Source organism: Gopherus flavomarginatus, chromosome 3 (assembly GCF_025201925.1).
Source record: "Gopherus flavomarginatus isolate rGopFla2 chromosome 3, rGopFla2.mat.asm, whole genome shotgun sequence".
NCBI lineage: Eukaryota > Metazoa > Chordata > Testudines > Testudinidae > Gopherus > Gopherus flavomarginatus.
This window is the reverse complement of record NC_066619.1, coordinates 43,057,021-43,345,378: the sequence shown is the minus strand read 5'-3', so window position 1 is coordinate 43,345,378 and position 288,358 is coordinate 43,057,021. Positions and strand designations below refer to the sequence as shown.

At 42.7% G+C, this 288,358-nt stretch overlaps 3 protein-coding genes and 1 long non-coding RNA gene across 9 annotated transcripts; 2 read left to right on the top strand and 2 right to left on the bottom strand.

The window, feature by feature from the left end:
• Positions 1-18,083: 18,083 nt before the first annotated feature.
• On the bottom strand, positions 18,084-20,369 carry LOC127048008 (uncharacterized). Its single transcript, XM_050947084.1, has 2 exons — positions 19,724-20,369; positions 18,084-18,998 (listed from the first exon to the last, which is right to left on the bottom strand). The coding sequence occupies exons 1-2, from the start codon at positions 20,277-20,279 to the stop codon at positions 18,526-18,528; spliced, it is 1,029 nt and encodes a 342-aa protein (XP_050803041.1). The 5' UTR covers positions 20,280-20,369; the 3' UTR covers positions 18,084-18,525.
• A 123,820-nt stretch (positions 20,370-144,189) lies between these two features.
• Positions 144,190-200,788, top strand: LOC127048055 (interleukin-6 receptor subunit beta-like). The gene is made up of 16 exons (XM_050947194.1): positions 144,190-144,251; positions 150,975-151,026; positions 151,247-151,297; positions 161,092-161,203; positions 168,760-168,926; positions 171,042-171,178; positions 173,729-173,870; positions 174,006-174,088; positions 179,036-179,246; positions 184,992-185,150; positions 186,201-186,323; positions 186,955-187,107; positions 189,725-189,868; positions 193,952-194,048; positions 198,884-198,965; positions 200,178-200,788. Exons 2-16 carry the CDS (start codon positions 150,981-150,983, stop codon positions 200,667-200,669), a joined length of 2,199 nt encoding a protein of 732 aa, XP_050803151.1. The 5' UTR covers positions 144,190-144,251; positions 150,975-150,980; the 3' UTR covers positions 200,670-200,788.
• A 19,847-nt stretch (positions 200,789-220,635) lies between these two features.
• On the bottom strand, positions 220,636-274,620 carry SREK1 (splicing regulatory glutamic acid and lysine rich protein 1). Of its 4 annotated transcripts, XM_050946950.1 has the most exons (13): positions 263,951-263,979; positions 258,119-260,474; positions 255,665-255,788; positions 255,258-255,373; positions 249,765-249,929; positions 248,263-248,441; positions 247,495-247,625; positions 246,269-246,383; positions 241,519-241,638; positions 233,149-233,709; positions 229,794-229,889; positions 227,752-227,893; positions 220,636-226,642 (listed from the first exon to the last, which is right to left on the bottom strand). In XM_050946950.1, the coding sequence occupies exons 4-13, from the start codon at positions 255,318-255,320 to the stop codon at positions 226,490-226,492; spliced, it is 1,725 nt and encodes a 574-aa protein (XP_050802907.1). In that variant the 5' UTR covers positions 255,321-255,373; positions 255,665-255,788; positions 258,119-260,474; positions 263,951-263,979; the 3' UTR covers positions 220,636-226,489. The 4 variants fall into 4 exon arrangements, with proteins under 4 accessions (XP_050802907.1, XP_050802905.1, XP_050802906.1 ...); XM_050946948.1 differs by lacking the exons at positions 255,665-255,788; positions 258,119-260,474 and adding an exon at positions 274,374-274,620 and having other exon boundaries at positions 263,951-264,084; XM_050946949.1 differs by having other exon boundaries at positions 255,665-260,474; positions 263,951-264,047.
• On the top strand, positions 272,903-287,447 carry LOC127048059 (uncharacterized). 3 transcript variants are annotated; one of them, XR_007773533.1, is made up of 4 exons: positions 272,903-274,481; positions 282,602-282,770; positions 283,240-285,362; positions 286,815-287,447. It is a non-coding gene; the product is annotated as an uncharacterized LOC127048059 (long non-coding RNA). The 3 variants fall into 3 exon arrangements; XR_007773534.1 differs by having other exon boundaries at positions 272,911-274,481; positions 283,240-283,419; XR_007773532.1 differs by having other exon boundaries at positions 272,911-274,481; positions 283,240-287,447.
• Positions 287,448-288,358: the final 911 nt, after the last annotated feature.

The window sequence follows — 288,358 nt, the reverse complement described above, 5'->3', positions numbered from 1 at the left end:
GTGCAATGCTCCACTTTTACATTGTTTGGCTGCCTGCTTTTTCCACAGCTGGCAGCCTCCCTACGCCCCCGCCTTCCCACAGCACCTCCTGCCCGCCGGCAGATCCCGCGGATCAGCACCTTCCCCCTCCTCCTGCCCCTGGCAATCAGCTGGCTTGCAGTGTTTTGGAGGCAGGAGGGAGAGGGAGGAGCGAGGACTCAGGCCGCAGGCTCCCCCTCCCTCCCCTGCCTCCCGAATGCTGCAAACCAGCTGATTTCCTGGGCAGAGGGCGAGGGGGGAGGGCGGGGGAGCCTGCGCCAAGTCCTCGCTCCTCTCCCCTCCCTCCTAAACACTGCAAGCCAGCTGATTGCCCCGGGCAGGAGGGAGGAGCGAGGACTTGGCACACCTCCCCCCTTTCTCCCGAATGCGGTAATCAGCCGGCTTGTGGCATTTAGAAGGGAGGGGAGGGGAGGGATGGGGGAGGAGCCAGGATGCAGTGTGCAAAGTAAAGGGGGAGGAGTTGGGGGGGGAGAAGAGGTAGGAGCTTGGGGGAAGGGCTGGAGTTGGCGGCCTGAGGGTTGAGCCCCCCGCCTCTGATGCTTGCAGAGTAGGGGAAGCTACCCTGGAACCTAATCCCCCTCCCCATTTACATTAATTCTTATGGGGAAATTGGATTCGCTTAACATCGTTTCACTTAAAGTCGCATTTTTCAGGAACATAACTACAACATTAAGTGAGGAGTTACTGTATATCCTTTGGAATGAATGCAATGGCCAAAACAATAGCAATCATGAAGAAAGGGTTAGAATTTAGCTTCTGGTTTGACCCTCCCATATAATGGCAAAGCGTCTTAGAGTAATGTATTTTACAGCATTGCTCACACTATTCTCAGCAGAAAGACATAGGTGATTATTATATTATTAGCACTGATTTATATTACTGTAGTGCGAAGTGTTCTTAATGAGGATCAGAGCCCCACTAGGCTAGACACTGCTCAGAGATGAAGTAAAAGATGATTCTTGCCACAAAGAGCTTACCATTTATGTAAGATAAGATTCAAGAAGTGGGTGCAATGAACCATCAGGAGAACAAAGAAAACATTAATAAGAACATGTGCATAGTTAGGTGGTTTCACACCTGCTACATTTAAAAAATATATAATGATACAAATAAACAAACAAATAAGGTAAATGCCAGAAGTTTCTATTGACCATCAACCTAGCTGTTATTGGTTGGCAAATGCTCACAATAGAAGTAGGGATTTGAAGAAAGACAGGGTAGTGAATTTAGACAAGTTTAGTGTGTGTGTGCCAGACATGAGGGACACTACTGAAGCATGGCTGCTTTTGGGAGAAGTAGAAAAGTGGCCAAAGGAGGCTGGCATCATAGGTGGAGTAGAAGGGATGGAAGGAACAAAATAAGAAGATACACAAGCAGATAAGCAGAGAGGGTATAAGTTGTGATAGGACTTAACAATAAGGATCAGGTTTTATTCATTGTGTTGAAGAGAGTGGAGGCTCAGTGACGAGACTCAAAGAAGGAGGTGACATGGTAAAAATGACAGGCAAAGAAAATGTATTTAGCAGCAATGTTTTGAATGGACCAGAGCAGAACTAGGTGTCAAAAAGCTCAGAAAGGAAAAGGTTACAAAAGTCAGGAAGGCAAATGACAGGGGTGTATCTGAGAGTTTTACTGGTGTGGCAGGCTGCTGACCTAAGATCTTATGGGCCAAACTCCAAAGGTCTGTTTTCTATAACACTTATTGCAGCAGATTTATAGCACTGTATATTTTCAAAGTGCTGCCCTTTTATAGTTAGGTGATGTTTTGTCTAATGTTTCTTCTGTAGCTTAGAATTGGTTTCTTACACTTTAACAGAGCACATGTATGCAAAGGTCCACCTCTGCAAAAAACAACTTTTAAAATTTGTTTTTAAAGTGGTTTTGGCACCTAAGAAAGGTGCTGGTCTGACAGCTCTGGCAAATGAAACCCTCTGTGCATAAAACAATTACAGTCTCTTGCTGTATTGTCAACTTGCAACAGTCCTGATCTGGAAGAATCGTTTTTTATGGATGAATGAGTCTCTGTGCCTTTTCAGTCCTTCCCTCCCTTTTGAAACTGCCAGCAATATTGCCAATTAATGCCAATCCTGAAACCAAATTGAAATCTGAATAGACCCTTCAATTTTTTATTCTGTAACTGTTGCACTGGAGGTGTATACATGTTTCATTACTGAGCTTCTTCTGTAAGAGAGGATTCATGCAAGCCACTTCAATTTCTGCTTTACTTCTGGAAGAAATCTGCCTACTTGAAGATAAATGAGAAGTGCTAGCAATAAGTAGGGCAATGGAAATGTGCAAATTCTGTATAACTTTCACAGATATTACTGTATGCTTTACAATCTAACTTTCATTTAAAAATTATAGTTTCTAGCCCTTCTGGTTTCAAATATTGCTTTCACTTGTAAATCTTTCACTGGTGCCTTTTGTTAGATGTGTTTCCAACAGAAATTAAGCAATGGTTGATATTCAGTTCCCTCTAGCCTTCTCTGAACCACGATTGAAGCGAGTTTGGTCAGTGGTATGGACAGAAAAGCTAAATTCAACACCCAATGCAGAAGAATTGGACAACTGCTTTCCTTGTCTAGCAATAACTAATTTGTGTTTGTGAAATCTGGATTCATTAAGAAACAAACAAATAAGAATAAGGTAATAAAGACTAGCTCAAATCTTCTCCCCACAATTAGCTGCCCCTAAATTTCCTCCATCTGGATTATTCAGACCACATCCTAGATTTTCTCCCTCAAAAATCCTCTTCTTTTTTATAACCAGATGGGGCAATGAGTTTCCTGCCTCAGTGAGTCAGCATAACCAATTAAACCCTTTCCCAAGAGATTTAACACTCCTGAAAGAGTGTGTTTTCAGCAAATATTGCCAGCCTTTTTACGGGGGCAAGAAAGGAAGCTGTTTTTGATTGGATGTGAGGCACATATAAACTGAAATGTGGGCATTCTAATATGTTAATTCATGTCAGTCATCTCAATGAAGAACATAAGAATGGCCATACTGGGTCAGACCAAAGGTCCCTCTGGCCCAGTATCCAGTCTTCCAACAGTGGCCAATGCCAGGTGCCTCAGAGTTATAACTATGCTAGCATTTAAATGTCATATGTGGAGACTGTTATACAAATGGCCTAAACATAAACACTCTGCATTCTGGAAACTATTGTAATAAAAATTGTAAAGATATAAATGATAATAAATGGATTGACATATGTTGTTGCATTTAAGAAGCCCACACCTCTATAAAGGAAAAATTAAAAAGCCAATGCAGGCCTCTTACTGCAAACTTTCTTACCAAGTCCAGATATTTTACCACATTGACATCTAGACATGCTCTGACCAGGCCTAAATGAAACAGTGATTAAAAATGCTGGCAGCTGGTATACCCTAGCATCCCATGGAAGAGCTACACCAGAGAGCAAGAGCATATGGGAGAGAATTTCAGAAAATCTTAATATAGGCAGCCTGGGCTCTCCAAGGAAACCCCTGAGAAAACATGAGATTTATAATACTTTTAAGGCAAAAACTAAGATTACAGTACACTCCTTTCTTTGTTGTTGAGGCTGCAGACCCTTTTGGGCCCTTGTACATCATAAAACAGGGAAAGGACATAGCCCATTTCCTCCTCTTCCAGTCATCTTCAAGACAGGCTAATGGAGTGCTCAGGCAGGTGAACCACACTGACTCAGAGTCAGAAACTCTTACTCCCTTTTTTCCTCAAGTCAGGCAATCAGATACTCAGAGTGACACTCTGGCACGTTAACCTTTAGAAGGATTTTAGTTTGAATGGGGAGGACTTAGGACACAGATGCAAACCACTGTTGCCAACATGGGCCCTGTTCATTTTTGCTCTGTGTCCCCTTTCACCAGCTATGATGATACAAAGGGGCTGCAGGGCAGATATAAGGCCTCTTTGGGGAATAACTCTGGTGCAGGGGAACCTTTCACCAGCTCTCTCTAATCTCCAAAACTTCTGGTGCTGGGCATTTTCTGAGGTGCCCCCAGGGAGGGTCAGGAGGGCCTGTGTTTGGTGTGAGTTTGGGGGAAAGTAGTATTTTTCTGTGAGAGTTCAGCTGCTTTGCTGGAGCTGGGAAAATGGTGCTACAGTACATCTAAGTAAGCCTTGCTTTTACTTTTGTTAGTAGGGATGGCCCTAGACCAAATGGTGCCCAAGGTGAGGAGCGTCTTCAGTGCCCCTCATCCCCATTTGTTAAATTTCAAATACCTTATTTTTTATTGCATTTGTAGCCCATTTCATGACTTTCATGCATGATTTTCATGCATGATTTATTCCTGGCATATAAGATGATAAATATCGCAGCTGGGCTCTTGCTTCACTTAAATTCATTCTTATATCTCACTGACTGGCGATGCCCTGCCCCTTATATACACACAAGGGCATGGCTGACAACATTCTAGGAGGTTTGAGGGAAAATGTAGTTATCAAAAAATCTGGATGGTTCACAAGATTCTATAAAGCTCCAGGACATTCTAGGAGGTTAGTAAAATATGAATCCACATACGGAACATCTGAAACATGTTACTTCAAACATTCTATTTTCCCTTTTGTAACTAACAACAAAAATAGCGCCCAGAGCTCTGCATTCCCACTCCCCAAGCCCGGCACCCCAGGCAATTGCCTGGGTAGCCTGCCCCTAAATCTGGCCCTCCTTCTTAGCCATCCTTATTCACAGCCATAATAGAAACTAGGCATATATTTTATATAAAAACAGACTGAGGAGGAATTTCCTGAGTTTGTGTCCATTCAGCTCTCTCCCAACAAGAAATAAGCTACCACAAGAGTCAATACTCTTCTTGACTGTATGGAAGCCAGAACAGCATTACAGCAGGAGAACAGGAGGTTGGTGGTCAGTAGGTGAATCCCATATGAAGAAAAATCCTTAAAATATCTAAATTCAAAACTCTGCCTGCTCAGCTGGCTAAAGTAAAAATAAATCAAACTACTGCTTCCCATTTTGTATCTGGATGTAAACGATTTATTATGATCTTAGAGTTTTATACCATCACCCATCATTGTAGTGTCTGAGCACCTTCCATGTAAAATCAATAGAAATGGTCCTAGCGGACTTCATGGAGTAAGTCTCTGGCATCCTCCCATTTGGAGGCAAAAAAATTATTTTGGGGGGGGGAGTGTGTGGGGTTAGTATGTTTGTTCCAGTTTTTTAAAAATTGAATTCTATTTGGGGACAGTCTCTACGTAGATAACGTGTCAGTGTTGGGAGTATTATTCTTAATATAGTGGAAAGAGCAGGTTTTGCACCTTCCCTGAAGATGGTCATATTCTGGATTCTCTAATCCTCTGTGAAAGTTTGTTCCAGAGCCAGATCCCCTTAACCAGGAATGCATTGTCTCCATTTTCATGCACTTTGATCTGGGCTTTATGATCTGCATTGCATCAGATGAGTGCAACTGTCTCAGTGGTTCATAGATCAAAATTTGGTGGCTAAGTCTTGACCCATTAATTGCTCTACTAGAGCTTTCCATTTGTATGTGTTTGCTGAAAAAAAACTGAGGTTTTTGTTTATTTATTTGTTTGTTTTGCCAAGAATATTTCATGAGGAAGTCCAAACATGCAGGCTTTTTCAACTTCTGCTTCCTACTGTGCTCTCCTGATTGTCAGCAGCAGACTAGAATAGTTAAACTTAAACAGAAATACTGTGAAGTGGAATGAGGCTGATTACTGTGAGCTAAAATTGACAATTTCTATATTTCTAGACACAAACACACGTTTACCAGTAAGTCCGTGGCATTGTTTCAATACTATTTTTACCAGTAAATGCCAGTTTAAACTGAAAGGCCTTATTCGTAGGGATGTAGAGAATCTCAAACTCATCCAAACACTGCACACATGAAGTTTAAGGGCAGAATTGGGCCTCATTTTGAGGTTCAACATTAGAAATGCTGGCCAAACTTTACAAACCTAGGCGCATAAAGGAAGACTGCTAAATACATATTAAGGCTTCTAAATGACCACTTGCAGGTCCTGGGAAAATCAGGTCTCTTTCATTTAGGAAACTAACTTTAGGCAACCAGGTCTGAAAACTTTGGCCATTGCTCATCAAGGCTGTCCATAGAAAAGATGAAGTATAATTGACAGCCTCACTGTCAGACAGACAGTTTGACATAGTGGGGACAAGGCCAAAATGCTATACATAGAAAAGGAAGCATAACTCTCTATTCTCCAGCAGAACAATGGATAAGACTCAAAATATGGTTGATAAAAAAATCAAGAGGGAATATGAAATGATGTGAGATTAATTTTTATGGGCTTGCAATTTTCTATCATTAGTTGAATAAGTCAGCATTCTGATGTCAATGACACAGCAGACTTGGGCCTATGCATAAATGTGCTGTTCTCTCTTTCTTCACTTCCAAACTAATCTTTCTCTCTGTGTTCAAGTCCCCTCTCTTTATTTAATATCTCATGCCTTGGCTCACTTTTCTGCTAGTCTGTTCTCTCTAACCGTGTGTGCACCAGACAAAAAGGCACTGCAACAATCAGCTGGAACATCTTGTCCTTTAAATGCTTGTACAATGCTTTATACTTACCCACACAGAAGCATAATACATTATGTGAGAGATAGTCTGGTGTAATGGGTAGGGTGCTGCACTGGAATCAAGAGACCTGGGCTACCCCTGCCACTGACTAGCTGTTTTATCTTGGGCACAGGCCCGCCAACAACAATTCCGGGCCCCAGAGCAGAACAGTCAATAGGGTCCCACATATGTACAAGCTGCACCTGTGCAGATGCAGTCCACCTGACATTTGACCCATGCTGTGCCTGTGCAGGCCGGTGCCCAGCGAGCTGCTGCCTGCGCTGCTGGTGGTCTCTTCTGGCACAGCCAGAGCTTCCACATGCCTGCCCAGGAGGGTTGCCAACTGTCTAATTGCGCAAACCCAAAGACCCTTGCCCCGCCCTCTGCCCCGAGGGTTGATGCAGGGGGGGTAGGGTGCAGGATCTGGGAGGGACTTTGGGTGCAGGAGAAAGTGAGGATCAGACTCTGGGAGAGAGTTTGCGTGCGGGAGGAAGTGAGGGGTGCAAGCTCTGGGAGGGAGTTTGGGTGCGGGTTGTGAGCTCTCGGCTGGGGTAGGGGATTGGGGTGCAGGGGGGAGTCAAGTGGTTGGCACTTACCTTGGGCGGCTCCCCTAAGCAACTGGCACACCCCTCTGGCAGTGGCTCCTAGGCAGGGGGCCCAAGGGGTCTCCATGCACCACTGCCCGCAGACACCACCTCCACAGCTCCCTGCCAATGGGAGCTGCGGAGTCTGCACTTGGGGTGGGGGTAGCATGTGGAGACCCCATCCCCAGGGGTCACAGGGATGTGCCAGCCACTTCCTGGAGCATTGCAGAGCAAGGGCGGGCAGGAAGCCTGCCTTAGCCCCATTGTGCTGCTGGCAACGGATGTGGGCCCCCAGGCCCTTTTAAATTGCCCAGTTCCCTGTGCAATTGCCCCCTCTGCTCCCCTCTGTCAACGGGTCTGTTTGGGCAAGTCACTTCACTTCTTGTACCCCTGTTTTCCTTTGTCTGAGTCACTTGTTTAGTGTAAGCTCTTCAGTGAAGGAGTACCAGATGCATTTGGACAATGCCTAGCACTGTGGGGCCCTGATATTGGTTGGGATCTCTAGGCACTATTGTCATGCAAATAATTAATTGCATTAAAAAAAAACTGTTAGAAGAACATAAGAATGACCATGCTGGGTCAGGCCAATGGTCCATCTAGCCCAGTATCCTATCTTCTGACAGTGGCCAATGCCAAGTGTTTCAGAGGGAATGAACAGAATGGGGCAACTATCAAGTGATCCCCATTGTCATCCACTCCTATCTTCTGGCAGTCAGAGATTAGGGACACCCAGAGCATGGGGTTGCATCCCTGACCATCTTGGCTAATAGCCATTGATGGACCTATTCTCCATGAACCCAGTTGTACTTTTGGCCTTCACAACATTCCCTGGCGATGAGTTCCATGGGTTGACTGTGCATTGTCTGAAAAAGTACTTCCTTTTGTTTGTTTTAAACCTTCTGCCTATTAATTTCGTTGAGTGACTCCAGATTCTTGTATTATGTGAAGGGGTAAATAACACTTCCTTATTCACTTTCTCCACACCATTCATGATTTTATATGTCTATCACAGGGGTCAGCAACCTTTCAGAAGCAGTGTGCCAAGTCTTCATTTATTCACTCTAATTTAAGGTTTCGCGTGCTGGTAATACATTTTAATGTTTTTTAGAAGGTCTCTCTCTCTAAGTCTATATATTATATAACTAAACTAGTGTTGTATTGCAAAATAAACAAAATTTTCAAAATGTTTTAAGCAGCTTAATTGAAAATAAAATTAAAATGTTGATCTTACGCCACCGGCCCACTCAGCCCGCTGCTGCTCTGGGGTTCTGTCACCTAGGCAGGCAGTCGGCTGAGCGAGGCCTGCAACCGGGACCCCGGCTGGCAAGGGTCCATCAGCCAGAACCCCAGACCAGCAGCGGACTGTGCAGGGCCAGCAGCCAGGACCCAGAGGGCGGGCAGGAGTCAGGGCTGGGGACTGGAGATGTCAGGGCAGGGGGGGGGCTAGGTATGGGTGGGGGTGCCAGAGTCAGGGCTAGGGTTGGGAAGGGGATGAAGGAGTCAATCGGAGGGCCGGGTGTGTATGAGGGAGGTACAGGGCTCAGGGCAGGGGCCTGGGGGCTGTGCGGGGCTCAGGGCAGAGGGCGTGGGGTGTGTGTGTGGGGGGGAGGGTCGGGGGTCAGGGCTCAGGGGAGAGGGCAGGGTGGCTGCCCCCCTAAGAACTCCCTACCCCGCTGCTCCTTGTCCCCTGACTACCCCCTCCTGGGACCCCTGCTCCCAACTGCCCCCCAGGACCCCACCCCCATCTAAGCCTCCCTGTTCCTTGTCCCCAGAGTGGACCCTACCCCCTACCTGTCCCCTGACTGCCCTGACCCTTATCCACACTTCCATCCCCAAACAGATCCCCAGGACTCCCATGCTCCATCCAACCGCTCCCCACCCCCTGACAGGACCCCCAGAACTCCTGACCCATCCAACCCCCCCCATGTCTGTCCCAACCTCTCTCCCCACCCCTGCCTCCTGACAGGACCCCCAGAACTCCCAACTCATCCAACGCCCCCAGCTCCTTGTCCCCTGACCACCCCCTCCAGAGACCCCGCACCCTAACTGCCCCCCCAGGACCCTCCTTGCTCCCGGTCCCCTGACTGCCCTGACCCATATCCACCCACTGCCCCCTCACAAACTCCGGGACTCCCATGCCCCATCCAACCCCCTCAGCCCTGGGCCCTTTACCTTGAGGCTCCACACAGAGCCAGACACGCTGCCCCGCTGGAGAGCACACAGCCCCGGCCCTCACAGCGCTGCACGCGGCGGCAGCATGGCTCCAGTTGAGCAGGGAGCGTGTCTGCCTCCCTGCGGAAGCGCACAGCCCCAACCCCCAGAGCGCTGCGCGCAGCAGCAGGGCTCCAGGGGAGGGGAGAAGGCAGGGGACTGGCCGGCAACTTGCGACGCTGGGCCCGGGAGCGCGGAGCCCGCGGCTTGCCGTTCTGGGAGAGTGGGGCCATTTGCCCACCCCGTGCGCATGGCTGTGCTTCTGCTCCTTGCCCCTGCGGGGGAGTAGAGGGCAGAGGAGAGCTGGCCGGGCTGGGCAGGATTTTTAATGGCACGCTGGAGTCCTGGGCAGGCTCCAGCATGTCATTAAAAATTGGCTCCTGTGCCATAGGTTGCCGACCTCTGGTCTATCATATTCCCCCTTTAGTTGTCCCTTTTCTAAGATAAAAAATCCCAGTCTTTAGAATCTCTCCTCATATGAAAGTTGTTTCATACCCTTATCATTTGTTGCCTTTCTCTGTACCTTTTCCAATTCTAATCTATCCTTTTTAAGATGGGGCAACCAAAACTACATGCAGTATTCAATATGTGGGTGTACCATGGATTTATAAAGAGGCAGTATGATATTTTCTATCTTATTATCTCTCTCTCTTTCTCAATGAACCCCAACATTTTGTTCACTTTTTTGACTGCTGCTGCACATTAAGTGGATGTTTTCATAGAACTATCCACAGTGACTCCAAGATCTTTTTCTTACGTGGTCAAAGCTAATTTAGACCCCATCATTTTATATCTATAGTTGGGATTATGTTTTCAAATGTGCATTACTTTACATTTATCAACATTGAATTTCATCCACCATTTTGTTGCCCAATCACCTAGTTTTGTAAGATCCCTTTATAACTACAAAGCAGACTGTGAGAAGTTAACTATCTTGAGTAATTTTGTACCATGTGCAAATTTTGCCACTTTACTGTTTACCCCTGCTTCCAGATCATTTATGAATATGTTGAATAGCATTGGTTCCAGGACAGATATTTGAGGGACACTTTCATTTACTTCGCTCCATTCTGAAACCTGACCATTTATTCCTACCCTTTGTTTCCTGTCTTTTAACCAGTTACTGATCCATGAGAGGACCTTCCCTCTTAAGCAAAATGAGCAGTCATGGGGTAAGAGCCTTTGGTGAGGGACTTTGTCAAAGGCTTTCTGAAACTGCAAGTACACTATATCTACTGAATCCCCCTTGTCCACATGATTGCTGACCCCTTCAAAGAATTCTAATATATTGGTAAGGCATGATTTCCCTTTACAAAAGCTGCATTGAATCTTCCAACAAATGAGGTTCATTTATGTGTTTGGTAATTTTGTTCTTTACTATAGGTTTCAGGCAATTTGGTACTGATGCTAGGATCACCTCTGGAGCCTTTTTTAAAAATTGATATCACATTAGCTATCCTCTAGTCATCTAGTACAGAAGGTGATTTAAATAATAGGGTACATACTACAGTTAGTAGTTCTATAATTTCATTTTATTGGAAAGTGATGAACTGTTTGTGCTGAAACTTTCCAAAACAATTCAGTCTGAGGTAAGCATGGAAGATTTCAGACTCAACAGAAAATATTTGGCAAAGTTATAAGCAGTTTAAAATAGGGTCTTACAATGGAAAGTGTCAGGGAACCTTATTTATTATAGGCATGGGTGCCAGCTCTGCCTATAATAATAAATAACAGGGGTGTTTTTACAATATAGGTTGCTATGTTTGGGGCATTGTATGCAGTTTAGTCACAGCTCAACCAGAGCAAACTACAGCTGTTTCTTCCCAGACCTAACAGAAAACTCCAAGCTGAGCAGATAACACACAATAACAGTTACAGACAGAGACAACAATCATTAATAACTCTGCTTTATTACAGCCTATTTTCTTCTAAGAGAGCCTATGCATGAATTTCTAAGGAGATTTAACTATGGAAAAAAATTGAATGGCTGATTAGCCATATTTGAGCCAGACGGACAAAACAATTAAACACCAATCAACATTTCAAATCAGAGTAAATTATTGAGTCATCTGTAACTGACAAAGCCTTTGACCTTTTTCTTCATACTTTACATTTCTTATTCTTCAGAGGAAGCATAGCAATTTCCAGACCAAAGCTATTCTGTTATCTAAAATTATGAGGGAGGAGGAAAAGCTAACAATAGCGTTTATAATGCAATCTGGTCACAATCTTAACTGTGCAGAAACTGTCATCATTCTATAATACACATGCATGTGACTTTGCAGTTTTCACACTCTCTTGGGAAAGCATCTACTGTTGGTTTAGAGAGAGGACGAGAGATAATTTAAGAGCTAGACTTTCAAAAGAATCAGGTCCAGATCCTTAAAAGTATTTAAGCATCTAAATCTGTTAATTTCAATAGGAATTAGGCACCTAAAGACCTTTGAGGATCCTAAATAAAGGAGGGGACAGAGTTTTGAAAAGAGCTCAGCTTCCAGTAGCTCCAGCTGAGGACAGTCTTTCTCAGTGCAGAGAGAACAGTAACCAGGAAGAGTGCTGGCAGACACACACAGAGAAAAACAAGCTCGGAAAAACACCAGTCTGTGAGGCATGGCACAACATTCCATCCATAGCTGATCTCCTTCCAAAAAACTGTGAACAACAGGAGTTGAGCCCTATAGCAAATGTCGCACTAAATAGCAGCTAGCTCATTTTCCCCATTCCCTGCATATAAAGGAATGGTGTGGGTCTTCTTAGCATATGTGCAATGTGCCTCAGGTGGCACATGACCAGGATTCACCAACTAATTTGGTGCACTGGTTGAATCATTAGCTTGCCCAGACCAGCTACTGACAGGGAGTGCGACATGAATGCTGATCCATGCCTGCCACTGTGAGGGAAAGCACCAATGGGGGTGGAGCAGCATCCAAAAGTGGAGGAGGAAGTGCTTGTCCTATAAAATGCATACAGAAGGAAACCGACTCCGAAACCTGACAGGAAGATCGTTAAGAAATCATTATCATCATCCATATCTATGTGCCGGGGCTTTCAATAGTGCTCATCATTTCAGTGTTCAAGTATTTAGCACTTGTATGGTGCTTTCAATTTCAAAGTGCTTTATTTAAAAAAATCATCTAATAAATCCTGTGTGAAGTAGGTAATGTGCCACTAGTATAGCCAGTTAGTCTGTAGAGAACCTGTCTCAGATGTTGATATATTCTGAGAACAGATCTGGTAGAAGAACTTAAATAAGATGACTTGAATGTCCAATTCAAATCTTGTGACAGTTTCCCTGTTTCTTATTCATGGCAACAAGTGTAATAAACGTAAAGTGCTTAAATGAGGTTCTCTCCATTTATTAATTAAGTGTATAATTTTATTGCCACTCAGACTAAAAGTAGAGAAAGATATTCTCTTTCTCTGACGGTGCAGATAGAAAAGCAATAATTTATGTAGTGAGCATTTGGGCCTCAAGGAAAAAAAGTAGCAAAATATTTAGATGTGAAAACAAAATTGTCATGTTCATATAGGGTGACCAGATGTCCCGATTTTATAGGGACAGTCCTGATTTTTTGGGTCTTTTTCTTATATAGGCTCCTATTACCCCCATCTCCATCCTGATTTTTCATACTTGCTGTCTGGTCACCCTATGTTCATACTACTGTACAAAATACTAGTGTGAATAACTATGACCCAGTACACACCCTCCCTGACAAACCCAGAGATCTGAAACAATTCTAGGCATATATTCTCAAAATTATGAGAATTTTTGACTTTTTTTCCAATTTCGAATACTCTCAGAGATAACATTCATTATAAATGGAGCTGATAGAGATGCCAATAATTAAGGTTACCTACCACTTTCCGTTATTATAAGAACCTGTTTTTAGTTGCTTATAACTTTGCCAGACTAACCATTCAAACTGAAATTTTCCATGGTGAGTATCTGCCTCTAGTTGAGGTTGTTGGTGGTGGTGGGATGGGAGCTGAGGGTATTTGCTCGTTTGGCTATGGGGAGTGTTTTGTGAAAGTTTCAGTCAAAACAGTTCAGCCACCTCCAAGAATGTAGCTACAGAAAAATACATAGCTAAAAAATTCTTACAGCTGTTTCAGTGAGAAGCCACAGCACCTCCATGCTCTGGAGTCAGGGCCTGAAATTTGGAAGGGAGGTGGCCTTGGCATGAGGGATGTATCTTTTGCCATGTATGTTAAATTCTTTTAACATCGTTTTGTGTGTGTGAACTAATATATATTATGGTAAATTTATATGAATGAGCTACAAAGGTGACTAAAGCTGTCTTAGGCAATCTTCTGAAATGAAGATAATAATTTTTAATAAAGCAATCAAACATTTGTATGAGGTTTAATAATAACTTGGTTAACTATTAATTTGCAGTTTAAAAGAGTCTTACCACAGTTGCATGCTTTCTTCCTTTTATAAATGATATGTTCAAAGGCATCCATAGTCATATTGATAAGTCATATCTTGCTGTTATTCTGGAACATTGAATGTGATAATTAGAATTGATAGCAAATATAAAGAAAGTTTTTAGGGCTGTTAAGTCATTCTAACATGGCTCTGGGTCCTGATGAATTTAATAATGACATCTACAATGAGATCCTAGACAAATTCAGCAATTAAATGTTTGAGCCAGTAGAAAAAGACTGATGTTTTCAGTGACATGAAACACTGGGGAAGTCATGGAAGGGCTGTGTGTATCTATAGCTATATATAAACACTGTCTTGTTAAGCTGTTCAGTGGCAAGCTTAGCCAACCCACATAAGACTTTTTTTTTTAGTACAACTGGTCTCGGCAATGTAGAGTTCCAGGTATATTGAGTTCACAGAAATGGGCTCTCTTAGGCTATGTCTATTCTGCACACACAGCAGTGAAAAGCAAGCTGCATCCACGCTGTGGTGTGAAGCTACATGTGTCAGAGAAAGATAGGGAGGTCACTCACCTCTGTTTGCATGGTTTGTCCCCCATCTGGTACAGAAACAAAACATGGTTTTGTCCAGTATTGGATGGGGGGGATGCCATTCTGAGGAGCACACCACTCCACCAGCATGACCTCGCACACATTGTGAGTATGAGATCATGCCAGTAGGGAAAGGGAGACACACACCTCAAAATGGCATCCCCCACACAGCATGACCTCACATGCACAATCACACCAGCAGGGGTGGACCCACGCTGTTCCCAGAAGTACCAGAATGTCTGGTATTCTGGGAGTATGTGAGTGGCCATCTTAGACAAGGAGGAGGCATTCAGGATTATACTCAACATTCTTCATAGCTGCAGAGAAAACTGGAGAATAGTGCAATGATCTATCTACAGAAGTTGAATACGCTAAGTGTCACTGGTAAGTCATGGAAACTTTGGGCCAAATTCAGAAGTGATGCATAAGGTAATGTAATTTGGACTCCTTGCACCTAGACTTCCCCCCTCAGACCTGCTTTACTCACATATAAGGGAACGTATGTTAGTATGCATTATATGTTGAGAAGCCAGAAGGTGTAAGTTAAAGTAGGGTGTATACTACATAAATGTGGGGTATACACACAAGCATAAAAAAAGCTTTTATTGCATCCAAATGGTATGCTTCAGAAATCCGTATTTAGTCATTTTTACTTGGGGACAAGTACACACAGACCATAACACAGGAGATGAAGTGAGGGGAAGAGACAGCTGTTGGAAAAGGAAGGAAGAGACAAAACAAAGGGAAGAATAATTTTCTACCTGGACCAAGATTCCCATAAGTAGAATCCTTTTCCTTGTGTGTTCTCTACCATTAACCCTCTAACTAGAAATTGTTAGTCTATTTTCTTCACACCATCCTGAACTCCATTGACTGCATGACTTATTTGCGTACATGATGGTTATAAATCCAGTTGTTTCTAGTGGATTGGGTGGTCAAGGTAGCAGCTTTTCCTCCCCCACCAATTTTTCTGCCGTTTTTCAATTTTTCGCATACTTTATTTCCAGGCAACAGCTTTGTTTTATATCAAAGGCTGAACAAACTCACAACATCCAAACTCACAAAGCTACCTTTTTGTATTTTCATAAAACAGTCCAGAATACATATATAAAGCCTGGTATTGTTCAGCCTTGGCTTGGAAGGGCATAGAACCAAAACCAAGGAATATGGCCAAACAAGTTGTAATTAGGCTTAAACAGGCATCCAGGCACTAATTTCAGTAGCACAGTTTACAAGAACACAGGCAGATCCTGTGTTCAAAAATTTCAAAAATCTCAGGGCACCCTAGAGGGAGAACACTGCCAGCTAGAGGTAAACTGATTCATTTGATAAAATAACAGTAAAATAACAGCTTAAACTCCAAAGGAACCCTCAGCTAAAAACCAGGATGTTACTACAATATACTTATGTTTAAAAAAATAGTAAAAATTACTTTCATCTTTAGTAGCAGTCTACCTTTAACAGAAAATAGTTAAAGCTCACAGTTGTCATCTTACGTCATTCCTAAAATTGCATAGCAACGTCTCAATTTTAAACTGTGAATTTATCTTAGCATAAAAATCTCACCACCTAATATTGATTCCAGGCTCCTCCTCAGAGTGAGAAACAATTGCACAAACAACAGTGCTGAAATGTGAGAAAGAAGCCTAGTTAAGAAAGTTCCTGTGTTGTATTCCACAGAGTCAAGAGGCAACTGCACCAAAGCATCATGGTCATTTAGTGATCATGGAATTTTTCCTGATACATTAACTTTTCATCAACTTTCAGTTCTGTTAACAAGTAGAGTTTCCCTGTGGTAGGAAGCCCAACAACTGTGCCTCTAAGCCCACGTCCAGACTACAGCCTAAAATCGATGTGCTTAAAATCGATTTTATAAAGCAGGTTTTATAAAATCGATTTTGTGCATCCACACTAGAGGTACTTACATCGATGTTGAGCGTCCATTTTCCCTGGCGTCCATCTTTTGCTTGAGCGTTGCACTCTGGGTACCTATCCCACAGTTCCTGCACGGGTCCCTGCCCTTTGGAATTATGGGTTACTAGCCCAGTGCATGATGGGATCAAAGTCCCCGTCCTGGGTGGTTCTGGGTACAGCTTCACCCCCCCCCCTTCCTGTAAACGGCACACAGTCAGTTCGCGCTGTTTTTACTGGCTGCAGTGAGGGAAACGCCATTTTGCAGCAAGCATGGATCCAGGTCTGCTCTTGTCCTTGATCACGAATACTGTAAATACTTCACGCATTCTCGTTCTATCACTGCTGACCCATGATGCAGAAATGCAAGAGAGAATGCTTGAATGCGGGGACGACAGCGATGACGAACTGGAGAACGAGTTTTCTGACACCCCGGGCCCCTGCACGTTGGAGCTCCTGACGGTTATGGGTGAGGTTCTACCCGTTCCGCGCCGCTTTTGGGCACAGGAAACAAGCACTGACTGGTGGGACCGCATAGTCCTGCAGGTGTGGGACGATTCGCAGTGGCTGCGGAACTTTCGCATGCGTAAGAGCACTTTCTTTGAACTTTGTGACTCGCTTTCTCCTGTCCTGAAGCGGCATAATACCAGGATGAGACCAGCCCTCACAGTGGAAAAGCGAGTGGCAATAGCCATATGGAAGCTTGCAACGCCAGACAGCTACCGGTCAGTCGGTAATCAATTTGGAGTGGGCAAATCTACTATGGGGGCTGCTGTGCTGGAAGTATCCAAAGCAATCATTAAGCTGCTGCTTCGAAAGGTTGTGACTCTGGGAAACGTGCAGGCCATTGTGGATGGCTTTGCTGCAATGGGATTCCCTAACTGTGGGGGGGCCATAGATGGAACCCATATCCCTATTTTGGCATCGGAACACCAGGGTGCCCAGTACATAAACCGCAAGGGGTACTTTTCGATGGTTCTGCAAGCCCTGGTGGATCACAAGGGACGTTTCACCAACGTCCACGTGGGATGGCCAGGAAGGGTTCACGACGCACGTGTCTTCAGGAGCACTACACTGTTTAAACGGCTGCAGCAAGGGACCTACTTCCCTGACCAGAGAATAACAGTTGGAGATGTCCAAATGCCTATAGTTATCCTTGGGGACCCAGCCTACCCCTTGATGCCCTGGCTAATGAAGCCATACACAGGCAGCCTTGACAGTGCTCAGGAGTTGTTTAATTACAGGCTGAGCAAGTGCAGAATGGTGGTAGAATGTGCATTTGGCAGGCTTAAGGTGAGATGGCGAACGCTTCTCACTCGCTTAGATCTTAGCCAAACCAATATCCCCTTTGTCATTGCTGCTTGCTGTGTGCTCCACAATCTCTGTGAGAGCAAGGGGGAGGCCTTTATAGCGGGGTGGGAGACTGAGGTAAACCACCTGGCCGCTGATTATGCGCAGCCAGACACCAGGGCAATTAGAAGATCACACCAGGATGCTGTGCACATCAGAGAAGCACTGAAAAGTAGCTTCCTCATGGGCCAGGGTACAGTTTGAATGCTGATTTTCCTTTCAATTGATTGCTGCCCTCCCCGTCTATGCGGTGTTGCTGCTGCAAGATACTTTCCCTGCAGCATTCCTCAATTGCTTGCTTAGGTTACTTGCGAGAGCTGTCCATTGGAAAACATATAATTCTGTATTTCCCAATTATTACCTACCTCCACCATTAGCTGCTTCCGTCTGCTGCTAGGCACTGTACCTGCAACCTTCCTTAACTGCTTTTTTATTGAAAATAAAGTTACTATTATTTGTTAAAAGAATTGTGTTCTTTATTTAAAATCAGACCCTTTCATCAATCAAGCATCATGCTTGTTGTTACAATACTGTGCATGAAATTTCATAACTCAGCGTTCTATGGGGGACGGAGCGAGGGAGGTTTGGAGGAAGGGGGAGGGAGGTTGGAAAGAAGAAAGTGCATCAGAGAAGACAGAACAAGAATTCTCATGGACCAGGGTACGGTATGGCTGCTTTCTTTGTTTTCCCTTTATTACCCATATCCCCAATTGTCAAATCCTGATGCTGATAACTAGCTTCCGTGCAGCTTTCCAAAGCTGCTTGCTTTACTTCATTACCAAACTACAGTCACACTGCCTTAATAGCATGACCTGAGAGTAAAAATAGGCAAAGATGCCATGGGAGAAGTTTGGATCATTAGAGGAGGGAAAAAACAGGACACAAAGGGCTTTTCAATTTAATGAAAGCCTTCTGGTTGGAGTGTCCGCAGCGGTGGAGGGGGCTGGTGCAGAGAGCCTTCCCCCACGCATTCTTACACGCCTGGTTCTGGAAGGTGTGGGACAGGGTGAGTACTGAGGGAGGTTATACACGGGCTGTAGGGGCATTCTGAAACCACGGAGCTCTTGCAGCATATCGCGGAGGATGTCAGTCTGATCACGAAGAAGATCCACAGTTGCTGCTCGCCAGTGCTGATCTTCCTGCCACCTGACATCATTTTTGGCGTCCCTCCTGTCTTCGCGTTGACTGGCAGCCTCCCTGTACTTTGCGACCAATTGTTTCCAGTCCCCCTGCTGAGCTCTCTTTGTACGGGTTACTGCCATAATTTCGGTGAACATGTCCTCACGCGTCCTCCTTTTCCTCAGTCTTCTTATGATACCCCCCCCACGTAGAGGAGAAGCGAGAGGGAGGCTGGAGAAATGTGCAGCTGTGTGTGGGGGGGTGGGGATTGGAAAGAGTGATAAAAGAATCATAAGAGACACATTTCACACAACAATGCATACAGTCTTTCTCCTCACTGACCTGTGCCTGTTACCGAACCTTGAACATGTTACTTTACCACAAGGTCGCCTTAGGATTCCTTTAATACTTATTGCTTGTGGCGGAGGACAGAGATTTCTGCTCAGACGCAGGTCAGGGGAGCACACAGACCGTGTCCGGAGAAAATGGTAAGTTAATAATGGCTAGTAATCCCTGTACTAGATTGTAGTGGTAATCAAGCTGGTCTCCTTCCCCGGTTTGCTCTCGCGTTCCCCGAACAAGCAGGTCTCCTTCCCTGCGGTTTGCTGGGTGGTTCGGGGAACGCGAGAGCAAACCGCGGCGAAGCTGGTCTCCTTCCCCGGTTTGCTCTCGCGTTCCCCGAACAAGCAGGTCTCCTTCCCTGCGGTTTGCTGGGTGGTTCGGGGAACGCGAGAGCAAACCACGGCGAAGCTGGTCTCCTTCCCCGGTTTGCTCTCGCGTTCCCCGAACAAGCAGGATGAATCCGCCCTGTTACAATGGAGACTTTTCTAAAAACCACCTCATGGGTCACTGTTTTAGGAAAGGTTTTTAATCTACTTGGTCAGTGACTCTAAGTACAGGTAGTGATTTGAAGCACCCAGTAAAAAAGGCTTACATTAAACCGAAGCTTTTATTAAAAGAAATTACACTCACCAGAGGACGGTCCCTCAGCTTCATTTTCTGGAGTACTGCCTTGAGATGGCTGGCAGGGAACCTCAGTAAGGGTGAGGAAAAGATCCTGGCTGTTTGGGGGGATAAAATGCTCTGTGCTCTCTGCTGGAGCCTCCTCCTCTTGGTCCTCATCATACTGATCATCGCCATCAAATAAATCTTCCGTAGTGGCAGGAATCACGACGCCCACCTCTGAATCCACAGACAAGGGGGGGTTCGTCGTTGCGCTGTTCCCCAATATTGCGTTAAGCTCGTCGTAGAACCGGCATGTTTTGGGGGCAGAGCCTGACCTGCCCTTTGCTGCTTTGGTCTTCTGATATGCCTGTCTGAGCTCTTTCACTTTCACTCGGCACTGTAACGAGTCCCTGGTATGTCCCCTCTCCCGCATGGCATTAGAAATTTTTTCAAAGGTTTTCTCATTTCGTCTGCTCGAGCGCAGTTCTGAAAGCACTGACTCTTCTCCCCATACAGCTATCAGATCGAGTAACTCCTGTGTGCTCCATGCTGGAGCTCTTTTCCTATTTTCAGGAGACTGCATTCTTCTCTCTGCTGCTGAGAGCTCCACACTGTGCAAGCAGGAAATGGAATTTCAAAGTTCCCGGGGCTTTTCCTGTTTACCTGGCCAGCAGTAGAGTACCTTTACGTGTGTAGAGCGGCCAATAGAGCACTGTGGGATACGTCCCGGAGGCCATTAACTTCGATGTCCGTCCACACTATCATAAAATCGATTTTAAGAAATCGATTTTGGGGTTACTCCTCTCGTTTAGATGGAGTTCCAAAGTCGATTTTAGGGACCCTTAAATCGATTTTATGCACTCTGTAGTGTGGACGGTTACAGCTTTAAATCGATTTAGAGCTCTTAAAATCGATTTAAAGCTCTAGTCTGGACCTGCCCTAATAGCAGTCTAACTAGTGCCAGTACTCTCCCTCTGGTCTGTATACAACAACCATGATGTTGGAAGAAAATAAAATCTTCACATGTTGACATGCATGTTCCCAAAAACAGATGGAAGTCACTCTTTGTCTAATTCAACAGAGGCACCATAATGATCTCCAAGTCTCCTTGTACAGAAATCCATCAATCATCAGTGAAAGAATATGCCAATTTCTTTCTTCCTCCTTTCAGTAATAATATATTTTAATTCCTAGGCTTCTGAAAAAAGTTGATTTAAATCTACACCCCTGTTTGATTTTCCAGCTTACACTAAGAACTGGCTCTGCTCTCATTTAAGTCAATGGGAGTTTGCAGAATTAGAGCAGAATGAGACCACTAAATTGCATTGACTTGCAAGCTACATGGCTAAACTCTGTTCAAAACTGAAATCAAACCAGATGGCACTGAATTGCACCCTGATACAATTCAGACAGTTATGTTCATGACATGCAAACAGATGTTAGATAAAAACAAAAATCCTCTTGCTGGAAGGTTGCAAAGTAACACTGGTATTTCTCAGAATTCAAAACAATAACACACAAGCACCCAAAACAGAGACACAAAGCAGTTTGCGCCCTAAAACAGAGAGGCGCAACTCACCCCACCTTACTCTAGACTGGCTCTTTGCAGAACTGATTCAGATGGCATGCTTCCCTACAGAGCCCCCTATCCTGAAAGTAGGACCCACCCCACACACAAACACCCAAAGTGATAGCTTGCAATTCTAACATAGTCCTCAATCCACCACATAAAAATTTAACTATATATTGTAGGATGATTGTTAGTCCCATCTGCAGGGGTTGAGGGCAGGGTCCACAGTCACAGGATGGGAATAAAAATCAGCCACTCAGGATTCTGGGAGATCAGAAGCAGGAGACAAACTTGAGAGCAGATCCACAAGTCAGATGCTGAAAATCAAGCAAGAGCAGAGTGGATCCCAGCTGCATATGCCACTTTTTGTCCTGTGCTGGGTTTATATAGAAGACATGGACCAATCAGGACCCCCAGCATTCTGTCAATCAGGTTCCAGGACTGGAGTCCTCTGTTGGGGTTCAGCTTCTGCCCTAGCAACTGTGAGCAGGTCACTAGGTGTGGACCAGAGTTCATGACCTGCATTTCCTGACTTCCACAAAGGCTCCTTGTCAAAAGGTCCTCTGTTCTTTGCAAACAATTCTTGTCTCAGAATTGACAAATTCACTACATCAAATACATTGCTTTCAGGGTATTTGTGCATAAAGGGTAACATGTAAGGTCTCTAGTGGAAGGTTGCAACCTATCAGTGTTCATAATTATGGCGTGACGTGCATATGGGTGATATTTAAAGAATAATGAAGTTTATGCCCTTATGGTTTTAAGGTTAAAAGGAGTCACCAGGGAGTAATATCACTTGATGATGGCCTGTTCATGCAGAAGGGGGTTGCCACCCCTCCCTGGTTAGCTGGTGATGTAATGCAAGGCTCAATTGTCTCTCATTGCCCCATCACAGAACAGTCAATGGAAAATAATCAAAAACAACTGCAAACAATTGAAACCACTTGGAGATTTATAAAATGGCCATTATAATAGACAGAGAATAAAGATAAGAGGCTGTTTCAGTGTAACATGGAGTGGGGAGAGTCCCTCTGAATCCATTCACTGTGGGGGCATCTTGCTGCATAGGGATGTTTTTTCATGAAAGATTGGACCCTGCTTTCTGTGAAGGCAGCCATCTTGGCAATAGGCTGAACTCTGGGGAGGAAATCAACTTTATTAGATAGGAAAGGTAACTATTAATAAGTGTAGGCCTTTGTTAATATTTTATTATTTTGTTTTGTATTGTACCATTTGTTTCCATCCCTTGCTCTTGTTTCTAGCGGAATCTTGATTCTTTCCTAAATAAGCCTTGTTTTATTTCATTAGGAGTCCTGTATGTTATGCAGGAGCAGTTGTTTAAGGTAAACTTGGATATACTGCTCCTTTCGGGGGCAGAGGAGCTAGGATTTCTGTGAATAGCCATGCTCCAGGGCTGGATATTACAAAGAAACACTTCTAGGGGACTCGTGGTCAGGATGCACCTCCTGTTAACCTGCAAGGCAAAGATAGGGCTGGCATAGCCCAGAGGAGAATGCTTGTGTTATAAACAGATAGCTAAGGGTTAATGTCTTTTTCACCGGAAGCACCTGACCAGAGGACCAATCAGGAAACCGGATTTTTTCAACTTTGGGTGGAGGGAATTGAGTGGGTGAGCATTACCTGTATCAATGGAGTGGTATGCCCGTTCAGTCCGTCCTGGGGTGGCTGAGAACAATGGGGCGAAGCTAGTGCACAGCTCCTTGATTTGTCGCCGCTGCAGACGTTCCAGGGTGGTTGAGAGGTTCACCTCTTCCACGCCACCGTCTTTTTTCCCGTCGTAGTAGACACCGTCAGGCCACTCAGCATCATCTCCCTGGACTGTAAACTGACAAACCTGTAAGTCTCTGGAAGAGAAAGGCTTGAGAGAATTAACATGGTACACTTTAGGCTTTAGTGAGGAATTGGGAAATGCTATGAGGTAGTTTACAGCTCCCAGGCGCTCTTGGACCGTGAATGGCCCTTCCCATGATGCTTCCATCTTATGGGCCTGTTGCGCCTTCAAGACCATAACCTGGTCTCCTACCTTGAAGGAACGTCCTCTGGCATGTCTGTCATACCAGGCCTTTTGCTCTTCTTGAGCATCCTTTAGGTTCTCTCTAGCAAGGGCTAAAGAGTGTCGGAGGGTGCTTTGTAGGTTGCTTACAAAGTCCAGAATGTTAGTTCCTGGAGAAGGCGTAAACCCCTCCCATTGCTGCTTCACCAACTGTAATGGCCCCTTAACCTCGTGACCATACACAAGTTCAAATGGTGAAAACCCTAAACTGGGATGTGGTACAGCCCTGTAGGCAAACAGCAACTGCTGCAACACTAGGTCCCAATTATTGGAGAATTCGTTGATGAATTTTCGTATCATGGCCCCCAAAGTTCCATTGAACCTTTCCACCAGGCCATTGGTTTGATGGTGGTACGGGGTGGCAACCAAGTGATTCACCCCATGAGTTTCCCACAGTTTTTCCATGGTCCCTGCCAGGAAATTAGACCCTGAATCTGTAAGGATGTCGGAGGGCCAACCTACCCTGGCAAAGATGTCTGTTAGGGCCAGGCACACAGTGTTAGCCCTGGTGTTGCCTAGAGCTACTGCTTCCGGCCATCGGGTAGCAAAGTCCACTAAAGTCAGTACGTACTGCTTTCCTCTGGGCGTCTTTTTTGGGAAAGGGCCCAGAATATCCACAGCTACTCGCTGAAATGGGACCTCAATTATGGGGAGTGGCTGGAGAGGGGCCTTGACCTGGTCTTGAGGCTTTCCCACTCTTTGGCATACCTCACAAGACCGGACATACTTGGCAACGTCCTTGCCCATCCCCTCCCAGTGGAAGGACTTCCCCAACCGGTCCTTGGTTCTGTTCACCCCAGCATGGCCACTGAGATGATCATGGGCTAAGCTTAAGAGCTTCCCCCGGTACTTAGTTGGAACCACCAACTGTTTTTGCGGCTGCCATTCTTCCCGGTGTCCACCAGAAAGAATTTCCTTGTATAAAAGTCCTTGGTCTATAACAAACCGGGATCGATTAGAAGAGCTGAGAGGCGGTGGGGTGCTCCGTGCCGCCGCCCAAGCTTTCTGAAGGCTGTCATCCGCTTCCTGCTCAGCCTGGAACTGTTCCCTTGAGGCTGGGGTCACCAGTTCTTCCTCAGACTGTGGACTTGGGCTTGGTCCCTCTGGAAGCGATGTAGGTGATGGGGTTGTTTCTGTTGCTGGTGAACCGCTCTCCGCTGGTGCACCTGAGGGTATTTCAGGCTCTGGCTGAGCCTTTTGGGTATGGCTGTCTTTGGCTTCTGCCAGTTCTGGCTCGCTGGCGCCCTCTGGCGTTGAGTTTGAAAATGTGGTTGCACTTGCTGGTGCTGGTTGCTGTTCCAGTTCCGGGCCTGGGACTGGAGATGCTGTGGCTGCTTCAGTGGTAGGCATGGAATCCGGGTCCACTACCTCTGTCTGGGTCTCTGGTAACACAGACGGGGCGTCTGTGGATGGCTCAGGAACAGGAATGGGTCTGGAAGCTTGCCTGGTTTGACTACGTGTAACCATTCCCACTCTCTTGGCCTGCTTCACCTGGTTGGCCAAGTCTTCCCCCAGTAGCATGGGGATAGGATAATTGTCATAGACTGCAAAAGTCCACATTCCTGACCAGCCTTTGTACTGGACAGGCAGTTGAGCTGTAGGCAAGTCTACAGCTTGTGACATGAAGGGGTAAATTGTAACTTTGGCCTTTGGGTTGATGAATTTGGGGTCAACGAAGGATTGGTGGATAGCTGACACTTGTGCCCCCGTGTCTCTCCACGCAGTAACCTTCTTTCCGCCCACTCTCAAATTTTCCCTTCGCTCCAAGGGTATTTGAGAGGCATCCGGGCCTGGGGATCTTTGGTGTGATGGTGGTGTAATGAATTGCACTCGCATGGTGTTCTTGGGACAGTTGGCCTTGATATGTCCCAGTTCATTACACTTAAAGCATCTTCCATCTGATGGGTCACTGGGCCGAGGTGAGTTACTGGAGACTGGTGAGGTTGAAGGGTAGGGTATCTGTGGCTTTACTTGGGGGGTATGTGGGGTCTTTGGCTGTCCTCGGTTGTAGGGTTTATGGTCTGTGTGCCCCCTGGGGTAATCGTTCCCCTTGACAGTAGCTTTCTTGCTTTCTGCCAGTTCCATCCATTTGGCTCCAATCTCCCCCGCCTCAGCGATATCTTTGGGATTTGCATCTTGTATGTACCGTGTGCTGCACTAAAGTGGCTTCATACTGCTAAGGGGAACAACAAGAAACTTCTTCGTTGCAGTTTAGCTCTCCAAAATTTTGATTTTCAAATTCAACACATCACAGGAGCTTCTAACAAAGTTGCTGATGCACTCTCCCGTGAGAGTTTCCCACAATTCAGTAGTTAAAAAGTGTTCTTAAAATGTACAAGTCTGTTAGTTATATACTTAGGAGTATATGTAAAGGTGTATGTGTTCTATTAATCTGTTTATTTTCAAGTTCTAGAAGGAAATCGCTGCCAGTGAGCTTCCCCACTGTCTGCAATTTGGGGGGCGTGTCATAAACAGATAGCTAAGGGTTAATGTCTCTTTCACCGGAAGCACCTGACCAGAGGACCAATCAGGAAACCGGATTTTTTCAACTTTGGGTGGAGGGAATTGAGTGTCTGAGTCTTTGTTTTCTGCCTGCCTGCTTTCTCTGAGCTTTGAAGAAGTAGTTCTACTTTCTAATCTTCTGTTTCTAAGTGTAAGGACAAAAAGATCAGATAGTAAGTTATATGGTTTCTTTTCTTTGGTATTTGCATAAATATAAGTGCTGGAGTGCTTGAATTTGTATTCTTTTTAAATAAGGCTGTTTATTCAATATTTCTTTTAAGCAATTAACCCTGTATTGTATCATCTTAATACAGAGAGACCATTTGTATGTATTTTTCTTTCTTTTTATATAAAGCTTTCTTTTAAGACCTGTTGAAGTTTTTCTTTACTTCAGGGAAATTAAGTCTGTACTCACCAGGGAATTGGTGGAAGGAAGAAATCAGCGGGGGAGATCTGTGTGTGTTGGATTTGCTAGCCTGATTTTGCATTCCCTCTGGGGGAATAGGAAAGTACTTTTTGTTTCCAGGATTGGGAACAGAGAGGGGGAGTCCCTCTGTTTGGATTCACAGAGCTTGTGTCTGTGTATCTCTCCAGGAGCACCTGGAGGGGGGAAGGGAAAAAGGATTATTTCCCTCTGTTTTGAGACTCAAGGGATTTGGGTCTTGGGGTCCCCAGGGAAGGTTTTTCAGGGGGTCCAGAGTGCCCCAAAACACTCTAAATTTTTGGGTGGTGGCAGCAGGTACCAGGTCCAAGCTGGTAACTAAGCTTGGAGGTTTTCATGCTAACCCCCATATTTTGGACGCTAAGGTCCAAATCTGGGACTAAGGCTATGACAGCTTGAATGGCTGAGAAGCTGGTGGTGTTAGGGAGCTAACACTGAGTTACCATAAGAAAAACTCCCTCATTCTGGAGGGAAATGGTGACAAGGAGACTTACATTCCTGGGTACCCCTAGATCTGTCATAGGGAACAGCCACCAAACACTTCCTTATTCCTCAACAGTCTAAGCTTTTGGAGAAGGGGTTACATAGTGGTCCCCATCCACAGAACCTATAAAACCTCAGGGTAACAAAATACATTTTCCATCTGAGGGAGTTGAAGATACTATTTTAGGCAAAAAATCTGCTCTGGAAAGTGAGTCAGGCCCTGATCCTGCCACTGGATCTCCACAGGCAAGACCTGTTTGCCCACATGGAGCTCTATCAATTTTGGTGGAGCTCTGCACAGGCTCATGAGTCTGCCTGCATGGATCCCCAGGCACAAACAGGTCCTTGCTACAAATGATTTTTCATTATCTCTGGAAAGAACTGACTGACTGTGGAGGCAGCATAATCCAGTGGCTAGTTCACCAGACTGGGAATGAACAGACATGCTTTCTGTTTCCAACTCGACACCTGACTTGTAGCATGGTCTGGAGCAAATCACATCTCTAAGCCTCCATGTGCCCCATCTGTACCCTGGAGGTAATGTTGATGACATACATTTGTAAAGCGTTCTGAGATCTGTAATGTAAAGCACTACATAGCTACTACTTATCATGATTTTTAAAGAAAAAGAGAGCTTTAACATCCCACTAAAATGAAGAGACCCAACTTCTAAGTACTGATATAGAGTAAAAGCAGCTCAGATTTTAAAAATTGGTTGCCTTAGACTTGGAGAGAGAGGTTTTGTTTTTTAAAAGCTGACACTGCCTTTATATAACATCTGCATTTATGTTTGCACAGTCCCAGTGGCAGAAAGTTTAATTCCATGTCAGAGCTCCTAAGGCAGCAGAAGCAAGTAAATGGATCAGCTGAGTGATAAGGATCCTTCCAAATTTAATATAACTAACTTTTTAAAATAGGGAATAAGCACTGTATCTGGACAGGACTATGTAAAGAGAAAGATGGATGTGCCCAACTACTCAAGGGGATGTATTGTGCAGCCAAAATACTTTTCTTTAATTTACATTTAAAGAGTGTGCTGAGTGTGTGTGTGTGGGAACAGGGGGAGGTGGCAGCCTTTTCCTGGTGTGGGGGCTGAGGTGGGCTAGACAGAAAATTGGGGGGACCTTGTCCCCCTTGCCAACATGCCCTGCCTCTTTCTGTGGCCCCACCCTCTGGGCGGTGCTGTGGCTGCTCCTTAGCTCCCCACTGCCCTTTGACTGCTCACAGCCAGTAACAGGCACCAGGGTGCGCAGACCTGGCTCTGGGGCCAGCAGAGCCTGCAGCAGGCAGTGACCATGGGTAGGGAGGTCCCAGGATCATGGGCAGGAGTGGGTCACTCCAAGCAGCTGTGGGGAGCCCTGGACTGCAGCCAGTTACTTTATCATTCATTTATTGTGTGATGTTATGATATTCATTCCTTATGACTACTGCTCAATCTTATGTTTCTGTAATCCTGCAATTTAAATCTATTCAGCATACAATGATCAGTTGTCAGAAGCGATAAATATGCCTTAGGTATCTAAGTAAATAGGACTGGAATGCAAGGCCTACAGGCTAAGGCCTGTAAGATTTTAGCTTAGCCATACTAAGCCTAAGGCTTAAGAAATGCTTGACATAAATAAGTGACCAGAGAATAACCTGCCACAAAATTATTGGAGAAGATGTACCAATGAGTGGTATTGCAGAAAATTAATCACAAGAGTAATTTTTGATTACATGATACCCAGTAGTCGCATTTCTCTAACATGTGCCCTAACCGCAGGGTGCACTATGTGCACAAATGCTAATGAGACTAAAAGGGAACTATAAACAACCTATGAAAAACAGGGTACCCCAATATTGTTGCAGAACACAATATAGATAAGGAAAAAGAGTAGGGTATAAGATATAGTCAGAATCACATTATAAAAGAGGGTGTCTGGATTGGGATTTACCTTTGGGAAAACTCCAGCAGGAACCATCTCTCTGTTGCTAATCAATCTGTGAGGGATCCATCAGACCTTAAGATTATCTAGGAGAATGTGAGAATGACTATAGCTATAACTTGTGCATGGATATTTTTAGGATTTACATATGCTTGGATAGTCTTAACATTGTTGGTAACTTTAATAAAATTGATAAAGCAGACTAGATGTTGTGAATGTCTGTTTTATTTTCCTGGGTCTTCATACATTCCTAGAAACTTTAGATCTGAGACAAATGACAGAGGTAACTTTCATTCCGAGCTTGCAACTGTAGCCACCAAAGCTGGACCCATGCTGGTATAATACAAAATTATTTAAAATAGTAAATTAACTAAATTCACTTTAAATAAAATAAAAGGCTACAGGTCCCTGCACCTGCCCTGGGTGATGCACCTGGCAGGCAGGGACAGAGGCTGTGGGTTGCTTTCAGGCATGCAAACCCCCTGCTCAGGCTTAATTCTATGCTGCTGCTGGCAGCAGTGCTGCTGCCGCCTTCAGACCAGGGTAGCCAGACAGCAGTTGCTGCTATAGAGTGGCTATGGGGTGAGAGGAGCTAAAGCAAATTTTGGGGCACTACAGTCCACCCCCACTCCCCTCCCAGTGCCACCCCCGGTCCTGAGACGTTCCTTTTCTTTAAACCACAGGAGTATGACTTCCAGTTTTAACTTTTTGCTACAGCTATTATTATTCATTTCTACAATGTCATAGTGGAGAAGCACACAAATAGTGTGTTTATAGTCCTGTAATATGGGCTTTTATGTTCTACCTTGGTGGGTCCTGCACTTATTGGCAGATTTGCTCACCTCAGTGATCTTCCCCACAGTTTGGGTCAACTCCTTCTGTGTCTGATCAGAAGTTGGGAGGTTTGGGGGGAACCCAGGTTCCAGCTCAGGGCCCTGTGAATTGCAGCCTCTTGTAACAGCTGCATGACAGCTACACCTCCCTGGGCTATTTCCCCATGGCCTCCTCCAAACACCTTCTTTATCCTCACCGCAGGACCTTCCTCCTGGTGTCTGATAACACTTGTACTCCATAGTCCTCCAGCAGCATACCCTCTCACTCTCAGCTCCTTACACCTCTTGCTCCCAGCTCCTCACCCACACTTCCTCTCCTCTGACTCCCCCTCACCTGACTGGAGTGAGCTCCTTTTTAAACCCAGGTGCCCTGATTAGAACACCTGCAGCCAATCAAGGAAGGCTAATCAGCCTGTCTGCCTTAATTAGTTCTAGCAGGTTCCTGATTACTCTAGTGCAGCCCCTGCTCTGGTCACTCAGGGAACCAGTATATTTGCCCTCTACCAGACTCCTGTACCCCACTGGTTTGGGTCTGTCACAATGTAACGTGAGGTGCTTATAATCAAAATTAGTGTAACACAACAGCAAACTTACAAGAGGAGGCATCATAAATTGGAGTGAGGGTAACAGTAAAAGATCAAGACTTATGCTTTATAGGCTTGATCCATAGCTCACTGAAGTACATCAAAAAACTCCTATTGCCTTCAATGGACTTCGGATCAGGCTTTTGCTGCATAAGTCTTGTTAATTCTCTTTTTATTTGTGCATATGGTATTTTAGATCAAGTAATATTTTTATTTTCCACACTGGTAGTTTAAGGGAATACAGGCAATGAAAGGGAAAGATTGGAGATCTTTAGTGTGACCAGATGTCTGGATTTTATAGGGACAGTGCTGATTTTTGGGTCTTTTTCTTACATAGGCTCCTATTATCCCCCACCCCCTGTCCCAATTTTTCACATTTGCTGTCTGGTCACCCTAATCTTCCACAACTTCTTTCAGTATTTGCTATGATAACATACATATTTAGCTCTCGTCAAGGTATGTATTCTTCCATGTATTACCACAGAATCTGTTGTGGTTAACAGATCATCATGCAGCAGGTAAAAACACTCACAGCTCAGTGCATTCAGAACCTTAAGTCCAAAAAAACTGGAGGACCACTGGAAGAATGAGAAGTGAAGATTTTTAGTTCAGAATATACAGCATGCAGTTTAATTTGATTCACAGTAGGCTCAGTAGAAACACAGTATTCGGTGTACCTACTGCGAGGGGAGTGAATTCTTCAATAAGTAGCACTCAAGCTGTCAAAACTAGAAGCAAATATCAAGTTTTTACCATTGCACAATCCCTCCAACAGAGGGATGTAAAGGCTGAATTTGCAGTGATCAGAATTCTTGATAACTTTTTTGACATACATAGCTAGTGGTTCATATTTAATTCAAAGGTGCCATGAATATTGTGGCACTTTTGGCCTCCCATATAGTTTGTCACTTGGACTTGGATTGAATTTATACAATATACTGAATTCTACTCTGCACAATGGCATTGTAAAACTACAGAAGTGGGCAAACATGCTCCTGGAGTTAACTGCCAGATATTAGAGACGTTCATATCCTGATCTCTTACAGTTTCATCTTTCAGCGCAATGCTTCATTTGTTCTAAAGGCAAATCCCAGCTAGGTAAAATAACTCTTTTCTTATGGAGAGTGAAATACTGGCACCAAGGCTGCATATCTATAATAGATGCATATATCAGTAATCAGAAAATACAACAGAAGCATTGTGATGCAGTTTATCATGAAATGTGCATTTTTGTTTACCTAGTGATTCATGCAACACAGATAGCACTGGCACAATACATGGTTTTTTAGCAGAAATGAGACAATCCGCATAGAAAGTAAAATCCTGACAAATACTTCATACACTGTCTATTTGAATTCTTAAGTAAAGTGTGATATGTATCAATGATTATTCATCTTCCCTACTTTATTCTTGGCAGGCTAATGTGGATATGCAGCGGGTAACAGCTATGCTTCAGGCTGATGAATCACCTATGTTACAAAACATATCAGTACTAACTCTGGGTTTTGTTGGGCAGAGTAGCATTCAGCAAAAATCTGTTTTGTAGACTGGAACACAATGAATGGAGGCTCTGTGAGGCTGCCATCTGATTAAGTGGCAAATTTTTATATAGCAAGTTTGACTGAATGATGTATTCCTGAATATGTTTTGTTTTTGCTGTTTTAGACAAGGTAAATGATGTGATTAGGGCTGTCAAACGATTAAAAAAAATAATCATGATTAATCACCCAATTACAAAAATTAATGATTAATTGCACTGTTAAAGAATAATAGAATTTATTTAAATATTTTTGGATGTCTTCTACATTTTCAAATATATTGATTTCAGTTTCAGCACAGTGTACAGAGCTCACTTTATATTTATTTTTTATTACAAATATTTGTGCTGTAAAAAACAAATATTTTTCAGTTCACCTCACACAAGTACTGTAATGCAATCTCTATATCATGAAAGCTGAATGTACAAATGTAGAATTATGTACAAAAAAACTGCATTCAAAAATAAAATGTAAAATTGTAGAGCCTACAAGTCCACTCAGTCCTACTTCTTGATCAGCCAGTCACTCAGACAAACAAGTTTGTTTACATTTGCAGGAGATAATGCTGCCCGCTTCTTGTTTATAATGTCACCTGAAAGTGAGTACAGATGTTCTCGAGGCACTTTTTTAGCCGGCATTGCAAGGTATTTACGGGCGAGATATGCTAAACATTCGTAAGCATCTTCATGCTTCGGCCACCGTTTCAGAGGACATACTTCCATGCTGATGATGGGTTCCGCTCCATAAAAATCCAAAGCAGTGCAGACCAATGTACGTTGACTTTCATCATCTGAGTCAGATGCCACCAGCAGAAAGTTGATTTTCTTTTTTGGGTGGTTCAAGTTCTGTAGTTTTTGCATCTGAGTGTTGCTCTGAATAGCTGAGGGTGAGGGCAAAGAGTACTGGGGCCATGAGGAAAGGGACCAGAGAAATATAGCAGTATTGAGAGAAGTTAAAGAGGTACAGCAGGAGGCTGCCATTTACAAGGTCCCTGGGCTGGGACATGGGCTAGTGGGTAGGCCCCAATTCCCCTTCACTCGCCACTGGCTAAGTGGCTGGACTGTTGGACAGAGATATGCAACCCCGGAAGGGGGAAAACATAGATGGTGACCTAACTGGAAGGCTAAGGCGGGAAGAGGATGTTACGGTTCCGGAAGCTGAGAGAGCGGTCAGACTGAAGCAGAGGCAGAATGACAGTGTGGAGACTACGGATGAGGGTGTTGGCCTCGACCTAATCCCCAGAGTGGCCAGGAGGAGGTGCCAGTCCAGTAAAAGGTGCATCCCACGACACACTGCAAGGAGGTAAAGGTTTGAGGCCTCATACCTGATGGGTGACCTCAGGAAGATCAGAGAAGGGTCCAGAATTACAATTAGCCCTATAACAGTGACAAAGACAACCCCACTTCAGCTCACATTCATAAAGTTCTCTTTTCAACCATGGGGATTGCTACTCTGCAGCTGGGAGTGAACCTCCCAGCCTGGATCGACAAACTCGTGCTAGCTAAAAATAGCTGTATAGACATTGTAGCTTGGGCTAAAGCTTGGATTCTCCAGGCTGGAGGGCTGGGCTGGGCTTGAAAGCCTAAGATGCAATGCCAACAAAGCTATTTTTTGTGCTCTACTGCAGGTCCCACTAGCATGAGCCTGTTGAACCAGACCAGTAGACCTAGCCCTAAGGCTAGAAATTTTCTTCATGAAAGCTTAAATTCTATAGAAAATGATGGCTTAGGGAACCCCACTCAACCCTAAATCACTAGGGAAAGTTTCCTACTCACCGTTAGCCAATTCATTTTCTTAAACCCTGCCTTTTGAACATCACAGTACGTCATCTAGTGAATACATTGACCACATAAGACTTTTTAAAAGCAGCTCTACAGCTACACTAAAACATTTCACACTCTCACTTGCAGTTTAACAGAACTCTTCTTTTATTCTTCCCTGGTGCTGCATGAACACATTTTTTGCCTCAATAGAGTTATCTAAGAAACATGCCTGTATTAATAGCTATCATTGCAACAGATGTCTCATGGAAAACAATCTATGTAGAATGGCATAATTTAAATAGCAGGCACTTTTCTGTATTTCTCTTCATTTGATTTGTGTTATTTAGGGATCCTGTATTTGCATGAACTCTGCTCCTCTCATTTATTCCTCACTTGAAATCATAAACTGACACCACAGTTAATTGCTGTGGACATGTTTGATGTCACAAACAGAATATTTCGTGACTTCAAGTTAGTGATAAGTAGTGGGACTGAGCAAAATCTTAATCAGCTCTCCTGTTTTCATGCAAATATTTCTAATAAAAAATGTAGGGAGAGAAATACAGGAAATATGTTCTAGAGTATGAAAGTGGACGTGCCAAAATACCATGGGAAAGGCCACTCCTGTGAAATAGGCAGCCTAGATTTGCATACATAATAGATAATATGCAATTTTCAATAATATATTCAATTTCTTGAATCCACAAGGCCTAACAAGTATCAGAGGGGTAGCCGTGTTAGTCTGGATCTGTAAAAGCAGCAAAGAATCCTGTGGCACCTTATAGACTAACAGACGTTTTGGAGCATGAGCTTTCGTGGGTGAATACCCACTTCCTCAGATGCATGTAGTGGAAATTTCCAGGGGCAGGTATATATATGCTAGCAAGCAAGCTAGAGATAACAAGGTCAGTTCAATCAGAGAGGATGAGGCCCTGTTCTAGTAGTTGAGGTGTGAAAACCAAGAGAGGAGAAACTGGTTCTGTAGTTGGCAAGCCATTCACAGTCTTTGTTCAATCCTGAGCTGATGGTGTCAAATTTGCAGATGAACTGAAGCTCAGCCGTTTCTCTTTGAAGTCTGGTCCTGAAGTTTTTTTGCTGCAGGATGGCCACCTTAAGGTCTGCTATAGTGTGGCCAGGGAGGTTGAAGTGCTCTCCTACAGGTTTTTGTATATTGCCATTCCTAATATCTGATTTGTGTCCATTTATCCTTTTCTTTAGAGACTGTCCAGTTTGGCCGATGTACATAGCAGAGGGGCATTGCTGGCATATGATGGCGTATATTACATTGGTGGATGTGCAGGTGAATGAACCGGTGATGGTGTGGCTGATCTGGTTAGGTCCTGTGAAGGTGCCGCTGGTGTAGATATGTGGGCAGAGTTGGCATCGAGGTTTGTTGCATGGATTGGTTCCTGAGCTAGAGTTATTAAGGTGCGGTGTGCAGTTACTGGTGAGAATATATTTCAGGTTGGCAGGTTGTCTGTGAGCAAGGACTGGCCTGCCAACCAAGGCCTGTGAAAGTGTGGGATCATTGTCCAGGATGGGTTGTAGATCCTTGATGATGCGTTGGAGGGGTTTTAGCTGGGGGCTGTATGTGATGGCCAGTGGAGTCCTGTTGGTTTCTTTCTTAGGTTTGTCTTGTAGTAGGAGGCTTCTGGGTACACGTCTGGCTCTGTTGATCTGTTTCCTTATTTCCTCGTGCGGGTATTGTAGTTTTGAGAATGCTTGGTGGAGATTTTGTAGGTGTTGGTCTCTGTCTGAGGAGTTGGAGCAGATGCGGTTGTACCTCAGTGCTTGGCTGTAGACAATGGATCGTGTGATGTGTCCGGGATGGAAGCTGGAGGCATGAAGGTAGGCATAGCGATCGGTAGGTTTTCGGTATAGGGTGGTGGTAATGTGACCATCACTTATTTGCACCGTGGTGTCAAGAAAGTGGATCTCCCGTGTAGATTGGTCCAGGCTGAGGTTGATGGTGGAGTGGAAGCTGTTGAAATCGTGGTGGAATTTTTCCAGAGTCTCCTTCCCATGGGTCCAGATGATGAAGATGTCATCAATGTAGCGTAGATAGAGAAGGGGCATGAGTGGACGAGAGCTGAGGAAGCGTTGTTCCAGGTCGACCATAAAGATATTGGCATATTGTGGGGCCATGTGGGTGCCCATAGCAGTGCCACTGATCTGGAGATATATATTGTCATCAAATTTGAAATAGTTGTGTGTAAGTATAAAGGCACAGAGCTCAGCAGCCAGTTGTGCTGTGGCATCATCAGGGATAGTGTTCCTGACAGCTTGTATTCCATCTGTGTGTGGGATGTTTGTGTAGAGAGCCTCTACATCCATGGTGGCTAGGATGGTGTTTTCTGGAAGATCACCAATGCATTGTAGTTTCCTCAGGAAGTCAGTGGTGTCATGGAGATAGCTGGGAGTGCTGGTGGCATAGGGTCTGAGTAGAGAGTCCATATATCCAGACAGTCCTTCAGTGAGAGTGCCAATGCCCGAGATGATGGGGCATCCAGGATTTCCGGGTTTGTGGATCTTGGGTAGTAGATAGAATAACCCTGGTCGGGGCTCTAGGGATATGTTGATTTCTTCTGGTGTTAGTGTAGGGAGTGTCCTGAGTAGATGCTGTAGTTTCTTAGTGTATTCCTCAGTGGGATCTGAGGGAAGTGGCCTGTAGAATTTGGTATTGGAGAGTTGTCTGGCAGCCTCCTTTTGGTAGTCAGACCTGTTCATGATGACAACGGCGCCTCCTTTATCAGCCTCTTTGATGATATTGTCAGGGTGGTTTCTGAGGCTGTGGATGGCATTGCGTTCTGCACGACTTAGGTTGTGAGGCAAGCGATGTTGTTGTTCCACGATTTCTGCCTGTGCACGCCGGCGGAAGCATTCAATGTGTAGGTCCAGACTGTCATTTCGACCCTCAGGAGGAGTCCATGTGGAGTTCTTCTTCTTGTGCTGTTGGTGGGAGGGCACCTGTGTATCAGTGCCCTGTTCAGTGTTGTCCTGGAAGTATTCTTTGAGTCGGAGACGGCGAAAGTAGGCTTCCGGATCGCCACAGAACTGTATCATGTTGGTTGGGGTGGCAGGGCCGAAAGAGAGTCCCCGAGATAGGACAGACTTTTCTTCTGGGCTGAGTGTGTAGTTGGATAGATTGACGATATTGCTGGGTGGGTTAGGGGTACCACGATTGTGGCCCCATGTGGCAGGTAGGAGTTTAGACAGCTTACAGTCCTACAGCTTACAGACAGCAATACAGACAGATATCATCTTCATTTCCAAATGCAAACGGATGGACATCATACCAAATGGACTAAAGGTAAAAAATCCACTGCTATCTACATACTACACAGACCACAGTGAGAGATTATACCATACTCTATCAAAAAAACTGAGGAACCACCTGATCAGCATCTTATACAGCAAATAGGAAAACATCAAAAAAGAGCTCTCCAACCTGGAGACTCTCATTAATAACCAAACTTCTATACAAACGGACTTCACTAGAATAAGACAGGAGATCTACATTACTCACTTCACCTCTCTACAAAGGAAAAAGGACTCCACCCTATATCGAAAACCTACCGACCGCTATGCCTACCTTCATGCCTCCAGCTTCCATCCCGGACACATCACACGATCCATTGTCTACAGCCAAGTACTGAGGTACAACCGCATCTGCTCCAACCCCTCAGACAGAGACCGACACCTACAAAATCTCCACCAAGCATTCTCAAAACTACAATACCCGCATGAGGAAATAAGGAAACAGATCAACAGAGCCAGACGTGTACCCAGAAGCCTCCTACTACAAGACAAACCCAAGAAAGAAACCAACAGGACTCCACTGGCCATCACATACAGCCCCCAGCTAAAACCCCTCCAATGCATCATCAAGGATCTACAACCCATCCTGGACAATGATCCCACACTTTCACAGGCCTTGGGTGGCAGGCCAGTCCTTGCCCACAGACAACCTGAAATATATTCTCACCAGTAACTGCACACCGCACCATAATAACTCTAGCTCAGGAACCAATCCATGCAACAAACCTCGATGCCAACTCTGCCCACATATCTACACCAGCAACACCATCACAGGACCTAACCAGATCAGCCACACCATCACCGGTTCATTCACCTGCACATCCACCAATGTAATATACGCCATCATATGCCAGCAATGCCCCTCTGCTATGTACATCGGCCAAACTGGACAGTCTCTAAAGAAAAGGATAAATGGACACAAATCAGACATTAGGAATGGCAATATACAAAAACCTGTAGGAGAGCACTTCAACCTCCCTGGCCACACTATAGCAGATCTTAAGGTGGCCATCCTGCAGCAAAAAAACTTCAGGACCAGACTTCAAAGAGAAACTGCTGAGCTTCAGTTCATCTGCAAATTTGACACCATCAGCTCAGGATTGAACAAAGACTGTGAATGGCTTGCCAACTACAGAACCAGTTTCTCCTCTCTTGGTTTTCACACCTCAACTGCTAGAACAGGGCCTCATCCTCCCTGATTGAACAGACCTCGTTATCTCTAGCTTGCTTGCTAGCATATATATACCTGCTCCTGGAAATTTCCATTACATGCATCTGAGGAAGTGGGTATTCACCCACGAAAGCTCATGCTCCAAAATGTCTGTTAGTCTATAAGGTGCCACAGGATTCTTTGCTGCTTTTACAAGGCTTAACAACTTGCCTGTTATCAGAATGACATCCAAGGAGAAAGAGTCCTTTCATGAGCTGGCCATACTGACCTTTTCTCCTCAAATTTGATTTTGTACCATTCTGTGACCTTGCTACGACAATAATCACGCACACAGTAGCAACTGGAGTTGGTGGATACTGACCTGTCATGTGACAGGAATATTAGCCTTTTGTAACCCTGTCCCGTCTCATATAACTATGTACAGGAAATAAAGTTTAGTCGCAGTTCAGGGTTATGCTGAGTAATAGACTTTTCTCGGTTGAACTTGCTTAGTGTTTTCAGACTAAACATTTTATGGGCCAAATTCTGCACATATGCAACCCTCACTTTCATGGGTATAACTGAAGGGAGAAAAGTTATCTTCTGTTGTTTTTTCTGTCAGGGGGACCTAGGATCTGATAACCAGAAGCTTGGTCAATTATCATTTCATTTCCTTGGTCAATCTGTTCCTTCTAATAACTCTGTTTGGCTTGATGACATCTGTTCTTTTGAGGCTGGATCTTATTTTGCTGTTGGCCAATGTAATTAACCTTCTGGTTTTCTTCATTATCTCTAATATTGTGCTTTAGTCTCTTGCTAACTGTGGCAATTTTTAGGCTTGTTGCATACAAGGACTCTGTAGAGTGTAGATTTGTTCCTGTGCTTCTGAAGAGGCTGCTAGTCACCACATTGTACAGGCCATTACCCTCTGACCCACTGAGGATTACCAAAAGAAACTACACCATCTGCTCGAGAAACTCCCTAAAGAAGCACAGGAACAAATCTACACTGACACACCCTCAGATCCCCGACCAGGAGTATTCTACCTACTACCCAAAATCAATAAACCTGGGAATCCTGGACGCCCTATCATCTCAGACATTGGCACCCTGACAGCAGAATTATCTGGCTATACAGACTCTCTCCTCAGACCCTATGCTACCAACACTCCCAGATATCTTCAAGACACCACTGACTTCCTGAGGAAACTACAATCCTTTGATGATCTTCCAGAAAACACCATCCTAGCCACTATGGATATGGAAGCCCTCTACACCAACATTCAACATAAAGATGGACTACAAGCCATCAGGAATACATCCCTCATACCATCATGGCAAACCTGGTAGCTGAACTTTGTGACTTTGTCCTCACACACAACTATTTCAGTTTTGGGAACAATTTACACCTTCAAGTCAGCAGGACTGCTATGGGTACCCTGGAACCAAACCCTGCTACAAACCCCGGTGCCAACTCTGTCCACATATCTATTCAAGGGACACCATCATAGGACCTAACCACATCAGCCACACCATCCAGGGCTGGTTCACCTGCACATTTACCAATGTGATATATGCCATCATGTGCCAACAATGCCCCTCTGCCATGTACATTGGCCAAACCAGGCAATCTCTACACAAAAGACTAAATGGACACAAATCTGACACCAGGAATCATAACATTCAAAAACCAGTAGGAGAACACTTCAGTCTCTCTGATCACTCAATAACAGACCTCAAATTGGCAATTCTTCAACAAAAAAACTTCAAAAACAGACTCCAACATGAAGTTGCAGAACTGGAATTAATTTGCAAACTAGATACCATCAGATTAGGCCTGAATAAAGACTGGGAGTGGTTGAGTCATTACAAAACCTAAACTTAATTTCCCCAATACTAATTTCTTCCTACTGTTACTCACACCTTCTTGTCAACTGTCTGTAATGGAACACTCTCTTAACACTTCAGAAGTTATTTCTCCTCCCTTGGTATCCTGCTGTTAATTGATTTATCTCATTAGACTGACTTAACACTTGGTAAAGCAACCCCCATCCTTTCGTGTATTTATACCTGCTCCTGTATCTTTTACTTCATACATCTGATGAAGTGGGTTATAGCCCACAAAAGCTTATGCCCAAATAAATTTGTTAGTCTCTGAGGTACCACAAGGACTCCTTGTTTTTTTGTTAGAAGTAGTTTTCTGAACATTGACTGTAGCTGGGGTGCAATCCTGTGTTCCCCGTGGAAACCTTCCAGTTGCCACTGCCTGTGCAACAGTATAGTTCCTGTACTATTTTTAAAGACTCAGAAATAGCGAGACTTATCCTTAAGGCCAGAAAGGCTACTGCCCTGGAACCTGAGCATTTTAAAGAATAGACTTCCTCTCCTTCAGACGTTGCTAGGTAATGATAAGCCATCTGTTCTATCCAGGAGAAGTTGATTTTTACCCAGAAGATTTTTGATCATCCTAGTGGAGCAAAGTGTCTCATTTTTCTCTGACATATATTACAGTTCACCCTGTAATAGATAATATTCTAGCATATTTCCTCCTAGAGTTCTTTCTCACTGTATTGCAGCTTTTCTTTGATGTGCAGGCACAATTGATCTTGAGTTTCTAGTGGCTCAGCTACATCTTGCTTTAAGATTCTTCTCACATGGCTCAGTTTAATTATTTACTGGTCTTGACATTTTGTCTTTGAACCAGCTTATCTAAAATTTTTCTTAGCTCACCTTAAGCTGCTTTATCTGATCTTCAGGTAGATTTTCAAGAGTACATATACAAAGTTTGCGATCAAAAATAGTAAGTAGTGGCTCTTTGTTCGTATTCTATTTAGTTTTGAACATTTATCATTTGGTATTTCGTGTCTGCTTGGATTCTTTGCAGCCTCCATGCTGCATGTGGTCATTTTTACTCACTAAATTCTGTGTGTTCCTATGTAGCTTTCCTTTCACCTGTTTTCTTGAATCTCCTTGGATTTTACTATCCCTGCTCTTTCTGGCAGTGCATCAACAGGCAGTTTAATAAAACAAAGCACAATTTTAAGAGATAGTAAGGTCCTGTAGACAGGCTACTTCACTATTGTATGCAGTGTTGTTGTAGTGATGTTGGTCCCAGGATAATAGACAAATTGGAAGAGATAATGTCTTTTGTTGGAGCAACTTCTGTTGGTTAGAGAGAGAAGTTTTTGAGCTACACAAAGCTCTTCAAGAAGACAGAAGTTGGTCCAATAAAAGATCACCTCATCCACCTAGTCTCTCTAGGATACTTCACTGCAGTCAAGTTCTAGTCCAGGTTCTACCACTGATCTGCTGTATGACATTGGGTAAGCCATGTCACTGCTCTGTGCCTTTGTTTCCCCTCTTGCCCTTTGTCTTTTCTGTTTGACAGACCTGAACCACTAGCAAGACAAGCAACTAATTGGAATGCCTCAGTTTCAGAAACAAGTAGTCTGATTTTTTTTCCTGCCTTCATCCTTAAAACCAACGATGCAGGATTTAGGAGAAATTTTGCGAGCATGGTGCATGGAGATTTAGCCATATACCTCCCATTAATATTAGGGGACATTATGCAGCTAAATGTTTACCTGCCATGATGAAAATTGTATCCCTTCAAAGAAGAGTTACAGAGTTCCTTTGTCCACACTATACAAGTAAGAGCAGCTCAAAGCAGCCCTTTGCCACTTTCTTTTCTTTTCTTTTTTTTTTAAGCAGAACACAGTAAGACTTGATAAAAACTGAGGTGGAGTTAGACCCTGAGAGCCGTATATCACAATCAAATGCTAGAGAAAGTCCACCAACAAGAAAAACAAATAGATATGCTAGAAGTGGCACCTCACACAGGTCCACCAAAAAGGCCATAACTTCTGAAAGCAGCAGGTAGGAAAATAGAACCAGCTCTCTGGGGGGAAAAAACCCTATAGAGGTGCCACGAAAAATCACCTGTCTACTAAAATTACAGCAAAACAGCATGCTGCTGAATTTAAGGAAGATTTTTATGCAGATGGTGATTTACTACTGCTGCACCTGCTGTCAGTAAGCATTAGACTATAAACATAAGCAAACATTAATTAAGCATATTGCCTGAGTGAAACATCAGGTAAAGAAAGGAAGGAGCTCAGCAACTCCAGAGCACCAGACACAAATTACACCTCGTGCAGCAATTAAAGGCCGGGGGGAATCACAGCTTCTTGTGAAAAAAGCAGCACAATTGTAGAGCACAATTTTGCGGAAAGCTTTTGCAAAAGCTGCTATTTCTTTAGGAAAAAGTATCAGTTCTTTTATTTAAAAAACCCTCAAAGTACAACAACCTCTGACCTCAGCAGAGCCACTAAGATCAAATTATTGGTTGGTTGCACAGCACTGAGTTCCACATTGTGGCTTTAATAAGCACAGCTGCCTGGGGTGGGGGTAGCGGGGAGAAGGGAATGTGTAAAGGTGCACCACAACAGTGACTGGAGGCATTCCAGCTGTGCAAGAGAGGCACACACAGGGCTCAGCTGACAGTGGATTGAGCATGCTGGGCAGCAGGTCCTCCACCTCCTTTCAAGAGGTGCAGTATGCATACCTCTCCCCTTTGGGGTGTTTAGTGGAATCTAATTATCCCTTGCGCAGGTAAAGGAAAGTGCTTCTCCCTCCCTTCCCAATGCACAGTTGTCCATGAGCAGCCAGAATCTGTTCTTAAATGTTTAAAGCAGCTTGGTAGAAGGAAAACTAAGTAATCCAAGAAAAGTCTGATGGGGTCTGCATTATCTTGCTTTGCTTTCTGGTGGAATATCTGTACCAGGAATTAGACCTGTTGTATGTAGTGTCGATTTTCTCCAAGTCAATACCATGAATATTTCACAAGCCACTGTAAAATGCATTCATCATTCTGGGAATAATTTCATCCATTTCTTGCTGTTTTGATATTGTGAGGTGCTATATGGAAAGGTTACCAACAACATGACAAAGGGCTGGCTTCTGAATACCATGGCTTACTGGAGACTTCTGGTGTGTAATACTGCTCAGACATGCTCACTTGTATCTACACTTGTATAAAGACTATAAAGTCTAACATTATATAGCTGCTAAATAAAACACATAAGTAGGTGGGGCCAAATTCATCTCTCGCTTCCTGTACACTGGTGTGACTCTGGAGGAATTTAAAATCAATGGAGTTTCTACAGTTTTACTGAGACCAGAATCTGGCCTACCTGTCTGTTGAAGATGAATACTGGTATGGGTGTGAAGAAGTCTTTATGACAAGATGCTCCTATCAAGATGCCTGCATAAACACTGTATTAGGGTGACAGTTTCATTACATATAGACCTTCTTTGCAACCCAGGACATGCTCATTGGCTATTATGGCTACAGTTCGCTCCCACCAAGATGAAAAGCTATGCAACCTTAACATATGAGCTATCGTTAACTTCTCCATCTTTAGGCTAACTCTGTTAAAGATCTTTGTAAGTAATTGCAAAGTTGTCTTCTCACTCCTGAATGTATCACTAATGATGTAGTAACACTGGAAGTATAGAAATGCTTTAGCTTATTATTACAATAGATCAGAGGTTCTCAAACTTGGGGTGTGGAACGTGTTCTGGAGTGGAAGACGTTAGAAGCTTGGGGTGGGGGGGAACATAGTGCACATATTTTACCCACAGCAATGAATAACTAGCAAAACTGATTCCTACAGACATATCAGTCCTCAGATGGCACTGCACATTTGACTCTAGACGGCACTGTGCATTTTGACAGATTTCTGTTTAAGCTTGCATAACATTATACAAAGTCATTGCCATCTGTTAAGGTTCCTTCCCTACTCTGAACTTTAGGGCACAGATGTGGGGACCTGCATGAACACCTCTAAGCTTAACTACCAGCTTAGATCTGGTTTGCTGCCACCACTCCCAAATACTAACTCCCTTCCCTGGATAGTCTTGAGAGACTTCTTCACCAAGTTCCTGGTGAACACCGATCCAACCCCTTGGATCTTAACTCAAGGAGAATTTAACCATTCCCCCCCAAGTCCTGGTGAGTCCAGATCCAATCCCCTTGGATCTTAAAACAAGGAAAAACCAATCAGGTTCTTAAGGCTTTTAATTAAAGAAAGAAAGGTAAAAAATCATCTCTGTAAAATCAGGATGGAAAAATAACTTTACAGGGTAATCAGAATCATAGATCCCAGAGGAACCCCCTCTAGCCCTAGGTTCAAAGTTACCGCAAACAGAGGTAAATCCCCTTAGCAAAAAGGAACATTTACAAGTTGAGAAAACAAAGGTAAACCTAACACGCCTTGCCTGGCTGTTACTTACAAGGTGTCAGCCAGGTTATCTGAGCTTCTTAACCCTTTACAGGTAAAAGGATTTTAGTGTCTCTGGCCAGGAGGGATTTTATAGTATTGTACACAGGAGGGCTGTTCTCTTCCCTTTATAGTTATGACACCATCTATACAGTAATCTGTTTGCTACGATATGGTGTGCACATTTAATTGTAAGTGTCTCAGTTTTGCTTTTATAACAATGGATTGTTGGCTCGGTTTGAATCCGTCCCTTACTGTTTTTAAATATTTAGTAAGAGTTGCATGTTGATTTTTTTTTTATCATTGGTATATGTACCTTTGTGGCGGAGGAGGCACAAACTGTTACAGACACAAAGAAGGAAGGCATGATTAAATAAGTTTGAGAATCACTGCAATAGATTAATTGTGGCTTGGGTGAGGTTTGAAGGCTGTTGAAACTTCAATAGGGAAACCCTGGAAAGGAACTCTGGCACTGCAGTGGAATCAAAATAAGGAATAAAGAAGAAGAAATCCCAGAAGAAGGTAAATTTTGCTGGAGGTTCTCAAATGGGGGGCGGGTAGGTAGGTGTATTCTGTGGGGGCATGAGAAGCATTACAGAAGAAAAGAAGTACTGCACACATTCAGAACTGGGCTGCTGGAGAGCAGCAGCTGCTGGCTGAAGACAACGCTGCTGCCAGCAACAGCACAGAAGTAAGGGTAGCATAGTATGGTATTGCCACCTCTCTCCTTTGCTGCCGGCAGCAGCTCTGCCTTCAAAGCTGGGCACCAAGCCAGCAGCCACTGCTCCTCATTCTGCCTTCAGACACAAAGACGGGGGAAACGATCAAATAAGTTGGAGAGCCACTGCTTGATATGATGTAAGGTTTAAAATCAAAGGATTCTCCGTACATTGGAGAACTTAGTTCTGTACCATCCATGACTAACATAGCACAGATTTTTGTGGAAATGTAGATAGCATTTTAGATAAATATTTCAATTTTCAAAGCATCTTTAATGTTCTTTCAAATCTAGTGTGGAGTGAATGGTTCAAGCTGAAATCTCAGAGCCAAATAGCCCTGAGCTTTGGAAAGGTTTGGATCCAGATCTGGTAAAAAAAAAATCCTGCTTTGCAGCTTGGGTCCATCTATAGTGTGGGAAGATAGATATATATATTCAGTGAGCTTATGAACCAACATCCTTCCATAATCAAAGCTTGGAAACAGCTGCTTTAAAAAGTTAACAGGATCTTTGATCCAAGTCTCTCCATTTCGGACGTGACAAAGGAACACATTAAAGGTCTTCCTCACTTTAAAAGCTGCCATTCTGCTGCAGTGACAAAAATATGCCATGTTGTTGTTGTATACAAAATGCTTTTTTTTAGTGATGCATGCAGAAGAAATTACATCTGTTATACTCACCCAGGTCTCAATTTTAAAGGCTGAAGTAAGACAACTTTGCACTGCATTTTCTCCAAGTATTTGGCTTATTACTGCAAAACAGGTTTCACTGTTGTAGAGTTAATTAGGACATGTGGGTTCTCAATTAGGTTCCTACCCCTCAGGTAGAGCGGTATGTAAACAACCTATTCCAGAAGGATGAGATGCTCCTCCCCACAGGAAATGAGAAACCACAATGCTAGCAGCAAGGGGAATAAAGTGAGGCAAAAGCCCCCTTTTGTTCTATATGAATGTTCAAATGGAAATGCACGTGTCATTGGGAAGAAGAAAGGTCTGCCTCTAAAAAGACTTGCAACCCAGTTCTTAGGATCATACCCTTACTGTTTCCATGAGACTCATCCATGCAAGCACCTGAGCATCCAAGGAATTGTACTCTTGAAGCCTAGACACCACCACGCTACAGAAGGAGTGGTTTAAGCCAACCTACATAATTTTTTTTTCCTTGCTTGTTTTATTTGTTTATGGTCTGAGGCAAGACACTGAAAAATCCAAACTTGTGAAATAAATGAGTTAGAACCCAATGTTGTAATGCCAATGCTTATTACTGACACATAAGCTGCTTCTTATGTGTGAATTTCAGTTCTCCCTATTTACTAATGACTATTTGCCTGCTTAGAAGCAATTTAACATTTTTAAATTAGCTTCTTTTTTAAGTGGTGCACATGCGCTTCCAAAAGCACTGTGTGGTGATGGATATAGAGCTTGAATCAAACTGCTGGGATAGAATGATTCAGATTGCCATCCTCGTGTCATATGGGGGACGTACATCACCATATTGCCCAGTTTTCAATCGGAGGAGGCAGCTTTAGTTTGCAGCTTGTTTCCATTGGTGCTCCTTTGGAGAAGGCTGTCTGCAGAGATGCATTGATTCAATGCAGTCCTTGGGCAGTTTGGCTATGTCCAGGCTCTGCTAGCTGGTTATGGAGCCCCAGACCAAGTGAGGGCTCTTGAAGTTTTGCACTTCTCTAGCCTTGTCCCACCTTTCAGGCAGAATGCCTTTGGGGGGACCCTCTACTAGAGTCTGCAGTGGATTAATCAAGTCCATAGTTACCAATGAAGGACAAGGAAATTTAACTCCTTTTCAGAAAACCCAGTAAATCATTTCTGCCAACAAGATTAAATTTACTTTTTGGAACATTTTGGTATTAGCAGCTCAATGCACTGTAAAATATTTTCTTACACAGTAGTAGCTTTTTTTTTATTATTATTATTATTATTATTATTACAGGAAATCCACTGTGCAGTTCAATAATATATTACACAAAAAAGGAATTGGGTGGATCGGTTAGGGTTCCTTCCTTTATGTGAGGGGTGCCAATGACTGGTCACAGATGACTACTTCTTCAGGCCACTATGCGTACAAGGGGAAAAAGTGACAAGATTGTATTAGATAACAGGTTGTACGTTCCCATATGTTTTAGTCCTTTTTTCCCCATAATTAAACACGTTTTACAACTCAACTGAATTGCTAGGTCAGTTATGCTTTTGGAAGGTAAGAAGAGGAGTTGTTTTCAATATAGTGATTATCCCTTTACTTGAAAATAGGATCTCAAAGATTTCCTGTAATTCAGCGACTAGAGGATTAGCACCTGATCTTACAGGCCTTATTCAGGCAAAAGTCACATGTAGGTGATGATTATGTTTTAACAGATTATAGAGTGATGCAATCAAATGGATTTTAATTCACATAAATTATAGTTGATAAGCTTTTCTTTAAATGATGGAAGCCTAGGTAGGCAATATTTTGAGGTTCCCTTTGACTTGATAATATTCATGAAAATGAATTGCTTCTCTGACCACACAGGCCCATTCATTTACTGTGTGTACCAGTAATGGGGTGCCTGGAATTTAAGATCTTGAATATCAGATTCATTTACTACAAAATGAATTGTATGGTATGTGGCAATATTTACAGTGCATCGTGCCTTTAATTCCAAAGCAGGGATAAAAGGAAAGTTCAAGTGCCTATTCAGGAATTTAATTCAGGAACAACCAGGTATTTTCTGGCCAACAATGACTGTTACAATATGTATTTTTAAGAAAATGGCTAAGGCATTTTTGAGGAGTATATTGATCTCCTTAAGAGCCAGAAGGAAGTTTTGATGTATATGAAATGGCAAGTAATCCAAAATAAATCACGGCAGTACTTGAAGAGCACTACAAAGCCTCTAGTGAGTGCAGGGGTAAGACAGGCTTTGGCACTAGTCAGAGCTTCATCAGGACTCATCACTATTTGAGCTACTAGATCAATTTTTGTAGCAGGAGAATGTCTTCATACTGGAGAATATGAAGGCTGATTAGCACAGTGTGATCAGCATAGGTTATAAACATCTTGGGCCAGGGACTGTATCTTCTGTGTTCTGCAAAGTGCTGAATACACCGTCAGTGCTCACCAGATGAAGAAGAATAGAGTGTCCTCAGCTCCAGCTGCACTGCTAGCAGGTGCTTTTAACAGGCATAATTCTTGCATTTTGTAGTTAATACATATAAGACTACTGTAGCTCTCTCTTCATGAGAGGGATCTAGTCTTCATACTTATGTGTAAAGCCCATAATATCCCATTGCTGCTATATAAACGACGAGAGTGGATGGTGAAGTTGGTTTCCATGGTGTGGAGGATGGGAGAAAAGGCAGAAAAAGGGTTGGAGCAATGTTAGTAAATGCAATTTTCTTTAATTAACCAATCTGGGTCTTGGAGACCCTATCACTGTACACAGAATAATCTATTCATGGTCTTAGTTTCTTCTTCATCATATCTCTGTATCATACCTCCATTGCAGCAGGTGTTTGAATGTGGCTTAGTCAGAAATGTAAAAGCCCAGATCCAAAGACCATTGAAGTCAAGAGAAGACTTACTTTGACAACAGTGGGCTTTGGCACAGGCCGTAAATGCAAGTGTTCCTAATATGGGACCCCCAAGAGAAATTGTACCCAATATATATGAATACATCTTGCATAACCAAAAGAGTTAAAGCAAAGAAAACTGAAGATACTCCTGAGATTAGACTTGATTTTTTTTAAATATAGTTTCCATATCAAGGGCTTGTTCAATTGCATTTAGATGTCAGTGGAAAGGCTCCTATTGACTTCAGTGGAAGTCGGATTGATCCACAAACCCTCTAGCTAATGGGCAGATGCTTCCCTCCTTAGACATTATTTTATCCCATAAGGATTTTAAAAAAAAATCTGTGTGCCTGTTCCTCTAATGGGCAAGACTCAGTCATACAAATCTCACTGTTTTTTGCTAAAATTTTAGTCAAGTTTTTCAACCTGTGTCCGAGTCTAAACAGAGCTTAGAGACCATATTTATTCCCTAGAAAATTAACAATATCTATCAAGTTTGGAGTGGAACTCAGAAGTTCTGCTGCCTTTGGTCCCCCAGCTGTGTGGTGCAGCGGGAAGCATATCCACAGACAACGCTGTAGTTGGGCTATGCAGTGGGGGAAAGTGTCTTGGAAGGATACCTCTCTTCTCCGTGCCCTTTTCCACAGCATAGACAATTGTCCTCCTGCTGCAGAAAAATGGCTGTAGCCTGGTGTTACACCAAACTCTCTCCAATCCTGCTTCTCTCACCCCCCAAAGTGGAGTGTGGGGAAGGGAAAAATACTGTGACCAGTCGGCAAGAAACATCTGAGGAAAGTTAGTGTCCGTGGCACTGAATCCTGAAATTCACCCGTGCAGGAATGAGTCCAGGGGACATAAGGAAATTCCTTACTGGGGTCTACTGCCAGACGCAGGGGTGGCGAGGGAGCAGCAGCCACTGCCCTGCTGCTAGTCCTTCTCCAGTCCACATGAGCACACGGTCAAACATTTAATACAATTCAGTCAAGAAAAACTAAAGAGGACATTTAATATCGTCTCTTGCATTCCCTACCATTACTGCTGGGGGAGGGGATGCTGCTGTGACTGTCCTTTGTAAGGAGTCACTGAATGATTAACTGAATACCAAGAAACTTAAAGATCTTAATAAGATGGTCAGTGTCTTAACACAATAGCTAATGAACATTCACATTAAACTGATTTACTCCTTTATGTCAGTAGCCTCAGGCTTGTGCACATTTTCTGCACTGCTGTCCTGGAGCTGCTTTCAGCATTATGCCAAAACACGAGCATTTAATACTTAGCTACGCTCCTGCTGACTCTCACCCATGGACTCCCTTTTTCCTTTGGGGGCATTCTAACCAATATGGGACTTATGTTCCTGAAAGGAGATGATAACATTCTGGTTTAGCAGACTAAACCTTTACATGATGTGGACAAAGATCTCTGCCTGCTGCAAGGGCAGTGCCCATTTTGTGTTCAGTTCAAATACAATAAGTTAAAGGTGAGGAAGGATGGTCCATTAGTTAAGGTGCTAGCTGGGGACTGAGGAGAGCCAGCTCTGATTCTCTTCTCCATCACAGATTTCTCATGTAACCTTAGGCATGTCACATGAGATGATCTAGGGTAGTGTTTCTCAACCTTTTTGATACCAGGGACTAGCTTGCTGCCTTCCTAAAGTGTGTCAGGGAGAGCTCAGGAACAGGCGCTGGTCCATGGACTGATTGTTGAGAAACACTGATCTAGTACTCCCTTCTGCATAGTTTAATTTGTGTTGGGGCTTGCTGGAGTTCAGCACTAGCCCCTCTTTTCATGCTGGTGTGCAGCCCTGGCACCTCTTCTGTTATGAAAGTTAAAAATCTCATACTATTTTTTTTCCTGAATGCTGTCTAAGAATTTAGCATTTTCAGTCATGCATGTGTATAATAAGCCAACATTTGCTTAAAATTCTCAACACTGTTTATCCATTCTGCAAATTCTCATGTATGCTGAAGATAGAGACGGTTTGCTGCCAGGTATGTTTATTTTTGTTACGAGGCAGCTGACATGGAAGCATCTACTCGTGCGTGCATCAGTGTTTCTACCCAGCAGCCATCAGTTTTCTATTGTTTTGCTGAAGCAATATGTATGGTCAACTGTCCTGACATCCCAACGTCAGAAGAAAATATGGTTTTACTATTCTAAACCAGGTAGTAATGCAAATGAGCCAGTTAGTAAGCAGAAGAAGGAAGTTACAAAGACTGATGAAAAGAAACAGAAGATTCACCATGTATGTCTGTTGCATGTGTCGGCATCAGCCCTACACAAGAAAAGCAAGCTCACAAGACTGAAAGTGGTGTGGAAAGCACTTCTGTTGATAGTGATTCTGAAACGCAGAGCACTGATAGCAAAGAGGGTGAATTAGCTCAACATTTCGCAGCTTGCAACAGATTGGCTTCCTGCAGGATGGACCCTGAACAAAAACAAAATTAATATTTCCCAAACAAGAAACTGTGGTTCGTTATCAACAGATCAAATCTCTGTTGCGGGTTATATCAGCAGGTCAGTAACTTGGGTCCTGAAAAATCTGCACGAATGAAGTTGTCTAAAGAATGGATAGAAGCAAGTGGCAGCCCCTCTGCTGCCAATTTAACAAAAAGCACTCTGAAAAAAGATAGAACATGAGCAAACTAAGTCACAGGTAGCAGCTTCTCATAGTTTGGAGCAGGAAAAAAAAATAAAACCCACACATCGCTGCAAATAGCTTCAAATGCCCAGTCTGCTCAAATTCCTACAACAGCCAGAAGAATCTTCAGTACTGCCTATGAAGAAGTGACACGCAGCCCTTCATGTGGGTTTAAAGAAAAAAAATCAACTGCCAGCAGTTGAATGGACTGGACCTAGTGTGGATTTTGCATTCAAATGTGGCATGCTCTAACTTACAACATCACATCACATCTCCATGTCAGAGGAAGTTTTCCCAAATCATAGTGCTTATTCCTGAAGTGAGTCTTTTACCTGATGAAACTACTGTGGTAAACAGGAGTAGTGGTTTAGTTGTGTACATGTGGAGGCAGTCTCCTGCTAATGTATTTGTAGACCTTGTTGAGCTAAATGATCCGACCCATCATTTACAGTATGCAGTCAAGGATGTAATGAAAGAAGTTGGAATTACAAATCACATAAAAGCTTCCTAGAAAAGTTAGATTTGTTTTATAATACATCCGGAAAAAATCAGTTATAGCTAAAAGCGTGAGCTGAAGCTCCTGACATTCAACTTTGCAAAACAGGTTGAGTGTTAGGTTAGATAGTCAATGGGTTGTATCAAGCTTTAGAACAGAGGGGACTACTTGGAATGCATATTCAACTCCATATAAACACTTTAATTTTGGCAGCTGATGACATTTCTTGGGACAGCGCAACACTTACTCAGGTCTAAGAAAGTGGTTAACAGGAGTTCACTTCATCAATAGTCTTGGCATTAGGTATGATGCGCTGCAGGAGTTGTCTGAGTTCTCTCTCTAATAGCAACAACACAATTGTAAAATCATTGAGGCACACAGCTATCTGCTGCTATATATCTGTGTTCAAAGCAATGAGAGAAAAGCAAGGGAAATATTTTGCACTGTGTGAGAAAGTCATAGAGAAAAATAATGTTTTGGGTGTGATCTCACATGGAAAAAAAGAAAAAAAAAACAAAACTTGTGACAAGATGATCCAGGACAGGTTTTTCACAGCTTAGCAGGCAATTTGCAAAATTGTATGCTGTCTACAGGAGGCAGCATGAGAAACTAATTACCAAAATTGGAAGTATTATATAAGCACTACTGGCCTGATGAGCTACCTACACTGTATAGAGAAAGAGAGATTGAGTCTCTTTGTGAAAGATTTGACATTGGTTATGCCCATGAAATCATTTATGTGTACAGGATGTTTAAGAAGTTGAGTGGGAAGGAAAATTAGAAGCTGTTTAAAGACCTGTTGATAGCCATGAGCACTACTGCAATCTCTAACACTGAGTGTGAGCAATGCTTTTCACAAATCAATCTCACATGCACATCAACATGAGCATCCAGCTTATTGAAACCATTTCCTTGCTGTTATCCCTGAATCTAGTTGGCTCATCATTAAAGAAATTCAGTGTTCATTCTTGGCTTGCCAAAAGGCATAGAACAGCAGATGACAAGTAAGGAGAGAAAAATATGAGGATAACCATGCAAATATGGAGATTTTGTGGGCTTTTCTGGAGAAATATGGTAGATCACACCCCTATTAACAATGGTAAATACTCTTTCAAATATACTTACAATTTTGAATGTCAGTTCTTAGGAACAGTATTATCAGTATTGCTTGAGCCCCAGCACCTCTTTCCTTACAAATTAAGCACTGCCCTTCTGGCCTTAAACTCTTTGACTCAGTGTCTCTGTTCCTAGGGTCCCCATCTGTTAATTGTATTCACCCTCGCACCATTCATTCAAGATGTACCTTTCTCAGACAAGCGAAAGAGCTCTGGGTGGCTCAAAAGCTTGTCTCTCACACCAACAGAAGATGGTCCAATAAAAAAGATATTACCTGACCCACTTTGTCTCTCTAATATCTTAGGACCAACACGGCTACAACTACACTGCATACGTTCAAGAGTGTGAGGCACCCAGCTACTACAGTAACAGGAACCTTTACACGTTCATTAGATGGATGGGAGACATACACTGTGCTGTCTCACTAAGACTTGACTTTTGTTCTTTCCTTTAACCTTCAGTAAAAGTCATTCATGCTGAAGTGTGGGAATGGAAAAAAAAACATAATATTCATCATTTTGTGGTGGATGGAGATAAATTATGGCTCCACATCTGCTAGTCTTCAAAAAAAAAAATTACTAATATGAGTCTGCTGAATATTTTCCTATACCAAAGGAACCACAGACTCCCAAGACCCTTTCTTCCCTCCTCACCCCCCATATTTTTGTACTGGTAATAGAACTTCCAACTGCTGGCCTGATAGACACTCCAGGCCTCATTCAGCATTGTCCTGCACCTTGTATAGGTGCAAAGTAGGCACAAAATAATACCAGCTCAGAATGAGAGCATTTTATATTCACTTTGCATTGGATTAATCTGGCCCTCAGTAATTCTAAAAGGGTGAAATTACACAGGCATGAATACGAATCAGCACCATATGCTGACAAGTTGTTATTTGTTCAGAGCCAGCCGCTTCTATCCTCTGCATTATATCATTTTAGTATTTTTTCTGGATGCAAAATCAGCTACAACAAATGAAAAACTGGTTTGGGTGTGTGTGTGTTGTTTTGGTTTTTTTATGGCTATGGGAGAGCTCTGCCAACCAACTTACTTCATTCTTTCCTTTTAGAGACACTCCCAAAGGTGTTCATTATCCTGAAACCACTAAAACTTGGTCAGGTGCTCAGAGTGAAAAAATGGAATGCAATTTGTAAAGCTGCCTTCTCTTTTTCACTGAGATGTCCATCCTCCATTTGATGGGAAGGAGGTAACTTGAGTAAACAGACTTTTTAGGGCAGGCAACCTGAATGCACAGAGACAGTTTTTAGTTTCATTTAAAAGAAAATTGATGTGATGGTAGAAAACTTTCCAGCCTGCAACCAAGCCACGCTGGTGTAAGTCACTTCTTACTCTGGTGGGTGTGTCTACACTAGGGGGTTGGACATTGGTGTAGCTATACTGGTGCCAAGAACCTCATTGTAGACCAGGACTGAGCAGAATTTGGTCCTGCAGGAGCAGAAGGAATGTACGTGTACCAGGAAAAGAAATTAATGTGATGTAAGATAAGGTAGGCCCTCCCTCTAATGTTATACTGTTGCATCACCCCTGAGATGTCAGGTATCAAATTCTGTCCCTGGCATAAACAGTGCAAGTTTTGCCTGCATATGCCAGGAGGCAAACTTGGTCCCCATAAAATGCTAAACAAATATAAATTACACTCTATTTGCACATTTGCAGAATACCAAATTGGTTCAAGCGCATCTTGCACCAGTTTTTTGACCACCTTACAGACTTGTAGATTACAGCAAAGACACTTTAGGCCAAATTTGTCAATGTGGTATGCCAAACACCCTGCAATACATTAGTGAAACAGCCTGGATTCAAACTCAGGAATTCCTGTATGCCATTCTGGTCTTCATGCAGTTCTGCCCCACGATATTAGGCTACGTCTACACTACAGGATAAATTCGAATTAGCTTAAACCGATTTTATAAAACAGATATTACAAAGTCGATTGTGCGCGTCCACACTAGGCACATTAATTCGGTGGTGTGCGTCCATGGTCCGAGGCTAGCATCGATTTCTGGAGCGGTGCACTGTGGGTAGCTACTGTAAAATAATGAGGCCAATAACGTCGATTTGCATCCACACTAACCCTAATCCGATATAGTAATATCAATTTTAGCATTACTCCTCTCGTTTTGTAGGAGTACAGAAATCGATTTAAAGAGCCCTTTAAATCGATATAAAGAGCAGTGTAGTGTGGACGAGTGCAGCGTTAAATCGATTTAATGCTGTTAAAATCGGTTTAACAGCGTAGCGTAGACCAGGCCTTAGAGAGACAAGGTGGGTGAGGTAATATATCTTAGTGGACCAACTTCTGTTGGTGAGAGAGACAAGCTTTTGAGCCACACAGTGCCTGTGTAATTTGAAAGCATGTCTCTCTCGCCAAACAAAATTTAGTCCAATAAAAGATATTACCTCACCCACCTTGGCTCATTAAATTCCTGTGTTCAGTCATCTACATCATGCTGCCTCTCTCACGTATACATTGTTAGGTAATATTCTAAGGAAGCTAGATGGTACTTGAGATACATATTTCTTTTAATAGTCCAAGAATAGACCCTACAAAATGTAATTTCACAAGTATACAAAATCTAATCATAACCAAAGAAGTTAGCCCAAAAGTAACTTGGTAGTGGGGGTTGCATACTTTCCTACATACCCTACACACTTTCCCAGCCTCAGTTTATTAAGCATTAGTAACTGTATATCCCTTCATCAGAGCTGGTTTGCTTTGTCTCAGGAATTCATTCAGAAGCGCTGTGTCATTAACACTTCTGCTGTGTTTAAAACAAATTCTTACTCTGCATTTCTAATAATAATTTCACAAAGTAAATTTATGTTTTAATGTTAGTGATCCTAAGCTTTGCCGGATACAATACAGCTGGGACCACATTCTCTTTCAGAAAAGGACTCAATTAACAGCATTGGTGCTTTCCTTTTGTTCCAAATAGGGCTAAAGAATGGGAAGAAAATAATTATTACATCTGTATGACTTGTTTTTACCTTGCTGCCCTGAGGACTGTGTCTCTACTAATTACATTTGCTATAACTAAATTCCTGGGATCCAGGTTCTGAACTCAAGCCTGTTTCTTAAGCAAATCTTGGGCCATAATAGTAAGGGCTGTAACCTGAAAGCACATGATGTGCCCAATACAGTGAGGAGATGAGTGTGCCCTGCCTGAACTGAATGTGGCACGAGGGCTTTCAGGAATGGGCCCCAAAACAGGATACTCCAAAATATATAGATAGATATAGATATTATCTGACTTCCAAACCCTACAGCATTAGATCCTTCATCTTTCCTGGAAACGTAGGAAGCATTTCTACTCCTGGACATCCCCCAGCTCACACTTCGTTTTTCATTCTTTTAAAAACTTCTTCCTTTTGTGCTTTTAGGCGTAACAGTCCTAGATATCGTGTGCTCCAATTATCCCCTTGGGATTTTCCTCTCAGCGATTAGGCCCATAGGGGAAATTCTATTTTTCCCCCACAGATTTTAATTAATGAATTATATCTTTCACTGAAACAGAATAGTAACTCATTATTTATGTACAACAGATAGTAGGTTTTCTACATAAAGAAATAAAGCACTTTTGACCATAAGTAACAAGTTGTGCAGATTTTTATTGAACTGAAAAACTGGCTAATAGCTTTCCCTGGAGAAAATGTGTAATTAGCTCTAGAACTATTAGTTATTTAATTTTGAGTTTTAAAAGAATAGGAATGACAATTATTAAAACTCCATTCTCTTTTTGTTGAAAGTGGCCTGTAGCCTCAATTTTACCCTCCAGAGATGTCTAATTCAGACTACATTACATAATTCTGATACCCTTACACCAAGTAGTAATATTCAATGAGTTAGGGGATTAGGACCTAATCAACAGTGATTGATAGTATTTTTTCCTGTTTGCGGATTTTAATCTTCATTTATTTTTTATTTATACATTTAATTGTATTACCTTTCATTTTAATTGATTATTTCCATGTTCACACTTTTAGAACCTGTCACAGATCTAGTTGAGCTGTGCTCTTCCAGGCTAGCTCCCATTCACCAGTCTCTCCCTCTTTCTGGACTCTCACCAGATTGCTGTGAGGGAACCAATTGCTGGATCCCACGTGCTTTAAGCCTGTAAAGGCTGGACAGAGCCCAGGCACTGTCTTTGTCTTCTGGGTCCCTAGGCACACTCTCAAGATGCAGATCCTGAGAGCTTAGACTCCCCCTTGGCCCCCCTGGACCAGTGCTGTCCCCTCAGAATCCCCTGTAGCTTAAACACAGAACTCTAACTATGCGTGCACTCTGCCACAGATTAACTTTTCAAGGACCCATGATGGGTATAACACACAACTCACAGACAGACTTGCACAGGATTCTAAACTATCATTGATCTTCACTTGACCATATAAGAAATACATTGATCTATACAAAAATAATAAACCTTACCTCACACTTCCCTGCCTCAGTTTCCTCACTACTCCAGAGCATGCCTTGGGCTCGGGTAATAGCCCTCTGGAGGCATCCAGGGTCATTTCCTGAAGTGCTGGGCTTATCTTGCTAATCATGGAGCCTTCTCTCTTGCTTTCTTCTCCCCTCTGCCCCCCTCCAAAAGTCAGCTTCTCTTGACCTTGGTTGGTTCAACAGCTAAATCTACAAAAACATGCCAGACTCTTCCCCTTCTCTTGCCAAAGTCTTCTTGTATGGCTTTGTGAATATTGCCATGTCCCACCCAGCCCCTGTGATATGTAAAGGCCTAGCATCAACACCTTCTTTGGCTTTTTGTTCATTTTATCCTCCTCCCCATAGTTTTCAACTCTCCAGCCCTTAACCCTCTTTCGAGGGCTTGTGGAAAACTGGTTCTTATAACTACAACCTCTTTAGCATACCAATTTTGTCTGCTCAGAGTATGGTTATTCAGGTTAACTACTCTCCACTGCCTCTAATATGGTGGGTCTATACCACGAGCCCTGTCAGCCCATGGCATATATTCCATATTTACATAGAAGCATTGCATGATACAAGCAACTTTCATAGTAACACCTTCACAATATCATCCAGAATTGGTAAATTGTACAGATTCCCCATATCGTCCAGACTCAATCCTGCAAATAGTCGGTAAAGTTATGCTGTGTGTAACTAAGAAAATCCACTGAGCTCATGTGCTGATTGGATGTTTGCTCTAATGCCCTCCACTCCTCTCTCACACTCTCCAGCTGTTCACCTGATTCCTCTGCCTTGTTCCCCTCATTCCTCCCTTCAGTGCATTTTCTCCCTTCCTTTGTCTTTTTAGCTAGTCCCCTAACAAAACAACACGCAAAACATTTTTTTTTTTCAAATCTGAAGCACTAATATACTTCATCACTCTGTCCACATGCCATATCATTCTCCCTATTCTTGGTCTGTCTTGTCTGTATAGATTGTAAGCTCAATGAGGCAGGGTCCGTCTACTATTCTGTACAGTGCCCAGCACCTTGTTCCTATATTCTACTGTAATACAAATAATTAACAATTTTTGCAGGATTGAGACATTTTGAGAAATTATAGGTATTGCACCCTTGGGCCCCAATTTGCAGAGCACTTAAACACATTCAAAGCAGTTTAAATATTAGGCATTCAAAGCAATTTGAGAAGTGTAAACCTGACTATCCATGGCTAATTACCAAGATGGGATTTAACGCGTGCAAATGTAAATTGATGTCAAGTATCTGAGGGGTAGCCATGTTAGTCTGGATCTGTAAAAGCAGCAAAGAATCCTGTGGCATCTTATAGATTAAGAGACGTTTTGGAGCATGAGCTTTCATGGGTGAATACCCGCTTCGTCAGATGCATGTAGTGGAAATTTCCAGGGGCAGGTATATATATGCAGGCAAGCTAGAGATAATGAGGTTCAAATTTGACACCATCAGCTCAGGATTAAACAAAGACTGTGAATGGCTTGCTAATTACAAAACCAGTTTCTCTTCCCTTGGTTTTCACACCTCAACTGCTAGAACAGGGCCTCATCCTCCCTGATTGAACTACCTCATTATCTCTAGCTTGCCTGCATATATATACACACACACACGTATATTATATATATATATATATATATACACATATATATACACACACACACACACACACCACACACACACATATATACACACACACACACAACCTGCCCCTGGAAATTTCCACTACATGCATCTGACGAAGTGAGTATTCACCCATGAAAGCTCATGCTCCAAAACGTCTGTTAGTCTATAAGGTGCCACGGGATTCTTTGCTGCTTTTACAGATCCAGACTAACACGGCTACCCCTCTGATACTTGACACCATGCAAGGCACTGCATTTAGCCGTATGGAATGGAAATCCATCAACCTAATGAAGAAGCTTGCACAAATACAGACAGATATCTTCCTTTCCAAATGCAAACGGATCGACATCATACCAAATGGACTAAAGGTAAAAAATCCACTGCTATCTACTTACTAAACAGACCACAATGAGAGATTATGCCATACTCTATCAAAGAAACTGAGGAACCACCTGATCAGCACCCTATACAGCAAACAGGAAAACATCAAAAAAAGAGCTTTCCAACCTGGAGACTCTCATAAATAACCAAACTTCCATACAAACGGACTTCACTAAAATAAGACAGGAGATCTACATTACTCACTTCACCTCTCTACAAAGGAAAAAGGACTGTAAGCTGTCTAAACTCTTACCTGCCTCATGGGGCCACAACCGTGGTACCTCCAACCCACCCAGCAATATCGTCAATCTATCCAACTACACACTCAGCCCAGAAGAAAAGTCTGTCCTATCTCGGGGACTCTCTTTCTGCCCTGCCACTCCCACCAACATGATACAGTTCTGTGGCAATCTAGAAGCCTATTTTTGCCTTTTCTGGCTCAAAGAATACTTTCAGGACAACACTGAACAGCGCACTGATACACAGGTACCCTCCCACCAACAGCACAAGAAGAACTCCTCCACATGGACACCTCCTGAGGGTCGAAATGACAGTCTGGACCTCTACATTGAATGCTTCCGCTGACATGCACAGGCAGAAATTGTAAAAAAACAACATCGCTTGCCTCATAACCTAAGTCGTGCAGAACGCAATGCCATCCACAGCCTCAGAAACCACCCAGACATCATCATCAAAGAGGCTGATAAAGGAGGTGCCGTTGTCATCATGAACAGGTCTGACTACCAAAAGGAGGCTGCCAGACAACTCTCCAACACCAAGTCCTACAGGCCACTTCCCTCAGATCCCACTGAGGAATACACTAAGAAACTGCAACATTTACTCAGGACACTCCCTACACTAACACCGGAACAAATCAACATATCCTTATAGCCCCGACCAGGATTATTCTATCTACTACCCAAGATCCACAAACTGGAAATCCTGGACGCCCCATCATCTTGGGCATTGGCACGCTCACTGAAAGACTGTCTGGATATATGGACTCTCTACTCAGACCCTATGCCACCAGCACTCCCAGCTATCTCCGTGATACCACTGATTTCCTGAGGAAACTACAATGCATTGGTGACCTTCCAGAAAACACCATCCTAGCCACCATGGACGTAGAGGCTCTCTATACAAACATCCCACACACAGATGGAATACAAGCTGTCAGGAGCAGTATCCCTGATGATGCCACAGCACAACTGGCTGCTGAGCTCTGTGCCTTTATCCTCACACACAACTATTTCAAATTTGATGACAATATATATCTCCAGATCAGTGGCACCACTGTGGGCACCTGCATGGCCCCACAATATGCCAATATTTTTATGGCCGATCTGGAACAGCACTTCCTCAGCTCTCTTCCACTCATGCCCCTTCTCTGCCTACGCTACATTGATGACATCTTCATCATCTGGACCCATGGGCTGGAGTCTCTGGAAAAATTCCACCACGATTTCAACAGCTTCCACCCCACCATCAACCTCAGCCTGGACCAATCTACACGGGAGGTCCACTTTCTTGACACCACGGTGCAAATAAGTGATGGTCACATTACCACCACCCTATACCGAAAACCTACCGACCGCTATGCCTACCTTCATGCCTCCAGCTTCCATCCCGGGCACATCACACGATCCATTGTCTACAGCCAAGCACTGAGGTACAACCGCATCTGCTCTAACCCCTCAGACAGAGACCAACACCTACAAAATCTCCACCAAGCATTCTCAAAACTACAATACCCGCACGAGGAAATAAGGAAACAGATCAACAGAGCCAGATGTGTACCCAGAAGCCTCCTACTGCAAGACAAACCCAAGAAAGAAACCAACAGGACTCCACTGGCCATCACACAGTCCCCAGCTAAAACCTCTCCAACGCATCATCAGGGATCTACAACCCATCCTGGACAATGATCCCACACTTTCACAGGCCTTGGGTGGCAGGCCAGTCCTCGCCCACAGGCAACCTGCCAACCTGAAACATATTCTCACCAGTAACTGAACACCGCACCATAGTAACCCTAGCTCAGGAACCAATCCATGCAACAAACCTCGATGCCAACTCTGCCCACATATCTACACCAGCGACACCATCACAGGACCTAGCCAGATCAGCCACACCATCACCGGTTCATTCACTTGCACGTCCACCAATGTAGTATACGCCATCATATACCAGCAATGCCCCTCTGCTATGTACATCGGCCAAACTGGACAGTCTCTAAAGAAAAGGATAAATGGACACAAATCAGATATTAGGAATGGCAATATACAAAAACCTGTAGGAGAACCCTTCAACCTCCCTGGCCACACTATAGCAGACCTTAAGGTGGCCATCCTGCAGCAAAAAAACTTCAGGACCAGACTTCAAAGAGAAACTGCTGCTTCAGTTCATCTGCAAATTTGACACCATCAGCTCAGGATTAAACAAAGACGGTGAATGGCTTGCCAATTACAAAACCAGTTTCTCCTCCCTTGGTTTTCACATCTCAACTGCTAGAACAGGGCCTCATCCTCCCTGATTGAACTACCTCATTATCTCTAGCTTGCCTGCATATATATACACCTGCCCCTGGAAATTTCCACTACATGCGTCTGACAAAGTGGGTATTCACCCACGAAAGCTCATGCTCCAAAACGTCTGTTAGTCTATAAGGTGCCACAGGATTCTTTGCTGCTTTTACAAATGTAAATTGAGTGTACAAAAAAACCTCTGGAGTTCTTTGGCTTGGGTAAATGCAGCATTAAAAGAAAAACAAAACCAAATAAATCCCAAAGCACTATAGAAGTAAAGTGCTATGACTAACATGGCAGAGAAAAGGACTAAATAACTATTCCTAGTATTTTAGCTAGACATTTTTACTAGACATGAATTTAAAACTGTTTACAGAGGTTTTCTTGAGACTGCACACTGTACCACTGGAAGACTTGCTTTCTCGTTCTCACTGTTTGGAGGTTGCAGGAAAGGATGTTTTCATATAGATAAGTTTATTTGGCTGATTGTTAATAGTTACAAATGTTGTAACATTATTTTAACAAGCTAAGAGCATGTACACAAACTGCAGGTTGGAGTTAGGGCTGGCTGGAAAACAGGAATTTTGTTTTGCAAAATTTGTTTGAGATTTTGGCATCTTTTTGCTCCATATCAGAATGAAAATGCAACTGTTCACATGCATGAGAGGAGCACCCCCTTCCCAAAATAGCATATACTAGTGGTTAGGTAACTCACCAGGAATGTGGGAAACCTAGGCTAAAGTCCCTGCTTTATCTGATTCCACATTTCAGGTGTGCCCTAACCATCAGGCTAGCGAGTCAGAATCCTCAGTAGGAGGAATCCCAAGGTGACATACAAAGCACACCTCTGGCAGAGGATATTGCCCAGAATGTTACTATGCTCTATCAATACTCTGCAGTGGAAACAACGCTTTGGGACCACGTGTAGCTGGGTGAAACTCAGAGCAGTGCTCAGCCAGGATTGGGGATGACAAAGGCAGGGCTTACATTCAGCCGGAGCCATCCGGAGTGGAGATGCAGTAAATATTTTCAAACCCATGAGAGACCTGGTACCTCCTGCAGGGCAGAAGCCCTGAGCCCCAGTGCTCTGGAAAATATTCAGGGCAGGGGCAGTGGAGCCTACCCAGAAGTGGGGGGGAGGGTCCCCCACCCCTTCCATGGCCCCACCTCTGCCCCACCTCTTCTACCTGAGGCCCTGCCCATGGCCAAGCCATAAGTCAGAACAGGCCAGAAGCCCTGGACCCTCCATCTGCCCAGGGGGGAGTGGGCAGGGCCTGAGAGCAGGCCCTGGCCTGTGTCCCCACTCTGTGGGCCCCCTGCCCAGGGCAGGAGGGTCCATGGCTCCCCACAGCTGCCCATGTGGCTCTTGCCCCAACCCAGCTTCAGCTGGGAGGGTGCCACCGCCCAGCCATGGAAAGAGTCACATGTGCAGCTGTAGGGAGCTTGAACACTCCACCTGCCCTGGGCAGGGACATGGGTGGGGGGCTGCTCTTGCCCCCCATCCAGGCAGGTGGAAGGTCTGCAGTGCAGTGCCCCACAGCTGCCCAGTCTCCCCAACTGGACTCCAGCTGCCAGCTTGGCCAGGAGGGCAGGACCTCAGGGGAAAGAGGAGACAGGGTGGGGCTCATGTCAAGACAGGCCAGGCTTATCCACTTTCAAAAAGTGGGAGAACCATGACCTCCTGCCCCCACCCCCATTCCAAGGCCCCTGACTCAGGGAGAATTTAAACCCTGCACAAAAAGTATCACAAAGCCAGCTTGCCCCTCATCTCCACCCATGCTCAATCCAGACCAATGATTCCAGCTGCAACATTAACTTGGTTGCACTGTATGTTTTACAAATATAAAGAGCAAGGGCTTGATCCTGCATTCCTTATTCACCCAAAATTCAATTGACTTCATCAATTAAATGTACTCCTGTAATGGGATTAACCTTAGCCCAAAAGGCTAAAGCTAACAATTTCCATCCTTAAATTTCTCCAGTTGCTACCTGCAGCACACATCAGGGCTGTCCTTACCCATACACAAAATACACAGCTGCACAGGGCATCAGGAAATTTGTGGGACCACATTTCCTGGTGCCCTGCACAGCAGCATGCTGATCCAGCCCCTCCCTGCCTCTCCCCCTGAGAATTCCAGAAGTGGTCAAGCCTGCACTCACTGGTAGGTAGAGTGACCTGGCCCCAGCCTGCTGCACTCTCCTGGCTCCCAGCTGCCCCACCAGTGAGAGCTGTGCTGCGGTTCCCCACCCCTCCCAGGCATGGGAGCCAGGGAAGCAGAGCTATCTGGGGTCAGGTCACTCCACTTCCACAGGAAGTGGTCAGCCCACCCCCCATAGAGGCCTGGGGTGGGGCCCCACACAGCCCTACCACAGAGAGGCTGCATAAGGCACCAAAATAGCTAGGGACAGCCCTGAGTAGCATCATAATACTCACTTAAGTTTCACAGAGCTTTTAGCCCCCTTCTGCTCTCAACTTCTTGGCTTCAGACAAGCTCAGCCTGCTTCTGCCCAGCTGGGCTTCATTTTCATTTAGTGCTTATCAGTCAAACCTGACTCTCCCCCAAGTGCAGCCTATGAGGTTAATTGCCCCCTTCTGAGCCACCTTAACTAGGGTTGCCAGCCTGCCAGGATTGTCCTGGAGTTGCCAGGACTTAAAGATTATGTCATGTGATGAAACCTCCAGGAATATGTCCAACAAAATTTAGCAACCCTAACCTTAACCCTGTCATGGCTAGTGTGGGGTGAACACCTCCTCACAAGTCTCAGTATCTCTGTGAACACCTTAAATGAAGCCTTAGGCCAAAAATTTTGAACACTGGTGTCTCAAGAGAGACTCCTAAATCCATACCTAGGCATTTAAATAGATTACCTGATTTTAAAAGGTGTTGAACATCTCCAGCTCCCATGGCCAGCTGGCCAAATATGCAGCAGCAGGCTTAATGAAATTTTCCATTGCATTTGTTTCAGATGCAATTTCCAAACAGTCATCTAATTGTTAAATCAGAACCATTTTATTTTCAAATCTAGTAAAGCATATACTCCTTTTAAGGATTTCAGTGCTCGTACATGGCAAAAACTGGCTCCTGAAAACATTTACACATGTAACTTATGTGAGTAGTCCCCTGGGACTCTAATAGGACTCGCCTGTGAGTAAAGTTACTCATGTGTGTGTTTGTAAGATCAGGCCCCATGTTTCAAACTTCATTTTTTTCTTGCTGTAGCACTGTTCAAAAAATCTGGGTAGATTTATTTTTCTACATCAGCTTAAAGTGTATTTCCTACCACTCCCTGTCTCATGACTTAAAAAAAACTGTAAAATTTTTGATCAACAGAAAAATCACTGTTGGGGAAACTTTTTCACTGCCACTGCACAGGGGAGTAAAACTGCTCTATGCTGCAATTAATCTAATTCCATGAGCTTTCCACCACTGATGCTGTAACCTCTTCCTTCATCAATCACAAGGAAACCATGATGGCCTATGTGGTGCTGAGGGATTTGTGTGGCAGTCTGTCAATGTTTGTGGATAGTGTGCTGTCAGAGTATTCTACTAAAATGTCAGCAGAGTTGCTCAGTGACTGAGCAACATAAGCCCTCAAAATTCTGGAACACGGGAAAATGTCATCAGTTCCTAGGGTACATTGTTTAAAAAGATCCTCTGTCCCAACAAAATAGGTGGAGACCCTAACAAGACCCTAGAGATGGAGTAAGTGATCACCATGATAAAGATGTTATTTTATTCCTCCAATATCAACTCCCATTCTAAGATATGCTCCAAAGTGGGCTTGCCAATAGACATCAAGCTAAAAACTGCCTGACAGAGTGTTGTTTGTCATGGATGCAATATGTCTGCAAGCAAACATACCAAATTATCACTGACATGGACAACAAAATTATCCAGAACACTAAATCTCTCGCTCAAGAGTCTGATCCAACGGGAACTCAGTCAGATCAGGAAATGAACTGGAGGAACAGCATGCTGTTACGTACCACAAGCCAGGCCTTGGTAACATAGGCAAGCTTGGGCATCTCATTTATAACAAAATGTATTTATATGGTAACAGTCTTCCTCCCAGTTTACTGGGCTCTTAAAACCTGAGCCATGGGATAGAGTCTCTGTTTGGCATTCTCTTTGGTGCCTTCAGTGAGACTTCCTGTAAGAGCAGAAAAATAACATATGTCCCACAGCTGGTCTCTGCCAGTCTCTTACCCTTCTCAGACTTAAGGGCCATTCCCATGAGACCGCACCACCAGACTTCCCATAGCTCAGAGGGCTATCCTCAATCCTTTCCAGGAGAAATGCAATTCCACTCCTTCTCAAACATCTACCTCATCTGGACAAGGCACCTTTCATCAACCCTGAACTATGACTAGACTCTTTCAATTTAAAACTTTCCTTTACACTCAGGGCCAGGAAAGAAAATGTTCATTTCTCCTAGGTTGAAAACACAGATTCTAGATTTGACAGTGTCTTGTGAAGAAGCAGAAATATTCCCACAAAGGATGCTTAATTTTAAAGTAGGTTAACATGAAGCATTGTGTAATCTGCAGGATGTTTGGGCACTTAAAACTTAAAGGGTATGGGTTTTTCAATGCTTACTTCATTTTGGAAAAGGAAACTATCTTTCCTCTGTACCAGGAAAAGCATGCACATTATAAACAGCCCTTCCCTACCTCCAGAGCATCAGGCCTCTTTCATCTGTCCCACTGCCTTGATTTTAATGAAACCTGTCCTCAAGTTTCTGTTGATTCCTAATTATCGGTGCTTTACCCAGTAAGGTTGACTGACATTTTTTGTTTGCGACTGCTAGACTATGGGAGAAGCTTCCTTCACAGCCAGTCACACCACTTTCCAGCTGGTTTGTTTGATTACCATTTATTCCAGTAAACATTAAAGCGTTAAAAAGGGTTAGGGAAATTCTGAAGCCTTTACGCAGTTTTTACTCTTACCTCTGAACTGAGAGGGTGTTTCCCAGAAGAAAGACCTCAAGATTTGGTCCTAACTGAGCATTTTTACCCTTCATTTCCTGACAAAACACATGCTGTGGCTTTTTTTTTTTTTTTTAAATCCTCATCTGACAACTTTGAAATGTAACTTAACTCTCATTTTCAGCATTAGTGACTGACAGGAAAAGAAAAAGAAAGAGCATGTCCTATGATACCACTGGGGTATCTTCCAATTGTGCAGATTGTGGTGCTTCAGTTTTTTTCGGATTAGTCTGTGTGAAGAATTTTTCTCTGAACATACATACATTTGATAGATTTTAACTGTACATTGTTTGGCTCAGAGAAAGTATGTCATTTCTTTTACTCTGGTTCAGAGAACATTGTGTTTGATGTGAGCATTTCAAAAGCTGTTAAAAATATAACACTCAGGCAATAATTATAGTCAAATGTCAAAGCTTTGATTTTACTTTATTTTATTAATAGTGGAAATGGAGTGTTTAGGTGCTTCTTTAGTAGATTATATTTTATTGTTCCATTTTACAAATGGGTAAACTGAGTCATTGACAGGCCAATTTACTTACTGAAGATCACACAGCAAGTTAGTCGCAGTGCCTGAGAATATAGCTCAGAAAGCTTGATTTCAAGTTACCTGCTGTAATCAGAGATAATAGCTGATTCTTTACTTCTTGTGCACTCATTTTCACCACTGAGTATCAGAATGGAAGCATTTTCTACCACTTTTTGCATGTAAATGAATGTATCTAAGTACTTACATAGCCCTCATCAGCACATTATCTGAGCAGCTACAATAGCTACGCATAACTGACTACACAAGATGCAAGGCACTGGAGGATCAGCCCCATTGTTTCATGTGGAATGTAAAGCTGGGTTGGCTGAAGTCCTGCCAAACAGTTTTAAAGCATTCACAAATTGCTAATCCTTTCCTGAAGCTAGGGGGCCTAACCTGCTAATTCTTGTGGTCTCTCACCCAGAAGGGAAGCTGAAGACTGCAGTACTCCAAAATTTCTTGAGATTGCAGTGCTACTGCTGCCTGTATGCTTCAAGGTACTTGTGGTGCTTCAGTCTTTGGCACAGGCATTGTTCAGAACATGTGATGTGTGAGGGTCTAACCTGATTACACGTGGAGATCTAAAGCACCTGATTCCAACACAGTTCCAGTTTGTCCTGTTGACATGACTATAACCCTGCTCATGCTAAAGCCTTGGACCAGGCTGGCTAGAGAACATAGTTAAATCCACTCCTGCACAAGTCCTGGCTATGCTACAAATTAGACTTCTGTTGTAATCTGGTCCAATGACTCAATTGCAAATTGAGAAAAACAACTCCACATGGACTCCTCCTGAGGGTCGAAATGACAGCCTGGACCTATACATTGAATGCTTCCGCCGGCGTGCACAGGCAGAAATCGTGGAACAACAACATCGCTTGCCTCACAACCTAAGTCGTGCAGAACGCAATGCCATCCACAGCCTCAGAAACCACCCTGACATTATCATCAAAGAGGCTGATAAAGGAGGTGCCGTTGTCATCATGAACAGGTCTGACTATCAAAAGGAGGCAGCCAGACAACTCTCCAATACCAAATTCTACAGGCCACTTCCCTCAGATCCCACTGAGGAATACACTAAGAAACTACAGCATCTACTCAGGACACTCCCTACACTAACACCAGAAGAAATCAACATACCCCTAGAGCCCCGACCAGGGTTATTCTATCTACTACCCAAGATCCACAAACCCGGCAATCCTGGACGCCCCATCATCTCGGGCATTGGCACTCTCACTGAAGGACTGTCTGGATATATGGACTCTCTACTCAGACCCTATGCCACCAGCACTCCCAGCTATCTCCGCGACACCACTGATTTCCTGAGGAAACTACAATGCATTGGTGACCTCCCAGAAAACACCATCCTAGCCACCATGGATGTAGAGGCTCTCTACACAAACATCCCACACACAGATGGAATACAAGCTGTCAGGAACACTATCCCTGATGATGCCACAGCACAACTGGCTGCTGAGCTCTGTGCCTTTATACTTACACACAACTATTTCAAATTTGATGACAATATATATCTCCAGATCAGTGGCACTGCTATGGGCACCCGCATGGCCCCACAATATGCCAATATCTTCATGGCCGACCTGGAACAACGCTTCCTCAGCTCTCGTCCACTCACACCCCTTCTCTATCTACGCTACATTGATGACATCTTCATCATCTGGACCCATGGGAAGGAGACTCTGGAAAAATTCCACCATGATTTCAACAGCTTCCACCCCACCATCAACCTCAGCCTGGATCAATCTACACGGGAGGTCCACTTTCTTGACACCACGGTGCAAATAAGTGATGGTCACATTAACACCACCCTATATCGAAAACCCACCGACCGCTATGCCTACCTTCATGCCTCCAGCTTCCATCCCGGGCACATCACACGATCCATTGTCTACAGCCAAGCACTGAGGTACAACCGCATCTGCTCTGACCCCTCAGACAGAGACCAACACCTACAAAATCTCCACCAAGCATTCTCAAAACTACAATACCCACACGAGGAAATAAGGAAACAGATCAACAGAGCCAGACGTGTACCCAGAAGCCTCCTACTGCAAGACAAACCCAAGAGAGAAACCAACAGGACTCCACTGGCCATCACATACAGCCCCCAGCTAAAACCCCTCCAACGCATCATCAAGGATCTACAACCCATCCTGGACAATGATCCCACGCTTTCACAGGCCTTGGGTGGCAGGCCAATCCTTGCCCACAGACAACCTGCCAACCTGAAACATATTCTCACCAGTAACTGCACACCACACCATAATAACTCTAGCTCAGGAACCAATCCATGCAACAAACCTCGATGTCAACTCTGCCCACATATCTACACCAGCGACACCATCACAGGACCTAACCAGATCAGCCACACCATCACTGGTTCATTCACCTGCACATCCACCAATGTAATATACGCCATCATATGCCAGCAATGCCCCTCTGCTATGTACATCGGACAAACTGGACAGTCTCTACGGAAAAGGATAAATGGACACAAATCAGACATTAGGAATGGCAATATACAAAAACCTGTAGGAGAGCACTTCAACCTCCCTGGCCACACTATAGCAGACCTTAAGGTGGCCATCCTGCAGCAAAAAAACTTCAGGACCAGACTTCAAAGAGAAACTGCTGAGCTTCAGTTCATCTGCAAATTTGACACCATCAGCTCAGGATTGAACAAAGACTGTGAATGGCTTGCCAATTACAGAACCAGTTTCTCCTCTCTTGGTTTTCACACCTCAACTGCTAGAACAGGGCCTCATCCTCCCTGATTGAACTGACCTCGTTATCTCTAACTTGCTTGCTAGCACACATATATATACCTGCCCCTGGATATTTCCATTACATGCATCTGAGGAAGTGGGTATTCACCCACGAAAGCTCATGCCCCAAAACGTCTGTTAGTCTATAAGGTGCCACAGGATTTTTTGCTGCTTTTACAGATCCAGACTAACACGGCTACCCTCTGATACTCAATTGCAAATGAAGTCTAGTAGAGGTCTAATGGACTGATTATGAAATTGGCCAGGGAGATTTAAGCCTACCTACATTATTTCATTTTTCATTTCCAGTAGCATCCACATCCACAGTGTGCTAGCCACTTTCCAGACAAAAAAGAAGGTAAAAATCACAGACTTGAGGAGTTTACCCTCTAAAAATGGAGAAGAGAAAAAGGTACAATACACAAAGATAACGGACAAATGGTGATTAGCCATGCTCTAGTACACTGCTACCTCGATATAATGCCACCTGATATAACACAAATTTGGATATAATGCGGTAAAGCAGTGATCTAGGGGGGCAGGGCTGTGCGCACTGGTGGATCAAAGCAAGTCCAATATAACACGGTTTCACCTATAACACGTTAAGATTTTTTGGCTCTCAAAGACACCATTATATCGAGGTAGAGGTGTACTATATATTTTTAAAAAGATAGCCTGTCCCCAAGTATCCCACAGTCTTGCCATAATCAGCGAGTGGGTTTCTTGAAGGTATAGGTAGAAGCTGGTCTTCAGAAGGGACTTGAATCAAAAAGAGTACAGTGGCCTTGTGGGCTAGCTAATGGAGGGCATTCCACGTACAGGGAGGACACACTTGTGGAATAAAGTGAACCAACAGGACATCAAGGGGGGCATCTTTCAAATAACAGAGGAAAGTATGAAAAGAGACGAGGGTGAGTAGGTCGGATGGGATAGAATTATGCAAGGCCTTAATGGCTAAGAAATTTGTAAAATAAATGGAGTGCTGTCAAAATTCAGTTTTAATGGGTAAAAATGTCACGTTACAACAGATTTGCAAAATTCTATATTTTCACTGTAACAAGCTTTTGTTTTGGTTTTTAACAGCAAAACTTGAAACTTTGCCCAGTAAAAGCAGATGGTAAGTACTGCTGTGTTTTCATATACCAGCCTTACATTGTGAACAAGGCTCTGGCTAGGCTCATCAGAAGAGAAATAGTTGGGTAGTCTCACACATTCCTAGTAAACCACAGTCCATACTCAACAACCTGTTGTAATTGATGTGGTTTAGGAGAAGTCCAGAACGACAATAGTGGGGAAATTATATCCTAGGCATTGCCAAAGCATGTTTGGACATGTCTTTTAGCTGAACTACCTCTGGCTCTCCATAGCATCACCCCCCTCACACTTTAATGGACACTGTAGTTCACTGTAGGAAGTTCTGTCCTCTGGTGGGGCTGCTGTACAGATGAAGGAGACCCTGCGTGGAAGGGCTGGGAGCAGTAGAGCCATGCTGGAAGAGCTGAGGGCATGAGGCCCCTGAGTGGCCCCACGTTCTGCTCCTTTGGCCGCTGCAGTTCCAAAGGTGCAGTGGGAGGAAGACAAAGCATCCCGCTCCCCAGGTAAGGGGCGGGGGGGATCATGGGAAGGGGACGGGGAGAGCATGGAGGGCCCTGGGCTGGGTGCAGAGTGGAGAGGAGTCACATACAGGGTCACGTGAGGAGGTCACATGCCTCCTGTGGCCGCCCCATCCTGTACCGTAAGAAATGGATTCCACTTGCACCACTGACCACATGGCTCATTAGCCCAGAAAGTAGAAAGGCACCAAAAGGGAGGGGGGGAAGAGGGAGAGACTGGCAGGCTCTGGAGAATAAGAGCCAGGGGAAATCTCTCAGGGGGAAGACACCTTCTGTCTCTTCTCATCTTAGCTGAGTGAGCTAAGCAGTGTTTGCTGTAGCATAGACAGAGCTGTACACGTTTGTAAAGGTGAAGGGAGAAGACTATAAATAAATTGCATATGGTGTATGACCAGAAGAAGGTCTCTCTCAGAAGTTTGTGGCTAGAAAAGAGACGGGAGTGGGATGACGCCCTTTCCCGGTCCTAAATTTTCAGAAGTGACTAGTCATTTAGGTGCCCAACTTGAGACACCTCAACAAGGCCTGATTTTTCAGAAGGCAGGTGCTGAGCATTTTCTGAAATTCAATCCCTCTAGAGATGTTTCAAGTTGAGGCATCCAAAATTACTAGTAACATCTAAAGTTGGGTCTTTCTGTGGTAGGTCTGGGACACTCGTATTACAGTACATAATGTTCAGATGAACTCATAGTAGGACTAGACACACAAAACTAAACTAAAGGCTTTTCCCAGTTACTTTAAAAATGTAGCTAGTACTGTCTGAGCTGACCTGTAGGCACTGAAATCCAGTGGCTCTATAGACTTGCAGGTGCTGGTATCTTACAGGCATCTTTATCTGTCTTCAAAAGGCTCCACTTACTGATCAATCAGACCAAGCTCCCTGGAGCTAGTCTTTTAACCTCACAAATCAGGGTCCCAGGGTTTGTCTGCACTACGGGATTATTCCGATTTTACAGAAATTTTTTTTAAAACAGATTGTATAAAGTCGAGTGCACACAGCCACACTAAGCACATTAATTCGGCGGTGTCCATCCATGTACCAAGGCTAGTGTCGATTTCCGGAGCATTGCGCTGTGGGTAGATATCCCATAGCTATCCCATAGTTCCCACAGTCTCCCCCACCCATTGGAATTCTGGGTTGAGATCCCAGTGCCTGATGGGGCAAAAAAACATTGTCGTGGGTGGTTCTGGGTACAGCCTCACCCCTCCCTCTGTGCAAGTAGCAGACAACCGTTTTGCGCCTTTTTCCCTGGGTGAACTGTGCAGACGCCATAGCATGGCAAGCATGGACCCTGCTCAGCTCAAGACAGCAATCATGGACGCTGTAAACACCTCGCGCATTCTCGTGCAGTCAATGCTGAACTAGGACCTGCAAACCCAGTCGAGGAGGAGGCAGCTACGGCAGCACGGCAATGAGAGTGATGAGGACATGGACACAGAATTGTCTCAAACCACGGGCCCCTGCGCTTTGCAGATCATGCTGGTAATGGGGTAGGTTCTAGCCATTGAAGGCCGATTTGGGGCCCAGGAAACAAGCACAGACTGGTGGGACCACATAGTGTTGCAGGTGTGGGACAATTCCCAGTGGCTGCGAAACTTTCGGATGCGTAAGGGCATTTTCATGGAACTTTGTGACTTGCTTTCCCCTGCCCTGAAGCGCCAGAATACCAAGATGAGAGCAGCCCTCACAGTTGAGAAGCGAGTGGCGATAGCCCTCTGGAAGCTTGCAATGCCTGACAGTTACCGGTCAATCGGGAATCAATTTGGAGTGGGCAAATCTACTGTGGGGGCTGCTGTGATGCAAGTAGCCAAAGCAATCATTAAGCTGCTGCTGCGAAAGGTTGTGACTCTAGGAAATGTGCAGGTCACAGTGGATGGCTTTGCTGCAATGGAATTCCCTAACTGTGGTGGGGCGATAGATAGAACCCATATCCCTATCTTGGCACCGGAGCACCAGGGCACCCAGTACATAAACCGGAAGGGGTACTTTTCCATGGTGCTGCAAGCACTGGTGGATCACAAGGGACATTTCACCAACATCCACGTGGGATGGCCGGGAAGAATTCATGATGCTCACTTCTTCAGGAACACTACTCTGTTTAAATGGCTGCAGCAAGGGAATTACTTCCCAGACCAGAAAATAACAGTTGGGGATGTTGAAACGCCTGTAGTTATCCTGGGGGACCCAGCCCACCCCTTGATGCCATGGCTCATGAAGCCATACACTGGCAGCCTGGACAGTAGTCAGGAGTTGTTCAACTACAGGCTGAGCAAGTGCAGAATGGTGGTAGAATGTGCATTTAGCCGTTTAAAGACGCGCTGGCGCACTTTACTGACTCGCTCAGACCTCAGCCAAACCAATGTCCCCATTGTTATTGCTGCTTGCTGTGTGCTCCACAATCTCTGTGAGAGTAACGGGGAGACCTTTATGGCGGGGTGGGAGGCTGAGGCAAATCACCTGGCCGCTGATTACACACAGCCAAACACCAGGGCGATTAAAAGAGCACACCAGCAAGCGGTGCGCATCAGAGAAGCTTTGAAAACCAGTTTCATCACGGGCCAGGGTACAGTGTGACTGTTGTGTTTGTTTCTCCTTGATGAACCTCCCCCCCTTGATAGACTCATTCCCTGTAAGCCACCCACCCTCTCCCTTCGATTACCGCTTGCTTCCTAAGGAAATAAAGTCACTTTTGTTTAAAAATCATGTATTCTTTATTAATTATTTATAAAAAGAGGGAGACAACTGACAAGGTAGCCCGGGTGCAGTTTGGGAGGAGGATAGGAGTGAAGGAAAAGGCCACTAAAAAAATTTCAAAATAATGACAGCCTTTTGGTTGGTATGTTTGGGGATGGCGGTTCCAGCTACAAACTGACCATGCTGTGCTAAAGTGGCTTCATTCTGCCAAGGGGAACAACAAGAAACTTCTTCGTTGGAGTTTAGCTCTCCAAGATTTTGATTTTCAAATTCAGCACATTTCAGGAGCTTCTAACAAAGTAGCTGATGCTCTCTCCCGTGAGAGTTTCCCAGAATCCAGTAGTTAAAAAGTGTTCTTAAAATGTAAAAGTCTGTTAGTTATATACTTAGTGGTATATGTAAAGGTGCATGTGTTGTATTAATCTGTTTATTTTAAAGTTCTAGGAGAAAATCGCCGCCAGTGAGGTTCCCCACTGTCTGCAATTTGGGGGGCGTGTCATAAACAGATAGCTAAGGGTCAATGTTCTTTTACCTGTAAAGGGTTAACAGGGAACCAAACACCTGACCAGAGGACCAATCAGGAAACAAGACTTTTTCAAATCTGGGTGGAGGGAAGTTTTGGGTATGAGTTCTTTGTTCTTTTGTCTTGGGTCTGACCCTCTTGGCTCTGAGAGTGATTTTTCTGTCTCCTGGCTTTCTAATCTTCTGTTTCCAAGTTGTAAGTACAAGGATAGTAAGACAATAGGTTTATATTGTTTTTTTTTGTATTTACATGTGTGTAGTTGCTGGAGTGTTTTGAATTGTATTCTTTTTGGATAAGGCTGTTTATTCATTTTTTCCCTTTAAGCAATTGACCCTGTATATTGTCACATTGATACAGAGACTATATATTATGTCCTTTTTCACTCTTTTTATATAAAGCTTTCTTTTTAAGACTTGTTGGAGTTTTTCTTTAGTGGGGACTCCAGGGAATTGAGTCTGCAGCTCACCAGGGAATTTGTGGGAGGAAGAAGTCAGGGGGAAAATCTCTTTGTGTTAGATTTACTAAGCCTGACTTTGCATACCCTCTGGGTGAGGGGGAAGAGAGGTTAGCTCTCTCGGTGCTTGTGTTTCAAGGACTTAAAACAGGGAGGGTGGAATCCCTCTGTTTAGATTCACGGAGCTTGCTTCTGTATATCTCTCCAGGAACCCAGGGAGGGAACACCTGGAGGGGAGGAGGGGGAAGGGAAATGGTTTATTCCCCTTTGTTGTGAGACTCAAGGAATCTGAGTCTTGGGGTCCCCCAGGGAAGGTTTTGGGGAGACCACAGTGAGGTAGGCACTGTATAATTCTTAGCTGGTGGCAGCAATACCAGATCCAAGCTGGTACCTAAGCTTGGAGGTTTTCATGCTAACACCCATATTTTGGATGCTAAGGTCCAGATCTGGGAAGAAATGTTATGACAGGGCTGTCCACTGGAGTGGAATGGGCGGGTGCACGGAGCCTCCTCCCATGTGTTCTTAGTCGTCTGGTGGGTGAGGAGGCTAAGGAACATGGTGAGGTGGGAGGGCAGTTATACAGGGGCTGCAGCGGCACTCTGTGATCCTGCTACTGTTCCTGAAGCTCCACCAGACGCTGGAGCATGTCCGTTTGATCACACAGCAGCCCCAGAGTTGCATCATGCCTCCTCTGATCTTTCTGCCACCAGCTCTCATTTCGAGCATCCCTCCTCTCCTCACGTTGGTCCCTCCTCTCCTCATGTTCACTGGCATCTTTCCTGTACTTTGATACCACGTCCTTCCACTCATTCAGATGATCTCTTTCATTGCGGGTCACTTCCATGATTTCTGAGAACATTTTGTCTCACCTCTTTTTTTTCCGCCGCCTTATCTGAGATAACCTTCGGGACAGAGAAGGGAGACTTGAAAAATTTGCAGCTGCAGGAGGGAGGGAAAAAAGGGAGAGAAGTATTTAAAAAGATGCATTTTACAGAATAATGGTTATACTCTTTCACGGTGAACAACACTATTCACCTTACATAGCACATGTGATCTCACTACAAGGTTGCATTTTGCGTCTTAATATTGAGTGCCTGCGGCTTTGGTGTTACAGATCACAGACGCAGGTCCGGGCATCAGAATTTGTCTTGCATGCGGACATGGTAAGCCATTGTCTTTCGGCTTCTGCAGCCTTCATATATCCAGCGCCCTCCTTTCCCAAATAGCAAGCAAAGCCCGCTGCTTCTTTCCTGAAGCACCAGAACCGCCCCCATCCAATTCTCTAGGATGATTGCTTTACCCCTCCCCCACCGCGTGGCTGGTATCATGGAAGATCGCTGCTAGCCACCCTCCCCCCCACCGCGTGGCTGGTAGCAGGGAAGATCCCAGCTAGCCAAATGCTAAAAAGCTCAGCGCCAGTCACCACCACCCCTGCTTGGCTAAATGCAGGGAAGGATTTCTTTTAAGCCACAGGCAAACAGCCCAACCATCTCTGTCCCCTTAATTAAATTCCTGAATTTCAATCAGGTTACCATGAACAATATCACTCTCCTGAGGATAACACAGCGAGATAAACAACGGATGCTGCTTGAATGCCAGCAAACACCGGGATCATATGCAGCTAGGCTTTGTCATGCAATGATACCAGATTACTTGCTACATGCATGGCATGGTCAAGTGTCCTACCATGGAGGACGGAATAAGGCTGCCCTGCCCAGAAACCTTCTGCAAAGGCTTTTGGAGTACCTCCAGGAGAGCTTCATGGAGATGTCCCTGGAGGATTTCTGCTCCATCCCCAGACACGTTAACAAACTTTTCCAGTAACTTTACTGGCATCGAATGCATCTCAAGTCCTCAGGGCAAATTAATCACTAAAAAACGCTTGCTTTTAAACCATGTTTTATATTTACAAAGGTACACTCACCAGAGGTCCCTTCCATGGCTTCATTGTCTGGGCTAGTGGCTTGGGAGGGCTGGGAGTGTAATTCCGTCAGGGTGAGAAAAAGTTCCTGGCTGTTGGGGATAACAGAGTGCTGTGTGCTCTCTGCAAGCTCATTCTCCTCTTCCTCCTCCTCATCTTCCCCGTCCGCAGAATACTCAGCCATGGCTGAGATTACCACTCCCACCTTGGAATCCACGGACAGGGGTGGGGTAGTGGTGGCGGACCCCTCTAGAATTGCATGCAGCTCAATGTAGAAGCGGCATGTTTTCGACCCTGCCTCGGACCTTCCGTTTGCTTCTTTGGTCTTCTGGTAGGCTTGTCTGAGCTCCTTAACTTTCACACAGCACAGTACTGAGTTCCTGGTGTGGCCTCTCTGCATCATGGCCTTGGAAATTTTTTCAAATGTTTTTTCATTTCGTCTTTTGGAATGGAGTTTTGTTAGCACAGAATCCTCTCCCCATACAGCGATCAGATCCAGTACCTCCCGTGCAGTCAATGCTGGAGCTCTTTTTTGATTTTCAGGAGACTGCATTGTTACCTTTGCTGATGAGCTCTGCGTGGTCACCTGTGCTGGTGAACTCTCCATGCTGGGCAAACAGGAAATGAAATTCAAAAGTTCGCGGGGCTTTTCCTGTCTACCTGGCCAGTGCATCCAAGTTCAGATGGCTTTCCAGAGCGGTCACAATGGTGCACTGTGGGATACCGCCGGAGGCCAATACCGTCGATTTGCGGCCACAATAACCCTAATCCGACATGGCAATACTGATTTCAGCGCTACTCCCCTTGTAGTGGAGGAGTATAGAAATTGGTTTTAAGAGCCCTTTATATCAATATAAAGGGCTTTGTTGTGTGGACAGGTGCAGCCTTAAATCGGTTTAATGCTGCTAAATTCAGTATAAACACGGAGTGCAGACCAGGCCCCAGATATCTGTCGTCTTCTGTTTTCATGACAGTGACATTTTCTGCATCTCTACCAGTGCAATCAGGAAATAATATACTTCTACTGGTGTCTGCTCTGAGTTACACTCTTAGAAGATTTCATTCTGTTATTGAAAATCTCTGCCAAAGTTCTCCCATCTCTGACACTATATGAAGAGTTCACAATCTAGTTTTGCTTGTGCTCATTCTAGTCACAATCCCATCTCAGTATTTTACCCAGTATTTAATAAAATTAAACTTTTGACACCTAAAAGGTATCAAAATATTAAAGATTTGGGTCACAAACTGGCTTCTGTATTGCTGTCTCTCATAACAGAGCTTCAGGCTCCTGCATTACTAGCCTCAGCAAGAATCTCCAGGCACCTGCATAAAAAAAAAGTTGCAAGGAACGCAGTTTTAAATCAACATCTATGCATTTTTCAACTTTCTATACAAGATCAACTCCAATTAATTACTTAGCACTGACATCAGAACCAATTCTGGCTCCAAGTGCCATTTCAAGTCTCATTGTCCTCACAGTCACAAGTGAAGGGCATAACACTTTGTTTCACTTGTAAATGCCAAGAGATGTAGCACTATCACCCATGTTACCAGTGGCAATAATAACATTGCAGACCAAACCACTTTATCTTCATCAAAGGCTATGCATCAACTGAGACACACTGTTGATGATAACCTGAGTCAGCTCTCAGTTAAAAGAACTCTTTATTAGGTAGGTCGCTACCAGGGTTCATGTCAGCAAACACCTGCAAATCACATTGAGCCAGAAAAAAAATATCTTGTGAGAAAAACTTAAACCGAGGACAAGGGAAAAACCTGAAAAATGTCTTAAGACACAACTTTAGAACATGTACAAGAAACTCTAAATATAGAACTGTAACATTTGTATAAAAAGCCAGCATTCTGGTTTCTCTTTCCATTGTTTTCTCAGCTTTTATCCACAACATGCTGTCACTGCACCTGATGAGAGGCCATATAAGAAAGACAGAAGGTCAGAATATGTCAAAGAAATCACTGAGCTGCCCAAACACATTGAGGTTTAAGCAGGCAACTGGGACACAATATCACAAGTTCTTGGGCTGAAATGTAAGTGTAGATTTATTGTACATTTCCTATACATTAGCAGAGTAACATACTAGTAATCCATCTGCAGTTTCACATCTGACTGAGAGACTAGATCAAGCAAATGAAAAAGTGTACTTAGAATGGAAAGGTCAATTAGTGATCAAATTATTGCTCATCTTCTGAATGGTTCCAGGCAGCTAGGCTCCCCAGCCCTTAATATCCAAGACTTTCTTCCTGAGTGTACTGTACCAGCTAGCAGGTCAGATCTACAGTACAATTCCATCCCAAATACTCTGAAAAAAACTGATTAGTAGATCTTGAAAATCTTACCCACCACTAGCATGTGTAAGTAACACATCTCACTACTGTTCTTTAAATGCCTGGGTCTTGCAAGCAAAACTCATGGATCAGCCAACTTTAGAGCTGATATTTAGTCCAGAGGTCAGCAACTTTTCAGAAGTGGTGTGCCGAGTCTTCATTTATTCACTCTAATTTAAGGTTTCACGTGCCAGTAATACATTTTAACCTTTTTAGAAAGTCTTTTTCTATGTCTATACTATATAACTAAAGTATTGTTGTATGTAAAGTAAATAAGGTTTCAGAATGTTTAAGAAGCTTCATTTAAAATTAAATTAAAATGCAGAGCCCCCGGACTGGTGGCCAGCAGGGCTAGCTTTAGGCCGATTTGCCCGATTCCCCCGAATCGGGCCCCGCGCCTTAAGGGGCCCCGTGCTGGCCGGCTGTCTCCGGGAAGCAAAGTTCTGCGTCTCCCGAGAGACGCTGGCCGGCAGAGGGCTGAGGCAGAGACAGCCGCTGGGTGTTGCAGGTCAGGAGGGGAAGGGGAAAGGGAAGGGGGAGAAGGCACACATGCTTGCAGCCTTCCTCCCGTCCCCTCCCCTCCCCCCAGCAGTCACCTGAAGCCTGGAGGAGATGCCGAGGGAGCTTCTGGTCCGGTGGGAGACACAGGAATCTCTGCAGTGGACCTCACTCACGTGAACAGCTGCTGGGGCTTCCAACGGTGAGTGTTTGACCCTGTCATTCCCCCTAGGTTTGTAATATTGGGTTGGTGTTGTGGTTTTCGTGGTGTTGCTGTTTGAGGGTGAGTTTGTTCCTGCCTGTGTCTGTTTTGAAACTAAAGTTGGGATCATGTAATTTAACCCAGGAAAAAAGCCCCCAGCCGGTACTTAGTGCTATGAACTCCAGGTGAGAGGGAGAGGGAGGTTTGGAGGAGGAAATCAAATACAGCAAGAGAGGAGAATGTGAAAGGTCTGCAACATGGCACAGCAGGCTGAGACTTTTATCTCCCCCCCACCGCAGAAGGGGAAACTGAGGCACGGCATGATCTGATTTCCTCTCCAAATTATTTTGCAAAGGAAGGGGACTGGGGCTCCTATCCAAACCAGTTCCCTTCCCATCAACTCTGCTTTCCCTGCTGCAAGACCGCTGTAGGGGCTGAATATTTCCATTAAACTATGGCTCCTTCATTTGCCCTGAAACAATAAAATAGACTGGCGGGGGGGCGAATAGCCCCCCCAAAGCTGTGTGGATATTAAGGTGGGGGGGGGATGATAATATTCTAGATCAATCAGATGCCCAGCTCAGCTTTCTAGCCATCCAGCAGCTCTAGGGCAGGGAAGGAAGGTGCTCTTGGTGCAGAGTGGTTGCAAAACAGGGGTGAATTTAGTGGAGGGTTTTGGGGGTCCACTTGAAATCCCACCTGATGCAGCCACACAGAATCACTGGCAGCGCTGGGAGAGGCCAGGAGTGGAAGCAGGTGGCCTGGGGGTGGGGCACATTGCCCTCAATCCTGGGCTCTGGGATGGACTAGGCTGGGTGGTGGGTTCAGTCTAGTCTTCCAGCCTGCTGTTCTCACTGGGATTTGTGGTTTTCATCTGGCTCCACCGAAAAGATCAAACAAGCCCAGTAGAAAAGGGGAGTGAGAGAGGTGGGAAGGAGTTTTTAAGGGGTTTAAATGGCCCATCAGCGAAAGAGTAAAACCAGAGTTTGACTGGGTTTCCCCCCAGCCACCACTCCTACAAACACTGGGGAAGGGGCAGCTCCATCCCCCACTGAGGCTATGGTGAGGGGCATCAGGGGAGGAAGGAAGCCACATGGCAGTCCCTTCCCCCCGAACCCCTCCCCTCCAGCCCCCCAACTCTGTCCCAAAGCCTGCACCCACCCCTCCGCACTCCCTCCCAGGGCCTGCACCCCTCCACCCTTCCTGCACCCCACCCCGTGCCCCAGCCCAGAGACTGCACCCAGCACCCAAACACCATCCCACTCAGCCCTGGGCAAAGCTCCTTGGTCTGGCTCCCAGCCCCTCTCCAAGGGTTGCAGCTGTCTGGAGGTGCCTGCCTTCCATACCTTCCTTATTCAGACCTCATTCATTCAAGGGAGGAAAGATCTCATTCTACTTCTAGCAAAAAGACATTTTTCTTTTACCTTAATTATACTACCTTGGGGCCCACTATAACATATTTCCAAGGTTCAATACAAAGTCATGTAAAAGTTATACAAAAATGCATAATGCAGAGATTTATCTACAACTGCATTGATTGATTGCTGTGTGCAGTAAATATAGTGACCCCTGGGTCTTTGAATGAGGCTATATACTGGGGGGGGGTGCAGCGGCAAGTCGGGGGCGAGCGGGTGGGCAAGCGGCAGGTGGACAAAGAGGCGAGCAGTGAGCCAGCAGGGGTTCTAGGGGCAGGCATAGGGGTTTCTGGCAAGGGAGGGAGAAAGTAAAAGGAAGCGAGTGGTGGGTGGGGGACTGACTAGGAGGGACGCAGCAAGTCAGTGGGGGACTAGGGGGTGGAGAGGGTGTGATGGTGGGGCCGAGGGGGGAGGGGATGGGTCCTATTTTACTGCTGTGATCTGGTCACCCTATTTGTGCCAGGTTTCAGAGTAGCAGCCGTGTTTGTATCTGCAAAAAGAACAGGAGTATTTGTGGCACCTTAGAGACTAACAAATTTATTTCAACATAAGCTTTCATGGGCTACAGCCCACTTCTTCGGATGCACAGAATGGAATATTTCTTTTGCCTATGTGTGCCGTTTCTCCCCGCCCCCAAAACCTTCCTCTTTGGCCCACAGCTGTTTCGACGGGGTGGTGCTGGAGGGGGGCAGTGTTTCCATGGGGCCAGGCGGTGCTGGGGGGAATGAGGGGGCATAAAATAAACATTATTGAAGAAAATCAGTTGTACAACTATCAAAACATAAATTATTTTCCTCATATGAAAGTGAAAATCTATAATTAATATTCTTTTAGAATGTGGTGACTTCTATCAATATGGGCAAGAGATATTGGTAGAAAGTACTCAAGTGGGAGTAAAAAAAGAGCCATATACAATATGATGTAATGTATGTAACATATAATTTTGTTATTATGTATATAGTCATGGAAAGTAAATAATACATGTAAATAATACATGGAAGAAATGCAAGGTGGGTTTTTTTAAGTGTTTTTTTCTTTTTTTTTAGTCATCCCTGCCGGGGCCCCATTGAAACTGTTCGAATTGGTCCCCGCACTTCCTAAAGCCGGCCCTGGTGGCCAGGACTCAGGCAGTGTGAGTGCCACTGAAAATCAGCTCACATGCCGCCTTCGGCGCCCATGCCATAGGTTGCCTACCCCTGATATAGTCAGTACTCAAGGCTGTAGAATGAATCCATTTTCAGGAATGCATGTCCAAATGCTTTCTTGTGACCTTTGCCATTGACAGATTTTAGTAAGTGGAGTCTGCACTTTTGGGAAATATGCTATAATGTCATGTTCCTCTTGCAGAAGAATATGTTAAGCTTACATGCACCATCTATGCAAATGACAATTAAATCCCTAGCTGGAAAGAGGGTAGGGGGCTGTTTGTTTTTTGCTTTTCTTGCCTACATTCTACACAGCTGAACAATTTTAAAAAGATAAAACAAAAATGGGGTACTACAGCTGTAGCTACAATGCCCAGCTCCACCCCCCAATCCCCAGCTACTGCAAGTGACTTCTTCTGACAAAACTAGTCTATAAGCAGTGAAATTGCTAACAAAATTTGACATTCAAATTGTCATAATTAAGCATGTGTCAAACAGGCTTTCGGTGCACTCAGTAAAATTCTTGGTTCCTAAAAATTAGACCAAGGAGTGCTTTAAAAATATAGCACAGAAGGAAATGTTCTGTGCAACAAGCCATTCCCCCAAACACAAGGGTGGACCCCTGTGTTTAGTGATCCATAGCAATAGACCAAACCATAAGAATATGGCCTGAATCTCAATTTGGTGTTTGTTCCCACAAACACAATTACTATTATTATTTATTATAGCCCCAAAGAGATCAGGGCCTATTGTGCTAGGCACTGTGCAAATACAGGGAAAAAGACACTCCCAACCCGAAAGGCCTTATAATCAAAGGATACATCTAGAATGCAGCTGGAGATGTAATTTCTAGCTTAGGTGGACGTACACACTGGCTTTGATTGAGCTAGTGCACTAAAAAGAGCAGTATAGCTGTTGTGGCACAGGCTAGCTGCCTGAGTACAATGTCATCCAAATCCTTAGGTATATTAACTCACTTTCAACCCTGCAGATCAAAGCTAGCACTTGTACAACTACCCAAAAATTACACCTCCAACCTGCAGCGTAGACCTACCCTTAGGGTATGTCGATACCGCAGTCGGGAGGCGAGATTGCAGCATGGGTAGCCATACCTGAGTTAACTTTGATCAAATTGTGACCAAAGCTAGCTGGGGTACACCTACACATGCTACCATCACACCTACTGTCTGCAGTATAGGCACACCCTAATGAGAGAAGACAAATGAAAGGTTGCGGGGGGGCATAGAGAGAAGTGACTTGCCCAAGGTCACATAGCAGTTATGTGGCAGAGCCAGGAATTTAATCCAGGACTCACACACTCATGTCTAGTGCCCCGTACGCTGGACTACACTGCCCCATAAATAGAAAAAAAAGAGCAGATGTCTCTTCAGAAGAAAAGCAGTGATTCCCCATTAAGTGACAACCACTTGTATTTGCCTAATCCTGCAGGGGATTTGATCTTGTTTGTGCTTTGAATTTTGTGTGACAGACTCAGATCTCTGACCATTTTCCTAGCTGTCCTTAAATAAAGCAATTGCACATGAGCTTTTGACATTGTCACTTTTTCAGATGTTGCCTACTGAAATTTTATATATCAGAGGGGTAGCCGTGTTAGTCTGGATCTGTAAAAGCAGCAAAGAATCCTGTGGCGCCTTATAGACTAACAGACGTTTTGGAGCATGAGCTTTCGTGGGTGAATACATTTGAGGAAGTGGGTATTCACCCACGAAAGCTCATGCTCCAAAACGTCTGTTAGTCTATAAGGTGCTACAGGATTCTTTGCTGCTTTTACAAATTTTATATAGTGTTTTATTAATGATGGCTGCATTTTACAATAGAAAATTCAGATAAACGCTGCTTGAAATCAGAATGGTTTATCTATGATCAATCGATGATTGATCTGGCTGCACAGCTGAAATATTTGCATATGTCCTCAAACACTGAGATGAGAACATGTCGTGTGGTGAAGCATCCCTGAACAGCCAGTGAGTCAGAAAAGGGTCAAGGTGAGCATCAATACTGGAGCAGCAGTGGAGCCTTCCCTTTGAATTTATTCTCAGCTGAGAGACAGACACATTTGCTCTTGTATATAAAGAAAGAGGTGAGATGGGAAGACGTACAAAGGGCAGGAGACAAAAGAAAGAAGGAAAAAGAAATGGCAGAGGGAAAGAAGAAAAAGACCACTTCTAGCAGGGATATTTCCTGGAATAACAATGAGAATCACCTCCACTGCTGCTATGCAAGATATAAAATTGCCTTCCCTGGCTGCAGCTCTTTCAACAGAGAGTTCCCCAGACCTCACAGAATGCTTATGACCTTGCTGAGTCCTAGGGATACAACACACTCCTGTCTATTGTACCTTAAAACTGCAACAAAGATTCAAATGGGTATCAAGGCATCTTTGGTTATGTCTGAAGAATTCAAAACAGCTCCAACAGCACACTGTGATGTAGTATACAGACCTATGGCTGGCAGGGAGAGGGTTAGACCACTTACCGTCTTGAGCAGCGAGAATGGCCACAGCTGAGAATACTCTGTGCAGGGATTGCCAAGGAACCCAAACATGAGGGAATTGTGGCATGCTCAGCTGGAGTGAGTTAGTGAACACCACAGAAACTGTCAGAGACGTTTTCTCTCGGGCATAACATGCATTGATATGCACTGTTCTCAAAGCCAGCCCTGTGAACTAGGGGAGCCATTGGGTCAAGGGAGCACTTATGGATTGTTTAAAATTGACTCCCCAAATGATTTCCCCCCACCCCCTAATTCTTTCCTTTTAAAGAAACCTTAAGTAGGCAGCAGCAACAAGGAAATGTAGGGACCAGCCATATCCCTCCTGCTCCTCCCACTCCTCACTGAGAGCATGAGTGGTGCCAGAGGCAGCAGCAGGAGCAGGAGAGAGAAGGAGCAGCTCTATGCCATGCTAAGAAGAGCTATATTAATAACTACAACTGGCAAAGCATCCATAGACTTCTTCACCCATTATCCCTAGTGGCACCAGGCCTGGTAGGCAGTGCATTTTTTTTCCTACTATGGAACAGCTTCAACGGGAGAGACTGAAGCAGCCCCACCTCAGAATATCTCATACCTCAGTGTTTGTGTAGCATCCTGAGAGGCGGGAGACACCTGTTCAAATCGTGTCTCCCTCTTTGCCTGAGGGGGGAATTGAACCTGGGTCTCCTACATCCTGAGGAGTGCACTAGCCACTGGGCTAAAAGCTAGACAGGAGGTATCACCATCACCCCCAGTTTTGTGTAGAACAAGGCAGGTGCCTAATTCATCCTTACAACAAACAGCTCAGGCACCTAAGCTGCCTGTCTCTAGGAGAGGGTTTCCTAGTTGTGGATTGCCAACTGAGGGCTTGTACACACTTGCGCTTACTTCAGTATAACTTAAGTCACCAAGAGATTTGGGAAAAGCCACTCCCTGAGCAACCTAAGTTACACCGACCTAAGTGCTGGTGTAGACAGAGCTAGGTCGGCGGGAGAAGCTCTCCCACTAACATAGCTACTGTTGCTCGAGGAGGTTGAGTACTAGCAGCAGGACAGTGGAACAGCTACATCAGTGCAGCTGCGCTGCTGTAGCAATTCTAGTGTAGACTAGCCCTGAATTAGGTGCCTAAATTCAGGGTGAAAGCAGGCATCTATCTTCAGAAATGGGGAGGGACTTTGGACACACACCTCTCCAGCATGTGCCATGGACTAGCTTTGGTGGCTTCTTGCCCAGCGGGTTGGGGATTGCATTCTTAGGTGCCTCTCTCTTCTCATGTGTTTTACAGGAAGCCTAACTGGGGCTTTGTGGATGGCAGAGTTGTTCCTGTGATGTGCTAAGCACCTAAAAATTAGAGGTTGTGATACTCAGAACCACAGCATATAAGTCCCTTTTTGGATTCAGGCTCAAGAGCTTGATTTTCAGAGATGGTGAGCACCTGTAGGATTTGTGGATACTCAGCATTTCTAAAATCAGGTCCCAAGCAGCTTGTTTAGCAGAGAGGACTTCTAATTTTAGGTAAGCATGATCTCAAATGAGCAAACTCTGGAGTGTAAAGTAACAAAAGACCTGTGTGTGAGGGAGGGGCTAAAATGCTACCAGAAAGAGATGGTGAGGACACCAGGTGACGGGATTGGTTGGCTGAGAACGGTGGTATTTGTAGCTTATTTCCAAGTAAGTTATTGATTTCCATCCCTACCCTCCCACTCCACTAACTTGAGGAGTTGGGGAGAAAGAAAAATAATAAAAGGACATAACCCTCAACATCACCCTTGGATTTCAAGGGGAGGAATAAAATGTTCTCTTTATTTCAGGTTTCTATAGCACCCATCATCATAGCATAACAATGCTAAAGGACCTTAGCAATATTGAAGAGAAAGGAAAAAACAAATCATGAAATGAATAAATATGATATATTCTTGCCTGACACCCTCTGTCACGTGTCCTGTGGATAAATCTGCCACACATTAGAGTGTGCTGCAGATAGACCAGTTAAAAGTTGATGAGATGTGCAGTGAAGGACGGGAAAATAACGTATTTAAGAATGTGCCCCCCCCTCCTCTTTTCCAGCTATTCAAAGCTCAGCTGGCCAATGTCAAAGACTGAAATAGCTCACACACTCACACATCAATGAGTCTGAAAATTAATGAGAGGTTGGAGGAGGTTGTGCTGGTGGGCTCCTAATAGGGGATATTAGCAGATGATTTTCTGATAGGAGGAGATATATATATTCTATGTCTTAAAAGTTCAGAGAAGTCTTATTAATAGGCTTGTTTATGGAAGGTCCTATCATAAACATCATCCTTAATGTAAGTATCATAATTTGGGAAAGAGATCTGAATCATTCCTTCCCCCACCCCAAACTGCTAACTAAAAGAAGGAGCACACAAAAAAGTGTTCAGTGTAAGAAACCCACTGTTCCTTGGCAGAGGGGACAAGATTGTTTGTGGCTGGTTTGGGAAATTTATTTTGTTTTAGCAAAGTTTAATTTAAAAAATAATTATGGCCATTTTGCATTTTAAGTCACAGCTGTTTAAGAAAAGAGCTGTTGAAAGAGAGGCTGCTAGGAGAGTCTGACTGGTGATGAAGGAATCCTGATGAGGAAAATAAACTGAAATAGATTCTATAGGCCCCCCAAATCCTTTTCTGACTTCTTTCGCCTCATTCTGGCAAGTTTCACATAAGATAATATTATTAGGTTTAAGGCCAGATCCTTAGTGTGGCTATGATATGATTGATACAGCTGGGGGGAGACAAAGAGTAGGTGTAAAAGAATGTTTTGTAGCTCCCAATCCTAAGGCAGTTGGGTGCCATCCCAGCCACTGGCAAAAATCTTAAGACTGCTCTAAATTACACCTACCTATGAGCAGCTTGACACCTCGTCATGCTTTCCCTCTGCCTGGGCTGGGGGACAGAGCTGCAATTCTTCCTATGCTGGAGGAATTCATAGAGGGATCCCCCAGCCTTCCTATCACTTTGCACCAATAAAACAGCACAAAGCAGCTGGAACAGGGCCAAGGATCTGGCTCTTAAATTACTTTAAAATTAACCCCTCTATGGATTGATTACAACAGCAAAGAAAAGGAAGGTAAATTCTCTAACTACTATATAATACCTCATAATTCAAGATTCCCTAAAGGGAAAACCTAACCCTGTACTCCCAGGGTGTGCATAGCAAATGGGCATTAGTGGACTGGGAGCAGAAAGAAGAGGAGAGGATATGTGGGATTCTGCTACACAGATGGTTCTGGATGCTTTGACTGCCTCTCATGGAACAATCTCTTCTTCCGCCCCCAGCCAGTCAACCAAATCTAAGAGGCAAAAAATGTGTAAAGTTTGCAAATAATTGTATACACACATACTCCAATAAAAGCCAAGCCACTGGCAACAAAATAAATGAGTATGCAGTATTGCTAGGGTGCATAAACTCACCGCGGATCAAATAGCTTAGAAGCTCCAGCAGGAGGTTTTAATTTATGTCATATCTGAAAACAAATAAGCAAAAAGCTTTTAAAATGAAAACGCTAGGCTTCAAGAAGCTCTTCCCTTTACATTTATTATTTTCAAGCTGCAGAAAACTTTGTTACATAATTATTTTTACTTCTGAACCCTGGGCATTGGTTCTTCACATGACTGAGATTGCATGCCTTCTGTGTTTCTTATCTGATATCATAAGTTTGAGAGTGGTTCAATATGAGTTTGAGGGTTCTGAATTTTAAAAAAATGCATCTTGTACTGGGATTGAGATTTCTATTCCTTTTTTTGAAACAAACAAACAAACAAACAAACATTCATTACCAATATATTCAGGAAAATCTATGTCTGCCTGCCCTTTATGCTCTGCTCTGTAGTCATGGAATCTTTATTAAGCCAACATATTGCAAGAAGGTAAGTCTTATCTTATTAAGACAAAAACAGAAGCCAGTAGGCAATGGCACACATTGCACAGCTCATTGTATGAATATTTTTGCAGTGTGTCATGAAATCACTTAAATCTTGTCCCCTTATTAGAACAAATTATTAAATATCCTTCAAAACTGAAAGAAAATATGACCATAGTTTGTATGCATACTGTTACTGTCTCTTTTCATGTGTTCTACAAAGGAAAAATGTAAACAGTATTTGAATGCAATAGTGTTTAGTGACCATGTGTTTGCTCTAACAGATTCATTATTTTCTTTGAAGTAGGTTTTAGCTGGGAATCTTTTACTGAACACTCTGTTTTTATTCAATTTTCTGCAGGCTTTTTTGTTTGGCTCATTTATATCTCCTTATCCCATTAAACCATCTATAGTAATTCTATTCACTACAGTGGGACCTTCTGATAGAGCGAGAACTGATCAGCTGCAGGCTCCACTGCTTCCAAAGTCAGCTAACAAGCAGCTCATGATTCTAGCAGAGTTTCCTGAATGTTAGATTACTGGAGTCTTTCTGGACAGCATTTCTATGCCCTTTGTCCTGACAGAGAGCTCCTTTCTACTAAAATACAATTTGAATAGTATTACAACACTCCCTGGGTTTTAAATATTCTCATTTCTGTTACCAGGTAATCTCTGTTTAAACATTTCCTACCAGAATTAGTTGCTTGTTCGCAGTGGTGGTATAGCTGCCTCAGTTCCAAGATATTAGAGACTCAAGGTGGGTGAAGTAATATCACCCACCGTGTCTTTTTACTTGTTCTGCAACATTTCAGTAAATAACACTGCATTTAAAATCATTTAAAAATGTAACATACACTCATGTAAACATGAAGAACATCCATTTTCTTATAACTAGGTTAAATAAATGACTATTAAAACTGCATTGCAATTTACAGCAAGTTTGTTAGGTGCCTCGAGAAACAGCAATGATCTCATTTGGTTTACAGTGAATCTAGTGTTCATGAAAGTTTGCTAAGTGACAGATGTAGAAAGTCCACTGAAGACAACAAGGGTAGTAGAAGTGCAATAGCTTCTCTCATCTTAATGTCCAGCTGTTACTCACCTGCCTCCCTAAATGCCTGTGCATTGCGCAACACCCCACACCCCATTTCCAGTAGGGCTGCAACCTTCCCTCTCCCAAAGCTAGCAGGGCAGAGTACCTTAGGAGGGAGTGGAGAACTTTGCCTTTCAACAGAGGATTGCCGCCAATCAAATAGCAGAGACTCACTGACTGTTTTAAGTGCCTTTTCTCTTTTAAGGAAAGTACATACAAAAGCTTATGTTAAGTTTAACACTGAGATTACAATTTCAGACATTCAACTCAGGAAATAAAAATTATCATAGTAACCTTAACTCACCCACATCACAACTAGGGTATGGAATATTTTGGATTATCAGCTATGCTGGTTAGTGTATCCAGTGGGCCTGTGCCTGCGTTCAGATACACACTCACAATTCCAACTGATTTCATTAGGATTTGCATAGATGCACCAGCCAAAATTGATCTTGTATCTGAAACATGGGATGAGCTCAAGTAACTGAGAATCATAACATATGAAGCTCTTTACCTTTGCACGTTTAACATTATAACATCAGTGTTGCATTAAATTACATTTTTGTAATTTTAATAAAAAGAAGAGATTACATACTCTAGCTGTAATAAATCAGGGAGCTAGAGAAACAAATTATATTCCAGTCCACACCCCTCAGAGAAATGGAAGTCATTTACTAGGAGCCCTCAAAAAGAGATTCCCTAATTGGAAAAACATCCTTTTCAATCACAAGTGGCTGAGCTAAAGTGTGTCCTCAGAATATCAATGTGAGCTGAAGCTATTAAAATGTCATTGTTAACCTTTTTAAAAAACCTAATTTAATTAGAAAAGAATGATTAGAACATTCTTACCAGAAGGAAATACCCATTTCAAATGTACTTCTTGTAAACTCTCAATTGCAAAGGGTAGCACCTTGAAGGCACTATTAGAAAAGGTTTAGCATGTGGACAATGAGATTGCATTTTCAAATACTGTGATTAACTTTTAGTTGTTAGTATTAGCGTTAAATACTGTAGCATGCTTAAGGGCAGGGACAATTTACTTGCCTGATCACACCTAATAAGTTGTTTTTGCACATAGCAGCAGCTCCTAGGCATAATCAAAAAAATCATCAGACTAATCAATATCCTTATACCCTGTCCATTTTTTTTTTCCCCCAGAACAAATGACAGCAGAGCATTTGTGAGTTGAGTGAAAAGGCAGCACTACAGACTGCAAGCAATCTTGGGCAAAAGGGGCAGTTGTTCTGCATTTAGAACTTAGAGAACAATGGCCCGATTCTGCGCTGCCTTGCACTGTTAGTCAAGGGAGTGCACAGATGATTTTTTGGTAGCATTTTACACCTGCTTTTCACTCATTTTGCCCAGATGAGAAGGAATACACAAGGTGCAAAACCACAGAGAAAGAGCTACTTTTAACTTCTGGGGATCTGCAGAAAACTGGTGTAATGAGAACTACCATATTAAACATGAACAGATCAATTGGGGAGAAACCTTTCTAGGGCATAACACTGCATCCTAAACTACGAGGCATTGTCAGGCCTACAGCCAGAATGGTGTAATGTCCTTGAGAGATCCCCACCACTTTCCAGACCCTAGAACAAGTGAAGTAAAGACAGCCCCAAGAGTACCTAACCCATGTTTTATACAATATGTGGTGCATACAGGGGCAGGACACTTTGAGAGTTGAATTTGTTTCAATATAGACTGATGTGTATAAATCTGCTTGCACTTTGCTTTAAAACAGTGTTAGTTTAACTACTGGGCTGCCAGTTATTAGAGGGAAAATGTGCATTTTGCTACCTGTGCAACTATCTTATTCAATATGGTATCCATCTAGGGTTGTCACCTCTGAGGTACAAAACCCTGGGATGATCCTGAGCCCATAAAACTGGATAGCTGCCAGTGTGTACTGGGCATCCCTACAGACTTCATAGGACAGATACCTCAAAAAAGGGATGATCCCAGAAAAACCTCGACATGATGCCTATAATCATGGGTTCTTTCCAGCTCTGCAAAAAACTAGATGAATTCGTGCTTGGGGGAAGTAACATGCCAGTACTATAAGGGAACAAACAGAGGTGCAAGGCTTTAAAAATATCCCTTTTTAAAATTTTATTTATTTATTTATTTTTGAGCCCAGGTAGGTAGGTACTTTTTAACTGCTGGATTTAACTTCTAAGGCCAGTAAGGTCTTTGAGAGGAAGAAAAATTTCACCTCTGTGCAATCAGTTTTCAGCAAAGTTCTTTAGAGCTATCTTTGATAGACTTGTGTCTTCTTGCCTGCCTGACACAGACACCCAAAATGAGCAATGTTAAAAAAGACTGTAACCCTTACATTAGCAACAGCTTTGCAATTTAGAGGTAGATCGTTCTATGGCCCTTGTTCAGCTAGGTGCTTAAGCAAGTATGCACCTTTCAGCATGTACAGGTCACACATTCCTGCAATAACAGACATTCTGGTATGACCTCATATGCATGGGGTGTGCAAGGTCATGCCACACAGGGAGCACCATTTTAAAGAGCACCCTGCCCATGGCAGCGTGACCTTGCACACGTGGTGCATGCAAGGTCACACTGGAGTGGCGCGCTCTTAAAACTGGCATACCCCATCTGATACTGGACAAAATGAAGCCCAGTTTTATCTCAGTATCAGATAGGAGATAAACCATCCAAAAAGAAGACTGACTAGTTCAAAACCAGACAAAATGGCCTCCCTAGTACAGTCCATACAAGCCTACAGGAGTACTAGTGTTTATGGTGATCCATGAGCCTAAATTCCTTGCTGAATTGGAGCCTGTATGTTGCTCTTTCTTGTACCCTGATCATCTTCTCCAGTCTTCTGAATGCTACACTTTCACCTTTCTTCATTCAAAATGGGTCATTATCATCTGTAGACTTCCTGTAACCTATCAACATATTCCACAAATACCTACTGGTAAAGGATAATGCAATAGAATATTGCCCAGGGGTAAAATAGTTTCTGAGACTGTGGTATATTGCCTGAAGACAAAGGCCAATGGCAATATGCACAATCAAAGGAACAATTTTTGCTTGCGGATAATGTCTTTTACTGCCATTGCTGTGGACACAGTCACTAGTTTTGACTGGGTTATTTTTTTTGGTTTTGTTTTTTTAATACTCTGAAGCTCTGCACATATCATTATGCACCGAAGTCCTTATGCACATACAGACTGCAACACATAACTTCAGTGCACAGAAATGGTTAACTATATTAACCCATAAAAATGGCAGCTTTGAACAGGCAACTGGCAGAAGAGGGTCAGAGATCCAGCTGCCATTTTGAGAGCATACACATCACATGTGGATGATGCCATCACATGTAGGCTGTTACCCTTTCTTGGGCACAGGAAGGCACAAACTGAAGCAAGTTTTGGCAAGAATAAAGAACTCAGACCAGTTTCAAAGAAAGTGGGAAAGAGCAACTGAATATTTCTGAATAAATAACACAGCTCTTGCTCTACCACATGGCTTTGTGTCCATATGATACAATAATTCTATAGCCATGGTACCACCCTCACTTAGTTGTTTTATTATTCTTTATATTAATTATTCATATTGTGAAAGCACTTAGTGCCAGGACCCCAGTGTTCTATGCGCTGTGCAAACACAGAACAAAAGATGGTCCCTGCCCCAGGCTGCTTACAATCTAAGTACCATATGTAGATATGTTATTGAAAACAAAAGGAAATAATAACATACCTGTATATTCCAGTAATATTTACAAAACAGGAGTTTTTAAAATCCCCAGGAGTTGAAAAGCAGATTGCCTTCTATTAAAAACAAAGCAAAACTCTCTGGTGAAACAATCGCTGAAAAAATATCCTGCTTGTTACAGTGGGTTTAATTTTTCAGGGCTGTGTTTCATACACAAACTATTGTTGCTCCATGGTATGCTGTTTCATACTTCATTCTGTTTTCACAATTAACAAACATAATAAGCTCTGAGATAAAATACTAGATCATAAGATTCTCCTTCTGCAGCTAAAAACCTAATACCATACAGAATCTGCACCAGCTCATACAGTAGGACCCAAGAGACCAGGATCTTCCACACAGAAACTCGAGCATGTTGCAGTGTTCTCTGCATCTCATCACTTAAATTGTGATTCCAAATGGGAAATCCCCTACGGCCCCCTGAAAACATATATAATAAATTCAGTGCATTATTTATGTAAAAATCTGTCCTGTTGAATATTCTGCTCTTAGAAGAGACTGTTTTCAAAATGAAGTTTGCCAACAAAACCCCTTTCTCTGACTGAGACTTAACAGAATATCCCAATCATTACTCTCAATTTATTCATAACAGCATAGAAAGAGAAGTCAACTAAGCAGCATTGTCCACTCCAAAAGAACACTTAACTAATCCCATTCAAGGGAGAAAACAAAAGGGAAATTTCACTGTGTGCACATAAATTAGAGATAAAGCAAACATAATTTGCACTTGGGGATTTGCTAAAAAGAGTGACCATTGTTTTAAAGTTAGAGATGTCCTCCTAGTGAAACACAAGACATGCTTAGGGTACCACTACGTATTGCTGAATTACCTCAAGGTATTAGCAAAAAGAACAGGAGTATGTGGCACCTCAGAAAGTAACAAATTTATATGAGCATAAGCTTTCGTAAGCTACAGCCCATTTCATCAGATGCATAGAATGGAACATATAGTAAAAAGATATATGTACATACAGAGGACATGAAAAAGTGGAAGTAGCCATAGCAAATATAAGAGGCTAATTAATTAAGATGAGCTATTATTAGGAGAAAAAAAACTTTTGTAGTGATAATCAAGATGGCCCATTTTAGACTGTTGACAAGAAGGTGTGAGGATAATTACCATGGGAAAATAGATTCAATATGTGTAATGATCCAGCCACTCCAAGGCTCTATTCAAACCCAAGTTAATGGTATCTAGTTTGCATATTAATTCAAGCTCAACAGTTTCTCGTTGGAGTCTGTTTTTGAAGCATTTCTGTTGCAAGATCACTGCCTTTAAGTCTGTTACTGAGTGACCAGAGAGGTTGAAGTGTTCTCCTACTAGTTTTTGAATGTTATGATTCCTGATGTCAGATTTGCGTCCATTTATTCTTTTGCATAGAAACTGTCCGGTTTGGCCAATGTACTTGGCAGAGGGGAATTGCTGGTACATGATGACATATATCACATTGGTAGATGTGCAGATGAATGAGCCCCTGACCGCTATGCTTACCTACATGCCTCCAGCTTCCATCCAGGACACACCACACGATCCATTGTCTACAGCCAAGCTCTAAGATACAACGGCATTTGCTTCAATCCCTCAGGCAGAGACAAACACCTACAAGATCTCTCTCAAGTGTTCTTAAAACTACAATACCCACCTGCTGAAGTGAAAAAACAGACTGACAGAGCCAGAAGAGTACCCAGAAGTCACCTACTACAGGACAGGCCCAACAAAGAAAATAACAGAACACCACTAGCCGTTACCTTCAGCCCCCAACTAAAACCTCTCCAGCGCATCATCAAAGATCTACAACCTATCCTGAAGGACGATCCCTCACTCTCACAGATCTTGGGAGACAGGCTAGTCCTCGCTTACAGACAGCACCCCAACCTGAAGCAAATACTCACCAGCAACCACACACGTCACAACTAAAACACTAACCCAGGAACCTATCTTTGCAACAAAGCCCGATGCCAACTCTGTCCACATATTTATTCAAATGACACCATCATAGGACCTAATCACATCAGCCAAGGATCATCCTTCAGGATAGGTTCTGACCTGCCTAGTACCCAAGAAATGATTTCCTGTGGTAGGACAAATCAGCACTCAGAGACTATCTACTATAAGGGTGACCGTGCTCTCCTTTCCAAATGGAGTGGCAGATTTTAGTGAATCCACAAGAGTAAATGTTATGGATCATACTGTCATCTTTATCCTTTGAGAGAGAAGCAAGGGGCTGAGGTACCTGGGAAGCTTTGCAGATTTATTTAGCAAAAGTGAGTAGGAGTGCTTGCAAAGGATGTGGGCCTGCTCTGTATTAATGGATGAACACTCTGTATGCTATATGCTTAGGGATGTTGTCTGTCTGACTACTTGGAATTCAGTCAGAGGGGGCTGCTAGGAAAAAAAAACTGGAAGCGAAACAATTACTAGAGATAAGGCACCTTTAGGTAAACCACTTCAGAGCTGTTAAAAGAACAGTGTCATGGTATGCACCCCCACTCTGAACCTTAGTGTCCAAAAGATGGGGTACCAACATGAATTTCTCTAAGCTTAATTACCAGCTTAGAACTTGTAGCACTGCCACCAACCAGGACTTGCAGTGCCTGGTACACTCTGGTCCCCCCAAAACCTTCCCAGGGGACCCCAAGATCCAGACCCCCTGGATCTTAAAACAAGGAGGAACTGACTATCCCCCCCGCCTTTCCCCCTCTTACACTTTCCCTCCCTGGGTAGTCTGGAGAGGCTTCACCAACTCACTGGTGAAACAAGATCCAAATTCCTTGAATCTTAACACAAGAGAAAATAAACCCTTCCCCCATCGTGTTCTCTCCAAGGCTTTCCCTCCCTGGGCTATCCTGGAGAGATAGACAGATTAAAGCTCCGTGAATCTAAAACAAAGGGAAATTCGCCTTCCCCCCCACTCCTTTCCCCCCACCACTCCCTGGTGAGTTTAGACTCAATTCCCTTGAGCCTTAACAAGGGGGAAAAAATCAATCAGGTTTTTTAAAAGAAAAGCTTTTACTAAAAGAAAGAAAAAGTAAAAATTGTCTCTGTAAAATCAAGATGGAAAATGTTACAAGGTCTTTCAGCCTATAGATACCAGGGAGAATCCTCCCCCCCCAGCACAAATACAAATGGCAACAGAGATACAATCCTTCGAGCAAAATACACATTTGCAAATAAAGAAAACAAACAAAAAAAGACTAAACCGCCTTTCTAACTGGTACTTACTAAATTGAACAGAAGATTGGAGAGTCTGTATACCTGTCTGGTCCCTCTTAGATCCCTGAGAGAACAGAGAACAAAGAAAACAGCACAAAACAAAGACTTCCCTCCACCAAGATTTGAAAGTATCTTGTCTCCTGATTGGTCCTCTGGTCAGGTGTTAGCCAGGTTTACTGGACTTGTTAACCCTTTACTATCTGTTTATGACAAACAGTGACTGGGCTGTTAATTGGGATGAGCACACCTGCCTTGGTGGTGTACTCCAAGAGACCCAGAGGGGACAGTGGTGCAGCTAACTGCCCACAGATGGCCATTAGGGACCCACCTGCATACACCAGTCTAGTGACACATTTTTTGTATAATGATCTACATATGCAAATTTGGCCCTTAAAATGGGATATGAGACTTTCCTTAAATTTACTAAGTTCAGGAGATTCTAGCATAGCAGTACAGGGCAACTGGTGACAGAACAGATGGTTTTCTGAGTGAAAAGCATTTTTCCACTGGTAATATAATATTTTTTTCTCGCTACACCTCAGTGTCCAGCCTCAGTATCTCAGCTGAGTATTGGGGAGATCTGCAGTGAACCAGCAGCGGAGTCATTCCACAGAAGCTATTCCAGAAGCTGGAGTAGCCTCTATGGCCCTCGCATGCGCATGCCCGCACGCATACACACACATCCCTTTGTAGAGAAAATAGAGCAAAGAATCTAGCTCTGCCTCAATCCCAAGTAGCTCCTGCACACACATCTGACCTCTGCCAAGCAGACCCTAGCACTCTTGTTTGCAGAAAACCTACCCAGTACCTCCTTTTTCATGCTGCAGAAATCCACTGGCTTTGTCGTCAGAAGGCCCTGTCCCCATGGTGTCCTAAAACCTTCACTATGAACATCTAAATTAACTCTTGATGCAAAGGATTTTTTTTTTTAACACACAGCCAAAAAGGCCTTCTAGAAAGGGCTGGCTCTCATAATGCATGTATGTTTTCCAGTATGTCACCAAGGGGCAACTGAAAGATGAAACTTCACTCACCTTAAAACAAACAAATCAAAATTGTGAAAAAGTAAAGTAACAAGGCTGAGATTGCTAGCTCGTGGTGACATTGTGAAATCATTTATGTAGACCAACCTTTATTCCAAGGTTATACATACACCCAGGGCCAGCTCCAGGCCCCAGCGCGCCAAGCGCGTGCTTGGGGCAGCATGCCGCAGGGGGCGCTCTGCCGGTTGCCAGAAGGGTGGCAGGCGGCTCCAGTGGACCTCCTGCAGGCATGCCTGCGGATGCTCCACCCAAGCCGCGGGACCAGTGGACCCTCCGCAGCCACGCCTTCAGGAGGTCCACCGGAGCCATGGACCTGCGAGTGGCAAAGCCCCCCCTGCGGCGTGCCGCCATGCTTGGGGCAGCGAAATGGCTAGAGCCGGCCCTGCACACACCATGTCAACTACAAACATGACTATACTACAGACCAGGATATCCCACACTCTTTGGCAGTCTCCATATTGAAAAGGATAGAGGTGATGTAGTGGTCTGTTGCCTGTACCCCGGAGGCCAGAGTTAGAAACAATGTCTGGACACTGCTCAGATCCAGTAGGTTTGGAAGCATGTGGGATCCAAAGTTTGAGTTCAATGCAGCAGCCTGGCATCCAGCCACAAGGGATAACTCAGCCAGGATGTTAATATGGATAACAAGAATATCCAGTAACAACAGTTAATGCAAAGAAGAGTTTTGGAAGAGATAAAAACCTCATGCTTCAGAGTTTAAACCAATCTCCAACTAAAGGTGTAAAAGGAGTTGGCGGATGTGATTGCAGAGCCATTGGCCATTATCTTTGAAAAATCATGGCCATCGGGGGAGGTCCCGGATGACTGGAAAAAGGCTAATGTAGTGCCCATCTTTTAAAAAGGGAAGGAGGAGGATCTGGGGAGCTACCAGCCAGTCAGCCTCACCTCGGTCCCTGGAAAAATCATGGCGCAACTCCTCAAGGAATCAATTCTGAAGCACTTAAGAGGAGAGGAAAGTGATCAAGAACAGTCAGCATGGATTCACCAAGGGCAAGTCATGCCTGACTAACCTAATTGCCTTCTATGAGGAGATAACTGGGTCTGTGGATGAGGGGAAAGCAGTAGATGTGTTATTCCTTGACGTTAGCAAAGCTTTTGATACGATCTCCCACAGTATTCTTGCCAGCAAGTTAAAGTAGTATAGGCTGGATGAATGGACTATAAAGTGGATAGAAAGCTGGCTAGATGATCGGGCTCAAGGGGTAGTGATCAACGGCTCCATGTCTAGTTGGCAGCTGGTTTCAAGCAGAGTGCCCCAAGGGTCAGTCCTGGGGCCAGTTTTGTTCAATATCTTCATTAATGATCTGGAGGATGGCATGGACTGCACTCTCAGCAAGTTTGTAGATGACACTAAACTGGGAGGAGTGGTAGATATGCTGGAGCATAGGGATAGGATACAGAGGGACCTAGACAAATTAGAGGATTGGGCCAAAAGAAACCTGATGAGGTTCAACAAGGACAGGTGCAAAGTCCTGCACTTAGGACGGAAGAATCCCATGCACTACTACAGACTAGAGACCGAATGGCTAGGCAGCAGTTCTGCAGAAAAGGACCTAGGAGTTACAGTGGACGAGAAGCTGGATATGAGTCAACAGTGTGCCCTTGTTGCCAAGAAGGCTAACAGCATTTTGGGCTGTATAAGTAGGGGCATTGCCAGCAGATTGAGGGACATGATCATTCCCCTCTATTCGACATTGGTGAGGCCTCATCTGGAGTACTGTGTCCAGTTTTGGGCCCCACACTACAAAAAGGATGTGGAAAAATTAGAAAGAGTCCAGCGGAGGGCAACAAAAATGATTAGGGGGCTGGAGCACATGACTTATGAGGAGAGGCTGAGGGAACACAGATTGTTTAGTCTGCAGAAGAGAAGAATGAGGGAGGATTTGATAGGTGCTTTCAACTACCTGAAAGGAGGTTCCAAAGAGGATGGATCTATACTGTTCTCAGTGGTACCTGATGTCAGAACAAGGAGTAGTCTCAAGTTGCAGTGGGGGAGGTTTAGGTTGAATATTAGGGAAAACTATTTCACTAGGAGGGTGGTGAAGCACTGGAATGGGTTACCTAGGGAGGTGGTGGAATCTCCTTCCTTAGAGGTTTTTAAAGTCAGGCTTGACAAAGCCCTGGCTGGGATGATTTAGTTTGGAATTGGTCCTGCTTTGAGCAGGGGGTTGGACTTGATGACCTCCTGAGGTCTCTTCCAACTGTGATATTCTATGATTCTATTCTGAGTCTATGATTCTATTAGGGATTAGGATGAAACCATCATATGGAGCAGATTATACCACAGCCTACTGTAGGATTCTTGCACCCCTTCTACAATGTTTTTGATAGAGTGAGTTATATCATGGGTATGATCTGCTACTTGTGCGTGCAGGGACACATCTTAGCATTCTTGTTTATTGTCAGTCCAAAGTCTCTTGAAGGCAGTAAGGAGAAGTGTTGATGGAGCTGAGTGCTGGTCTGGAGCAGGTGTTGATGAGATGTGGGAGCCAACAGTTCAGTTATTGAAGACAGAAGAAATAAGGGAGTAAGTGAAAGCCGCAGAAGATTGGATAAGCCAAGAGGATAACTCACCGGCAGAATCAGGAGTAGATGTCAATTTGGGACTGTTTCTCTGCTCCTTTGTATGCACATTCCCAAGTAAATGTCAATGGAGGAGGCTTAGAGACATGAGGTGGGTGAGACACAATCTTTTATTGGACCAATTTCTGTTGGTGAGAGAGACCAGCTTTCCAGCTCCACAGAAAATATGTCTAATATCCTGGGATCGACATGGCTACAACACTGTCAGGCAGCCTGTTTGTGACGTTCAGTGTTGCTTCTCTTAATCATTTGATAGTGGGAGTTGGCACTTCGCTGCAGGCCATGTGAATGGAAGGAAAGGTGGTATATTTTAAAAAACTGGTTAAAGGACAACAAATGTTGAACTTTCTTTTGAAAAACCATGTTCCCAATTTCGTTTTGAAAAATGAAGAATCCTGGTAGAAAACTGCAGTGTCTCTCGTTAAAGCAAACTGTGACAATGTCTTCAGACTCTAGGACCAAGTGAATGTGCAGAGCTGGTCTGCTCACTCATCCTGTCAGCCTAGGCAGGTGGCTGTCTTGAGTAAATTTAAAAGGGTGATGAGTACTAGATGGAAGAGGTAGCCCTTCTCAATGATTCCTAGCCACCTGCCTGCAGTGGAGCACTCACTCAAGCTGTGGTTGATGGTTGTTGTGATTTTATTCAAAGATAATGGGAAACCCCAGGATGAGGGAGTTTTATTAGAATGGTTGCCATATACAGGTACCTGGTTACATAAACAGCAGAGCTTTCAGTTCTCTGTTGAAAAATAAGACTGCCAGACAATGGGCCTTTTACAGTGAAAGATCCAGCCAAAGAACTGCAAAGTTTACGGTTAGGAAACAAACAAAAGCAGATTTATACATGGTTTGGGGCAAGGAAAGCAATTCCCTTTCAGTCTGTTTTTTTCATACAGCTTGTCGATTTTGACAGACAATGAATGATCGTTGCAGTGTACAAACACAGTAAGGTTTGCAGAAGCTCTGACAACACCCTGCTCCTATCCTAGGCCCAGTCTAGAAAGAGGTGACTCTAGCTTTTTTGCCATCCCAAGCAGGGCTGGCAGGCTGCCTTCAGTGGCTTGCCTGTGAGAGGTCCCCGGTCCCGCGGATTCAGCAGCAATTCGGCAGCGGGTATGCCAAAGCCATGGGACCAGAGGCCCTCCCGCAGGCATGCCGCCGAAGGCAGCCTGATTGCTGCCCTCGCAGAGACCGGCAGGGTGCCCCCCGCAGCTTGACGCCTCAGGCAAGCGCTTGGAGCGCTGGTGCCTGGAGTCACTGCTGAGTCTAGCACAGCGTGTATCATAGAATATCAGAGTTGGAAGGGACCTCAGGAGGTCATCTAGCTCAACCCCCTGTTCAAAGCAGGACCAATCCCCAACTAAATCATCCCAGTCAGGGCTTTGTCAAGTCTGACCTTAAAAACCTCTAAGGAAGGAGATTCCACCACCTCCCTAGGTAACCCATTCCAGTGCTTCACCACCCTCCTAGTGAAATAGTTTTTCCTAATATTCAACCTAATCCTCCTCCACTGCAACTTGAGACCATTACTCCTTGTTCTGTCATCTGGTACCACTGAGAACAGTCTAGATCCATCCTCTTTGGAACCCCCTTTCAGGGAGTTGAAAGCAGCTATCAAATCCCCCTCCCATTCTTCTCTTCTGCAGACTAAACAATCCATGTTCCCTCAGCCTCTCCTCATAAGTCATGTGCTCCAGCCCCCTAATCATTTTTGTTGCCCTCCGCTGGACTCTTTCTAATTTTTCCACATCCTTTTTGTAGTGTGGGGCCCAAAACTGGACACAGTACTCCAGATGAGGCCTCACCAATGTCGAATAGAGGGGAATGATCATGTCCCTCGATCTGCTGGCAATGCTCCTACTTATACAGCCCAAAATGCCGCTAGCCTTCTTGGCAACAAGGGCACACTGTTGACTCATATCCAGCTTCTCATCCACTGTAACTCCTAGGTCCTTTTCTGCAGAACTGCTGCCTAGCCATTCGGTCTCTAGTCTGCAGTAGTGCATGGGATTCTTCCGTCCTAAGTGCAGGACTCTGCACCTGTCCTTGTTGAACCTCATCAGGTTTCTTTTGGCCCAATCCTCTAATTTGTCTAGGCCTCTGTATCCTATCTCTATCCTCCAGCGTATCTACCACTCCTCCCAGTTTAGTGTCATCTACAAACTTGCTGAGAGTGCAGTCCATGCCATCCTCCAGATCATTAATGAAGACCTTGAACAAAATCGGCCCCAGGACCAACCCTTGGACAATGGGACTTCTCTCACCATGTGTTATGGTTACACATTTAACTGCTTTGCTGAATTGGGGCTCTACAGCATCATTACCTTTTCGTCAGGAGCCTGTTGTCCCTCCTCTGCCTTCTCAGCTCCTAGCCCTCATAGAACCTGTAGCTTCCTCCTTAAAGCTGGCTGCCTCTCTGCTGAAATGAGACATATATTACCCTACTGCACCATGCAGTACATTGACTCCCTGTAAAGTACAAGATCAGGTTCAAGGGCTTGGCTTTACTTTTTATATTGCTGAGTTGGAATTGGCCACAACAAATGTACTATTCAGGAACAAGGGAACTATTGATATATATATAATGACACTCATGGCAGCAGAGAATAGAGCCTTGTTCTTGTACTGTCCCTCAGCTATGGAGCTCTATACCACAGAACTCAGAGTAAATCTGAATTCCACCCCTTTCCAGGAAGCAAAAGTTTTCATATGGTTAAAAAACAAAGATGTAACCTAATGCTTGGGAGCTAGGGAGTTCCATTGGAGAGATGCAAAGAGCCCTAATTGCCTTTATATTTTTGTTTGTTTGTAAAACATCCTGGTACAATGATAGTGAGGATAGGACACTGTAGACATGTTACATATGGTTCTAAACCACACTTCTCACTGTAATATCTGAAGTCCTTACAGTAGTTCATTGAGCAACATTAAGCAAATCTGTCATGTGTGTGTTATCTCATCCTTTTCGCAGGGAGAAAGTACGTGTGGTGGAGTGGAGTGTTTTGGATTTATAGATACACATGTATGTTGCCTTATGTTTGTCAGAAAAAGCAAAGTAAAAGAAATGCTCCTAGCACTTGGAGTGGAAGGTGGTGTGAGGTTTGTGATGGTCGTTAGTTTCTGGGGGAGTTCATTACACAGTCTCTGACCAGTCCCTGAGAAAGCTCTGTCTCTTAACATAGAGGAGCTTTACCCATACTGAGGAAAGCTCCATTGGGCCAGAGCAGCTGTTGACTACAGTCTTCATCTCAGAGCTGTTTATCTCACCCATAAGATCAGATAAATGTGTTTTCAAAATTTGTCTAAATTGATATCTGAGTCAATTTGCATACCTTCAAAATCATCAAGTCAGTAACATTTCTCTTGTCTTTTTTAAAAGTATTTTATTACTATGTGAAGGACCTGTCTCTTCATTAATTCATCCTGTTGTACCTAGCTGCTATAGATGTCTCATACATTTTAATACGTAGGCACAACAGGATGAGTTAATGACTGTGAGAACCAATTTCTTCCCTTCAGTGCTGTAGAATCAAACCCTCCACGTTACCTAATTATCTTGTAAGTTCTGTGTGGTTTAATATTCCACAGGTGCAGATCTACAAATTATGCAAAGCACAAGTCCCACACATGTAACATTATTAATCTAGAAATTTCCCTTTGGTTTATTTGTGTCATTTTCTCTGTTACATATAAAATTATGCTTCTGTTTATTTAGATTATTAAGGTTTGGATAAAGCTAAAATTCTGAACTAGAAGACATATTTACCAATGTCCTGATGATCGGTAAAGAAATGTCTAATAATTACTGATTTATCTTCCAGCAGACAGTAGCCATTTCAGTGGTGCTGATCTCTTCATCCTTTCTTCCCCTTCCCCGCCTTTTTTGTATGAGAAACTATTTCTTAAAATAACAGCCTTCTTTTGCAATGACTATGTTATCATTACCTCAGTAATCTCACTTTGAGATTGCGGGCCATTCATTTTAACACCGACTTCAATTTGCCTTTTGATATTTTTCTCTTCCTCTGTTCAAACAGTCTTCTGATTGCCCTGGCTCATCGCTGTGGGGGCTAAGATTGAAGATGAAATCAGCTGACATCCCACAATGTCACTCAGCAGACCCCATGCTCTCTTCTAGCAGCAGCCATTGTATGAAATGGTCAAAATGTCTCACTCTTAAAATTCTTTTAATCATTGTCCCCATGCTATTTTTTAATCTTTACATTGTGTCAAAACAAAGCCATTTCAACATCAAAAATGAAGCTGTAAATCTTAAAATGTGAAACCTATGTGGTTAAGCATTGTTTGGAAATTGAATGGAATACCGGCTTCTGGCTTCCTTGTTTGGAGCTGCTTGCCAGTGCTTCTGTAATGCAAAATTTTACTGCTGAGAAGGGATTTACTTTTAGTATTTTAACATATTATTATATGCCTCATAGTTGTGGCTTAGCGTCACATTTAGAGAGATTTGGCTTGAAAGACAATATTGTGATTTCATAACATCCCTTCTATGCATCTTTAGGACCACTATTCAAAAGTCTCTTTTATTTCTTATCCCAACCTGTCTTCGCAAACCTTGTTGATAGAAATATATGTTCAAGAGCTCCAGCTCAACTTTTAAGGATATTTTGTCTGCTTTCTAAAACCACTGCAGACCACTAGGTACATGATACTGTTGCAGTTCACTTCTTAAAGCAGGGGTGGCCAACCTGTGGCTCTGGAGCCACATGTGGCTCTTCAGAAGTTAATATGAGGCTCCTTGTATAGGCATCGACTCCGGGGCTGGAGCTACAGACGCCAACTTTCCAATGTGTCGGGGGGTGCTCACTGCTCAACCCCTGTCTCTGCACCAGGCCCTGCCTCCACTCCACCCCTTCCTGCCCCCTCCCCTGAGCCTGCTATGCCCTCGCTTCTCCCTCAGAGCCTCTTGCACACTACAAAACAGCTGATTGGGAGGGAGTGGGTGGCGCTGATTGGCAGGGCTACCAGTGCGTGGGAGGCGCTGGGAACAGGGCGTGGGAGGGGGAAGGTGATGAGGGGCTGTTGATGTATTACTGTGGCTCGTTGGCAAGGTACATTGGTAAATTCTCACTCCTTCTCAGGCTCAAAAAAACAATGAAGAGTCCTTGTGGCACCTTAGAGACTAACAAATTTATTTGGGCAGGCTCAGGGTGGCCATCCCTGACTTAAAGCCATATGATGAGGCCAGTGACTTAAGGTGGTCCATAGAGCATATGAGCATTATAGATTTGCTTGTACTGTACTATTTAGTGCAGATAAATCTTTGTTCCAATTAGAATTCAGTCTCTGCATAAGCATTACATTCATAAAAGAATGGAGTGTTGTGGGGCTGCCACACAGCTATCTCTGTATTAATATCACTGTAGGAGAGAGGAGCAAATCTTTCTGCCTTTTCCTGTTACTCTATACATCCTTTCATTACTTGTTTGTTTTAAGGTCTCTTAGGTATAGATTTTCACCAAAGCCTCACTAATCACTCCTGTAAAAACGAACAACACAGTTTTGTCCATATCCACACTTCATAGCTTTCAGTGTTGAATACGCCATGCTCACGCAGAATATAGTAACAGCATGGCTAGGACTTGCACCCTTCTGCTCCAAAGCCACATGAACCTGAGTGGTATTGGGTTTGTGATGTACAGTGGAACAGTTCTGATGCTATGCAGTAGAGAAGAGAAGTACAGACATGCACAGTAATTAATTCGCTGCAATAGCAAGTTCTCATGTTCACTTTTGGCTGAAAACATTATGGGAATAAAACTGCAGTTAGCTGAACATGTAAAGGGCTATGTTCTGCCCTGGGGTACTCACACCCACATCATCCATTGACTATAAAAAGAGACCTGTGTGTAAGTACCAGAGAGAAGAATGTCACATAGTACATAAGTGGTGGACTTGATTGGAGCATGAGGGAGTCACAGATTTAAAGCTAGCTTATATCTTTGCTTTACCTCATGAGATGTTTAAAACCATTCTTTCCTTCTTACACTGCTTTGCTTGCACATACAGACACTACTTACCCCATTAAAGTGATATGAGGGTTGCAAGGCTGAGGCCTGCTCAACAGTGGTGTCCTAAACAGATAAATAAGAGTTAATAGAACAGAAGTACTTCATATCTCTTTTGCCTGTAAAGGGTTAACAAGATCAGTGAGCCTGGCTGTCACCTGACCAGAGGACCAATCAGGGGACAGGATACTTTCAAATCTTGAGGGAGGGAAGTTTTTGTGTATGCTGTTAGATTTTGGTTGTAGTTCACTCTGGGGGCTCAGAGGGATCAGACGTGCAACCAGGTTTCTCTCCAATCTCTTTGATACAGTCTCTTATATATCCAGAATAGTGAGTACTAGGTAGATAAGGCGAGTTAGGCTTATGTTTGTTTTCTTTATTTGCAAATGTGTATTTGGCTGGAAGGAATTCAAATTTGTATTTTGCTGAAAGGATTTTTATTTGTACTTGTATACTTAGACTGGGAGGGTATTCCCAGTGTCTATAGCTGAAAGACCCTGTAACATAGTCCATCTTAAATTTAGAAAGATATTTTTTACTGTTTTCCCCTCTTTAATTAAAAGCTTTTCTTGTTTAAGAACCTGATTGTTTTTTTATTCTAGTGAGACCCCAGGGGACTGGGTCTGGATCGACCAGGGAATTGGTGGGGAGAAAGAAGGGAAGGGGGAGAGAAAGGTTAATTTCTCTCTGTGTTAGGATTACTTTCTCTCTCAGGGAGAGTCTGGGAGGGAGAGAGAGAAGGAGGGGGAAAGGTGAATTTTCCTCTCTGTTTTAAGATTCAAGGAGTCTGAATCACAGTGATCTTCCAGGGTAACCCAGGGAGGGGAAGCCTGGGAGAGGCAATGGTGAGGGAAAGGGTTTACTTTCCTTGTGTTAAGATCCAGAGGGTCTGGGTCTTGGGGGTCCCCGGGCAAGGTTTTGGGGGGACCAGAGTGTACCAGGCACTAGAATCCCTGGTTGGTGGCAGCGCTACAAGTACTAAGCTGGTAATTGAGCTTAGAGGAATTCATGCTGGTACCCCATCTTTTGGACGCTAAGGTTCAGAGTGAGGAATTATACCATGACAAATGGGAATGGTCTTTACTCACACAAGTAGTCCCATTTACCTCTGTGTGTGTATGCGCGTGCATGCGCGCACACACACACACAGAGGTAATAAGCTGCACCCCACGAAAGGGTGGTGTGTCTACTCAGCCAGGAGCTTCAAAACACATTCTGCTTCCTGGTGCTTCCACTGAGGAAACAAGACTCTGCCTTGCTCATCATAACGTAGGTCTATACTTTCTGGCCACAACTGAGCCCTGAATGAGAAAGCAAAGGCAAAATAACATGAATTGAAAATGAAGAGAGAAAAATAGGCTGGGCAAATCACTACACACACAATACAGGAGAAAACAGGAACAAAAAGTGTTTTGCGTTCCCTTGTTTCTATCTCTTTTTGAACTGTGTTGTCGTCACTTTAGGGCCCAATTCTGTCACAGATATTCACACTTAGTACTTTAAATCAAGGAGGCCACTCATGGTCAAATGAGGTCATTAGCCTCTAAGCTATTTGGGCCATGCCCTGTGTTCTTACCTGCCTGCAAAATACCAGTACACTTATGGGCACTATAAATCAATAAATCAGCTACACATTGCAGAGCTGCTTGGTAAATGGAGACCATATGTAAATAAGCACCTGTGAGGTGGAAAGTGCATGCAAATAAGTTGATGCTCTCTAGCCCATAATTCCCAATGCTTATTGCCTTCAAAACGTTTGTTTGCATCTATGCAGCGCTTATTCCAGCTTCTTTCTCAGCCATGGGAAGGAAGACATACAGACTGAGGTCCACATTTAAATGATCCATTTCAAAATCAAAAGAACTGAAAGATAACTGTCAATTTTTTTAATTTGTTCACTTAAAAATCTTTGGACTATATTTGCTCCCATACGTGTGTTTTTTATGGATGTCTAGGGTCAGCCAGGATTTGCTGTTTATAGAATATATTGAGATAGAATGTGATGTGCCTTTTAGGCTCAAGACACCACAAGGTATTACTTATAAATTATACAGCACTTTTCATCTTCAAAGTGCTTTATGAATAATAACTTATTAAGACTCACAACACCCTCATGAGGTAGATAACAAAGCCTCAGCTCCATTTTACAGATTGGGAAAACTGTGGCAGAGAGGTTATTTTTATTATTTTTCATATTATGGGAGCACACAAAGGCTCTAACTGGCACCCCTCTGTTTTAGTGTCATGTTCATGGCACACACACAGTAGTTAGATAAAAACATAAATCCTCTTGCAGGAGGTTTATAGTGTCCCCCTACTTTATTTTTTAGAATTCAGAACAATAACACAGAAGAATCCAAAACCAGAGACACACAAAGCAGGCTTTCCCCTAAAACAGAGTCGCACACCCTTCTTTACTCTAAGCTGGCTGCAAATTGTCTCTGATCACACTGAAGATTTAAAGTGATAGATCACAGTTTAAACAGAGTTTTCAATACCCCACAGTTAGGCACCGTACAAACACATGGGAAAACATGAACCCTTCCCCAAAGAGTATTCAGTCCAGACAGAGACGGCCAAAGGATGGGGAAGAGAGAGAAACAAACAAGCAAAATGATCAGAATGACGATAGGCACACTTCTTGTTAGTTCCATGTCATCTGTATCATGTATCAAAGTTTATATATTATATATACACAATGTGGGTCAATGACTGGGAGGGGCATTTTTTTGGGTGGGGAGTTAGTGTGTATAGATATCACAAAGATTATGTAAATGAATGTTAAGGTACCAAAGGCAAACATTCAAAAGTTAAGAGATGCCAGAAGAAAGGCTGTCTATGCAATCTTAGTTCTGACCTCTTGTGCATATGCATTAGGATTCAGTCTTTAATTACAAGATCACATACTATTTTTTCCACAAAACCCCTAAATGGTTGGGCTCTTTTTATCTTCCCCATCCCAAGGGCAGCCCCTGGCCTTATTTAATGCACACCATTCAGTCCAAACTGCACAAATAATTTCCTCATGGGTGTTTCTACAGTATTTTCTTCACACTATCTAATTTTAAAAATAAACTGAAAAAAACCCAGAAATTCTATCATGTGGAACCATAATGACTCCCCACTTGGGTCATCAGTAGGGTTCAAACCTTTATATCCACAGCTCAGACCTCTAGCACGTGAGATAACTGAGCAATCTGCTAGAAGAAGCTTCTCCTCTAAATCAATGAGCTGCAACAGAAGGATAAGACAGACACTTTGGCAGTGGATGTCACAGCCCAGGCAGCCAGGTGGAAATATTGCAGGGAAAGTCCTTTTCAGCTTCGGGTTGGGCATAATCAGTTGCTGTGGGGATGATGCAAGCACAGTCTGGTCAGCCTATAGGATCTCTGAGGGGATGGACTGTGCTCAGTGCAGACTATGCTGTGGTAGTGGGTTCCAAACTGCCGAGGGCGGGTTCTAGGGGTAGGAGAGCATGGCAGTCACCCGGGACACTAATTTCCAGAGGGCACCATACCACTGGGGCTTTTGGGGGGAAAGGGGATGGGGATGGGTTCTGCTGTTGAGCAGGAGATAACAGAAGAAGCAGGACCGCTCCTGCTCCCACCCCTTGGCTTGGGTTAGAGATCCCTCCTACCAACCTTTAGGGAGGAGGAGCTTACACAGAAATCACTCTAACACCCTTATCAGTAACAAACACTTGACTTTACCACCAGTCCATCAGTCACAGATTGGGGCACCGCTTTCCCATGGTGTTTGGGAAGATCCTCCTGTGTGCTTGCAAAGGCCCCACTTCTGTTTCCCAGCTCAGAGCTCAAACTCTGAACTTGCTGGGTCCCTGGAGCAACAGCAGCAGCTGCTGCTGCCCAGCTCTCTCACTGTGCATTCACCCCCTGGTGGGACACCCCAGGAAAACATGCAACATGAGGATGGGATTTCCTGCCATCTCTCTATCCACCCAGAGCTCCGTGAGGGTGAAAAGGCCACTCCTGTTTGCTTGTCCCACTAACAAGAGCCTCAGAGGTAGGCTGTCACCTCGTGCAATAATGTGGGCATTCAGCCCCTCTTACCTGGCCTCAGGTCTATTGGAAATAAGACCTGCTCTCCTAACCTTCTAGTTCGACTCCAGCTATCCTCAAATACCTAAATCATATTCCACCTGGCCCCTGGCACCAAGATCCTAAAAAGTCAGTTCTGCTCTCGCTCACTGAGTATGGGACAAGTACCTGCCTAGGCCCCCTGTTGCTTCCCCCCATAAGTCTCACCCTAGGCCAAAAGGGCTTCTGATACTGCTTCTTGGGCAGCTTAATGGCAGTCTGCTACTGATGCAGTGTAACCGTCAGCCACTCTGGCTGCCAACCCCAACTTGTTGGGCTACATTCTCTTATCTCAACTGTTGCTGGTCACCCATTTAGCCACATCTTGAGAGGTAGCTATTCTATCCCTTAGTGGTTGTGGCAGACACAAGACAGAATCTTCAGAAGATTTAGCTGCCAAACTCTAACAAATCTCTATTGAGCATGTGTCAACTGAGATTTTGAGAAGCTCATAACATGGACAAATTTGAACAAATTTTCATATAGCTAGCAAAAAACACATCTCTACCGCCAGGGCCATTCCTTGGTACCCTGCTCCAAAGCATGCTGGGTGCTGGAGCTTCTTAAAAAAAGAGAGTCTTACAATTGTTTCATTAGAACCTGGGCAAAACATTGTTTCCTAATCTCATTCTCAGAAACATCTTAACAATTGAAGGAAAAATTTAAAAAAAAAAAAAAAAAAAAAAGAGTCCTGCTTGAGGCAGACATCTGATATGGAAAATTTCAATCTAAACTGTTAAACTTTAGCAAAATTATAAACAATGGAAAACAAGCAAAGTGTTGGGCAATCTTAGGTTCAATCAGAGCAGTTTCCACTCCCCTTCTCATATGTGAGATTCCCTTGGTACAATAGGAAAAACGTACTGCAAGCAAACTGGTGACAAATGTTGGCCTGATTTTAATCCTTACTAGAACATAATGGTCCCCAGACATAAGCATGTATAAATGGACATATTTTGACATCTGCAGTTATTTTATTCTTTTGCTTGTACCTAAAATAATGTCCTTTAACTGAAAATTAGCATGAAAGCTCAGTGCATATGTATCCAACATAAAATATATTTGCCAGATTATACAATGCAGCTATTACTTGCAAATAAGAGAGACCGAGAGAGAGAAAAAATACTAGTGGTATGTTGGGCTTTTAGTCCTTCCTAAACTAACAATATTCAAGTACTCCTGACACTTAGTGACACCTAGTGGTGTTTCCTTTACTGGGGAATGAAAATAAAGTCCATTATTTTTCTTAAATGTTAGACTTTTTAAAAGGAACTAGTCCTTTTAGGATTATAAGGCATTCTTTCCTCTTCCATCTGACTCTCTGCCCCTCATTCCCTGGCCTCCCATAGGCAGATATCAGGGGGAAATTTTAAATCTATAAAAGCTACTAATAAGAACTAAAAGCAAATACCTTAGAAACCTAGAAAGAATCAGAGGAGTAGCCGTGTTAGTATGGATCTGTAAAAGCAGCAAAGAATCCTGTGGCACCTTATAGACTAACAGAAGTATTGGAGCATGAGCTTTCATGGGTGAATACCCATTTCGTCAGATGCATGTAGTGGAAATTTCCAGGGGCAGGTATCTGTATGCAAGCAAGAAGCAGGCTAGAGATAACGAGGTTAGTTCAATAAAGGAGGATGAGGCCCTCTTCTAGCAGTTGAGGTGTGAAAACCAAGGGAGGAGAAGCTGCTTTTGTAGTTGGCTAGCCGTTCATAGTCTTTGTTTAATCCTGAGCTGATGGTGTCAAATCTACAGATGAACTGAAGCTCAGCAGTTTCTCTTTGAAGTCTGGTCCTGAATTTTTTTTGCATACATATACCTGCTCCTGGAAATTTCCACTACATGCATCCGACGAAGTGGGTATTCACCCACAAAAGCTTATGCTCCAATATGTCTGTTAGTCTATAACGTGCCACAGGACTCTTTGCTGATTTTCTAGAAAGAATGATTTCCCTAAAACAATTTTTTTTTTAGAAAAATAAAGTTGTCCAACATGAGATTTAAACTTCCTACCTCTCTGCAGAGGAACGGTGCAGAGATCCTCACTCAGGCTACGTCTTCACTACGCGCTGTATCGGCGGGTAGCAATCGATTTCTCGGGGATCGATATATCGCATCTCATCTAGACGCGATATATAGATCCCCAAACGAGCACCTATCGATCCCAGAACTCCACCAACCCAAACGGCGGTAGTGGAGTCCACATGGGGAGCCGCAGACATCGATCCCACACCGTGAGGACGGTAGGTAATTCGATCTAAGATACTTTGACTTCAGCTACGTTATTCAAGTAGCTGAAGTTGCGTATCTTAGATCGATTTCCCCCATAGTGTAGACCAGCCCTTAAGCTCTGTTAAGGCCCTGAGTGAGTCTTAAACGGTACAGAGCCTTCTTAAATTGCACAGCTGATTAGTCCATGTCCCTAAAAAAGCTAATAAATATAAAATAATATTTTGCCCTTTACAGTAGTTTTATTTTCTTCTGATATTTCTAATAAATGTTAGTCTTTTGTATTATCACTCTCCATCACTATCTGTCCCAGTGTATGTCTTACCGCATTTGGTTTTTAATTGTATTATGCTAAAAATACATATTATCTAGTAAAATGAAGGATCTTTGCCAACAGGTGTCACTATAATATGATATATTCAAAATGAAACTGAGTTCTGATTTGCAAGAAGTTCTGACAGAAAAAAAGTTCAAAAAATATTCACCCATACACATTTACACACCGGGTGAAACTCACTTTGTGCAAAGGGATGGCACAAGGCATATATATTACTTAAAGCCAATTCAGTCCCTCAGATTTGGATGTAAGTGGGTTGCACATCTCTTGTGCTGGTCCTCTTCACAAGAATTACTTTCACCCACAGGGATTTGTTATATAGGGGTTGTAGGCAGATAGTTAAACAAAAATGTGTAGGCTTGTGTTGTGCGTTGTCAGCAACTGAGGAAAAGCAGGGGTCTGTGAAGCTATTGGCTGCCTGAATAAAAGTATTAATAATACTCAAAGAAGTTGGTGTATGGCTAGTTTACACTACAACATATGGCAACAAGGTGGAGCCAAACTCACAAGAATGAAAAAGAGAAAGAAAGAAATAGGTCTGGAAGTCATCTGTAAGTAAGGCCTGCACACCCCTACAAACACAAGGGAAATGGCTGCAACATTTGAGACTTTCACCATTTAATCAGCAACACAAAACTTGGGGGAAACGCTGCAAAATATTGTCTTATTTGTTCACTGCTAATGATATTACAGATGAAGGTAAGAAGAAAGATATCATACTCAGCAGCATAGGGGCCCAGACTTACAGTTTAACAAGACTCCTGTTAACCACTCAAAAGCCTGGAGATAAAACTTTTGATGGAGCTAGTAAATCTGGTAAAAACACATTTCAACCGAACACCCAGTGAAGCAGTAAGTTAATTTAAGTTTAGCTCTTGATTGAAGAAATCCAGGGACACTGTAGAAGAATTTGTGACAGAACTGAGGAAGTTCTCTTAAGACTGTAATTATGGTTAACTCTGACATAAATGCTAAGAGATAGATTAGTGTGCACATTAATGACTGATGACAAAATGCAAAGGAGATTACTGTCTGAAACACAGTTAACATTTGAAACAGCTTGGAAATTGGCCCAGACTATGGAATCTTCAAATAAAAATGTATAGGATTGTGATGGGTGGTGCTCACCGGTAGAGGCCCATAGTGGTTAGGTCTCTACTCGCCCCACCTTCAGTATCTCTCACTGACCACTGTCACATCCCATGGCAGTCTGCTTTTTGGTTAGTGTCAACCTGACCCTTTGGTCAGGTCACCAGTTAGCTGTATCCCTCTCCAGGGTAACAGTCCCAAGAAAGCAGTGGGTCCCATACCCTCGCAAAGGCAGGGAATGGGGAAAGACCTTCAGTCTGTTTAGCAACCCCTGTTCAATCCCAGCAATGAGATCTGCAAAGTATTTACCCTCTGTGAGTTTGCACATGAGAGAGTCTGGAGGAGAGGGTTTTCATACCCTCCATAACAAGGTGATTGGTAGGGGAGCCCAGGCCCTTCTGCTCCACTGGGCTCCGGCCCAGGGCCCCAGGAGAAGCAACTATGTCCGGCACCAGGAGTGCCTTTAGGCTACCTCCCTAGGCCACTCGCTACCCTCTCAAACTCTCACAGTTTGACACAATAGCAAAGAAAAGGAGAATAACTGGGCCTTCAGCCCCTCTGGGCTCAGTGGAAGGCTTTTTCTCCCAGGGAAAGATTTTTGAGGCATCTCTCTTCAGGAACTCTCAGGGTAGGTCTCTCTCCACTCCCTGTCAGGCCCCTCCTTCTCCTCCTTCAGTTTTGTGCCGTAGTAGACTCATTTCCTGAATCTATGACTGCCACGCACTATACTTTGTATCTTTTTCATTATTTAGGGCAGGGGTTGGCAACCTTTCAGAAGTAGCGTGCCAAATCTTCATTTATTCACTCTAATTTAAGGTTTTGTGTGCCAGTAATACATTTTAACATTTTAGAAGGTCTCTCTCTATAAGTCTATATTATATAACTAAACTATTGTTGTTTGTAAAGTAAACAAGGTTTTTAAAATGTTTAAGAAGCTTCATTTAAAATTAAATTAAAATGCAGATCTTATCAGTTTAGTCTGCAGTCCAGTGGTTCTTAACCTGGGGTGCACGCACCCCATGGGGGTGCAAGATGCCCTTTGTGAGGGTGCAAGACATGCGAGATATTTTTAGAAGGTAAATCATCGAAAACACAAATTAAGCACAGGCACATAAGTACAACTACTTTGTTTCATCAAACCTATGTATTTATTATCATTATACATGTTTTAACGATTACTATAATATACAAAGTTTTTAAGTTTTCAAGATTTTAAGCTAATTGTAGTGTAATTTTTTATAAGGGCTGCAGAGCACTGAGACCAGGCCAAGAGCAGAGCCCTAGGCTGACTGCCAGTACACTAGGCTGGCAAGAGGGCTGAGCAGGGCCGGTGGCCGAGACCCCAGCTGGCAGGGGGACAGGCAGCTGGAACCCCAGACTAGCAGTGATGTGAGGGGGGCCGGTGGCTGATATCCCAGGCCTGCTGCCAGCCCCACTCAGCCCACTGACGGTCTGGAGTTCTGGCCGCCGGCCCCTTGCCAGAGGGGGTCTCGGCCGCTGGCCCTGCTCAGCCACTGCCAAAAGGGGTTCCATTCACTGAGCGTTCAGGCTGAGCGATGCCAGTGGCCAAGACCCCGGCTGGCAAGGGGCTGGCAGCCGGAACTCCAGACCATCAGTGGGCTGAATGGGGCCGGCAGCCAGCACCCAGACCGGCGGCGGGATGAGCAGCTCAGCCTGCTGCTGGCCTGGGGTTCCGTCCGCCAGCTCCTGCCAGCTGGGGTCCTGGCCGCCGGCCCCGCTCAGCAAGCTGCCAGCTGGGGGTTCCATTCACCCAGGCTGGCAGTGGACTGAGCGGGGCTGGCAGCTGAGACCCCGGCTTTCAGCAGCGTGCCAGTAAAAATTGGCTTATGTGCCGCAGGTTGCCAACCCCTGATTTAGGGTAACCTACACTGCAGTTTAAAACACAACCACAGGCCCTTGCCAGCTCCTAGACTCATAGACTCTAGGACTGGAAGGGACCTCGAGAGGTCATCGAGTCCAGTCCTCTGCCCTCATGGCAGGACCAGATACTGTCTAGACCATCCCTAAAAGACATTTATCTAACCTACTCTTAAATATCTCCAGAGATGGAGATTCCACAACTTCCCTAGGCAATCTATTCCAGTGTTTAACTACCCTGACAGTTAGGAACTTTTTCCTAATGTCCAACCTAAATCTCCCTTGCTGCAGTTTAAGTCCATTGCTTCTTGTTCTATCATTGGAGGCTAAGGTGAACAAGTTTTCTCCCTCCTCCTGATGACACCCTTTTAGATACCTGAAAACTGCTATCATGTCCCCTCTCAGTCTTCTCTTTTCCAAACTAAACAAACCCAATTCCTTCAGCCTTCCTTCATAGGTCATGTTCTCAAGACCTTTAATCATTCTTGTTGCTCTTCTCTGGACCCTCTCCAATTTCTCCACATCTTTCTTGAAATGCGGTGCCCAGAACTGGACACAATACTCCAGTTGAGGCCTAACCAGCGCAGAGTAAAGCGGAAGAATGACTTCTCGTGTCTTGTTTACAACACACCTGTTAATGCATCCCAGAATCACGTTTGCTTTTTTTGCAACAGTATCACACTGTTGACTCATATTAAGCTTGTGGTCCACTATGACCCCTAGATCTCTTTCTGCCATACTCCTTCCTAGACAGTCTCTTCCCATTCTATATGTGTGAAACTGATTGTTCCTTCCTAAGTGGAGCACTTTGCATTTATCTTTATTAAACTTCATCCTGTTTACCTCAGACCATTTCTCCAATTTGTCCAGATCATTTTGAATTTTGACGCTGTCCTCCAAAGCAGTTGCAATCCCTCCCAGTTTGGTATCGTCCGCAAACTTAATAAGCGACCTTTCTATGCCAACATCTAAATCGTTGATGAAGATATTGAACAGAGCCGGTCCCAAAACAGACCCCTGCGGAACCCCACTTGTTATACCTTTCCAGCAGGATTGGGAGCCATTAATAACTATTCTCTGAGTACGGTTATCCAGCCAGTTATGCACCCACCTTATAGTAGCCCCATCTAAATTGTACTTTCCTAGTTTATCTATAAGAATATCATGCGAGACAGTATCAAATGCCTTACTAAAGTCTAGGTATATCACATCCACCGCTTCTTCCTTATCCACAAGGCTCGTTATCCTATCAAAGAATGCTATCAGATTAGTTTGACACGATTTGTTCTTTACAAATCCATGCTGGCTATTCCCTATCACCTTACCACCTTCCAAGTGTTTGCAGATGATTTCTTTAATTACTTGCTCCATTATCTTCCCTGGCACAGAAGTTAAACTAACTGGTCTGTAGTTTCCTGGGTTGTTTTTATTTCCCTTTTTATAGATGGGCACTATATTTGCCCTTTTCCAGTCTTCTGGAATCTCCCCCGTCTCCCATGATTTCCCAAAGATAATAGCTAGAGGCTCAATACCTCCTCTATTAACTCCTTGAGTATTCTAGGATGTGTTTCATCAGGTCCTGGTGACTTGCAGGCATCTAACTTTTCTAAGTGATTTTTTACTTGCTCTTTTTTTATTTTATCTTCTAAACCTACCCTCTTCCCGTAAGCATTCGCTATGTTAGACATTCCTTCAGACTTCTCAGTGAAGACCAAAACAAAGAAGTCATTAAGCATCTCTGCCATTTCCAAGTCTCCCGTTACTGTTTCCCCCTCCTCACTGAGCAGTGGGCCTACCCTGTCCTTGGTCTTCCTCTTGCTTCTAATGTATTGATAAAAAGTCTTCTTGTTTCCCTTTATTCCCATAGCTAGTTTGAGCTCATTTTGTGCCTTTGCCTTTCTAATCTTGCCTCTGCATTCCTGTGTTATTTGCCTATATTCATCCTTTGTAATCTGACCTAGTTTCCATTTTTTATATGACACCTTTTTATTTTGTAGGTCACGCAAGATCTCGTGGTTAAGCCATGGTGGTCTTTTACCACATTTTCTATCTTTCCTAACCATCGGAATAGCTTGCTTTTGGGCCCTTAATAGTGTCCCTTTGAAAAACTGCCAACTCTCCTCAGTTGTTTTTCCCCTCAGTCTTGATTCCCACGGGACCTTACCTATCAGCTCCCTGAGCTTACCAAAATCTGCCTTCCTGAAATCCATTGTCTCTATTTTGCTGTACTCCCTTCTACCCTTCCTTAGAATTGCAAACTCTATGATTTCATGATCACTTTCACCCAAGCTTCCTTCTACTTTCAAATTCTCAACGAGTTCCTCCCTATTTGTTAAAATCAAGTCTAGAACAGCTTCCCCCCTAGTAGCTTTTTCAACTTTCTGAAATAAAAAGTTGTCTGCAATGCAGTCCAGGAACTTATTGGATAGTCTGTGCCCCGTGGTGTTATTTTCCCAACATATATCTGGATAGTTGAAGTCCCCCATCACCACCAAATCTTGGGCTATGAATGATTTTGTTAGTTATTTGAAAAAAGTCTCATCCATCTCTTCCACCTGATTGGGTGGCCTGTAGTAGACTCCCAGCACGACATCACCCGTGTTTTCTACTCCTTTTAGCCTAACCCAGAGACTCTCAACACTTCCATCTCCTATGTCCATCTCCACCTCAGTCCAAGTGTGTACATTTTTAATATATAAGGCAACACCTCCTCCCTTTTTCCCCTGTCTATCCTTCCTGAGTAAACTATACCCATCCACACCAACATTCCAGTCGTGTGTATTATCCCACCAAGTTTCAGTAATGCCAACAATGTCATAGTTGTATTTATTTATTAGCACTTCCAGTTCTTCCTGCTTATTACCCATACTTCTTGCATTTGTATATAGGCATCTAAGATACTGGTTTGATCCTGCCTCCCAGCTTTGCCCTGACCCTCCTTTCTCTCTGCCATTATAGCCTACGCTCCCTCCTGTTTCCAACCCATTTCCCAGGTCTTGTTCCCCACTTACCTGTGGGGTTTGCTCACCTGTCCCCATCGAACCTAGTTTAAAGCCCTCCTTACTAGGTTAGCCAGTCTGTGCGCAAATAAGGCCTTTCCCCTCCTCGAAAGGTGAACGCCATCTCCGCCTAGCAGTCCTTCCTCGAATAGCATCCCGTGGTCGAGGAAGACAAAGCCCTCCTGGCGACACCATCTTCGCAGCCAGGCATTCACCTCCACGATGCATCTGTCTCTGCCCGGGCCCCTACCTTCGACAGGAAGAATCAAAGAGAATACCACCTGCGCTCCAAACTCTTTAACCCGTACTCCCAGAGCCCTGTAGTCACTCTTGATCTGCCCAGTGTCACACCTCACAGTATCATTTGTGCCCACATGGATGAGTAGCATGGGGTAGTAGTCAGAAGGCCGGATAATCCTCGACAATGCCTCTGTAACATCTCGGATACGGGCCCCTGGCAGGCAGCATACCTCCCGGGATGAACGGTCAGGGCGACAGATGGGTGTCTCCGTCCCCCTCAGCAGAGAGTCTCCAACCACCACTACCCTACGTTTCTTATTATCAGTGGTGGCAGCAGACCTCCCAGCCTTAGGGGTACGAGGCTTCCCCTCCTTAACTGTTGGGGGTGATTCCTTCTCTCCTGTATCAAAAAGAGCATAACGGTTATCTATTACCACAGCAGGAGAGTTTGCAGCAGGGGTGGAGCACTGCCTGCTGCCAGAAGTAACCAGCTGCCAGTGTCCACCCTGAGCCATCTCCTCCTCCACTGGTGTGTCAGTAGTCCTGTGAACTGGGACAGCTACGTCAGCTGTCTCCACATGGATACTGTCCAGGAATTGCTCATGGATACGGATGTTCCTCAGCCTAGCCACCTCCTCCTGTAGCTCTCCCACCTGCTGCCTGAGAGATTCCACCAGTAGGCACCTTTCACATTGGATGCCACCCCCAGCCTGGATATCAGTAAGTGGAAATTGCAAGTTACAGTCTTTGCAAATGCGCACCAGAATCTGGGTAAAAGCATCCATGCTTTGGTGCTCTGTCTGGCTACAGGCGCAGGTGGAGGAGACAGAAGCAGTGCTGCCACAGGTGTTGCGGGTCCTCCTAACCATCGTAAGCCTCCCTCTGTCAAACTCTCTCAAATTCCCGTCTGCAGCTCCCTGTCCGCTCTGCTCTGCTTTAAACAGAAAGGTTTTGGATGTGGCTTGGTTTATAGGTTCAGGGGGACCAGTGGGTCACAGATGAGACCGACAAGGGACCCCCACTCCCTTCCTAACTCCCTTGCGAAACTCCCTGTTAGCAGCTCCTGGTCGCTAAGCTCCCTGGTCGCTTGTGCGCAGCTTTATAAAGGCCTGGCCTGAGTGAATGCCCCGCCCACTGGTTAAGGCTCAGCCAATTACCAGAGGCTCTGGCTCAAGGACCCTGCGAGAATGGAGAGTCCCAGAGCTCAGACTGCAGCCCAAGCCAGAACATCTACACCTCATTTAAACAGCCACACAACCCGAGCTCCGAGCCCCATGAGCCTGAATCAATTGGCACTGGCCAGCCGCAGGTGTCTAATTGCAGTGTAGACATACCATTAGAGTTTCACACTTTACCCAGTTGTCTTGAAGAACCATAGAAGAGTTTTTTCTCCTGGGACCCATTTTCCTTGTGTTCTTGATAGATGTTGCAAAGAAAATTTTGTTAGTTTAAGGCCTCTGAGTTTTTTATATAAATGCCTCCTTTCACAGGTACAGTCTCTACAGTCCCAAAGGATATGCTCTATCATTTCCTGGACTATACGTTACACATAATCCATCTTCATGCATATTAATTAGAAATAAATTACTATTTAATCCACAATGCCCTTTAGAATTCTAAATAAAGCCACTTTGCTTTTCCTCACTGGGACTTAGATTATATCAATTTTGTCAACTGTTGGGCATATGTCTAAAAAAATTTTTCCCCTTTGTTTTTTTGCCTCCTGCCATTCCTTCCTTAGCTCATTTTGATTAGGTATTTAAATTCCAGTTTTCTTGAGGGGATTCCTAGGTCAACTTGTTCATGATTAATAGCATTTTTTGCCTGTTTGTCTGTGTAACACTCCCTCACACCCCGGAGGAGGGAGGTCTCTGGAGGGCTGCGATAGGCTGTCTCCAGGCTTGTCTCTGTTTACCTGAGTACTGGGCTTGCCTGGGCTCAGGAAGCCCGTCCCCTGACAGTCTGAAAGGGGCCGGCTATAGCCCAGGCGGGGCTCAGGCAGCCAGCAACCACTTCAGTCTTACAGGTAAGCTGGGGCCTGGGCTTGCAGGGCTCAGGCAGCCAGCAGACAACAGTCTTAAGGGGCTGGCTATAGCCTGGGCGGGGTTCAGGCAGCCAGCAAACTACACAGTCTTACAGGTAGGCTGGGGCCTGGGCTTGCAGGGCTCAGGCAGCCAGCAAACAAAACAGTCTTCCAGGTAGGCTGGGGCCTGGGCTTGCAGGGCTCAGGCAGCCAGCAGACAACAGTCTCAAGAGGGGCTGGGGCCACTTCTCTTCAGAGTGAGAGCCCCTTGCAGAGGAACAAGGGTCAGCCACCTGGGACGGGGGGCAGGGGGTGGCGGCCCCTCCCTACTCCACCACATCCCAGCCCAGGGCCCTTGCAGGAGCAGAATTAGCTGCCCTGGGGTCAGCGGGGATCCAGCCACAACACGCCAATGCTGGGGGTCTGGGTTTTGCAACCAGCCCTACAGCAGCTGCCCCTCGGTCACTTCCTGCCTCCCCTGGGGTGGGTACCTCCAGCGTCCAGGCGTCGTCCAGCTCCTTCAGGTAAACACCAGCAGGCACTCCAGGCCAGTCATTGTCCGTGTCTGGGGCATGGACCAACCTAGGCAGGGGATCCGCCTCGAGCTGCTCCAGAACCAGCAGGACATCCTTCTCCTCTGCAGGTTTCCCCCAGAATGGAGTGTGGGTCTGGTCTATACTTCTGGCCCCGCCCTTCTCCTTCTGGCGACCGGGGCAGGGAGGCTTAGGCTCCACCCTCCAAGGGGCATGTAACGCTCCCTCACTCACCCCAAAGGAGGGAGACCCGTCCGCCAAACTACAGTCTGCCAATTTGTTGCTTGCTATCCCTACATGCATGGAGATCCATGCTATTACTATGTTTATATCCAATTGCACCAGTTCAGTTGTTAGCACTAATATTTCATTAAGAATATCATTTCTGTGTCTGACTTACCACTGTAAATTGCCTGCAGCCCTGATAAGATGTCAGACAGGATGGCCACAGCAGCTGGCCACACATCTAAAGCCCAATATAGTGTAGCATAATGCCTTATAGCTCAGCCACAAAGATGGATACAGAATGAGCCTAATGGCTTTCTTGAGTCCAAGTGAAGGCATGCAGAAAACTTCCTATTCTTCCTGTTCCTCCCTCTATGGAGCTATCTGTATATATTTAGCAATAGTGTCCCCACTGATCAGAAATATATTGATTTGCTGTACCTTGTATATTTCTCAGTCTTCTCCCTTTATTTATTTCATTATACAATTCCATGTCTCCCTCAGGGTGAATGGTTTTCCAGTGTTAGGATATTTTCCCATAAACAAAGATTTTGGTCTTTTTCATTAAAATCCTTTATCCGCTTCTGTACTCTACTTACATGGGGAATTTTATTTTATTTTTGTCCTACCTGGCTTCTACTTAATTCCCAACAATCATTATATATTAGCTTTGTGTTTTCATCTTCATTATTACCTAGTACTTTAGCCCAAAAGGTTAAGTCAGAGTTTCATTCTAACAATGATTTCGCCGGCTGCTATCTGTAGTACAGATGGAGGCGTAATAATGAAGGCACCACATGTGATATGCAATGCCTGTGGTTCAATATAGTCTAGTTTTCTCAGATTTGTGCTCAATGCTCATCCAAAGGCCTGGCATCCATATAATAATTGGTCTAATTAGTGCTCTGTATAACATTGCCACCATTTTCTTATCCATTCCTTGGGATATTCCAAAGACACTTTAAAGTAAGTTAATTCTACCTTTACACTTATCTTCAATATTTTTAGTACGGTCCCTGTAAGTGAGCTTGTTATCAAACATCACACCTGAGAATTTGTAATTTTTTTGCTATATTTATCTGTTGGTCATATAGATATAACTTTACATCTTTTTGGATTTTCCTATTTGTAAAGATCATTCCCTTAGTTTTGCCTATATAGAATTTGGAGTCCCACCTATTTCCCCCTTCTGCATTTCTCTTAAGTACATCACTGATTTTTAGGTATTTCACCTTTTTGTCATATGTTATTATATAATTTTAGCATCACTCTCAAGCTTCCTTCACTTAGGTGTTTAGCATTTTAAGGCTTATTTTGACCTTGCCTGGTCTGGTGCTTTTGCTCCTTACTGTCGCTTTTTGGAGTTTTAATATCCACATCCTCCTCCTACCTCTTCATCCTCTCATAATTATCTTTGAAGAATGTCTTTTCCTCTCCCTAATTTCTATCCTCTGATACTCATCCTTACTGACTATTTGAAACATGGTGGCCAGAATTTTCTCTTTTTCTTTGTTGGAGCTTATTACTCTATGCCCTGCTTGGTATTACATGGCTCTTACTCTTTATTCCATTGATTTTCCTAATTTGTTTATATACCTCTGCTGTAATGGTATCTTCATTTACTTTCCTGAAGTATGTTCTCCAGCTTCCTCTTTTTGCTCTATTATAACCCTTTGTGCAACTGCCTTACTTCTTTTATATTTCATTAAATCCTTGCTATTTAAGGAATGTTTTTGCTGTCTTACATGCCTTATTCCTTTTCCTAATGACATTTCATTCCTTGTTCCACCACGGAACATTTTTCCTATATTTAAGTAGTGTTGATATTCTAAGAATAACTAGGCTGGCTGTCTTTATGACTCCCTTACAGCAGAATTCCCAAGTATCTTCATTTATACATTGCTCATTCATATATTTCCTCACTTTTGTTTCAACGAGTTTCCAATTTGCTTTTTTTAGATTCCAAGTTGGGATATTATCCTTGTCTTTGGTATTTTCTTTGCCTTGATATGTAATTAATGTCGGGAAGTGGTCACTATCCATTCCTTCCTCTCTGTAAATTTCTCAGTTGTATTTACTTTCTGTGGTACTAGAAGCTATTCCTAGATCCAGTTATGAGACGCTTCCATCTGCTGTATTGAACCTGGTAGGTGCTCCATCATTTAATATTATTAAATTATTCTCTTAAAAGAATTGCTCTAATCACTTTCTATTTTTATCATGTCTTACGTCCCCACAATCCGCAGGCCCTTTCTGTCTGGCTCCCTTTTGAGCTCCAGCCGGAGCATGCTCCACAGGTGGCGTGGGACAGGACCGCTTGGGCTCAGATTTGCTCCTTAATCCCTTCAGTTCTGGTATGGAATTTATATACCCCATCACAAGGATTTACAAACACGAGCCATGGGAGCCTGGGGAGATAGGAATAGCACACATTAAATGGATGGTACTGTGCACAAAATTGCAAGGCAACCTGGGAAACAGATCCAACCAGCTAGCAGAGAGTGTATCATTGTGGAGGCAAACACACCTCAATAGTCTGTATATTCAAAAATGAAAAATGTCACATTCACGGAGCAAGCTGAAACAAATCCAAGAAAGCAGACATGCAAAACCATGGAAAAAAAGCAGCCTCATTGTCATGGCACCTTTAATGTACTGGAGGAGGAAAGTAGTAAAAAAAAGAAGAAGACGAAATAGCTTATACTTTCTATAAATGATCTGGAAAAAGTAAACAGTGAGGTGGCAAAATTTGCAGATAATTCAAAACTACTGAAGATAGTTAAGTCCCAGGAAGACTGCAAAGAGCTACAAAAGGATCTCTCAAAACTGGGTGATGGGGCAACAAAATGGCAAATGAAATTCAATGTTGATAAATGCAAAGTAAAGCACATTGGAAAACATAATCCCAACTATACATATAAAATTATGAGGTCTAAATTAGCTGTTACCACTCAAGAAAGAGAGTTATTATGGATAGTTCTCTGAAGAAAGTAAATAAGGAAGTGTTATTTGCTCCTTCTCATAACACTAGAATTAGGAGTCACTAAATGAAATTAATAGGCAGCAGATTTAAAACAAACAAAAGGAAGTATTTTTCATACAATGCACAGTCAGTCTGTGGAACTCCTTGCCAGATGATGTTGTGAAGGCCAAGACCATGAAAGGGCTCAAAAAAGAACTAGATAGGTTCATGTATGGTAGGTTCTTAAATGGCTATGAGCCAGGATGGGCAGGGATGGTGTCCCTAGCCTGTTTACCAGAAACTGGGAATGGGTGACAGGGGATGGATCACTTGATGATTACCTGTTCTGTCCATTCCTTCTGGGGCACCTGGCATTGGCCACTGTTGGAAGACAGGATACTGGCCTAGATGGACCTTTGCTCCAGTATGGCCGCTCTTACATTCTTATGCTCTCTTATAGTATAACAGAAACAAATATTTCTAATGTAGATCCCATTCACACTGGACTGACTGTAAATGAAAAATATGTACAATTTGAACTCGACATGGGATGTTGTATAAGTGATTGATTCAAATATTATGTGCAGCCCTAACGGTAAAGTATAAGAGTTGCAAAAAGGAAAGTGTTTTTAATGGGAAGCTGTAGGCCTTGTTTTTCATTCTGTATACAAAGAATGTAGGCCCAGGCCCATATTTGCTGCAGTTCTAATGGTCTCACTTTCTAGTATCTAAAAGCTTGAAAGACAATATAACCCTCATCCTAATACAGCTAGCTAATGAGTGGTTTCCTTTACCTTTGTAGTGACAGATCTGCTGCTTTTGAATCTAAAATCTCTGGTTCAAGTCCTATCGAGGATGAATTCTTCTTATATGGCCTAGGTATTGGAGCCAACCTTTTCAAATCTTGGTTTTGAAGTGTTCTCTAACATTTAAATCTGCATTTTGACATCTAAATAAGTGGCCTGGTTTTCAGAGGTGCTGAATACATTGAATACAAATGATAAATCAATTGGAGTTGTAAGTGCTCTGCAGACGTGTCTAATTTTGGATGTAAATGTCTGGTTTTAAGCAGTCATATTTGAAAAATTTGGCATAGGTAAAGTCAAACTGTGCTGTGTCAGCCAAGCTGCAGGAATTTCTGTTGTGGGGTTCTGATCTTTGTGTGATGAGTTATTTTAACTTCTGTAGTGGTTTTGTGTTTTTGCTTTTGTAACATTTTGAAGTCTACATGTCTGGGAACTTAGATAATATAATGATTACGGTTTACATGACTGATTCAGTGATATATGTCAGCCACATCATGGACTTTGATTTCCATCCTAATACTTCCATTTCAAAATCTGTCTCGATGTAGTTCCACTTATGGTGCAAAGACATCTCATTTGAACTCCTGTAGACAATGAGCCTGCCATCTCTTTATTGCTCATGTTTCTGCACCATAAAACATTGCAAGGAACATCACTATTCTGTACAGTTGGGTTTTTCATCTCAGTGGCATACACTAGTGATACAACCCCTGAGATATTATTCCTGTCAGGATGAAGGCCCTCAGCTGCACCTGCTTTGCACTTCTGTTGCCCCAACAAACCAGCTAGACTGCCTAATGGACCACCCAGCCTGATTGGCTAAGGAAGGCAGCAGGCCGGTTCTTACACTTAGCAGCAGCAGTAATTCACTGGCTGCTCAACACACCCGCCCATGAAGTCTCTGCCTCCTTTGCTCATCTCTCCATGCCCTGCTCCTGCTCTTCTTCTCCACAGCTCCAGCCTAGATCCTGCCCTGTACCCTACCTTGTTCTCATCCTGTTCCAGGATGCTCGTTCACATATTTCCTCACTTTTGCTCCTGCCTTCCCTGACACCTGGTCTCAACCCTTGGCTGTGACACCTGCCTCTTCCTCTGCCTCAACCATTAGCTCTGGCATTCAGACTCAGACCACTAGACCTGACCGCCTATGACCTGATCTGCTGACAATTCCATGCTCTTCCAGCACTCCCCAGTCTGGACTGTATCTTATCTTCAAACTCATTGTCTTCCATGACCTAGGTGCCAAGGTACTACAGTTTGATTTAGTCTCATTTCATTAATCTCTATGTCCAATTTCCCTTTGGCACAGACCCACACAGCCTCAGTCTTAGTCATGATCATTTTCATCCCATGCCATTTTAGCTGGTCATACCACTGGTTTACTATTTCGCGTAGTAATAGGGGCCCTTGTTTGTATGTCATCTGCATATAGAAGCTTCTCACCTTTTCCCATTGGGATCTTTCTGTTGACATAGTTCATCGGTATGATAAACAACAATGGATTTAGGGCCATACCCTGGTGCAGTCCAACTTTCACTTCAAAGGGATTTGTCATTCATAACACATTCACATCATTGTTTTAGGTGAAGTATATAGGGCATTCACCACAGTTATTAAATCCTCAGACGCTCCCTATTTCCTCAGCACTGGTGTAAGCAGGCTTTCATCCACTTTAGCATGTCTTTTCTAAGCCTATAAAAGCCCAGAAGTTATGCTGTTGGGATTCTAGCTGATTTTCTATCACTTGCCAAATTACAAACAAGGCATCTGTGCTTCCTCATCTTTTCCTAAAGTCGAACTGGTCTTTCTCAAGGAGGGGTTCCACCATTCTTCTAATTCTAGCTATATGCCACTATTTTTATCCCACGCAACAATAGCTTTATTTTTCAATAGTTTCATGGATGCTTCCCTTCTTATGTACTGGGACTGGGATATATTTGCACCAATCTTCAGGAATTTTCTTGTCTCACCATATGGTTTTAACAACTCTGCTCATCTGCCTTACCATTCTTAATTTCCTGGACTGCATTTCTCACCTCCTTTTCTGTTTATGTCAGGTTCAGGCACCTCATTAGGATCTAATTTTGGCATATCCAGCCTAAAGGGGTTTCTCTCATATAAGAGGGTCTCAAGTATTGTTTCTCTCTTTCCTTCAGTTGTTCAAGTGTTCCTAACAGTCTATCCTGATCGTTATTTACAAGTGGTGTTACCATCCTTCCCTTTGGGTCTCATTTTTGCAATGCTCTAGATCTTTCCTCCAGCTAGCTGTGAGTCATTTACATGCTCAGCACATAAATCACCTAGGATACTCTTTGGGCTTCTTCACTGCCCACGTGGCAACTTGCTTTGCTTCTTTCTTGTCATTTTCATTCACACTCAAAAAGAAACAAATCCATTTTTTTTAAACACAGGATTTTCTTGTTTCGTTTCGCTACTTGTATTTCATCAGTTCACAACCCCTCCTCTCTTTCCCTTGGCTTTCCTCATCTGCATCATCCAGAAACCTCTTCCAGTGCCACAATCTGTGTTCCTTTGAGGTGGTTCTACTCTTCTTCTGCTGATGCCAAATCTGTTTTCGCATGCTTATCCTGTACTGCTTGTGCACCTCTGTGCCACATTTCCCCATAACTTCCTGTACTTTTTATTTTTTAGCTTAATTTTTGCCCTTGTCCAATACTGTACCACAATCTTTGCCACAAGAGGTTTGTGTTGCACTGTTAGCATCCCACTAGGTATCACTTGTAGTCCATAACTCCACTGAGTCCATTGAGATTCCCTCATGAACATCATATCAATCTGGCTTTTGTTTCCATCATTGATGTATGTAAACAAATGAGTCACCCTCTTTTTGAACCATGTATTGGCTATCAGCCATTGTTTCCAATACACATGACTAGTAGTGCTTTCCCCTCCTCATTCACAGTTGCCTAGGCTGCATTTTCCGAAAACACATTTCATACCCCACCCGCCCCACCCGTTCTTGCCTGTGTGTGCATTCAGATCACCCAGCACCACCAGGGGCTGCTACATCTGCTATTGCCTACAAGTCTTGGTGGAGACTCTCCTCTTCTTCATCACATCCTTGTTGAGGTGCATATGCTGATATCACAGACCCGAGGCGCTCTTTAACTTGGACTGGTATAGACATCACTCGCTCACTTAATCTAACAACTTCAGACACCATCTTCCTCAGATTTCTTCTCATTACCACCCAACGCCATTATGCCCTCTTTTGTCACCTGCATAGAGAGTTTGCAATCTAAGCCCAACATATTTGTTGCATACCTAGTCCATTGTGTTTTCTGAAGACACAGAATATCAATTACATCAGCTATCTCCATACCTTTGCCCATCAAACTGGACTTATTTCAGTGTTGCTACCTTTATGATATTGGTCTTCTTTGGCTGTGCAGGTCGCTGCTTTTCATTTGACTCTTTGCTCTGACTGCTAGTTCCCTGATCCTCTACAGGACAGTTCAGAGATCAGCTGCTAGAAATCCTATAGGCCTGGGGCTGCCAGGCTTGAGGCGGGCCATCTTGTGGCATGAGGTGAAATGTCTTTCCACTATTAGCAGTAGTCCTTGGTGGAGAAGTATACAGGCCAGTCTCCCCCTTCTCATAATTAGTATCTACTACTGCCCTTGGAAACCTGTCATAAAAAGAAGAAAATGGTTTGTACTGATGTGGGAGAGGTGGGTGAGGTGATATCTTTTATTGGACCAACTGGTACAGACTGCATCTTGTCTCTCTAATATCCTGGGACTGACACAGCTAGAATGACACTGCACTGATATAGTCACCTTGAGCCAATAAGAACTGCAGTGTATTGGTTCATTCCCTGGTATTTTATTCTATTTAAACTAATTATTTTACAACAACTGTTTCAGTGGTCAGACAATCACAAATTAGAGATGGAAAGGAATTATTACATCTGTATTCTATTAATTAACTCTATTATTGGGTGCCTTTTCTAATCTATTTAATCTGTCAAGAGCAATCAGGAGTCCAAAAGCACTGCTGCAAGGGGTGTAGAAAGAGGATTTGTATAGATAAAAATGAATGTCTGACCACTGTGGAGCATTAAGAAAACAACTTGTATGTTTGAAGAAGCATTAATTCTTGCTGGGCCCTTCTGTGGCTGCTACTTTGAATTGTGAGGGGACATATCCAGTAGCAGCACGGCTCCTCTATTTAGCAGCAGTAGTTTACTTTTTAATGTAAATCCATTGTATGGATACGATACAAGAATAGAATCAAGCATTCAAAACTAACAAGTTCTGTTGCTATAATTTAGTAAAGGTTTCTATTCTAATAGCAAAGAATACAAAAAGAAAACTCTCTCAGTATGACTAAGTCCAAATTTTAGGCTAGTGTAAAATTCAGTTCTAGCCCCAGTAAAATATCTTTATAGCAGCAATGCTGACAACCTCTTAATCATTACCCTGAGCACTTTGTTGTCCAAACTAGTGTAAAACAGGGCTGTGTACTTGCACCCTCCCTTTCCTCCATTTTCTTAACAGCTATGAAAATGTTAATCCAAGACCATTTGCCACCGGGCATTGGCATCCAATATCAGACTGACAGCAATCTCTTCATCCTTTCTCATCTCCGTGGCAGAACTAAAGTAATATCGTCAACAATGACCGAACTCCAGTAAGTAGATGATTGAGCTGTAGTTGCACACTCAAAGGAGGCTCTACAAACAGCCCTTAATTGCTTCTCTGAAGCTCACAAAAGCCCAGGGCTAAGTCTGAACGTCAGCAAAACAAAAGTTCTCCACCAGCCAGCTCCCGGTCAACCATCAGGCCCAGCAAGAAAGATCTACATTGACAAAGAAGAACTGAAACATGTAGAATACTTTGCCTATCTTGGCAGCCATCTCTCACAGAGGGCAGACATAGACATTGAGATTCAGCACAGAATCTGCTGTGCCAGCCTTGCCTTTGGCAGACTGTCTGGCCGTGTGTTTAGCAATCACAACATCAGAACACACACTAGACTTTTAGTTTATAAAGCACTGGTAATCCCAACTCTACTCTATGGCTGTGAGATTTGGGCAGGGCTGCCCAGAGTATTCAGGGGGCCTGGGGTCTTCGGCGGCAGGAGGTCCTTCCACTCCGGGACACGCTGCCGAAGTGCCGGGTCTTCAGTGGTAATTCAGCGGCAGGGGGTCCTTCCACCCCGGAGCAGAAGGACCCCCTGCCATCAAATTGCCGACGATGACCTGGAGCGGAAGAAGCTCCGGGGGCCCAGGCCCCACAAGAGTTTTTCGGGGCCCCCGAGCGAGTGAAGGATCCCGCTCCAGGGGCCCAGAAAAACTCTCATGGGGGTCCCTGCGGGGCCTGAAGCCTGAGGCAAATTGCCCCACTTGCCCCCACCCACGGCGGGCCCTGGACTTGGGTGAAATAGAGAAACCAGCTGAAAAACCTGGAACGTCAGCAACAGCACTTTCTTCAGAAGATCCTCAGCATAAACTGGGAGGATCACCACACTAATGCCAGTGTCCCCACAGAGGCCAATATCTTCAGTGTTGAGGCCCTGATTATCCAGCACCAGCTGAGGTGGAATGGGCATTGTGTGCACATACCTGATGTACACTTACCAAAACAACTGCTGTATGCCCAATTCACCAAAGGAGAAAGGAAACAGGGAGGCCAAAAGAAACACTTTAAAGACATCCTCAAGATAAACATCAAGACATGTGGCAATGACACCACACACTGAGAGACAGTATCCCAGAACAGGGATAACTGGCAAAATCTTGTCAGAAAGGGAACCTCCATTTCTGAGGAAAATCACTTGCCCTGCTCGCATTAAGTGCTTACTGGTACAGGGGCCCAGCTCTGGTACAGGGGCCTAGGGCTCTGGTGGTGATTTAAAGGGCCTGGGGCTCTGCAGCAGCAGCAGCTGGGAGCACCAGGCCCTTTTAAATTGCCAGCCCTGGGGCAGCTGCCCCTTTTGCCCCACTCCGTCAGCAGCCTGGGGGGGCAAAAGTGGCAACGACGTTAAAGCACTACTGTGACAGCGCTTTAAAGAGGGTCCTTTGCCATGGCAGCGCTTTAACATCACTGCCCCTTTTGCCCCACCCCCGTCCGTGGCCCTGCCGGTAGGGTCCCTGCCAGCAGGATGCAAAAGGGGCAGTGACATTAAAGCGCTGCTACGGTAGCGCTTTAACTTCAGCTGCATATGGGTGGTATGCCATACCGGCCCACATTCACCCCTGCCTGGTAGCGGAAAAAATGCCAGAAAAGAAAAGCCAGACAACTGTCACGCAGCAATTGCAGCCCAACCCTGACTTCCAACACCACTTGCAACGTCTGCCGATGAGCCTGTGGCTCAAGGATCAGACTCCTCAGTCATTAAAGGACCCATAAAAATAAACACCTGTGAAAGAGATCAACCTCGAGGGATCGCTGACACACACCCTGTTATGAAACACTGCCATACTAGCACCAAATGTTTTAGCTTTCAGGTTTGCTTTTTGGTTTTTACAGAACGTATGACAGGTGATGTGAGATAGCACACTACTGAGTCTGGCTTTTGTGTTTGATCTCTGAAGATAAGTTTCCTTGAGGGGAACAGAAGATAAAAATCTGTGCATCCTGTAGCAGTTACATTTCTTCTAGTGTACACTGTAATTTTCACTTGTTAAATTACTTTTTATGTAAGCAACACGTTTCCCAATAATGAGAGAATAAGATTTAAGATAGTAACTAAAATAAATGTCACCTTTCTTGGATCTTTCCCTTCACTGTCTGCTTCTCTTTCTATGTACAGTATGTGCTATAATGTGACTGAGAACTTGACCATAGAAATACATACAAAACCTACACAGCAATACCTAGAAGCTTGTCAGTGTTTCTGATCTATGACATGGGCGTCAGAAATTTTTTGTAGTTCTCTTCATGATTTAGTAGCTCAGTTAAGCAAAAAGACATGACAGGATGTGTGTCATGCTGGGATGTCCATAGTGAACTTCACAAACCACCCAAAACATGCTCTGTGTGACATTGGAGGAATGGAATCTACCACCCTCAACCAATGGTCCAGAAATAGCAGCTGCAGCCGACTAGTAACACTTTGTGGGGGTTTTGTACTGCTGGCTCCTTATAAGTATACATCTAGTAGTCTCCCTTTGGACCTACAGCCAACAATACCCATTCACAGAGCTTCCTCTGCAGCCATTCTGCTCATGCCCAAGTGGAAGGGAGAAGTGGGACTAGTGGCATGAAAAGCTTTGTGCAGACCATTAGCAGAGGGGTGAATTGCTGAAATGACTACTAAAGTCTCTGTGTGTTTGTGTAAGGATTCCAGGATTGGGCCCAGAAAGGGGAAAGAACTGGGGAAGAGGAGAGCAAAGCAAAGATAACAGATGGCAATTAAAAAAGCACAGAAGAATGAATTGGTGTACAGCAACCATGGTCCAGAAAAATAAGGTAGCCTAGAACAATAGTTACTAACAGAAAACAGACAAAGGAGGAAGAAAAGCTTAATTATTGTTTGTTTGATTTTACATCAAAATGGGTAATTAAAAGACATTCCATGGCATTAGAAAGTCCTACAGTTTGAATGGCCAAAAGTCATTCTTGTGCAGTATATGTGTGATGCATTACAGCAAGACAAAGTAGTTCCAAACTGACATTATGACAGAATATCCCCTTGGTTACTAAATAGTATGATGGAAGGATTTACAAGATTTCACAATAGTGCTATAAGAAGTGGGGGTGCTGGGATGAGCTAATGCTGTGCATCAGGTGGGTTGTTAAGAGGCACAACAGGCACAATCACTCAAAGAAAAAAATGACATCCCAGCACAGCAGCATTGTATTGGGATTATATCCTCGTGTAATTCATATTAGGGAGAAAGAAAGGAAAATGATTTGTTTGATTTTATTTTTAAATAAAAAGGTATCTGATGTCTCTAAAATTAATTCCAAAAAGATCAGTTAAATGAAATGAAAACTGCCTTGACTTCTGTTGTTTTCTAATGCAATGCATTTTTCCTTGATTTTTTTTCTCTCTAAAAGAGTTTGACTAGGATGCGTTAGCCTTTGCTTCACACCTAGGAAGCTGACTATGGGGCTGAACAGACTTGGCCCTTTACCCTTCACTGCTGTTGAAGTGATGCTCCAAGCGATTTGGATCTGATGTGCCAAGCCACTGTTTCTCTCTTTTGGAACCCACTTTGTTTTGCTTTTAAGAACCAAGCCCAGTTTCATTCAATTCAGATGTGTTGTTTGTTCTCCTTTTTTGTGTTCACAGCTTTCTATAAGCACATACCCCAAACAAATCTCTAAGTATTTTCCCTCTTCTCAGAGTAAATACCTTGGGCCTGATTCTCTATTGCCCTAAAGACTTTGTCAAATCATTACACTAATGCAAAATGAGGGTCAATTGCCTATCACTGCCATTTGGTAACATTTTACACCCACTTTGAACTGGTATAAATGACTAGACAAGATACAGTGCAGAGCAGAATCAAGCCCCCATCCTGAATTGGTTCTATAGAGATAGCCCATACTTTTCTCTGAGATGCTCCCATATACTTTGTTTTAGGCCAGGTCTATATGTACAGCACTGCAGCACGTCTGGTGAAGAAGCTCTATGCTGACAGGAGAGAGCTCTCCCGTTGGCACAAAAAAACACCACCATGAACAGCAGAAGCTATGTCAGCAGGAGAAGCTCTCCTGCTGACATAATGCTGTGCACACAAGCACTCATGTCAGTGTAAATTATGTTGGTTAGGGGAATGGTTTATTTATCCTTCTGAGTGACATAAATTATGCTGACATAGACTACAGTGTAGACATAGCCTTAATTTCTTTTCGTTTATATTTTCTGCTAGTTCCTTTGAGCTTTCAGTGTGAACTGGAGAACCTAGGAAGGGTGGATTCATGGTCAATCAAGCTCATCTCTTGTCCAAGTAATGACTTTGAAGATGCTTTGCCAAACAAAGTTCTTACAGCCCAATGGCTGGAATGAACTGCAGGGGACCCTTAGCCTCCTTGCCTTCACCTCCAGGCCATAGTTGAGGGATAGGAGGATCTTTGCAGTAGCTCTTTCCAGGGCCCTGTCCACAATTGTCCTCCTATAGGTCTATCTAGTACCCAATCTGGCTACATAGCCAGAGCACTGGGGTCTAGATCTGGAGCAATGCCGTTTTGCTGCATGGGGACCCTCTGCAGCCATGGTAAAGGGGCCTGGCTTTGGCCTTCTTTGTTTAAAGAGGAAGTTGAGTGTTGAGTCATTGATGTTACTTAATTATACAGATGAAACCAAGCCAAAAAGCTCAGATCCAAACTTTCTAAAGTTTAGGGCTCTTCATAACCACAAGTTTAGTTCAAGTTCATCTTTAATGATTAACTTCAGCTTTCGCATGCCCCTTGACTCTTATACTATTAATACATTTTTGCCATGCCGCTTCTACCCACTCCATTGGCTTTTCCCCTTATATAAGGACATTACAGTGGCTTGCAGCAAGCACCCCAAACACTCCAGTTGACTACTGTAGTGTACAGAGTTCTGGGTTTCCTTGGGTATGGCTACACTTGCAGCTGTACAGCACTGGGAGTTAAACCTGTCTTCGTACAGCTGAGTATGGAAAGTGCTGCAGTCTATCCACAATGACAGCTGCCAGCGCACTATCGTGGCCACATTGGCGGCATTTGCAGCGGCATTGGGAGCGGTACATTATGGGCAGCTATCCCAGAGTTCAAGTGCCTGCAACATGCTTTTCAAAAGGGGGAGGGGTGGAGTGTGACAGGGAGTGTGGTGGAGAGAGAGGGTGGATTTTTGGAGCCGACACTGTGTCAGCAGCTGCTTTGCAAATTCAGACAACCTCCCTCACCCCTCTTTCTCTCCCTCACTGAAAGCAAACAACAGCTGTTTGTTTTTTTCCTCGCAGACCAGATAAGCAGCTGCGCTGAAACAGACCCCCCTCCTCCCTCCCTCCTGCTGCGCTGCTTCTCTCCTCAAGCCCCCTTCCTCCCCCTCTCCTCAAGCAAACACTAGCTGTGGCCGTTCCAAAGGGAGCCCTCTTGTCTCTGCTCATTCACAGCAGGGGCAGCTCCAGGCCCCAGCACGCCAAGAGCGTGCTTGAGATGTCATGTCACGGAGGGCACTCTGCCGGTAGCCAGGAGGGCGGCAGGCAGGGTGCCTTCGGCGGCAAGCCTGTGGAGGGTCCACTGGTCCCGCGGCTCCATCGAAGCCACGGGACCAGCGGACCCTCCTCAGGCACGCCAGCTGGAGGTCCACCAGAGCCGCAGGACCAGAGGACACTCCGCAGGCACACCTGCAGGAGGTCCACCGGAGCCGCGGGACCATCGAGCGGCGGAGCACCCCCTGCGGCATGACGCCATGCTTGGGGCGGCAAAATGTCTAGAGCCGTCCCTGACAGCAAACAGTAGCTGTGTTTGTTTTTTGATAAGCAGCTCCGGGAGCCCAGAGTTCACAACAAAACAAAAAGAGAGGCATCACAACAAAACAAAGAGAGTAATCTTCACTTAAAAGCATTATGGGAAGCTTCTGGAGGTCAGTTACAGCGTACTAAGATTATTCCCTGTTTACACTGGTACCCCAGTGCTGCTGCAGCAGCGCTATACTCTTTATTCCTCTCATGGAGGTGGAGTACAAGCAGCTCTGTAGCCACGGAGATACAGAGCTGTATGTGCCTTGCCAGTGTGGACGGGGAGTGAGTTACAGCGCTATAAAGCCACTAACAGCGCTGTAACTCTCAAGTGTAGCCAAGGCCTCAGTTGTAGAGCACAGCAGTAGACTGTTGGTTTTTTTGTTTTTTTTAAAGGGCTTTCACTCCCAGGTTTTGCTCAAGTCCAGTGTAAAAAAATCAGAATAAACCACCCTTAATGCAACACATTTCCTGTACCCCATCTCATGGCTTTACTTAGCTCTGATGGAGAACAATGGGGTTAACCAACATTTGGCACATCTGAACACGTGATCGTCTCACCTCATAAAGCGGAGAACATCAGAAAAGAAAATACCACAAATTGTTTTGATTGAGATAAATGGGCTTCAAAAGCTTCATGAAGGCAAAGGGAAGTGTGCAGACAGTGAGCGTGGTAGTTTATTGAAACTATACTTGTGTTGTAGGGTAAAGCAAATAATAATGCTGGTTAATTTGGAAGTCACCACAGTTTTATTTTTTATCTGCTCTTTATACTCTTCATTTTTGCCATTATCTTTATATCTGAGGCAAAATAGATTTTAGGCTGAAAGCTCACGGTACTATTGGAGACAAGGAGTCAATACAAAACTCTAAGATACAATATAGACAGATAGAGACTGGATGGGGGAACCAAAAAACAAAACAACAGCAAAAGCCACAATAGGGAAGGATACAGAGCTAACTTTGAAATGAGTAACTAACATAGTAACTAACCCTAACCCTAAGAGCAGCAGAATCTGGCCTTGAAGGAACAGTGTTTCTTGTGTCTGTAGTTTACACAGCTCTGTACCACAGAGATCCATGCCTTTGTGATCTCTGGGCTGGATGAGTGCAACACACTATTGCAAAGACAGCAATTTAAAATAATATATTGTACATACTAGGCGGAGTATTACTTCTCAGAACTGATGCTCTACCAGGCCGGAAGCACTGATGGAACTGGACTGACATGCTGGAACTTGGCTTTTCCCAGATGACAGTTAAACTTCTTGGCATCTTTTAGAGCAATTCTGAGCCCTTCCTTAATGAAATCAAAACTCAAATGAGTCAGTGTGACTTTTGCCTAAATAAGGAGTTCAGGTTTAGGCTCCTATTCTGGATAAAGTAAAATTAATATTCTGCCTGTTTTACTTTTTTAAGGTGCCTCACACCATGGTATCGAAAACACCATACAACAATTAAAATAGTCTGAAGCATGCCCTAAATGGCAATATTCTTGTAGTCTATCTTGTTCCTGTATGCCTGCTTGGCTGTGTTTTGGGGATATTTTTTAACTTTTTTTTTTCTTTCTTGCCTTCTATTCAGTGCCATCTCCCCCAGTTATGGGATGGGACTATGAAGAAGCCATTACTGACTTACTATCAAAGAGATGGGTCCTGGAGGTCTGTGAATGAAGAGGCAACTTCAGAGGTTGCATGGACCCATTAGGAGCCTTGTAAATCTTGTGACTTTAAATTCCGGTTGGCTAGCATGATGTTGTGACGTGAACTTCATTTTCTTTGTGATGATCAAATTAGTCTCCAGCCAGAACAAGCTACTGGTGGTGACAAAGGTGATATGAGTGGACTCTGCAGATTATTTTTGAGTGCTTTCAGAACGATGACTGTGTTTAAAGTGGACTTTTAGTCTTCCATTCTAGTCATTGTACAATAGGAACTGTGGTCCAGGAAGTCAGGCATGTGACTGGTACTGCACTCACTTAGGGCCTGATCCAAAGCCTATTGAAGTCAGAGTCTTTCCATTTACTTTAGTGAACTTTGATCAGGCTCTTACACTGGTGTGAGTGAGGAATAACTGCTGAAATCACTGCATCAGTGTAAAACTGGTGTTAGTGAGAGCAGACACTTGGGTTCTGTTTTCCCACTCTGCCAGTGACTCATTGTGTGTCCTCAGGCAAATCACTTACATTTTCTATACCTTACTTTTCCCAACTGCGGGGGAGGGGGGGAGGAGTAAGGAGAGAGAAGCTTTCCTAGTTTTGTAAAGTGCTTTGAGCTCCATGGATGAAAAGCAGAGTGAGAATCAGTATACTAGTTCTACCAATGTAAATTCAAAAGTACTGAAGTTACTCTGGATTTACAATGGTGCAAATGTGATCAGAATCTGACTAAGTGACTGCCAAATATGAATAATAACAATGTTAAAAAAATTAATACCTAATGCAAAGTAAAAGTGGGTTAGGGCAAAAGGAAATAAGTTATGGCCGAAAGGATAGTGTTAGCACACAACTCTCTGTTGGGTTTCTGTTAAAATGTTGATTTGTTTTACGGCTGTCCATTAATCGCAGTTAATGCATGCAATTAACTCAAAAAATTAATTGCAATTAAATACATTCATTCTGATTAATCACAGTTTTCATTGCACTGTTAAACAATAGAATACCAATTGAAATTTATTAAATATTTTGGATGTTTTTCTACATTTTCATATCTATTGTATTCTGTGTTGTAATTGAAATCAAAGTGTATATTATTTTTTATTACAAATATTTGCACTGTAAAAATGATAAACAGAAGAAATAGTATTTTTAAATTCACTTCATATAAGTACTGTAGTGCAATCTCTTTGTTGTGAAAGTGCAACTTATAAATGTAGATTTTTTTTGTTATATAACTACACTCAAAAACAAAACAACGTAAAACTTTGGATCCTACAAGTCCACTTCGTCCTACTTCTTGTTCAGCCAATTAGTCAGACAAACAAGTTTCTTTACATTTGCAGGAGATAATGCTGCCCGCTTCTTGTTTACATCACCTGGAAGTGAGAACAGGCATTTTTTCATGGCACTGTTATATCCGGCATCGCAAAATATTTGTGTGCCAGATATACTAAAGATTTATATATCCCTTCATTCTTCGATCATCATTCCAGGGGACATGCATCCATGCTGATGATGGGTTTTGCTCGATAAAAATTCAAAGCAATGCAGACCGACGGATGTTCATTTTAATCATCTGAGTCAGATGCCACCACCAGAAAGTTTATTTTCTTTTTTGGTGGTTCAGGTTATGTAGTCTCTGCATCGGAGTGTTGCTCTTTTAAGACTTCTGAAAGCATGCTCCACACCTCGTCCCTTTGAGATTTTGGAAGGCACTTCGAATTCTTAAACCTTGGGTCTAGTGCTGTCTTTAGCTATCTTTAGACATCTCACATTGGTACCTTCTTTGTGTTTTGTGAAATTTGCAGTGAAAGTGTTCTTAAAATGAACAGCATGTGCTGGGTCATCATCCGAGATTGCTATAACATGAAATATATGGCAGAATGCAGGTAAAACAGAGCAGGGGACATACAATTCTCCCCAAAGGAGTTCAGTCACATATTTAATTAATGCATTATTTTTTTAACAAGCATCATCAGCATAGAAGCAAGTCCTCTGGAAGGGTGGCCAAAGCGTGAAGGGGCATACGAATGTTTAGCATATCTGGCACGGAAATACCTTGCAACACCAGCTAAATAAGTGCCATGTGAACGCTTGTTCTCACTTTCAGGTGACATTGTAAATAAGAAGAGGGCAGCAGAAGTAGGACTGAGTGGACTTGTAGGCGCTAAAATTTTACATTGTTTTGTTTTTGAATGCAGTTTTTATGTACATAATTCTACATTTGTAAGTTCAACTTTCATGATAAAGAGATTGTACTACAGCACTTGTATTAGGTGAATTGAAAAATACTATTTCTTTTGTTATATTACAATGCAAATACTTCGAATCAAAACTAAATATAAAGTGAGCACTGTATACTTTGTATTCTGTGTTGTAATTGAAATAAATATATTTGAAAATGCAGAAAACATCCAAAATTATTAAAATAAATGGCATTCTATTATTGTTTAACAGTGCGATTAATCACGCAATTAATCATGATTAATTTTTTAAAATCTCTTGACAGCCCTAATTAGCCACTATAACTTAGAACATCAATATTTTTCAGACTAGCAGCTGATGAATACTTTAGGATGTGTATAGCTTTATATAGTATGTCCTCAGTTTCCAAAGAGCTAATAGAAATTTCAGTAAAAGATGTCACCACAGATTGGAGGAAAAGGGACTCATTCTGATCACTCTAATAGCATTATTTTTACCACTGTAATTTAACTGACTTTAGTCCTACTTTACATCAGTGTAATCAAGAACAGATTCAGGCCCAAAAAGTCTATTTTACATCAGATGCTTCCTTTTGAAACAAGACCCCTTAGTAAAATTTGTTTCCAATTGCTTGTTGCTTGAAGTATGTTCCCTTTTAATAACATCTGTTTTCTGCTTCTCATGGGCCGCATTTTGGTGTAGCGAAAAACTTCATCACAGGATGGAAAAAATAAAACCTGTCAAAATGTACACATTTGTTTTCTGCATAGCCAATGGAGTTCCTAGTTGCATGTCCATGCAATCTCAACACTGGGTATTAAGAACATAGGTTATTGATCTTCTTTTTCTGTATTCAATGTGGGATTTTCCATTTTATAGTCAGAACTGGTTGTAGTGATTCAGCACATTGCAGAAGCAGACCTACGACTTACATTTACAAAAGTCCAAAGGAAATAGCTTATGTGGGGGAGGGAGAAAATGAAATTGTCTGTTAAGGGTTTACAGGTGACAGGGTTTTTGGGGAAAGTTAAACAGAGCATGGACAGATCACTAGCTATAATTTCCTGCATCCTGCATCACAAACAAAAGACAAAAACCAAATAAAGATATGAAACCTTTTAAAAAGAAATTAGTTTCACAGCACCCAAAATGCACAGAATATCCAGATGCTAGAAGCCTGCATAAGGCTGGAAAAACTATCCTGTTGACTCAGCTTGAAAGCCAGACCAGGTGATTCCTATTGGCAGGGCCAGCTCTACTGTTTTTGCCACCCCAAGCAGCACGCCGAATTGCCACCACTGACAGTGGGGCAGTCCGTGCACTGTTAGGGCGGCATGCGCGTTTCTGCAGTGGCAGCAATTCGGCAGTAGCTACTGTCTTCAGCCAGAAAACAGAAGCTGCGCTGCTGCGGACAGCTGAACACAGAAGCTGCCGCCGAATTGCCACTGCCGTGGAAACGTGCGTGCTGCCCTAATGGCACATGGACTGCCCCTGCCGCCCAGGGCAGCAATTCGGCGTGCTGCTTGGGGGCAAAAACACACAGACTGTCTCCCCTTGCAGATTGCTGCCCCAAGCACCTGCTTGGGATGCTGTGCCTGGAGCTGGCCCTGCCTATTAGCTCCGATCCAGGGTTATAAAGGATTTCAGTGTCTCTCTTGTGGAATGTGGATACAGAGAAGGAAAAAGAACAGGAGTACTTGTGGCACCTTACAGACGAACAAATTTATTTGAGCATAAGTTTTTATGGGCTAAAACCCACTTCACTGGATGCATGCAGTGGAAAATACAGTAGGAAGATATATATAAACACAGAGAACATGAAAAAATGGGTGTTGCCATACCAACAGAAAAAAAGGAAAAGAGATCTTGCCAAGAAAAAGCCTAGAAACACCCAAACTGAGGTGAAGATGGGATTGATGGCAGCAACAGCTTCTTAGGTTAACGTTTATAGCCATTATTATTTCATAAGCAACAAAAACAGACTTAGGCCAGAGGCTAAGTGTGATGCTGGCAGACCAGGTGCCAGCTCAAGCCAAGGTCCCTAGGTCTCAGCTGAACACAGATAAATACATAGTGGGGACCAGTCTGGATCATTGGTGTGTTATTATTGTTAAAAGAAGAATTAGAATTGTAAGAATGTGTTTAGACTTTATGAAATGCTTGTAAGTTGCTGCATGCACTAATCTCACTTGCAATATGGGTATCCCATGTTATAAGGTGATATATAAGGTCTTGCCCACACTTAAAATGTTTCAGCAGCACAGTTACACACCTGCAGTTCTTCAGTGTAGACACTACCCGTGCCAACAGGAGAGACACTACCTAAGCCAATCCTGCATTTAGCTTTATATTGATTGATACTTTGTTAGTGATTGTGTGAGGCTGATCCTTCTTCATGCAAATGGGAGTGTAGATTGTTGAGGAACATAGGCCCCAGGTGTTGAGCATACATGAATGAGGAATGGGTTTATAAAAACAGTCATTACATTCACTTTCTATTTTCAGAAGCTGTAATATCTGAAAACAGACAGGTAAAATTAACATGTAAAGTGCGCTCAGAGGCAAGCCAGGATCAAAGCACTATTGATTCAAAACAAGGTACTCACAACACGTGACCTGCATAAGGAGCTGTCAGCTTGTTTCTGTAAAATGCCATGCATCTCAAGGAGCAACTCCTCTCACTTGCTCCACAAAACAACCCCGTATTCTATGGGTGTATCAACCCTGCAGCTGGGTAAGTAGCCAGGCCAGAGCAGGTAGACAGACACACACACTAGCTCTGTATTTCAGTATCGCCAGGGTAACACTGATGGCAGCTAGGGTTAGCTGTCTGAGTACAAACCTGCCTGGAATGCCAGCTGCCCATGTTATCCCAGCTACATTAGTTTTAGCACTCTTGTGCATGGCTGCCTACCCACACTGGAAAGCATGCTCCCAAACGCAGCGTAGACACATCTTAACTGTGAAGCTGTAGCAAAATAGAGACATTGCCTGTCCCTCTAAAAATATTTTCTCGTTTCTTAAAAATATTCTAGCTGACCTACTAGGACAAACTCTGCTCCTACGGACACCAGTGTAAATCAGGTCACTCCTTTTTCAGTGGAGTGAGTGCAGCTTTACACCACTGTGAACAAAAGTTAGACTTTACTCTCTCAAGACTTTCTTAATAAAATGAAAGAAGATTTTGGTTTCTAGTCTGTTCTTCAAAAGAAGCTTTCCCCTGAGATTGTGAATTGCTTGCTCTTTTGTATTCTGTGTTTGCTATCTAGTATATATATATATATATTATTTGTGGTTTGTACAGGCTTCTGGGGGGATTTTTTCAACCTTTTTTTTGGAACGCAACCTTTTGACAGTCTCTGGTTAGAGAACACATTAGGGTGTACATCCTGATTCTCTTTGAGATAATATGTAAATATTTTAGCAATAAGCTATTTTATGGTGTAACTTGAAATTGACAAGGAGGAAGTGGGTGGAGTGGAGATTTCCCTGTGGTTCCAAATTTCCCTCAAGGGGTGTGGCTAAGGGCTGTGTGGGATCTCTTCTGTACAACATGTCAGAGTTAGTCTCTGAGGTCAGAAACAATGCGTTTCTTTGGCAACTACACTCTGCAAGAATCTGTCCTACGTTTTACTATCTTGGAGTCCTGGAGGTGAACCTAGAGGAAGTAGTGTTGGGTACAGTATCCTATTGTCTGTGAGTTGATTTTTAATGAAAACTAACCTTGGTTAAAAGGGAGATAAATCAAACTTCAGCCTTTACTCATAAAACACCCAAAACGTATTAATTTATTAAAATGTCCATAGCCCACAGAAACAGTACTTATTTAAAATAACTATATTATGCAACTTCAGCAAAGGGGCAATGAAGATTTCTCAGCTACCATACTTCAAACCAGGTAGGACCTTAATTAAATATGCTATATTGCTTACCATATACAATATAACTGTATTCTATGATGTGCCTATTGGTTTCTGGGTTGATTTTAAGGCATTGGCTTGACTTACGAAGCTCTAAATGGCCTAACCTATCTGTCCAGTACCCTGATGTAACGAACTTATTCACACGGGGAGACTCCTACCGATTTCAGTGGGGCTCAGTATGAATGCAGGGGTCTATCCACAGGAATGCAGCTGCAGGATCAGAGTCTGACCACCACAGCTAGTGATATATGGGGATGCATGTGCTGGAGCCCCATTGCTAGAAAGCTGAAAAAGCCTCGCAGGGTATTCTTCATTAAGGCCCCGGCCTTTAAAACACACTTCCTCCTTGGAGTATAATAGAAAGAGACGGTTAATTGGGGGGGGAACAGTTTGGAGTGAGTGAGAGATTCTATTATAGGGGGGTTACATTAAATGTTGTTGTTAGGTTATTGTTATCTAGGGTAGCTGATGGATTGGTGGAAGTGGTTTATTTTAAGATTGTGTTTTGAAGAGCTTCGGGGTGTCCAGAACCTGCAATGGTTGTCTTATTGCAGAATAGTACAAATTTAAATAAATGAGAGGAGGAGATGAAGAAATCCAGTAGAAAATTGACTTTATGCAAGAGCCTTTTTTTCCTCTGGAAACTTGGGCTGAAAATCTGCTTTTGTCCCAAACAATGCAAGTTTGGTGGTCTATTCTAGTCAATATTGAACATTTGCCAACATCTCTGAGAAAGATATTCAACCTGGTTTGCAGAGACCAGAAAAACTCATTTCACTTCTGATATAAGTCCAGGCCTGCAAGGGTGAAAGGATAAGATTGACAGGTTGCAGAAAGTGGCTATCTTTAAAGTATTTAAAAATTTATTTATTTAAACATTTTACATAGAATAACTCAGGCTTCATTATACATAAAAAGGTTACCATAGGAACCTGGCAGTGCTGCTATAATTAAAGATGAGTTCTTATTCATTCCTATTATAAATTGCAGTTTTCAGCATTTCGGCTATTTTGATTCACAAGGTTCTATTATACTTGTTATATTTGGCCCAAATCCTTTATTTTTAAAATGACATTAAAGCAATGTGGAGTTTTGGAGTGCCAATAAAAATCATTTGGACTTGGTTTATGGTCCTCTCTAAGCTTCCCCATACCCTACACTTACAAAATTCAATATATTTGCTGCTGGACTGTTTTGTTCACAGTGCAGACTCTCTTCAATGGAAACAGGCTGCCTTAAATGTGATTATCCCTCTTGTTTCAAATGAATACTTTGTATTTAATCAAGTTGGCTCAATTGTTTTCTCCTGATTTGTTGCACCTCTTGTCTTTTATGATCTAATCTATAACTCTTTGAGCCACTATCCCATAGTTCCCACAGTCTCCCCCACCCCTTGGAATTGTGAGTTGAGATCCCAATGCCTGATGGGGAAAAATCATTGTCGCGGGTGGTTCGGGGTAAATGTCATCAGTCATTCCTTCCTCCGACAAAGCAATGGCAGACAATCATTTTGCGCCCTTTTTCCCTGGATTACCCTGGCAGACGCCATAGCATGGCAACCATGGAGTCTGTTCAGCTTTTTTTTACTGTCACCGTATGTGTATTGGATGCCGCTGACAGAGGCGATACTGCAGCACTACACAGCAACATTCATTTGCCTTTGCATGACAGCAGAGATGGTTATCAGTTGCTCTGTACCCTCTGCTGCGCCATTGTAAATTGGCAATGAGATGATGGTTATGTGTTGTTCTGTACCGTCTGCTGCTGTCATGGGTGCCTGTGGCTGAGGTCAGCCAGTGGCACAAAGGCAAAAATGGGGATGACTCCCCAAGTCAATACCTCCTTTATGGTATCTAAAAATAGAGTCAGTCCTGCCTAGAATATGGGGCAAGTGTACTAGAGAACCAGTGTATCAGACAACCAGAGAGCACAACCGCTTCCTGTCAGATCCCGCAGAAATGATGAGCTGCATGGCATTTTAGGGGGTGTCCCTGCAGCAACCCTACCCGTTGCTTCCCTCCTCCCCAAACCTTCCTGGGCTACCGTGGCAGTGTCCCCTGCATTTGTGTCATGAAGTAATAAAGAATGCAGGAATAAGAAACACTGACTTTTTAGTGAGATAAAATGAGGGGGAGGCAACCTCCAGCTGCTATGATAGTCCAGGCAGGACATTAAGTGGTGTGGAGGAGAGGAGCCCAGCATCCCGCTGCTATGATAGTCCAAGCAGTACAGAATCTTTTCTTTACACAGGAAAGGGAGGGGGCTGATGGAGCTCAGCCCCCAGTTGCTATGATGAGGACGGTTACCAGCCGTTCTGTACCATCTACTGGGAATGACCAGGAATCATTCCTATTTTTACCCAGGCACCCCGTGCCAGCCTTACCTGAGGCCAGCCAGGAGCACTCATGGGCTGATGATGACAATGGATAGCAATCATATTGTAGCACCTACCACCAGGGAGAGGAGGGGAGCAGATACTGCTCTTCACTGCCGCAGCATCGCGTCTACCAGCAGCATTCAATAGACATAGGGTGACACTGAAAAAAGTCAAGAAACGATTTCTTTCCCTTTTCTTTCACGGTGGGGGGAGGGAGTACATTGACAAGCTATACCCTGAACCACCCCGGACAATGTGTTTGACCCTACAGGCATTGGGAGCTCAGCCAAGAATGCAAATACTTTTCAGAGACTGCTGGGGACTATGGGATAGCTGGAGTCCTCAGTACCCCCTCGCTCCCTCCCTCCCTCCATGAGCATCCATTTGATTCTTTGGCTTTCTGTTATGCTTGTCACGCAGCACTGTGCTGTGGAATCTGTATCATGGCCTGGAGATTTTTTTCAAATGCTTTGGCATTTCATCTTCTGTAACGGAGCTCTGATAGAACAGATTTGTCTCCCCGTACAGCGATCAGATCCAGTATCTCCCGTACAGTCCATGCTGGAGCTCTTTTTGGATTTGGGACTGCATCGCCACCCGTGCTGATCAGAGCTCCACACTGGCCAAACAGGAAATGAAATTCAAACGTTCGCAGGGCTTTTCCTGTTTACCTGGCCAGTGCATCCGAATTCGGATTGCTGTCCAGAGCAATCACAATGGTGCACTGTGGGATACCGCTCAGAGGTCAATACCGTTGATTTGCGGCCACACTAACCCTAATCCGATATGGTAATACCGATTGTAGCGCTACTCCTCTCGGGGAGGAGTACAGAAACCGGTTTAAAGAGCCCTTTATATTGATATAAAGGGCTTCGTTGTGTGGACGGGTACAGTGTTAAATCGGTTTAATGCTGCTAAAATCGGTTTAAACGCGTAGTGTAGACCAGGCCACAGTGGCAGCTTGCTGAGTATTAAACATATGGCATTCTCAGAGAGCATCCCATGGCTATTTTTTTTTGCAGCTGAGCAGTGTGCATTCTGGGATTTTTCTTGCTCTGCATTTTGGTATGCATAGCAGAAGCCAGGCAGGTTTCCATGGGCTTCACCCCATGCTTCCTTTCTGGTTGAGCTAGCTCTGTTTTTGAATTGCTGTCAGCTGGCATGGACCCAACAATGCTCAGCAATGCTGTAACTCAAAATAGGCAAAGGCTGCTTGGGCAGTATTTCAGCACTCAAAGCTATAAATTCAGAGCTCTGAGCTGGCAAATGGTGTTTGGATGTAAGGGGGTTCACCAGGCAGGAAAGATGTGGGGAGTGGAAAGGAAAATATGTGGATGGGCATGATATCCTCCATGGCATGGGCCTAGATTTCTGGCTGGGAATTGGGCTCTGTTGCTCGCATCAGGATCTTCTGTCCCAAAGGGATCCTGGCTTTCTGGGGACAGCTCTTCACTGACCTCCTCATGCTTATCATCCAATGAGTCTTAGGGTATGTCTACACTACAGGATTATTCCGATTTTACAGAAACCGGTTTTGTAAAACAGATTGTATAAGGTCGAGTGCATACGGCCACACTAAGCACATTAATTCAGTGGTGTGCGTTCATGTGGCTAGCGTCGATTTCTGGAGTGTTGCACTGTGGGTAGCTATCCCGTAGCTATCCCATAGTTCCCGCAGTCTCCCCCACCCATTGGAATTCTGGGTTGAGATCCCAATGCATAATGGTGCAAAAACAGTGTTGCGGGTGATTCTGGGTAAATGTCGTCACTCATTCCTTCCTCTGAGAAAGCAACGGCAGACAATCATTTTGCACCCTTTTTCCCTGGATTGCCCTGGCAGACGCCATAGCATGGCAACCATGGAGCCCGTTTTGCCTTTTGTCACTGTCAACGTATGTGTACTGGATGCCACTGACAAAGGTGGTAATGCAGCACTACACAGCAGCATGCATTTGCCTTTGCAAGATAGCAGAGATGGTTATCAGTTGTTCTGTACCATCTGCCATGCTATTGTAAATTGGTGATGAGATGATGGTTATCAGTCGTTCTGTACTGTCTGCTGCTGTCATGGGTGCTCCTGGCTGATCTTCGCTGAGGTCAGATGGGGGCACAAAGACAAACTCCTTTATGTTGTATCTAAAAATAGAGTCAGTTCTGCCTAGAATATGGGGCAAGTGTACTAGAGAACCAGTGTACCAGAGAGCACAGCTGCTCCATGTCAGATCCCACAGAAATGATTAGCTGCATGCCGTTCTAGGGGGTGTCCTTGCAACAACTCCACCCATTGCTTCCCTCCTCTCCCAACCCTCCTGGGCTACCATTGCAGTGTCCACCCATTTGTGTGATGAAGTAATAAAGAATGCAGGAATAAGAAAAACTAACTTTTTAGTGAGATAAAATGAGGGGGAGGCAGCCTCCAGCTGCTATGATAGTCCAGGCAGGACATAAACGGTGCGGGGGAGAGGAGCCCAGCATCCCGCTGCTATGAAAGTCCAGGCAGTACAGAATCTTTTCTTTAGACATGAAGGGGGGGGGGGCTGATGGAGCTCAGCCCCCAGTTGCTATGATGAAGACGGTTACCAGCCGTTCTGTACCATCTGCCGGGAATGACCAGGAGTCATTCCTATTTTTACCCAGGCGCCCCCGGCTGACCTCACCTGAGGCCAGCCAGGAGCACTCACGGGATGATGACGAGGATGGCTACCAGTCCTTCTGTACTGTACCATCTGCCACCAGGGAAGGGAGGGGAGAGGATGTTGCTGTTCAGTGCTGCAGCACCGCGTCTACCAGCAGCATGCAATAGACGTACGGTGACATTGAAAAAAGTCAAGAAACGATTTTTTTTCCCTTTTCTTTAATGGGGGGAGAGGGGGAGTAAATTGATGAGATATACCCTGAACCACCCCGGACAATATATTTGACCCTACTGGCATTGGGAGCTCAGCCAAGAATGCAAATGCTTTTCGGAGACTGCGGGGACTGTGGGATAGCTGGAGTCCTCAGTATGCCCTCCCTCCCTCCCTGAGTGTCCATTTGATTCTTTGGCTTTCCGTTACACTTGTCACACAGCACTGTGCTGTGGACTCTGTATCATAGCCCGGAGATTTTTTTTCAAATGCTTTGACATTTCGTCTTCTGTAACGGAGCTCTGATAGAACAGTTTGTCTCCCCATACAACGATCAGATCCAATATCTCCCATACTGTCCATGCTGGAGCTCTTTTTGGATTTGGGACTGCATTGCCACCCGTGCTGATCAGAGCTCCACGCTGGCCAAACAGGAAATGCAATTCAAAAGTTTGCGGGACTTTTCCTGTCTACCTGGCCAGTGCAGCTGAGTTCAGATTGCTTTCCAGAGCGATCACAGTGGTGCACTGTGGGATACCACCCGGAGGTCAATACCATCAATTTGCGGCCACACTAACCCTAATCCAACATGGCAATACCAATTTCAGTGCTACTCCTCTCGTCAGGGAGGAGTACAGAAACCGGTTTAAAGAGCCCTTTATATCGATATAAAGGGCCTCGTTGTGTGGACAGGTGCAGGGTTAAATCGGTTTAATGCTGCTAAATTTGGTTTAAACGCATAGTGTAGACCAGGTCTTACCGGTCATCCTTTGAGGGGTGGGGGAGGTTAGCAGAGTGGACAGCAGCAGCATCAACCGTCCTGGGTTGGGCAGTAGGGTAATTGATCAAAATCTTGTCCAGCTCCTGAAGAAAGTGGACAGGTCACATTTCCACTGCCAGACTTTTTCTTGGCAGCCCCAGTTTGAATGTAAATCCTCTGGAGCTGCTTGCTCTTTATCCTGCACTAGTCAGCATCCCAGTTGTGGGCCCTTGCACTCATGTCCACAGAAATATCCTTATTCCTGTGGGTGGCCACAAGAACTTCCCACCTCGACACCTTCCCCCATCTGGGTATAACTAACAGCTGACTTTTAGTCTGGGTATCTCTTACAATCCAGTGTATCACCAATAAGCACCATAAAAGAGTCACTGGTATTCACCTGATGTTAGTGTCACAGGTAGTGGATTGAATGGGAAGTTTGGAGAGGGTCAGCTGGAAGTCGACTGAAGCCCATGAATATGCCCATAGTAACGATTATGCTTCTTTTTAAAGGAGAAGATGAAGTGCTTCTTATTGTGTGTGTCTATGGCCTTGTTCACAACAGGTGAGTTTTCATTCACTGCATAATGTATCCATTTACAAATAGTAAAAAATGGAAATAAATTATTTAAATATGATCATTTCAAGCCCAAAGAACTGTCTGTATTAACTCATGGCAGGAGAGACTATGCAAAAACTTTAAAAAGAAAGAACTTCAACACATATATTCTTTCCATATTTGTTTTACATTCTTGCTGTTAATTTTATCCTATATTATCTTCCAGATTCTTCTAATTGCTTGGAATCTGATCTTCCATTTTGCAAGCAAGTTCCAGGTAAATAACTCTCTTTAGGCAATAGCCAGTTAATGGCAAGGATGGGCCTCACTGCTGAAGGAAATCCCCCAGTTGAAGTGATTGGGTAATCAATTTGGGTTTGAAATATTCATTAGCGTAAAGTTTTTTGGCTGCAATCCAATCTCCATTGGATAGGGATTTCTGAAAAGTAGCACCAGAAGTTTCTTCAGAACTGCTTTCTGATCTCTCTGTGTTGAGTTCGCTCTGTTGCCTCAATGGAGAGATGTGACATGGTCAAAATGCCAGACTAGGAAAATGATCTTTGCAGGAGATTTCTGAATGGGTGTCAATGGGGTAAAATTGTATTTGTCAGGGCCTGAGAGAAGAATGTTGCCATAATCGAGGTGCAATATGATGATGCAATAGGGAAGGAGGAGCCAGTAGCTGTGTGAATAGATAGGAATGGCCATATCATAGAGATGTTGTGCAAGATTTCGATGTAGCCTGGATGCAAGGCCCTAGAGAGAGGTCCAAGTTGAAGAGGACACCCAGGTTACAGGCCTGAGTGACCATCAGGGTTGTGGAGTTGTCCACAGTGATTGAGAAAAGAGGTAGCAGAGAGGGTTTTGGGGCGGGAGATTAAAAATTCTGCTGAAGCCATGTTGAGCTTGAACTGACTGCTAGACAGCCATATGGAGTTTTCTGAGCCACAGGATAAGATTTTAGTTTGGACAGGAGACAGAACTGAAGTAGAGAGGTAGTTTAGTGAGTTGTCTGCATAGCATTGGCAGCTGAATTTGGATTTGTGGATGAGATTACACAGAGATAAGATGTAGAGTGGGAGGAGAAGGGGGATGAGGGACTGAGGTCTGTTGAACCCCCACAGACTAGGTCTGAGCTTTGCTAGGAAAAGGTCACTGAAGACTTTGGCAAGAGAGGTTTCAGTGAACTGCAAGGGATAGAAGCCGAATTGGAGAGATCCTAGGTTAGAACTTGAGGAGAGAGGCTCCGGACAGTGATTTTAGAAGGCGTGTTCAATGATCTTACAGATGAAAGGGATATGGGGCAGTAGTTAGAGGTAAGTGAGGTCAAGGGTGGGAGTTCTTTAAGATGAGAGAGACTGAAGCATGCTTGTATTGTGAGGGCAAAGAGACAGAGGAGAGCGAGAGGTTAAGGAGAAGAGGGAGGGAGGGAGGGGATGTGCCAAGGAGATCTGGAGAAAGGATAGGGTCACTGGGGCATATGGAAGGGTTAGAGGAGGAGAACAGATGAGAAACTTCTGCATCTGTTACAGGAGAAAGGAGGCAGGAGTTGTAGGAAGGGAAGGAAAGGTCACACTATATGTTGTCAGTTTTCTCTTGGCAGAAATTGGCAAGATGTTGCATGGAGAGAGAACTGGAGGCAGAATGATCGGAGGGGTTGAGGACAGTCAATGGTGGCAAAAAGGCAGTTGGGATTGCAAGCGTGAGATTGAATTAAATTGGAGAAGTGAGTTTGTAGCAATGAAGAAGCAAAAGTGAAGGAGGATAGAACAAATTGGTAGAAGAGGAAGTCATCCCTGTCACAGAATTTCTGCCAGAATTGATCTGCAAAGCAAAAGCAGAACTGGAGAAAGAAGATGTTGGAGGTGAGCCAGGAAGGACCTTGCAATGGAAGGAAAGAGAAAAAAAAGAATCAAGGATGGAGGAGAGTGAAGTACGGAGAAAGTCAACAACCATATCAATGGAGAAAAAAGGCAGGGAGGAAAGGGCTGAAAGCAGACGGAAGTAATCAGTGCTGATGGATTAGAAGTAATGGAAAGGCCAAGTGATAGGGAATGAGGGAAGGGCTAATGGGCAACTTGAAGGACATCAAGTGATGACTGGAGAGCAGAACTCAGCACAGAGAGATCAGAAAGCAGTTCTTGGTGAATATCATGTCAAATCAGTTTTGACTCACTTTGGTGAGTAACTTTTTGGTGAGTGGGAGAGTTGAAACGGGGCAGCTGGTGAAATGAAGAGATGAGGGAGAGGAAACTCGCAGCTATGTGGCTGGATGTATCATCAACATGGCAGTTGAAGTCACAGAGGTTGAACGGAGGAACTTGTGAGGAGAAGATGAGGAGGAGAAAGAGTGTCAGGAGTTGAAATCAGAGAGGAAGATTGATAAGGAGGAGTTGGGTGGATGGTGAATGACAGCAACATAGTGGGGGAGAAGAGTCAGATGTAATGCTATTGAAAAAAAGAGAGAGTGGGGAGGGGTTGGAAGTGCCAGGGAGAGAAAAAGCCCAGTTCCACCACTATGGTCTGACTCAGGATGAGGAGTATGAAGGAGAGTCCTCTGTAAGAGAGGGCAGCTACAGAGGCCATCTCAGATTAAGGGATTCATGAGCTGGAGGGAAAAAGATGCGAAGAGGTCATGGATGGTTGCAATCTTTTTAGAGATGGTTTGGGCATTCCAAAGACAGCAGGAGGGGGGATGGGTGTGAGATTGGGAATGGTGGCACAAAAGAGGAAGAGGTGGTGGTGGGGAAGCATGTGGGTGTGTAATAACCTTAGTCCCAGATTTGGACCTTAGCGTCCAAAATATGGGGGTTAGCATGAAAACCTCCAAGCTTAGTTACCAGCTTGGACCTGGTACCTGCTGCCACCACCCAAAAAATTAGAGTGTTTTGGGGCACTCTGGTCCCCCTGAAAAACCTTCCCTGGGGACCCCAAGACCCAAATCCCTTGAGTCTCACAACAAAGGGAAATAATCCTTTTTCCCTTCCCCCCTCCAGGTGCTCCTGGAGAGATACACAGACACAAGCTCTGTGAACCCAAACAGAGTGAATCTCCCTCTCTGTTCCCAATCCTGGAAACAAAAAGTACTTTCCTATTCCCCCAGAGGGAATGCAAGGTCAGGCTAGCAATCCAACACACAAATCTCCCCTTGATTTTTTCCTCCCACCAATTTCCTGGTGAGTACAGACTCAATTTCCCTGAAGTAAAGAAAAACTCCAACAGGTCTTAAAAGAAAGCTTTATATAAAAAGAAAGAAAAATAAGTACAAATGTTCTCTCTGTATATAGATGATACAACACAGGGCAATTGCTTAAAAGAATATTGAATAAACAGCCTTATTCAAAAAGAATACAAATCAAAGCACTCCAGCACTTATATTCATGCAAATACCAAAGAAAAGAAAACCATAGAACTTACTATCTGATCTCTTTGTCCTTACACTTAGAAACAGAAAACTAGAAAGTAGAGCTACTTCTCCAAAGCTCAGAGAAAGCAGGCAGCCAGAAAACAAAGACAAAGACACTCAATTCCCTCCACCCAAAGTTGAAAAAATCCGGTTTCCTGATTGGTCCTCTGGTCAGGTGCTTCAGGTGAAAGAGACATTAACCCTTAGCTATCTGTTTATGACAGGGTGGTGCCAAGGTTGGGGCAAATATCACCAGAGATGAGGAGGAAGCAGGAGAGGAGGATGTTGATGTGACAATTCCCCCTCCTCCCACCTGCACAAATCCAGAAGTAGGTAGATCTGGTGGGAACTATAGAGGGATGGGGAAATGGGTCCGGGGGAGGAAGGAGGACAAGGAATGCTATGATTCAGAAGAGGCACTTGGCGAGAGCTGTGGCAGATGGATGAGAGAAAAAGCTATTGGAAAACATTTTGAAAGTAATGCTACTGCAGCCCCCTCAAGAGCATTGCCCTTCCCAGCTGGGGGTGCAAGAGTAAGCAGGCTAGGCTGCACCACTGGCAATATTGGGATGACAGGCACAGCAGAAGTAGAGCAGCCTGCTGAAACTTTCGCAGCTGCCTCTCAGAAAGTTGGGGTGCTGAACAATTGTTTCATCAAATAGGATTTTTCTGCCAGTAAAAACAGTTCCAGCATAGAAGATGGACTCTGAGTACACAGTGAGCACCGGATGTGTCAGGTAGACACCAGCCATTCTTGCCGGAATCAGCCACAGACAGCTTTCCAGGCCACACATTTAATTCAGTATCTGTTGACTATAACCCTTATGAAAACATTGCTGAAAAATCTTGCTGATTAATAAAGAGTTTTCAAAGTGAAAAAACTAGTCCATTTCCCCTTTTCTTTTCAAAAGATATTAGATCTCTGGTGGGAGGAGATACAGTGGAATGAAAGTAGAAGTCATTGGATGAAACTGAGCAAAGGAAAATTTAAGTTCAGTAAGGAAACACTTGATAATAGGGAGCTTTATTTGACTATAGAATGAAGTGGTTGAAACATCATTGTTTGACTAACTGAAAACTGACCTGATCAAGATACTGGAGAATGTAATGTACAAGCAGACCGGCATTAGCGGGGAGAGGGATCAGCTGAGCTAATAGGCCTTGTCCATCTCTAATTCCTTTGATTCCAAGTTGTTCATTATATTGTAATCACCTGCAAACTGAAGGCATTTTTGTAAAGATGCTTTTTTGCTTCTAACCACCTCTTTTACTCTGCTGTTTATCCATAGTGGTATTTTTGGTCCTCTTACTGCTTTTTTTATTTGGGATATACATTTAGTTTGAGCCTCTTATGGTGTTTTTAAATAGTCTCCATGCAGTTTGTAGACATTTCACTCTCATAACTAATTCTTTTAATTTCTATTTAACTAGCTTCCCTTGTATACTTCCCTTTTTGAAGTTCAATGCTACACCAATGGATGTCTTTGGCATTTTTTCCCCCACAAGGATGTTAAATTTAATTATATTATGGTTGCTATTATCAAGCAGTTCAGCTAGATTCACTTCTTGGACCAGATCCTGGTTTTCACTTAGGACTAAATCAAGAATTGCCTCTCCCCTGGTGGGTTCCAGGACTAATTGCTCCAAGAAGCAGTCATTTAATGGGTCTAGAAACTTTATCTCTGCATCCCAATCAATGAGGATAATTGAAATCTCCCATTATTATTGCATTGTCTGCCTTTGTAGTAGGGCAGTCAAATGATTAAAAAATTATCAGAATTAATCATGAGATTAAAAAAATAGTCACAATTCATCACAGTTTTAATCACACTATTGACTAGAAATATTTTTGGATTTTTTCTACATTTTAAAATATATTGATTTCAGTTACAACACAGAATTCAAACTGTACAGTGCTCACTTTATATTATTATTGGTTAAATATTTGCACTGTAAAAAAAAAAGAAAGCATTTTTCAATTCATCTCAAGCAAGTCCACTCAGTCTTGCTTCTTGTTCAGCCAATTGCTAAAACAAACAAGTTTGTTTACATTTACGGGAGATAATGCTGCCCACTTATTTACAATGTCACCTGGAAGTGAGAATAGGCATTAACATGGCACTGTTGTACCCAGCATTGCAAGGTATTTACGTACCACATATGCTAAACATTCATATGCCCCTTCATGTTTTGACTTGTAAGTTCTAAAGTTTTACATTGTTTTGTTTTATGAGTACAGTTATGTTAAAAAAGTCTACATTTGTAAATCTTTCATGATAAAGATTGCATTACAGTACTTGTATTAGGTGAATTAACAAATACTATTTATTTTATCTTTTTTTACCATACAAATATGTGTAATAAAAATATAAAGTAAGCACTGTACACTTTGTACTGTGCTTTAATTGAAATCAATATATTTGAAAATGTAGAAAAAACATCCAAAAATATTTATAGTAAATTTAAATTGGTATTCTATTATTGTTTAACAGTGCGATTAAAACTGCAATTAATCATGACTATTTTTTTTAATCTAGTTAATTTGTTTTGCGTTAATTTCATGCGTTATCTGTGATTAATTGACAGCCCTTGTTTGTAGCATCTCTAATTTCCCTGTTCATTTCAGTCACCCTCACCATCCTGGTCAGGTAGTCGGCAGTATATTCCCACTGCTATACTCTATTGTTCAAGACTTGAATTTCTATCATAGAGATTCTGTAGTACATGGTTTGATTCATTTAAGATTTTTACTTTAACTCAATGCTTCCTTTCACATTTAGTGCCATGCCTCCACCAGCACAACCTATTGTGTCATCCCTATATATTTTGCACCCTGGTATTACTGCGTCCCACTGATTATCCTTATTACACCAAGTTTCTGTGATACCTATTATATCAATATCCTCATTTAATGCCAGGCTCTCTAATTCACCCATCTTACTATTTAGACTTCTAGCATGTGTATATATAACACTAACAGATCCCAGTAGTCAGCAAGTGGGATCAAACCTGGTACCCCTAGTGCATGAGCCTCTACTATATGAGCTAAAAAGTCATCTGGCTCTTAGATAAGTCTGTAGAACAGACTCATTAATCTCTCTCAGAGGTCTCTCGGTGCCACTAGATGGGACAGAACACCTCACCCAGGAGGTCAGTAGCATAGCAGGGAGGAGTGGGGGAGCTGCTGCTCCCCTGCTGAGCACAAGTGGTGCCTTTTTAATTTTACTCACCTGGGAGCGAAAAAAAAAAAAAAGGCACCACCCGCTGCAGTGCTTTTACTGACGGGACGGTGCTCCGGGTTTTTGGTGGCACTTCAGCAGCAGGACCTTCACTTGCTTTGGGTATCTTTGACAGCACTCAAGCTTCATCACCGAAATGCCACCGAAGACCTACAGAACGAGTGAAGGTCCTGCCGCCGAGGTGCTGCCAAAGACCCGAAGCACTGCCCCATCAGTAAAAGCACCACAGCAGGTGGCATCTTTTTTTTTCCGCTCCCCCTCTTCCCTCCACCTGGCTACACCACTGCAGGAGGTGTGTGGGTTACATACTTCTCCTAACTGAGGAAGTACATCCCAAGCTTCAGAGACTTCAGAGACCCCACCTGGAATACTGTGTGCAGTTCGGGTCTCCCATGTTTAAGAAGGATGAATTCAAACTGGAACAGGTTCAGAGATGGGCTACTAGGATGATCCGAGGAATGGAAAACCTGTCATATGAAAGGAGACTCAAAGAGCTTGGCTTGTTTAGTCTAGCCAAAAGAAGGCTGAGGGGGGATATGCTTGCTCTTTATAAATATATCAGAGGGATTAATATTAGGGAGGGAGAGGAATTATTTAAGCTTAGTACCAATGTAGACACAAGAACGAATGGGTATAAACTGGACACTAGGAAGTTTAGACTTGAAATTAGACGAAGGTTTCTAACCATTAGAGGAGTGAAGTTCTGGAACAGCCTTCCAAGGGGAGTAGTGGGGGCAAAAGACATATCTGGCTTTAAGATTAAGCTTGATAAGTTTATGGAAGGGATGGTATGATGGGAGAGCCTAATTTTGGTAATTTAACTTTGAGTATTGTCACATAAGTATGCCCAGTGGTTGGTGATGGGATGGGATCTGAGTTACTGCAGAGAATTCTTTCCTGAGTGCTGGCTGGTGAATCTTACCCACATGCTCAGGGTTTAGCTGATTGCCATATTTGGGGTCAGGAGGGAATTTTCCTCCAGGACAGATTGTCAGAGGCCATGGAGGTTTTTCACCTTCCCCTGCAGTGTGGGGCATGGGTCACTTGCTGGTGGATTCTCTGCAGCTTGAGGTCTTCAGACCACAATTTGAAGACTTCAATAACTCAGGCATAGGTTAGGGGTTTGTTATAGAAGTGGATGGGTAGGGTTCTGTGGCCTGCTTTGTGCAGGGGGTCGGACTAGATGATCATATTGGTCCCTTCTGACCCTAGAATCTATGAATCTACTTCGCAGTTGAAATCCCAGATGAGCCTGCACTTGTAACAATGACAGACCCTGGTTGTTGCCAGGATTGAACCTGGGACCTCTGAAGCTTAGTGAAGGAGCCTCTACTGCATGAGCTAAAAGCCCTCTGGCTCTTAGCTAAAGCTGTAGAACAGACTCATTTTCTCTCTCTCTAAGTGGTCTCGGTGCCACTAGATGGGACAGAACACCTCACCCAGGAGGTGTGTGGGTTACATATATAAGCACTTGTACATTGTCAGTATTCAGTCGCTTACCTTCATGTGTTCTATTTAAGTAGGACTCTTACATTTAACTGTTCCTCAGTAGCTCCTACCTCTACTTTACCAACTTCTCTTCTATCCTCTTTACTAGGATATAGAGTTCCCCTTTTAATAAAAATTCACCCCTAAGGGATGTCTCTGGCTTTCTCCCACCCCTTAGTTTAAAAAATCCTGTATAACTTTTTAAATTTTACATGCCAGCAATCTGGTTCTGTTTTGGTTTAGGAAGAGCCCATCCTTCCTATAGGCTCCTCTTTTCTCCAAAGCGTCCCCAGTTCCTAATAAACCTAAATCCCATCTCCCTGCACCATCATCTCATTCATGCATTGAGACCCTGCAGTTCTGCTGGTTTTCTTGGCACTGTGCTTGGAATTGGAAGCATTTCAGAGAATGCTACCATAGGAGTCCTGGACTTTACTCTTCCCTAGCAGCTTAAATTTGGCCTCCAGGCCTTCTCTCCTACCTTTCCCTATGTTATTGGTACATATGACCGTGGTCTCCTCCCCAGCATGACACAAAAGTCTGTCTGGATATCTCATGAGATCCACAACCTTCACACCCAGCAGGCAAGTCACCATGCAGTTCTTCCAGTCATCACAAACCAGCTATCTATATTTCTATTAAGTAAATCCCCCACTCTGCTACCTGGCTCTTCCTAGTAATTGGGCCCTCTCCTTCAGTGGGTAGCCTCAGTGTGAGGGGATATCATGACATCATCCAGAAGGAGGTCCCAGCTATGAAATAATTTCCCTCTGCTCCAGCTTTATGTTTCCTTCCCTGAGATTTTCATCCTCCTCAGCATGTCAGACTGGGGGTGGGACCGTTCTACTGTGTGTCTGGAAGTCTCATCTACGTACCCTCTGTCTCCCTTAGCTCTTCCAGTTCAGCCACTCTGGTCTCAAGAGCCCATACTCAGTCTCTGAGGACCATGAGTTGCTTGCACTGAAAATACACGTCACCTGCCCACAAGGCAGATAATTGTACATGCTGCATTAGCTGGTTAGCTCTGACTTCTGCTGGTATTATTTTTACTTTTGCAGGGTTTGTTTGTGACCTAAGTTTAGAAAATGTTAAGTATAGAAGATTGTTTTTGTTTGTTTTTTCTCCTCCTTTCTGTGTTTCTTTTCCTGAGGTTTTTTTTTGGCAGTTAGGTTAAAACCCCTCAGCCACCTCTTCCTGCCACTGAACTATCTCTGCTGCCAAACTCTCCTTGGTAGTTCACTCTGTCCTAGGGCACTCTCTGCTTGAGAGCTGGACCGAGAAGGAATGCCTCTCTGAACTCCCTCACATAACTCCCCTGTTTGCTGCTGGTAGTCACTTAAGAGCTGGCTTTTTAAACCCCTGTTCTCAGTGAGATAGGATCCCTTGACAAAGGCGTGGGGCTAAAGGGCTTAGGGATCAAAGAATAGCACTCTAGGGCCTCATTAGTAAGCTCTCAGCCTAGCCTAGCTGGCCACTTGGCTCAGCACACAGCCCCTACAACAGACCACACCGTGCTCTAAAATGTACCTAGTTTGTGTTGATGTAGTTAATTTCAAACAAGTCTATGTTAACATGAACTAGGTACATTTGAGTATGTACCAGCAGGGTCTAGATGGGGCAGTTAGAGCACAGCACACTTGTGTGCTTTACAAATCACACCCCTCTGGTGCTCTTTGTATAGACAAGCCCTAAAGAGGTTGGGTTTTAAGTAATTCCTGATTGTAGTCCTAAATGCATGGATGTCTGTTTTGCCCAAACACTATCATTTTGACAGGCAATCCCACTGGCTAATTAAGAAGATGTATCCCATTTCGGATTTGTTGCCTTTTTATTTTGAGAGTTGCCTTCCTCTTGTTAATGGGGTATTATAAATAGATGTCCAAGATAGGCCATCACTATATAGTGTGATTGCTTACTTAGTTTGCTTTCATTTTTCAGATTGGCATGGCGAACTAACTTGCTACAGAGAGAGAAATATAAGTCTATTTTGCTCCTGGTTGCCTGTCCCCTGTGCTCCAAAAACTACTACTTATACAATAATTTTAAAGTGGTAAGTTTGAAAGATATTTCAGAAAGTCTGTCATTGTTGCTTGGTGTGATTCTTTCTGTACTGACTTAAGTTCTCTCTCCTATATTAGACAAGCAAACAGATTCTGGACAGCTAAACACTGAAGGTCAAAGTCTTCCCTCAGATTTTGTACTCACATGTAATACCCACTGATTTCAGGGGAACTGCATTTTACAAACTGATGGGAGAAATTAGTGTGGAGGATGAAAAAGATTCAAGGAGGTGGGCTAGTAAGCAGTGCAGAAGCATACAGGACCTCTGCATAGATGGCTTTGGCCTCTACCAGTTTATGTATCTATCTCAACATTTCCTATAGAGTCCACCACACTGGTATCTAATTTCAGTAAGTAAAGGGATTAACTGCTCTGCTAGTTCCACAGGGGAAGGTGCGGGTGACAATCTCTTCCTTGTTGGGGACAAATCAATGGAAACGCCCTGGGTATGATCTCACAGGTTTCCTGTCCCTTGCAAAGGTTCTTCCTCCTTTGGGGAGAACCTGCCTATGTATTTTTTTTAAAAAGGAGTAGTAGAAAGCAGCAGTACAAGTTGGTCTGAACTATGATGTGATTTTTCACCATACTGTGTGGGGTGACGTGTACACCATTTGCTTGTTTACATTTACAAGAGCCGTGGTTAGGAGCACATCCTCATGCTGAGTAAATGGCTGTGCATTGAGGAATTCCCCTGGTTCCACTGGGGCCAGTGAGCAAGAAAATCATCTCTTATGGGCCAGAATGGCAGTGGAGGTGCTTGGCAGCTTCGGTGCTCCCCACTGACTCCTGCACTCTCCCATTCTGTGAGGAATGGCTGGTGGATCCACCCTGTGGAGGATGCACTAACTCTACTCCAACTCCTCCCCTGCCTGGCTCAGTCTCTAAAGCGCCTCTATTCCCTGAATAGAGGTGCTTTAGAGACTGAGTCCCTTTGAAGCACAGACTTGTGTTGAGAACCCATTGCACTTGCGTTGACCCAGCAGAAGCACCAAATCTGTTGCAGTCTGTAGCTGTGCAGAGCAGGCAGGTCTTGCTTATCATTTGTCTCACTCCTTGCTGAATGTTTCTACATACGTAGTGGACGTGAGTGTTCCAGTGGCTCCAGAAAACCCCAGCCATCATCAGACCCCATTATGCTAGGTGCTGTATATACACATAGCATGATAGAGATCCTGCCCTGAAGAGCTCACATTCAGAACAGAGAAAGCAGATGAAGGGGAGAAAGAAGAGATACAGCATACAAGCAGAAGACTGAGAACCAAGGCACAAAGAGATTGTGACTTTTCCAAAGTCACACAGAGAGACTGGGGAAGAGATAGGATTTGATCCAAGGTCTCCCAGATTCTAGTCCAGAGCTCTTAACAAGAAAATATTCTTCCTTTTTATTGGGTTTTTAGAAAAGCATTTACTTAAGCTGAGCTGAGGACATTATTGCTTTCTGCAATTAACATCAGTTGGAAATTGGAAGAGTACTGTGTATGATTTAGCTGTCATGAAGGAAGAGATTAAAGAAAAACCTCACACAGATGCTCTAGCTGTGCACTCAAAAAATGATGCTTTGAAATATTAACTGCTGATATATAGTTAAGCTGACTTAGAAGATTCAGGAGAAAATCTTCAAACTTTCATGTATTAAATATTGCATTGTGACTATAAAAACCTGGTAGGTAAGTAATATCACTAGCCATAAAATAAATATTCCATTTTAAAAACGGTGTTGAGACTGCACACCTTAGCTGTACAAAGTCCCCTGTCCTCAGTGTTCAGGAAAGGATGTGTAACCTTTTAGGGGATATGAGATAGCATGTTCCCAGTGTCTATCTTTTTCTCTCCCATTTTTGCTTACATGCCAGGAAATTCTTTTAAAAGCTTTGTCTAAGTATCATTAAGACTCCATGGTTCAATCACTCAGAGGTCAGGAAATGCCAAAGTAAAGGTTTGTCCATAAAATTAATCTGCCCCCTTGTGTATATGCATTATAATGCAATTTTTAGTTACATCACATACTATTTCCCAAATAATGCCCTGTACTATAATATACAATTATTTTCTACAGACATGGATACACATGTAACATTTGCAGAATTTTGTACTACACTGTGACTGTCAGACAAAAAAGGCCAAATCCTCAGCTGTGCTGGGGCCACTCCACCCACTTTGATTTCCCCAGCAAGGGGGGAACCATTGGGTTGTTTAGAGACACCACAATGGCTCCTGCACCAATCTCCCTTCCTGGTCCCACCAGTGGAGTCATGGCTACAGTAACGGGATTTGGCGGAGGCAGTTCCTAGGTGCCTCAATGACCCATAGGAGCGATTAACAGCAAGCACAGTTTAGGGCAGTCTTCAGGCTGTTCTAATTTATGCCAGGGAACTAGCCTGGCACTAAGTATGGCACATAATACCTTTTCATTCTTTCTCCTGAAAAGCATTGAGACCATAATGTATGAAAATCATTCCTATACCAGGTATGTGAAAGAGTTTGATCCTGAGGACAGTGGCAGTTGAGAACCCTCTGGATCTTGCAGGTTTGATCTGTAACTAAATAAAGGTTCCTGTGAATATAAGAACATAAGAAGAACATAAGAATGGCCGTACCAGGTCAGACCAAAGGCCCATCTAGCCCAGTATCTGTCTACCGACAGTGGCCAATACCAGGTGCCCCAGAGGGAGTGAAGCTAACAGGCAATGATCAAGAGATCTCTCTCTTGCCATCCATCTCCATCCTCTGATGAACAGAGGCTAGGGACACCATTCTTTACCCTTCCTGGCTAATAGCCATTTATGGACTTAGCCACCATGAATTTATCCAGTTCCCTTTTAAACATTGTTATAGTTCCAGCCCTCACAACCTCCTCAGGTAAGGAGTTCCACAAGTTGACTGTGCGCTGTGTGAAGAAGAGCTTCCTTTTATTTGTTTTAAACTTGCTACCTATTAATTTCATTTGGTGACCCCTAGTTCTTGTATTATGGGAATAAGTAAATAACTTTTCCTTATCCACCTTCTCCACATCACTCATGATTTTATATACCTCTATCATATCCCCCCTTAGTCTCCTCTTTTCCAAGCTGAAAAGGCCTAGCCTCTTTAATCTTTCCTCATATGGGACCCTCTCCAAACCCCTAATCATTTTAGTTGCCATTTTCTGAACCTTTTCTAGTGCTAGAATATCTTTTGAGGTGAGGAGACCACATCTGTACACAGTATTCGAGATGTGGGCGTACCATGGATTTATATAAAGGCAATAATATATTCTCAGTCTTATTCTCTATCCTCTTTTTAATGATTCCTAACATCCTGTTTGCTTTTTTGACCGCCTCTGCGCACTGTGTGGACATCTTCAGAGAACTATCCACGGTGACGCCAAGATCTTTTTCCTGACTCGTTGTAGCTAAATTAGCATATTGTATGTATAGTTGGGGTTACTTTTTCCAATGTGCATTACTTTGTATTTATCCACATTAAATTTCATTTGCCATTTTGTTGCCCAATCACTTAGTTTTGTGAGATCTTTTTGAAGTTCTTCACAATCTGCTTTGGTCTTAACTATCTTGAGCAGTTTAGTATCATCTGCAAACTTCGCCACCTCACTGTTTACCCCTTTCTCCAGATCATTTATGAATAAATTGAATAGGATTGGTCCTAGGACTGACCCTTGGGGAACACCACTAGTTACTCCTCTCCATTCTGAGAATTTACCATTAATTCCTACCCTTTGTTTTCTGTCTTTTAACCAGTTCTCAATCCCTGAAAGGACCTTCCCTTTTGTCCCATGACAGCTTAATTTACGTAAGAGCTTTTGGTGAGGGACCCTGTCAAAGGCTTTCTGGAAATCTAAGTACACTATGTCCACTGGATCCCCCTTTTCCACGTTTGTTGACCCCTTCAAAGAACTCTAATAGATTAGTAAGACACGATTTCCCTTTACAGAAACCATGTTGACTATTGCTCAACAGTTTATGTTTTTCTATGTGTCTGACAATTTTATTCTTAACTATTGTTTCGACTAATTTGTCCGGTACCAACGTTAGACTTACCGGTCTGTAATTGCCAGGATCACCTCTAGAGCCCTTTTTAAATATTGGAGTTACATTAGCTAACTTCCAGTCATTGGGTACCAAAGTCGATTTAAAGGACAGGTTACAAACCTTAGTTAATAGTTCCGCAACTTCACATTTGAGTTCTTTCAGAACTCTTGGGTGAATGCCATCTGGTCCCGGTGACTTGTTAATGTTGAGTTTATCAATTAATTCCAAAACCTCCTCTAGTGACACTTCAATCTGTGACAGTTCCTCAGATTTGTCACCTACAAAAGCTGGTTCAGGTTTGGGAATCTCCCTAACATCTTCAGCCGTGAAGACTGAAGCAAAGAATCCATTTAGTTTCTCTGCAATGACTTTATCATCTTTAAGCGCTCCTTTTGTATTTCGATCGTCAAGGGGCCCCACTGGTTGTTTAGCAGGCTTCCTGCTTCTGATGTACTTAAAAAACATTTTGTTATTACCTTTGGAGTTTTTGGCTAGCCATTCTTCAAACTCCTCTTTGGCTTTTCTTATTATAATCTTGCACTTAAGCTGGCAGTGTTTGCGCTCCTTTCTATTTGCCTCACTAGGATTTGATTTCCACTTTTTAAAGGAAGTCTTTATCTCTCACTGCTTCTTTTACATGATTGTTAAGCCACAGTGGCTCTTTTTTAGTTCTTTGACTGTGTTTCTTAATTTGGGATATACATTGAAGTTGGGCCTCTATTATGATGTCTTTAAAAAGGGCCCAGGCAACTTGCAGGGATTTCACTTTAGTCATTGTATCTTTTAACTTTTGTTTAACTAACCCCTTCATTTTTGTATAGTTCCCTCTTTTGAAATTAAATGCCACAGTGTTGGAGCCCTGCCTCTGCACCTGACAAGATTCACCTTACACCTGTGGGAATAGCGATATATCTGAGAAGCCATGTGATTCAGATATGTGTGGGGGCAGAGTTAACCTTTGACTGTAAAGCCTCAAGTGTTTGTAAAGTTCACGTAGGGAACTCAAAGTAAATTTAGCATTATTTTATTTGTATTCATATTCAACAAAAATTACATGTCAAATTCGTAAAGACACTTAAATCTGGACATAAATAGAATTGCTTGGTTACCAGTGTTACGTTCATTGGTCTGGTTCAAATGGATTGGACTGTAGTGATAACTGAGGCCTTGTGAGCCTAGCTGAGGGAAAGTGGATAAAAGTTTATAAAGTGTCACAATAAATTAAAATAAATGTTGATGGAAAAAGGTGCAAAAGGGAGTCAGATTAAATTAATCTAAACAAAAAGGCCTACTGATATAATTCTAGAACTGTGTTAAGATCATATCTGGTAATCAAGAATAGTGTGGGACCAGAAATTAATGAACCAAAATTGGTGTGTTGGAAGTGAGGCCTAACAGAATAATGAGGGGATGGGCTATTCTGCCCATTACTACTTTTTGGATTCCTCAAAAAGATTTTTTGGGAAAGCTAGAAATGAGTGAAAGATGAAAAAACAGGAAGAAGCAAGCTTCTCCATCATTTCTGACCACCCATGGTCTCCTGGGACTATGAGATCCACTGTGACTTGATTGGGTCTTTTTCATCCTAATCTTGAGAGAGGCCCGAACCGGAAAGAGAGACCCAGATGACACTCCCACCAGTTCTGGCTAAATTCCAAACAGCATCTGGGGTGTGAAACTCTGTCACTCCCTTCCGTGTGTCCTTTTTCCTTCCCTACCATATTTTTGACTCTTTCCTAGCCTGCTCCTTTTGCCTTCTGTTTAATAAGAGTTAGGGCTGCCAACTTTCTAATCACACAAAGTCAAACACTCTAGCTCTGCCCCTTCTCTGAGGCCATGCCCCCGCCCCACTCTTACTCCAAGGCCCTGCCCGCCCAGGCACTACATTCCCCCTCCCTTGGTGGCTCGCTCTGCCCCGATGGCTCGCTCTCCCCCACCCTCACTCACTGTCACTGGCTGGGGTGTGGGAGGGGGTGAGAGCTCTCTCTGGAGGTGCAGGCTTTGGGGTTGAGGTGGGGATGAAGGCTTCAGAGTGCAGGAGGGGGCTGTGGGTTGAGGCAGGGGTTTGGGGTGCAGGAGGGGACTCCAGGCTGGAGGGTGGGGTGGAAGGGATCAGGGTCTGTGAGGGAGCTCTGAGCTGGGGCAGGGGGTTGAGTGCAGGGGAGGTGAGGGTTCCATCTGGGAGTGCAGGCTCTGGGAATGAGGGATTTGGGATGCAGGAGGGCGCTCCGGGTTGGAGGGGTCTCTGGGCTGGGGTAGGGGCTCGGTGTTGGGGTGTGGGCTTACCTCAGGCAGCTCCTGGTTAGCTGTGCAGTGGGGTGGCTAAGGCAGGCTTCGTGCCTGTCCTGACTCCACACTGCACCCTGGAAGCAGCCAGCAGGTCCGACTCCTGGGCAGAGGTGTGGCAGGCGGCTCTGCGCACTGCTCTCACCCAAAGGCTCTGCCCCCGTAACTCCCATTGGCCATGGTTCCCAGTCAATGTGAGTGCGGAGCCAGTGCTTGGGATGGGGGCAGTGCATGGAGCCCTGTGGCCCCCCCCAAGAGTCGGACCTGTTGTCCGCTTCTGGGGTGCAGCACAGAGCCAGGACAGGTAAGGACTAGCCTGTCTTAGCTCCTCAGCACTGCCAACCAGACTTTTAACGGCCCAGTCGGCAGTGCTGACCAGAATCACAAGGGTCCCTTTTCAACCTGGTGTTCGGAAAACCGGACACCTGGTCACCCTAATAAGAGGCTGGGTTAGCCAGCCTAAACTGCAACAAACCCAAAGTGACAGTTAAAAGCAATGTCCTAAACTGCCCAGCACTGGTACAAGTTTGCCAGGTCTTGGAGTGGCTGATAGTGTGCCTTGCCTGAATTTTTTGAGCAGTGAGATTATAAGGAAAAATGAGCACCAAAGACAAAAGCTGCATTTTCTGTCTTTGCTGTTTTCTTTTTTCCCTCATTTGTATGCGGTTGTCTTGTTTTGTTTTCTAGGAAATGGGATTGGACATTAACAGCAACACCACCTGCTCCAGCCCATCTCAACTAAATTTCTCTTTCCCAAAAAAGGACAATTATCACCATCTTTAATACCATCTAAAAGACTATCAAACAAGCAGGGTTTTTTTAATGAAAATGCTCTACAGTTAAAGGGAACAAAGGATATTATTAAAATATAAGCCTTATTACTTTGTTACAAATTCAAAAGCTTTAACTTTGATTTTTGTATCTTTGGTAATAAGTTTAAATTTTTTTTTAAATCTCTTTGCCATGGTACTAAGCAGGCTGAGGTGACTGAATTCCAAACCTGAACTTTATTTAAAATTGTTTAATATTGGACAATAACAGGGTCATGTTAACACCCCCAAGTCTTTGGGCCCATATATTCCACCAAAATTAATACAAGTCGACACCTTTGAGATTGCCTTTTAAAGTTGTTGTGTGTGTTCTAACTGCCCCACCAATTCACCAGTTGTCATATTGCTGCTCTAATAAGTTATAGTTCAATAATGTTTATTTTAATGCTCTTTGTCTCAAGGGATAAAATCTTGAGATGTTTTGAAAGAACTACAGCATCAACATCCATCACAATAGAACGAAAATCCCTTTACATGAATCGTTCTGTAATTATTTGGGTATCAGCAAATTACTCCCATGAGAGCTCTGTGAAAACAAAGAACATCTCCATTACACCCAGCAAGGCAGGTACAGTGCGTCTAATATGGTTCATTATTTGTATTACCACAGCATCTAAGATGCAATAGTTTGGCTAAAACTACAGTATAATTTTGCTGAAGTATGGATTTATTTGCTAAATTGTAACTCTTAGTATATACTTCTTACCACCAAATCAAATAGTTAAACCATAATTTGGACCTCTGGGGTGAAATCCCCACTCTAGTGATGTAAATGTGGGAAGGATTTCACACCTGGAGTGTTTGCAACACTGTAAAGGAGCAATATCCAGAAACATATTCATCAGTACACACACACACACACACACACACACACACACACACACACACAGTACTTAGGCTCTTATTTTGTTTGTTGGCTTTCTGAAGAGTGGGCTGGTTCCACAGCCTGTGTTTAAGGAAATCTATATAGTTAGAATCTCTGTGTGTTGAGTCCTTTTCCAGGTTTTGGTCTGTTTCTTGGGCCACTAAGGGTATGTCTACACTTTAAAAAAGTAAGAGTAAGGGGAGGAGGGAGCAAACCATGGCAGTGAGTCTGAGGTCAGATCTACAGCCTTTGGCTCACAGTGCTCACACTACAGTGCTTAAAAATGGCAGTGTAGTCATTCTTGCTCAGGTTTAGAGACCCGCCCTCCTTGCTGGGTTTCACACTCCCAGTGGGAACATCTATACTGCTATTTGTAATGTAGTGCCTGCACAACTCTGTAGACCCAGGTTCTGAGTCTTGCTACAGTGGCTTATTTTTTGGGGAGGAGGCAGTGTAGACCTACCCATTGGGTAAGACCAAGTCTGATTCAGGTTTAAGATCAAGTCCCCCTTCTATCTACACACAAATCAGTCTGACTTGGATCAGCAAACACTCAGAACCTGGATCCTATGACCCTGCTACAGGGCTCGGTCAGAACCAGAGTCCCACTGTGACTGTAGTCCAAGCCCTGCCATTTTGCAGTGTGGACACAGCTCAAGCCATAGACCCAAGTCAGTCAGTCTGTGTAGTACAGTATGGACACTTTAGCACAGATGAGACCTGGGCCCAGTAATTGTAAGTCTAGGTTTACAATGCAGTGTGCATGCTCAGATGTAGGCTTGGAAACCAAGCCTGGGTCCCACAAACCTGGGTTCACAATTCAGTGTAGACATACTTAAGTTAGTTACACAGTAATTTTCTATAAAAGGATACCACCTGGTTACAAATGAAATATCAAGTCCTGTTCTTCTGATTAGGTATTTATAGTGCAATTCACCATGGTATCCAAGTATTGCTCTAATCCTCAAGTGCTGCCAAAAGACTGAGAGTAACTTTGGTCACGGGCTCTTCTAGGAGACATGGGATTGGAGGTGGGAGTGAGAACAGAGTCCTCACTACTGCAGCACCCTACCAGAACCACTCCACAGCTACTACTCTAGCCTCTGTTGGGGGCCTTTGGCCACTTTACATATGTTAGGTTATGTCTACACTTTGAGCTGGAGAGGTGATTCTCAGCTTGAGGAGACACCCATGCTAGCTCTCAGCGAGCTAGCACACTAAAAATAGACTGTAGCCCTGACAGTGAGAGTGGTGGGAGTTCATGCCTGTCAGAGATGCTAGATATGTAGCCTGGGCAGCTAACTCTTCCCACTACTGCAAGTGCATTCTATTTTTAGTGTGCTAGCTAGCTCAGGTACTTCTCCTGGAGCTGGAATCACACCCCCAGCTCCAAGTGTAGCCATAACCTTAGAGAATAAGAAATTGTACTTGAAATTACACCTCTGACATACCCAAAAAATACAGAAGCAATTAGAGTTCAGGATAGTCTTTTTAAACAGCATTATTGCTGGTGCTGTAGACATTCTGATTTGAGGATTGTGCCACTTATGCTGACTTTGAATGGTATCTGATACCACAAATTCTCATTGAAATCAACAGAACTGCCCGCAGAGAAAGATCTTACCTTCATTTAGTAAATGTGAAAGAACTGGGCCTTTGTTTCATACTGCAAAATTTCACTAATGAATTCTTTCTGGATTTTGAAGATTTAAAATAGACATATTTAGTACTGAGCAAACAGAAGGGAGAAAAAATTGTGTTTATCATTGGTTTCCTGCTGTGTGTGTGTGTTTACGGCTTCTGCATTGTTCATTTTAGAGAAGTGTGCTATACACTCCATAAGTGCTCACCAGTTATCAAACAGATTAATAATTAAGTGGGATGCACCAAAAAAGTCTATGCAATATGAACTGCAATATAAAGAAGCACGTCCAACATCCTCACAGTGGATATTGGTGAGTATATGAAGATTAATATCAATTTAAAAGATTCAGCTGACTATTACTGGTTCTATGATACACAGCATGGTTCTGACAAGACAAAAAATACTCCCTGTTAACCTAAGGTGACCAGATGTCCCGATTTTTGGGTCTTTTTCTTATATAGGCTCCTATTACCCCCCCTGCCTCCACCCCCTGTCCCGATTTTTCACAATTGCTGTCTGGTCAACCTATGTTAACCACCATTTAAGTTCTGTTAAGATGTCCCAGGCTATGGGACAGATCCTGAGCTAGTGTCAGTCAGAATAGCTCTGTTGACATTAATGAAGCCCTGGTAAATTACATCAGCTGAGGCTCTGACCCTACATTGTTAATGGCTAATTTCAGTTTGACAAAAAAGTGCCAAACGTTGCACCCTCTGCTCATGCTTAAACCCTACCTCTTAGACACATATTACATTTTTAAATGGGTGCTCAGGAAATCAGACACACAAGGCATTTTCAGTGCCAGTGCAAAAGCTAGCTTAGCATTTTGAGCATTCACAATTCTTATTAAAAATCAGTATCAGTTGCACATGTGGATTGAGGACTTTGAATGTATTGCCACACCTCTTCCACGTGCCTCAGCTTCAACCCCAAAGAAAGTGGAAAGTCTTTAAATCTTTGCATGATTCTGTATTTTCCCCCAAATCAACTTTTTTAATGGAAATATGTTACAAAACAAAATACTGTCTCCTAAAAAGGCTTCTGCTCACTGTCTTTAGCACTAGAGCAAGAGCTAGCCACGTAATTGTTTTTATTCATAATTTTCATGGCAATAAAAACTATAATGGAGAGTAGTGAGGAGACTTTTAGGCCTAAATTTTCAAAAGTGCATCTCTGCCAACTATGTACATTGCCTATGTGATCACTGTAATTGTACAGGCTAGTATTAACTACATACACAAATTAGCACTGAGGCACTGCATGTATGAAAGTATGTGCATGCAGTTTTGAAATTTTTTGAGCCCAATGTGCATTTCTAATACTTCATTTTACCTCATTTCCTAGCTCTTTTGAGCTACTAAATGAGGCCCCAACTCAGTAAAGCTCCTAAGCTTGTGCTTAAATCCATCCCTTGGTCACAAAAGTACCTAAGCTTATGCTTCACTTTCAGAACATGCTTGAGTCCCACTGAAGTCAATGGGTCATAAGCACAAGCTTAACTTTAAACATGTGCTTAAGTACCCTTCTTGAATCAGGATACTTTCCTGAAATGGGAAGCACATGCCTTGAGTGTCTACTGGTTCTATTAGGGCCCAATCCCTCAGGGTGCTTAGGTGCGTAAGTCCCGGACTTATGCTCCATTGCAATCCCCAAAATTCCCACCAACACCCCTAGGTGTCTACACTCACTCAAATACCCTCGGTGCCTATGTCTCTGACTCTGAGCATACACAATACTACCTCACTTGAGGTATCTGAATGCCTGTCTCCTGCCTATGCCCCAGACCGATCTGCAAACCGGGGGAAGATAGGTGCTCCTCCTTAGTCATGCGCAGGGCCCAGTCCAATAGGCATGCTCAGATGCTGCATACTGGATCAGATCCCATTCAATATCTGGCATCCTGTTGGAGCTGGGAAACTGGATCCTGGGACCTCCCAGGTGGATGACCTGACCACTGAACTATACAGTCATTCATTTTCTCTCTGGCCCAATGATTGTTCCACTGTGAATAAATAACTTAGTAGTCATTGGGCCAGAAAAAGAGAGAATGAATGTTTCTATAATTTAGGGTCCAGTCCCCCTATTCCAAACACTAGTTAGTTATACACAGGAGAACACTTCCACCAGAAGAAAGTAGGAAGCCCTATGTCAGAATATCCCATAACTCAGTGAGTAGAGCATTTTCCTGAGAGGTGGGAGAAATTCCTGTTTAAATCCTCTGCTCCACTCAGGCAGAGGGGAAAATGGAACCTGAAATGCCCATATCCCGGGTAAGTGATCTAACCATTGGACACTACCTCCTCCAGCCATTTTGTGAGGGACAAGTCAGGTTTCTAACTCTGTCCCAGAACAAACAACTTAGACACCTAAACCACCTGACTCCAGGACAGCAGTTCCTGTTCATGGATTACTGGCAGAGATAGGTGTCTTCCTGCAGCCTCTGAGAGCGAGAGATGGATCTTAGGACACTGCCCTCTTGATGGCATCTCCCATTGGCTAGCTTAAGTGGCTCCCTGCCTTGTGTGCTGGCTTTTGTGGCTTGCATTCTAAGGCATCTTTCTTCCCCACTTGTTATACAGGGAGCCCGGGTGCCTAACTCAGGCTTTTGTGGATCACAGCGTTGTTCCTGTGATTTTCTAACTGCCTAAAAGTTAAGTGCCATGATGTTTAGCATTGCAATACCTACATCTCTTTGTGGATCTGGGCCTTAGTAACTCCTGTATATTGGTGAGTACACTTAACTTCCATTGAAAGAACTGGCCCCTTAAAAAGGAGAGTAATGATTACAGAGTATAAAATTATTAAAAGGGAACTTTAGTTTAATGATGCCAAATATTGTTTAAAATTTGTTTGTTTGCAGGTCCCCACAGTAAACGATGCTGTCAATGTGACTGTCTCTGATTTAAACAGTACATCTTCATATGTTATTCAGCTCAGATGCAGACCCAGTGAGGATCACCACTGCGTTTGTGTTTGGAGTAAAGAGATTTTAGTGCCTCATAGTACGTGGCATTTCATTTGGTTGTTCTGGCGATTGGTATAAATCAGTTGTTGCATAAAGTTATGTAGCATTTATAGATTGGAAAATATTAAAATCAAATTATGAGTTTGGGTTTCCCCATCCTTCTCTTCTCTAGAGTTAATTGACAAGCCAACAATTTCAGCTAATGAAACCATAGAAATCTCTCCAGGAAGAATAAATGTTTTTCTTCAGTGGCAGGTAATGTATTTGTTATTATCATGGATATAGCAAAAAAGTTAATGATTTTGGGTGAAACGAGGGATTTTGTTCATTATATTGAAATGTCAGCAAATATTCTATGCAAGCAAAACTATATTTGTATTGTGATGTTGTGCACCTTTGCATCAGCAATTCCTAGCACTACATATATAAATTTGTACAGTCATGGTCTTAGAGAAGAGTGAGCAAAACCCCTTTGTAAACTTACAAAATAATTGATACAGCAACATCTGAACTCTGGACATTGGCCTAAATGAAGCATCTTTCCATTCTACACTAAGTATTTGTAGGAGCTGAATTCTCAAGTCTCTCTCTCGCAATCATCCTCCACCTTGAAAGATTCCCTTAGGCAGACACCCTTGAGGCCGTAGAGCTAAAAAACTCTCTTTGTCTCACATATTCGTAAGGTGTCATCTTATTCTCAAATGGGACTACAGCTTTTGAAGGATCCCCACTCTAGGAATTCTGAAAGCAACTTCCAAGTTTATTTATTCAAAAATCTAGATACAGCATAGGTTATGAGACTGTTGCTGACAAAAAGAGTGCTCTATTCACCGTGCAGAGTGCTGCATATTCACCATAATGCCATTAAAAGTTCAGAAGCTGAAATCTGGAAGCATCCCTTCTTCCACAATGGACATCATGATCATCAATTGACTGACTCCTGTACATCAGCCATTTTTGCTGAATTAATGCTGTGAAGGTTTCCTGACAAAGTGAGCACATAAAAAACGTGAGGGCAGTAAATCCGACAACCTTGAGTTCACTGCCAGGGGGCTAGCAGGACATTTTGATGAACAAGGAGCTATTATAGACTTCAAGGCCTGTGGTCTTCATGTAAAGACTCTCTATCTAAATTCTGAGGGGGAAAAAGAAAGCTTCCAATTCTAAATCAAAGTCAGAATCAACAAAGACACCCATATCTGTATGTGAAGTGATCTATCAAAGGGACATTTTTCAGCAGTCTGCTGAAAAAAAAGAGAAACTTCTTAGGAAGTTACCCCTCTTACCAGCAGGTGATGAATCTGAACTGGAAATAAAATTATTCCTTTTACAGTAATGTCGTAAACTGTACATACTAATTCCAATATCAAACTGAAGGAAGAAATCATCTTTAGACTGAGAGCTTGAGTTACATCTTATGTAATTGTTTCATCTAATCCCATCTTCTTCAAAAGACCTTCGATTTTATGCACCTAAGTCTCATTCAACTCAATAGGGCTGTACTTAAGTGCTTTCCTGACTTGGAGCCTAATGATTTTAAAGATGCACAGTAGTATAAGAGTAACTGAGATGTGCTTCTGAGTCTTTAATAATTATAAAATGTTAAGAAAAAAATGCAGACGCTCCTGCAACGGCTATTTACACCGCATTGGAACAGAGACCAGTTTGTGACACAAGACTATAGTATCTAGTACTAGTATCTGGATACTTAAAATGCATTTGCCTTGGTCAGTGCTCACCTTTTTCTTTTGAGGATTGCTCTGCTCTGTTACCATACTAAACAACCTTAATATCAGTAGGCAAGGACACCTTTCTGCTCTAGCAGTTTAATTACCAGTCCCCTCCTCCTCACAAGATAGTTCAAAATGCCCTATTGAATCTAGGGGATTAAGATTTTCAAAGGCATACATGGCAGTTAAGAACCTAACTCTCACTGACCTCCAGGCTCCTAATAATTAGGGGCACATTCTGAGTACAGCATACGAAGTGTTTTAGCGGCTTCATCCCCATTAACATTTATTGGATTTGCACAGGTAAGAACCCAATTCATCATCATCATCACCACTCCCATAACTGCATTGGTCATTGGGGACTGTCTGTTCCCCATACTCCATTTTGTTTTTGTTCTCCTCCTGTGGCCGCCCTGCCCTGGCTGTTAAGTTGCTTACCAGGGCCACTGCCCTTCTCAAAGAGAGGGCCCCTTGAGTTGTTTAACAAGAGCCATTGCTCTTCTCAAAGGGATGGCCACTTGGGCTGCGTGCTAAATGGGACCACTGCCCTGTTCAAAGGGTTAGTCCTGTTATCACCTCGTTGAACCTGGGCTCGGTATAGGGCAGGCAATGTCCAGAGCTGCAAGACCTATTGTGTTTTTAAGATCCTGGGCATGATTCATAGGCCTCATGTGCTTTTGAGTCACCTGTTGCACAGGACTATGTCCAGACATGTTTATGTGCTCACCTGCCTGGTTTTTCCCTGTGCCTTCTCCCCTGTGACAGAGGGAGCCTATCAGGATTACTGGCGGGAAACTGCCTGAGTTTGCCTTTAAAAACAGACATTTTTGGAACAAACATCAGAAAAGGTTCCTGCACTGCTGCCTGGTCTGATCAGCCAGGGGTTCTGGGGGGGTCCTTTCTCCACTCTCGTTTTATTTTTTGAAACCCCCCCCCACGAAGAACGAATTGCTACCTGAGAGATCTCCTGATTATTGAGACTGTACCGAGCCCTCCTTGCTTCTTCTGATGTTGCTGCTTCTTCTGCCTTTGCTGCTGCCTTGGGGACTGGTAAGAATCCCTCTGCAAAGCTTTCCCTACTTTTATTTTATTATTTTATCTGCTGGCTCTGTTTCCCCAGCACACAGACTCAAGCTAAACCTTGATCTGGGTCTTAAAACCTCTCTTAAACTCCAGGGCTCTTTGCTGCTAAAAATAAGTTAGTGCCGCTGCTAAGCTCTGCTCCTGTGGGCTTTGCCTCGGGCTCTCTGCTTTCAGCTGTATCCACCGCTGTAGCCACCATCCCTTGGCTTCCTTGGGAGCTGTATCCCGGGCACATACCACTCTGCCCTCTGTAACCTCCCCATAGCATAAGGTGCACCATAGATTTCGGTTTGTTTAGTTTTAATAAGTCATAGTTTGTTAAGATTGTAGAGCTTGTAAATTTCACCTACCTTGTTATAGTTTACTGTTTTGTTGCTCCGTATAGTTGCTTGTTATAGCTTTGCTTAGAATTGTGATATTTGTTGTTTTGCCTAGTCGTTGGTTAAGATAGATAAGGTTTTTGCTGCTTCAAATTCGTCTTCCCGCTGTCCCGATCTCCCCCTGAACTTTCCCGTGTCCGTTTTTCCCCCGCTCCAATCTCCCCCTCTGTGTGCTTTTCCGTGTCTCCTTCTTAAAACTCCTTGCTGCTTCTCCCCCTTGTACTGTACCCCATTGTGCTGCTTTTTTCCCCGCATCTGCACTCTCTCCGAACCTCCCAACGCCTTGCTGCTTCCCCCCCCCGTGAAACTTCCCAAACCCTTTGCAGTTTTTTTCCCTTTGTTTTTGGTGTCCGCTTGTTGCTTAAACCTCTCTCTAGCCCTTCTTTACACTTCTCCACTGCCCCTCCCCTACCGAAGATCACCATCACGCTGCTTCCAGCCGCAATCTCCTCTCATCAGTTGCCACTAATCATTCACTCCCCTCCCCGCTCCTGTTCCTTGACAGATTATCTGCTATCCTAGCCTCACAAATTAAGTCATTATTTTTCTTTTATACCGTTACATTGCATAAGTTCACTTATATTCACATTTTACTTGTAATTATAAGCATTGGTGGCTTCCACTTTTCTAATATACTTTCTATTTGCATTGATACCATTGTTACATTGTGTATAAGGCCACCAACCACTTAATACATTCTGTCTGAGATTGTTGACCATTTTATATAGAAGCTACCATTTTATTTTGCATTTCTTTTTGATACGCTTATTGACTGTACTGTACCCCATTGTGCTGAAACCCACTTACTGTACCCCACTGTTAGAACTCCCTACACTGTTCAATAAGAAGAACCCCCCCATCATTGTCTATTGTAAACACCCTATATACCCCGTCCCATCATATTTCATTGTTTAATTCCCACCACTTCCTTTTTCCTTTAATAAAGAAATTAATTGGCACCCCACCTGTGTGGTAATTGCTCCCCAAGATCCCATATACCTGCTGGCAGGGACAGGGACCATCATTGATGATCAATCAGCCTAATGCCTCCACCCCTGATGATTGTGTGTCAGTGCTTGACTCTCTGTGAAGTCCATTCCTGTCTACTCTTTTATGTTGTCAATCCATCTCTTCTTCTGTCTACCTCTTCTTTTCTTCCCCTCTACTGTCCCTTGGAGGATGATCTTGGCTATAGGCCAGATGATCCTGTTACATGGCTGTACCTCTTCAGTTTGTGCTTCTTCATGATCATCAAGAGGTCTTCATATGACCCCGCACATTGGGTGATGATATTGCAGGCCTCTTCATTAGTGACATGGTCAAAGTACAAGATGCCCAGGATTTTATTGAAGTATCTCATCTCTACTACCTTTATTTTCCATTCAAGTTCTGCCATAAGGGTCCATGTCTCACACATATACAGAAAAATGGAGATGACCAGTGCATACAGCGGTTTCAGTTTGGATTCCAGGCAGAGGTTCTTATTTCTCCAAATTGGCTTTAGCTTTTCCACTATTTCTGCTGCTGTTTGCATAGTTCTTGACAGAATTTCTCCCTTTGACCCTTCATCAGTGATGATTGCCCCCAAATACTTGAACTGTTTCACTATCTCCAGCTCTTGTCCACTGACAGTGATATGTGAGCTGATCCCACCATGTTTGTTTGTCATCAGCTTGGTTTTCTCTGCACTGATTTCCATGACGTATTTTGCAGAACCCAACTAAGGAAAGCATTTAATCACACAATTATGTGCTATAGTAATTTAAATAATTTTAAGCAAATGCTTAAGTCCCAAGAACATGCTTAAGTGCTTTGTTAAATCATTTCTTAAATCCGCAATCATGGCACTAAATTTATCTCCTTTTGACAATCAATGTGCAAAGACAGCAAAGATTTGTTTATACATAATTTCATGTTTGTTTTGTGGCTTACAATTTTTTGCAACTGTTCCAATTTTATTAAGAAGGGGATTGATATCTGATTGTTCAGTGATAATCTTTTTCTATTAGATAACACAAAGCAGGAATGTCATTGGATACTATGTTAATATTGAAAGAATACCCAACAGTTGCAATGATCGACCCGAACGCATCAACGTAACCGAGAGAAGAGTGCACCTGAATCTCTCCATGGCTTATTATCGGTTTAATATTTCTGCCTATAATGAAGCAGGAGAATCTCCACAGATCACTTATGTTGTCCCAGATTTCACCGCAACAGGTACTTTATTACTTATTCTAGATAGGTGAAGAAATATTCTTTTGTGGGCAATGTTGCCTTGTGATAGCAATAGTTTGTGGATGATTGTTCCTCTATTTTTTTCTTTAAACCTGCACCAGAGTAAGGACTCGTATGAAAACTGGCCAAAAAGAGCAGTTTTATGGAGCTCTATCAGAACACGTTATGGTACTATCTGTTGTGAAGATTAAAGTTATTCATATCAAATTAATGCCTGTAGGAGGTTCAAACTGAATTCTGTGTGAGCTGATCCAAACCAAGAAATCTGAAAAATAAACTGGAAACCTGAAAGAACAGCTACATTTATTTCAGCTAGGCCATTGGATTAATTAAACTACTAGCAGACTCATTTTACTGTGCATTACAAACACTCTTTGTAGTTTGAGGTGATTATAGCTGTATATGACCTGCCAGGTGCATATTTACAATTAAAAGGTCATCATGATCTACTGCTACTCCATTCAGTGTTTATCTTATGTCATTTTCTGGCAAGTTGCATGTGCGCACAAATTTCCAACATGAAACTAATACAATGGTAAGAACATAATTAAGAGAGGGTGGGGAGGGCCTTCCAAAAATTAGAAGGCTTCTAAGAAATCCAGGAAATATAACTGCCACAGTACAATTTCCATGCTTTGTTAGACACTTGCTTGTATATCTCCATTCATAGCTAAAATCAGTGTTCCCATGGGTATTGTAAAGATCAATGTTTGTCAAGTGCTTTATAGCTTCAATATGTCACAAATGCTAACTGTAATTATATATTATCGTCTCATATCATGACGACTGTGACCTCTTTCCCTCTGGCCTCCTCCCATATTGCCACTCTCCAATCCATACAAAATGCAGCTGCCAAGAATCTCTTCTTGCCCTGTTACTCTGACCATGACATCGTATCTCATTGTCCACCAGATCATATTTAAGATTTTTGTCCTTACCTTCAAGACACTGCACAACTCTGCCTCTCCCTGTCTGCATAGGTTGTCTCTTAATCGCCTCCCCACCTTCTTTTCTCCATTAACAATGCAAGCTTTGAGCACCCAGTTGCTCATTTCTCCCACAAATATCTCTGCACTGTCTTCTATGCCACTGAAACTCATAGAAGGAACACTCAAAAATTTAACCTCAAGGCCACTCCTCTCCCCTTCTCTCTCCTAAATACTCTCTCTTTTCTGATGCCTATTGAAAAAACAAAACACTCAGTGGTGATTAGGCTTAGTGACATCTGGTTTATTAAAACTTTCAAATGGTCTGGAATGTAGGGTGACCAGATGTCCTGATTTTATTGGGACAGTCCTGATTTTTGGGTCTTTTTCTTCTATAGGCTCCTATTACCCCCCACACCAGTCCTGATTTTTCATACTTGCTGTCTGGTCACCCTACTAGAACCTTATGTTGTGCAATAGTTACCTCATGTAGCCACACCTTTGTTTTCTATTACCCTTCTTGTCCCTTCCTACCCCATCCCTCCTTTTGTTTGCCATATTCAATCATTGAATCTTATTCCAAACAAGATTTTAAGCACCTCAGGGAAAGGCCATGTCTTCCTATATTTTTGGGCAATGCTAAGTGTACAGGACCAGTTACAGCGGAACTAGCATTTTTGGACTGATCATATCAAAGTTACAATTAGTGCTGTGACAAAGTTAGTCCTGAGAGGTATACTAGAGTGGTGGAGGACTGATATATCAGCCGTAGAATGGTATGAGCCTTGTTAAGCTCAAAGGCCTGTTCCCTTTGAGCTTAACAAGGGTTACCTCAGGGTAACTAGACACACCTGAGGCCAGTTAAGGGCTCGCAGTGACATTTAAAAAAAACCCTCCTGGTGAAAGAGGGAAGGGGAGACAAGATGCTGCTGGGAAAAAAGGCTTCTCCTGAGTGGAAAGCTGCACTCCTTCCTATAGCAACCATATTAATGGACAGTTAGGGGAAGGACTGCACTCAGAGGCCAGCATAACAATGGAACACCCCAGAGAGAGGGCAAAGAAAGATATTCTCCTTCTTGTGTTATGAACTTGTTTCTTTTAAAACAAACTGAATGAAGCATTTCTTCACATAACACACAGACAACTTTACCAGAGGATGTTGTGGTGACCAAGACTATAACAAGGTTCAATTCTGAGTAGTTTGCTGTAAGACTTTCTAATTTGAGTGTAGTTATTGTAATATTATTATTGAAATATTAGGACAATGCATTGTTGAAAGGTAGAATTTCCTGTGGCCTGATACTGTGTGAGAGTAACAATCAGCATCTGGGTACTCTGTCACTCTCCAGTTGATGTGTCTGTAGTTAATGTTTCATACCTTCTCCTATCCAGCTAGCACCAGAATTTTCCAATTAGTCCTGAACACAATTCTTCCCCTTCCTCCAACATCATTGTCACCTTAGCAAATCTCTCTTCTGGTTTCTCTTATTTTTGACTTATTTAGTTCTCACCATAATTTTCCTCTACCTTTCCCTGCCACTGAAGAATATAGTATCCACCACTTCAATCTTTTCTGACTAATCCTACTGATAGTCAATGGTTTACCAAGTCTGCCCACTTAAGTGTCATGATTTACCTTTGACATTTATTTTCAACTCTAGCTGTAGTTTCATCCTTTGTTTCCCCTAATGTGCCTAAGGTCTTGCACATCAATAAAAACATTACTGTGATGATATAGGCATTCAGTTTGTTTCCCATGAAGTTTTCTTAGACCTAGTCTGCACTATGGGGTTAGGTCAAATTTAGCCACATTAGGTCGATTTAAAAATGAATGCATCCACAAAACGAATCCCGTTCCGCCGACCTAAAGGGCTCTTAAAATTGACTTCTGTGCTCCTCCCCGGAGAAAGAAGTAGTGCTAATTTGCTGGGTTGAATTTGGGGTAGTGCAGATGCAAATTAACGGTATTGGTCTCTGGGAGCTATCCCAGAGTGCTTCATTGTGACCGCTCTGGACATCACTTTGAATTCCGATGCACTAGCCAGGTACATAGGAAAAGCCATGGGAACTTTTGAATTTCATTTCCTGTTTGGTCAGCATGGCGAACTCAGCAGCACAAGTGATCATGCAGTCCCCCCAGAATGGTAGAGCATAGAATGTTTCTCCCCCTATCATCTCTATCCGTGAGGTTATCGCAGATTAGAAGGTGAAAAAAAAAACGCACTTGCAATGACATGTTTTCTGAGCTCATGTAGTCCTCCCGCACTGATAGGGCACAGCTTAATGCATGGAGACATTCAGTGGCAGAGGCCAGGAAAGGATTAAGTGAGCGTGAAGAATGGAGGGAGGACGCGATGCTGAGGCTAATGAGGGAGCAAACAGACATGATGAAGCATCTGTTGGAGCTGCAGGAAAGCCAACAAGAGCACAGAACCCTGCTGCATCCATTGTATAGCCACCTTCCCTCCTCCCAGGGCCAGCTCCAGGCCACAGCGCGCCAAGCACGTGCTTGGGGCAGCACGCCGCGGGGGGCGCTCTGCCGGTTGCTGGGAGGGCAGCAGGTGGCTCCAGTGGACTTGCCGCAGGCGTGCCTGCTGACAGTCGGCTGGTCCCGCGGCTCCGGTGGACCTCCTGCAGACACGCCTGCGGCAGCTCCACCCAAGCCGCGGAACCATCGGACCCTCCGCAGGAACACCTGCGGGAGGTCCACAGGAGCCGCGGGACCGGCGAGCAGCAGAGCGCCCTCCACGGCATGCCGCCATGCTTGGGGCAGCGAAATTGCTAGAGCATGCCCTGCCTCCTCCCTATGTTCCATAGCCTCCTCACCCAGATGCTCAAGAACGCAGTGGGGGAGGCTCCGGGCACCCAGCCACTCCAATCCAGAGGATGGCCCAAGCACAGAAGGCTGTCATTCAAACAGTTTGATTTTTAGTGTGGCTCCAATAAGCAATGTGGCCTTGTTCTTCCCTCCTCCCGCACCGTACCTGGGCTACCTTATCTGTTCTCTCTCTTTTTTTTTTAAATAATAAAGAAAGAATGCATAGTTTCAAAACAATAGTTACTTTATTTCAAAGGGGGGAAAATGGCTGACTTACAGGGAATTAAAATCAACAAAGGGGGCAGGTTTGCATCAAGGAGAAACACACACAACTGTCACACCGAAGCCTGGCCAGTCATGAAACTGGTTTTCAAAGCTTCTCTGATGTGCAGCACACCTTGCTGCGGTCTTCTAATCGTCCTGGTGTCCGGCGCGAAACGATTGTCTGCCGTTGCTTTCATGGAGGGAGGGGTGACTGATGACATGTACCCAAAACCACCCGCAACAATGTTTTTGCCCTATCAGGCATTGGGAGCTCAACCCAGAATTCCAATGGGCGACGGAGACTGTGGGAACTGTGAGATAGCTACTCACAGTGCACCGCTCCGTAAGTCGATGCTAGCCATGCTAGTGAGGACTCATTCCGCCAATTTAATGCGCTTAGTACGGACATACGCAATCAACTGTATAAAATTGAGTTTTAAAAATAGACTTTTATAAAATTGACCTAATTTCATAGTGTAGACATACCCTTAGATCAAGTTCTCCTCAGCTAGTTTTGTCACTCTTTAATTCTTCCTTATAGCCACTCTCCTATTGTTTTTCAGATAGAAAATGAAATGGAGTTGTCTATCAACCACAACGTTTCCTGATGTATAAGTTGCCTGTCTTCCTTCTTAGTGTCAGCCAGTTAGTCTTGCCAGTTTTGATTGTTAATGACTACACTATCTAGTGTTCATTGGGAATTTTTAGATTAAATGTTTTTTTCAGTCAGAAAATACTGATTTGTCAAAACTAAGACTTTTAGCAGAAATGTATCAATTCAAATGAAGCTTTTGTTGGGAAAGTTTCTCAGGCCCTGGATGGAATTTCTAGGAAAAACCAGGGAAAGAGAGACAGACACTCAGGTTCAGATCCCCCCTCTGCTTAATTTGGAGCAGGGCCTTGAACCTGAGGATCCCACATCCCAGGTGAGAGTGTCCTAACCACCAGAACTTTGGGTATTCTGGGGTGGAGGAGCCCATCTTTCCAGTTGGAGTGATTCCAATTTGTATAGATAATTAAATATTAATTGGATATGAGAGAGAGAGAGAGAGAGAGAGAGAGAGACTCTGACTCCAGCCTGGTGTTTAGAACACTCACTTGAAATGAGAAGGACTTGGATTCCAGTCCCTGCTCCTTCTAACTTGGTGCCCTAACTACCAGGTTAGAATCAGTCTCTCTCTGTGAAAAACCAGAGTCTCAAAACTTTTCTGGTTCACACAGACACAAAACTAAATGCTGAAACCCCAGCTTTTCTTGTGAAATGGAATTCTCATTTTCTAGCCAGTCCTACTATTGTCAGACTTCATATAAAGAATAATACTACAAAACACATCTTATTTCCCTCAATTTGAAGCCTAACATGACTGTCTCCCCCAGTCAGAAATGTCTCACATAGCAGCACTCCATTCAGTACTACATATGGCTTTCCTAGGGGGAGGATTCCTGTTAAGTAAGATGCTCCCCCTTCCCAAGGTTTGAATGTTCTCTTCCCCCTTTGTAGTAAAGGCCATGTACAGAAATCAAATGTGGATCTTCGCTAAGGCAGTGCAAAGCACTAGACTGGCTTGAAACTTTTTTATAAACTATATTGTTACTAGTGATTAGAGTTCATTAAGCCTTACTACCCACATAGTCTCCATGACTTGTCACAGGATGCTGACTTCACAGTGAATTTTTTTCCTATTTATTGATCTATAAAATATTTTGCTTTTCCCTCAGTTTTGCCTGGACAAATCACTGCCATACCACAGGGAAATAACACTGTTGTCACCTGGACTCCAGAATACATTCCAAAGTGTTTTGTGGTTGATTGGGGCACTGGTAAAGAAGATATGCACATGAAAATAATAACTAAGCCCATGGGAAATTTCACACTAGGTAACAATTCAACTTTCTTTCATGGATTGTCCAGTTATTTTATGGAAAACATGCCTCTCTCTTTCACTTGCAGTTTTAAAAAACATGAGACAGATGAAGATCCTTCCTCACACCTCTACTCCTCTTTGTTCTGTGTATATAGGGGGAAAAAACAAAACAATTGAAGTACATGGGCATTTCAGTCCTCCCTGGGAAGCCTACCAGTCATGGTCAGTGAAGAAATGCAGCTATACAAAAAAAGACTGTTTGAGTATTCCCCTCCCCCAAATCCAGGATAGAGGCTTATATGCTGCAGGCTAACAGCATGACAAGGGTGACAACATTTTGCCCTCCTAGGTAAACTTCACTTACATGACAGACAGCTGTGTCACAGGCTGCCCAGTAGGTGACATTCCATCCCTTTCCCCATAACTTGTCCATATAGAGTCGCAATAACAAAACAAAGCTTGTTATACAGCATATCTGAGTTATGTGCAAAGAGTTTCTGTTCAGGAACGTTTTACAGGACTTGCATTCTGCATATGACTGAGATCATACAAGTGACTCTGGCAAAGATCAATCAGGATTAATGTCAAAGTACATTGGAGACATTTGATCTGAGGGTCACAATTGAAATGTTATCAATAATTCATCCACTGTTTTCATGGATCCTCTTATTATATGTGCACCCCCTGGTTGCATCCAGTTAAAGTTCCCAGACAGAAAAAAAAAAAAATCCATGCTTCAGCCAAGAGGCCTTGAGCTATTTTACTTTCCTGCTTTCCACCCTGTAGCTCCATCTGTGCAACAGAGGCAGACTAGAAACCAATTTGGCATACTTTACAAACAAGGTTGTATATTAATATTTGTCATTTTAATTACAAGAAAAATCCAATATACAGGCTGTATGTAAGTGGTCTAGGAAGCCTCCTGGAGAATGTGCACATTTGGACTCTTAACATGAAGACCAGGAATTTGTTAGACTATATTTGGGGGGTTATACAGAAAATCTGAAAGGTCCCTCCCCTTACACGTTCAGCAAATACTAATTCCAACTTGATTGTTTTCCAGACCATTTACAACCATATAAATTGTACAAAATAATGGTGCATGCATCTGACATATGTGAATGTGAAAGTTTCATGAGCCATGAGAGGACATTTGGAGTGACCCACTTCTACTCAGTTCAAGGAGGTATTTCATAGAAAATCTTCTTTCCCTCCCTCGCCCCGTTCGTTCCCCTCCACTTTTTTCTCCTATTTCTCCACCATCAATAATAAGGGAGCTCCACCATAACAGCTTTGCTGGGATGACCTAACATAACACTACTATCCACTTAACTCCTTAACTATCATGCCCTTAACTCCAAGCTGTGATATGCTGGCTTTGTGTGTGAGTGAATGTGATGTTGCTTGCTAGTGGTGGGTCCACAGAGATGATGGGGTATCTATTACTATTCATAGCAGAGATGTTAAGACAATGGAGCAGGGGTTTTGTCACTTACAGTGTGTGATTTGTGGCCAGATTTGATACCCTTACCCACAATGACTAGCCCCTATCCTTAGAAATTGTATCTTAGCAGATGGATGATATGTCTCTACCTTCTTTGGTATTGTTTTAAGCAGGACTCAGCTTCCCACTGTATGTAGTTGTTCTGTTTCCTTTCTCTGCCATTAGTTATCTGTGTGTCAGTCTGCAAATTGGGGAGAACTTCCCATTCAGTGGTCAATTTCTATGTATGGATTAGCATGATGCACATTGGATTACAGATAACTGTTATCTGTATGATTTGAGTTATTTATTTTTAAATAACCTGATGCTTAAGTTCCTAGGACAGGTCCAGCTACTGTGAAAATTTCAAAAATCATGAAGCATTCCGCTATTGTGAAATGGACTGAAGTACCTGCAGAAGACTGTTTGGGCTTCCTCCAGGGATACAGAATCAACTACACAGACACAATGAAGAATCTCTCTCTGGGTAGGTCACTATGTCACATCATTATAAGACAAGACCAACACTTCCCACATAGAGCAATAGCAATCAGACATAACCGTTGCCTACATATTACGAGTGTTGAGCTACTTAATATCTTTAATCCACACATATAACTTTATTCACCGTTGATTTCAGTGGCAGTTGAGTCTGTCAGCAGATCAACTGCCAGTGAACATTTTAATATTCTAACTGGTTTAGAATATCCAAAGACTTCTAAAGATTACAGGGTATGCTCTCAGTTTATTATTAAATGTATCTTTAAAGATTAAGCATCAGCATCACCACAGGAAGCCAAAATTCAGATCAATTTAGGTCATGAAAGAAACACTCAACATATTTTGAATTCAGAAAAGGGTTCAAAGGTTCACAGAATTACCCTCCAGTTCAATACAGTTTGTTTTAGTTTATAAGTGATCAAGTTGCTGTTAAAGCTTCAAATCCACCAGGCTAAATAAAATCTTCAAAGATACTTAAAACTCCTGCAGCTAAAAATATAGCAGCAATTTCTGTTAAACATTGAAAGGAAGGATATGCTATTAGCATGTTTACCACTTAGTTTAAGATATTGTGACAATTCACACTATTTCTGTGTTGCATTATGACTCAGCCCAGCTTGTTTCTGAAGATCTCTACTGGGGGTCAAAGATAATGCATAATTCTTATTTGCTGCTTATTAGACTAAAAATGAAATATAGTCTCAACAGTTTCCTGCTTGTATTGAAAGACAGATAAGTGATCTGTTATTACCAACTCCAAAGAATATAGTTTTAAGTTGGTTCCTAAAGGCACTATATTAATTAGAAAGAAAGATTCACTGAATAGTTAGAAGCTAATGAATGGTGGGCTGATTCCATTTTACATGAGCTCATATCAGAGAAAATTTACAACAGATTCTCTTTTGATTGATATCCTCGCTCTTGTCTGCAGGGGAAAGATTCCAAGCTGCAAGTTATAACACATTGAGGTTTAGAACTTTAACTTTCATAGCTAGTGCAGTCTGCATATCAAGAGAGATGACAAATATTTCCTGAAAACAATAGAAGGGCAAAACAGAAGAGCAACTGGTTTCTAGGACTCAAAATATCAGACGATGGACATAATGGACAATCAAAAAATAATAAAAACTTGGTGGATGAAATCCTGGCTTCATTGAAGTCAATGGCAAGAGTCCCATTGACTCAAAGGCAGATTTCACCCCGGGTGCCTGCTTAGAAAGTTTAGTATTTTGAAAAAACAAATCCCAGGGTTGCTTGAACTTTGTGGGCAGAAAGAGTTGAACAACTGCTCAAGTGTAGTGGCAGTTCAAGTTGCTGCAATGTGAATTAACCTGACAGATGATTACTGGGTTTTCCAGAAAAGAAGGATGATAAGCATCATTCCGCAGACTCTTTGCCTCACTCAGCTCTACGGTCAACCTTTTGCTCTCAGGAAATAAGCTATTTTCTTTAACTTTAAAACTTCCATATCAAGAGTACTAAATGCTTGGCTGCATTCTACAACATAAAGGGCATTGTTGTATTGCAAGTGAAGTTATTCTGGTGACAGCAAAATCATCCACTGCACCTTCAGAAAGGAAATAGTGTTGAACTAAACCAAAGCAATACAGCTGTTGATCTGAACATACAGTCCTTTCCCACACAAATACCTACCTGAGTAGTACATCACTGAAGTTAAGTAAGGTGAGTGTTGCTTGATGAATGAGGATTGCTCATGTTAGTAAAAGTTGTGAGATTAGGCCCCGTGGTATGTTGCTACTATCACCTGCTTTGACAGTTACCAGTCATCTACTGTTATATCCAGTTTTAGGAAGAAATCACTGGCAACACAGAGATCTGTAAACCTTGCAACCAGCCATTTATTGCCACACACTGAACTAAACAAGAACCAGCCCAAACTGGCTGGGCTATCCCCTAATAATCTAATGCATTTGCTATAACAACAAGAAGATTCTATTACGATGACAACCAAATATACAACATCTACAAGCTCCTTTGAGTCATGCATTCTAAATTAGGGGTCAAATTCAAGGCCTAGACACTTCATGCAGATGTACAAGCTTAGTGATTAAGCAACAACATTCAGATAAGTCCTTATTCCGACTATCACAACAGTAGATACACAGGAAACTCACTTTCAGTGTGTTTCATACTCTCTTCCCCCTCCCCTCCTCCCCCGCACCCAGTCTACAGACTATATGAGCCTACCATGGCTACCCTTTAAGGATAGCTCAAGAGGTAGAGGCTTATGCTTTTGGCTCTTGAGATCTTAGGTTAAATACCCAGGCAATTACCTATACTGGAAGTTTATGGCACACCATCTTCAAATGGCCATACACTGAGATTACTTGCTCCAGGACCCTGATTCATTTCAAGAAGAGAGGACACAAAGTGAGTCCCAATCCCCGCATCTGCCATAGAACGCTTCCTACTTTGGCACCAACCATTGAAGGTCTGCGGAGTATGGTTTCCAACAGGTTTAGGATGAGGGCATGAAGTTGGGCCTCTTCTCAGCTACAGCTTTTTGGGCTTGTTCCTATGTACAGCTTGAATTTGGCTCTAGTGTTGTACTTTTGCTGACCCCTCACCCTCTTTTGTTGCAGCTGTTGCTGTTAATTCTTCTACCACCTGCTACCTGTTAACAGGACTTAAAGAAAACACTGCCTATACAGTACAAATTTCAGGAGTCACCACTGCAGGAGAAGGAGCCCAAAGTCATTCACAGTTTTTCACTACTCTGAAATATGGTACCATGAAGTTCTTTGTGTGACTGTGCTGTGCTGCATTGATCCATACCACAAAAATGGGTTGTGGTGTTTTATTCCAAGACTTCAGCCCTGGGCAATATTAGCTATGAGTAGAACAACCTGTAAAACTGAGAAACAGAGCTAGAGAAAGGGTGACATCCCCCTAGAGCTTTTAGCCTCTTTGACCTGAAGGAGGGGTAAACATGATAGACTCTCATGAACTCTCTTCAGCAGACAAGCAAAGAGGGAAGCCTATAATTTAATTCCAGTCATTTTTTGTACAGTGCAAAAACCAAACAAACAAATAAACCCACACACCTAGGGCTTGAAGCAAACAGAAATGGGAAAGGAACTAAAATCCCCTGCAAACATGAAATGGTTCATCATCAACTTAAACCAACATTCATATGAGAACACTTGGATATAAATTGGCCATGACTAAATTTTAGGCTGGAAGTTAGAAGAAGGTTTCTATAAACCCTCAGAAGAGTGAGGTTTCAGAACAGCCTCCCGACAGGAATAGTCGGGGGCCGGGTGGCAAAAAAACTAAATCATTTTAAGAATGAACTAGATACATTTTAGTGAGATTTAATGACTGGGTTGCTTGGCAAAAAGGGTAGGCTGGGCTTGGTGGCCCAAAAGGTTCCTTTCGGGTTAGTTTTATGTTCCTGTATCTCACACAGGACTTTAGCTGATCAGCTATTGTCATAAACAGATAGCTAAGGGTTAATGTCTCTTTCACCTGGAAAGGGGTAACAAACAACACCTGACCAGAGGACCAATCAGGAAACAAGACTTTTTCAAATCTGGGTGGAGGGAAGTTTTGGGTGTGAGTCCTTTGTTCTTGGTCTGCTCTCTTTCTGGGCTCTGAGAGTGACCACAGGAATCTCCAGGCTTTCTAATTTTTTGTTTCCAAGTTGTAAGTACAAGGATAGTAAGACAATAGGTTTATATTGTTTTTTTTTTCATCTCTCGCTTGTGCTCTGTGTCTTCGATTTGTTCCTTGGCCTCCATTTTTGCCTTAGAAATCATGGTTCCTGTTTTCTTGTGTTGGGGTGCCCTCTGGTGTTTATTGTTAGAACTGCTGGCTCTCTGTTGCCTCCTGGGGTCTGCCTAGCAACAGTGCCTTTTTTTTCTTCCTCTAGCTAATCCTTTAAATGTAAAGTAAACCAGAAAACCCACTTTATTTGCATGTGTATTGTGCTGGGTACTTGACTCTCAGTGGGAGTGCTATAGTTTAACAAAAGACTCTTAATAGTTTCTTGCTTAATTTGCAAGCCAAACTGCAACCAGAGGACAGAAAAAAAATTCTCTCTGGTTCTGTTTAAAACCACCCTTTCTCTCTGCATAAAAGCCCTAGCAGAGAAAAAGAAAATAATATTCCTACTGGCTTCTGGATCTTATCTATCCCACCGCTACCACAATGTCATAACTGTCCTACTCAGGTCTGAACCTTAGAGTTCAGAACATGAGAAGCTAGCATGAAACCTCCAAACTTAATTACCAGCTTGGATCTGATATCGCTGCCACCAGCCAGAAAAATTCCAGTGTCTGGCTCACTCTGGTCTCCCCAAAACCTTTCCTGGGGAACCCCCAAGACTCAGATGCCCTGAGTCTCACCACAAAGGGAAATAACCCACTTCCCTTCTCCCTCTTCCCCTCCAGGTGTTCCCTCCCTGGGTTCTTGGAGAGAGATACAGATTCAAGCTCCATGAATCTAAATAAAGGGATTCCACCCTCTTTACCTCCTCCCAGATTTCCCCGCCCTGGTTACTCTAGGAGATTCCCTGCTTCAAGTCCTTGAAACACAACTACCGAGAGATCAAATCTCTCTCCCCCCTCACCCAGAGGGTATGCAAAGTCAGGCTTAGTAAATCTAACACAAAGAGATTTTCCCCCTCCCTTCGTTTCTTAGCCTTAATCAGTGAAAAACACTCAAACAGGTCTTAAAAAGAAAGCTTTATATAAAAAGAAAGAAAAAGACATAAAATGGTCTCTGTATCAAGGTGACAATATACAGGGTCAATTGCTTAAAAGAAAAAATGAATAAACAGCCTTATCCAAAAAGAATACAATTTAAAACATTCCAGCAACTACACACATGTAAATACAAAAAAAAACCAATATAAACCTATTGTCTGACTATCCTTGTACTTACAACTTGGAAACAGAAGATTAGAAAGCCTGGAGATTCCTGTGGTCACTCTCAGAGCCCAGAAAGAGAACAGACCAAGAACAAAGGACTCACACCCAAAACTTCCCTCCACCCAGATTTGAAAAAGTCTTGTTTCCTGATTGGTCCTCTGGTCAGGTGTTGTTTGTTACCCCTTTCCAGGTGAAAGAGACATTAACCCTTAGCTATCTGTTTATGACAGCTATAGATGTCAGGAAGGCATTCCTTCCTTCCCACCCATCCCTAATGTAGTCAGAGTTTTTTCCCCTCCCTCTTCTGATGCATCAGAAATGACTATGCCCAGATGAGACTCTGGAAAAGGTGGGCTAGTGTGCTGAAGATTTTTCTTGTACCATTCACTTGGCTGGTGGGTCTTCCTCACATGCTCTGGGTCACTGATTGCCAGATTTGGGGTCAGAAAGGAATCCCCTGCCTCCCCCTAGATCACATTGGCAGGGAACCAGGGATAGGGGGCTGGTTTGATTTGGATTTTTTGCTTTCCTCTGCAGCATGGGGTATGGGCTCCTTGCTAGAATCAGCTGGATATATCTAACCAAATCTGGATACATCTCACCAAATCAATTCCCTGCCATTGCAGAGGCCTCGGACGTTGGTTCGCCTCAGTCCGTTGTACTCTCTACCTGTGGCACAGAATAGTTTAGTCTTCTGAGGCTGTATTAATCTACGTTATTAGGTTCAATGTAGGGATAACTGGGTGAGTTTCTGTAGCTCGTAATGTGCAGGAGATCGGAATACATGATCTGCCGGTCCTGTCTAGCCTTAAAAACTGTGACATGCTGCCACTAAGGAAACAAGCTTGGTACAATCAGTGAGTAAAGCAAGGACATACTGTTTGTATCAGATTCTATTTGCACTAACTTTCAAATGAATGTGACCAGTTACTGACATGGCTAGTTAAAAAAAAAAACAAATTTTCTAAAGAGAAAAATTATGAATGTCAGCATCTTTATTTTGAAGTGTCCATTTTTTCAAAGCTTCACAGTTTACTCATTTAAAAATATGAAAAATTATCAAAATGGCTGATGTATTGTTTATCAAAATCCGTTTTTTGGTAACTGAAAAAATTTACAATAACTATTTAAAAAAAAAAGAATTCAGCCAGCTTTATTGCAAGTGGTGTTTGTGTCCACACAAAACTTAGTTAATACGCAGTTCTAATCACGCATTGACCACGTCAGCTGCATAGGCTAGCATCTGATTATCTTCCAGTAGCCAGGTTAAAATGCTGTTGGTTCTGCTGAGTATACAGGACTCTCTACCTGCCATCTAGGTAACCAAGATGGCATGTACTTCCTTACAGATCTGTGCTGGTGGTGGTCTTTGTGCATCTCCTCTAGGCACTCAGAAAGGGAGACAGAAAGGGGTCTCTAGCAATACTTTCTCAGAAATTGTTGATGCAAATAATGGTAGGCAGTGTAGTAGGTGTAATTGCACAGCCACAGCTGACGTGGTTGTGTTGTGAATAAAGTTGCCTTTTTGTTGTAACCAGGTCAAATTAGCAGGTCATCAGCTGATTACAGAATCAAAGTTATAGTTATAGGGGACAAAAGAGGAGATCCTGGGACCAAAATGGCCTCTGGTTTAATTTAGGGCTACTTTAAATTACGCTGGTTGCAGCAATCTCATAGTCTGGGGCTACAGATCTGGCCCATAGCTTAGATGGGGCCTTACAAGACAGAATACTTCCTACTCCACCCACTTTTTATATAGCTCTTTTCCGTGGTCAGTAAGTGGATTTAAAGATTTATCACCCACACGTGACTGAATATTGATTTGATTGTGACTAAGCTCACAGGGATCCCATGATATAAAACAGTGAGGTTTATGCTTTCCAGTCTCTCAAACCCTGGTCCCATAAGTGATTTTCTTCTCTGTTTATCTCCCATCAGATAAAGGGGAATTTGAAGGTATTGTTGCTGCCCTTTGTCTTGGCATCATATCCATCATATTTTTTCTACCCATCATTTGTTCTTTAATGCTTAGAAGGTAAGAGGGTAATATTAACTAGGCTATTGCACAGTATAAGTATATTTTACTGACCTTGCACATTCTGCACTGTTGAGTCAGGTCTTATTTTTGCACAATTGGTCTTTCTAATTTTAAATGACAAGTCTTTATGAGACAGGATGCAAAAAAGCAAGTTATACTGATAATTTACACAAATCTTGTGGTTTTGGAACAGCATTAACAAACCAAGAACGTGCGAGCTACAGATGACGTCAGAGGCTTCTTTGTCACAATCTCAGAATGTTTTAGCGTTTTTTACAGCTGCCAGCCCAGTTAGAATCTCAGGCATCAATGGGATAAGTATGTAATACTTCCTACTGTCCCAAAAATAGATAAAAGTTCTTATGCAAGGAATAATTGTCAAATTGATTATTATGGCCCATTTTTCCTGATGGACTGGGATCATCCATTTCCTATTATAGTAGGACTGTAGATTGATTGTTCAGTGCCACATACAGATTGATAGAATTTAGAAAGCCCAGCTAGCCTAGTAGTGCATCAACTCCCACTAGTGCACATCTGAGACATGATCTCATACCACCCCCCAACATTATGTTAAATGAGTGAAGAGCAAACAATGAGGAGGAAGAAGACAGGGATAACAACACACCTGTTGAGATGTGATGGTGGTTTTTCCCATTTTGTGAGGAACTACTTTCTATAGTGGAAGAATGTTGCATAACATCCCCTCCCTCCGAGAACTGTCTTTTTAAAATATTATTTTTACAAAATGTAAACTGAAGGAGCTATACTCTAATAAATAATAAATAAAAATAATAATCATCATCATCCATGACTGGCTGCACATTAGTAAACTATTGTTGTGCGTCTGAAAATGAACCAATAGTCTACTAATGCAAAACCTGTCACAGATTACGATAAGGAAACCCTGGAACCCTGCCCCTCATCTCTGTTTTTTCTGCTTCAACTACTTCTCCTGTCATTATCTGACTTGACTGGTGTTGAGTGACTAGAGCAGACAGCATGTCAAAACCATAGCCTAAGGCCAAATATGGTCCATGGCATGATTTATTCTGGTCTAGTGCTCCATCACAACCCTCCTCCCTGCAGCGACTACTCATCCTTCCTGGCCTCTCTCTGGCTTATCGCTACTTTCAGAATTTGAGGCTCATTGGTATCCGTTCTGTAGCCGAAGGTGACATCTTAAGTTTGTGTAGGCCAGACTCAGGGCACTGGGAAATAGTGTGTCAAATCCTGTGAACATGATTTCCAGTTTGGAGAATTCCAAAGTTTAAAAAAAAAAAAAAAAAAAAAACCAACCCTGAAGAGTCACCCTGCCTTTTGCATGAGGGGAAAAAAAAAGATATTAACATTTTTAAGATTCCGGAAACCTACATAACAGTTGTTTCTGACAGGATATTTTTGGAGGGTGGGGTCGGGGACAGAGTGGAGATCTAAAAATGAATTCACTGAGTCACAGGAGCTAGGCTGATTTCATAAAAAGTGAATCTAAAGGGAGAGCAGACAGACAGCTTGAACTCCTTCAGTGACTCCAGGAAGCCTCTCAGCTCACGAGAGCAGAGTCAGAAAATGTTTATACATCCAACAAAATACAGTCTAGCTTGGACTTATTGCACTGACAATATTAAAGTGAATCATTTTTTAAAATCCACATACAGAGTGTGCTATTCTACCAATTTCATGTGCAGAGAGAATTGACACCAGGAGAGTCTCAATAGTGGACAAGTTAAATTAATTCTACTCACACTGACTTCAACAGGGAGCAGAGTTAGGCCAACATTAATTGCTTTTGAAATTCCTTCTCTTCTTCCACATTTTGCTCTCTATCATTTCCACTGGAAAATAATTACCAGGAGCTCCGTTATTGTTATAGCAGTGCCAAACTAATCAAGATGGAGTCTTGTGTTGCTCAGAGCTATACAGAGGTAGTCTCAGTCCCTGTTCTGAGAAGCTTATAGTCTAGGATGACCCATATGGTTGGGATGGGAGGGGTGATGACACTCTAGGATGTAATTTTTATATATATATTATAATAGAGACCAACCCAATCTGGCTCTGGGCTTGTCTTCTGCCTCAGTTTCCCCTTGCCCGGAGATGGTTCTTTCTGCCTTTACCTTCTGGTCAAGTCAAAAGTCCACCCCTTCCAGAATATAAGCGAAGCCAAACACACACACGTCTTCCATGCCAGATTCACCTGACACAGTCCTTCTATCAAGGGTTCATCTTCTCTTCCATACCACATTCTTTCAGCATTACCCTTCTCCTGGGCTCAGCTGTAGCCTTCCTGGGCTCTAGTCTGTCCTTTCATCTACCCTTCATTCACAGAGTTCACTGCATTACCTCACCAGGTGGCAGTTTTAAAAAAAAGTCACTCCTGTTTTCCCTTAATAGCAGGGGTTTCTGCAACCTCTCACAGATTGAAGCATAGGCACACCCAGTCTACACTACAGATGCCCAGACTTGGGAACCCAGAACACCTGAGCTGTCTGCCTTATTATCCCAGGCTACCCAAGGCCTCTTCCCACATGCTTCCAGCCTCCTATAGCTCCTTCCCAGTTTTTATAGCTCACAAACCTACTTCCATGGAGTCTTTCTGTTCACTTTTCACAGAGCATCCACTTCCAGGCCCTTACTAGTGATGTCACCCTCATCCACTCTTGACAGGATGCACTTATACTCACAGCAGGCTTGCTATTGTCACCTAACTTCAGCATGCATTTCCACCACCTGGGGGAGGTGACCAGGGTTGCCAACTTTCTAATCACACAAAACCAAATACCCCGGCCCCACCCCTGAGGCCCCACCCCTTCTCTAAGGCTCTGTCCCCACTCATTCCATCCCCTCTCCCTCCATCGCTGGCTCTCCTCCACCATCACTCACTTTCACCGAGCTGGGGCAGAGGGTTGTGGTGAGGGCTCTGGTTGCGGGGTGCACATTCTGGGATGCAGGAGAGGGCTCCAGGCTGGGGGCTTGGCGTGCGGGGGGGGTCAGGGCTCTGGGTGCAGGCTTTGGGCTGGGGGCAGGATGAGGGGTTTAGGGTGCAGGAGGAGGCTCTGGGCTGGGGCCGAGGGGTTCGGAGTGTGAGAGGGGATGTTGGTTCTGGGATGGGGCCAGGGATGAGGGGTTTGGGGTGAAGGAAAGAGCTCCAGACAGGGGCAGGGGTGCAAGGGGAAGTGAGGCCCCTGGCTCAGGGTGTGGGCTCTTGGGTGGGGCTGGGATGAGGGGTTTGGGTGCAGGAGGGGACTCGGGTAGAGGTTGGGGGGTGGGCTCAGGGAGGGAGTTTGAGTTTGGGAGGGGACTCCAGGCTGGGGCAGGGGGTGGGGATATGGGAGGGTGTTTGGGGTCTTGGCAGCACTTACCGTGGCTCCCGGAAGTGGCCACCAGGTCCCTGCAGCCCCTAGATACATGGGCAGCCAGGGAGGCTCTGTGAGCTGCCCACGCACCCACAGGCACCATCCCTACAGTTCCCATTGGTTGTGGTTCTTGGCCAATGGAAGCTGTGGATCCTCTCTAGCCATCCATGCATCTAGGGGCTGCAGGGACCTGGCATCCACTTCCAGGAGCCACATGGAGCTAGGGTAGGCAGGGAGCCTGCCTTAGCTCTGAGCCCCCACTGCACTGCCGACTGGACTTTTAATGGCCCAGTCAGCAGTTCCGACCGGAGCCACCAGAGTCCCTTTTTGACCAGGCATTCCAGTCAAAAACCAGATGCCTGGCAACCCTACTGAGCCAGGAATGGCACAGGTGCATCTGAGCCCCAACCCTCTTAAAGGCCCAGCTCACTCTGTGGCATGTATACTTATTCCATTTTAGAGTAGTTCTGTATTTATATAAAATAGTATCAGTTTTCCCCATCTGCCCCTCAGTTTAACCAACCATCAAATACTGGTTTAACAGTTTAACCATCAAATACTGTCTGATTTCTTGTAGGTCTGGAGGCTTAGTTTAAACACATACATGGTAAAGTTAGCCAGAGTTAGAGGTAGATAGTTTAGTAGGGCTTTTGAAAGCTTGTTATTTCTCAGGTCCCAAGTTCAATAAGAGATTATAAACCACTTAGAAGTGGTATTCATGAAGGCCCTCAGCTGAAACTGATTTGAATAAGGCTCATTAATTTGGTTTTACCTTGGAAAAGCACCACAGTTTTTCTCCCACCACAAATCCTAGTAGGATTTAAGCACAGAGGCAGACATACTAGCTGAGCCCTGAAAATGCAGCTAGAATTTGGATTTCATATCAAGTCTGTATGAGGAAGTACCTATTGCTCTACAGCTAGTTCACTGAATAAAAAAAGTCAAGATAGGTGGATCTCCCATTGTGTCTGAGTCAAAAGCAAGGGGTGACATGGGCTAATATGCCAAGATAGCTCTGCTGCACTCTGCCTTCTAGTCCCTAGGCCTCCACAGGTTTGCAGCATCATGGGGGAGGAGCAGATGCTTGCTCTTGGGGAATGGGCAGATTTCTAAATGGAAACCTATTTATAAGTTGCTACTTGTAAGACAAGCTTTACCTGCAAGGGAGGAAAGGGGGTTGAAGGAGCCATGAAACAGTGGTGGATTAAAGAAAGAAAGCTGATATGCAGTATAGAGTTACATGCTGATGGCCTTCATAGCTTTTGTTAATTACACTAAATAATTGTGCATCAGAAACTGACTAACTTACTGTGAAAATATGGACTATAGTTTTGGACCTCCAATTTTTGTGTGTATTTTTGTGTGGTCTGATGTGCATGAAAACACTGAAACTGTGTACATGACTTGTGATGCAAACAGAAGTATATGAAGGCTCGGTTATTTAACTGGATCCTCAGTTTAATAAGCATGTCTTTCCAGGTCAAGAAAATTGTGCTGGCCGACTTTACCAAGTCCAAGAGACAGCAGTGCTATCCAAGATGTTGGAAGAGTCATTCCACGGGTATGAAAAGTGTTTATAAATGGGCTCTTCCAGTGAATTACAGCAGCACTGATTACTAGCATCTTCTCTTTTTAATTGTGCCTGGTAAATGTACAGCATTAAAGATCTAGCTGAAGCTCTGGTAGTATTAGAAATGTAGTGTCAGGCTTTTACAGGGGATTTTTCTACTCCTTTTTAAAAAGGTTTTATTGATTTTTTTCCCAAGCATTATGCAATATGCACTAGGCAAATGTGTGAAAAACAAACACAAAACCATGAAGTAACTCAAAAGGGAAAAAAAAGTTACATTTTTTGACTTAAACAAAGTCCATTATGCAAGAGTCAGTAAACACCAGGATTGATGGTTACTTGAGAAATGCAGAGTGTGAAAGTTCATGTGAATCTGGAATTGTTCAAATACACAATTAATAGAATCCCTAAATATATGAATGTTAGATAAAACATTTTGATCCAAATTCACAACTGTATCACAAAGGAGCTGGTTTCTGCTATCTGATTTTGGGACCAGTTCTTCACTGACCTCAGCTTCAGCACACTTTTGAGGGCTTTTGGGGTTGCTCTAACTAGTCAGAGAGTAATCACAGCAAGAGATTGTCTGCCAACCAAGTATTGCCAGAACTCAGTAGGGTGCTCAAGTCATACCCTTGCTCTCTCTACACATGTCTGCCATATGCCATCTGCGGGGGGCAGGGGCCAGAGGAGCTGGCTACATCGGCTCTGTGTCAGCAAATTGCTAGCTACAAAGATACATTCTTCAGGGTTTAAGAAATCTCTAGCTTGTATGCTGTCAGGTTTCTTGCACCTTCCTGTGAAGAATCGGGTGCTGGCCAATGTCTAAGCTAGGATACTGGACTAGATGCACCATAGGTCTGATCTAGTATGGCAGCGTTTATGATCATATCTTACTGTGTTCCATAGCAGAGTGGCTCTGACCCTGTCTTGTTTTGTTTTTTACAGAGTACAAGTAGGTAAAGTAGTATGTTCATGGTCACTTAGAATCATAGAAGATTAGGGTTGGAAGAGATATTAAATAAAATAGCTTGGCCAGCTTGATTAAACAAGAAAGTAATAGCTGTGGCCATGCTGCCTATTAATGGACTTCATTTTTCTGTTGCTTAGTATTAGTGTAAACTTACAATATTGAAATAAAATAATTTACTATATGCAGAAACATGCGATTATTTTTTTCTTTCCATTTCATCTTGTTTGTAGGCTAACCAGGGACCCACTTCAAGGCTGTTGCTTCAAACACAAACTGACAATGATACTACCAGCCTTCTTGTGATAGAAGAAGATTCAAAGGCTTCTTTGAAGCTGCAGCCCTTTAGTGAGGACACAGAAGACAACAGTGAGTGCGATGCAGGCCGGTCTGAAAGTGCTGGTGGTAGCCCAGACACCTGTCCAAGTCTTTTGAAAATCCCTGAAAAGGCAACTGCAACTGAAAAAGAAAGAGTCAGCTCTAGCATGAGGGCACCTCTTCTGAGTGATTACACCAGCATGGAATTCAGTCAGAAAGCCATGCTAAGTCTGGCGCTGAATCTCCCTCCATGGGCTGCCCATCCTCATATGGAGGGGAAACTGAACAACAGGCCAGGAAAAGTGGAGCAACACACACTGTTTACTCCTCAAGACTATGTGAAACAGAGCCAGGTGGTGTTTATGCCAACTGGACCAACACTGATGGAAGAAACCAGTCTAAGCTGAGGTCTCTCAATGCCTCCCTGTGGCATAGGATCAAGCCCCAAAACCTTTGATGCTTGATTGGAGTGGTTACAATATTGTAGGACAGTGATTCTGTGAATGTTGACACTTCTTTGCTTTAATAAGTTTGTGTATATAGTTACATTAGCCATTTCAGGCCCTTGCTTTTACCACAAATCGTACTCAACTAACTCTTGCAGTCATGACATGGACAAAGCTCCAGTTTGGGTTCTCAAAAGATTTTCCAGCTGGATATGGCTCCTCGCTACTTTGAGTCTGATTATTTGTCAGTGTTAATGTAGTAAATGCAGTGTGGTCTAGTGACTCAACCGCAGCACCGGTAGACAAGAACCCTTGATTCTAGTCCCAGCCTTGTATTTGGTTTGCTGTAAGCAAGTCAAAATCTCCAAAAGTGGCATCTAATTTTGGGTGAGCAATTTGAGACAACTAAGATCTGCTTTTCAGAGCTGGTTAACAAACCCCATCAATCCTTTGGAAAGGAATCCAACCAGCTTGTCTATCTTTTGCATTTTGGGGCATTGTGGCAACTTTCTCAACCAGGTTTCTGTTCATTCTTTCCAAAAGATGTTCCTGATCAGCTTGTGTGTTGGTCATTGTTAGCGAGTCAGACTCTTTGAGTGAATGATATATCAACCCCCCAGGCAGATGTTTCCCTGGTGGTGGTGGCATCTTTAGGATGGGGTGGGGGGGGAGTAAAAAAAAGAGCCCTCATGGCCATTGGAGACCCCATGACACTTTCTGCAAGCGTGGGAGTATTTGCTAGATAACCTAACCAGACTCAGGAGGAAGAGGAAATGATTCCCCTGAGTTCAGCACTTCACATTGATAAAGCACCTTACATCCTGAAGTAGTGATGCTATTATGGGTGTGTTCCCCCATTTTACCCAAGCAGCAAATCAAAGTTCAAGGCCCCGTGGGTTGTTTCCACTAGGAAGAGAAAATAATAGAGACAGGTATTTCTTTGATGCAATCCTGTTCATGTATACAGAATGTGCAAAGTCCAATGTCCGTGGAAAAAGGAGGAAATGATAGCAGAAGACAGTGTCCTTAGCCCCAACCCAAAACTCTCTCTCTAGCTTCTTGCAGGCCCACATCATGCTGTGTCTCTCTCCGTCCTGAGTTTGTGTGTACACACACACAGCCACAGCACAGTCCTTCCCCCTAGATTGTAAGTTCCTGAGCTGACCTGCTTGTTCCTTTGTTTTGAGCTTGTTTCACTGTCTTTTATGGTTCTCTTAAGTGAAGGGTGGCACTTAAACCTGCAACAGGCGCTATGATTTCCAGTTTTATATAAAAATGGTTACTCACCTTTTTATAACAGTTATTCTTAGAGATGTGATGTTCATATCCATTCCAATCAGGTGTGCACGGCAGCTGGAAGATTTTTCCCCTAACAGTATTCGTAGGGTCAGCCTGGGCGCCCTCTGGAGTCGCACCTTCATGGCGCCCAATATGGGGCCCTGCTGATCAAACCCCAACTCCGTTCCTTCTTGCTGGGTACCCTGACAGAGGGGTAGGAGGGTGGATATTGGAATGGACATGAACAACACATCTCACAGAACAACAGTTATGAGAAGGTGAGTAGCTGTTTTTTCTTCAAGTGCTTCTTCATGTCAATTCCAATCAGGTGAATTACAAATCCAAATTCAGGAGGCGGGATTGGAGTTGTCCACCAACTGGAGTTCCGCTCTACCAAAGGCCATGTGGTCTCTGGCCTGCTGTGTGATTGCATAAAGTGTATATGCAGGATCATGTCATTGCCCAGCATATTTCCTGTGTAGGAGCCTGAGCCAGGAAAGCCATTGAACAGACCTTCACCTTGGTGGAATGCGCAGGCCCTCCTGCCAGGCTGTAGTACTCATGGATGCAGGACATGATCCACAACAAAATTCATTGAGAAGAGACTGGAAGACCCTTCATTCTGTCTGCCTTAAATTAGAGTGAATAAATGAAGACTCGGCACACCACTTCTGTAATATACAAAGTTTTTAAGCTAATTGTAATGTAATTTTCTATAAGGGCTGCAGAGCGCTCGGACCAGGCCAGGAGCAGAGCCCTGGGATGGCTGCCAGTATGCCAGGCCGACAGGAGGGCTGAGCAGGGCCAGAGGCCCGGAGCCCAGCTAGCAGGGGGCTTGCAGCTGGAACCCCAGACCAGCAGAGAGGTGAGCGGGGCCAGTGGCTAGTATCCCAGGCTGGCGTAGGCTGAGCGGAGCCGATGGCCAGAACCCCAGCTGGCAGGGGCCTGACGGCCGGAACCCCAGACTGGCAGCGGGCTTAGTGGGGCCAGCAGACAGAACCCCAGACGCATGCCGACCCTTGGGATAGAACACTGGGAGGAAGATGTTCTGGTTGATGTGAAACTGGGAAACTACCTTTGGGAGGAATGCAGGATGTGGCCTGAGCTGAAGCTTGTCCTTGTAGAATACCATGTACGAGGGCTTGGATGTTAGGGCCTTGAGCTCAGAAACCCTCCTGGCTGAGGTTATTGCCACCAGAAATGCCACCTTGTACGAGAGGTAGAGCAGGGAGCACACTGGTTCAAAAGGCGGCGCCATCAGTCTGGAAAGGACCAGGTTGAGATCCTAAGCCCAGACTGATTCCTTGACTTGTAGGTATAGTCTGTTGAGACCTTTGAGGAAACGGCTGACCATAGGGTTAGCAAAGGCTGACCAGCGCTCTGAACCTTGATGGAATGCAGAGATGGCAGCCAAGTGAACCTTTATTGACGACATGGACAAACCCTGCAGCTTGAGATGGAGGAGCTAGTCTAACATAAGTGGCACAGAGGCAAGGATCTGCCTTAGCCAGCCAAGACTGCATCTTTTGTAATATTACTGTGAACCCTGTGACCAGAAAGCCAGTCAAAAGCCTTAACCTGACATACCAGTGTCAGGTTTGCCAGGTCTCAGAGTGCAAAAGGATGTGCTGACCCATGTGTCTTTAGCAGCAAGGTTGCAAGTAAAAATCAGCACCAGACACAGAAACTATACTTTTTCTGTATCTTTAATAAAAGGTAAAAAAAAAAAATGGTGTTTGTAATACAGCTAAGCAGGCCAAAGCCTTTCTTCTCAACCCTCCAAACCGTGTTTGACTGTTTAGTGTTGTACAGTGACAGGGTCATGTTAACACCTTTGACTCTATTGGCCCACTTACTCTATTTAAATTAACACAACAGCATGCTCTGGGAAGAACAACAGTTGCCAAACTCTCACTCTCTGAAAGGGAGAAGCAAAATATATATGAAGCCAGAAAAGTTAACTGTAATAGTTTCATGGACTAAAATATTATCACTATGCAGATTACTCATCTCTATATCAGGTTTGAATAGGACTGCGCTTTCTTGCTTAACAAGCTCCTTGCAGGGGATAGTTTCCTAGATGGACTCTAGCTAGTGGAGGTGATCTAGAGGCTAACATTTGGAGGAACTGGCTATTAGTGATCACATGCACTTTTAAGTGAGGGAATTTGGCTGCAGATTGTCAAAGTGATTTGCAGTCTCAGGTCCTTGATGGACTAATCTTTGTCACAAAAACACATTTTTTCATCTTCGAGCAGGAGCGACTCCAGGTCCCAGCACGCCAAGCGCGTGCTTGGGGTGGCATGCTGCGGGGGGCACTCTGCCAGTCACTGGGAGGGCGGCAGGCAGGCGGCCTTTGGCAGCATGCCTGCGAAGGGTCCACTGGTCCCACGGCTCCACCGAAGCTGCGGGACCAGCAGACCCTCTGCAGGCATGGCTGCAGGAGGTCCACTGGAACTGTGGGACCGGCGACCAGGAGAGCGCCCCCCCGCGGCATGAAGCCATGCTTGGGGAAGCAAAATGTCTAGAGCCACCCCTGTCTTTGAGATTGCACACCTTTCCTTCATGCGCAGACCTAGCTACATTTATCCATGCTTTCATTTTACTTTAAGGCCAGACTACAACAGCTCTCTATCTGGGCTCCCTCAAAGGCCATGTGGCATTCAGTGAGTGAGAAACATGGCTGCTCAGCTTTGGTATGTGGTAGACTGGCAAAATGTTAGCACACCAAGATTTTGTACTCTGTGCTGGCTACCAGTTCACATCTGAGTCTAATTCAAGATATTAGTTACAGTCTATAAATCCCGGAATGGTCTAGGCTTTGTTTATCTCAAAGACCACCTCTCGCTCAGCTCTACCATGGCATCTGTACTTTAAAAAACACTTCAGCTGTCTTCAGAAAGGAGGCATGGGGCCTGAAAGAAAGGTGCACTCTGTATTGGTCCCTCAGCTCTGGTACATGGGCCTATTGGACATCATTCTGAACCCAAACCAGGTCATAGCTAAAAAACTCTTCAAAATGCACTTCCTTGCTTAAGTCTTCTACAAGTGGCAGGCATGGGTTTCCAAGCTTGTGTTACTCTATTTTATGCAGTCGGTTTGCCTAGCTTGGGCTTAGTGGCATTGACATTGGCATCAGCATCCTACTTTGGGGAAGTACATTTCTTTTGTCTAAATTATGTTAACTGTGCTCTAGTCCTGTGGTGATGAGCACATTAGGAAGGCATATAACAACTATATTCTGGACTGTTCATGGCAGAGTTTCAGAATACAGTTCGTTTTAGGAAGCCTTCTCCTGAAGCAAGTCTATTATTCATACCAAGAGACCAGCCTTGTATCTGGGGAGCTATATCAATCATACTCACCCCCATTTCTGTAACCAAAGTGCAGGTCTAAGTAATAATATATGTTGGGAGTGTGAGACTGGGAAGCGGGGGAATTCTAGGTTCATTAAATGGAGCCCAAGTCACATGCATGAAAGAGCCCTGCTTGCCCCCAACTATGCATGAACTCCTGGTTCCCTACCATACCTTTGGGGAGGCAGGAATTAAACCCAGAAATAAATACTTCACTCAGCTACAAAACACTTTTAGCAGGGCAGAAACAATGACTCAGTTAGACACCTCCCCCCCAAGCAGTAACACAATGTACTGCATCCCCACTGCCTCAATATACTGATGAAGGTCAAGCCAATTAAGAGTCCAAACAGTTTCCCAACACCAGTCTTCTTGTTCCCAACAGTTTGAGCCAGTCTATACAATCCTCCTGAGGAGGTGGTATCTCACCTTAATCACCCTGCACTGCTCTTAGTCCTCACACCCCGCAACTGGAGCTGCATACAGTCCCTGGCTCAGTAATGCATAAGCCATTTATAAACTTGGTTACAGTATGGTTCCCAAAGACATTGCATGCAATTGCAATAGTTGTGACAGAGATAGGTAACCCTAATTTAATATTATTTGCTAAACAATAACATGCTTAACTCTGCATAAGACACAAAAATTCAGACAGTCATTATCCCAATGAGCTCAAAAAAATGAACAAGATCGTTTAAGTTAATATAGAGAAATGTAGGTTGAAAAGTTGAACAGATTGCGTTTTCATAGCGGTCAGGTCTCACACAACCTGGACAAGTGCATTGTGCGGTTGTTCACTTAATTCATTTGCCAGTGCAGTTCCCTGCCATAATTTTGAGGTATATTTGCCTGGTTTTTATTTTAAACGGTGGTTCCTGCTGCCTCAAAATGGAGGCTTTTCATTGAGTAGCTTTTAATGACACACTGTTTTTTGGCAGGTCTACCGAATCTTATACTACATACCTTTCCACCTGCACTAATGACCCAAACTTCTGCAAAAGGCCTGGTATTAGATGTACACGTGCAAATACGGCCAAGAAAGGAAAGCTTTCTGAAGTGCCTGTCCAGCTGTATGAAATGCAGCTGCCAGCAACTACAATATTAACCAAGGATGAGAGCATCCCAAGCTTGTCCTTTGGGAAAGTTTGGAGCTGAACTCTGCAGCTCGGGCCCAACTTTATTATGAATATAATTCCATAATTAAGAGGACATGTGTAAATGATCAAAGTTGAAGATGTGAGCTCAAGCAAAATACCTCTATGAACTTTGACCAACATTCCTCTCTGAGCTAAAGTTTTTAAAATAGCTACAGCGCCTAACTATTTTAAAGGGAAACTGAACATGCTGAGTAATCATCATTAGGAATATAAAATCATCTTGTGGAAAATTACCTGCAGGCTATAAAGGTTATGGGCAAAGTATTTATTGCCATTATGTTGTAATGTATGTAACTTTCAACTCCCTTTTAGAGCATTTCAATTTCATGCGTTTAATCCAGTCTTTAGTTAGAACTTATTCTGCTATAAAGTCCCCAAAGTAATTGCTATTCCTATGAAGCTTCCACACTTGTTTGAGCCTTGTAAATTTCCTCTTAATTCAAACACTACGAAACACTTATTAGATGTTAAATAAGCCTCTGAAGGCTTCACAGCCTTAATTCATACCAACTCGATAATTACTTCACTTTTTGGCCCTGCCAGGTATCTACATTTGCATAGCTGTAATGGCGAGATGACAGTATGTTTTGTTGAAAATGGCAAATGCAAAAATAATTTTGAATGCTTCTTCCCCCACGCTCTTTTGTTGTGTTAAGATTAGTGCCAACTTGGCCCTAGTATTCCACAATAAGAATACTACCTAGTTCTTATACAGTGCTTTTCATATATAAATTTTCAATAAAGAATTGTAAGTCTTCTTCATGGTAGGTGAGAAAGTGTAAAACTGGCACTGATGTAGGGTTTGGGTATTCAGCATGGAAAAGAAAATGCCTTAGTTTAAACTGTGTATGAAGTTCAACTTGCCAGAGATGAGGCCTTCTCTGGCAGTTGCTATGTTACTAACTGTGTGTGGTGGTCTCTTTAACAAGATCATGCATCTTTAGTACAGGTAACTAAAGCTACACTAGTGATATCAATGAACAAAAATCATTCTGCAAGGGGACAGGCAAGGGAATAAAAGTGAACAATCTAGATATTGAGGGCTTGTAATCAACCCCCCGTACCCCTGAACACATTTTACAAATACTTTGTTAGGGAAGGTGGCTCTTCAAAGCCAGAGGGTGGTTTCCATTTAATGTTTAACTTCTATTAGTGCAAAATGACAATTCTAAGGAGTGGACTGCATATTGCTGGTGCGATGTGAGGAAGATAGCAGTGTTAGTGGTTCTCCTCTTCCTGTTCCGAGTAACTAAAGGAATGTGGTTTCCTCAGCTGTCATTCCTGTGAATTTCACACTCATCTGACATATATGAAAAATAGTAAATTTCAGCTTTAAAATTATCCTAATTCTCTCCACCAAAACCAGATTTGAAATAAAACATTGTAAAGCTCATATAACTCCAGTCCTCAACTTCATATCCTCTCATAATAGGCCAAAATAACCCTTTCTATATAACCTCTTCTCTCTCTTTTTTTGCTTTTTCTTCCCTCACTCTCTTTTTGGCCACATTGTTGTCTTGAGCCAGTTACTGCCATGCCACATATTCACAACGCAGAGCCTCACTGACCTCAAAATGGAGTCTGACATCAAGTGTAAACATCAGGCAGTCTAAAACAGAACCTGGTCAAGAGTGAAACTGACAGTTTTATTAGCCTGTCAGATATGCTCCTTCTTAACTGGAAAACGGAAACCCTGCCTTGCTCTTTCAAGAAACTTGGAGCAGCAAAGAGGGAAGGAATTTAACAGTTTTTCAAACATAAGTTGGAAACCTTAGGAAAAAAAAAAATACTAAGTCTGACTTATTGTTGGCCAGGCTGTTCTGTGGTAATGGATAACTAGACACTGTTAGGGGATTCAAGACAATTACACATATACAGCAGTCAGGTTTTTCTTTTTGACTCAGCAAACTATCTGACTAATTACTTTTCCCCCGCCTCATGAAAACTTGGTTCCAAGCCATTTGCAATTGAGGCCATGGGTGCTGGAACTAGGTGTGCTGCTGCACCTCTTGCTTGAAGTGGTTTCCATCATATACAAGGTTTGCAGTTTGGTTCAATGGCTCTAAGTACACCCACTACACAGATTGTTCCAGCAGCCCTGACTGAGGCGGAGAGTAGGCTGAAAAAAAGTGTTGAGGGATTTTTTTTTAATTATTAAATAAAATCAATAATAGGTACCTTACCAGGACACACACAAATGAATATGCAAAATGAAAAGGCTAAAAGGATCACCCTGCCACCAACCGGCAGTACTGAAGCAACTGCAAACAAACAATCAAGCAACATATTCCTAGTATTCTAAGCTTGCCATTTTCTATAATCATATACCATAGAAACATATTAAAATGACAGCAAACTACAGCTGATAATTTCAATGGCCCCTTACTACATTTAGCCTGGTGGTTAAACAGTCTATTGCAATGTTAGCAAAATCACAGCAACAGGCAACCAGGTTAGTAATATATATGTAAATAATAGTTTTATCAACATACTGTTCCAAACCTCAGTTTTTGCAATGAGGTGTTGAAGAAAGTGTGCCTGGCAGTACCCACAAAACATACAGAGTTGAATTATTTACTCTTGCACAGTATTCACTGTAGTCATAAAAGTGTGTGTAACTAAGTACCTTGTTGCTAAATGCAGAAGCAGGTATTTAATTACAAGGTCCATCTTGTCAGGTCCAGTTGCACTGCATCACACATTCTCCAACTGTAACACTGAGATTGCCTCATTTCATTTCAATTATGTTGAAACTGATGTGACACACTGATGCGTGTATTGGATGAAAACTAATAAGATTTAGTAACAAGTCCATTGTTTGTAGAAAAATAACTATTTCCACCAATCATTCATAAACTGTTTAGATGATGACAATAAGAGTGAGGTCAGGAAATAGCTCAAAATCTGAGTTGGCTATTTGTGCTTCTATCAATCTAATTTTTTAAACTGAGCAACTTCTGGCCATTTTACATTTGGTTGCTTTCCCCCCCAGCCGCCCCATATTCTTTTTTGTGTCTCCTCAAAGGCCTATGTTGTGGTGACTTTTGCTCTGACCATAGCCCTAGAGTCCACCAGAAGTTTTACTAGCCACTACCATTGTTTATTTTGTATGTAGCAGTATAGTAGGTGCATTGTGACTAGTTTAATTTGGACCGAAATATGAACTGGAATCCCGGTATATAGTGGGGGGGAGGGGGAAAACAGGCAAAAGGTAGGGAATGTTGCTTTGGTGGAGTAGCATTTACTTCTATAGAAAGTGAATTGTATAGGCCTCAGATCGTGATAGTTAAAGTGTTTTGTTTTGTTTTTTTTTAATATTGGTAAGTATCACTGGAAGGTTTCAAAGAACAAGCGTATCTGAAGGCAGGATTTGAAAGATGAGAAAGCATTGACCGGTGCACAGGCAGCGAAAGGCTGCTCCAACCACTCCAATCATAAGGAGAAGCATGGAAGACAGAAACACAAAGCTCTCTTTTCCATCTGCCCTCTGGCTTAAGTATGCTGCCTTTGCAATGCACCCAAATCTGGCAGTTTTGGAACTAGTTCTGATGCCTGTGTGTCAGACATTGCTTATTATCACAGAGTACACAGTATGGCACAATGTCTAGTGTTGCTCAGATGGAATAAAATCCTACAGTCCTTATTTAATCCTGGCTCAGGCAAAACTTCCATTGCACTCAAGGACTGAGTAAGGCCTACATGATTTACATGCTTTTTGCTGTTCTAAATTTAAAAACAAAACAAAACAAATTTACCTATACTCAGGCTCTGAGTGTACTGGCAGCCATTTAAAAACAAAACCACAGTTCAATCAACCAGCCATTTGTTCTATCAAGCAGCAGCTCATAATCAAATATTAATCTTTGTGTGACTGGGTGCTCCACTTACTGCTAGTTTGATGCCTCCTCCTACCCACTCTGCAGATTAGTTCATCAGGTCGACACCCCATTATGGAGTTACATGCCATGACTCCATCTCTCTCTTTGTTCCTCAGTCCCTCTCTCAGTCCAGAAACCACATCATCCTCTTTATGACTCAGACCTCTGGCCAGGTCACTCAGCGTTCCCTCTTTCCAAGGTATATCAGTCTTTCCTTCAGCAGCCCTAGGCAGTCTTCCCATTCACCGCCTCAGGTGCCACTCCTTCAGTGGTTGGTAGGGGAACTTGGGCCCACCCTCTACTCAGGTTCCAGCCCAGGGACCCCTGCCAACACACAGCCAAGGTCTGTTCAGTCCCCAACCTTGCTGCTTACTCCCTGGCCTGCTTCCTATTCTTCTGGTTCCTCCTCCTCCTCCTCCTTTCCCTCTGGCTGTACCAGCTCCTTCCTCTCCTCAGGGGGTAACTGCAGACTAGGTCCCCAAAGCCTCCTCCCGCTCTCAGTTCCCTGGCTTTATAGGAGCCCTGCCTGTCCCTGCACAGGTGAGCTTCCCCTAATTAGGGCTTTCCTGTCAGCCTTCAGTGTAATAGGCAAATTGGCCTATCTGGCCTCTATTAACCCCTTTAGGACAAGTGTGTGGTGGAAACCATATCATACTCTGCCACAGCCAATGCCTCAATCCCCTACCAATCCTAAAAGCCCAGTGAAACAAATTGACCTTACAGAATGTCCTGAAAATCAACAGGCTATTTCAGATCAATCTGGGAGGGCACTGTAGAGACCTAGAGCCCTTGTGGAAAATGCCTCCTGTTTCATAGTGAGGGGGATCTACCATCAGTGCCTTCACTGGTCACAGCTGTGGTAGTCTATAAAGGAGAGAGAGGCAGTCTTTCTAGAAGGCTAGTCACAGGTTATTTAGAGCTTTATCAGTCAATATTAAAGTGTTTCTAATGCTACTTCCGTAATTACCTAAGCGTAAGATTTCACACTATCGCAAGCCAGCAATATGTTGGTGTCATAACCTTAGTCCCAGATTTGGACCTTAGCGTCCAAAATATGGGGGTTAGCATGAAAACCTCCAAGCTTAGTTACCAGTTTGGACCTGGTACCTGCTGCCACCACCCAAAAAATTAGAGTGTTTTGGGGCACTCTGGTCCCCCTGAAAAACCTTCCCTGGGGACCCCAAGACCCAAATCCCTTGAGTCTCAAAACAGAGGGAAATAATCCTTTTTCCCTTCCCCCCTCCAGGTGCTCCTGGAGAGATACACAGACACAAGCTCTGTGAATCCAAACAGAGTGACTCCCCCTCTCTGTTCCCAATCCTGGAAACAAAAAGTACTTTCCTATTCCCCCAGAGGGAATGCAAAATCAGGCTAGCAAATCCAACACACACAGATCTCCCCCCCTGATTTCTTCCTCCCACCAATTCCCTGGTGAGTACAGACTCAATTTCCCTGAAGTAAAGAAAAACTCCAACAGGTCTTAAAAGAAAGCTTTATATAAAAAGAAAGAAAAATACATACAAATGGTCTCTCTGTATTAAGGTGACACAACACAGGGTCAATTGCTTAAAAGAATATTGAATAAACAGCCTTATTCAAAAAGAATACAAATCAAAGCACTCCAGCATTTATATTCATGCAAATACCAAAGAAAAGAAACCATATAACTTACTATCTGATCCCTTTGTCCTTACACTTAGAAACAGAAGACTAGAAAGTAGAAACTGCTTCTCCAAAGCTCAGAGAAAGCAGGCAGGCAGAAAACAAAGACTCAGACACAAACTTCCCTCCACCCAGAGTTGAAAAAATCCGGTTTCCTGATTGGTCCTCTGGTCAGGTGCTTCAGGTGAAAGAGACATTAACCCTTAGCTATCTGTTTATGACACGCCCCCCAAATTGCAGACAGTGGGGAAGCTCACTGGCGGCGATTTCCTTCTAGAACTTTAAAATAAACAGATTACTACAACACATGCACCTTTACATATACTACTAAGTATATAACTAACAGACTTCTACATTTTAAGAACACTTTTTAACTACTGAATTCTGGGAAACTCTCACGGGAGAGTGCATCAGCAACTTTATTAGAAGCTCCTGTGATGTGTTGAATTTCAAAATCAAAATCTTGGAGAGCTAAACTCCAACGAAGAAGTTTCTTGTTGTTCCCCTTGGCAGTATGAAGCCACTTTAGTGCAGCATGGTCAGTTTGTAGTTGGAACCGCCGTCCCCAAACATATGGGCGTAGCTTTTCCAGGGCGTACACAATGGCATAGCATTCCTTTTCACTGACTGACCAGTGACTTTCCCTCTCAGACAGTTTCTTGCTGAGAAACACGACAGGATAGAAGTTGTGATCGGTTGCTTCCTGCATGAGCACTGCTCCTATACCACGCTCAGATGCATCTGTGGTTACTAGGAATGGCTTGTCAAAGTCCGGGGCCCTGAGCACAGGGTCAGACATGAGCGTTGCCTTAAGTTGGGTAAAGGCCTTTTGACACTCATCAGTCCACTTAACGGCATTTGGCTGGGTCTTTTTGGTCAGGTCGGTCAATGGGGCAGCGATTTGGCTGTAGTGTGGTACAAATCGCCTGTAGTATCCGGCCAAGCCTAAGAAGGATTGGACCTGCTTTTTGGACCGTGGGACAGGCCACTTTTGGATAGCATCCACCTTGGCCTGTAGGGGGTTTATGGTTCCTCGACCCACCTGGTGCCCCAGATAAGTCACTCTGTTTTGGCCTATTTGACACTTTTTGGCCTTAACAGTTAGTCCTGCCTGCCTGATGCGCTCAAAGACCTTTTCCAGGTGTAGTAGGTGTTCGGGCCAGGAGTCTGAAAAAATGGCCACATCATCGAGGTAGGCAACTGCAAATTCTCCCAGTCCAGCTAGTAGACCATCTACCAGCCTCTGGAAGGTGGCGGGTGCATTTCGAAGGCCGAAAGGAAGGACATTGAATTCATACACCCCCGCATGGGTGACGAATGCTGACCTCTCCTTGGCAGGTTCATCTAGCGGTACTTGCCAGTACCCCTTGGTTAAGTCTATTGTAGAGATGAACTGGGCACGTCCCAACTTTTCCAATAGCTCATCGGTACGTGGCATTGGATAGTTGTCCGGACGAGTTACAGCATTTAGCTTACGGTAGTCCACGCAAAAGCGTATTTCCCCATCTGGTTTGGGTACCAGAACCACTGGAGATGCCCATGCACTGGTAGATGGGCGGATTATACCGATCTGTAGCATGTCCTGGATCTCCCGTTCTATAGCAGCTTGGGCATGAGGAGACACTCGGTAGGGTGGGGTTCTGATTGGGTGAGCATTACCTGTATCAATGGAGTGGTATGCCCATTCAGTCCGTCCTGGGGTGGCTGAGAACAATGGGGCGAAGCTAGTGCACAGCTCCTTGATTTGTCGCTGCTGCAGACGTTCCAGGGTGGTTGAGAGGTTCACCTCTTCCACGCCACCGTCTTTTTTCCCGTCGTAGTAGACACCATCAGGCCACTCAGCATCATCTCCCTGGACTGTAAACTGACAAACCTGTAAGTCTCTGGAATAGAAAGGCTTGAGAGAATTAACATGGTACACTTTAGGCTTTAGTGAGGAATTGGGAAATGCTATGAGGTAGTTTACAGCTCCCAGGTGCTCTTGGACCGTGAATGGCCCTTCCCATGATGCTTCCATCTTATGGGCCTGTTGCGCCTTCAAGACCATAACCTGGTCTCCTACCTTGAAGGAACGTTCTCTGGCATGTCTGTCATACCAGGCCTTTTGCTCTTCTTGAGCATCCTTTAGGTTCTCTCTAGCAAGGGCTAAAGAGTGTCGGAGGGTGCTTTGTAGGTTGCTTACAAAGTCCAGAATGTTAGTTCCTGGAGAAGGCGTAAACCCCTCCCATTGCTGCTTCACCAACTGTAATGGCCCCTTAACCTCGTGACCATACACAAGTTCAAATGGGGAAAACCCTAAACTGGGATGTGGTACAGCCCTGTAGGCAAACAGCAACTGCTGCAACACTAGGTCCCAATTATTGGAGAATTCGTTGATGAATTTTCGTATCATGGCCCCCAAAGTTCCATTGAACCTTTCCACCAGGCCATTGGTTTGATGGTGGTACGGGGTGGCAACCAAGTGATTCACCCCATGAGTTTCCCACAGTTTTTCCATGGTCCCTGCCAGGAAATTAGACCCTGAATCTGTAAGGATGTCAGAGGGCCAACCTACCCTGGCAAAGATGTCTGTTAAGGCCAGGCACACAGTGTTAGCCCTGGTGTTGCCTAGAGCTACTGCTTCTGGCCATCGGGTAGCAAAGTCCACTAAAGTCAGTACGTACTGCTTTCCTCTGGGCGTCTTTTTTGGGAAAGGGCCCAGAATATCCACAGCTACTCGCTGAAATGGGACCTCAATTATGGGGAGTGGCTGGAGAGGGGCCTTGACCTGGTCTTGAGGCTTTCCCACTCTTTGGCATACCTCACAAGACCGGACATACTTGGCAACGTCCTTGCCCATCCCCTCCCAGTGGAAGGACTTCCCCAACCGGTCTTTGGTTCTGTTCACCCCAGCATGGCCACTGGGATGATCATGGGCTAAGCTTAAGAGCTTCCCCCGGTACTTAGTTGGAACCACCAACTGTTTTTGCGGCTGCCATTCTTCCCGGTGTCCACCAGAAAGAATTTCCTTGTATAAAAGTCCTTGGTCTATAACAAACCGGGATCGATTAGAAGAGCTGAGAGGCGGTGGGCTGCTCCGTGCCTCCGCCCACGCTTTCTGAAGGCTGTCATCTGCTTCCTGCTCAGTCTGGAACTGTTCCCTTGAGGCTGGGGTCACCAGTTCTTCCTCAGACTGTGGACTTGGGCTTGGTCCCTCTGGAAGCGATGTAGGTGATGGGGTTGTTTCCGTTGCTGGTGCACCGCTCTCCGCTGGTGCACCTGAGGGTATTTCAGGCTCTGGCTGAGCCTTTTGGGTATGGCTGTCTGTTGCTTCTGCCAGTTGTGGCTCGCTGGCGCCCTCTGGCGTTGAGTTTGAAGATGTGGTTGCACTTGCTGGTGCTGGTTGCTGTTCCAGTTCCGGGCCTGGGACTGGAGATGCTGTGGCGGTTTCCGTGGTTGGCATGGAATCTGGGTCCACTACCTCTGTCTGGGTCTCTGGTAACACAGACGGGGCGTCTGTGGACGGCTCAGGAACAGGAATGGGTCTGGAAGCTTGCCTGCTTTGGCTACGTGTAACCATTCCCACTCTCTTGGCCCGCCTCACCTGGTTGGCCAAGTCTTCCCCCAGTAGCATGGGGATAGGATAATTGTCATAGACTGCAAAAGTCCACATTCCTGACCAGCCTTTGTACTGGACAGGCAGTTGAGCTGTAGGCAAGTCTACAGCTTGTGACATGAAGGGGTAAATTGTAACTTTGGCCTTTGGGTTGATGAATTTGGGGTCAACGAAGGATTGGTGGATAGCTGACACTTGTGCCCCCGTGTCTCTCCACGCAGTAACCTTCTTTCCGCCCACTCTCAAATTTTCCCTTCGCTCCAAGGGTATTTGAGAGGCATCCGGGCCTGGGGATCTTTGGTGTGATGGTGGTGTAATGAATTGCACTCGCATGGTGTTCTTGGGACAGTTGGCCTTGATATGTCCCAGTTCATTACACTTAAAGCATCTTCCATCTGATGGGTCACTGGGCCGAGGTGAGTTACTGGAGACTGGTGAGGTGGAAGGGTAGGGTGTCTGTGGCTTTACTTGGGTGGTATGTGGGGTCTTTGGCTGTCCTCGGTTGTAGGGTTTATGGTCTGTGTGCCCCCTGGGGTAATCGTTCCCCTTGACAGTAGCTTTCTTGCTTTCTGCCAGTTCCATCCATTTGGCTCCAATCTCCCCCGCCTCAGCGATATCTTTGGGATTTCCATCTTGTATGTACCGTGTGATGTCTTCAGGAACACCATCCAAGAACTGCTCCATTTGTATGAGGAGGTGCAGTTCTTCCAAGGTTTGAACGTTGTTTCCTGTTATCCAGGCCTCACAGTTTTTTGCAATGTAGTAGGCGTGTTTGGGAAATGACACCTCTGGTTTCCACTTTTGGGTTCTGAAGCGCCGACGGGCATGATCTGGGGTTATCCCCATTCTGTATCTGGCCTTGGTTTGAAAAAGTTTATAGTCATTCATTTGCTGCTTAGGCATTTCAGCTGCCACCTCTGCTAAAGGTCCACTGAGCTGTGACCTTAATTCTACCATGTACTGGTCTTCGGGGATGTTGTACCCAAGACAGGCTCTTTCAAAATTTTCCAAGAAGGCCTTGGTGTCATCACCTGCCTTGTAGGTGGGAAATTTCCTGTGCTGTGGAGCAATAATTGGCGCCGGGTTGTTAGGGTTGGCTGGCACATGCAGCCCAGCTTTTGCCAACTCCAGTTCATGTTTTCTCTGTTTTTCCTTCTCTTCATTCTCTTTTTGTTGTTTTTCCATTTCTTTTTGGTGTTTTTCCATGTCTCAGCGGTGGGCCGCCTCTTCTTCTGCTTGTTTCCTTCAGTAGGCCACCTCTTCTTCTTCTAGTTTTCTTTTGTGTGCTGCCTCTTTGATTTGTTCTTCTCTTTCTTTCATCTCCATTTGTCGCCTGTGTTCAGCTTCTTTGAATTGCTCTTCGGCCTCAATTTTTGCCTTAGAAGTCATGATTCCTGTTTTCTTGTGTTGGGGTGCCCTCCGGTGTTTCTCTTCTGAACTGCAGGCTCTGTTGCCTCCTGAAGTCTGCCTAGCAACAGTGCCTTTAGCTAATCTTCAATGTTAAGTAAACCTGAAAAACCACTTTATTTGCATTTATATAGTGCTGGTACTTGCCTCCTAATGGGAGGGCTATTGCATGACAAAAGACCCTTAACAGTCTGGTAATGGCTTCTTGCTTAACATGCAAGCCACAAACTGCCAGAGAGAGCAGAAAAAAAAATTCTCTCTGGTTCCCTTTTAAAACCAAACTGTTTCTCTCTGCTAAAAAGCCCTTAGCAGAGAAAAGAAAAATATAATATTCCTACTGGCTTCTGGATTCTGTCTATATCCCACCACTGCTACACCATGTCATAACCTTAGTCCCAGATTTGGACCTTAGCGTCAAAAATATGGGGGTTAGCATGAAAACCTCCAAGCTTAATTACCAGCTTGGACCTGGTACCTGCTGCCACCACCCAAAAAATTAGAGTGTTTTGGGGCACTCTGGTCCCCCTGAAAAACCTTCCCTGGGGACCCCAAGACCCAAATCCCTTGAGTCTCAAAACAGAGGGAAATAATCCTTTTTCCCTTCCCCCCTCCAGGTGCTCCTGGAGAGATACACAGACACAAGCTCTGTGAATCCAAACAGAGTGACTCCCCCTCTCTGTTCCCAATCCTGGAAACAAAAAGTACTTTCCTATTCCCCCAGAGGGAATGCAAAATCAGGCTAGCAAATCCAACACACACAGATCTCCCCCCCTGATTTCTTCCTCCCACCAATTCCCTGGTGAGTACAGACTCAATTTCCCTGAAGTAAAGAAAAACTCCAACAGGTCTTAAAAGAAAGCTTTATATAAAAAGAAAGAAAAATACATACAAATGGTCTCTCTGTATTAAGGTGACACAACACAGGGTCAATTGCTTAAAAGAATATTGAATAAACAGCCTTATTCAAAAAGAATACAAATCAAAGCACTCCAGCATTTATATTCATGCAAATACCAAAGAAAAGAAACCATATAACTTACTATCTGATCCCTTTGTCCTTACACTTAGAAACAGAAGACTAGAAAGTAGAAACTGCTTCTCCAAAGCTCAGAGAAAGCAGGCAGGCAGAAAACAAAGACTCAGACACAAACTTCCCTCCACCCAGAGTTGAAAAAATCCGGTTTCCTGATTGGTCCTCTGGTCAGGTGCTTCAGGTGAAAGAGACATTAACCCTTAGCTATCTGTTTATGACAGTTGGTCACTAAGCCTGTCCATCCTGGCCTGGTGCAAGCACCTGGGAGTCAGAAAAATCCAAATTCTAATTGCATCACTGAGACTAGCTTGCTGTATGGCCTTGGGCAAGTCAATTACAGACCCCTCTGTACCTCACCTTCTCCGTCTGTAAAACAGATCTAATGATACTTACCCACCTTCATAAGCACTGAGATCTATAGCTGAAAATTGCTATTCAAGTGCAACATTTTTAAAAAAACCATAATGTATGCAATAACCAGCAAATAAACTAGTTGAACAGTGCGCTAGTCTTGCCAGGATGCTGTTGGGAGCATGCTGTTGTAATTCTTTGCAGAGAGGTACATCATTTGAGGAAGACGGCCAAGAAAGATCCCGAAACAAACAAGTAGGATTTCCAACATTTATCCATGAACCACTCAGTTTAATTAATTCCCTAGCTACAATTAAGAATGTATACCATATAGGAACAATCAAGGGGGAATCTTGAGTCAGCATGAATTTGAACCTCCGTAACATTTGACTGAAATATTTTATTCCAAGCACAATAGTGAGGCACAGGTGTTTGCTTCTAATATTTTATATGCATTTCACAGACTTACTATAGCACCTCCCATCTAAACATCTCAAAGCAATTTTCAAGCATTAATAAATTAAGCCTTGCAACACCCCTATGTAAAAAGGTAAGTATTGTATCCCTGTTATGTGGATGAGAAAAATGAGGCACTGAGCATTTAAATGACTTACTGAAGGTCACAAAGCAAGTCTGGGAGAAATGAAAGTACACCCAGTCTCCTAAAACCCTTAAGTATATGGCCATCCTACCCATCCCTGAGCATGTTTAAGTTATTGTCTTAAGCAGCCAAATGACCACAACATATCTTCAGGAGTGGGGTCACTTTCTGATCATAAGAGCCTGAAGGCTGAGGTGAAATTAAATTTGGCTAAAAGGAATAGTAGTCTAATACTTTTAAAGGAATCTTGGTAAAATAATGAATGTTCCCCTTTAAAAATCTATGAAAAATTGCTAGTCTAGACACCTAGCGCAGTAAAATAGAAGTGTAATGAAAAGTATAAGATTAAACACTTCAGTGGGCATGTTCTACATGGAATACTAGATTCAATCTGAAATTCTGACCATGAGGCTGTTAAAAACAGTAGGAAAGTGCAAGTATCAAGGAGTCTGGATCAACCCTTTAAAATATTGATCCAATTTGATTTAAACCTACAATCTTTTCTTCCAGACTCTCTCTCAAAAAATGAAATACTTCTATCATTTATACTTGACTACAGTTTTATAAACTCAAAGTTAAATACAAGAAGCACATCTTATTTTTAAAACACTCCCTGTCCACTTACCATTCCCTTACTTGAATATAAAGATTTGTACTTGATTTAAAAATAAATTAACCTTATTTAATGAAACCATACGGCACATTGTTCAGGACATGATCTGGGCCCCATGCTGAGGCAGAACTTTATTTCTCACATGAACAAGATTTTTTCTCCCTTCACCCTTCAGAGGAGAGCAATGCAGTCTCCTCACAAGGAAGCAAAAGCACCCAGAGTAGAAAACAGCGGTCAGCTGGAATGGGAAGAGTTGGAGTTAAACCAGCCAGAAAATGTACCATAAATAGGGCAACTTTCAAAACCAATATGGGAAGATTCTTATTGACACAGGGCAGGATTTTCAAGAGTGCTTAAGTGACACAGGAAAACAAATTGGATTTGTGCTCTGAAGCCACCCAGAGCCAGATTTCCAAAGCTATTTAGCCCCTGGAAGATGCAGATAGGTGCCTGATGGGATTTACAAAGTGCCTGCACAAGTGAAGTGCCTAACTCCTACATACTCCTGATACTTTTGAAAAATCACACTCTCAATGAATTGATATTATTTATTGTTAGCACTAAAGAACTTGGGTGAAATTCTGACCCTATTTAAGTAAATGGGAGTATTGCCATTGACTTTAATGGAACAAAGTTTTTACCTCTTTTGTTTAAAAGGAAAAGCATCTTTGATGGAACTATTAGAGACAAGTAACCTCCCAACCAGCCTCTCGGGATCACTTAGCACTCTGAGGTCTTGTCTACGCTAGAGAATGTTGGTGTGTTAAACACTGTTTAAGCCTCCCACCTCCATTCCTGTAATACACTCTCCGGTTCTAGCCCTCAAGTTCAGTTACCAACCATTCAATTCTCTGGTGTAGATGGAGCCTGAAGGCACAAAAAGGAGCATTTCAGAAAGCTGAGCAATCTGCCATGCTAGCCAGCCAGCATAAAGGTAACAATTTTTCACTAAAATCAGACTGGGTTAGGCGAGAGAGTTTTCAAGACACATATAAATAAAAAAAACCTTAGGACTTATTTATTTACAAAAATAGCAACATAATAGTAGCAGCATTTGACATTTCTTTACTGTACTATTTAATAATTGCTTTATTAACACACAAGTATACATAACCCACACAGAACAATTTTACTTCTTTATTATCAGAAACACCTAGTATTAGGAGAAGGGAAATTATTAGTAACAATTTTTATTACAGTAGTGCCAAGTCCCCAGTCAGATCTGGGAGCTTTTTGTGCTAGATATTGTGCAAAAAGTAAAACATGGGCTCTGTACCTTAGAGATCTAGAGAAGAGGCAAAGGATCCACTAATGATTAATGAAATGAACTGTGCATAACTACCAACCTGTCTCCAGTGCTCCACCACCAGGTTGTTTTGTTTAAATAGTGGAGTTATGAATTTGTTAACTGGCAATTTTTCAGCAGTTCATGAAAAATAGTTCTTTGGATCACAGAATGAATGTAGATGTATGAACCTTTTATCTTAACTCAGCAGTTCAAAGCCAAATTCATTAGTCACTGACTAAAAGCCCAGTGACCTGCGAGTTATGAATTAGTTGTCCCAAATCTAGTTTGTAGTGGACAGTTCTCCATATCCTGAAAACCACTCTCAATTGGCAACATTGAGCTGGAAGTCTCATTAGTGACTGAAAGGGCTGAATGTATGATAAGACTAAGCTATGATCTTACTGCTGCCAATGGCAGTCCTTTCAGGTCAGGTGTGAGGCACATCAACCAATCCATGTGAGAAAGATTGTACTACTACTGCCAGGGTGATACTTATTTTGTGATCAAAAGACTTTAGCACTAAACTGACTCTTTAAAACAATATACAATCAAAACAGGCCAAATATTCTCAGAAATAATCACACGATAAAGATTTCTAAAGCAGATAACAAGCAAACAGCTAGAGTCCATTTTTACAAGGCACTATCATCCTGCAGTAGGCCCAATAGTCACAAAATAGCCAAACTTTATTGGGACAAAGCTCTTTTTCACCTTCTTAGATTGTAGAATTGATCATTTCAGAACAGTCCATGAGAAATAGTTGATAACATTTCTGAATTGTAGAATACCATTACAAATACAACTGATAAAGTATAAAGGAGTAAAATGGTTTCCCTCTCAGATGAGGCCAGTGCCTTACTGGGTCGTGTTTTATACCGAATGTAAAAGATGCACTGGGGGAAAAGGCAGCCGACATCTCAAGACCAGCTTATTCAATTGTTGAATATGGAATGCAGTAAAGGAAAAAAACATACACTGACGTGCTCAGATACCCTGCGGATGAGAGCCATCTAAGTATGATAGATAGATGCCTAGAGCAGCACGAGCTATGCAGAAAATGTGATGACAAGCCTCCTTGTTGTTGGATTTGAAATAGGATATAAATTCTATATGCAAAGGAGCTCTTGATAAGTTTGGAATGAAAGATTTGTGGCTGAGGGGATGCTTATCTCACACAAAACTACATTTAAATAATGCTTTACTTTTCATTTTCAATATATAATAAACATTAGATGGAGGTTGACTCAGCTTTTTTCACATTATTTTACACAATAATCGAATAATCGCCACCTGAAGATAAGTTGACTGTAAGACTAAGGCCTGGTCTACACTAGATATTAAGTTGGCATAACTAAATTGCTCAGAGGTGTGAAAAACCATACTGCTGAATGGCATAGGTAAGCTGACCTAAGTCTCCATCTCACAGCGCTAGGTCTGCAGAAGAATTCTTCCATCAACCTAGCTACTCATGTAGGTGGATTACCTCCGCCGACGGAAGAATTCCTCCGATCAGTGTAAGTAGTTTTTACACTGAAGCATTACAGCAGCGCAGCTTCAGTGGCGCACCTGTGCTGCTGAAGAGTTAAGTGTAGACAAGCCTTTAATGTAAAACAAATGACATATGGCTATGAATTTCACCTATCCATTCTCCATATTTGGGGGAAGAACACTACATCTTTCTCAAATAAGCACCTGCTGATTTTAATGGGAGTTTTACCAGAGTGAAGATTGGAGGATCAGACCCACTAGGTCCAATTCATCACTGTTACTTTTGTGTCACTCCCATTTTAACCTGGTTGAAAATGCAGTGAAATCAATAGTCGCATTAAAATAAAGCTGGAAGAGCAACATGTGGTGAATCAGGTCCATCATATCCCCCAACTTGCTTGTAACAGTGCAGATATTTAAAAATGGTTCATAGTTTATACTGCTGAAACCCAATTTCCAGGCTAACAGCTACAAAAGACACCTACGATTTCATCATCTTTTTTAAAGAAAGTCTAGCAAAATAAGATTATAGCTAACCCATTCTTATTTCATTATAAGATGAACAAACAAAAACAAACCAGATATGTCAGGTCTAAAACCCAAGTAGAAGATAGCTTCTCCAAGACGCAAGAACTACCTGTTTTTAATTATTATTTAGATGAATGGAAAAAATGAAGCCATTCTGAAGAGAATAACATATATGTGAGCAATTTTTTTTACCAACCAAAATTGCCTTTGCTTATCATTTTCTGCTTAGGTAAAAAGTACTGGAATTCAAACCTTTAAGTTCTGCAATGGATAAACACAACACATTTTTGCACAAAGGATGAAATTTTGAATTCACGAGTTCTTCCCTGAAAAGTGACTATATCCATGGAATTGTGGGATCTAGGATTTTCTTTCCCCTTCCCCAGTAAAGGTTTTGCAGGGAAAATTATTTCCTTTGTAACATCTGTGTAACCCTATTTACCTCAATTGATTTACACAGAGTTAAATGCATAGCCTTTTAATTGGAACTTCAAAAAACCCCCAAAACCTTGAAACAGAATCCAGCTCACTTTTTCTTAGCTATGTCACCCCTACAAGAATAAGTTGCAAAAATGTTAGTCACTACTGTTCACAGATTATTCTTAACAAACATTCAGATTTGTTGGATAAAAAGATGCCATTTTTACAATCTCTTTTCAGAGTGGAAAAAGGCCAAAAGTTAAACTATGATTTGCCAACACTTTTAGCTATGGCCAATGTTGATTCAGATTAAACTGTATTTAAAATATTTATCTAACCATTATTAAACATGTTGTTCTTGAAAATATATACTTCACTCACTTTCAGCTAGTTTACTTAGACTGATGATAACAAATGCAATGTCACATGGCAGCGCAGCATGCCACCCTGCTATGAAGGAGACACTGGTCATCTAGTACAGGCTGTGCATGTTGAATAGTTGATGCACACGATCCTTGGGGAGCAGGGCATGAACTGTATTACTAAGCAGCAGCCTTATAAATACAATCCACCTACTGCAGAGGCACTGTTCTTGGATGAGGCTAATTCTCTGGTGGTGGGCTTTTGGGGAAGGGAAAATGGAGTAATAAAATATGCTTTCTAGGAAAAATCCCGCAGTACAAGAGAATATGCTGAATTATGGAACACACACTCCAACTAGCTAGTAAAACTGCTAGTCTGCTGTTGCAAAAATTTTCAATTTTTCTTAGATATTGTTCTCAGACAACCATAGGCAATCTTTTATGAATTTCTGCCACATTATAGAGCTGTGCAATTTCAGAATACTAGCAAGAAAAACAACCAATAGGAATGAAAATAAATGTTGACATCTGAAACATGAAGCCACGTGTAAAAACCATTTGACTTCTCACAAGATATAGTATAAAAGCTAATTTTCTAAATGCTATGTATATTACTGGCATGCACTTTCCAAATCAAAGCAACCTCCTGAGAAAAAGCAGATCAACTAAGAATGTTCCTTTCAAATATATATAAACAAAAACATCCCTCTAAAATACTTAATTTTATTAGTGAAATGGTACCAAAGATAACAAGTATACAAACAGTCTTTGCTCTATGCTACTTACACATAAATAAGATAGCTGTTGTTGCAAGACCTGATCCTTCACAGTCTTTCTATAAGCATACAGATTTGTCATTCTTTTATTGGAATACGCTGTTCACCAGCCAACTGCATGTGGCTTAAACATCACAAAAATGACCATCTATACTTTACACGGTAAAGCATTTTCTATAGTTTTAATGGTACACAGTGGCAAGACACTTCAAATCCTAACAAAAATAAAGAGTGATTAAGCAGCTGCACAAACTGGGTTTCATTACCTTATAAAGTGGGCAACTTTTCATTCCCCATAAAACACTTAGGCTTCTGTAAGTATTAACTTTAAAAAGGAAAATTAATTTGAAAGTAACTAACTAATATGCTACTTAGCTTTTAAAATTGATAGAAATAACTCTTCCCATGAGGTAAGGCAATTAAGTCTTTTGATTGTATTACACTGTATTAAAAATAAGTCTACTTCATTTTAGTATTAAACAAGTTTTAAAGGTCTGACTTTTAAGAAATCTTACAATGATGAGATTACTTCAGAGCACAAGTCATACTTCTACTTGACAAAATATTTGCAGTGTGTCGTTCTCTCAAGTTACATGCTTTCTCCCCAAAGAATGGATCCAAGAAGGACATAGAATCTCTACCATATAACTCTAATGTAAATTCAACTACTACTCTTTTCAAACAAACTTTGCACACAATTCCTTTCACATCACACAACCAACATTAGAGAAGATGATAGAGAGGTAATGATTAAGGCCATTCAATGTACAGAAAAAGATTAAAGAGCTCCCTTTGATTTTGGTGAAATCAGAGCATGCTCTGTATTCAGTTACCATACTTCATAGTACGATGGTCCCCAAACTGCACTTTTGCATTCATTTATAAATTTCTTCTTAAAAATGGAGTTTCAATCTTGTACCAAGTGAACCCAGCACAGTTTTTCTGACAAATCACTCACATTCTTGTCTACTGGTATGGTGTTGGTAGAACAGCCATCGAGATTATGTAAGATGTAATTCAAAATTAATAGCATATATAAAGTTCCAGAAAATATACCACATTTTAAGAAGGCACTAAAGCTTTAGCTTGTGCTCCCATATACTATTTTGAAAACAGGGGTATTGATTTTCATAATGACACCTGTACCATATGCAGCGGAACAGATCCACTGCAATATGGCTCAAAACAAAACCAGAAGATCTGAAACCACTATACAGATGTGCTCACTTTTGAGGGTAGGGGAGGGGGAAGAAACCCAGTAGGCTGAACTATTATGTACAATATGGTGGTTGTTCCTTCTATAAAAAGGACAGTAGCATGCCTTGTTCAACTACTATTAAAAGAAATACTCATTTTAGGGATAGTAATAAGAAAATGACTTTAAATAAGAAAAAATGAATCCAAGCAGTGAGCAAATGAAAACTTAATAGTCAGTGGGCGTTTAACGCAATAACGGCAAAACTATGTACTAAAGTAAAAACCCTTTTTTCCATAGCTGTCATTTACAAGGAAAAGTGTGTATTTTTGCACCATTTCCAAGCACATTATCAAAACAGTACACATTGAAATGTAAAAAAAAAACACAAGGAAAAACAATACAAAATTCATTAACCAGAAATATTTTAACAACTTCCAATGCATACCTTCAGCTTATACAGGTCTACATCTTTCAACTTCCACTTATTTGAAACAGTTCTTGGCAAAAGTTAACATAAATCATTTTACAAATAAGTACAGCCATCATGGAAATGCATGGATTCTCACAGATGAATAGTTCTGATGGCATTTGCCTTATCATGGCATATATTACTGGTCCATGGTCTTTCTTGCTTTCTAGCAAGAAGACAACAAAGCTATCACAAGGATTGGAAGAGCTACTAGTACATATCAACCTGTTCAGTAGATTGCTTTGATGTTTTCTTCCTCTTTCAGGGAAATAATAAGCTTTGGATTCATCCCACAGTTGAGTCAGAGGTCCATTTGTTACTTTATACCTCTTCCATTTTAACTGAGAGGTTTTCTTCATTTGGTTGACAGTTCCCATTCTGTTGTAGTCTGACTTCATCTGTCCTTTGCGTATCTTTGTTGTCTCCTGCCTTGTTAATTTCTGAATTTGGATCCTCTTTAGTGTGATCTTTGTCCTACCAAGAATGTTAAAAAGTTATATTTTTATAACAACAATATTCCTTATTATGCCAAGATTTCCAGAAGTAACTGGTGATTTTGGATGTTTACATTTCTGGATACCCAACGTGAGACAGCTTAAAGAGGCCCAGTTTTAAGAGTGTGAGTGCTCAACAGCCTCTGAAAATCTGTCCCATTTAAGGGTGTCTGAAGCTGGGCACCCAAAAAACACCAATTGCTTCTGGAAATATTTGCCTTAAAGAATTATATTTTCCTATATACAATTATTCAAAAGTGAAATAAAACAGAACAACAGTACTAGGGAGATATCACTAACAGCTTCATAATTAAGACTTTGCGGAGTTTCCATTTAAACCAGGACTAGCTCTCTCAATTTCTAGTCTTAACGGTTAAATATTTTACCAAAATTTCTGTTCGGACGTCCACTACATTTTTGTGATAGCTCTTGGATAAAATAATTATTGAAGTCTGTAGAGGAAGCAATTAAAAATCAGCCACTTTTTAAATTGGACACTTGCAGTCTCACTTTTTCACTTCTATAGTTAAATAGCCACAATTACAACTCTCTCAAGGAGAGGCTACTTTTGAAATGTTAAAATCAAGATCACAAGGTAATCAGTCTGAACATTTGATTTTTGCTAATAATATCCATATACTTCTGTTCCCTGACCCACTTACTGAGCCTGCTCCTCCAGCTTTGCTCCTTGTAGAGTTCTCTAGCCAGCCTTTGACCCTGGGGAACCAGGAGGCAGCACTGTGGAAGGGAAGTACAAGGTAGACACCTAGTTCTGCAACTGAGCTGCCTTTTTTTGGATGGCTACAGGCAGCCAAACTACTCCACGTTTCTTTACTCTATCCCACTCATTTCTCTCTACCTACCCACTCAAGCACCTGAAGAGCTGGGAAGGTTCAAGTAGGGAGACCTAATTGAATGGATCTGCCAAAGTCACTTTCTTTTGGAACACTTGTCTCTTGCTGGTAGGAACTATACTTAAGTGTCCAAACTTGCAAAGAATGAAGACAGAAAGGACAGATTTTGCCAAGAATCAATCAAACTCTACTGTTTAGTCACTTTCCTGTTCATCACTTGTTCACAAGTTCTTACCTTCAGTGTAGTAGTGGTTTTGTCAGACTTCTCCTTCCCATCTCTTTCTTTGCTACTTTTTTTCTTGGATGTGGACTGCTCTCTCTCTTTTCTTTCATTATTTGAATCCCTTTCTTTCTCTCTCTTTTTGTCCTTCTTATTTCTGCTTAAGAAAGTTTTTAGACATTCAGTAATCGAGTAAACGAATTGAATACTAAGAAAGCTGTAATTCTTAGAATCAACCCTTCATTTTCAGTACTGAACTGTAACACTAATGTGTATGTAAGAGACTGTAATTCCGCAACTTATTTTTAAAAGTATATTTTCTGAATCATCCGGGTAGCAGACTTCTAAGAGACCCTGAGGATGTACAGGTGGGGGAATTTACTGAAAGGACAAATCTCTTCATGCCAAATAATAGTGATCAGAAGTATTTCTAACTTAACACAAATATGACTAAAAAAATCCAAAGTCCATATGTACCGTATGTGCAAACATGCAAAACTTATTAAGTACAGTAACTCCTCACTTAACATTGTAGTTATATTCCTGAAAAATGCTACTTTAAGCGAAACGATGTTAAGCGAATCCAATTTCCCCATGAGAATTAATGTAAATCGGGGTGGAAGGAGGGGGGGTTAGATTCCAGGGAATTTTTTTTCGCCAGACAAAAGACTATACACACACACATACATACACAGTATAAAAAAGCTTTAAACAAACAATTTAATACTGTACACAGCAACGATGATTGTGAAGCTTGGTTGAGATGGAGTCAAGAGGGTGAAACGCCTTACTGCTAAATGATGAACTAGCACTTGGCTGAGCCCTCAAGGGTTAACACAATTGATAGCCTGCTGGCCAGATGCAGTGCAGAGAACTTAGGGGAGTTGATAGCGGGGCTGCCAGTCCACCCGGTTCCAAGCCCCCACCAGCTAGGTCCAATGGCTGCTCTTCCTGCAAGCAGTAGACAAAGCAGGTGGCTGCCAAACAATGTTATAAGGGAGAATTGTACAACTTTAAACGAGCATATTCTCTAATTTATCAGCAATGAAACAACGTTAACTGGGATGTTAAGTGAGAAGTTACTGTACTGTATAGTATATTTATATCCATTAAAAAAAAGAAAAGAAAAGAAAAGAAAAGAAAAGAAAAGAAAAGAAAAGAAAAGAAAAAGGTAATTTATCTTACGCTCCCAAGTCACTTGCATTGATCTGGAAATAACTGCTCACACACATAAGGTTTTTCATCATTTGCTCTTTTGTTTAATAGCTATCAGATTTTGGGAACGTAAATTCACAATCTTTTTCTTAAGAACAACTGACTGAAGCAGTTCAATGGTTTGCAGATAGCAACTGCAGTTTGATTCCTTTAATCTCCAATTAGATCTAGAATTACTACCAAAACATTAAATTGCCACCCAGTCCTGCATCTGTGAGACTTTCCAAAACAATGGGTAAAAGAGAGATGAGATTAAATATTTGTAAAAATGCAAAACACTGTCTATTTTCTTACTCAAAAGAGCTGAAGAGTTTAATTTTCAAAAATATACAAAGAGGGGAGCAAACTGACAAAGGACAGCAGTACAGAACAATAAGGATCTTTGACTGGTTTGTAGGTAGAGAATGCAAAGCGCTTCAAAATAATAAATCAATTCAAGATTGAACTGAGACTTGAATCACTTTGACCAAATGAAATTATCTGCAGTGACAGAAGTGTAATAAAAGAGACTTAGGCAGGGGTGATAAACTGATGAGAACAGTGTTTCCAAACAGGTTTTTTCCATATTCCCAGATTCACCATCTAAGATACTGTTTTGGACAAAGAGGGCTGATCTTGTCATTGTCATTTACATACAAGACTGGTAGAAAGCTTCTTACATATACTGAAAAATAAACAAAAACAAAACAAAAAAAAACCTGCCCAGAAGAATCCAAATCTCCTCAACAATTTTTTTGCATGATATTGGTACTGATACTGGGAAGCTGATGAAATTTCAGCATGGGAGAAAGATTTTCCTTTTTAGCTGCCCATTTTAGTTCCAATATGTATATAAATCCCACCTCCTTGGTGATGGAGACCGAGAGGACTTTCTCTTTGATGTTTTGGATGTTTTTGGAGACTTGGAGGGACTTCTACTCTTCCTCTTACGCCTTTCTCTGTAAGACCAAGAAGTTCAAAATTAGGCGATGAAGATGCACAACAAATCAGACAATGGCATATGAAAACAGATGGTTCTTAACATTATTCTTTGGCATGACAACTGGTTGACACTGTTAATGTCCTGCAACATGCTGGCCACTACTAAGTGTATGCCTCACTGATTGCACATACATTACACAAGTCAAGAAATTTAAAGCTTTGTGTAAGTGAGAGTTTTGTGGCAAGAGGAATGGCACAGGGAAGTAGCAGAGGGAGATTATGCTTCTTCAGATTTCTGCTATATCACATTTTGTAAGGGAATAAATTTACCTTCTCAGCCCAAACACCTCTATCAGGTGATAATAGGAACCTGATAAGAGTTAAATTTATTATTACCTATTGGCATTACAGTAAAGCCCAGGATGAGGACCTTATTGTACTAGAAGCTATTGACCTCAGCGGGGCCAGGGTCACCTATCGTCCCTCCTCTGAAGAGTTTGCAATATAAGAAATGTTCCTCCTTCAACATAAGAGCCAAGAATTATCATTATTAAACAGAACCCTTAAATTATCAGCTGAGTTGATGAGTAATGAAAGATAAACTATTACTAGAACACATTACAAATACACACATTTTAAAGGGGAAATGAAAGAAAGCTTTTAAACTGTCTTGTCTTGAGTTTGGAGATCTAAATTTCCTCTATAGCAGCTAATGAAACCACTAACATTTACCTTGTATGGAGCGGCATGCCTTACAGTGATCTGAAGCTCAGTTGTAAAATATGATGATTCCTGTGGCCCTGATCAAAGAAAGCACTTAGGTATGTGCACAAATTTTAAGCGTGTGAGTAGTCCTGCTTCAATAGACTAATGTATTTAAACTTAAGCATGAGCTGAAATGCTTTGTGGGATCAGAACCAGAGGAGCCAGCTCCCCACAGTATCAGTCTCAGAGGTGTTTGCTGTAAATCATGACAGGGCACATTTTAGTATGGATTAAAACATATCTATTATTAGTACTTCTCAAAGGATGACATGCTATCATTAACAAACAAAGCCATGTAAAAAAAACCTAGGACACAATAGTTGTATGGGACGGTTGAAGCCCAACAAAATCCAACAAACACAGGAAATTCAGATTAAGTCAGATTCTTAACATTTTATTTAAACAGGAGTTTGGTAGGGTTTTTTACTAGTTACCCAAGGTTTCTATTTTAGGATCTAAACCCGGGTGTTGCTGAGCTCTCATAACTCCCTCTGACTGCAAGTACAATAAACTAGGCACAAAACAAAAATATATATATTACTGTAGTTTAATATAAAACTAGATCTAAAGATAGTTTTATATTAAACTACAGTAGAAGTTATATCAAAATGGATGCTCCCTTCCTGCTGGTATTTTTCAGAACAGAAAATTGTGTCATGGTTTATTTCAGAAATTTGACCAAGCAGGACAAAAAGAGCTCAGGAGAGCCGGGAGTTTCTCAAAGAGATAATATTAAAAGCACAACAGAAAACTATCCTTATACAAAGGAAAGATTGAAAGAATAGTAAGAAGCCAATATAGCTCCATCAGGAGCTCTGTAACGACCTGAAAATCAGAAAGAAAGCCTACAAAAAGAGGAAACAAGGACAAATTGCTAAGAAAGAGTACAAAAGAATACCACAAGACTGCAGGACGAAAATCAATAAGGCTAAGTGTCTACACTGCCAATTGAACGACAAAACTTTTGACATTCACAGGTGCTTAAAAAAGCCCCCAAAAGACAAAAGTTTTGCCGCAGCAAGTGGTATTGTCTCATTGTCAGCAGGTGAGAAGGATGCGGGGGGGAGAGGGGCCTCTGGCTTAGGGTGCAGGCTCTTGGTGGGGCTGGGGATGAGAAGTTTGGGGTGCAGGAGAGTGCTTCAGGCCGGGACTGAGGGGTTCGGAGGGTGGGAGGGGAATTGGGGCTGGGGCACGGGTGCGGGCTCTGGGGTGGGGGTGAGGATGAGGGGCTTGGGGTGCAGGAGAATAGAGAGGTATGGGGAAGGCTCTGAGATTTGCCTCAAATCAGTAGCATCCTCAGCATCACCAGAGCCTTTCAAGTACTGAGAAAGAGGAGGATGCGCTTTGGGTTTTTTTTTGCACAAAGAAATATCTGAATACTGATGGCCTCTTTCAGTGTGTTCAATTTACAGAATTCAGAAGAAGAGTGACATTTCTTTCCCTTTTTGACTCTTCTTAGTCCTTGAACTGGCTGGTCTCTTCTTACACTTTGGAATCCATATTCAACTTGGCCTTCCATCAAAAAAAGAAGGGCCTGTTCCTGACGTGGATGGAGAGTCCTTATGAGCCAGGCTATCAGAAATTACCAGAAATTGGACTATCAATCCCTCTGAGCTCTTCAGGTGAAAGTGGCACTACAGAGAACCTCCCAGATAGGCAAGTTTCACTAAAGTATAGGAGGCATTGTGTCAGTGAGTCTGCCATGTACATCTTGGCTTTACACAAAGGGCACCATTGAAGCTAGATGTATCGATCCTCAGTTCCAAAGGAAGATCCGCTTGGCACAAATACAAAAATAAAACGAACAACAGGATTAAACTGCACGATGCAAATTCACACTAACTTTACTAAACTACAATAAAAGCTAAGTAGAACAAGATAAATAGGTAATATTCCTCTGCTCTCTCTGTTTTCAGCATGCAGGGAACAATGCAATGAGGCTCTAGTGGCTAGAAGTAACTGAGGAACCATATAACTTGGAGCCCAAATGGTTGGTGGGACAAGGGAGCATGCACACTGCCTCACAGACAAAGCTTTCTAAAATAATCCAGTATACAATATAGATGCATCCCAAGAGTGTGTCTCGAAGCAGGCAACCACCTCAAAAAAGAGCTAACTATCACGCTGAGAGAGGATACTGCACAATTATCTGAAGGACCACAGTTGGAGGCTAAATCTGAAACCAACTTTTGTCAGTCCTGTTCTCTGTTAATCTCTTATGTGACATAAAAAACCCAAACTTCCTGCTGATTATTTATGTCATAAAGCTAAATGCAATAAATGTTGCTTTTCCTGGAGTTGAAATAAAACATGTAAATAATTTCTGAACAGAAACAAAGCTTCAAGGTTTCCTCCCCAGAATCAATTTAGAGAGAATATCACAGAAAATTAAATTCTATCTTATTAATAAATGACATTGCAATACTGATGCACAGTATTCAGGTTTTGTGTTATCTCATTGTACGGACAGGTTAAGAAATAGCATCGCAAAATTATCAAACAGAATCAAACCTGCTAGAACTACGAGATCTTCTTAGAGAACTGTAGCTTCTGGGCGGTGTTCTGGATCTCTTCTCTTTCTTCTTTTTATCATCGCTCTCTTTGGACCTCTCTTTTTCTCTTTCCCGCTCCTTGTCTTTGTCCCCTTCCTTGTCTTTGTCCTTCTCCTTGTCACCCTCCTTCTTCTCTCTGTCCTTCTCCTTAACCTTCTCCCTTTCCCCCTCTTTCTCCAGGTCCGTTTCCTTCTTGTCCCGGACTACCTCCTTCTCTTTGTCCCTGTCCTTCTCCCCAACCTTCTCCTTGTCCCTGTCCTTCTCCCTATCCTTGACCCTCTCCCGGTCTTTGTTCCTCTCCTTTTCTTTGTCTCTGTCCCTCTCTCGGTCCTTGTCCCTGTCTTTTTCTTTATCTCTGTCCCTATCCTTGTCTCTGTTTCTCTCTTTGTCTCTGTCCCGCTCCCTCTCTTTTTCTTTATCTCTGTCTCTCTCCTTCTCCCTGTCTCGGTCCTTGTCCTTCTCTTTGACCTTCTCTTTTTCCTTGACCTTTTCTTTGTTTTCTTTGTCTTTTTTCTTGTCCCTATGAAAAAGAAACATTCATTCATCATTGAAATGACCCTAATAAAAAGCTGAATTCACTCCTTTACCCTACTAATAAATGCTCAACAAAACTCATAATTCTCGCCTTCAAAAATAAACACAACTATGCAAAATGTAAATATCCCACCCACCTCATTCCTAACAATCTAGTTTTTTTTCCCCCCCTGCAGCAGCTGAAGGCAGAGGTATAAAAAAGAAAGAAAAAAACAATTAATCTTTAGACTGATGACATTATAGTATAGGAACAGACTATGAGTAAGTGCAGTATACAGCCTACGGACATTTGTAGGAACCTGATTGCTGAAGTAGACTTTCCAGCATTTTGTGGGAAATCAGATTTTTTTTAATTTGGCTTTTAAATATTTCTTCTCATAACAACGAGGAGTCCAGTGGCACCTTAAAGACTAGCAGATTTATTTGAGCACAAGCCATGCATCTGAAGAAGTGAGTTATTTTAATCACGAAAGCTTATGCCCAAATAAGTCTGTTAGTCTTTAAGGTGCCACCGGACTCCTAGCTGTTTTTGGAGATATGAGAAGTATCAGAGGCGTAGCCATGTTAGTCTGTAACAGGGAATCCATCACCCTAAAATGGACTATAAGACAGTGTTTCCATTTGTGGTAGGTCCAGTAAAGAATAGAGACAACTGTATATAATTTTTATTGAGTCTGCAAAAAAGGAACCCTACACAAATAGAGTACAATGGTTTGGATGTATATATGTGCATATTTAATTTCCCCCCCTCAAGTTAAGTAAGTGTTTTAGGAAAAATTGTAAGAGCTATCAGCAGCAAGAGTTGGCGGCTACACTCTTGAGGCCACCAAAAATTTTGTTGTGAGAACCCCTGCTGCAGGATAACCACATCCTCAGGAACTCACTAAAGAAGCTCAAATTGTTAGTTTTAGTCTTAAACTGCTCCACCACACAAATATATATATATATAGATCCCCCTCTGACCCCTATGGGTGGTATGTGTCTTCCTCGAACTCGGGTCCTCTACCAGAGGCCTGGGAGTTTGAGGGTTCTGCGCAGTATCTTAGCTGTTCCTAGCACTGCACTCTTCTGGACAGAGAGCTCTGATGTTGTTCCTGGGATCTGTTGGAGCCACTCACCCAGCTTAGAAGTCACAGCCCCGAGTGCTCCTACCACCACTGGGACCACTTTGGCCTTCACTTTCCACATCCTCTCTAGTTCCTCTTTCAGGCCCTGGTACTTCTCCAGCTTCTCATATTCCTTCTTCCTGATGTTGCTGTCACTTGGCACTGCTATATCTATCACCGTCGCTGTCTTCTGGTCCTTACCTATTACCACGATGTCTGGTTGATTGGCCAGTACCTGCTTGTCCGTCTGGATCTGGAAGTCCCGCAGAATCTTAGCCCTGCTGTTCTCCACAACCTTCTGTGGAATCTCCCATCTGGTCTTGGGAGCATCTAGCCCATACGCAGTGCAGATGTTCCCGTACACAATGCCAGCCACTTGGTTGTGCCGTTCAGTGTATGCTGTTCCTGCCTGCATCTTACATCCTGCCACTATGTGTTGGACTGTCTCTGAGGCCTCTCTGCACAGTCTGTACCTTGGGTCCTCTCTAGTGTGGTATACCCCTGCTTCAATGGATCTGGTGCTCAGTGCCTGTTCCTGTGCTGCTATGATCAGTGCCTCAGTGCTGTCTTTTAGTCCAGCCCTTTCCAGCCACTGGTAGGATTTCCCAATGTCAGCCACCTCAGCTATCTGTCGATGGTACATCCCATGCAGGATCTTGTCTTGCCATGGCACTTCTTCTGCTTGGTCTTCCTCCCATGTCTGCTGCTGCCTCAGGCATTCTCTCAGCAGCTCATCTTTGGGGGCCATCTTACTGATGTACTCCTGGATGCTTCGGGTTTCGTCCAGGACAGTGGCTTTGACGCTCACCAAGCCCCGCCCGCCTTCTTTCCGGCTGGTATACAGTCTCTGGGTGTTGGACTTGGGGTGGAAACCTCCGTGCATTGTGTGGAGCTTCCGGGTCTTCACATCGGCAGCCTCCATGTCCTCCTTTGGCCAGCTCACTATACTGGCAAGGTATCTGATAACCGGCAGGGCGTATCTGTTAATAGCGTGGATCTTGTTTTTCCCAGTGAGCTGGCTCTTCAGGACCTGTCTTATCCTTTGATGATACTTGGATGTTGCTGTCTTCCTTGCCTCCTCATCGTGGTTTCCATGTGACTGTGGGACGCCAAGGTACTTGTAGCTGGTCTGTATGTCTGCTATGTGGCCTGCTGGTAGTTCCACCCCATCAGTCTTGACTACCTTCCCTCTCTTCACTACCATCCAGCCACACTTCTCCAGTCCGAATGACATGCCGATATCCTCACTGTAAATCCGCGTCAGGTGGATTAGCGAGTCAATGTCTCATTCATTCTTAGCATACAGCTAGATGTCATCCATGGTGAGGAGGTGGCTGATGGTAGTTCCACTCCTAAACCCATACCCATATCCAGTCCTTGTAATTATCTGGCTGAGGGGGTTTAAGCCTATGCAGAACAGCAGTGGAGACAGTGCATCACCTTGGTATATGCCGCACTTGATGGCCACTTGTGCAAGCTGCCTTGAGTTGATTTCCAGTGTTGTCTTCCATAGTCCCATTGAGTTCTTGAGGAAGGTCCTTAGTATCCTATTGACTTTATATAGCAGCAGACATTCACAGATCCACGTGTGCGGCACTGAGTCATAGGCTTTCCTGTAGTCAATCCAGGCTGTGCTCAGATTGGTCTGTCTAGACCTTGAGTCTTGGGTGACTGCTCTATCTATGAGCAACTGGTGTTTTGAGCCTCTGGTGTTATTCCCAATGCCCTTCTGAGCTGTGCTCATGTACTGGCCCATATGGTCCTGTAGCTTGGCGGCTATGATACCTGATAGGATTTTCCATGTTGTGGGGAGGCAGGTTATTGGCCGGTAGTTGGATGGTTCTATTCCCTTGCAGGGGTCTTTCATGATCAGCACAGTCCTTCCTTGTGTTAGCCAGTTTGGGTGGGAGCCTGCTGCCAGCAGCTGGTTCATCTGTGCTGCTAGGCGTTCATGCACTGCTGTTAGTTTCTTTAGCCAGTAGGTGTGGATCATGTCTGGTCCAGGTGCTGTCCAGCTCTTCATGTTCTTGATCCGCTGCTGGATGTCTTCTACTGTGATGGTAACTGGTTTCTGTTCTGGAAGATTGCTGTGCTCTGTTCTCAGGTCCTGCAGCCACTTTGCACTGGTGTTATGAGTCTTCTCTTTCTCCCATATGTTCTTCCAGTACTGTTCAGTTTCTGCTGCTGGTGGCTCTGCTGTTATTGTGTTGTTGCACTGTAATTGGAAGTACACCTTAGATGGTTCTTTAGAGAACAGGGCATTTACTTTTTTGGCCTCTGCTTCTCTAGTGTATCTCCTTAGCCTGGTAGCCAGTGCTGTGAGCCTTTGTTTAGCAGTCTCTAGGGCTTCAGATGGAGTCAGGCCCTTGTATTTTTTCAGTAGCCGAGTCTTATCCTTAATCTCTACACCCTTCTGTAGTTCCACCAGCTGACTAACTTCTCTCCGAGTCGCCTTGGTCTTATCCTCCAATCTCATTTTCCAGGGTGGGTACATACTGTTGTTCTTCTTGATCATATAGCCAAGCATCACCAGGATTACAGAGGCTGTAGCGTATACCAGTTCATTGGTTTGAGTTATGGTGGTAGTAGGGATTGTCATGAGGGCTCTATTGGCATCTTCTAGCATACTATCTGATGGTACTTCTCCACTGAGCCTTGGTAATTGGTCTCAAGGATTGACTGTAACTAGTTTCTCTATGATCTTATGCCTCATATCAGCTGCTTTGCTCTGCAATGGAGGGGATGGCAGTGAAGTTTCAGCTTCAGGAGTGGGCTGCACATCCACTTGTTCTTCCAGGCCTTCTTGAGTCTGGGATGTAATGTGGAATTGGTCTATCTCAAGCTGTGAGAGCAGCTTCCTCTTTACTATGTTGAAGTGTTGGGTAACTAGCTGTTTCTCAGTAAGTGTGGATGTAGGTCTTTTGTCTATCCATAGTCCCCTCATACGTTTCATATATCCCCTCTCATTAGGTCTACTGCTACTGTTATAGTAGCATTCCATCAATTCCAGGTTCTCTTGTCTCGTCCATGAATGGTTTGTTCCAGCAGCCCACTTATCGTCAGATTGTCCTGGTTCCTCAACATCTGGCGTGGACCTTGTTAATCTGGGCGATGTCTGAGCCGGTATGACTCTCCTAGTTCATGTTGCTCTCATATTTGAGGTAGGCAGGTGACACGTTAGGGGTACCAACCGGGATTTGAACTCCAGTCTCCCGTATCAAAGGGCGGCACTCTTAACCACTACACTATGTCACCTTGCGCTGCTGCTTCTCCCAGGCGGGGTTGAGCAGCAGGTCCCGGTCCCAGTCGTCCTCCTGCGCCATGTAGTCGCGGATGCTGATGCCGCCGCCAAGCGAGCCGGGCCCGTTGCCGCCGCACTGGTAGCATATATATATGCCACAAATCCAGGATAATTGTTATTGGACTTTAAACAAGGGAAGTTAACGTATATATTAACAAAGGAGGGGAAAAATATACAGACTGATGGATTCCCTGTTGTAAAAACGCAAATTTACAGGCAAAGGCAACATTGATGAATTGCATCTATATGAGACTAAGACAGTCTGGATTAGGCTATTATGAGTTGGCAAGCTACCCAAAATGCAGAAAGGGAGGAAGAAAACAGAAGCATATGGCTCAAGGAAGCATGGTAGATTGTAGAACCTGATGACTAAATGCTGTACCTGAGGAAAATGAGATATCCACATTGCAATATTTTGTGAGAGAGCGGACAGATATCCAGGGTGCTGCTTTGCACATTTCTTTGTAACAAACAATTTCAATATGCATGAGAAGTGGATACAGATTTTGTAGAATAGGCTCTTATAATAGATGGAAGGATTTTACCATCTTTTGTATAAGACGTCTATTACTTATAGCCACTAGCAGATGGTTTCTTATGCAGCTGGAGATGGTTACTTTTTGAGCTATGAGGCCAGTTTTGAGTTATGAGGCCAGTTTTGCCAGAACAATCTTTTTCCTGAAAGAGTTTGTTCTGTCCAACTAATATTTAATGGATTGTTGGACATTAACTTCCCCAGAATGAGAAGAATTGGGACAGAACCAAGACAGAAAGAAAAGAAAAGAAAATGAGGAAGCACCCACTGGTTCCAAGGGCAGCTCTTTTAGTTCAACCAAAAAAATTCAGCTTCCAGATGGCCACAGAAGCTTTGATTGGAGAATTAAATTTTGCTACTGCCTTGGTGAGCCTGCAAACATGGAAGTCTGAACACAAATTCTACTTTCCCAGCTGAGAGGGCTCATAATGCAGCCATATGAATATATAAGGGGCTGAGGTTCAGACCTTTACTTAATCTATCAAAGACGACGACTAATTTTGACAGTTATTGAATATGAGCCAAGATTGTGTTCAACACATCAATTTTTGAAGACAAGTTAGACACATTAGTAGGCCTGACACATACAATCCTTCCTGGATTGGAGGAATACATCCAGTATTTGCTTGGAGTACCCAAGTTCCCACAGATTCATCCTCTCAAGTTCTACAAGAACACCTAGAACTTGTCGATGTCTTGACAACAAAATGGTCTCTGAGTTAGAAGGTCTCTGGTGAGGAGTAGTCATCTGAGAGCAGCGGTTGCTGAAGAGGCATCATAATCACTTTTCAGAAAATGTTCCAATCTTTTAGCTACTGAGCTTTTGGAAGCAATTGTTCCATCTTGCAGGATTGGCTGGTTTTGCTTTAGTGGTTTTTGTTTATGGGTCAGATGAAATCTGAAGGCTCCTCTAGGCTGTGGGGCTCATTTGGGATGATCCCTCCAAAAAGAGACCCAATGAAAAGCTTATGTGATTGCATAAATATCTCAAATCAAATACACTGAAATTTTGGGATAAGAAAGAACTCCGGGAGGATAAATGCCAGAAGAGATCGCAATAAGAGGAGCCAGTAATAGGTTTGCAAAGCCCAGGATAGCTAGACTGGTTGAGAAAGATTAAGCTGCTTTGGCCACCAGTACAGGACTTACTCTAGGAGGCTCATAAGTGTAGCTAGAGCTCCCTTCAGACGAAGTCCATCCATGGACAAAGATCCCTATCTTTCTCCACCAGACCAAGTGTTTGGTCAAAGTTCTTTCCACATAGGCCGTCAGATGATCAAGATCCAGTGGCAAAAGGCTCTGGTGGGGACACCTTTTAAGAAGAGCCTGTGAAGACCACTGCTCACACCAATGGGACACACCATTAAGAAAGGCTGAACAGGTCAAAAGCAGGGGAGCGCAAATATCCTGTGGCCAGAAGGAGCTAGTCATCAATGGATCAGGCCCAACCAATTCCACCATTGAGGTGTGTTGCTCTCTGACATGCTGGAGGAGGAGTGTGTGTCATGGGGAGAGAAGAGGCCAAAGTACCTACAAAAGCAAGTCTGAAGCCCCCCTAAGGTAGAGCAGCAGTTCTCAAACTTCACTGCAGTGACTCCCCTTCTGACAATAACAATTACTACACAACCCCAGGAGGGGGGACCGAAATACACAAATAAAGCCCACCCAAGCCCCACCGCCCCAGGTGTGTGGGGGGGACGGAAGGGAAGGGAAACAAAGCTGAAGCCCAATGGCTTCTGCTCTGGGCGGGTGGGCCCATGTAACCTTAGCCCTTTGCAGTAGGGCTTGGGCTTCAGACTTGCTGGGGCCCAAGGCCAACACCAGCCTTGGTGAGCCCATTAAAATGGGGTCTTGACCCATTTTGGGGTCCCAACCCACAGTTTGGGATCCCCTGAGATAGAGTATACAGAAATGCTTCTACCAGATGGAGGCAGGACACTAAAGACCATTTTGGCGCCAAAACTTCTATCCAATAAGCTGCATTAATGAGTACCTGTTGATGTGGCTATTCAACAGTCCATCCCAGAGTGATGGATTGCCTGTGTATGAGAATTATTCTGTTGTTCAATAAGATGAAGAATTAGCTTGATGGAATCCTGTAGTTGGCCAAGCCAGATAGTCAAGGGGACTGAACATGACTAACTGGATTTGGATTAGGCTGGTAACAAGTACATATTTCATAACACAAAGATGTATACTTTTATTTACAGGAGGGAAAACAACTGCCCTGAAATAAATATTACACACACACACACACACACACACACACACACACACACACACACACACACACACACACACACACACACACACACGGTGGATGTCTGTTTTGTGAATACTTGCTGATTTGAGCCCAAATTCAACCCTAGTCTAAACCACTGGAACAACTTCGGAGTTATAGTTTGTGTCCACTTACACCACGGTTGAATTTGTCATGTACACTAAAATTTTCAAACTTGGTTGCCTAAGGTCTGGCATTTAACTAAAAACTCTCTTTTTTCAATGATGCTGAACAACTGTAGTGACCACTGACTTCAGTGGAAGTTGAGGAAGCTCAGTACCTAAAGTTTAGGGACCCCAGTTTGAATATTTTAAAGCATAATATTTATTTTGCATAGTTTCCTTCTTGGGGAAATAAACATTATTTCAAACACCATGGAAATCTCCACATTTCTACAGCCATGAAACTGGTTTCACAAAGGTATAAAACAGAAATAATTTGAAAATTCAAGACAGAATAACTTAGAGATGAACTTAGAGATTTCATTTTTTAACTGCAGTCTAAATTTTTTAAAGGTTTTTCCAGAGCTATGAACTAGATAATAACACCAACTGTTAGCAAAGACAGCTCACCGGGAACAAGAACGACTTCTTGACTTCAGCCTTTCCTTAGACTTGGAACGTTTTTTGGGAGGACTTTTGGATCTACGCCTATCCTTCTGACTAGAGAGTGATCTGTTGTGTGATCTACTCCTGCAGCAAACAACATCAGAGAATAAATACTATATTTAACCTTGAGACTTCAGAAAAGAAACAACTGAAAAATACATAAACCATGGAAATTAAATACATGGTATTTCATCTAATTATTATGCCTAGCCCACAGTGAACTTTTTCACAGTTCTTCAAATTTAAAATTTGATCAGGCTGTCCCATCTCTTTCAAAACAATATACCATTTAAAAAAACTCTTAATTCTTTGCTATGACATTGCAGTAACACACAGAAATGTCAGGAAAAGCAGAGTTATGAATCATAGAGCAACTAAACCTCCTTGAATATACTGTCAAATATTAATGCATCAGATTATCGTCCCAATGAGGGTGTGACGTTTAATACAAAATTAATTTGCACTAATCAGTCCATGCTGCTGGCATGCAATATAGAAACTATGCCTGCTCAGTTAACATATTTTTACCACTGGAGCAATTAAGTATAATTGTGCTATTTGAATTTTAATGTAAGGACAGTTTTATAATAAACAATTTAATTTTACAATATACTGCTGTTAAATCTATACCTTTGTATGTATATACACAATATGGCTTAGTTACAATACTACAGGAATCAAGATTCTGGATCACTCTAATCCTGTATGTTTAAATTATTAAACATTGCATTAGTGTTTTCTCTTGCATTTCTTCAATCATTCAATGTGTGGACAGGCAATCTTAATTTTTGCATTTTCTACACCTAGAAAGAATCAACCTCCTATGTAACATAGGCCACAAAATTTTATCTAGCAATTCTTGCATCAAAGTTCCTAACTTCTGGTTCTGTTAGGGCATATCTTTTAGAAAAAATATCCAATCTTGATTTAAAACACATCAAATAATCGAGAATCCACTATATCCTTAAGTAAGTAGTTCCAATTAAAGGTACCATGATCAATCGCCTCTTAACCGTCTCTTGAATAAGCGAACTAGATGGGAGACTTACAAAGCTCAAATATAATGTAGGTTTTCCAGACCTCAAACCATTTTTTCAGCTCTTTTCCAAAGCCTTTCCAATTTGTCAATTTAAAAAAAAAAAAAATAGAGAGATCAGAACATAGTTTTCCAGTACTGGTCTCAGTCTGCATAGGTATAACCATAGAAAAAAAATGGGGTGCAGAAATAGAATAGGAAGAATGTTATTCAACATAAAGACCAGTAGAGAGAAGAGACAGCCAGATACGGCTGATTCTAGGTGAATTTCTATCCCCACCCAGTTCACACTCCCATCCCTTTCAACACAACTGTATCATTTCGCATGAACAGTATCTATTAGGTAGAATTTTTTCTCCCTTGCATTTGTACTTTTCTTTTTTAAACTTCCTTAACTTTATTTTTCCCTTTCTACCACCATGATTCTTATCTTTTGTCTTTTTTCAATATGACTTTTCTATGTTGGGTAAATATTTATCTTTTTTCCTCTCCATTTTCTGTCTCTCTTTTCCTATGTTATTTTGTCTTCTTCCCTCCTCTTCCTTTATCATTCCCTTCTTCTCTTGTGTTTGACGTTTCCAACCTTTCCATACTTTCTCCACCTTCACCATATCCTGGGACTACTGAACACTTCAAATCTCTGAGGGGGTTTTCCCCCCTCCCTTTTTTTAAACCCTGCACCCTTTCCTTTCCCTCCAAAGTCATCCCAGTATGAGATACAGGATAGGCAATATTCACTCTGGACCAGTAACAAATTCAAGGTCCTACATCTGGCACCATCAGGGCTAGAAAAAAGTGCAGTATACACATACTGATGGACACAGCACTTAATTTTTATAATCTTCTAAAAATTAATTACATTTTCCCCTCCCTCCAAGTCCTGTTCAGTTGGCTCATGGTAATTAAAGCAATTTGGCTTTACAGGTTTAATCTAGCTTGGCTTTCCAGCCTTGATACTAACATACTTTTAAAAACTCTCTGAAACCTCTCAAGTGGTTTCTCTGTAAAAGGTGGCAGATCCAAAACATATGATTGTGTGATATAAAGTTTTAATAGTCCTCATTTTGAATTATCTGCCCAGCCCATCTGTGGCTTTGCACTTGGGAATAACATGGCCATCTCAAATCCATGCTAATAAATCCTTTTTACCATATTGTCATATGCCAAATATTCTCTCTTAGTCTGTATATATGACATTCCAATACAGTACATGCATTTATTGAATACCAAATCATAAAAATATATGACAATAGATTTGTTCCAATGTGCACTCAAGTAGAAACATGCTTGACTTATTTCCATGTAAACATACTCATACTCAGTATGCACTCAGACTGGTGTAGAAAATGACATGCTGTGATATTCTCCACATTATTTTCAATAAATTATAACTTACTGATTTGAACCTTTTTTCTTCTAACTCTGAAAAAAGCACACCCTGCTCAGAAAACTTTATACTAGAACTGAGCAAGAAATGTTTGTTTGTTCTTGTCCCAGAAGAATTTTCAAGATTTTGAGTTTCCTATCTCAAATCAGGATGAAAATCTTGAAAATGTTTGCAAACCAAAAATCTGGGAGGTTAGGGGAGCAGGAGGATTGGATCAGACAAATTCAATTAATGAATTTTGAAATGCTTTGTTTCAATTTCAAACTTTCAGTTTTCCTTTTTTTAACCTATAAATTAACTTCAATTTAAAAATTAAAATGTTGTGTCAACCCCCCAAAAGGGAACTTTTGTTTAGAAAATGTCAAAATTTCAAGGCTTTCTTTCAAAACAAAAAAATTCATCAACCCCTTTCCCATGAACAGTTTAGGATTTGACAAATCAGCATTATCTGACAAAAAAGAAGTTTCATCAAAAAATTCCAGACCAGTTCTACTGAGTCTGATATTTTAGGGACGAATTTCAAGTTGCCTTGCCCCATCTAAACTTACCAAGGAAAGTGGAGGTTGACGGGAAGCACTCATGTTTATTAGTGTCTAAATCCTGAGGAACAAAAAAGATGCACAAAATGCCAGCACTGCCTGTGTTCTGCAATTCAAGATGCATACACAAAAGAGGGCATACTAGGGGAAAGGTTAGGGTTGTTTTGCCTACAGCTGTTCTTCATATATTAATGTGGAATAGCCTGTCAACTAATTCCAGCTCACTTAGAATAAGGCCTCTGTGATTGATGAATTTGAGATGAAAGTAACTCGCGGATGACAAGCCACCAAGAAGCAAAGAATGACTGAGGGAGGTTTATTCTGAAACTTCTGTTGACTCTCTGCCAGGACCAGAATGATCTTTAGTTCATTAAGTCCCCAGAACTGACTGCAAAATAAATCCATCATACTATCATGCAAAGCACTGGATTCAGACATTTATTGACCTGTATCTAATTTTGAAGTACGCAAGTGAGAATTTGGCTCTTAAAGCATAGTCAGCTCTGAGTTATCCATAGACAAAAGAATCTGAAAATTGTAGTGTGACACATGTAAAGCTAGCCTAAAGAGAAAAAGTTGTCTAGTTATGTGCTGACTGTCTCAAATAGAAAATCAGCAAGTAATTGATTGTAAAAAAATAATTATTCAATCTTCAACATCACAGAACACAATCTCTGGTTATACCTACTGGAACAAGCCAAAAAACTAAAGCCAACCCTTCAGCGGTTGACAAATCGCTTCTCTTTGGTAGTATATGGATGTGGTGAGTCCCCGTGGGTCACCTACATTGCCTACGATGAAGTTCTGGTAGTTGCATTCAGAGGCATAACACAACTGATGATGCAATATTGAGGAAACAACTTTTTTTTTTTAAAAGGTTACTTTACACTCACTTCTATGCTAAATTTCTCTCACTCTTTTGTTATCTGAAGTAGTGGGTACATAACTCTGATTATCCAAATGGCTATGGGGATATTTCTAAGTTTCAGAGAACAGGAATTCTGATTTCAGGAGACATTTCCAAAATTGAGATAACAAGATTTTACCCTTGTCTTATTTATGGGTAAAAAAGTTTGCAGGTAATTTTTTAAGAAAATACAGACAAGTTTTGTTCCACATTTAGATAACTTGGAATTTAGAACCTAGAACCATATTTTAAACATTAAAAAATCAAAACAAATTCTCAGACCAAAATAGCGGGGCTAAGTATGAAAAAATTTAGCCAGAATTGGTGCACGTGTGTGGGGGGTGGTGGTTGTGTCAGAAGCATTTTCAGACTGAGTCCGTTAAATAACATTTATAATTTTGGGATGCTAGAAGTATCACACCAGTAAAATCTACCAAACCATCGAACAATCCAGGCCATCAATAGAAAAAAAAAATTTGACTACATTGTCCACCAGCAAAGCAATTAATTGTATCACATTCTGAAATCCAGACCTTTCAAAATTTAACAACAAATCAAGCTACTAAAATGTGAGCATTTTATCTTCATCTGTGCTAACTGAAATCAGTCCTGTATCTTTTCAACACTATCCCAAAATAGCTTTTCCATGACAGTTATTTGGTTTTGGGGAATGAAAATCTGCCCAAACACAGAAAGTTCTTTTTTTTCCTCCAGTCAACAGTATCAGGTAGTTCAATAAATCTCTTCCAGCAATTCTTGGCTCAGAATTCAAAGACAGTCTCAAAAGCTACTGCCATGAAGAAACACAGTGTAATCTCTTAGTGTAAAATGGAAAGCATTCTCACCTGCGTTTTGAGTGTGATCTTTTCCTTCTAGATCGGGATTTTGAACTAGATCTGGACTCTGAACGAGAATGGGAACGAGATCGACCGCCTTTTCTTTCACTGCTCTTTCCAGACTCTGAGAGGAAAAAACCACTTTGCAGTGTAAGCTCAGAACATTTAAAGATCCCAGTTAACAATCTGGCACAAGTGGAATGTACCACATATAGTGCAATGGGCCTACTCTCTGCACATCTTCCTTCTTTGCAAAAATCCTTCAGAAACATCCAAGAAAGTCATTGCATATACTCGTTGAGTGCAGCCATCCTGCAGCAGTACACATAAACCAGATAATTATAAACAGCTAGCTGAGTAAGGAATGGGATTTATGTTGCTGCCACAATGCACAAGATTACAACATGTTCTCTTCTTGGCTTATTCAATTATATAAATTACTTTTTCTGAAAAAAAAAAAAAACTTCTGAGAATAGACAAAATTCAGAGAGTAGTAATTTTGAAAACGTGCACAAAAATTTAAATGACACTCAGCACTGTATAAATATTAACTACTTAATCCTCACAACCATCTGGAGAAGTAAGTAAAGGTATGATCCAAAAACCCTGTAGTAAATGGAAAGTTTCCCATTGACTTTGATGGGCAGTGAATCAGGTCCCATCTGAGTAGTTTAAAGTATTAAAGAAATAACTAGGAAATTTTAGAGTGTTGTGTCTTCCAGTTTTGTCCAAGGCAGATAATTATGCAGCGTCTAGGTTTGTTAATGATAATGAAACATCTCAAAGGTCTATAAAAAATCTTCATTGTTATCTTAATTACTAGTTTTTTAAAAAAGATAAACAAATTCATATTCTTTAATGACAAGCAGAGGACAACAAAGAATTGGTAGAGTGAAAAATGTAACGTCTGTAAAGCACTTTGAACATAAAAAAGCACTAGCATTAAGCATTATTAGGTACTATAATAGTATTGACTTCACAGTTTTAAGCTATTGTCAGCATTCACTGAACAAATCTTTGATAATAAAATATGTCAAAACAAATTTGAAAAGAAACCTGGAATCCACAGGCTTGTCACGTAAGAAAATAATTTTGATTATTCAACTTTTACCAAAGACAAATATTGCTCATCTTGGAGGAGTCCTTTTCTCTGTCTGAAAATGCTCTATAAATGCATGTCAAGATACACAGATTGAGATATGTTTCATTCTAACTAGCGAACATAACGGATTTACCTGGCTCAATAGCTGCCGATATGAAAGACTGGGCTTCCCTTACTCTCTTCATCACTTCTTCCAGCTCCTTGGCAGCAGCTTGTGGAGTCATTTCAGGAGGTTTCACTATTGCATTATTGGAGTGATTTATTCTAAAGTAAGGAACAAACCTAGCTTTAAATTTATGCTCGTGCACACTTTTTTAAAAACTTGATTAAAAAAAAATAAAACCAAGATAAATATATACTACACCCTATCCAAAATTAGCGTGTCTATAATTTTTTCCTTATAATCACCAATACAATCCAAGTATTTACATGTAATACCTGTTTTTTATTGCCTAAAACCTTTTTTACCTTGAATAAATACACTAATTAATTAATACACATGGTGATGCCCATATTTGTGTGGCATACAAGCATATTTTCAAACAATACAAGAGTAAGAAATTTAATATATTTTTTATTAAAGGTGAAATTTATATCATGAAACCTATTCACCACATAAGCACTACATTTAGGGTTTAATTAGAGCCTAGTGCGAGTTATCTACATGGTGATGGATTTCACCCTCAAAGGTTAAATATTAATATAGGCTGCTCTGTTCTACACTATACTCTTATCCAGGGGAAGTCACATTTCACTCTTGAAAATGAAAACAACAGGTATCAAAGACTACAGAAAGCAGTACCATGCACAGATGAGAGCCATAATTACAGACATATTTATAAAGATACTGAGGAATCTTTTGTTCAGAATTCATTTGGATATTTTCTGTTTAATTTCTTACTTCAGTGGCCTGTCTCCAAACATAACTCCATTAAAGGCAAGAGCACGAGGTACAGAATTTTGGTCTGCGAATTCCACAAAAGCAAACCGTGTTGGTTGTGTCTCATCACCTGCCATTCGCACAAACTTCACTTCTCCAACTTGTTTAAAAAATTCAAGCAGCTGATCTGCTGTTGTAGTCTAGAAAAAGTCAAAAAGCTCAGGTGAAGTAAAATATGTAATGAAAAACACTTATCCAACACACCAGGTAACCTAAGAACTTCAGAGATTAGAAAAAAGATTTCATTTGTCAAAGGCAATGTGAACCAAAACTTTTACATTTCTTTTCTTCCCCATAAAAGTTATTTGGAAAACTAGCCAATTTAGAAAAGGAAGGATCATGTTTTTTTCTCCACATACCTAAAAAGTCTGCTTCTATTTAAAATGGTGCCACTAGTACAAAGATATTTTGAAAGGGTGACGTTTGGAAATTACATTATTAAAAAAAAAGAAAGAAAGTTGTTTCTGGATCAACCATTTTAACAGAGGTATGTTAATCCACAAATTAAAATAATCAATGCTTATCCTCCTCTCCCCCCTCCAACTGCCTGTAGAAATGAAGGAAAGGATCGTTGCAAGCCCTGAACTCATCATACCTGTGAATAATTAACGTATTTCCATACGATCTGCTTTATTCAGGGTAGTTCATTTGAAATCATCAATTAAAAAGGAATTTCTTTATATTTCAAATTTAATAATTTGTGTTACATATACTGATTGAAAATGCATCAAAATAATATTTTTTAAAAATGTTGTTTCTATCTGTTCATCCATCCAGGGTTTTAGAATGGCACTCATCACTGTAGTGACTTTCTACTTAGGTATATTGTTAGGCAAACAAAACAAAAGCCACATTTACTCTTGACGGAGTGGCATTTTCATATTTAAATAACCCTCTGATAAATAATTGGCCATTTGAGGAAGAGGACTTCGTTTCCCTGTTATGGATACAGACAACTTTTCATACTAGATTATACAAGTCCCCCAAGATATTTCATACTTGAGAAAAAGGTAAATTCCTTCCCCACAATTCACCTATCCTACAGAGCAATGCTGCAAGTGGACAGGGGGGGATGACACTAATTCCTTCATAATCCCTTAAGTGATCAGTTTATTATATTCTGATGCAGATCATCATTATTTCAGCATACACAGTGAAAAAACCATCAAAATCTGCAGTATTTGTTCTTTGCAGCAGTGAATTCTACAGGCTGTCTTCTCCCTCTCACCCCCCACCATTTCCCAAGCAGCATTCACAGCACAACTAATAACCACAAAAGCATCTTCTTTTATTTGTTTGAATTATTTTCTATTTTTATCTTCTATTATCTTCTATTTTTACCATGTGGAACAAACTCATTATGCACATACGGGTCTTTTCAAAACAGTTTAAGATTATAAATCCACAATGACATGGGCTAAAAACTACATTTAACACTTCAAATTTGACAAAAAGGACGGTACCTGAGAATTCAGATTTCCAACGTAGACTGTTCTCCTAATTTCATCAATTTTGGAAGGATCCACATTTCCCATAATTGGTGGCTGTGGTATTTCTCCAAGTGCTGTAATATTAGGGTCCAGTGCTGCTGCTGGTATAGCTCCCAACGTGCTAAGTGAAACACTAAGCTAAAAAAATAGAACATGATTTATAACAAATGGGAGATTGTGTGTCCCAGCAAGGCTTTTATCCCAAGTACATCTGGGTAATAAACAAAATACAAATTCAGTATAGAGACAGAGACAATATTTTTTACAGTTAAAGCCTCACCTTACAAAAATTCTATCCCCCAAGTCTAGCCTCTCATATATTAAATGTTCCAGAATTTGGCCACAGTCACCATCTTATTTGAGCTTTTTGGCCAGTGATGCTATAACATAATCAAACAGAAAGATAATGGCAGAATTCCCCTGCAGAATATAAAACATGAACATTTATGCCCATGATATTAATAAACACAGAATTAGCATCTAGGGAAAAGGCAACTTTCTACTTTGCATCAATTGCAGCTTCCTAGCATGAGACAATAAACAAGAATTCCATAGCTATGCTGTCAAGAATGACATAATTCCCTCCCAAATCTTATGCTGTAGAGAAAGAGACCAGTCTACATTTTGTTTTGTGAAACACGTGCTTAGATTTGAGTTTTTTCCCTAGATTAATATAAAAATTGACAAATTGGAGGAGGAAAGACTAATATTGCTCAACAAAAGAGTTTCTTATGATTAATGCTTTGGCTGCAATTTTTACAGACGCCATGGAGAGCTCAATGGGAATAACTGGACACACAGTTCTCCTTAATTTTAAAGGAAAATGGGCATTCAAATCCTCTACATGGTTTGAAATCTCAGCCTAAAGCTTTTCTAGCTTGGAGCCACTGCTAATGTGAAAGCTCAGGGGGGACCTAAACTGGCTGAGGTCTAAATATTTCTTATTCAGTCCTGGTCCAGAACTACAGAAGCAGCCTTAGTGTTGGGGATCAGTGATGGATCTTGAGCAAGACCAAAGAGGTAAATGAACACCGCGTACTACTGGAAAACAGAATTCCATAGCTAGTATATCGCAGTTGTTTCTAACCCTGGGAGTTTGAGAGAGATTAGGTTTTAAAAATCCAACAACTATCATGCTTTTCATTATGTACATATACATAGCTGAATTCCAAAGTGATTTTAACAAGTATCTTGACAATTGCTAAATTTTCATATTCCTTATGCTGGTGGAAAACCTGGAATTCTAGCATTCAAACAGCATAATGCGGCAATTCTGTATACTGTAAAGCACTAGCTGGTAGGCAACAGAGAGGTGGTAAATGACATGGTACCATTTCCTCCTTATTTCCAATTGCTTCTACATGAGTCCAGGTGTCTAAAAACAAAGATGTGACAGTCTAGCTACATTCACCAGGGGTTACTGCAACATAAGAAAAAGAGGAGGAGGAGGAAAGTAAACAGTAATTGCTCTCAGGAAATGGAAGTGCCATGCACTAGGACGAGAGGTGCAGGGAGCCCTTCACCAGGTGAAAAATGTTCAAAGAAACAAAGAAACCAGGCAAGTGGGGAGGAGGACCACCAGGAAGCATACCTCTGGAAATGGAGGACAAGCCTGCAGGGGAGCAGAGAAATGAACCAAAAGGCCAAACAGCATATGCCCGTAACAAAGAGGAACAGGCAGCAACAAAAATCACATGCAGGGAGAGAAGATGATCAGGCAAAAGAGAAACACATATAACTGACTGGGGGAAAGAGTGGGAAACAGGACAGATGACAGAAAGAAAATAAACAAAGAGCAGGAGATAATTACTTATTTTTTCCAAAACAGACAAAACACTAATTGCTTTAAAAAAAAAAAAAAAAAAAAACACTCCCAAACAATTAAAGTACTTAAGACTTTCTTACATTCCATGTAAGCATGCTGCACAATTGTATATAGGATTATGACTGGAGAGATGGGAGGAGTTGGTCTACCAGACACACACTCCATTACGATGTAATGTATGCTATGAAAAAGTTGAGAATTTCCTAGTATAAAGCATTTATATTATTTCTAGCAGCTCTTCAAGATATCAGCTGCAAAAATCATGCCACAACTGAAGAGCAATAAGTGAGATAGTAATCAGAACAGTGTGACTTTTAAAATCTTCTGTATTCTAAGCTGCCAGGACTAAATATCTGTTGTTGGAGTACAAAAAATATTCTCAAGATTTCCCAACTACTGTTCCTGAACCAGAGATAAGAAAAAATGTATGTCAATCTCTGGTTCAGACTTCTAGAATTATTTCCAAATCTTCATACGGTATAAACTTCCGTGTTACTTTTTAAGTAACACAGAAATACTAGTTGATAACTGAAGTTACAAACACAAGTAGTTATGATCTGCCCCTTATTCAAAATGCAGGGATGAGGTGATTTCTAAGATCCAGAATGGAAATCATGAGCTTTAGTTTAAATTTAATGATTCTCCAGTTTTATGTCACTAGCACCTAATTTCACCCTCTTTCCTCTTCTGCCACAATGTATTCATTGGCAAACAGCAGCTCACTTTGGCTTGTATTCACTCCTTTTACCTTCTGGAGAATCTATAAAGAATACAGAACTAGGAATTTTCTAAACATCAGATATCATCAAATGTTTTATACAAGCACAACTGTCAGTCCTTTACCCAGCATTTAAAAAGGTCAATATTTTGTGCTTGTACTATATGCAAGGAACCCAGAGCTAGTGTAATTAGTCTCTCGGCCTATTAAAGGCTATTATCAAGTATCTTGATGTGTTTGGTCTTTTGGTCCCAAGATGAAAGCCTTGTCTGTGTCTCTTGGACCATGAAGTACAAACATTATCTTTTGATCTCATCTGAACATGCAATGGAAAAATAAATACACTTCTGGGGACTGGAAACTCTTTTCATTTTAGTCTATAAATTACCAGAGATAAAAATGCTATGGGTAATGGTCTTCTCTCGTACATGAGTCTGAAAATACCTGAGCGCTTTTTTTTTTAGGAAATCTGGTTTCCCAAACACACACTGACAATATTAAAAACAAATCTTTAAAACTGAAATAACACAACTACCACATTCGTGTTGATGATAAATTTTCTTAAAATATGTTAAAACATCCACATTTACATCCATCCACCTATAGAAGGGAAAAAAAAATCTCTGACTCAGAAATATTTGCCTTGCTTAGACTGAATGACAAAGGAAGATGCTGAATCAAGCTGGAATCTGCAAAGCCTGAAGCAAGGGGTTAGAAGTTTCCTCATTTTGATAGGTGTGATTACTTTCCTAATCTGCATGTTTTCTAAACAAACTACATCCATCCACTCAAAGGAAAGGTTAGATAAGCTTTTAATTGAACGAGAGAAGTGGAAAAGGCACACAACAGGTTATGCAAGCCAATATCTTCTGGACAAAATTTCTTTACTATCTCACTATCTTCAACTATAAATTAAATTAGAAATTGTTTTCCTTACAAAAAATAGTCAGTCATTTTCTGCAGCATCAAAATGCAATAATGCCTTTACTTTCCAAAATATGGAAGTGATCTCTCATGACAGATGCCGTAACATTATGTGGTTAGTAAAATCAGTTGACCAGTTGAGTCCAAGTCTAAGCATTATCTTCTCCACAAAGAACAAAGCAAGTTCTTTGCTATTGAAGAAGTATTTATAACAAATGTCATAACTCCTGATCAGTCTATGCACTAGGTCTATTCTATCATTCTCAGTGGCATAAAAATTAGTACCTGAATTTATTTTAGGCTGCAACAGAGTACTGCTCAATATGTCTTTTAAATTCTTCCTGAATTACTTTAATAACAGAAAATTCTGAGAGTAGAATTGGGCAGAGATTCTAAAGAATTATTTAAAATGCTGAAGGTTGAAAACTTTCTCTTGGCTAAAGTCCTAAAGCGCAGATAAAGTGAGCAGTTAACTTCTGGAAGATGACTTATAATAAACAGGGATAATTTGTGCTAGGTGATTAGATTAATCTGGTTTAAAATCCGAACAGTGGATTATTTATGGCTGGAGCAGGGGCATTTATGGGCACAAGTCACTGAAGTGTCAGTAACAACATTTTTGACTAATGAATTTCCCTGTTTACAGGAAATTACAAAAGGATTGAACTATTAATAATTTTTAAGGAATTTTGTCTTTTCATTTTAGAAGGAAATTTTTTAAAATACTACCGTGTCCCTAATAAAACTACTAGGATGAGCCGGTGTCATTCTGTGCATATTAGTTTGCAGAAGGTCAGTAGGAATCTATCATGTGTGTCTAACTAGTGGCTTGATGACTACTGCTTCTTTATGAATATTCACATTGTCCACAAGGACTAATAGGGCAGAAATCATCATATTCTAGAAAGGAATAATCCTCACCAGAAGGAAGAAAAGAGTCCTTTCCAATGTTTCTAAAACTATTGCCTGAGCCCTTAGCCAAGCCTGCTTTTCTTATGCCATTTTGTATATGAGGAAGAGACCTTAGAATGTTCATTTCTTCTAGAGGTTTGATCAATATCAAACCAAGAAGATGAAGGTGTTGGTAATGATGCCAGTAACAGAGTTTGGTGAGGAGCCATTCAAGGGCACACTGTTGTTGCCAGTGTCTGTAGTGGTGCTGTCAAACGCACAATGCAGAAATCTAGGATGGTATCAATAACAGTTCTGGTGAATGCAGAGCTGCAGCAAGGTCAGTAGCTCAAGGCCTCCTTTCCTCAAATAACGTGGGGCTGATGACAGGGGAACAGAGGGAAGACTCATTAAGCCCAGTTTTGTTGAAGGAAGGTCTGCTTATTCCTCCGTTCCTGGTGGAGAGGGAAAGGGGATGGTAGCCTGTTGCTGCCAGAAAGAGTTAGCAGAAACAGAAGGGAAGTTGAATATGCAATAAGTAGAAGCTAGAAAATATAAAAGCCTCCGTTTTTTTTGCAGTGATAGCATTTTGAGACAAATGTGCAACAGCCCCTGTCACTGTGGGGAGTGTGCTTGAGCATCCTAATTGGCATTGTAGCCTTCCAAAAGACTGAATGTGTTTAAACTTTATTATTATTTGGGGAAGGGGAATGGTTGGTAGTATACGCATTGGGTCAGATTTTGCTCCTATCTATACCCATTCAACTAAGATGGATGTAATCAAAGACAGAATCTAGCCCAGTACTTTGCAGAATAGGAATTTGGAAATAAAGAAAAACAGCGTGAATGTGCAGGCCATACTCTAGCCTGACCTCTTGAGAAAAATCAAGACAGAGGGATTTAGTGTCTTCACTGACTTACTAGGTAGGGTGTGATGTCATGGGACTGGGATATTCCAACTTAGTAGGTAGGATGTGATGTTATGGAACTGGGCTATTCCTTTTCTCTCAACCCAGAAGGGGAGAATTCTTGGTTGGGCTGAAGGAGGGAGCTAGAAGAAACAGAACAGGTTATTAACTCCAAGTCAAAGAGATTAAATTTTCCTTACTGTAGTCAGCGGAGTTGGTGTGGGTATAGGAAGCAACCCTGCACCAGGCATCAGGCTTGTCATAGTAGGAGCAGGAGCCAATAAAGAGAGGGCTTTGGCTTCATCTGGGATTTTACCTGGAGAAGTAAATGGAAGTGTTAGAGAAAGTTTGAACACCAAACCAATGTTATTCTTTTTATGATTTTACAATTTACCCTTGCACTTAAAAACAATAGTAAAGAAAAATGAATCTATCTACCAGATCCTTACAAAAAACAAATAAGAACTTAAGTTTTTCCTTTTACCCTGCTCTACTAGGAAAAACAAAAGTCAGTAAAACTTCAAAGACTAGCAATCTCATTAATGGATTATTATTTTAAAAACTGAATAATGTAGACAATTATTTAACACTTTGAGCTATGGGTCACCTGTACTGGAAACTTAATGTTCATGAACCAAACGATATCAAGCATGGACGCTTTCCCAGGGCGGTGTTTTCGCGGTGATCGAAAGTTGTGTTACACATGACAACCGTTCGTGTAGGCTGCATCACTAATAGCACACAGAACATCAGATACAGAAAAGAAGAACATTTTTTAAAGTTTAATCCCCAGAAATGGCAAATAACCAAACTAGTTAAAAAAAAAAAAAAGTATGTGCTAATTGAAATCTGTCCCTTTTGTTTTATGGCTGCTACCTGCTTTTGATAAATAAATAAATATAAAAATGACCAATGACCCCATACAAACTCTGTACTGCAGGTAGAGTCAATAGGAAAAAAAAAAAGACTTGCACTGTTTCTCCTTCTAGGTTGTCTCAATGTAACTGGGACTATAAGAGGCTTAAGTCTCTTGTCGTCTAATTGCAAATTTACTGAGATAGTTGCTCAATTACGTTTCTCTTCTAAATGCACTACACTTTCATAAAAAAAATATATATTGCAATTGTGACTAACAAACTCCCGCTGTTGTCATGCCAATAGTTTATTAAAATAATTTCTCATCTGAATAAAATGAATGATGGCTATATGTATAGTTATAACAAAAATGCTGGGCTAAGAAATCTTCAGAGTATTAAACTCTACAATATTTAAAACAATTTGCTAAATGCAAATACTGATTTCCAATGTAAGGGAATTAAATCACCACAAAATCTAAACAGTGAACTGAAAAACTGTGAGAAAATTCCTAATCACACTAAATAATTCAGGACTTCCTAATCTGCACCAAATTGCCAAAGTAACCATAAAACAGCCCTCATACATTGCACCTCATGCAATTTAGAGGTGTTAACGGCTTTCTACAATAATGAACTTTATAAATACTATAACAGTACTCTTCTGGTAGTACTTCAATTTGCACATACATTTTCATTACAGATCTCTAACTTCAGGAGTTTATAATGAATACATACAAAAGGACTCCTGATTTAAAAGTAAAATATAGGGTAAATTTTCAAAGCACTATGCAAAGTCTTGGCAGTGCAATTCCCATTAAAGCCCACGGGAGTTATTTGACTAAAAGAATGTTTTGAAAATATGCACCACAATTTGCAGCTCTAGAATGTATTTGAGTTGCTCAGTCCAAAAGAAAATAAACGTAAATAAACTCAATTTTAATGTGAATAGATGCCGAATGAAATAAAAAACACCATTTCATCTAGAATTTACGTTGCACTGCTATTAATCAAAACAGCTATTTAACTTTAAGATACATTCTGTGAAACTTTGGTCCATAATGTACAACAGACCAAGCCACATTGCTTAAAGAGAAAAATAAAATCAAATTATTAGTGTCTGAAAATTACCTTCACAGTAACTTCTTCCATAACTTTTAAAAAACATATCTGATCTAAAGCCAAAATTGTATTTAGCATGAATATAGCGCTTTACAGGCCTTGTTTTAAATTTAGACATGTGATAGCATGTGAACTTATAATGCCTGATTTGCATGACTGCTCATGAAAAAGCAGGTATTTGCTTGCACAAATTGTCAGTTATGCTGCTGAACAGATAGTTAGCAACATAACCACAGTAACTGTGCATGCAGATTAGGCATATATTTACACAGCTGATTTTGGGGAAATAATGATTTATGTTTTTAAATTGCTGTTGAAACATGAACTAACCATGAAGGTCGATATTACAGAGCAATGAGGCCCTAATCCTGCAGAGATATCCTCCTGTCTTTACATTGGGCACCTATATAAAATCCCACAAAGTCAATGGGACTTTACATGGGTGGATCCACCTACAAGAAGCTAGTAGTAATGCTGCATTCTAACGTAGTCCCCACAGTGCACTTAAGCACATGCCTAATTTAAGCATACACTTAAATCTATCCCTATTCTGAAAGCACTTAAACATATGCTTAACTTTAAGTAGATGCTTAACATGCTTAAGTGCTTTGTTGAATAAGGACTGAATTTAGAACATGCTTAAATGTTTAGCTGAATGAGGGTCATCAGTTCAGAAAGGTACTTAAGCATGCGCCTAGACTTCAAGCGTAAGAACAATGCCACTGAAGTCAATGGGGCTATTCATACATTTACAATTAGGTACATGCTAAAATAACTTGCTGACTCATAACTGCATTAGGTAAACTATTACAGCAGTCTGCCAGGTGGATAACATGCATTTTAAATTGAAATTTTTTATTGAAATTTCCCTAATACTTTTGGTTTCTCATCTATGTTAAAAAAAAATTAAGTAGAGCTGGTCAAATTTTTTCCATACAATTTTACTTAAAAAAGTGGCTTTTTCTCAAAGATCTTTTAATGAAAAATTATCAATATCTGGGTTCTGCAGATGTTTCTTCAATATTTTCATTGATTTTTTAAAATCAAACTCATGCTCAAAAATATTCAACAAAAATTTCACATACTAAAATGCTGTGGAAACTGTCCCCAAAAATGAATCAATTTAGAACCCTGAAAAATGGAAACAGTTTAGAAATTTCAGAAATTTTCCACCAAAAAAAAAAAAAGAAAAAGAAAAAAAAAAGTTTTCCTCTTCCCCCACTCCCCACCGCAGTGAACTCTAGTAAAAAGCTGATCAGATTATTTAGCATTGAAAATCAATTTAAGAGCTCCAAAGGAACCTGTTATGCTCTTGAGTAAATACATATTTTTATTACCTTTCTTAATCTTTTTTATAAAAATGGAATACAAACCCAGAAAAAATATAAACAACATTTAGGCTATTGCACAATCTGATGTCTGTTAAGACATTTAAGTTTAAGGCTCGCATCTTTTTCTTAATACATATTGCTATGGGATGGGTGAAGTCAAGCCTTAAAAGTTGAACTGAAATGCTTTCCCCAAATATATGTATTTATTTAAAAAGTGTATCATTTCAACTTCATAGATCTATTTCTTGACTTATTTCACTTTATGCTGGTGCCTTAAAATAGTTTTAATGACCTTTGGGTGTTCAGTAATAAATGACAGATCTGATTCTCATTTGCAATAAGGCCCCTTTACACTGTTCTAGCATTACAAAGAGACCTCTTAAGTGGGGTGTATATTACTTTTACATCCATTTTAAGACACTTCAGTGGATCAGCAGCTTGATCTACATTTCAAATTTATACTGGCATAGCTATATGTGTCAGAAGTGTGAAAAATTCACATCCCCTAGCGACACAGGTATGCTGTCAAAAGCCCCAGTGTAGATACAACTATGCTGACCAAAAAAATGCTTTAGTTAGACTGCTGTTCAAGGAGGTGGCGCTCTCACACATGGAGAAAACTCCTATCAGTGTCCTCTGCAAGTGCACTTAAGAGCTATGCCAGCATAGCTATGATAGCATTGGCTCTGTAGTGTAGACATGGCTTGCCAGAGCAATGTAAAGTGGCCTTAGTGTAAATGACAATTAGGCCTGATATCAGTAAAATTATAGTGTATTAGTCACAAGATTCCATCCTTATGCAAGTGTTCAGAAGGGATCAGTTTCCTTGTGCTTTGTACTATAAACTGCTGGATGATTAAAAAAACAAACACACTAGCTTCAGTGATGAACAAGTATGTTCAGTCAAAGACATTTTATGCTTATATCTAATTTGGAGATTAGAAGAATAAATTATTTTCCTAATATATTTAATCACTGGGAAATACAAACTTATGGATGAAACCATTTCTTAGAAAATTCCTTTCTGTTGCATCTAAATGAAAATGCCATTCTAATGTGTAAATGTTAAAAAACAAACACACACCCCCCAACAAAAAAACAACAAAAACAAAAAGTTGTTTCCATCTTCCCACATATAGCAAGGTTAAAAGACAACATATCTGACAGAACACTCTCTCATCAAAGCCTCATAATCCATTTACACTAACGTGTGGTAAAGGTTTTTCTTGAATAACAGTGATACATGAAATCCCAAGCCCACTGAAGTCAATGGCTAAACCTACGTTAATGTCAATGGAGTCAGAATTTCATCCACAGTGAATAAAAATTCTAGAATGTTCAGAATTTTCTCAAGAGTCATTCCAAAACAGATATCTTAACTTCTTCATAATAAAAATTAATACAAAAACCTTATGCTGTGCTGGTTATACAGCTTAAAATAAAACTGTGCTTCTGATCATGGGAAAGAGACTGATTAAGAGCCACGACTTTGTTTGGAAAAGCTAGATTCTTAAGAAAGAAGTAATAAGAAAGAAAGTTTCAGCTGGCTTTTTCAGAGAAGTGCTTTTGAAAATATGGTCTAAGAAGGAACACACACATCTGAGAGCTGATATATCTTCATCACTATTTCAGTCTTCAGATATCAAATACTGATCTGCCTGCCATAGTTGAATTAAGATGCTTAAACATATCTCTAAGGCAGTGTTTATCCCTAGTTTAAAACAGAGAATTTAGCTGACCTAATTCAACACTTGGTGTATATACCATCCACCACCCTCATAAACAGCTTCAGAAAGTCAACTTTAAAATGAAACATCATGAACCCTTTATGAAACACCATTTTTACAGAACTGAAGAACCAGTTCACAAGTAGAAGTGAAAGAGATTCAGCAAAAACAAAAAACAAAACAAAAAAAGGGACAAAATAAAAAAAAAAAGAAAGGAAAGCAAAATAAAAAATAAAAACAGAGACAGGGCGTCCATCTTCAGCGGGCCAGACTTCGATCTCATTTCCCCCATGAAGGTTTCACTTGACGGCAGGTTTAGTGGCATGGCAAACAATGCCTAACTCAGGCAAGTGTAACAGGTCTGCCTTGGCCAGTCTAGTCATCTAATAATGCACAAATATCACACAGAGAAAACATACAAAACCAAATTAATAGTCAAAATCCATCTACCAGAAAGTGTGGACATAAAGTTTAGAATGATGGTTAGGGCAACATCTTTGTTAAGTTTCAACCTTTGCTTTCTGAAGGTATAACATTTGAAAAACAAACAGAACAAAAACGAAAAAAATAAACAAAAATAACCCCAGAAAACCTGTGATGCACAAACAAAGAAAAGGGTAACATTTTGACAGTGAAATGGAATTTTACTTCATTTAAAATATCATTTTTGGTTAATAAAGTAGCAATGGTGAAGTACATATATGAATGTTATAAAATGAACATTATTTTCAATGCTTAGGGGTTCCCTCTTCACACACTACTAAGGTTGCATGTTGAAAGGCACTCTATATTTGTTTATTTTTTTTAAACCGAGCTTTCTGCATCCTTTTCTCTTTTCTATCCATCTCATAAAGCTTTGTTTCTGTACACCAAGCCTTTCAGAAATGGCACTTTTGGCCAACGGCAGAATTTAAACTTTGCAGCAGAACACGGCTGATACTGCTTCAGCAGCCCATAGTATTGTATACTTCCCCAGTCATGTTCAAGCCATTGTATTCTTCCTCTAATATTATTTATCACCAAGAGACACAGAAAAATTCACCTTTACCTGCCTGCTGCCATGCCACCTTAGACTGTGACCCCATCACAAGGAAAACCCAAGAAGTGGTGTTGATTCATTAGGAAGCAATCTTCCCTCTCTGGCAGTACTGAACCAGTGTTTGAGTTTTCTAGATGAGACACAAAAACTAAAATTGTTCCCGATCATCCTCACGAATGATCTTGTGGGACCCTTTCAAGTGTATCAATGCTCATCAGATATCTTCTGCCTACCTGGATTCCTTTTGCAGTTTCAATTGGATAAGGTATTATTCTTTTCTCCTTGACTTAAAGGTAAATGTAAAAAATCAAAATCTATACTCCATGAAGCTCAGAAATATGTGCTGTATGCCCAAATTAACATGGTTGTGGGCATAGTAGCACATAAATAAGATTTAAATAACCTTTAAAAAAAATACTTTCAAGGATCCATGAAAGTCTGCTTGCTCTGCTCAGATTGCTACAGACATCCCAGTACGGATCATTTCTGTAGGCCAGAGATAGGCAAATTACAGCCCGCAGGGAACATCTGGCCTGTGTGACCATCCTGCCTAGCCCCTGAGGTCCCAGCCCCTCCCCAGACGTCTTCCCTCCCCCACAGCCTCAGCTCGCGGTGCCGCCAGCGCTCTGGGCAGTGGGGCTGCAAGCTCCTGCTGGGCAGCATGATGGCATGGCTGGCTCCGGCCAGGCAGCGCGGCTGCCAGTCCTGGTACTCTGAGTGGCATGATAAGGGGGCAGGGAGCGGGGGTTGGATAAAGGGCAGAGAGTCCCGAGGAGCAGTCAGGAGATGGGGGCAGTTGGATAGGCATGGGAGTCCCCGGGGGGACCTGTCAGGGGGTGGGGGTGTGGATAGGGGTCGGGGCAGTCAGGGGACAGGGAGCAGGGGGGGCTGGATAGGGGGTGGGGTCCCGGGGGGGACAGTTAGGGGCGAGGGGTCCCGGGGGGGGAAGATGGTGGCAGCTAGGGGACAAGGAGCAGGGGGGGGTTTAGATGGGTCAGGGGTCTGCAGGGGGCAGTCAGGGGAGGGAAGTGGGAGGGGACAGGCTGTTTGGGGAGGCACAGCCTTCCCTACCCAACCCTCCATACAGTTTTAGAATCCCGATGTGGTCCTCAGGCCAAAAAGTTTGCCCACCCCTGCTGTAGGCACAGAACTCAAGAAACAACTCTTGGTATGTTTGCTGTGCCAAAATAAGGCTCTCTCGGGGGTACTGTTAACAAACCCAAAGAAGCCAAAAAACAGACTTTGTGGAGCCAAACAGTATTTTTTTTTAAAAGCTCAATTAAGATTTATTAACTGACTATTTGGTTAGTGGTGGCATTCAACAGACATATAAGCTTTGCAGATTACCATTAGCTCACTCCGATTTCCTGTGCAAGGGAAGACAGCTGGTATGTACACCTAAAGATGGTTGCATTCCACTGGTTTAAGAAAGTGATTTCTATGGACTTATGGCCCAGATCCTACAATCTGATCTATGTGGACAGACACTTAGGGCTTGCCTATACTACAGTCACTAAAGCAGCATAGCTATGGCACTATACCTACGCTGCTGTAGTACCATAACATAGACACTTCCTACAGCGATAGAATGGTTTTACCTGTCACTTTAGGTAATCCACCTCCCTGAGTGGCAGTCACTAGACTGATGGAACCTAACTGCATCGTCAGAGTGGGTTAGGTCAGCATAGCTATAGTGGATTTTTCAAATCTCTGAGCAACATAGCTATGCTGATATAAATTTTAAGTGTAGGCCTGGCCTAAATGCCACATGGCATCCCAATGAAGTCAATGGGGCACCGCATATGTGCACAGATCTGTCTATGTGCATCAGATTGCAGTATCAAGACCACAATCTGAAAAGCGCTTAACTAATAACTTGAACATTTTATATTCAAGTAGTAAATGGAACCATAAACATTGAAAATATTTCTACTGGAGAAACCTAAACTGACAAAATACTTAGTCATGTCTGTACTTAACATTAGAACTGGAATTCCTGAAGGTAGTCCAGTTCTGAAGTTTTATTTAAAGATTTGATTAAATAATTTATCTAAATTTAGCTTAAGGCTCAGATTTTAAAATGCATGCAGGCATTGCTGCACTCAGCACTACAATGCCTAGCTCATTTAGAAGTCTCAGTCTCATTTTCTGAAGGATTTGGGCTCCATAGTGCCTAAATCTCACTAGAGAAAGAGACTGATTTCTAAACTAGTTAGGTATTGCAATGCTGAGTGCAGCAATTCCTATATACGCCTTTACAAATCTAGTCCCAAATGAAGTTGCAGCTTAACTGATGTTATAATTTAAGAGGTATACTAAAAGGATTACTAAACTTTTTAAAAACAACAATAAACCAAAGCACAGTTAGGCCCTGAACCGCAATCTGATCTGTGCAGGGAGACTCCCTCACCTTTGAAAGAACATACTGACGTGAATGAAGACTCTGGATAGGCATGAGGGTCTACTCATGTGGATCAGACTGGAGGATAGCAGTCTGATTTCATAAATTTTTTTCAAGTATTTCCATATACAAGTATGGAAAAACTACTAATTTAAATTAACTTATTAATTTTGCTTATGCATAGTTACTTGTAAATGTATACAAAAAATGTTTAAAAGTGTAGCCAACATATTTTACTACGTTTTCTTTTAACAGTTTATACTTTTTACCTTTTTCAAATCTAAAATTTTGCTTACAAAAAGATGAGGGAGAAAAATAAAAAGAAGAGCGTCAGTTACTTGCCAGTTTCTGGGAAAGCTAAAGGCAATTAACATATAGGACAAAGACCAACATTACAGAAGAATGTCTGAAATACCAACCTTCTGCACAGGGTACGACTATCAGAGCTCTATCAATAAAAACGGTGTTAGTTAGATGCTGGGCCACACCAACACTTGATGCTTCACGAAACTTAATATAACATACTTTGGAGGAAAAAGCAAGAGGAGCGTTGCTGCAAAATAAAAAGGAAAAATCACTTAGTGTCATGAAAACACAGATTTTAGTTTTCCTCAAAAGTCTTTTTTAGTTTACTTATACACATTCACAGGAAGACAACTATAGAAAAAATTAACTGAATCACTCATTTCTCATCCACACACACAACAATGGAACTATCTTCCTCTTAGAAAGGATTTAATAGTGGCAGAGTATAGCTATGAGGTCTTCCATTAATGAAGCACTAGTGCCTTTAGAAAACCTGCTATAGAACATTTATCAATATAATCCAAAAATCATAATGTGAATTGAACTATAGCACACTTGTCAATAAATGGAGAACATTTAATCTTTCTTTTCCCAAATAGCCTTTGTTCACTTATTGTAGAGCACAAAATTAAGTGATCTGTAGTGGGTCCTCTAGACATCAGCACATATTAATTGACTTTCGTGTCTATGCCCTTAATTAGATCCTGTTCATTCTTGTTAATAAAAAAATGTTCTACAATAGCAGGAAAATTGGTCTTAGCTTACTGGTGGAAAAAAGGACTCTATCTGCTACTTTAGCGTGGTGTATTAAAGTATGTAATAACCTTGTCATGAAAAAACTCACAGATCAGATTAAGATGAAACACTGAAGACAAAACAAGAAATATCTGTCAGCATATTCATTAGACACCCTATTAATCAAGGTTTTAGCCTTATTTCTTCTAAATGCCATGGTCTTGACCAGTCAAGTTCATATCTGTGTACCATATACTATGCATAGACTTGCCAGAAATTAAAGTTTCTAAAAAACAATTTTGAGGGATAATATTGATGTTAATTTTAAAGCTTTTTTAATGCTTAAAAATAAAATTTTTGCAATTTGGGAAAATTATAGGGTGGTTGGCAATACTTATTTAATTTTAGTAGATGCTAATATTCAAAAAGATAAAACTTTATAGTAATAAAAAAACAAATTGTGTATTTTAACGTGTAATATTGACAAAGTAAATATTCTTATATCAAACTCTAATAAGTTCTCAAGCAGCATTTTTCTAACTTTGCTTATCTGTACATATTCATTGTTATTGAGGAAAATATTTCCATGCCAAGGGTGAAATTGACATTTGCCGACATGTACTGATAAAAAAATATAATCCTTTAAGCCTAACTATGCACAATGAAATTAGTTAAAATAATTTTAAAATAAATCTGTCAGAAGCGTTCTCTGAACAGGGTTTATATCCATTGTACAAATATTTACTTTATATTCTCCATGTCAAAAGTAGATTAGTGGTATGTCAGACGTCTTAAAAGACTAAGAACAGGCACAAAATGTGATATTACTGGGATTTGCGAATTGCATTCAGCAAGACCCAGAAGAAGCTCATGTGATAATGTCTTTTAATAAAGCAGCCAACAATGAAAAATTTGTTATTTGATTATTTCCTTTCTGAGACTGGCCTCTACCCTGTCAGATATATTTAAACAGTGGCTCTCTTCCTGCAAATACTGGAAACAGTTCAGACCTTCCATGAGGCACTTGAGGTTGCTTACACCCCTTAAGTCCTCACTCCAGTTGAGTACTTCCAGAACTGTGTGCAATTATTAAATCCTAATTAGCAGAACATAAACTTCTCAACAGAAATGCCTTATTTCACCATATTAACTATGTAAATGAACCTGAAGAATCATTACATAGCAACCCAGGCGCACTTAAATTTCAGAGCATGAGTAGATTGGAGTGGAGGAGTCATTTCCAGAAAGATAGTCATTAGGTGAAAAGTTTGCCAATCTGGATCTGATCTCTTCCCCAGTTAGAGGCATTTGGGACACCGCAAGAGGGAAGAAAACATAAATATGTGAGTGAGAGATTAGGAGAACAGAAAAAAGCACGTTTCCCCTTCTTCCCACAAAAGAATGCTCCTGCGGAGCAATGTAGGCCTGGTCTACACTAGATAATTAGGCCAGCATAACTATGCTGCTCAGATTGTGAAAAATGCATATCCCTAAGCAGAATGGTATACAGTAACTCCTCATTTTAAGTCGTCCCGGTTAACATAGTTTCATTGTTACATTGCTGAACAGTCAGGGAACATGTTCATTTAGAGTTGTGCAATGCTCCACTCTTACATTGTTTGGCTGCCTGCTTTCTCCACAGCTGGCAGCCTTCCTATGCACCCCCCTGCCCGCCCTCCACACACAGTGCCTCCCACTCGCTGGCAGACCCCAGCACCTTCCCCCTTCTCCCCCGCTTCCTGCCCGCAGCAATCAGCTGGCTTGCTGCGTTTTGGGGGCAGGAGGTGCAGGGGGGGAGGAACGAGGACTCGGCACACAGGCTCCCTCTCCCGTCTCCCAAATGCCGCAAGCCAGCTGATTGCCCCAGGCAGGAGACCGGGTGGAGGGAGGGGAAGCCTGCGTGCCGAGTCCTCGCTCCTCCCTCCCCCTCCTACCCCCTAAATGCCGCAAGCCAGCTGATTGTCCAGGCAGGAGGGAGAAGCGAGGACTCAGTGCACCTCCTCCTCCCTTCCCTGCCTTCTGCCTGCAGCAATCTGCTAGCTTGCGGCATTTTGAGGGCAGGAGTGAGGGGGGAGGAGTGAGGACTCGGTGTGCAGGCTTCCCCCTCCCTCCTGCCCCAGGCAACCAACTGGCTTGAGGCTTTAGAATGGAGGGGAGGAAGGGGGAGGAGCAAGGACAGAGTGTGGGAAGTAAAAGGGGAAGTGGGGGGGGGGGAGAAGAGGCAGGTGAAGGATGGGGACTCGGAGGAAAGGGGGGAGTGGGTGGGCTGAGGGTTGAGCTCCCCTTGTCTCCCCCAGTGCTTACAGAGTAGGGGAAGCTGCTGCTGCTGCTGCTGCGCAATGTGCTTCTCCTAGCCTACAGCACCTTCAGCCTCCTTGCCTGCCTCATCTCCAGTGCCAGTGGGCTGTGCCTGTGTTGGATAATGCAGGGGCACCTCCCAACTATTGTACAGTTATTTAAAATGTATATAATGCCTTTTGTCTGGCAATTTTTTTTCCTCCCAGAACCTAATCCCCTCTATTTACATTAATTCTTATGGGGAAATTGGATTCGCTTAACATCGTTTCACTTAAAGTCGCATTTTTCGGGAACATAATTACACTGTTAAGTGAGGAGTTACTGTACACAGAGAAACATGTGGACTGGGCTCTGAGCTCTATTGGAACTGGTTTATCTACAGCTGAGTAAGCTTCTGCGACACAATATGTATTCACCTGGCTATGGAGAATTTGGGTGACCAAGGCATTTAAGGAAGGAATGAAATTGATAAGAAATCAGTGTATTCTTGCTTCACATTTAAACAGCTAACTTTGATCCCCTAAGGACTAGAGATTTACTGGATTTTTGGGGAGGGTTGGGTCCCCACCCCAAAATGCTTTAGATTCAGTAGACTCTGACAGGTTTCAGAGTAGCAGCTGTGTTAGTCTGTATCTGCAAAAAGAATAAGAAAACTTGTGGCACCTTCGAGACTAACAAATTTATTTGAGCATAAGCTTTTGATGAAGTGGGCTGAGTGGAAAGCGCCGCTTCTTTCCGGCTGCTGACTGTGCGGCTGCCCCTGCTCCTCCACGGGCCAGAGGACTCAGGGCCACATTCCGAAAGGGGCTTTAGAGCTGCAGGCCATGACCCTGGGGCCCCCTTAGCCCAGGGCCCTAAAGCCCGTGTTCCGGGTGGCCCTGCCAGGGTGGGGGAAGTTTTCCTGCTCACTCTCTCCCTCCTCCGGCCACCCTTCCCCAACCCCCGGCAGCACTCCTCCTGCCACACACCCCCAATGGATTGTTTTGCGCACCCCCTGGGGAGCATGCACCCCACTTCGGAGACCACTGCTCTAGAGGACTCTCTTATTTTGTTTAGGGTTTGTTGCTAACACCACGCTGTTAGGTTCATGTAGTTTTGACTGGAATACATAAGCAGGCCTCTAGGAAAGATGATGTCCCAGAAACCTCCATGCAATCTTCCACTAGGTCTGAGTACAATGGACTATTTGATCCATGACCACTGCCACCTCCTTTTTAATCTTCTGAATCACTCTTATTAGAAGAGTAGTGGAAAGCTGATAGAGAAGCCAATTCTAGGGTGACCAGATGTCCCGATTTTATAGGTACAGTCCCGATTTTTTGGTCTTTTTCTTATTTAGGCTCCTATTACCCCCCACCCCCATCCCGATTTTTCATATTTGCTGTCTGGTTACCCTAGCCAATTCACTCATTTAGACATTTTAAAGTCTTGCATCCAAGAGTTTTAAAAGAGCAGGCTGGGGAGCTTGCTGAGGAGCGTTCAATAAGCCTTGGAACACTGGAAAAGTTCCAAAAGATCAGAAGAAAGGTAACATTATGCTGATTTTTAAAAAGGGTAAAAGGATGACCCAGGTAATTATAGAACTGTCAGCCTGACATCGATCCTGAACAAGATAATGGAGCGGTTGATATGGAACCTGATTAGTAAAGAACTAAAGGAAGACAGTGTAATTAATGTAAATCAACATGGGTTTATGGAAAATACTCCTGAGAGAATTCTGTGCCAAAAAATTAGAAGTTCTGCACACAATATTTTAAAATTCTGCAAATTTTATTTGTCAATAAATAAGTGTGGTTCCAGCATGGCAGTGGAGAGCACAGGCCACTGACTGCATTGAGGTGGGAGATCACCCTGAAGCCCTCACGTACCTCGGTGCAGGAAGTTGGCAGTGAGGCTGCACCTGACCCAGACACAGTGCAGGCTGGGCCTGCAGCTCTACGCCAGGTGCACGAAGTTTGGGTAGGCAAGCTCAGCCCAGCAGGATCCAAGTGTAGAGGAGCTTAGTGTGGTGGGATCCAGGTGTGGGTTGAGAGGCTTCTGTGTGGGGCAATCTCGATGCACAAGGGCTTGTTGGGGCAGTTCCGGGTGCAGGGGCAATGGGACCCTGCAAGGGATCCAGGTGAAGGTGATTGGGCCTCAGCAGGGGGTGGGGGGAACTCCGTGGGGGGGTCCAGGTGCTGGGGGAGTGGAGCTTGTTGGGGTGGGGGTCCAGCTGCAGCTGCTTGGGGATCAGTGGGGTGGGAGTCTGGGTGTGGGGGGCTCAGAAGAGTCCAAGTGTAGAGGGTTCAATGGGCTTGATTAACAGGTGAGGCCCAATTGCTGCTGAGGGGATGCTGCATGATGGGCTCTCACTTTTCTCCTGCAATTCCCCTATCCCTTTCTCCATCCCCCTCCTCCCCATTCCTCTCCCCTTCCTTCACCACTGCCTCTTTTCTCCACCCTCTCTTCCCTCATTCCCCCACCTCCCTTACCCAGCCCCACCATGGACACTCACTGTTGCACAGAAAACAGGAAGGCTCCCAGCACACAGAAGGAGAGAACAACTGGCACTAGGACCCCGGAGGCAGCGTTCAGCTGCAGAGGTGGCATAGAGCAGCAGAGTCAGCGGAGTTGAGAGGAAGCCTCCTTCAGATGGGCAGCTCTGCGCTTGCAGAATTTTTTTTGGAGGGGGGGGAGGGGCAGTGGCACATAAACCTGTGTGCCTCCCCATGCCTTGCCTTCGTTTGGGGGGACAACCCGTCTCCCCCCCACCAAAAAAAATAAAACTGCACCCATGGTCATCTCCTCCCCTAGCTGCGGCTTCCCTTTGCTTCCCTGTCATTTTCAGCAGGGAAGCACAGGAATTCTGCAGGGTGGAGTCAGGGGAATATGTGAAAGCTGAAGCCAGAAAAATTCAGACTGGAAATAAGGCATAAATTAATAACGGTAAGAGTAATTTACCAAGATTCTCCATCGGACAATTTTTAAAATAACAGTTTTAAGAGTTAATGAAGAAGTTTCAAAATTCTTTCTAAGTGCTTCTTCTATCACCTAGTCTGTTGAAGAGCGGTTAGGAAGAAATTCCCCTTAGCAGGAGTTACCACAATCTTTGCCAGGGACGTCACTGCTGCATCAACTTTAAGAAGATCAAGAAGTTGAAGAATTGAAGAACTTTTTGACTGAGACTTCTCCTTTGTCAGGAGTTTCTCAAATGGAAGAAAGAAGGAAGAAGGTGAATTCTGATTTAATTTTATGCATTTGCTTTAGCCTGCACATGCACATTTACTCTATGGAGTTACTGCCTTCTTCCCTATTGTCACAAACAGCTGAGAGAAAGAGAGACTCCCGCTTCTCAGAATTACTGCGATCCAAAACCAATTCTTTAGGAGAAGAGCTAGAACTGAAGGAAGGAGATGACATTTTTGGCTTTTAGAGTTTACTTTTGTCTTTTATGGGGGTGTAGTCACACTCATAAGGAAGATGTTCTTGTATTACCTTAGAGGACCTAGCTTGCTGTCAAAGGGGTCTTCAACTAAGCAGGCTAATCATCATCTGAAATGTAAGTGAAGAGAAAGAACAAGGAAACGTCCTTAAAAGCCCAGATCTTTCTCATGGGGAAAAAGGATATTCTATTTTTTGCCAAGTGACTCATTTACCTACTTAAGAGGTTAGGATGGGACCAGATGCCCTTCAGAGGTGGACTGGAGCAAGGGATCAGGTAGCTTTTCAGATTTACCCCCAAAGAGTCGTGATTGGTGTGAATGGTCTGGTTTGGTGAGACTCAAGAGCTAAAGAAGACTTAACAGATTTTGTAGTGGTGTCTCCAGAGGAATCTCAGCTGCTGCAAGGGAATGTAGAGGTAACTAAAAGCCATACAAACACTGAGCCTTAGCAAAGCAACAGTGGGTTGGGACCAAGCCTGGAAGAGCTTCTCCTCTGTATTTTCTGGGCATCTCCTCACATAGGGACCTCTTAACCTTTGGCTTGCTGTGCCATAATAACGCAGGAGGAAAGAAACAGAGAGAAGGAAGGTAGTGGATGGTCCTGTTTGGGAAGTAAAGCCCCTGAAGCCATTTGGTCCCCTAAGGCAGACAATGGAATGAGGTAAAAAGATTCTGCTCACTACTACCAATGCTTAAAAGCAGGGAGTTCAATGGGTAAGAGAGGAGTGCTGACAGCCAGTCTGTGGTGTGTGAGCAAGCCTTTGGGTCTTGTGGACAGGTACAAACTGTCTCCTGTACTGGCATTAAAAAACGAAAAGTCACAGTCTTGGACTGAAGGAGATGCTAGGACCCATAAATAGTCTATTAACACAAGAAGTCCTGGTATGTGGAATATACATACAAAAAATATTGTCCACAGATGATGTTAAAAGGAAAATTATATATATATTTACTCTCAGAGGCCCAGTGCTGGCACACACAGGGGCAGAGAGTGCCCACTGGGGAGCAGACTCCCAGATTCCAGCTCACATGAGGGGTAGAAAGAGGGGTTCAGACCACTCAGATCCTGGCACATATACAGAAGGGGAAAATGTGAGCTCAGCAGTCACCTATACCTGTTTTCCCCCAGCCCTTCTGCCACTCACCCCCATGTGTACTCCCCAAAGCCCCCAACCACTCTCACATCCCATACTACCCATCCCCATTTATCCACCTCTTCTTGCACTTCCAAACCTTCATCTTCCCCTTATTCCCCCCACTTCTCTACTCCCCTGCCAGCAAGCATTCACATATTTATTTTTTAAACAAAAATACTTTGATTATATTCCCCTAAAATAAAATCTGAAAAAGCCTCACTCAGAGATTTCAGCAATATGCCACCCAATCTTTTCCATATTGCTGCACAGGATGTGACTTGAACCAAGGGTATGTCTACACTTTAAACACTACAGTAGCAGAGCTGCAGCTATGCCAATGATAACCAATATTGTGAATTCCATCTGAAAGTATGGGCGTTCAAACGGACTTTGTCAAATTAAAACAATGAAACTTTTTTTTTAAAGTAATTTTTTTTATCTATGCACCAATAGCTCAGATAACTGAAACCATATAAAATTTTAAAATCTAACTTAATCATCATTTCTGTTTGATTTATTTATTTTACTTGGAAACTGAAGACAAAATAGTCAGCTCCACTTTTTTGAGTCAATTTCACTTTCTTCTTCTCAGGTGCAGTACCATGCTGCCACACTGCAGTTGAAATTCCTACACCTAAATTTGTAAATTCAAATAAAAGTTAACATCACTTGAAGTTTTAAAAAATATTAAAATAGTCTTCTATTTTGAACCCAAACTGCTTAACAGTGACCCTTTACTATTCATCATGTGTACTTTTTTGTTCTTAAAAGCTTGGAGGAAGATTCTTGGAAATGTAATTCCATTCTAAAATCTAAACCCAATAAATGTGTAACAAAAAGAAATCAGAAAAGTATTCTTAACAGTCTGTACTCAATTCCTGTCTGACCTTTGTTGCTGTCACTTTGTTAACTCAAAGGACTTTTTCTTAAATATGCTTTTGCTACTAATGCATATATGTATTATTCCCTGTGCTTGTCTTAATGTTTAAAAAAGTGCTTTTCAAATGACTGCTGTGTTCAGAAAGCCTACTTTTTATTTTAATTTTAATTGTCAACAAGTATGTTATTGTTGGTTCACAAGAGAAATTAGTTTAATGCCTCAGTTTTATCTAAAATATTAATTTCAAACTATGTCAAGTATTGGAACTCCAGTACCATTTGCCACTAGATTATGTATTTATTTTTATTTTAAAAGAGGTTTAAATAAAATAAAATCTAAAATAAAATTACAGAAAAATGGGAACATATCCTCTATCCCACAACATTTCTGAACACAGAATGGATCCACTATAGCTGAGGTTTAAATCCTTTTAACATGCACATGTAAATTAAGATTTGCTGTGGTATTGGATTTCAGTTCAATTTAAGTTTTAAATATATACTATTTATTGCATAAACAGATTTCTCTATGGTGTGAAAGGAGCATCCACTTTATTTGAATCTTACAATATAAAACAATAATAAATGAGATCAACAGCTGCATCCAACCTTACATTTGGAAGAAAACTCATGCTTATTTGCAAATATCTGTAGAGCAATTTTAAAATAAAATATAGCATATAAATGCTACGTTAAGGCTATTTTAAGTTTCTCCCTGCGAATATAGAAGATTGTATTGTAAGTATGTTAGTCAATAAGATCTTAAATCTCATTTTGGATTTTTTTTTTAAAACATTCCTCATTTAGAAATTTCCTAGTCCAATATATTTTGATGGAAGTATCCTTATTTCTCCCTACCCTCTATCCCTATTTATAGCTTTCAAACATTCAGTGATACATATACTTTCAGTTTCAAAGGACAGAGATGTCATCTAGAAAAAGTGCCTTCTCCCTTTTCCTATTTGCTGCTGTGAAGTCCCACCCATGAGCCCAGCAAATATTTAAAAGGGTCACATTAAACTCAAACCATCAAAAAAAATCAAGCTAATGTGTGAAAATGTTTTACGTACTGTGGTTACACATTCACACAGAACTCAAGACTATTATAGTTAGAAGAGATTAGTTATTTTTCCTCTTTTTTCAATCTTGTTTACTGTAATCATTCAAGAACACTTAGTGTAAGGCCAGTTTCATTATTTAATGTGATAATCACTTTCCCCTTTGTGTACACCTTTTACAGAGCAACACTTAAAAAAAAATAGGAAATCAAGACTGTAAAACAACAAAAAGTGGTAGGTGGGCTTAGGGACAGATAGGATACCTGGTAACCTGGAACTACTTCTGAGTTTATATTCTTTATAAACAGAGATGAGACTCCATCACCAGAGTGAGGTTTAGGGCCGGATGGTAGAGAGGAGACTCCCCCACTGGGGTGGCCTTTAGTTTAGTCCCAGAGAGAGGGTAAGAAACGAGGCCCCCCTCATCGTGCAGGGACTGGGGGGTAACAGCTCCACTCACTGAGGGATGAGAGTAGGAGCAGGCTCCCATCATTGGGGGTAGGTTCAGAGGAGAGTCCCCTCCCGGGGGATTCAGGACTGAGACCAGAGTAGGCGAAGGTTCATGGCAAGGGCCAGAGTGGCGGAGCAGGGAGGAGGAAATTCCCCTCACTGGGGAGCTCAGGGAAGTGTCAGGCTCCAGGACAGTCGGCGGGGGACGACTCAGGTTCACTTTCCTATAGTCGCTGAGCCCAAGGGACTTGACGCGTCGGGAGCCCGCAGCCCCGACTCCGGTTACCAGGCTACAGAGGCCGCTCTGGGTCGGAGCGGAGACAACATAAACCCCGCGGCTCCCTCCCTGTGGCTGGGGGAGGGGCAGGTTACAGGCGGCGGCCGCCATCTTAGCTTCGGGCAACATTCCTTCCCGTAGAGCGGTAAAACAAATAAATAGGAACACGTGACCCCCAAGGCCATAGAGATGAGCCGGCCACCCATAATCAAGATGGCCTCCGCGGCATCCCACAAGCCTCTCTGGGCCCCTCTCTATGGCCCGGGCAAGGCCTCACTTACTCTGGGGGATAAAGGCGCAGCTCCTCGATTTCTCCCAGGAAGCCGAAGAGCGTCCGCATCTGCTCGCTGGTTACCGCCGAGGAGAGGTTGGTGACTTGGATGACGGAGGTAGGGCCCAAGGGGAAGCCGAGAGGCACCCCGATTCCACCGCTGTTCATCATGGCGGCACCTCCACAACCGCTCCGTGCTGTGCGCTCGCAGCCAAGGGCTCAGGAGGCGGGCCCAACCATAGAGAAGAGCGTGCGGTGCCTGTTAGAGAGTCCCGGCGTGGGGACGCTCTAGCCTCGACATCGGCTGCTCAGTGGCGCTGGCGGTTTTTCTCCCTCCAGCCTCCTGTAGCCCCGTGGGGGAAGTGTGGAGGCGAAGGGCTGGGTCGGTCGCTTCGCGGGGGGCTGCTGCGCTGCCCCTGCCGTGCGGGCCCCCGAGGTCCGGCCTGTTCCGCGGGTCACCCACCGGGCCCATGCGCCGCCCCGCCCCCGGCGGGCGCTGCGCTAGCGCGGGGCAGGGAACCTGCTGGTGGCTCGGCCGACGCTGGGGGAGCAGCATCCAGCCCGCAGCTGAAGGAGTTGCCAGGCGGGCGCCGCCTGCCCCGGAGTACGCGCCTGGCCCTCCAGCTGCCCCCATTGGCAAGGCAGAGCTGCGCCCCCAGTGGCGTTTCGGTTCCTTGCCCAAGTGAGCTGTTCTGAGTGTCGGTCAAGGCAAACCGACAGTGGATTTTTTAAAACTCTTTTTGGAGAAATGAAACGTTGAAAATACTTTGTCATTGAAACAAGGGTTCGTTTCACCCAGATCCGGTCTTTTGGGTTTGGCCATGTTGAGAATCCTAGAATACTCAAGGAGTTAATAGAGGAGGTATCTGAGCCTCTAGCTATTATCTTTGGGAAATCATGGGAGACGGGGGATATCAGAAGACTGGAAGGGTGAAAATATAGTGCCCATCTATAAAAAGGGAAATAAAAACAACCCAGGAAACTACAGACCAGTTAGTTTAACTTCTGTGGCAGGGAAGATAATGGAGCAGGTAATCAAAGAAATCATCTGCAAACACTTGGAAGGTGGTAAGGTGATAGGGAATAGCCAGCATGGATTTGTAAAGAACAAATTGTGTCAAACTAATCTGATAGCGTTCTTTGATAGGATAACGAGCCTTGTGGATAAGGGAGAAGTGGTGGATGTGATATACCTAGACTTTAGTAAGGCATTTGATACAGTCTCGCATGATATTCTTATAGCTAAACTAGGAAAGTACAATTTAGATGGGGCTACTATAAGGTGGGTGCGTAACTGGCTGGATAACCGTACTCAGAGAGTAGTTGTTAATGGCTCCCAATCCTGCTGGAAAGGTATAACAAGTGGGGTTCCGCTGGGGTCTGTTTTGGGACCGGTTCTGTTCAATATCTTCATCAACGATTTAGATGTTGGCATAGAAAGTATGCTTATTAAGTTTGCGGACGATACCAAACTGGGAGGGATTGCAACTGCTTTGGAGGACAGGGTCAAAATTCAAAATGATCTGGATAAATTGGAGAAATTTGCTCCTGAGGTAAACAGGATGAAGTTCAATAAAGATAAATGCAAAGTGCTCCACTTAGGAAGGAACAATCAGTTTCACACATACAGAATGGGAAGAGACTGTCTAGGAAGGAGTATGGCAGAAAGAGATCTAGGGGTCATAGTGGACCACAAGCTTAATATGAGTCAACAGTGTGATACTGTTGCAAAAAAAGCAAACGTGATTCTGGGATGCATTAACAGGTGTGTTGTAAACAAGACCCGAGAAGTCATTCTTCCACTTTACTCTGCGCTGGTTAGGCCTCAACTGGAGTATTGTGTCCAGTTCTGGGCACCGCATTTCAAGAAAGATGTGGAGAAATTGGAGAGGGTCCAGAGAAGAGCAACAAGAATGATTAAAGGTCTTGAGAACATGACCTATGAAGGAAGGCTGAAGGAATTGGGTTTGTTTAGTTTGGAAAAGAGAAGACTGAGAGGGGACATGATAGCAGTTTTCAGGTATCTAAAAGGGTGTCATCAGGGGGAGGGAGAAAACTTGTTCACCTTAGCCTCCAATGATAGAACAAGAAGCAGTGGGCTTAAACTGCAGCAAGGGAGATTTAGATTGGACATTAGGAAAAAGTTCCTAACTGTCAAGGTAGTTAAACACTGGAATAGATTGCCTAGGGAAGTTGTGGAATCTCCATCTCTGGAGATATTTAAGAGTAGGTTAGATAAATGTCTATTAGGGATGGTCTAGACAGTGTTTGGTCCTGCCGTGAGGGCAGGGGACTGGACTCGATGACCTCTTGAGGTCCCTTCCAGTCCTAGAGTCTATGAGAAAAGCAGCCTCCCTTATAGCCTTTAGCCAAGTGGTTAGGGAACTCCCCCAGGCAGGTTCAACGATCTGAATTTGAACCTCCTACATTGCTCCCTAGGCAATGGGATATTCTGGTAGTGGGTGGTGCCACTTTCTATAGGCATTGGAGCAGGCACTTGGACTTGGATGCCCCATATCCTAGCTGAGCCCTGCTGTACACCTGAAAACTAGATTGATATAAGCCACAGGTTGAGAACCACTGAGCTATGTGGTCATCTTGAGGGCCATACAGGTAGATACAGCCCACACTGGTAAATAGTAGGGATGTCAAGCAGTTAAAAAAATTGCAATTAACCACACTGTTTAAACAATAATGGGATACCATTTATTTAAATATTTTTGGATGTTCTTTACATTTTCAAATATTGATTTCAGTTAGAACAGAATAAAATGTACAGTGCTCATTTTATATTTTTTTGATTACAACCTAATAAGTACTGTAGTACAATCTCTTTATAATGAAAGTTCAACTTACAAATGTAGAATTATGTACAAAATAACTGCATTCAAAAATAAAACAATGTAAAACTTTAGAACCTGCAAGTCCACTCAGTCCTACTTCAGCCAGTTGCTCAGACAAAAAAGTTTGGTTACAATTTGCAGGAGATAATGCTGCCCACATCTTGTTTATAATGTCACCTGTAAGTGAGAACAGGCTTCCACATGGCACTGTTGTAGCCGGCACTGTTGTAGCCAGCACTGCAAGATTCATATATCACTTCATGCTTCAGCCACCATTAAAGAAGATGTATGTCCATGCTGAAGACAGTTTCTGCTCGATAACGATTCAAAGTAGAGCTGACCGAAGCATGTTCATTTTCATCATCTGACTCAGATGCCACCAGTAGAAGATTGATTTTCTTTTTTGATGGTTCAGGTTTTGTAGTTTTCGCATTGGAGTGTTGCTCTTTTAAGACATCTGAAAGCATTCTCCACACCTCATCCCTCTCAGATTTTGGAAGGCACTTCAGATTCTTAAACCTTGGGTCGAGTACTGTATCTATCCATAGAAATCTCACATTGGTACCTTCTTTGTGCTTTTTGTCAAATCTGCTGTGAAAGTGTTATTAAAACAAATGTGTTGGGTCATCATCTGAGACTGCTGTGACATGAAATATAGGGCAGAATGTGGGTAAAACAGAACAGGAGACATACAATTCTCCCCCAAGGAATTCAGTCACAAATTTAATTAAAGCATTTTTTTAATGAGCATCAGCAGCATGTAAGATCGTCCTCTGGAATGCTGAAGCACGAAGGGGCATGTGAATGTTTAGCATATCTGGCACATAAATACTTTGCAATGCCAGCTACAAAAGTGCCATGCGAATGCCTGTTCTCACTTTCAAGTGACATTGTAAATAAGAAGCAGTCAGCAGTATCTCCTGTAAATGTAAAACTTGTTTGTCTTAGCAATTGGCTGAACAAGAAGTAGGACTGAGAGAACTTGCAGGCTCTAAAGCAGGGGTTCTCAAACTGGGAGTGGGGACCCCTCCGGGGGTCATGAGACTATTATGTGAGGGGCTGTGAGCTGTCAGCTTCCACCCCAACTCTGCTTTGTCTCCAGCATTTATAATGGTGTTAAATATATATTTTTAAAAATTTTTAATTTATAAGGGGGAGTCGCACTCAGAGGCTTGCTGTGTGAAAGGGGTCATCAGTACAAAAGTTTGAGAATCACTGCTCTGAAGTTTTACACTGTGTTGTTTTTTAGTGCAGTTATGTAACAGAATATCTACATTTGCAAATTACACTTTCACAATAAAGATTGCTCTATAGTACTTGTACGAGGTGAATTAAATAGTATTATTTTTATAGTGCACATATTTGTAGTAATATAAAGTGATCACTGTACACTTTGTATTCTGTGTTTGTAATAGAAATCAATATTTGAAAATGTAGAAAACATCCATCCAAAAATATTTAATACTTTTCAATTGGTATTGTTTAACAGTGCGATTAATCACAATTAATTTTTTAATTGCAATTAATTTGAATTAATAGCATGAGTTAACTGAGATTAATTGACAACCCTAGTAAATAGATTGAGAACCACTGATCTAGCTGTCACTCACGGCTCATTTTCAAGTGCTTTCCCTGGCTGAGTGACTATTCACTACCATTCATGAATAATCATTAGACTAGGAAAAGCCAGGGCCAGCGCTACCATTTAGGCAGCCTAGGCAATCGCCTAGGGCGCCAGAATAAATGGTGGGTGCCATTTTGCCGGAGGGGGCGGCAGGTGGCTCCGGTGGAGCTGCCGCAGTCGTCCCTGCGGAGGGTCCGCTGGTCCGCGGCTCCGGTGGAGCTGCCGCAGTCGTGCCTGCGGACAGTCGGCTGCTCCCGCGGCTCCGGTGGACCACCCACAGGCACCACTGTGGCAGCTCCACCGGAGCCACGGGACCAGCGCGTGGGGCGGCGAAATTGCTGTCCGCCTAGGGCGCTCAAACCCCTAGCGCCGGTCCTGGGAAAAGCACATGAGAGCCTGCTGGTTTGGGTAGTCAGATAGAAAATGGGAAACTTGGAACTACCTCTGAAAAGAGTGGAAAGTGTGATTTTTGCAATACATGTGAAACCTTTCATGGTAAGTTGTAAAAAAGTTGTGAGTATAGTATGGCAGTTAAGTTAGCCAACCTTTGTGGAATCTTATTAGAGAAAGACTAAGGCAATTGTGGCAGCATTTAGCTATTGATCCTGGGGATAATTAGATTGAGAGCAAGATGAAGAGTCAGTGAGGATAGGGTAGGGAGTTTTAATGTAACTATATCACCAGAAAATTGCCTACAGTTATGTTTAGGGCAGCTCAGACCTGACACTCATCCATGAATGCATGGGGGTTTGAATTCCTTCCCAGTTAGTCTAGGTTTCATAGAAACAAAAATTAAATTTAAATCCTCAATCTCAAGCACCGCTAAAGCCCATGATAATCTTATTTATCTTGAGTGCATGAAGAAACCCTTAGTTGGAGGAGTTTTTAACACATTAGCCAAAATTCACACTGGCATAATTCCATTGACTACAGTGAAGCTGTCAGCTTTGTGTTTTCCCTCTCCCAAAGCAGCACTGGAAGGTTCAGGGTACTTTGTGATTGATGAGTTACACGTGCACATAGACAACCTGCTAGCCACAGTTGCAACTGTTAGTGGAAGTGGACTACTCTTCTCTTAATGTCCAGCCCCTCCTTACATCTCTCTTCTCTGGCTGGGATCTAGTATCAACAGCTAAGCTGGTACGGAAGCACTAAAATAGTAAACCTCATGGAAAAACTTATTTGAGGAGATGTCTGAGATGCCCTCCCTGGAGCCACCTTGATCATGATGATGATAAAAAATAATCACAGCTTGCACTTACGCCTGCCTTCCCCCAACAAAAAAATGCTATGTTTAAGAGCCCAAACTACAGGGCACATAATCGCCCATTTAAAAATAGTAAAAATTAAATTTTATCCCCAAAAGAGTATTAAATTGTTGCCACAGTGGACATAGAGACCAGAAGAAACAAACTTTGAAGAGTTTGGCCAAAACAAGACCCAAAGTATTATATATATATATATATATTTAAAAAGAAAATAAAAAGTGAAAGTAATTAAGCTTGAATCTAATATGGGAGAAACAGAAAATAATCAACTCCATGGGAAACAACAGAAACTGGAAGGAAAAAAATTCAAAATGAAAACAAAAGCCGTAAACCACATCAAGAAAACAAACAGATGACTTGGAAACCCATTCCAACAACATCTGATTTAACAAGACAGCTTAAAAATATACACATCAAGAAGAATTTAGAAAATATGCTGAAATCATTATTATGGATAAGACTAATATCTCTATAACAAATATGAGAGTCCACAGAGGATCTGAGGGCAGGGAATGTTTGTGTGCCACGGCCTACATTTGGCAGACTTCTTGCTCTGAACCCGAATATTCTTTTTTGCACAAGCTAGAAAAAATGGACATCACATCATAATTCTTCTCGTATTTTGGTGCTAAAATTTAGAAAAAACTAACAGACAAACCTTTGAAGTGGAAAAAAAAAGTTACATGTAAAAAAACTACTTAGACTCTGTTCTTCCCTGCCAGACTGAAAATTGAATAGGTTAATTAAAGTGCATCTTTAACACCACAGGAGACCTGGAATTTTGTAGATATTGCTGCAGCATGTTTCCCAGTAGGAGATTATTTAAACATTCAGTGAGTCTCTTCAAATCGATTGTAGCCTCACGGTCATTGGCAAACATATAATATCAAGTTTTATGCCTTTATAACGGGGGTGGGCAAACTTTTTGGCCCAAGGGCCACATCTTAGTATAGAAATCGTATGGTGGGCCATGAATGCTCACAAAATTGAGGTTGGAGTGTGGGAGAAGGTACGGGCTCTGGCTGGGCATGCGGATGGGGATGAGGGGTTTGGTGTGTAGGAGGGTGCTCTGAGCTGGGACCAAGGAGTTCAAAGGGTGGGAGGAGGATCAGGGCTGGGGCAGGGGATTGGGGCATGGGTGGGTGTGTGAGGGTTTCAGCTAGCGTTGCGGCTGAGGATGAAGGGTTTGAGGTGCAGGAGGGTGCTCTGGGTTGGGACTGAGAGGTTTGGTGGGCATGAGTGGGATGAGGACTGGGGTGCAGGGGAGGGGTGGCTCAGGGGTGCAGGCTCCAGGCAGCGCTTCCCTCTAGTGGCTCCCAGAAGCAGCAGCATATCCCCCCTCCAGCTCCTACGTTGGGGTTGCAGCAAGGTAGCTCTGCTGTGCGCTGCCCCATCCACAGGTGCCTCCTCTGCAGCTCCCATTGGTCATGGTTCCTGGCCAATGAGAGCTGCAGGGGTGGTGCCTGCAAATGGGGTAGAGTGCGGACGGAGCACCCTGGCTGCCTCTATGGGGCATGCCACTGCTTCCAAGAGCTGCTCAGAGCGGCCACCGACCCTGCTCCCTGCCTGGAGTGTTGGAACAGGGCAAGCCTTAGACCCTGCTCCCAAGTGAGAGCTGGAGGGCTGCATTAAAATGGCTAGCGGGCCATAGTTTGCCCACCCCTGCCTTATAAGGTCTTACTATATACCCAGGTGTATAGTGGCCGATAGTACAAAAGTTAAAAAAAGAACTGCCAGACATTTTTCGGTGTCATATAAAGACAGATGCTTTCTGCTGCCTGAAAAGGGAATACATGTACATTCAGAAGTTCTGGGTACAGGTTTTAAAAGTACTGACAAGTGTAACAGGAGCTGAAATACCAACCATACGATAGCACTGTACAATAACCATAACAGGTGGGAAGTGTTTAGAAATTAAATTCTCTGTATTGCTGATTATAGTAATTTTACATTTAGCAAACTAGTTGGAAAAACAAGTCCATAGGTGAACCTGTGATTAATGGGTCTGATGAGTGGAAGATGTTATACAGAAGAATGATGCCAAACATTTCCATAAATACAGACAAAATTTAGAGATTTGTGGCTCAAATAATTAATACTATTTAGAGATTTGACATAGAATCAGTTCCAAAATAATTTGTCAAACATACTTGGATGGGGGAACTAACACACGATATAGCTTTCAGACTCAACTGAAAAAAAAACTGGATAAATGTGTGAATGGATAGTTAATATGGATATAATGTTAAAACTTTAATGTTGCATCAGCTAAATTCGATATTTAAGGGTTTGTTTTTTTTTAAAGGTTTAAAAAATTTGCCCCTTCATGAAAGTTAAGCTCCATCAGCATAACCAGCAAGGCTTCTGCCTTTCCATTGAAAATCAGTGAGAAATTTTCATTGTCTTTATTTGGAACAGCCCCATAATCAGTGCAGCTAGTTTTGTTCATCCTTCTTAGAAATTTTACATATATTCGTAAGAAAACTTATTGATCTCTTTACAGAGACAATCCACTGGTATCCTGCATCATCATCTGTCTTCCTCAAAGAGAAAGAAAGATCCTAACTAAGACTCTTATGACTGATGGCCAGAACTGTCCACTGTAGCAAAGCAGCTATACTTTGTTTGATTGAAATGATACTGAACAGCATTTGAACGAATGCAACTGTCAGGTGAGACTATTGTTGTCTTCTCAGCTCCAAGGAGCTGAGATCAAAGTGTAATGTCTGTTCTTATCAGCTTAATTTCTTCTGCTGTCGTAAAACAGATGAAAGACTTTTGACTGCCACTGAGATGTGAGTAAGAACAGATAGGGTTTCTGGGAATCTGCAAGGAAGCTTGGCTGCCAATTGTCTGGTTAATGTAGCATACAATACTAATAATACTTCAGTAAAACATGGAAAATACCACACTCTTTGCCAATCATAAGATGGTATGTCAACCACATTGTGCTTCAAGCCAAGTACAACTGTCAGGTGTCTGCACCGTAGGGCTGAGTGTGCATGAAGAGCATTGTTTTAGGCCTGGTCTACATTGCTGTGGGGGGAATCTATCTATACGTCAACTTCAGCTAAGCTATTCTCATAGCTGAAGTTGCGTATCTTTGATCAACTTAGAATCACTTACTTTGCGTCCTCGCAGCACGGGATCGATGGCCACTGCTCCCCCGTCGACTTTGCTTTCACCTCTTGCCGAGCTGGAGTTCAGCAGTCAATGGGAGAGCGACCGGGGATCGGTTTATCACATCTACACCCCCGATAGATTGATCACTACCCGCCCTTCCAGTCCTATGATTCTACAGTATTAACAGAAGTATCGTAGGTAAGACACAGGAGGTAATTGTTCCACTCTACTTAGCAATGGTGAGGCCTCAGCTGGAGTATTGTGTCCAGTTTTTGTCACCACACTGTAAGAATGACATAAACAAATTGGAGAGCATTCAAAAGAGAGCAAAAAAAAAAAAAAAGGCTGAGGTTTGGAAATATGAGGAGAGCTGCCGACAGGGAAATAACCCACTCCCTTCCCTGATGGACCAAGGGACGCACCCCACCCATGTACTTATCCGCTCCACCAGTACTGACTTGGACTTCTTATTTATTCCATGGGTGGCGTACCTGAGCCCACTTATCCACTGACACTTTAAAAACCCTTGCACCCCAATCTGGGTCTATGCCAGTTGTGCGATTTGTATGTATCTTTTCATACTTACAAATGATATCTATAACCCAAGCCTGAGCCCAGATGAACAGTACCTTCCCTCTCAACCTGTGTATATTTCATTTCAAACATTCACTTTAATAAAATTTTTAAATCTGAACTGTGCATGTGTAGGCTAGAGAAGAGAAAGCTGAAGGGACATATTATGAACAGTCTTCAAATACATAAAATACTTTTATCAGGGGAGAGTTCTCTAAGGGTACCGAAGGTAGGACAAGAAGTAATCAGCTTAGTTTGCAGCAAGGGAGATTTATGTTGGATATTAGAAAAAAACTAATTATAAATGGTAATTAGTTACTGGAACAGGTTACCTAGGCAGGCTATAGAATTTCTGTCATTGGAGGTTTTTAAGAACAGGTTAGACAAACGCCTGTCTGGGCTCATCTAGGTATACTTGGTCCAGCCTCAGCACACCGAGGGGAAGGAGGGAGGGAGGGAGAATGGACTAGATGAGTTCTTGAGGTCCTTCCCAGCCCTACATTTGTGATGCTATGATTTCTATCTTCCCATCCCTTGAAAAGATGGACAAAGTGTAACTGGTGGCGTGATGCCTGCCTGAATCTGCAGACAGGTGGAAACCCCACATCGAAGCGGTGTTAATGGCCCTATTCATCAGAGCCCTTATACTGCAGGTATAGAATCTGGGATTTTTCATGACCACAGAATTAAGCAGTTTTGCCCCAGAATTTACATGGGGTGGGGAGGGTAGATAGAAACATTGGGGGCCCTGCACAAGGTGAGCGAGGTGCATGCATGGATCAACGGATGCTACTTTCAAATCCTCTAGCTCCGGGCACATGAGTGATATGTGTAGCCCACAGTGGAATACAATAGGGAACATCATTCAAAGAAGAAAAATAGATTAGGAAAATGGGTCATGTCTGAGATCAATTTTCATTGCTTTTAGGGTATGTCCTACCTATATTCAATATTCTCAAAGCCACACATACCTTGTAGCTGTGACATAACCGTGAAGGATGCTGGGAGCTCAAGGCTTATATATGGCAGCATTCTCAAATTCAGTAAACGTCACAGCATCAGTTACTTGAGTTGGAGGTTGTCTGTGCAATCATAAGGGCTAGGGACTTCTGAGCTTTTAAATTAACAAGAACAAAATCTAGACAGCCTCAGAAAAAAACAAAACAAAAAACCTTGGTTCAGTGGTCCCCAATGTGGTGCCTGCGGGCGCCATGGAAACCGCCGGGGCATGTATGTGTGCCCGCCTAGTGACAAGGTGTGAAAAGTAGTGCCACATCCTCACGCCTGCCAGGGACAGATGTTCTCTGTCCCCGGCAGGCTCGGGGCTGCGGCTTCTCTCTGGCTTCTCTCCGCGCTGCCCAGCACAAACTGGTCTCATTTTCGTTGGCCGGAACGACTACCAGGTTGAGTAGTATCATGGTAGTGCAGATGTAGGCTGTCTCATGCACGTGCTGTTGGTTCCAACCTCTCGTCACTCGTGTATTATTGATTTTTTTTTTCTTTTCTTTTTTCCTGCTTACGCCTGCACACGCACTGGGATGTCAGTGACACGTGTTTCTGTATATTATGTGAGTATTCTTCTGCTGCACTGTTACTGCTGTTTTCTTGTGCTTTGTGATTATTTTAACATTTTGCCTCAAAATGAGTGGTTCAAATAAAAGACAACTTATGTATTATTTCAATGCACAGTGGGAAGAATCCTATTGTTTTATTGAAAATAAAGGGAAATGTTTCCTTATTGTGCAGTGGTACTGTTGCAGTGCTGAAAGAACAATGTCGAACGCCATTTCCAAACTAATCACGGCTCTTTTCACATTAGCCATCCACTTAAATCTGAGTTGAGAGAGGTTTGATTTGAGTTGATGAATTTTCTTTTATCTGCCCAGCAATCTGTTTTCACTAGACAAGTGGTAAAGTCTAAAAGTGCTACTGTTGCTTCCTTTAAAATTGCTCATCTGCTCGCAAAGAAGAAAAAACCCTTTCAAAATGGTGAATTGTTGAAGGAAGCATTTTTGACTGGTGCTGATTGCCTGCTTCAAGGCTTTTCTAAGAAGCGTGAGATTTTGTCGGCAATACAAGGCTTGCAGTTATCAGACAACAGTTACGAGGAGGATACATGCAATTTCAAGCCACATGCAAACTCAGCTAAAAGATGACTTAGAAATATGTGACTGGTTTTCACTGCAGTTTGATGAGTCGCCAGATATATTGGATACAGCGCAGTTGGCAGTTATGGTGAGGATGGTATTTAGTGATTTCACCCTAAAAGAAGTTACTAAAAGTATTGCCTATGAAAGGGCGAACAAAGGGTGAGGACATCTGTAATTTATTCAAATCATACGCAACATCAATTAGTATGTCACTACACAAGCTGTCTGTGATCACCACTGATGTGGCACCAGCAATGATGGGCAGCACCAATGGATTCATTGCACTCTGCAAGAAGAATGTATCCTTTCCGAACTTTGTCTTATTATTGCATTATCCACCAAGAAGCTTTGTGTGTCAGAGTTCTCTCTTTTCAACACATCATGAATGTCATTATTAAAATAGCAACAGAGTCCTGTGGCACCTTATTGACTAACAGACATATTGGAGCATAAGCTTTCTTGGGTGAATGCCCACTTCATCAGATGCGTGTGGTGGAAATTTCCAGGGGTAAGTATAAATATGCAAGCAAGAATCAGTCTAGAGATAATGAGGTTAGCTCAGTCAGGGAAGATGAGGCCCTCTTCTAGCAGCTGAGGTGTGAACACCAAGGGAGGAGAAACTGCTTTTGTAGTTGGCTAGCCATTCACAGTCTTTGTTTAATCCTGAGCTGATGGTGTCAAATTTGCAAATGAACTGAAGTTCAGTCCTGACGGTTGTGTGTTTTTTTTTTTTTGTTTTTTTTTTTGCTGCAGGATAGCTACCTTTAAATCTGCTATTGTATGTCTAGAGAGGTTGAAGTGTTTTCCTACAGGTTTTTGTATATTGCCATTCCTAATATCGGACATGTGTCCATTTATCCTTTTACGTAGGGATTGTCCAGTTTGGCCGATGTACATAGCAGAGGGGCATTACTGGCACATGATGGCGTATATTATATAACCATTTGTTATCCACATTCAAACACTTCTGGAACAATTTGAAAAGATTTCAACAGTTCACCATCATTGAGCCTGTAGTTGCCTTTCTTGTGAATCCTTTTACTTGCCAAATAGAGGTAACAGAAATGGCTACAGCAATTGCGAGTCTCATTCAAGTAAGAACAGAAGAAGTGGAACTGGAAATTGTGGATCTTCATAATGATACTGTTCTAAAACCCTGTGCAACAGATGTAAACTTTTGGAATCTGGTTGACTGAAAAAAGTTTTGTGCCTTAAAAAATACAGCATGCAAAATAAAATCTTATTTCGGTTCCACTTATCTATGTAAAGTTCTGTTTTCAACAATGAACATCATAAAATTAAAATACAGATCTTGGCTTACAGATGCCCATCTTGATGATTGCTTATGAACGGGAATATCATCCTACTCTCCCAACTACGAAAAATTGGCTGAAGAAATGCAGTGCCAAAAATCACACTGACTTTTTATTAGAAAAAAACACATGAATTAATTCACCTGTTTTCCATTAAGTGCTGATGAGTGCTTATGATTAACTTGTTTAACTTTTTTCATGATTGATTGATTGTTTGAAAATCCAGATACAAGTAACAATACAAAGAATATTTTTTTAATTATCTATGTTAAAGTAAGAATAATAAATATATTTGGACCAGCAGTTCAACAATGTTTTACTTTTTAAAAATAAATAAGAAACTGTTTATTTTGTGTTTAAAAAAAAAAATCCTTAATTTTTCTTACAGGTAGATAAAAAAGAGCAAATTCACATGGTAACGTGAAAGAGTAATTGCCGAATAATTTAATACCTTTTACATGTAAAATTACTTTTTTTAAATCTTATGGATTCATATATTATGTAATATTAAATATGATGGTTTTTGTATTTAATGTATAAATGCAAAATAAGCCTTGAAAAATTGTTGGCGCCTGCCACACCCTTCTGAAAACGTGAATGTGCTACTGGCCACCAAAAGGTTTGGGACCGCTGGTTTAGGGGAAGTCACTTAATTGCTTGCTGCCTCACTTTCCCCATCTATAAAGTGTGGCTAATAGTTTAATAATAACTGGGATTTCAATAAGGCTTAATGCATTAAAATGATTGATTAAAGTGCAGGAAGTCTTCAGATGGAAGGCACTAGATAAGTACAAAACAGTAGTAGTAAAAGAAATTATTCCGGTAGGTATATGTCCTAATTGTTGCAGACGGTTCATAGAATACTGATTCCCTATAATTCCATATTTCTGTTCCAGAATATAAACTTGGTATTACTTCAGATATACTAACATACTACTTTGTGGCCATTCCCATCTCTACCTACTTGGAGATATAACAAATTTTAGGTTATCCTATTAAAGCATTTTCTAGTGATTCTCCTTAAAATGGATTGAAACATTATCTTAATTCCAACAGTCTGTATCTTCCTCAGCCTACTAAATTCCCTTTTTAAACATGATT

Excerpts from the sequence above, each read along its gene's own strand:
- LOC127048008 (XM_050947084.1), bottom strand. The coding sequence starts at position 20,279 with ATGCAGTCTCCTGAAAATAGGAAAAGAGCTCCAGCATGGAGCACACAG. Across the intron at positions 18,999-19,723 it reads AGCTGAGGGACCGTCCTCTG|CTGCACATTTCTCCAGCCTC; the intron begins GTGAGTGTAATT and ends CCCCACACACAG.
- LOC127048055 (XM_050947194.1), top strand. The coding sequence starts at position 150,981 with ATGAAGTGCTTCTTATTGTGTGTGTCTATGGCCTTGTTCACAACAG. Across the intron at positions 187,108-189,724 it reads AATGAAGAATCTCTCTCTGG|CTGTTGCTGTTAATTCTTCT; the intron begins GTAGGTCACTAT and ends CTTTTGTTGCAG. Across the intron at positions 189,869-193,951 it reads TTTCACTACTCTGAAATATG|ATAAAGGGGAATTTGAAGGT; the intron begins GTACCATGAAGT and ends ATCTCCCATCAG.
- SREK1 (XM_050946948.1), bottom strand. The coding sequence starts at position 274,534 with ATGATGAACAGCGGTGGAATCGGGGTGCCTCTCGGCTTCCCCTTGGGC. Across the intron at positions 249,930-255,257 it reads CACCAACTCCGCTGACTACA|CTTAGTGTTTCACTTAGCAC; the intron begins GTAAGGAAAATT and ends CTATTTTTTTAG. Across the intron at positions 229,890-233,148 it reads AGATCTCGTAGTTCTAGCAG|AGAAAGGCGTAAGAGGAAGA; the intron begins GTTTGATTCTGT and ends TTGGTCTTACAG.